Source organism: Mesocricetus auratus, unplaced genomic scaffold (genome assembly GCF_017639785.1).
Source record: "Mesocricetus auratus isolate SY011 unplaced genomic scaffold, BCM_Maur_2.0 Super-Scaffold_4256, whole genome shotgun sequence".
Taxonomy (NCBI): Eukaryota; Metazoa; Chordata; class Mammalia; order Rodentia; family Cricetidae; genus Mesocricetus; species Mesocricetus auratus.
This window is the reverse complement of record NW_024429182.1, coordinates 107743396-107987188: the sequence shown is the minus strand read 5'-3', so window position 1 is coordinate 107987188 and position 243793 is coordinate 107743396. Positions and strand designations below refer to the sequence as shown.

The window sequence follows — 243793 nt, the reverse complement described above, 5'->3', positions numbered from 1 at the left end:
GTGCTGCCATCAGGGCCATGGTGCCATCTGGGCCCAAGCTGATGCTTAGGGCCATGTCTGGGTCTGTGGTCCTGCTGCAGCTGGGGTCTGAGGTGGTGTCCATGGCCTGTGTTAGCACAGGGATCATTGGAACCCTGCTGTGCTGAACAGTCCCACCCTTCACTGGTCCTACGATGGTTGGTCCTGCCCCTTGCTGGATATTGCAGCAATCGAGCTGGCCCTACCCCCCAGGGAGAGGTCACCCCTGCACTTGAAGATGACCCCACCCCTCACCATAGGTATGCACCTGTCCTAGGACATACACTAGAGCTGACCCTGTGATTGGGGACACAGGTGAGCTGTCCCTTAGGGAATGATGGGCAGGAGAGTTGACCCTTCCCCCACATCTGTCATGTGGTAGCATTGATGCCCCCCCTTTACCTCTCCACAGCAAGTTAGAGAGCTGGCCCTGGGGTAATAAGAGTAGGACAGTTAGCCCTGACTCTCACTGGCTGCACTGCACAAGAAAGTAGCCTCTGCTTCCTGTCTGGGCAGTACACTAGAGCTGACTCTGTGGTCAGGGATTAGGTGAGCTAGCACTGAGATGTGAGAACAGGAGAGCTGACCCCATTCCCCTCCCCACTCCCCGTACACCATATAGCAATCAGGGGAGAGGGCTCTGCACCTTGCCTGGGCCAAACAGTAGAACTGGCCTTGGTGATATGACTGAGGAGGACCCAGATCTGAAGGCCCGAGAGCAGAACCGGCCTGCTCCTTGCTGTAGGCTGCATTGGGGGAGCTAGCTGAGGCTGTGTTGGAGAGCTCATCTGCGTAGGGAAAGTTGGTGATCTGACAAACACAGTGAACACCCAGGCCCAGAACCAGAGCTAAGAGTTAGCCCACTCCAACTTCCACCGAATCTATGAACTGTTGGAGCTCTTGAAGGAGATGAATCTACAAATTCAAAACAGCAGGATCTCCATGACACAGGACAACAAGATATCCAAGAGGAGCCCCAGTGAGAACCCATTATTGGTGGTGTAGTAGAAACCAGAGGCCTCCAGCCAGACCAGTGACTCAGCGTAGAGAACACTTACAAGACGTGTAGACTAAAGGGTAAACTGTGCAACACACTGGGCCACACTAACCTTCCACGGAGTGATTTCTTTTTTTTTTTTTCTTTTTTTTTTTTTGGTTTTTCGAGACAGGGTTTCTCTGTGGCTTTGGAGGCTGTCCTGGAACTAGCTCTTGTGGACCAGGCTGGTCTTGAACTCACAAAGATCCGCCTGCCTCTGCCTCCCGAGTGCTGGGATTAAAGGTGTGCACCACCAACGCCCGGCGATATCTTTTTTTGTTTGTTTGTTAAGTCTGGGTTTTAGTTTTCCTTTTAAGTTTGGTTTTATTTTGGGGAGGAGGTTGCAAGGACAGAGTGTGGATGAGGGGGCGGGGAGATGAGTGGGATGAGAATGTGTGATGTGAAATCCACAAAGAATCAATAAAAGTAAAATAGGAAAAATAGTATCTTTATTAATTCTTTGAGAACCTATATACACTCAATACATTTTGATCATATTTACACCCCCACCCTCCCTCTAACTCCTCTTAGAGCTACTCTAGAAGCTTTTACATAGAGGGCCTGGGATGAAATTAAAGGAGAATAGGACAAAGCTGGCCGGTTAAGTTGAAATTAGACGTTAAATAAGAGCAGCACAACCAGGAAGGGTGAGGAACTGTGTTGGAGTGTACAGTGTGTATGTGGTCCCTTACCTGGACATGCTGAGGTAACTGGTATCTATGTCTTCTTGCGGGAGCAAGGCTGTCCTGCCTCTGTATAGTCCCTTGCAGAGTTGGGCACAGCTGTCTGTGTCTCCCCCCCCCATGGTCCTTCATGGGGATAGTTGCCGTACCCAGTTTACCTTTGTCATTCCTTTGAGCAGCATTCTGGTCTTGCCTCCGTGCCTGCCCTGGACCAGGTGGCTGGGTAACAGGTCTCTATCTGTGATATCTACTCCAGAGGTAGCCCAAGCCAGATTCTCACTTCACAGAACACTGTGCAGCTCCGAGTCCAACTTTCTCTTCTGTTTAGAGGTATTCTGTGGGCTAGGTCTCAGAGTAGTGCAGGGACACTTGCTCTGGGTTCCCAAGGAAGCCGGTCAGAAAGAGACCTTTGCTTCCAGAGCCTCCTAGCGCTGACTCAGTAGGGCTCTACTCTAAATGGTTTCTTGCCTCCTTCAAGAAGAGGGACTATTTGCACCCCGCCCCCAGCAGGATAGCTACCCATGAGGTTTCCTCTCTCCCCATCTCTTTCTCTCTCCTTTAAAGTGTTTGTTGCAGTACAGATTTTCCAAGGCTTGTGTCTTCATCGTGATTCTGGCCCTGCACACATGTGCTTGCACTAGGAGGCAAGCAATTCTCAGTGGGGGCTGAGTCCTCGGAATGGAGTCTCCACACAACCTCCTGTTTTGTTTTCCAAAATTCCCTTTCTTTCTTTGTAACCGAAACCAGTATTTTTCTGCTAATACCCATCTCCGAGGATGGCTGCCGCCCAGCTGTCCTGTTTATTCCCTGGCAATCCTAGCAGTCTGTGCCCGGCTGTCACCTGCCACTGTCTTCCTCCTTGTTTTTTTTTTTTTAATGATGTTCTTGAAAAGATTAAGCCACCAAAAACTGTCTCCTGTGATCCAGAGATTTTCTTTTAAATTTTAGATAAGATTTAACTCCCTAAAAGATAAAAACAAAAATAAAACATCTATTTTCCTTAATTGGCTTCATTTTGAAGACTCAGTCCTTTTCCTCCCCCATTGGAGTTTTGTACAGTAGTATGACAAATGCGTGACAAATGCTGATGCTGTCATTGCTGAAAACTCCACTCCTCAAATCCAAATATTTGCAGAACTTATCTACATCTCAAAACCGACAGGTGTTTCCTACAGCAGTGTCCTGAGATACATACATACTGGAAGGCTTTTTTTTTTTTTATTTAAGCTGACATTCCTCATAGATCTCATATTGGTGGACTTAGGCCTCTTTCTTGAGTGACTTTTTGAGCATCACATGTGCATGTATGATTCAACAGTCTTCAGCTCTGCTGTTGGGAAGGCACCGGCAGTCTGTCTTACGAATGCTTGTCACCTGTGAATGAGACCCAGGGACACAGAACTGAAAACTGATCAAAAACCAATGCTGCATCCCTGAGTTTGGGGAAGAGCTCCGAGGCAGACATTTCAGTTTTATTTCCCCTAAAAGCTGATCCAAGACTTGGTATAAAGGTAGCTTATGCGGGGGTGTGATCCCAGGGAAACCCAAATGAGAAAGTGAACCAGAAACGGTGTGCTGGTGAGTGGGGACTGCTGTGGAAAACTAGAATTCCACCTCATTACTGACATCCTGAGGGGTTGTTTGGACAAACTTCAGGATTGCTCCATGGAGGGACAGGGAGGATGGAGAACCCGCAGATTCCTGTATCAGAGTTTTTGCCTCTGAGAAATTTGGCTTCACCTAAAGTTTGTGGCCTGAAGAAAGTCTCACAGACACACAAAGAGATGCCAGCCATTGAGAATGAGACTGCTTACTAAAGACAGAACAACTCAAAGTCTGGACAGGGTGACATGTCTAGGGTATCAACATCATCTAACAACAGAGAGTGTAGGGACTTTGACATAATAGGACGTCACGTCTGGGTATTGATGATGTAGTGATATGGTAAAGTAATGGGTTACAAATTCCAAAGGGAAGATGTCCCTTTATTATTAATTCTAAATGAAATAAATCAGAGAAATGCACAATTCTCTGGTCAATTCAGTTTGATTGCTTGATATTCCATAGACAGTTAGTGTAAGTAGTATAGTCTTTACCTCTCATAATCAACATCACCAGAAGCTAGTTAGGAAAGCAAATTCTTGGTCTCCCACTAGCCATCACTCTGAGGGGAGGACTTAGAAATCTGTGACAAGCCCTCCTGATAATCCTGATACGAATTCAAGGTTGAGGACTGGGGATATAAATAAAATATTGCACCAAGAAATATGACTTTAATGCCAATTTGGGGGCAGAAACAGAGTGGGTATTGAGAGTATGTTCAAGTTTCTGTCCTAGTTAGGTATGAACATTTCAAATTATTTATCTCTAATCTTTAAAATGAGAAGCTTGAGCTAGTAATATAGTGGTGTTTAAAATTAAAGACAAACAAACAAATAAATAAAAGCAATGGAATTCTTTAAAAAACCACATGCTGGACACTCAGTATGTTAAAGATACACTCAGTGTGTTGGTAAATGCATGCTGAGCACATGAAAACACCAAGTCCTTAGCTTTGAGATGGTAGCCAAACACTCTATCCTTTTACTTTGCCCACTGTGGCTTCCCACATACAATGTGGATCTTCATCATTTTAATCTGTTTAGCTTGCGAAATACTGTTGCCAAGGGCTGGGATCCCTCTGTGATACGTTCTGAGACATGAGACAGACTTAATCATGACTCACCTGAGGATAATGATCCCAAGGCTGACCTGAGGGTCAAAAATCTCATCATGTGTCCATGGCCTCTGCAACGTCATTTACTTTACTTTATTTTTTTAAACATTGACTGTGTTTTTAAAAGGATTTATTTTTATTTTATGAGGGTTTGCCTGTATACCATGTGCATGCCTGGTGCCCATGGAGGTAGGTCAGAAGAGGACATTGGGCATTGGATCCACTTGAACTGGAGTTACAGACAGTTGTGAGCTGCCATGTGGGTGATGGGACTTGAACCCAGCTGATCTCTGGAAGAGCAGCCAGTGCTCTTAAACACTGAACCGTCTCTCCAGCCCCAATTCTAATTCTTGTCATGCTTATCTTCAGAGGTTATTGAGAGGGCCAAATTGAAGCCCATATATGGACATACTTTATAAATTGCTGAGTCCTATTAACTCAAAGGGTTTATTGTGGGAATTGTCCTTCGAGGCAGAATCTCTTTGCAAGTGGTGCCATCAATAGGTAGAGATGGAGGATGTAGATAGTTAAATGTTTCCTGGTTTCACCCTTCTCTTAGAAGGACAAGGATGTCAATTTCCTTCTTAATTAAAAGCCTGTTTACCAAGATGAGTCACTTTGGATAAAACGATGCTTCAGCAGAGGCCAGTTAACTGGTTGAGTCATTCTACACAGCTTGTAAAAGAAGTGCCGGTTGTTCTCTGTACAGAGGTAATTAGTTTCTCTTACCAATTTCCTGCCAACAAAATAATAATGAGAACCAATTTTGGAATATGTTGACTTAGCATTTTTAGCCGATTAAATATTCAGAAGTGTGTGAGACTGACAAGCTACCTACTGAGCTAGTGAGGCACCTACATATCCAGAAGTTTGTAGTGTAACATTAACTCATGTTTGTGTGGCTTTTTCCCATCTTGGATGTGGCTTCTGGGAGAGGTTTATCTACCACAAACTTGCCAGAGAAGTACCCAACAGAATGTTTCATGGCTGCAGTTTCCTATCATGGAAGTGGCGAATAAATCCTTGTGGGATGTTTGAAAGACGATCTACCAGGATCGTCAAATATGGCTACTGGGATTAGACAGTAGTCAGAGTTAAGCCCTACTTGTTTCCAACGGCTGGTAGAAAGTCAGATGATGTCTGAAAACTGTCATCCTATGGATAGACATTTGCAGAGAAGTCTCAATGTCCACACTGAAGGTGGTTATCTGCAACATTTCTTCTGCTTTGTATTTCCTGAGAACATTCTTCTATTACCTGATTCTTCAACCTGACATGATGAGGTTCTGTCAGAACTCTCTTAGCAGCAGTCAACAGAGACCTGACAAGGATTTGCTCGTGACTTGTATTTGAGAGAAGGAGCATCACCATTTCTGAGTCCCTGTGGTTGGCGAGGTAGCCTTGGAGCAAGTTCTGTAAGCATGATCTTTCACTTCCGTGAAAAAGCTAGATACCCTCAACTTACTCCTTACCTGTCACTGTGGAGCACAGTGCACAAAGCAAGCCTCTGAGAGGCTGCAGAAGAGTCGTCCAGGCGGGAATGGATGCAGAAAGATCAAGAGGCATGCAGGGCAGCAGACTATTCCAAGCAGAGAGAACCACACCTACAGTGGCCTGTTCTGAAGATTGAAGAAGCCTACACTAGCTGTAGAGTAAGTTACTCTGTGGGGTGAGACAAGCTTGTGCCATAAACTGGAAGACATTGGCAACATGGGCTCTTATAAAGATAGGAGCAATGAAAGCCATACTTTTCAAGCAACTTCATGGAATCCATTGTGGAGTGGTGGTGGAGGTTTCCTCTAGAGGACTATGGGGAGTAAGGATGGAAGGGAAAACTTCTGGGCTCCAAGTTGTACCCTATTTGGTACAGCTTTGCTTGTATTGAGTTTAAACAGTGAGGGTGTAAGCAAAATAGTGTTAGAAGATGGGGCTTTATGCTTAGAAAATGGTTGAAAACTACCAAGGATCTAGGGGTAGGTGTGTCCTACCTGTCAACACTGTGAATGATATTGGCATCTAAAACACTCACACTTGAGAACCACACAATTAAACTGCAAAAAGTAATGCTCGAGTGTGCGTGCACACACCCTCCCTTATTATCCTCGGCTATATGTGGCTGACAGGGCTGTGGGTTGGATGCCCTTCTGGGGTAAGTGGAAGCCTGGGGAGACTCGTGATACAGATGACAGTTGTGCTTACCTGACCCCCCTTCCCCAAGACTCCCGGTAAGTGGAGAGCTCACCTCCTATCATCTCATTCGTGGTTATGAATTATCCAGGGGACAAGAGAAAGGCTAAAACAGGCCGTGGTGGTGCACGCCTTTAACCTACACTTGGGAGGCAGAGGCAGGTCTGTGAGTTCAAGGCCAGCCAGGTCTATAGAGTGAGCTCTAGTATAGCCAGAACTGTTACTCAGAGCAACCCTGTCTTGAAAACAAACAAACAAACAAACAAACAAACAAACAACCCCAAAAAACAAACAAGAGAAAGGCTGAATATCTGCTGCTTTATCCTAAGCAGAGAAATTTAGAAATAGTTTAAATGTACCATTGACAGTTCTCACCAACTATCACATGGTCAGGGTTGTCACTCAGTGTGAACCTTTACAGCCCCAGCTACTAATTGTATGCCAGGAAAGTTCTGTAACCATTCTTCAGAGACTTTGTCAGTGTCATCATCTCTCAAAAAGATGACCAGAAACTAGACTTTAGGAGTCTTTTGTAGACTGTGTGTCATTTTCAATGATACCTGCTCCTTTTAATGTGTCCCTCTTCCCTTCCTCCCCCTCCCCACCCCTTCCCTGTCCTCTCCTTCCCTCCTCTCAGATGCCCAATCTATATATAGTACTGTCTGCCCAGCCCCATCTCCAGTTTGACATACATGCAGAGCCTCTACCCAAGTGGCATTCTGATCCCATTCATACCATGTCCACCAGCGTTTGTGAGGTCCCTGATGCCCTGTTCAAGGGCCACTGGAGCAGTGACACTATTAGTTGTTTTGCTACATTATAAATGGCATGCGTGACAGCTCTTAGTCACCGAGACTGTTTGCAGTCACCCTCACTTAGCAGACTATAAATGTGTTCTTGGTTAGCGGCATGATAACATGTGGTTTCCTTTAATTCAAAGTCAGTGGCCCCCTCAGGGTTTCCCATGGTTTCTTGTCAAGTTCCAGAATTGTTTGTTTACTCTGAATGTGGCTGATGGAACTTCCACCTGACTGACCACAGCATCCTGCAGCCAACATGTAGATGGGTTGAGGGTTGTGAAGAACTTACACAGATCCTGAACCCTTCCCAAAGTTACTTGAGTCAGTGCCCTGAGACACAGATGGGAGTAAAACCTCAACGTTTCACATCAGTATTTTCTTTTGGGGACCTCACTCAAGTCTAAGTTATAATAAAAGTCTATCTATCACTTTAATCTAAGAGACAACTCCACAATTTTGGCAACTTCCACACATTTTTGTTGTTGTTGCAAATTATTTTTACCCCAGTGGCACTGATAATATTGCCCACAAGAAAAGTAGGAAAACACAAAACAAGAATGACAATATAAGGAGTAAAATAGGAGGAGAAAATAAGTATTATTTGTGGTTTTAAAGAGCAAAATGCACTTCTATCTTGTCTCAAGTCTACATACTATGTCTTAATTGGGGAATTTCAAATGTTACAATGCAGAAGATTGAAGCCAACATCAGGTACTCTACTTAGACTCCAATTTCATTATTAAATAACATTGTGTAACATGTTAGAAGACCTTTAGTCCCTCTTATCCTCAACATACTTCCCAAACTTTAAAGTCTGGCAAAACTTTGAACTTACCATACTTCCTATTCATTATTTATTCATCAATTATACTAATTTAATTGTTCATTCACTCAACTAATTATATATATTTAGCATGTAATGTATAATTATGCATAATATATTATTAGGAAAATAAATACATGTCCGAAGTTTTTATGGGTGGTAAGCCTCCAAACGATGAAGCAGACAACCCTTTTGCCTCTATGGGGCTCATATTCTAATGTTTGCGAATTGAGTGAGTGAGGATGTCTAGAGAGAGGCAGCTGGGATGGGTCAGATGTCTGTAAGAGCAACTAAAATTTTCCAGTGAAGCCAGAGGGGGCCAGGCCAGGTGTCTGAGCCAGTTCAGCAATTTCACCTAGCCTTTCTATACTCTCGGGCCCCATGAACAGGTGCCATCTCCACATCTGGTGGAGACCATTGCTGCCTTTACTCCATCTCCCCTTTGCACTCACTTGCTTCTCAATGTGTTCTTCCTTGTGATGATTTCTTCTTTCTGCCAGATGGTTTGGGCCGCCTTTGGCAGTCTTCATTCCTTCATCTTTAGACATGCTCCCTGGGACACTGCCCCCACCTCTGTTATTGACTAACTTTCTCAGCTGAGCCACCTCTGGTGTCTAGATTTGGTGCTTTAGTGTGGAAATCAAATGTGAGGGAAGCTGCGGCAGTTTCCAGGCTTCAGATCCAGGGGCAAAAGGCTGAGATCCATCTAGTTTGGAATGACTACAACGAGGAGGAGGCTAGCAGAAGGTCAAGGGTTCAGGGCTTCAGCATAGGGTCTTTGTGCTATGTGGTGAATGACCTAGCTCAACACTGATGTACAAGTCCAACAGCAGTATGTAGGGAAGTCATTGTGTACTGTAACCAGTGCTGAGGACATAGGAAATACCTGGTAACATGTATCACCACCTGGCAAGTGATTAAGCAGCTCAGCTACCCCTTCATTCTTCAGCGTCAACTTACTCTTTCCCTACTTCAATGGCTCTCAAGTTCCAGTGAACCCTGGAATCATCTAGAAGGTTGTAGGACCCAGACTGAATGGCTTCATGTTAGACTTAGGCTTTGGATTGCTTGTCGCAGAGCCTGTAGTAGCCTTTTGTAACTGGTTCCCACTGATGCTTGGTTAGGAAGGGACTTCCCTTTGCTAGTAACTATCCTTCAAGGCAGGTGTCCACACAAAGTCAAAGATTCATTACCTTTACAAAGGACAGTCTGGGCAGTTTGGTGAAAGCTCCCTGTCTCATTGGTGGACCTTAGATTTTATCTAGGTGCATAAGGTTATATGTGAATAAATAATAACACAAAAGCAGAAGCAAAGCTATCTGTGGGATCAAAGGAGAGTGATGGAAGGAGGGAGAAGGTGGGTAGGAGGGTGTGGGAAGGAATATGCTCAATGTCTATTGTACACTGCTATGACAGTGCCTTATGTAACTCTTACAAAGGAAATGATTTACTTGTGGTGGTTCACTTACAGTTTACAGGCAAGGAAGCATACAGGCAGACATAGTGCTGGAGAAGGAGTTGAGGGTTTTTACATGATCCCTCAGGCAACAGGAAGTGATCTGTCTCAATGGGTGTAGCTTGAGCATATATGAGACCTCAAAGCCCACCTCCACAGTGACACACTTGATTCAACAAGGCTACATCTATTCCAACAAGGCCACACCTCCCAACAGTACCACTCCCTTTGGGGGACATTTTCTTCCAAACCATCTCAGTAGCAGAGCACCATGCATAATGAATATACACAATTAAAAAATTAAAGTGAAACAGTCCTCCTCCAAATTAAAAATTAGTTCTCCTCTTTGACTTGGAGTTTGAAGATGTAAAGGACAAAAAGGTCAAACACCTGAAGTGGTGGTTTTTCTGCAAACAAAGAAGCATGATTTCTAGGAAGCGATGAGTGTTTCACACATGCAAATCCTCTAAAGCCCATGGACAAAAGCTTTGTTATGGTAAGTATGACTTCACCGAACTTAAATGCTGAAAGGCCACCTTAAAACCACAAATTCTTAAATCTGGGATTTTGAGCTATAAGAGGTCACAAATATTTGTGGTCTTTCTTCTTGAGTTTGAGGATAAGCACATGGAGGCCTGAGAAGTTAAATGAGTTCTCAACACCACCGTCACCCACCACCATTGTCAGCAGAGCCCAGAAGCCAAATCCGCCAATGTTAAGCTAGTCTCTCTAATAAATAAGAAACAAGACTCTGTAGACCATCATTTTCATTATCTTATTTTCATAAGAGGTGAACAATATTTTCATCCTTTCCAATTTTATGCATGAGAAATCTGAGATTTGTGCTATTTCACACAAAACCAGGACTAGATCTTTGGCTTTTTAATCCTTAGTCCAGGGATTTCTCAGTATTTGTGTTGCCTATGATCAATAGTTTAGAAAACAAGGCAACAAACAAATATGTTTTTGAAAGAATATCAACAGCAGACACAAATCTAGTTTGTACTTGAAATCTTCCTAGTGGTATAACATATACATAAGGTCACTCAGTCAGTGTTTGTAATGTCAAGCGGATGCAGGAGAGCAGACAGTAACTGAATAAACAAAGGATGGGATGGAACTGTGTTCCATTCTCAGCAGGTGATCCATTCTGGAAGCATATAGTTACTCAAGATTGCTTTGTACTGGGGGGAGGTTGAAAAAGTGCAAAGAACATCTGGGTAAGAAGGTAGAGGAAGTCTATCTGGGTGACCTAGTGAAGAAGCATCAGGGTAAGAAAATAAAGACTCTGTTCCAAAGAGAAAGAAAAGGAGGGCCGTGAACATTCATGGAGGAGTGACAGGACAGCTGGAAATGGGAAGTCAGAGAGGGGGAAGCACTGAGGAGAAGAAAACCCAAGGATGGGAGAGGGTCATGAGTAATGTGCTTTGGGCACAAGCATGAGGCCTTGAGTTTGGATTCCCAAGAGGTCTGGAGTTTAGTTCCCAGCATCCACATTGGGTGGTTCCATGAGAATCTGATATCTCTGGCCTCTGTGGGCACATGCACTCCTGGCCACATATCATACACAGACACACAGACATTAACTGAAGAGCTATAGGGAGAAAAGGAAGAGTTAATCTTTTTCTTATTTTCTTTAAAGTTTATGTATATTGGGGTTTTGCCTGCATGTATATCTGTGTGAGGGTGTCTGGTCCTCTGAAACTGGAGTTATAGGAGGTTGGGAGCTGCCATGTGAGTGCTGGGAATTGAACTGGGTCCTGCAGAAGAAGACGATCTTCTTAAGGATTTGGCTCCTGGCTCCTGCCAGACTCCAGTGAAACTGGAATCAATGGGTTATTGAGAGAGAGAGAGAGAGAGAGAGAGAGAGAGAGAGAGAGAGAGAGAGAGAGAGAGAGAGAATATGAAGTTGATCTGAGGTGATTATGATCAAAATATATTGTATGAAATTCTCAAGAAACTAAAAAATATTGAAAACAAAATAAAATACATCTTTAAACAATAAGGTAGAAAGAAATTAAGGAAAATACTTATTGTTGGTCCTAGGCTTCCATATGGGCAGCATACCCCCTTCACATGTATAAAGTACACACACACACACACATACACACACACATACACACTCTCTCTCTCTTCCCCTCGCACATGTACACACACATGCACACACACACACACACACACACACACAAACTGAATAGAGTTTTGCAGTTCACTGGCAGAGGGAGGAAGAGCAGTCCTACCCACAGGGCAAATGCACACATCCCACAAGTCTCAAGTCCAGTTGTGGTCTTGCCCAGGAAGTCACTCCTCAGGTGGGATGGCTCAACAGCAAAGAGTTCCCTGTGCTCAGAGAGGGATGTGATCAGGTGCCACCTTGAGAGGGGAATCTGTTATTTAAACCAGAACTACCTGGGACCTGAGAACAGGACAGTCACAGGGACAGTTGTAGAGAGGTGGGTGCTGGATAGCAGCTGCATGGTGACAAGCTGGAAACAGCAGGTAACGGAAGGCTGGACCGGGTATAGTAGCGTGTACATAAAGATAGCCCTGACCCTGCTGACTGGGAGCAGACTTCATCTACTGAGGTTAGCTCTGGAGCCTCATAGCCATGTGTCTGAGGTTACAGGGTCAAGCAACCTTAGGGTTTACCTACCTGCCATGCAGTTCACTGTTACAAAGCTGGGAAGCTCCTGAGACTACGTAGCACTCACAGTTGCATCCTTTCGGCAGAGCAATTAATGCCGTGAGTTTTGGAAATACCAAGACAGCTGTACAGATGTCAGTGCTCCAGCTGCTTCTTAATTTCCTGGTACTGGTGGGAGAAACCCCTACATCTAGAACCTTTGTTGCTCCAGGGGTAGAATCTGGAGGAGTCTACGGAGGGTGGGAGAATCTGTTCAGCTCACAGCCTGCAAAGCTCACAAGGTGAGTGGAGGCAGTTAGACAAAAGTTTTAAGTTCACCTGACCCCACCCTTATAACTGGCACTCTGTGATTTTTCCAGAGTCCACAAAGAAGTTGATTCAGTGTTTCACTTTTTTTTTTGCTTCTTAGCTTCTTTTTTATTGTGTTTAAGTTGTTTATTAAACATAAAACACTCAGAAATTTTTTGCATATATTTTTTAAATTTTGTTTATGGTTTTTCATTAGGCATTTATCTTTTGTTCCCCTTTTTCTTTTCTATTTCCTGAGCTATTAGGAGCATTTTGACTTGATTGTATTGATTTTTAAGGCTTTTATGTTTTTATTTTTATTCCCTTTCTTATGTTTCTATTTGGTTATGAAATATCTTATTCGGAAATCTTTTTCAACTCTTCTATTTTTTTCTAGTCTGTTCTTTTCATTTCCCCTTTATGTTATTCTTATCCATCCCTCCTTTTCTCCTGTATTGAGTTAACCTTGCTTCTATCCTGTTTCTCCCTCTCCTCGCCTTCTTCCTTTACCTCATTGATTTACTATCTTCATTTTTATTAAAAGTAATTTTTAATTTCATAGGGCATTCTACGTTGTTTTTACATCTTCTGTTTTATGATTGTGGGGGGATACATTAGTGTGCACTGATTGATTTAAATATATTTTTATGTCTTGTATGGTTTGGTGGTGTTATTCATGATTAAACAGATCTGTAACAGTCATCAAGGTAGAGAGAGTAATAAAGAGTCTCCCCATAGACCAGATAGACTCATGGTGAATGTGAGCAGAAATGTCAGCGCCACAGGACACAGGACCTGACCTCACATTACACTGCAGAGCTGTGCTAACAAAGGTGGAAGGCTACTGGCATTGTGTGGAACAGACCTGCAAACCAGTTGAATAGTGGACTCAGAAACAGACTCCCACAGGTACAGCCCTTTAATCTTTGACAAAGGAGTCAAAAACACATATCAGAATAAAAGACACTTTCTCCATCAAATGATGCTGGAGAATCTGAATTTTCACAGGTATAAGAATAAAACTAAATCCATCACACTTTTACCCTATACCTAACTCAACTTCAAGTGGATCAAGGACCTTAATATGAGACCTAAAACTCTGAAAGTGCTAGAACAAAGCAGGTGAACCACCTGAAGGCAGAAGCAAGGATTTTTAACAGCATAGAATATAACACTTAGAATAGACTAAATTTAAGTTTTTATACAGTGAAGGAAACAGTTAGCCTAGTAAAGAGACAGACCACAGAATGAAAGCAAATCTTTGCTAACTGTACATCTGACAGGAGAGTCTATCTATAATCTATAAAGAACACTCCAGCACCCCATCATCACCATCCAATCCATGAATAAGCTAATCTACTGCATAGTTTTCAAGGGAATGAAAACAAATGCCCAATAGATATTTGGAAAAAAAAACTAACATCCTTAGACATTCAGGGATTGTAAACCCAAACTGCTTTGGAGTCCACACCACCCAGTTAGAGCAGCTGTCATTAAGAATACACATGATATACAAGGGCTCCCAGCCCTGACAAATTTACCAGAGGCCAGGCTGGTCCTAGGGACCCAAGGTAAGATATAGGCCACCACACAAAAAACCCTTTAAGCCCATCCAACGACCCCAGACTGAAACCATTATCCTAGGCTGCATCCCAACTTACAACTTTGGAAGAAGACTTCTGCTTTACTGGAGGACAGGCTGGATCTAGGGCCCTCAGGGTAGAAGACCAGAGAGGAAAGAGAAACCAAGGACAAAACAGACATCCAACAAAGAGAAATGCAGGAATCAACATCTAGACCTATAATCACCCCAAAACCAGATGCCTAAATGCCAATGTAAGAAAACAATCAGTAACAGAAAGGGCAATATGGCACCACCAGAACCCAGCTATCCAGTGCAGCCAAAACACAAGAAAATTACCTTAAAAATAATTTCATGAAGATGACAGAGGTCCTTAAAGAGGATATGAAAAAAATTCCCTTACAGAAATTGAAGAAAAGACAAAAAATTGTCTGAAATCAATAAATCTCTTAAAGAATGCCAAGAAAATCAAGAAAAAATGAAACAGGTGAAGGAAACAGTTTAAGACCTGAAAATTGAAATAGAAGCAACAAAGAAAACACAAATGGAGGGAATCCTGGAAATGGAAAATCTGGATAAGCCAACAAACTACTGATGCAAGCATCACCAACAGAATACAAGGAACGGAAGAAATAATCTCAGATGTTGAAGACATGATAGAAGAAACAGAGTCATCTGGCTGTGAATATGTTTCTCTTATTGATTGATGAATAAAGATGTTTTGGACAATGAACAGGCAGGATGTAGCTAGTCAGGAAGTATAGGTGGGGTTACCAGACTAGGAGAAGGTTGGGAAAAGGAGCACAGAGGGTGGCCAGAGAAACGCCATGTAGATGCTGAAGGAGTAACGTGCCAGAACATTATAGGTAAGCCATAGCCTTGAGGTAATACATAGTTTAATAGAAATGGGTTAATAATCAAGAAAGAGCCAATAAGAAGCCTGAGCCATCTGCCAAACAGTTTGTAATTAATATAAACCTCTGTGTGCTTATTTGGAACCAAATGACTGTGGAACCAGGCAGGACAGAAACTTATCTTTATTCATCAGTCAAAGAAAATGTTAAATCCAAAAAATTTCTATTACGAAGCATCCAGGAAATCTGGAACACCATGAAAAGACCAATCATAATAATGGGAATAGAAGGAGAAGAAACCCAGCTCAAAAACCCAGAGAATATATTTAACAAAATCATAGAAGAAAAATTTCCCAACATAAAGAAGAACATGCTTCTTTACAAGAAGCTTATAGAACACCAAAGAGATTGACTCAGAAAAGAAAATCTCCACAAGAAAGAATATTAAAAGCAGCAAGGAAAAAAGGCAAAGTAATATATAAAGACAGACCTATTAGAATCACACCTGACTTCTCAATGGAGACCCTAAAATCCAGAAGGGCCTGGATTGATGTCTTGCAGACTCTAAGAGACCATGGATGCCAACCCAGACTACTACATCCAGTAAAACTGTCAGTTACTATGGATGGGGAAAACAAAATATTTCATGACAAAGTCAAATTTAAACAATATCTATCTGCAAATCCAGTCCCACAGAAGATACTAGTAGGAAAACTCCAACCCCAGGAAGTTAACTACAGTATTGGAAACAGGCAATAGATAAACGCATACCAGCAAAACCTAAAGAAGGAAAACACACACACACACACACACACACACACACACACACACACACACAAACTACCATCGCCAACACCACTACCAACGAAATGACAGGAATTAGCAATCATTGGTCATTATTATCCCTCAATATCAATGGACTCAAATGGCCAATAAAAAGGAACAGGCTAACAGAATGGATATGAAAACAAGATCCCTTCTGCTGCATACAGAAACACATCTCAACATGAAAGATAAATATTACACCAGAGTAAAAGTTTGGAAAAAGATATTCTACTGAGACATAAGAAGCAAACCGGTGTTGCTGTCCTAATATCTAACAAAATAGACTTCAAATCAAACATTACTAAAGATTAAGTCATATATCAAACCCCACACAAAAATAGTGAGAGACTTCAACATCCAACTCTTACCAATAGACAGGTCATCCAAACAGAAACTAAACAGAGAAATAATGGAAATAACAGACATTATGACTCAAAAGAACCCTGGAGATATCTACAGAACATTTCACCCAAACACAAAAGAATACACCTTTTTCTCAGTGTCTCATGGAACCTTCTGTAAAATTGACCATATATTCAGCCACAAAGCAACATACGAAAATCTATCATATGGTAGTCTGCCATATAAACAAAATGAAAGAAAAAACCCAAATGAAAATCCCCTGCCAGGCCCCTGACCTGTTATTGGGACAAGGAACTGCCTTGTCCAGTGGGAACCCTTCTTCAGAAGACCTTAAGTTCAAGGGAACTCCCATGCTGGCAAAAATTTCAACATCATGGAGGATAGAAAATTCAAAAGTTCCCCCCAGGTGGCCATCGTGTCCCATTGTCAAGGGCATATTGAGGCCAGGCCTTAGTACACAGAGAAATCAGGTATTCAGGACATATGGTGTCAGATAGCCCCAATTTAAAAAGATTTTGTAAAAGGCAGCCCAAGGGCATTTGCAAGTGCCCATTTCACAAGTCTATGATGGAACCCAAAACCTGATATAATGTGTCCACTATGGTAGGCCTTGGGTCAAAACAGAGGGAGTGTGGGACATTTTCTTGACCAGAGCATCTTCTGAAGAAGGGTTCCCACTGGACAAGGCAGGTTCTTGTTCCAGTAACAGGTCGGGGGCCTGGCACGGCAGCGTCTTTGGCAGGGTACCCCAAAAATCACAGGAGGCCCTGGGACTCTAAGGCAATGACTTGGAAAGGACGACTTACTCAGTCAAAAGATGATCTTAGCCTGGTGGAGAGCAGCTGTAGGGGAGAAAGGTTTTTCCTACCACATGGCCCTGGGCTGGTAGGGGAAAATCAGGCCCTCCATGGGACCTCCAGATGAAAAGCTTCTACACCCAGATAAACCTTTCTGCCGATGCAGCAATCCAAATCAGACCAAATCAAGCCAAATTAGAAAAGGCACACATTTAAAGGATATAATGCTCCCGGATGGCTTCCCAGTCTCCCAGAGAGGATATCGGGAAGAGAGACGGGGAAAATCACGTCTGTTTCCTGGAGAAATACCCTGTGGGAGTGGTCTTGAGCATCTATGGGGTAGGGTTCATCATTTGGCAGGCTTTTTTGAGATGCAGCAGGCTTTGGAGAAAGATAGGAGAGGGGAGCTTGGGTGGAATTTCACCATAACAAAAACTATTAATGGAATGACAAACAGAAAATCTAGAGACTTAAAAACATAATTAATGTTAGAAGGAAGTTGACATGAACAGATTAAAATCACTGGAGTCACTGTGCATATATACCTTTGAGGGTAATAATTATGAAGGTGTGCAAAATATATATGTGAATATAAAATGATACATATCTGCATATCCTCATTGCTCTCAAAGATGATAAATAGTGACGCCACAATCTTGGTGGGTATCAGAAGCATCTCCGGAGTTGAAGATCTCTGACAGTACCGCCTTTGCATTTGGCTGAAGCCAGAAAGGCTTGGTTCTTGCAAGCCCTTCCTATCTTCATCTGTAAAATGCAGAGAGCAATGTGTGACCTTAGCACTTCTTAGGGTTGCTGTGAAGACCAAAGATCACAGTAAAAGTGAAAGGCCTTTGAAAAATACAAAGGCCCATAGTAATGGGTGCCAGGCATCTTTAGAAGCAGCAGAGAGATTGCTAACACAGTGTGAGTCAATGACTCACAAGATGAGCTACAAATTATTTAGAAAACCAAATTCTTGCTGTAGTGATCCAGAACCATGACTAAATTGTCTTCTAAATGCTGTACACTCCATATCCCTTGCTATAAGTAATCATACCACATTCCACACCAGATGTAGCCAGGCAGTATGTCTGCAGCATCTAAAGTTTTCAGTGGGGAAGAAGCTTTAAATCCATATAGCACAAAGGCAAATCACATCTCTTATAAGCAGGCTCTTTTATTTTTCGATAGTGGCAAAAGTGCTGCCCCCTGCAACGCATCTTCTATGAGAACACTGCCAATGCAATTGAATAGGCATTTATTGAATGCTTATGCAACTTAGTTTTGGTAGCGATGGAGTAATAGAAAGGATAGTAGTAGTGGGAAAGAAAAAAATAAGAGAGAGATGGTTCCTAAAGTGGTTGACCTTAAATTATATCTTTGTGTGTATGTGTACAGTGTGTGTGTGTGTGTTTATTTCTCTGTGTGTTTGCAGGTGTATGTGTGCCATAGCATGTGTGTGATACCAGAATGATGTCAAGTCTCAGTCCTCATCGTGTACCTTGTTTGAAGCAGGGCCTTTTGTTGTTTTTCTGCTGCATATGGCGGGTTGGTTGGATAAGAGGTTCTAGGGACAGTCTCTGTCTCTGTCTCTCATTTCCTAGAACACTGGGGTTACAGACATGGAGTCTTCTGTGTCTGCCTTCACAGGGTCCTTGGAATTTGAACCAATGTATTCACACATGTTTAGCAAATGTTTCACCCACTGAGCCAGCAATCTTCTCAGCCCAGAAGCTTTAAAACTGAAGGGAAGTGACAGATCCTATGACAGCTAATTATAGAAACAAAAGGAAACCAGTGCCAAGAAAATGATTGGGGAATATGCCTTGGAGTTGCAAGAACTAAACTTGTTTCATGTAGGAGAGCAAAATCTGGTGACATTTCTTCCAGGCCTTCGTGATTCCTTGTGCTGGGATTAGAAGAAACTGTTTAAGTCTGAAGGAATGCAGTTTATCCCTCCAATAAGTGTTCACCTCCTCTAGCTGATAAAACTCAGCCATTTAGCAATGTGCCCAGGGATCCACAAAGTCACAGCTCAGTGACGTTAGGGGCTAAATTCCAGATTCTCCCTGCAAGCAGCACCCTTTTAGGAAGGCAGCTGTGAGTGCCGTACAAGATCCTTAAATCAGTGTTCATTTTGCTTCAGTTCCACAGCAACGCCATATTTTATCCTTGCTCAGTTAACACACCTCAAATAGAGAAATCCCCCAGACTCATGCTCTGCCTACAGTTCCTAAGTTCACATGTACTATACGCCCCTCTCAGGTTCGGAGAACAACACCAACCTTTGCACTTAGGTGTTCTTCTGGGTTCAACTTTCTTCTCCCTATGTATTACTGTTAAATTAGACTCCAGCAACTTCAAGAGCTCCCTCTCAATCACTACCATTCTATTAGCTAGTGTTGATCATGAGTGCTAAGAGTGGAACAGTGTTGTCTCCTTCTCTCAGTACAAGTAATACTATCATTTTCATCTTATTGAAGAGAATACCTCAATAGAGGTTTAAAGAGTGATCCAAAGTCATCCAATTAGTTCCATCGAGAAACCTGGACCAAAGTCCATACATTTAGTCCTGCTTTGTACTATGCCTATTCTCTTCCCTTTCTCTTCACAGTTATATTTAATTCTATAGAATTAATTATGTTAATTCTATTATTTCATGTGGATGGATTTTTTACTCACACTTATCTATTTGCATGATCATTTGCCTGGTGCCCACAGAGATTGGAAAAGGGCATCCTATCCCCAGGAACTGGAGATACAGATAATTGTGAGTTGCCATATTGGTGCTGGGAATCAAACTTGGGTTATCCATTAGAGCAGTCAGTGTTCTTAATCACTTTACCACCAAGCTATAGTCTTAGTCTTATTTCCTTTTTTAATGCTGAGAAAGAGTCTTACTAAGTTACTTAGGATGTACCCGAACTCATTCTTTAGACAACCATTGAACTTGTGATCCTTCTGTCTCAGCCTCCCGAGTAGCTGGGATTGCAGGTCTGCACCACCAGGAGTGGTTTATTATCATTTTAATAAATGAACAAACTAAGATTTGAGTAATTGGTGTAAGGTTTTATTAGAAACTGATGGGATAAGTATTTGCACCTCATTTGACACCAGGTAACACAGTCTTTCTCTGTCCCGGCAGCCAGCTCCCAAGTAATGCCATGGGGACTTCTTATTAACTATGAAAGCTCAGCATATAGCTTAGGCTTGTTCCTACCCAGTTCTTATAACTTAAATTATCCCATTTATATTAATCTACACTGTATCACATGGCGTTACTTCTACTCCATCTTGCACCCCCTGTTTCCTCTCCGTGTCTCCTGCTGTTCCTCCTCTGCATCTTGATTCTCTCCTCCTACTTCCTTTGTCTCCCCAGAAGTCCCACCTGTACCTCCTGCCTAGCTATTAGCCATTTAGCTTTTTATTACAGCAATCACAGCAATACACCTTCACACAGTGTACAAATATTCCACAGCAACATTAGCTCACTGGCTTTAACTTCTGAGCTATTCAATATTTGGGATAAGTTGGGAACTGCAAGAAGATGTTACCTCAAAATTTCTCCCCCCAACTGCCTGTCTCAGACCCTGAAATGGGGATCCTGATCCCCTTTTAGTAGTTAGGCACCCCTGTTTATTTCTAGGGTAGATGCGGCACTGGGAATAGCAGGGGTTGATTTTCTTCAGTGTCCCGTGCAAGGTGTTGCAAGGTTTCTCTAGGTGAGCAGCACCCTGTGCCTGCACTGCAGGGCTGGAAATGGGAAGGAAGATACTAACCAAGGCAGGCAGGTGCAGTCAACCAGGGACGTGAGATACTGAAAAAGACCCTTCCACACCCTCCACTTAAATTGTTCACAGCAGCTGTCACCAACAGGATAGAGCCTACTTTCCTCAAGAGGGCAGGCATGGCTACCCTTCTAGTCTCTTCAGTTTTGTGTCTACCATGCTGTCACTGTGGTAATATGACAGGCATCACCATGTTCCCGCTAGTGTTTTCCAGCCCTTCTAGCTGACCCAACTGTGGGCCGTCTTTTAAGAACTACCTCGGTCACATGGGTATTTAAGCTTCCATGATGACGAGCCACCCAGTGTATCACTTACCCAAAACTGAGATTCATTGCAATGTCCCCTCTTTAAAAGTGAAGTGAGTAGTTTAGTCAGTCCTCTTTTGTAACCTACATGCTCTCTCACAGGACCCATGAAACTCTCCAATGTTGAGAAAAGGCCAGAATACATTCTTCAAAAGCCTATCTATAGTTTGAGAGCTCCAGGCCTGTTTGTAGCCCACAACAGAACTGAGGCAGGACAGAAATACAGGGAAAGCTGTGGGGGCCTGGAAGGGAGAGGAGACCCCACCCTTGTTCAGGTGGACACTTCTTTTCACCTGAGAGTCAAGGACTGCTTCAGGCTACTCCCCTTTCCCAGCTGAACCTGCAATTTTCTAGGACTCTCTCCAGAAACCCCTTGCGAAACCTTAGTGGCTCCTGGTTTCATCATATTGCAAGCCCACTTAAGGCACCTCCAGAGCCACACTATAATCTCACATATAGAAGGAGGTACAGTCAGGGAGGGTCCCTTGGAGACAGGTTAGGTGGTGAAATCCCAAAGGCTTCCACCATTCTATATAGTCACCATGAAGACTTAACTCCTCTTTGAGAAGCCCACAACTGTGTCTCTGCCAGGTGTGCTTTGTTCTGGTGTGCATTTGTTTCTATTTTTTTAAATAAACTACCTCGCTTCATCCTGGCTTGTCCTGAAATTCTTTCTTGCACAGAAGCCAAGGATCTGGTTTTACCGGAGTCCAGGTTTCTAAAAGGTTAAGGGAAGGAAGGTCTCAGGCTTCGTGGAACTGTGCCTGGTTGACAGAATGAAGCTGTTGGCTGCCAACATTTTTCTAAGTCTGGGAGAAGTATTTTAGAAGAACCAGAGGCAGAGCTGATCCAACCTTAGCTGGATGGACAGCGCTAATCCTGCACATTAAGAGGAAGGAGAAGGCCTTGAGGTTCAGGAGTTTGCTTGGGCTAGCCTATTCTGTGGTACTTAACAGCTGGGCATGATACACTTCTTTCTGCTTTTAAAGGTATGCCTGCTTTGGCAGGAGTCTTCAGGAGCACAGACTGACACACTCCAGTCACTGTTTTTCCAGGTCTACACTATTAGATATTAAAAAATACTTTTGTGTGTGTGAGAGAGGCAGAGGGGAGAGGGGGGGAGGGTGAAAGAGAGAGAGAGGGAGGGAGGGAGGGAGGGAGGGAGGGAGGGAGGGAGGGAGGGAGGGAGAGAGAGAGAGAGAGAGAGAGAGAGAGAGAGAGAGAGAGAGAGAGAGAGAGAGAGAGAGAGAGTCGATTTTCTCCATCCCTGGTGGAATGAGGAATCACACTCAGGTTTTTCGGATTGTGTGGAAACTGCCTTTACCACTGAGCCATCTCACTGGCCCTGTATTAGTAGATAATTTTAATATGATTTTTTTTTTAGCGTCTCATTCTCAAGCAGAGGCTAGCCTCGAACTCAAGGCAATCCTCCTGTCCCCGGTCTCCCAACCAACTGCTACTTCTAAAGCATCACATTATTTAATCCTAACTAGTCCCATAAACAAACTGATGCCCTATTGTGGGGCACCTCTTCTCCCCGCACGGTGGTGGTGACAGTCCCTACTTTCAGATGGAGGGTCCCCGAGCTCCTTATGCACTAAGAATTTTTTTTTTTAAGAGTACCGCTTCCTTTGTTTGGATAAAAATTCTATTATTTCCCGGACAAGTGGAAAAGAAGGTCTGGAAGGGAGCCCAGGGACTGGCTCTCAGGAGGCGGCGCGGCAGGCGATGGAGGGAGGGGCGGGCGGGGCAGGCGGGGGCGGGCCCTGTGCTCCGGGGAGGGTCCCGCGCTGCCCTCCCACTCGGCCCGCCCAGGGCAGCAGCGGGCGACACCTGGGCGGTGCAGCCGGCTGCCAGCCCCGGCCGCGGAGAGCAGCTCGCAGCGCCGAGGAGGGACCACGGGCAGCCAGCTGGGGCACGGACTGCAAGCGGAGACGGGGAGCGCTCTCTGGGTTTGACTTTTCTGCCCACTGGCGGTGCCACCTAGACTGCTTTCTGGGTCCCGCTTTGGGTCTTGGTGCAGCCGGAGGGAAGCAGTGCGGAGAGATTTTTGTTGTCCTCGCTATTCTGAAGGCTAAAACGTGAACGGTATTGGCAACCGACAAGTTTCATTCATTCCTCAGTTTCTCCTTTAGTAAGACTTCTGCCCTCGTCCTGTCCGCGAAGCTGGGGACCCCAGGTAGGCGGTTCTATGCTGGGCAATCGCGATGGGTGTGTGTGTGTGTTGGGGGAGCAGAGGACTTTGAAGGACTGATCCCAGACTTGGGGGCTGGAGGCCAACAGGACCTGACTGTAGAGCGAGTGCCCTCAGGGTGCTCAGGTGAGGACTAGCACAGAGCAGAATTTTGCACAGGTGCTGTGAAGGCAAGGGCAGCTAAGGGACCCACGAACTCTAGTTTCAAAATTAGCAGATTTGTTTTGGGACAGTTTCCCTTGCACCCAACCAGACCTCTTCTCTAAGCGAGTTAAGTCACAGGGGTGGGATTTGCCCGCTTCAAACCGCGAGAAACAGAGTGCTTCAGGGTGTGAAACTCCAGCAGGCTGTAGGAAGTGGGGTAGGAAGTGGGTCTCTACCCTCAACGTGGCTCCTCCCTTTTCCCTTTCCCCTTTCCTCCCTTTATAAGTCGCCTTTGGCTATGAGGGGCTCCATTTCCTGCATCACTGAAACGTTCTTATTTTTACCAAGACTAGTATATGACCAGCAACCTCCAGGACTCCAGGCTGTGGGCTCTCGGTTCAGAGGGAATTCTGGACACACGCTTTGAGTCACAGCTCTCTGAGCCTACCGTGTAGTAGCAGCGTGCAGAGGAAACCTGGTGGGATTCACAGACACTGGCGGGTAGGATGCTGGCCAGCTTTGTCTTCCCCCTTTGATAGCCCTTCTGGGCTAGTTTGCCGGTCCCTGCTGTCTGCAGGATGGGGCAGCCAGACCACGCAGGCTAGCTGAAAGTAGCTGAGGTCTTGAATCAGTTTCTGCAGCTCTCTAGCACCCGTCCCCCCAAACAACTCTGCAGCTCTGCCCCTCATCACTCCTGGAGTAGCATCCGTTTGAAAGTAGGTTCTCGGACACTACCTGCATCCAGGAAGGAGAAAAGAAGGTCGGGTGAGGAGGGAGGGGCGATGCTGTACATTTCCTATGGGCCACACACCCTGTTCTCTGTATACCGTGTTCCTAAATTCCCACAAAGCCCCTCGAGGTTGGTAGACCTCATTCTACAGTTGAAATGCTGAGGTTCATAAAGATTGCTTCTCTTATTCTAACAGCTCATCATTGCCCCAGCTGGGATTCAAATCTAGTTTCTAATCCTGAAACCTCTCTACTCTGTGCTTGTCTGTAAAGATAAGCCAGAGCAGGTAAAAACCACCCACCCACCCACCAACAGTGTGTTTGAGCTCTTGCTAAGTTCCAGCACCATTAAAGCATCTCAGAGGTCCTGTTGGCTGTATCTGTGGTCAGAAATGTGCATCGTTCTAGGGGAACCAGCGACTGACATTGCCTCTCTCACAGCAGACCTGTTCTAGAAGGTGGGTCAGATCCACTCAGCTGCTACTGCTTGGGTGGGGCTGGAGTTCTGTTTGCTTTATCCTAGAAGCGGTTTGGGGTCTAATGAAAGATTGATTGTTTGAATCTGATCCGTTAGACTTGACCGTTGGCTTGTGAATGATTCCTCTGTACCCTAAGAGGCTCGTTCCAGGCTGTGTTCAATAAATACTTGTGGAATGAATGAATGAATTAGCACCTTGTACAGAGTGATCTCCTGCCCCAAGGACGGCAAAGCAGTGTGGGGGCAGCCTTGGCCTTATCCTCCAAACCCATAATGCCAGCCAGGGGATGCTGATTCTTGGGCAAGGGAGACAGGGTAGCCTGTGCCCTTGTGGACTTCCAGAATTCCTTAGCTAAAAGGTTCACCCTTTTTTTTTTTTTTTTTTTTTACAATTTTGTAGAATTTTAAAAGAAACAGCTCAAAGAGAAAATTTTGACTTAAAAAAACTTTTTCAAAAGCCAGGGGCATATAAGATGGTCCTATTTGCTTTAGAGCTTCCAAAATATTCTTATAGAAGGATCCCTGATGGGAAAGAAGACCAGTGCTCTTGGGAGACGGACACAGATCAACTCCAGCAAGCTTGGACATTGCCTTAATGACTTAGGATGTTTTCATGATATATGAATCCCAGCTTAACTGCATATTAAATGATTTTCTGGGCCAGTGAGATGACTTTGCGTGCAAAGGTGCTTGCCATCAAGTGTGACTACCTGGGTTTGAGCCCTGGAACCTTCCTGGTGGAAGGTGAGAAAGGACTCCTGCAAATTGTCTTCTGACCTTAGCATGCATTCCAGGGCACATGTATACACACACACACACACACACACACACACACACACACACACACACACACCACATACACAGAAGCCTTAGTTTTGGTAGAATTCCTGTCAGAGTTAAGAGCCATCTGACTGCTTCTAAAGAAGACAGAGAAGGAACAACAAATACTTAGAGTCATAAAGCATGACCTCACTGTGAGCCCTATCGTGTATCACCCCACCCTATAATTCCCCTTTATCATTCTGTCTCTAGCAGAGATGTGTCAGGCGGTAGGGCTGCTTGCCGGGTCAAGCTGTGCAGCTCCTTGCTGAATGTCTCAAATGCAACAGGAAAGCAACCTCTTCTCTGTTGATGCGCAAGATTAGAGCAGAAAACTCAAAAGCTCATTGGTAAAGGCAGAAGGAAAGCTCTGCCCCCACCAAAGGTCACTGCTTATCACTGCAGGCAAAGCAGGCAGCTTCTGTGAGCCTGTGTCCCCTTTGTGAAAGGAGGTAATTAGCATCTATGAGTTTCCCCTCTGTCAGATTTTCACCACTCTGACAAAACACCTAGGATGATTAGCTGTTAAAGAGGGTAAGGCTTGTTTGGCTGTGGCTTCAGCCCTGGTTCTGTGGGCTCTGTTGCTTCTAGACCTGTGGTAAGGCAATGTAGGATGGTGGGAGTATGTGGTAGAGGGGGAGGAACTGGGGGCCTCAGTTTCCCCTGCAAGTGATTTCATCAAGGTCTTACATTCCATATACCGCAGTCTACTTCCTTTTTAAAATAAAGGTTTATTTACTTTTATTTTCTGTGTGTTTTGTCTGCATGTGTTGATGTACACCAAATGCATGCAGCGCTCGTGGGAGCCAGGAGAGGGGGTCGGACCCTCAGGAAGTGGAGTTACAGAAGGTTGTGAGCCACCATGTAGATGCTGAGAGCCAAACCGTGTCAGCTGGAAGAGTAGCACGCTTAGTTAATTTAATGTGTGTGGCGTTCAGGAGAGGGTGTCGCATTCCCTGGAACTGGAGTTACAGATGGTTGTGAACTGTTACATGAGTTCTGAGACTCTAACTTGGGTCCTGTGGAAGAGCAGCTAGTGCTCTTAACCACTGAGTCATCTCTCTCCAGCCCCTCTTAGTGCTCTTATCCACAGAGCCGTCTTTATAGTCAGTCCCCTTATCCTCTTCTTAAAAGTTCCAATATGTCCCAGGGGTGTCACCAGACATTCAGTACCTTCAGGGAACATTTAGGAACCAAACTATACTAGACTCTACTTTCCTCTGTCAGTCACCATGAGAACCAGGTGGTGGGAGTTAGTTATTACTTGGTTGTGTACAAGTGTGCATGCTATCAACACATTTAAATATAGAAACTTTAAAAGCTTTGTCAGACTTAATGAGGTGGCGGGATCCAACTTTTGAGTCAGTAGGCTCAATTATAAATGTTTTATGGAACTTGAGCCCAAGTTTCATTTTGTGTCTTTTCCTTTCTCTCTCTCTCTTCCTTTTTGTTTTAAAATTAAGAGTCCAGGAGTGTTTGGTGGCTGATAGTTCTCTATCTTTTTTATGTAAATTTTAATGTAATTTAGAAACAATCTTATTTTACATATCAATCCCAGTTCCCTCTGATAATTCTCTATCTTAAGCACAGTTGAGGAGGTGGGTAGATGCTTCTGTTAACCTTCAAGGGAGCTGTGCATTTGCATGGGTAATCCTGAGCTGTCTCAGCCTGGCAGTAAGAGCAGCTTGAAAGGCAGGGGCACATTGGTAAGGACCAGGAGCCATGAGTCATGAGTTTTCAAGGGGGCTTCTCAGGCATGCGCCAATCTCTTTGAAGGACTGGGGAGACAAATGGGCTCTGCTCTGGGAAGCAGGTGATTTGACTCTCACCTCTGCACCCACAAAAACTGAATTGTACAAATGGGCCTTTCCCCTTGCTTCTTAACCCGGGTTTCTTTACTTACACAGTTAGGGAGCTGGATTGGATGAGATTCCTTGTAATCCTAAAAATCCAGATTCTGTGTTATTTTCTAATCATGTCTCAAATGACTCAAGTAGTCAGAAAATGCCCCCTTAACTCTGTTGCTTTGAGCTTTTGGTGACTCCTTGTGACAGCCCTCATCTGACAGTCCTTCACATGTTGTTTATAAGGCAGTTGTTTGTAGTCATTTAATTGTAGGAATTCTAATGTCTAGAACCTCCTGCAATGTTGGGAGGAGAAAACAGTTTGGGGGGACAATGTTTTGGAATGGTAGGGTATAGAAATATAATAAAAACAGGCTTTTAAAAGCCATAATAAAGTCATGTGGTTCATTAAATTGCTAAGTATGGTGTTTCTCTGTGGTGACCCCTTGGGCACTTGGCCACGTGCTAGAACTTTCACAGAATATGGGAGAGGCACGTGACTGCACTTGACTAGTTCAGCACTGGAGGGAGTGAAAAGAGGATATAGAAGACAGGAGAAAGGACACAGCTGTGTCCTTGCAACGAAACGACCAATGTAGGCAAAGACTGAGGCCCTGAGGCCTCAGATTGTGCTGCTCAATTCTTCACCCTGACTGAGGCTGGCGCACTGTAGAGGTTGAGTGAAGTGTTTCAAATTAAACATAAGTGAACAAATGAAAGAAGGAATGAATAGCCCTGTTGAAATGAAGTCTGCTGAAGCAGGGTGCTGTGCCCATCTGATGGTTACAGTGACTTCTTTATGAATGGAAATCTCCAAAAACACATTCGTAGGTATTACGCGGTTGGGGCTTGGAGGTGAAGTGCTTGCTTAGCATGCACAAGGCCCTGGGGTAGGACCCCAGCACGAGTGTGGGCTCGCTTGCAGACACAGAAAGACCTTGTTAGCAATTCCACACACATCTGAACTAGGGGAGAAAGAAAGTCATCACGTGGTTTCTGGGTGAGCAGGCTCTTCTTTTTCCTCCAAGGAAGCATTGTTTTACTGTGAGGTTTCCACAGAACAGAACTCACCCCATCAGCTTCTGATCAGACAGATGTGTTTTATGCTGCCATTACTCATGGCCACAGGCGCCTGGGCTTTCCTGCCACTGGCTGAGTCACTTGGTTAAGACACAGGGCTGTGAGGCTGAGGGCATGAGCTGGAGCCCAGACCAGAAGGAGCTGTTCAGTCAGATCTGTGCTCTGGGTCTCTCTGCCAGGGATCTGCATGGGGAAGAAGGTAGATGTGGCCAGCTGGATTCCTTAAGGCAGATTCATTACCACTGTTGGTTTTAGACTAGTCATTTGAATTTTGGAAGTAAAGGGTTCAGATTTTCAGTTTGATGCTTGAAAAATGGAGGCTAAGGTTGGTTCAGCTTTGTCATTGTGGGAATGTTCAGGGAATGCATCTTGAGAATTCTGTTGTCCCCAGTCCTAACTTGCTACCATATTCTATAGTCTTTATGTGTCCTAAGATGGCTGTGGTCCTATCTACCTCACCGTGTGGCAGAGAGACTTCAATAAGCTTGTATGTTTAGTGAAATTCAGTCGAAACAGACACCATTGCTGAGTGGCTAGCCAAGAGTCATCATTTAAAGATTTGCTGCTTCATACCTCTCCCAGGCCATGTGACTTAACTAGTCTCCATGTGATGTGTTCAAGGCAACTCATGAGCAGTTCAAACCACAGACATTCAATCAGTGAATGCAGTAAGTCTTTTGTATCGATGTTTTCAAGGCACCATCATTGGTTATACAGGATTTATCTTCCTCAGTTCCTTTAAAAGCATTTCTCTTGGGCTGAGTGTGTTTGGTTGCTAATACAACATAGTACATTATCTGTGATGACTTCAGAATGTCTTTTTCAACTCCATGATGCAAGCAAATGACAATAGTGGTATCTGACATTTATTTAGCCCTTATTATGTAGTAGGTATTAATCTTGATACTGTACCTACATAAATTTATTAACTATTGAGACAGGTTATTACTGATACTAGTTTTCGCTCCACTTATTGGAAATGGAGGCACAGATAAGTTGCATAAGGTCACATAGCTAACAAGAGAGCAAACAGAGATTTGAACTCTGGCATCCTGATCTCAGTGCCTATGATTCAGACATCAGAAGACAATTCAAAGTACCTGGTCCCTGCCTGTATCCCACTGGCATCCTGTCCTCTTGCTCGTGAATGCAGTATACAAACTGTAACTCAGGTTACAAACTAAGTTCTAGGTGCAGAAGAAGGACTCACAGCTTGTACAGTGTTGAGACTACACAAAAGAATATTTGAAAATAGGTGTGTTGCAAAAATTTGGGGAATTTTTCCTATAGAGAGATAATAATAATGGGGATTAAGTAGTTCAGGGCATATCTAGGGTTACAATAAATTACAAAGTGATGTAATTATCAATACTGGCCCCACTGAGATGGCTCATCAGGTAAAGTTTGTTGCCAAGCTAGATAGCCTGAGTCAAGTCTAGAGAGCCACATGCTGTGCTGTGACACATGCCCCATCTCAAATCAAACAGATAAACTTTTAAAGGGATCAATACTGCTCTAGAATAAGGTAATTAATGTGTTACACTCAGAGCATTAAGAACTAGTACTGCTTACGTTAAGTAAATCATATCATTTATGATCTTTAGAATAGAAAACATTGTTTTCTCCCCCCCCATTCATTTTGGTGATGCTACAAATAATGACCAGAACCTGGTGATAAGCAGAATATCTATTTAAGATTTATTTATTTTTATTTATGTATATGTGTGTATGTCTGTCCCACATGTGTGCATGGTGCCTGTGATGGTCAGGAGATGGCCTCTGATCTCCTGGTACTGGAGTTACAGATAGTTATGAGCCAACATGTAGGTCTGGAAATAAAACTTGGGTTCTCTGTAAGAGCACAAGTACTCTTAACTGCTTAGTCATATTCTAGTCCATGAAGTGCTATTATTTACTGAGTATAATATTTGCTCCTTATCAATCTCTTGCTTATCTAGTTGGAAGGGAGCTCTCAGAAATAATACACACTGCTTTCATGAAAATGTAATCATTGTGGCCATACTAGAATCCCAGGACACTTTGCCAACTGATGGTTAATAACAGATGTTTTTTGAGGCATACCCATAGATAGTCAAAAGCTGGGGTTCTCATCTGTGATATCTAGCAACACGATAGGAGAAAGGCTATACTAAAGAGATATTTCTGGTTAGTGTTCATGGTCAAGTATGGGTTTGGAAGCCCATGCTTCCCACAAAACCAACTGGCAGAAGAATAAACTTGGCTTTGGAGTCAGGTAAGCTTTTGGATCCACCCACTACTTGCTCAGTTGAGCAGTAACTTAGTCTTTCCAAGTCTGTTTTCTTTTCTGAAGAACTGTTTCATAACCTCTTAGTGTAAGATAAGATACCTTAAAGTAATGCTGTGTCTTCCATGTAAGAGCCCATGGGTATTACTTTTCTGTCGTTACCTCCCAAAAGCCAAAAGAAGCCAAGGGAAATGGAAGAAGACAGAACAGAGAAGAGAAAAAGGAATCCAGGGAAGGGTGAAAAGGTAGCGGTGTCAACAAGTGTCAGTTCCCTTCTGTTTTCTCATGTGTGTGTATGTTCATATGTTTGTACACACATGAATGCACATGTAGTTGTGAAGCCAGAAGCCAGCGTTAGGTATCCTCCTCTATACTCTCCACTTTACTCTTTGAGACAGGCTCTCTCACTGACCCTGGAGCTCATGGATGGTGAGACTGGCCAACTAGCAAGCACCTGCATCCTGCTGCCTCCACATCCTCAGCACTGGAATTACAGGTGGGTGTTGCTACACCCGGCTTTTTTATGTAGGTACCCGGGAATCTGAACTCAGGTCTCCATCTCCAGGTGGCATTCTACTGGTTGCTGTCTCCTTGTCCTTATTCCATTCCTTTCATCTCTGTCCTCTTTCATTCCTCTGACTTCATTTTTGGCTCTTTTGCATGACAACAGTAAAGGAATAGTCATGGTAAGAAGGTGTTGAGCTTACTGTGAGAGGGCCAAGAAAGCAACTCCCTAGAAAAATTGGAATGTGACAGATGAAATAGATCTGACTGAGTGGCATTTTGCTAGGCTGGGAAGGGGACAAAGTGGAGAAGACAGATACAAAGACATGCAGCATCCGAAAGCACAGAGACAGGAGGGACCTGAGATGGGAACGTGGATCCATCACTGAGTTGTCACATGCAGCAGTTAAGTTATGGCTGGAGGTGCTGCCAGTGGGGGTAAAATGACAGCCAAAAGTAAAATCAGCCTTAAAAACTTACTCTTTATATTCGAGGATACAGGGCTTTAATTAATTAGTTAGTTAGTTAATTTCTCAATATTGTGAATGAAATGACTCACACCCTAAAAGGATGGAAAATGCACTTGAAGCTGATTGGTACGCTTGTATGGATTTGTAGGTGCAGATGAGGCACCATGTTTTAATGATTTTTTTTGGCTAATGTTATGTGTAGACATGGTACTGTGATTTAATCCAAGATTTCTTCAAGAAGGTACATGGTATATTGAAAAATGATGATCCCTATATTTCAACTTATGTAAATCACATTGGAGCCATTTTATTTGAAAAAAAAAAGACAAATATGTTTTGCTTTGGGGACTGAGATTATTTTCTATTTTATTTTATTCATCACTTGATTGATTGAATGTGTATGTGCATATGTGTGAAAATCATTTATTTACTTAATTATCTGGAATGGACATTGAACTCAGGGCCGCTCACATGCTAGACTAGCACTCTGTCACTAACCACAGCCCTTATTTGCTATTTCAAATAAAGAGCAAGGTGTCTGTAGGGATTCAGGCATTATGCTGCCCCTGTCACCTGGCAGAATGCACTCAGGCAGAACCCTGGTCAACATGCAGGAACAAAGGACCCCTTTGAAAGAAAGACCCTCTTATGCTCTCTTTTCCTGCTGTTCTCCTGGAGCAGACAGGACTTTTCCTGTCTCCCTCTTCTCTTCTGTCCTCTCTCTGTCTCTGTGTCTCTATGTCTCTTTACCTCTTTTCTCTTTCCTCCTGCCCCCTTCTCTTTCTAATAAAACTTAAGTTCCGTCTGCCTGGCATGATTGTCCACCACCTCTGTCACCCTGGCCTGCAATGGAATCTGCCAAGGTTCCCTACACACTTTATCCTAACAGTGTCCTTTTGGCAAAATGATTGAGGCCTAGATCCAGAAAGAGTATCTAAGGATCCTTTTCATATCTCCACAATCAAGTTTAAGATTCTAGGATTAGACTCCCACTACAGATTAAATTTGGTCAATGCACTGCGTAGTTTCTTGTGCTTAGTAGGCATTGTTGTGACTAGCAGCTTCTGACTTTCCTGGCAGGAGGAACAGAGAGACTTAGGCTAGCTATAAGAACCTGCATGGCTCTTCTCCACAAGCAGTTTGGACCAGACACAAGGACATACAAGTGTATGTTTGTGTTTCTAGGACTGTGTTTATGTTTTCTGGAGTGTTGTCTGCCTTATTCAGACCACAGGGAAAACCCGACCTAAACCTGGAGTTCCTTAGGGAAAGCTCCTGGGGAATTAGCCTTGGTTACTTGAGCCCAGTGTAAAGACAATCACTTGCCTCCCTACAGGAACCAAAGTATGGCCAGGAGCCAAGGGTGTGGAGGAAGTGTAACTCCACTTGTCTGTCAGATCCTGCCAGAGACAGATGCCCTACCATGGAACTGAGCACAGCTGTTTGCTTGGGGTGTGTGGAATCAAGGAGTGGGCAGATGGGTTTGTTTTTACCTTTCTCTTTCAGACTTCCCCCACCACTTTCTGAGCAGCCAGAAACTAAAAGCAAGCTTTGGGCTGATATTCAGTGCGCAGGGTACAAGGCATATACTTTAAGCTTCTAAGGGCATCCCATGTTGAAAGTGTTGGACTACTAAGCCTTTGAACCTGACCTCTTTCTTGGGTCAAGGCCCATGTTCTAATTGTGTTAATCAAGCATAGGCTTGGTCCTGTAATGGAGTCTGCATTGGTGTCTTTCCGTTGAGGCCAAGGCATGATGATTGATGACATTTCAGTAGGAATGCTCAAGTCCTTGAGGATGTGTGACAACCATGCACATAATTCTAGTTTTGCATGCATTGGTAGGATTAGTTGTTCTTCAGTGAAAAAAAGTGACAGTTCATTGAAACTTACTACGCTAAATTTTTGTTGATAAAAGGGACAATATGCCCTAGCCTAGTGGAATAAGTATCAGATTAAGAGATGTATTAACTCATTCAACAAATACTGTTTTCTACATACCAGAAACTGTTTGAGGCTCAGAGTCCAGTAGGGAAGACAGATGTCTATCGTTATTGTACAGTACGATGTTAATAGTCAGAAGGGGACAGACGTCAGGTGGCGAGATGGTGGAGAGAACCAGTGGGGTGGTAAGGCTTCGTGGAAGAGAAGACACTTGAGGAAGAGACTTGGTTGAATAGTACACAGAGGCTTCAAAGTAGTAGAGAAATAATATGGTGGCTGATGGAGTATAGTCAAAGCAAGGCTGGCAGGGCCGAGGCTAGGGAGACCGGAGTGGACCGACTGACCATGGAGAGCTTCACACCATTGAGACTAGATACTTATTTCAGTGGAGTTCTGCCTTGCTTTGTCAAGCTCTTCCTAGCTGCATCACTCTCCCATTATGCTGTCTTTAGCCCCCAGGGCTGAGGGGGTTCTTCCCAGGTCTTCCTGGTCCACTGCTGTAGGTGGTCCTGTCCTCCTCTAACTGGCTCACTGTTTGCCTCATACTTCCTTTCTGGTGTCATCACCCATCACTGTTTCATCCATCTCTATGCACTCTATCTTCCTTCTTGGTTTGGTTGTTTTTATAGGCAGGACTCGGGGAGCTTATTATCTCCTTGACTCCCAGCACTGAAAGACCAACAGTGGTGAAGCACACAGAATAAATTTTGAGGTAGAGTTATGCTTCTTATAAGAATTTAGAGGTTAATAAACAATTCTTTTAAAATTTATTTATTTATTTATATATAGTGTTCTGCCTGCCTTTATGCCTAAAGGCAGAAGAGTACACCAGGTATCACTACAGATGGTTGTGAGCCACCATGTAGGTGCTGGGAATTGAACTCAGGACCTCTAGAAGAGCAGCCAGTACTCTTAATCTCTGAGCCACCTCTCCAGCCCCAGCAAACAATTCTTTTAAAAGGACTTATTCTGTTTTACAATGTGTATGTGTATGGAGGGGCATTGTGCTTGTCAGATCCCCAAGGTTGACATTGCAGGAGGTTCTGAGCCATAATGATATGGATACTGAGAACAGAGCTTGTGTCCATCATCCTGTCTTCTGTAAGAGTATTATGCACTCTTAACTGCTGAGCCATTTCCCCAGCCCACCAACAAACTATTCTTAAGTACAAATTTGAGTTTTTGTTCCCATGGAAGCTGAAAAGATTTTAGCTGAATTAATTTAGAAGGCCTAAAATTGCTTGTCTGTGTTAGAGATCTACTGGCAATATTGGCCCTGGGCTGCCATCTGGGTATCAGGAGGGTTCCCACTACTCTAAATGATAAGAGCGACTCACTGTACCTAGACTGTGAAAATAGTTTATGCTGGGTACCTTCCTATGTGACCCTCTCCCCAGACCATCCTGCACCAAATCTAAGGAACCCTTAGTTGGGGACACTTCACATGTGTTGTCACTATTTGCTTTGTGCCCTGTGTGATGCGCTGGTGAGGACCTCAGAAGCTCAGAACCCACTTGTTTCCCCAACTTTGCTGACTGTTTTGTCTTCTGTTGACTCAACCTTGTATCAGGTCACTGTGATAAACTCATAGCAGTGAGTGTGACTCAATGTTGAAACCAGAGACTGCACTTGGTCAATGTGGGGTGTCTCTATTTTTTGAAACAGGGTCTCTGACTGACTTGGACCTCACTGTTTTGGCTAGATGGACCAGTGAGCCTTGGGGAATCCTCCTGTCTCTGCCCTCCCTCCCCCAATATTGTGTTTACATATGAGTGCCACCATGTCTGGCTTTTTGTGGGTGCTGGGGACCCATGCTAAGGTCCTTATGCTTCTGCAACAAGCACCTTATCCATTTAGCCGTCTTCCCAGCTCCTGCCTCAGCTTCTTACATATGGGAACAGCAGGGAGGCGCCACCATGCCTATCTCTACAAGTGGTTGAACCTTACATGGGCCTCAATAAGTAGTAAGGTTCTTCTAGTGAGAAGGCTAAACCTAACTGTGACTTACAGAGGAGATAGTCTTTTTTTTAATTTAAATTAGATATGATTCTATTTTACATATCAATTCCAATTCCCTCTCTCTCCTATCCTCTCATGCTCCCCACTGACCCTCATCCCATCCCTCTTCTGCTGCCCAGAAAGGGTGAGGCCTTCCATGGGGGATCATCAAAGTCTGTCACACCATTTGGTGCAGGTCCTAGGTCCTCCCCCATATGTCTAGGATGAGAGAGTATCACTCTATGGAGAATGGGCTCCCGAAGTCCATTTGTATAGTAGGGATAAATACTGATCCACTACCAGAGACCCCATAGACTGCCCAGGCCTCCTAACTGACACCCAGGTTCAGGGAGCCTGGTTCCATCAGAGGAGATATTCTTAATGAAGACAGCACATGCTTTGTGTGTGTATGTGTTTCCATGCCTGGGTCCACTGGGACTCAGCAGCAAAAGGGACAGTAGTAGTCTCTTCAGTTTGTTCACTTCAGAGTCAGCTTATCTGAAGTCATCCCTTCCTGGTAAAATTTCATCACCTGGGGAAATCTGCCTTATTAGATAAAGATTCTTAGAGAACTATGGGAAAGAGGAAAGCTGATCATCTGAAGCCTCGTTCCTTTTAAGTAATCAGCACATTGCACTTAGGAGTCACAGCACCTTAGGGTACAATGGAAGAGCTGACCATGAGCAAATAAATTCTGGGATGATATACTGCTGCACACAGACTAGGGACACAGGCTTAAATGCCTGCAACCAAGATTCCTGGGCATGAGCATCTATTCCAAGAGCAGGGAAGCTCAGGGCCTGTTAGTGTGTCCTGGCTGCAGGGGGCAAACTTCAGCTTTTCTAGATTAGATGGTGAACCAGGGGCCAGGTCACTACCCTTTCAGATAATGGAAATGCAAACATTCTTTTAGAGGGCGGGGTATGATTTTACTTGGGATACCGAGAACATAGCCCTATGAAGAGTCATATCAGCTAATAATTACATAGTGAGCCTGTGTTTGACTAAGTTCTTTGTACATAGAATCTCATCTAATTTTCACATCATGATTTTAGGTAGACATTTTACCAGTGAAAATGCTGTTTTAAGGTTTCTGTTGCTATCATAAAACACCATGACCAAAACAGTTGGAGGAGGAAAGGGTTTATTTCAGCTTACAGTTCCACATCACAATCTATCACTGAGGGAAGTAAGGGCAAGAACTCAAACAGGGCAGGAACCTGGGGGCAGAAGATGATGAAGACAGAGGCCATGGAGAGTGCAGTTTAGTGAGCTAGCTCATTCTGCTTTCTTACAGAACCCAGGACCAAAAGCCCGGGACTGCCCACCCCGCCATACACACAATGGCCGGGGCCTTCCCACATCAATCATCAGTCAACAAAATGTACCACAGGCTTGCCCACAGGCCAATCTGGGGTGGGGTGTTCCCTCAAGTAAGGTTCCTTTTCCCAAAATGACTCCAGCTGGTGTCAAGTTGAACGAACAGTAGTCGTCACAGATGTTAAGTCATTTACTTAGAATCACTAGAAAGTGGTAGCTCTGAGACACACTTGTCAAGCCTACAGTGCAGCTTGTTGTCGTTTTGATGACACTGCTAAAGAATTAGGAACTAGACGTTTAAAAAGCGCAGCCATTTCTTGTGTTGTTATTATTAGAAGAAGAAACAGTGTGAAATGGCTCCACTTTCCATAAATTCATGGAACAATTCTGAGAAACCCAGCTTTTCTTAAATCTCCACGCAAACAAATGAGAATCAATGTTTGAGTTTGATTAATTAATGATAGATGTTCTTATACATCATCCTCAAGCTACTGATATGTTTCTAATCCTAAAGACACCAAGAAAATAGTAGAAACAAACCAGAACAAGCTGGAAGACTTTGCAAATCATAAATTCCATCAGTAGAGGACCAGTTCACTGAGAGACATGATACTTATCTGGAAATTTGTGTACTTTTCAATTTTGTGTTATGGAGGTATACTCTGTGGTCTTGAAGATACAGGTTTTGTTACTACTTTTGTCCTTTAATTTATTTTGTGTGTATATGGTGTGTGTGTGTGTGTGTGTAGGGTGTGTATATGTGTGTGTGTATGGGGTATGTGTGCATGGTGTGTGTGTGTCTGTGTGTGTGTATGGGGTGTGTGTGGGGGTATGTGTGTATATATGGTATGTGTGTCTGTGCGTGTGTATGGTGTGTGTGTATATGGTGTGTATGTATGGTGTGGTATAGTGTGTGTGTATATTGTGTGTGTGTATGGTGTGTGTGTGTGTGTGTGTGTGTGTGTGTGTGTATACGCACACATGCTGGCATACACACAGATGTGGTAAATGTAACATGAATGTGGAGGCCAGAAGACAGCATCAGGTTTTTTTTGGTCTTTGCCTTCTACTTTGAGACAGGGTCCTTCTGTTGTTTAATGTTCTCATACGCCAGGTAAGCTGGCTCCTGAACTTCTGGAATTCTCTTGGCTCCAATTCCTTTCTTTCCTCTGAAGCGCTGAGATTACAGGCACTCGTACTATGTCTGGTTTTTATATGGGTTCTGGGGGGATTCGAACTCACATCCTCACACTTTCTCAGCAAGCACTTTTACCTACTGAGTTATCTCCATAGTCCTCTTTGGTCCTTTAGAACTCACATTTGCTCTTTTGAGTCTTTCGGAGATGGGGATGGGAGAACAGAAAATTTGTCCCCTCTAATGAATTGCAAAATTAATTAATGATAGAAAGCTTCTCATTCTGAAATATTTGTAGTCACATTGAATTCTTTTCAAACCACATAGTCATTGCTAATGGAATGGTTTGCAGGGATCGTATGTGCTTTGAAGGAATATACTGAGGCTAACAGTGCAGACACACATGCTTGCCAGATTCCTGTCGAAAATACTCTATCGTTTATTTGGTAATACAGGTTTCCACTTGTGCGGAACTAAGTTGTATGACAGCTGGGGATCTTCATCATGGAAATGCCAATTTCTTTGCCTGTTGAAGCATTTTCCCTGACAGGAAGTGTTGGGACCGTGGCCTTGATTTCTAAGGACAGATGTATAAAAAATTGGTATGAGATCTAGCAGCTTGAATTTCATGGATGTGATGGAAGTTTGAGATGGCTGACATTTTTCTTTGTGCCTGTCTCTGAGAAATTTTATGACTAAAAGTCCCCAGGGAAGAAAAAGAAAACGGGTTTGACTTTTTAACACAAAAATTGGCAGTAAGAGTACTCAATTCTTTTTCTTGTGGGTATTTGTGTGTTGTAGTGAAGGAGGCATAACAAAATATAAAACTTGGCAGGGAAATCATTAGCAAGTAGTTTGCTTCTGTGATTTCTCTTATGGAATTATTTTTAGCTTTTGGTTTATTGTTTCTAGAACATTGTTTGTTTGAAGAAGACAAAAAGATCATCTAGCAGACTTCAAGGCCCTTAACATGACACATTCCACAGAAGCCCCGTTTAGAGATATTTTGCATTAAACAGGCTAAAAAGATTACAGGTTGAGAGACAAATGATTGACCCTGACATGAAAGAGTACATAGGAAGATGAGTGAGATTTGACTGTCCTTGCCTCTGCCACTTTGTCAGGTGGTCTATTCAGAACTGGTCCTGGAAGACAGGTTTGAGGAAGCTGGTTTGTTTGAGCCCAGACTTAGCTCTGATTTGAAGATCCAGTGCTCCCTCTGAGAGGCTCCATTGGTGTCTTGGCTTCCATGGTGAGTTACATTATATGGAATAATTTAGAATCTAACCTTGTAGAGAGCAATGGGTGTTCTCTGGGCCAGACTATAGTCCCCATCAAATCTTTCTGCTTGATTTCCTGTGACTCATACTGGGTACACACTGTAAATTTAACACACAACAATAACCTGTCCTGCAGCTGGTAGAATTTTCAAAGTGGGGTTGAGAGTCATGTGAGATTTTCAGTTACAAGAAGTTGAGAGGCTTGGGATTAGTTTAGTGGAAAACCATTTCCCTCTTGTGGCCGGGGTGTTGGATCCCCAGCCTTTCTCCCACCCCAAAGAAAAGAGTTTGAGAAAGTAAACGGTTCTCGACTGCATGCATTCCCTCACTCATGCTCTCACTGTTCAGACTTGAGTCCTCAGTAATTAGTTTCGACACCTTGCTGAACACCAGACTCCATTCAGGACTTGGATTTAGAGCAGAGAGAGTGCGATCTCCCAGTGCATATCTGAAAAACTATTGTTGGCATGTTGGAAAGCAGCTGTTAGCTGTATTCACAATGCACAGTGTAGCAGGGAACCACAGGTGACAAATTAAACGGTAAAAATGTAGAAATCAGAGGACTGGTCTTTTCTTCTGATCAGGAAAGGTACGTAGAGATCGCCTTTCCCAGTAGGGTAAATTCAGGTTCATAAGGCAAGTGTTTTCATGTCTGCATGTCGATCTGGTGTCTTGGGCCTTGCACGCTGGTGTTTTCTTTTATTCCTTGGCCCCAAATCCTTAATCATCAGCCTCCGGTAAAAGGTGTAGTGCCCCAGCAAGGAAAGTTTGAGGACTCTTCCTTTCCGAAATGTGTTTTTTCAAGTTTAGATGATTTTCCTACTGGAGAAGTCTGAGTAAAGAAGATTATTCTGGAACCCATCACAAGAATGATATTTACATATCTTTCTTTGGAAGACACACATTTATTCTTTTGAGAGTTTTCTCTGTTAGATGTTGTTTTTTCAAGCAAAAGTGATTTCTAGGTACTTTGGTCCTTTTCAGTTGTGGGATTGTGATCTGGTAGGAGCTTCCAGGATCCTAGGGTGTATCTCAAATTCCTTAAACAGGGGTGGTGTGGGGGTGGGGTGGGGGTGGGGAGGAGTGGGGTAGGGGGGTCTTTAAAACTTGTTCTTTATCTGCAGTATATGAGAGTGCAGAGATCACAGAAAGCTCCTGGGCAGATGGAAATAAATACAGATGAGCTTGGCATGGCAGTGAAGGCCCAGGTTTTGGCAGGGCATAGCTACTTAACAAAGGGATGAAGACATGAACCATGGTTTCCATGTTGTTATAGAGCTGGAAGAGAGCCTAAAGACAAATTCATTTGATGGAGTGAAGTAAACAAGACAGAAATGCTAAGTGACCGGCTAAGATGATACAATTGTGCTGGGTAGTGGTGGCACACGCCTTTAATCCCAGCACTTGGGAGGCAGAAGCAGGCGGATCTCTGTGAGTTCGAGGCCAGGCTGGACGACAGCCTCCAAAACAATACAGAGAAACCCTGTCTCGTAAAAACCAAAAAAAAAAATGATACAGTTGTTCAGAAGTGGCACTGGGTCTAGGGTCATGCTTGTTTGTTCTGTGGCACATAATATTAAGCCAAGGAAAATGGCCAATTCGGTGGATAAGAACCATTTACATTGACAACTTCTATAATGGCCTATCCTAATTCAGCACAGTATGTTTTAAAGATCTATACTAAGTATATTTTAATTCTAGGAATGGCAATGATAGCATTGTCTTTCTTCCGTAAGCAAGTAAGAGGATAGTAATGTAGGATTAATTTTGGAATACTAATTCTGAATCAGTAGCTCCTAGGTTTACATCCTTGGTTTTTCTAAGCTGACATTGTATTGAGTATAAAATACAATTTCTAATATATGTATCACTCTTAATTTTCCAGTTTTATTACTGTGTGTATATGTATGTCTGCATGATGTGTGTGTATATGTGTGCTGGGCACGCAAATGCCACGGTTCGCATGGGAATGTCAGAGGACAACCTTGTGGAGGTCAGGTCCTTCCCTCCCCTTTCATGTAGGTTCCTGGTCTTGAACTTCGGTTGTCAGACTTGCATTGCAAGTGCCTTTTCCTGCTTGCTGGTCCTACAAATTGCTTTGAGCTGTTTTTTTTTTTTTGATTAGATGATATGATTCTTTGAAGGGCTTAGTATATGTAGGGTTTGACACATAGTGAGTATTAATAAGGTTATTCAGTTCCTAATTCTACTAATAAGGAAGAGAGCAAACTCATCAGGTACTACACCTTTAGGAGGCTTCTAAAAAGCTTATTCAGCTTTCTTGGCGTCTGAAACATGCACCACACCTGCACGGACAGCACGAACACATCCTTCCATTACTTCCTGTGCTAAATCTACACAGAGGGAATATACTTGCAATGGTGTTCTGAGTTTTGAGTCTGTTGCTTTTATGCACATCCATGTGCCAGGCAAAGTCATGAAGCCGAAGCAATGCAAACAAATGGAAATGTGCAGAAGAAAGCCACAAAGCTCCTCAAGGGAGGGGCCTGTGTGTGTCGGTCACGGATGGGTCCTTTCCCATCATGAGCAAAGGCCAGGTGCATAACTGCTGCCCGGATATTGTTGCTTGGCCACATGACTTAATATATTCCTTAAAAACTGGATCCGGGACTATGCCCCATGTTTGTATATTCCTGTCTCATGGATCAGCTAATATCTCTACTGCTTTGACTCAGAGATACCCATGTGTGAAGTGTTTGTCAGAGAATTCCTCATGACCCATGACACATCGGGAGCAAATATACTTGCTGTCAGGCAGCTCTACTCTTGGGGGAAGGGTTACCACCCTTGGGTAAGAATAGGTTAAGGCACTCCCAGTGTGTGAACTAACAACTCCCCTAAAAGGGAACATAAGAAGTTCCCTCCCCTCCCTTTCAGGACTCCAGTCTACCATCTTTTCAACTTAGTAGGTGTTTTTGATTTTTTTTCATTCGTTGCTGCCAATGGATGCATGGATCCATGAAGGATATGAACAAACAAGGTCTCTTTGTGATACGGCTTCTGGTGAGAGGGATTTTCACAGTGTCATCCCAAGTGCCCTTAGTATCTTCCCTCCCGTTTATTTCATCATCTTTCTTGACATTTTGGTTGTGAGCCTACACTTTAGTGACAGCCACCTCTCCAGTACTTCACCATCTTTATACCTTTAATTTATCCACGTGGGTTTTGCTATTATGAATGGAAGCAATTTTTAATCTTTAGAAGAGTACTAGCATGCATTTCTAACTATGATGTGGACATTAGTGCCTAGGGCATCTGTAGAGGATAAAAACATTTACTGAGAATTAGATGATGTTGGCTTCACTCACAGCCTTTTATGAACCCCATATCATAACCTTCATATAGCAACTTTGCAATGTATTGTCCTTCATTTAAATGGATGTTCAGAGATTCAAAGATATTAATCAGCACAAGATCACACAGCAAATGACTAGTGCCGCTCTCTGGCATTTAGGAAAGTGATATACACTATTGTTACCTAGCAGGCTCAGCTGAGTCGTCATTCAGTTTCTTGGAGGACTGTGAGAAAGGTAGGCATGACAACAGCTGGTCTTGGAAATACAGAAAAGTAGCACACAGCATCATGACTTTATAGTTTATCAAGTTTGTGCCTGGGGAGTACATTTATCCAACCATTTGAAACACTTTCTCAAAGTTTTTGCTCAAGGCTCATCTGTAGTATCCTGAGAAAGAGATTACTGTGTATTGAGGATTTTTATATATTTTTCTACCCATTGCCTATTTTTGTCAGAAAATTTTTTATGAGACCCTGTATATACAGGACAGGCTACATAAGCTAGGTATAAAATCACTCACTCAGTGATAATACACTATAAGGAAATTTATGAAGCAATTCTTTGGTATACATATAATCTTAACATTTATTAAAGATGGTCACAAACTTACACATGAGATGGATATGCTTGCTTATTCATAGAAGATTAGAGCTTGGCTGAATATTGGATACTAAAGTATATAAAGCATCTTCAGCACTATTCAGGTTTGATTAGCATTTTAATTTTGTAATAATTGATGCTGACAATGCCTCTTTGAATACATACATGCTACAAAATGACAGAAGTCTGTCTAGAGCCATCTTAGAAACAGTTGGAAATTCTGTTGTAATCCCAAACCAAAGTTACTGAATGGTATTTTAAAACAAAACTTAAGTCAGCAACTGAAACATCAAATATTCTAACATAATACAGTCACAAGACATACTAATGCATACTTTCATGTGGAGAAGTGATGGTATGAAAACACTGATAATCTGTGTTCTGTAAAGTATGACATTGACATCAGTGCCTGGGAGAAACCATTATGTTTCTATAAGAGCGAGAAGTAGCATTATAGTAAAAACACTGTTTGGTAACGTGTAGTCTCGAGTCTGAACGGAAGTGTTTAAGACTACATTTGATGGCCTTTGGTGGCATGACAGAATGAGCAATGCAAACTGTGCATATTATACATCCAGCTGGAGTGACGTCATCTGGTGCTATTTAAGTAAGCACTATCAGAAACAGATGGGTTCCCTACAACCTTGTTTAATTTCTGCTTGTTGTGTATTTAAAGATCTCTACAGTTGCCAATTTTTTTTGCAATCACCACATCCATCCAGTTACATCACCCTATATGGGCTACAATGCACAGTCTAAGAAACCATGAATAAGGACAGGCAGGTCCCATGGTATTTGTTTTGTGTGTGTGTGTGTGTGTGTGTGTGTGTGTGTGTGTGTGTGTGTGTAAGAGCAGGAGAGAGATTACATGATACTTTTGACATGGGAGAGACTTGTGGAGACAGGAGAGGTTTTGTGTGTGCTAAACACTGCTTCCTCCCCACTCCACGAAACAATGGCATTAGTAGTGACATGGAATTGGTTTAGAAGGTTTTAAAGTAATCTTTCCATTTTTGGTTAACTATAGATTTGTATGAGGTTAAAGGAAACAATGCAGAAAAATCCACGTACCCTTTACCTAGCTGTGATGCAAACAGCTAGAGATTCCCAGGGTCAGAAGTTATCTATGAACCTGGATAATGGAGACACATTTTCTTCACCAGCTCTGTGAATCTGTGGAATTATGGGAAATAAATTTCAGGGTGATATGTAATTGTTACTGTTTCTCTTCCTCCTTCTCCTTCCTTCACTTTTCTGTCTCTCTAGTGGCTTCTTGAGCAACTTAGCAATAATCTAGCCTAGCCCATATCTCTCCCATCTTTTTGTTAATTTTTATAGTTCCACGCAAAGTGATAGGTTTCATTATGGCATTTATATACACGTGTGTCATTCATTATACTTTGTTCTAATCCATCCCCCTATCTTTCACTGTCCTCCCCTACTTCCACCATTGCTGGTATTTCCACCCCTCCCAAAGTTTTCTACTTCTGGCTTTCTGTCACATGTATCCTATTATCCTTTCTCTTTCCCCTCCACCTCCCCCCCCGTAAGATATCTTCCTTCCCCTCCTGGAACACTTACTTTTTAAATTTTATTTACTTATATTTACTTATGTATGATTGCTCTGCATGTATACCTGCATGCCAGAGAGAGTGTCAGATCCTATTACAGATGGTCATGAGCCACCATATGGTCCCTGGGAATCCAACTCAGGACCTCTAGGAAAGGTACTCTTAACCCTTCAGCTAGCTCCTCAGCTCTCCTGGACCACTTTCTATGTTAGGATGGTACACACACACACACACACACACACACACACACACACACACCTCACACACACAGAGGAGGTTACTACTGGGTCAAATGGAGCTCTATTTTCAGTTTGTCAATAAATCTTCATACTGATTTCTGCAGTGACTGTACCAGTTCATAGTCCTGCCAGCAGCAGGTAAGGATTGATGCTAGCTATTCTGACTGGGGTAAGATGAAATCTCAAAACAGTTTTAATATGCATCTCCCATATAGCTAAAAATTTGAACACTTTAACATATTTATTAGCCATCTGAGAACATGTTTAGCCTATGTGTTTATTATTGACGTAGGATTTTGGTGTGTGCGTGTGTGTGTGTGTGTGTGTGTGTGTATGTTAAATATTTGGACTCTATTCTGTTTTCTAGACACTAATCCCCTGTCTGATGGGAACGTTTTCTCCCATCCTGCAGTTTGTCTCTTTACTGATTTCGTCCTCCGTGCTGACAGTTTTTAACTCATACAATCCCAGTTACCAGTATTTGAGGTTATTTCTACCAGAGATGTTTTTAGAAAGACTCTGACTATGTCAATATCTTCAAATATTTTCCCTTTTTTTTCTCTTGCAGTCCAAATACATCCAGGTATTTGATTGAATTTTAGTTCATTTTTTGTAGAGGATGAAAGATATGGAGTTAGTTTCATTCTTCTACCTGTGAAAATCCAGTTTTGCCTGCAACATTTGTTGAAGAAGGCGCCTTCTTTTCCAAATGCATATTTTTGAAAACTTCGTTGAAAATTAGATGGCTGTACCTGTAGGGTTTATTTCTGGGTCTTGGTCTACATGCCTGTTTATGTGCTGTTACCAGGCCTCTTTGTCACTGTCTTGGTTAGGGTTACTAATGTTGCAGTGAAATACCATGACAAAAGCAACTTGGGGAGGAAAGGATTCATTATACCACAGTTCACTGTCAAAGAGGTCAGGATGGAAACTCAAGCAGGGCAGGAACCTGGAGGCAGGAGCTGATACAGAGGCCATGGAGGGGGTGCAGCTTACTGACTTGATCATCATGGCTTGCTCAGTCTGCTTTCTTATAAAACTCAGGGGTAACCAGCCCAGGGATGGCCCCACCAACAGTGATCTGGACCCTTCCCCATCAGTCATCAATTAAGAAAATGCCTTACAGCTGGATCTTATGGAGGCATTTTCTCAATTGAGGTTTCCTCCTTTCAGATACCTCTAGCTTGTGTCAAGCTGTTGTAAAACTAGTCAGTACAGCCACTATAGATCGGGAAAATAATTGAGACCAGACTTTGTGACTCCCTAGTCTAGCTTGCTCTGCTTAGTGTTGATTTTACTAGTTGTCGTTTTTCTGTGTGTGTTTCTGCCAATGGAGCTTAGAATTTTTTCCTAGTTCTGTAAAGAATATTATTGAAATTTAGATGGGGGTTGCATTGATTGGAAGACTGCTTTTATAATACACTATTTTTACAGTATTAATTTGGCAATCCACAAGCGTTGGAATTCTTTCCATTTTCTATTATATGTTCCAATTTCTTTTCTCGGCATCTTAAAGTTTTTCTCATAGAGGTCTTTGCCTCCTCTGTTAGGTTTGAGAACCAGATATATTATTTGTTTCAAAGCTATAGAGCGTGGGACTGCTTTCCCGATTACTTTCTGAGCAAGTTTGTCATTGTATGGAGAAGCTGCTGCTCTTTACATGTGGGCTTTACATCCTGTTATGTCACTGGGTTTGTCTCTGACACTGTAAATCTTCTGGTGGAGTTCTTCAATGGTTTTGAAGTGCAGTATCATTGTCTGAAAGTAAGGACCATTTGACTTATTTTTCCCCTATTTGTATACCTTTAATTTTTTTCCTGCTTTATTGCTATAAGGCTTAGAGCATCACGTTGACTGCATAACAAGATACTGGTCTTATTTCTGACCTTAAAGGAAACATATAGGTGTGTCGTGTTAAGGTATGTATCTTTTATTCTGAGTTTTTTCATGTTTTATGATGAAGGTATGTTGATCTTTGTCAAGGGTCTGTCCTGTATTATCGAGATGACTAAATGTGACTTCTTCTCTTAGGCTATTTATGTACTGAATTATGTTTACTGAGTTATATATTTCTATGCTTCTAATGTACATACATTTAATAAATAAACATGCAATAAAATCTATCGTATGATAATCTATTTCCCTTCCCTTTAGTGGCATTTTACAGTCAATATTTAGAGATGACTCTAACTGTGGTCCCTAAATTTGAGATGAAAAAGCATTATAGTCTCAATAGTTATTCTTGGTTTCTCTTGGTCATCTACTTTTTTTCTTAAATATAAGACAAAAAAATCAGTGAAGCATAGAATTCATGTCTTCCGACAAGATTTCTCTTCAAATCTCTCTCAGTTTACTTGTTCATTTGTGGAAGATGGTCCTGGGCTTTCTTTCCTCTTGGTGGCTTTGGCTCCCTAACAGAAGAATCAGACTGGAGGAATCTGAGGCATTCCGTGGTTCAGCAGCCCTGAACACTCAAGCTCTATTTTCATACCATTGTATTGCACCATCTCCACTACTAAACTTTTGCAAACTGCTGTCTCTATTTATGAGCCCATCAAAGACTTTTACTGGGGAAATGCCTCCCCTCCAGAGTTGGCCTCTGGACAAAGGTGACAATTCTCCTTGAGTTTATAAAGGGAATTTCCAACTTGGAGTAGTTCTGTACCCCTATAATCCCAGCACTGAGAGTTAGAGGCAGGGGGATTTTGGCTACATAGTGACACCCTGTCTCACAAACGTATAGTTACCTTGTAAAGATATCTGCAGTTAGCACATCAATCTTGTGGCTAAGCAGTGTCCATCTTGTAGTTGGGGGAAGGCTCCTAGGGACTTCAGTCCTTGGGAATTTTGAGAATTTCAGTCAAATTTAAGACAAGACTCTGAGCTAAACATTAGGAAATGAATCGAGGTATGGAGTTCATAAAGGTCATCAGTAAGAGGTGAAGAAGAGCCAAGGACTAACAAAGGGACAGTGTATCCCTTCTGCACCTCGTTACGCTTCCACCTTGGATGTCAAGGCTGTGCGCACTGAAGCTGGTCTGCCTGTTCTTCTTAAAATGCTTACTGTATTGCATTGTGGACAGTCAATGTGATAATGAACGTGAAACACTTAAAACCGTGTCCGGTGTATTCTAAGTGCTATGCAAACCCTTGATAGCCTTATTGTAAGTTGCTGTGGCATGGTTTGTTGTAGGCTAATTCTGATGTAGCTTGAATTGTGTTCTTTCCCCATTCCAAGTCAGAGTGCCTTTGCTGGAAGGCTGCTATGAGAGACATAATCTGTTTCAATGGCTTAATTTGTGAATGAGGAGACAGATGCTTCAGAAGGTTAACATTGACTTTGGTTCTGGATTACTCTCCAGTCTTCTGTGATCATACCCCTCTCTGTAGGGAAATGTATCCAGTGAACCTCCCAAAGTGTGTCCTTAAGATAGACTCATCCGTTGTTGCCTGTTGACTTTTGAAAGACTAAAAAAATGAGTGCTTGTTTACTTGCTCTGAAATCACAGCTACAGGAACATTGTTTTAGTGAAATCACTTTAGTTTGCTGTTATTGCTTGGGCTTTCATTTAAGATTCGCCTCCACTGGTATAAAAACAGAGATTTTGTAAGTATTTACTCACACGTTTGGAATCTTTCAAATGAAAACTTGAAATTGTATCATGGAACTTGGTGGATAGTATGTATACACACACACATACACACACACACACACACACATTCACACACATACTGGAAAGACCATAAGCAGGGGTTATCCTCTTCAGTAAAATGACTATGGTAATAATACTCTCCTTATGGTGCTGACCATAGCCTAGATAAACTACCTGTGTAAGTATAGTAGAGCTTCATCAAAATAACAATGACCATACATATAATCTTACTACCATCCTCCCAATATCCACCTGCATCTTAACTCAAATAATGTTAGAGCATTCTTTTGTATGTAGAGGGTGCTTGATTTTTACTCCCTGGGTACCATTTTGATGGGTTTATAGTCACTTAGCAACCACCCTGGCAGATTTCTCTGTATTACAGGATGATTTTTTTAATTTTAGGTGATTGACTGAGAACTAAGGAGGGGGGAGGAGAAGGGAGGGGAGAAGAGAAGGAGGAAGAGGAATAGGAAGAAGAGAAGGAGAGAATTATCTCACTCTTCAGAAAAGCCTAGAGAAAGATTGGTTGAAAATTATCACTCTTTAGAGAAATCTATTCACTATTGAAAGAACACACACACTACACACGCATGCTACACACACAATACATATACACACTAAATATGCATTACTACACACACAGCGCATACATACTACACACACTACACACACTATACAACACACTACGCACACATTACATGCACAATATATACAAACTACACACACACCATACCCACAATACACACACATACACATTTCACAAACACACTTCACACACACATACCACACACACACACACACACACACACACCATGCATACCACAAACACTATATACACACACTACACACATATACACGAAAGATCATGGTTAATATAGTATAGTACCATGTGTACATCTTGCTTCTTCTTACCAAGTAACATAATAAGGTTTTTACCAAGACAACTCTTCACGTCTCCATTGATGACTGTCTATACAAAGCTCGACACCATCAGATGCGTTCGAGATGCCAAAAGCCCTGAGAACTGTGCTAGAAGTGGCTCTGTTCTCTAACTTAGGAGCTCCTTTTGCTCCTTGCATTGGCTTCACTGTTAGCTTCACAGCTGATGGGGAGGAGGAAGAATTTCCTTTGTTAGAGTTGCTTTCCAAGATTAGGTTTTGGGTAACACAGTCATATAGCACCTGTCCCCACACTAGCCACACTGCTTGCTAGTTGCTTAGAGATGGAAATGAAGATTTAAAAAAAATTCATTGTGCCTTATATTGTATGAATTGCATCTGTGAATTTCACCTAATGACTCTTGATGAATTGGATACCATTTTAGGGTTTCCATATGAAATAAAATTATCAGAATCCTGTAGGGTTGACTCAACACTCACTGGAAGTTAGACCTGTAATTCTGGTAAGAGTAAATGCTAGGATTGTTATCTATGTTCTTTTACAAACACAGGTCTGCAGTTAACTTAGGTCTTGCTCTCCTTTGTGTATGAGGCCTTTTCCTTAAGCATCTCCAGCTATTGTATAGCCTCCCCGCTGGCAGTTTGCCTGATATGCAGAACATGGGCTGCTTTATGGAGCCAGGCTTGCTTGATTAAACCTCTCTGTGATTTTGAGGCTCTGTCATCACCTTGAAATCTTTGCAGCCATTGGCTTCCTCTCCCTTCCAGCATCAGCAATAGGTCCAGGTTACTCATTAATTACATTCTTGAGACTTGGTAGCAAATATGGTCTAGGAAGGCAGACTTGCTGTGCATGCATGTGACTGGTCATGTCCACAGATGGGAGCACCTTGACGGTTAGGGCCAACTACCTCAGATAGTTACACAACAGTCAGCAATGCCAAGGTCAGATGACTTCATCCTCACTCAATGGTGTAGATCTCATTCCCTTAGCCCCATTTGAGTCCTCTCAAATACCCACTGTGAGTGCCAAGGGAAAAATCAAGGCTAAAAGATGCTCATTTCTACTCCTGGGAAAGATACACAAGCTGATTAGTTATGGTGGAAAGGGAAGGTCCACTTCTCAAGAGGAAGACAGTGTGCGTTTCTGTATGTAGAGACATAGACCCCTCTTTTTATGTACTCCACCCTCTCCAAAGCACTTCCAGGGTCTTTTCTTCTGCACTGAATTTCATGAGTTGACTCACAGTTTGTCTCAAGCCTATCTCTGCTAAAGCTCAAGTCAACCCTCGCCTGTGTCTAGTTTTTGTCCTCATCCCTCTTCCTCCTGTAACCGCACAACTGACACTTAGCTATACCCTGATGCTTTTAGTTATCTATTCTTTCTCAGTTCTGTCACCTAACACCTGTATATAGCCTTGGATGAACCATTTGACCTCCAATAGCCTCAGACCTCACACTATGACACCTATGCTCCCTCCAGAACACCTGTTCTCAGTGTAAACTCAACACTGTGTCAATGGGAGCACTTAGCGCTGCTGGGTCTTCCTATTTAGTACTTATGTCAGTTGTTCTTTGTCTAAACCCAAAGAGAGGACATTCTCAGTAAGAAAGGGAGGAGGTAAAGGGGCATAGAGAAAAGAAAAGGGATCTGGGGCTGTAGTTCAATGGGAAAAACACTTATGCAAGATGCTTGAGGTCCTGGTTTCAAACTCCAGCAACACCCCCACCCCCACACACACTCTCTTTCTCTCTCTCACACACAGACACATTCTTTCTTTCTCACACACGCCTACCCCTATTCTCTCTCTCTTTCATAGGCACACAATACAAACTTAAGTGATACACTCACACATACCTACATACTCACACAAATACACTGAAAATTTTTGTTCATTTTTGTGTCTCATTTTTCTAAATATTCTTCTCTCCTTCACTATCACTATATTTTATGAAACATGCTTAGATTTTTGCATGATACAGCAAGATGACTTTTTTTTTCTTGAGTAGTTAAAATAGCCTGCTTCTGTGCTTCTTTCTCATCTAGTTTGGTGGGGGATGTTGCCATTTATTTTGTCATTTGATTTTATGCATGTGAGAAAAAATTATATTGGTAGGTACACCTCATTTCTCAGGAGCGGTCAGGCAGCTAAGTGCGTAAAAGCAGGGTCATTAGTACTTGAGCAAGGATGAGAACCTAGATCGTTGTTCCTCTAGGCAGGGAATAGCTGACCCTATAGATACAATGTCAATGATCACTTACTCCTTCCTGCTCTAAGGTTTGGCTAATACCATCAAGTTCTTAGGAAAAGTGCTGATGTGGTATCATTATAACTCCTACCTGTACCCCAGACTTGGAGTTCCTTTATAGACATTGCTAAATTGGAGTTATATGCAGAATGAAACTGTTTGCATCACATGGCAAGTTTAACAAGTGAGTGTTTTAGGCATTCAGAAGGGCCTGGTCTGTAAGCCCAGCCCTATTTGCCTCCTGCAAGGTTCCACGGGAGTTCCTGGGCACAGCAGTGCACACCTGGCCCTTTGTCTATCTTGATTTCTCCCCTCCCTGATGTGTCATTATAGAACTTTGGAGCTCCAGCAATCTGGGTGCAAGTCCTGACTCTATTGCTTAGAAGTACGTGGATGGAAGTTAAGTCCCTTAATCTCTATAAACTTTAGTGGCTTTCCTGGAATATGAATGATGGTGACTCTGCTGGTTTTTCTTATAGTGTATAGATCATGTGTGCATGATCTGTATGCTATAAGATTGAATTGGGGGGAGGGATTGGAAAAAGATAAAATGCCCGTTTCTTTTCAAACCCTTCCACCAAATGCACATCCAACTAATGGACTGCATTAGTTAACAGTTTCTTTTATCTTCTACAGCACATACATACTCTAGTACTATTAGTGGTTAGTGAGGCACTTTGATTTTCCTGTAGAAGACTGCATTCTTCTTTGCTATTTGTCATTTGAGTTTCCAGTATTTGGTTGAAAAATCTTTAGAAAAGGAAGTATATAATTATTCCTTCTGACTCAGCAAAAGAAAAAGAAACCCACCATGCTGGACATCAATTTTAGTTTTGGGTTGCCTTTTTAAGAACTGTGGTTCAGTTGGTTTCAAACCAATGGAAGTTTCTTGGGGATAAATGTAATGTATATTTTCAGCCTTGGCAAAGATTATGTCATAGTTCTGAACAGCTATATATGTTTTATCCTAATATGGCAAAAGCTTGGAGAAAAGTTACTTTCTCACTTTGAGTAGAGAAAACATTTCTTGTAAAAAAAAAAAAAAGAAAGAAAGTTCTGATCTTTTGGAATAACATGAAATGCATGTGGTCCTTTGGTGGAATTTGGTACAAGTCACAAAACATGGAGTGGCAGACACAGGTCTGGCACTGGGGAATTCTGGGGCGTCAGACATATATCTCTGCTTCCAGGGGAGCTTGGGTGAGTGGAGACAGTAAGTAAACAGGCAGCCACCTATAACTCAAAGCCACAGAGACCATCGTCAGAGAGATGCTAATGTGGTTTGTGGGATGGGTTAGTCTCACAAAGAAGGCAGAAATGTGGAGGAGTTCAAGGAGGTCTGGATGAACCTTGCAGTAGAGGGAGCTGACTAACTCAAAGGAACAGCAGAGGTGTGAGAGGTAGAGTAAGGCCCTTCAAGGAATGGCATATGGCAGGTGGGGGGGGGTCAGTGCACCGCTGGAGGCTTGGCTGCTGTTGTGAGCAGTGGGGAGTCATTAAATGTACCTCCTAGGAAGGAGCCTTACACTGAGAGAGCACCTGAGGCCCGAACCCACTACTCTATTAGATACGTGTGGAAATTCTGCCGATGGAGGAGAGGTTTTTCATGGCCACACAGGTCCTGAGGGGTTGATGGTACCCACATGTCTTTATATAGTGGGGTGTCAGGCTGGGTGGGGGAGGGTGGCCATCACAATGAGAGGCAGCACTGGCCTTTTGAAGGCAGATTCTCATAGAAACGCTTGGCCAAAGATTTATCATGGGGACAGTACTGTTTGGGTTAATGACCCCTGCATGCCTTTTTGCATATTATTGCCTTTAAAGGAAAGGCCATCACTCTTTAGAAATGCTCTTTGGTTATTTTTAAACTGTGTAGTAGGGGGAATTGGTGGAATTCCTAAGGTCATCTCCAGCTGTTTTGCTCCAAAAGACCAGCTGAATATTTCATGAGATTTGTCACTAGGACTTTTATCCTTCCGTGAAGCCCTCTACTGGGTCTGAGTTGGGGAATAGGGAGGGAGTTTGAGGGAGCTGTTAATGCTGTGGTAGCTGCTTCTGATATTTACTATTAACCTTGAATGCAGGTCTGCGTAAAGGTGCTCATTTCTCCTATCCTCTCATATGCTGGGGGTATCTCTCTGGCAAATGACCACTCCCTTGAAGGATGGCTGGAATTGAAGGGTCAGTTCAGCATCATGCCTGAGCAGAAGTCCTTATCAAATCACCTGATAGTTAATATCATCTAACAGTTACCATAGCGCAGTAGTGTTCTACTCTTACTCAAGAGTGTTACTTATGCCAGCTATTCCTTAGGACTTCAAGGAGGTTTTCAAGCGGCATTTGATAGCTATAGCTATAACACGACTCCTTTTGTGTCTTAGGGACTAATTGAAGGCAGATGAAGAAGGCATTCCTCATTTCCTCTACAGGGCACTATGAACCCTGTTAGCCAAACTCAAGGGTATCTATCTACTTGAAGCTCATGCTGTGTTAGAAAATGAATAGGCATATAGAATTGTGCAGCATTTTGTGTACAAAATGTCTTCAGATCTGTGGTCCTACGGGCTCCCTGCAGTGTTTCAGCAAGGGAGTTTGGCAATGGTTCATCTCAACTGTAGTGTGGACCAAGTGGAGGCTTAAGCAAGTGCTTCATTCCTGGTCTGCAAGCTAGGAGGTGGGTGACCATGTTCCAAACAATGCGCCATGGGTTTAAATCTCATGATTTCCCTTTGTGACACTGCCAAATAGACTGAGGAAAGGGGATCACTTTTCTCTCTCACTATTGAAGTGGCTTGAGGGGTACCTTTAAAGGAAGGAAATCCTGCGACACATATGCCTGAGCATTGAAGGAGAATCTGTCCCATGCCTTTTTAAACAGGACAAGTCAAAAACAACTTTGTCTTACCAGCTCTGGAACAATGGTTGTTGTTTGAGGCCGTGTTCAATGATGTCACAATAACAATGTGCAACTATGCTGGTGGAAACAACACTCGATTATTACTCGGCTGGGATAAATCATGAGTTGGTAGCATTAATCAAAGATGGATTCTGCAAAGTTTCCATCTTAAAATTTCTATTGGGGATATGGAGTTGGCTCAGAGGGTAATGTGTTTACCGCCCAAGAATGAGGATCTGAGTCTGAATCCTCAGCACCACATTAAGAAAAGAAAAGAGAAAGAGCCAGGTACAGTGGTCACACCTGTAATACCGGTGTGGAGATGGGGAGACAGGCAGATACCCGGAGCTCACTGGCCAGCCAGTCTAGCTGTGAGTCGGGAGCAGGAAGTGATTGTCTGGGAAAAGTAAGGAGGAGAACGATTGAGGAAGATACTTGGCATTGATGTCCAGCTTTTACACACACCACCACACATGTGCATATGCCTATATATGCATGTCTGTGCATAGCATGCAGGCAAAAGCATTCTAACACTGATTCTACAAAAGGACCTAGGGTCCTTCTCTGCTCTGAAACATCTGGAGATGAGGCCATCCCCTTCCAGGTGGGCAGGAAACTTAGAGGAACCCTTTAGTACCTTATTTAGTACTTAAAAGATTTTTTTACTACCATGGGCAAAAAGCGAAGTGGCTTAAAAATGAACTGGAGAGAAACCTTCCCTTAAAGAGTGTGTAAGTCGGAATTGCACTTAGAAGTTACACTAATGCTGGTGTATTCATTAGTGAATAACTAGCCTTTTTGACACCTTCTATTTGCTTTACTCTTCTCAGCGACTGAGTAAGATTGTTATGATGTTCATTTTACAGGCATCTGAAGCTCAGGGAAGCCAGGCAGCTTGTGCCGTGGGAGCGCACACAGTTTGTGTCAGTCTATCTGACTCCAAAGGCTGTTCTTTCTTCCTAGGAGGGATGTAGAAGCATTCCAAGGGCTCAGTGAAAGAGTTAGTATTGCAGTAGGGGTATTTGTGAAAGGAAGTGGGTTGTAGGAGCAGTTTCATGCCAGAGGTGTCATTTCATTCAAGCTGGGACCTGAGAAATAGGGAAGGTTTGACTATATAAAGATATGTGGGAAAGGTGTTCTACATGGAGGAAGCAGCATAAACAACCACCAGGCGATGACGTGGAGGGGATGAGTGAGGAGTGGCTTAGCTGGAATTTAAGGGATAGGAAGAGGCTTATGGGAAAGAAGGTTGACTACCGGGCTTAGACTAAGAATAAATGGCATTAATACTAGGATAAAGAATCTGGCTTTTACATCAGGAAGCTCTGGAGGAAGTGTTAAAGTGGTGGCATAGCATAATCAGCGTGAGGGCTTTTGGGTCTGAGTCTGTTGAATTACTTAGTAACCTAAGACTGATGGAGAAGGAGGCTGGAAGTAGAACTGGAAGGAGACTGCAGAGGTTCATTCAGCTGCACCAGGAATGACTGGGCAAGTAGAGAAAGTGTCCAGGTTGTCACCCACAGTTACTTTGTACTTAGTCAGCCAGGGTGCTGGGGAGGTGACTTAGTGGTAGAATGCTTGCCTAGAATGTGTGAGGCTCTGGGTTTTATCCCCACTCCTGCAAAACAAAACACAACAACAACAAAACACTAAACACAAAACAAAACAAAAGCACAGGTCCCTCCGTAGGCAGCATACTGGGATTTCAGAGATGCACACATATTGCAGCCGTGCTAAATTTAGTGGCATAAAGCACCACCAGATTGTGGATGAAATGAGTTGAGGGAGCTAAAATCAAGGGTCAACAGAGTTGAGTTCCTCCTGAGGATTTTGTGGAGAATGCTTCCTAGTTTTTCCAGCTTTTAGAAAGTGGTGTCCCTTCTCTTCTGGTTGTCCTCCATCCTTCACACAAAGACCCCATGGTTATGTTGGCTCTACCTAGGTAATATAACACAGATGATCTCCCTATAGCAAGATCCTTGATCCATCCTATTTGCAAAGTTCTTTTTACCATATAAGGCAACATGTTTACAGTTTCTATGGAAGAGCATGTGTAGATATTTGAAAGATCCTCGTTCTGCCTACTGCAGAGTTAACAAATGCATATATGGACTGTAACACGAACATTTTTATATGCCTCTTGTGATCAAGCTGGGCATGTATGTGTGTGTGTGTGTGTGTGTGTGCGCGTGCGTGCGTGCGTGTGTGTGTGTGTATGTGTGTGTATGTATGTGTGTGTGTGTCTGTGTTTGAACTGACTTGATTTTCCTCTCTACCCTCAATTCTCCCTTTATCCTTCAGTTGTACAATAAATGAGGTACCAGCTATGTGCCAATCACCAAGCTATCCTCTGGGGGCACAGTAATGCCAAAGCCTCTACACACTACAAAACAAAACAAAAAAACTAAAACAAACAAACAAACAAAAAACCAGAATTGTAGAATTGGCATGGAGAAGTTAATGTAGAACCAGAGACCAAGATATCACACTTTTGACTTATGGTGTGCAAGAATGGGTATCAAAGCCTAAATTGGGAGGATTGAGATAATTTTACATTTTAAGAATAGAATCCTCTCACCTACTTCTTTCTTACCTACACCTCAAATTTAGAAGTCTTTTTTAAAAGTCTCTTCAAAGACCTCAGTGATGGGGTCTGGCTGAGTATGCCCATAGAGACCAATAATTTGTTCCCTAAAATGGGGTAGGAAGATAGGGGAGGGAAGAGAGTCTCCAGAGGTAAGAGGACAAGCAGTGGCAGTCATGTTCTGGCCTCAAGGCAACAAGCTCCTTGTGAAGGGCTGTTTATGGGGCACTCACTATCTGTTTTATTTAGCGCCAAATGTCAGCATCATGATAACCCTATCCAATATGTTTTCTACCCTTGAAATACAGACCAGGAAACTAACCCAGAGTCCTTAAGGGTGTCTCAAAAGACTCATAAGAAATCAGTCATCTCCCACGAAGACTCAAAAGCCAGAATGTTCAACTACACGCCAGCAGCCCTTATGCCAGGGGCATAGAGAATGCTCATGGCTAACATGCACATTCTAGCGTCTGATGTGTCTTTGATGGCCAGTTCATGGGATAAGCAGAGATAGGAGTGGGTATGGGATGAGGGTGAGGAGCCTGAGTTGCCCTAGGGCACCATAGCTTTTGAGACAAGGATGGTAAGTACTGCTGTTGTACCAGCAATAGCTGTAGTATCTCCTTAAAATTTGTGTCCTGGCTGCATCACTCTTTATGAAGACATTCATTCTCAGGGCACTGAACTCAGTGGCATTGCTTTATGGTTTGTGCCCTGGGGACCTTGCTTGCTTCATTCCTGCAGACTAGATTGAGCAGGGTCTAGATAAGGGAGAAGATGGATTGCTTCAGTGGTCCCATCTCACACTCTACATTATAGTCACCTGGAACCTATGACAAAATTCTCCCAGATAGGGGTCTTACCTCTGACCTGTTACATGAGAATCATTTGGGACTGGGTAGGAGCAGGGAAAGAGAATATAAAGAAACTGAACAGATTTCTTTCTTTAAAAAAAAAATCAGTATACAGAGGGTTTACAGTTGCAACTTTGTATGTGTGTCTTATCATACCTTGTTCTGATTTATTTGTCTCTCTATTGCCCACTTCCATTTCTCCTGAGCTTTCTTGGTAGTTCCTTGTCTTCCTCTAAATAGGAGATCTGGGAATTTTTTAAAGCTTTTCGGGTGATGAAGTGGCAAGCTTTGGGAATCCCAAGTTAATACATATGGAGAGAGGACCTCACCCCCAGCCTGGCTGGGAATGTGCATAACTCTACCCAAATGAGGCATTGTAAAGTCTAAGCTAATGACAGCTCCAGTTGAGTTAACTTGATGTTTCTGGATTGATTCCAGTCTAGTTAATGAATCAGCTGACTCCTCCATTACCTTTAGCTATGAAACATTGAAAATAAGTAAATCTAGAATTTGTAATTCCTGCTTGCTATCAGTGTGTGGGTTTAGGAATGCTTGGAAATGCTGGCCAGATCATCCGCTAATCTGTATTTCCACTGAAACGGGATATGCCTGGTAGGACAAGGCTCTAATGCTAGGCAGCTGTGTGACTTAAAGCACATGTCTAACTCCTCTTTGTCTCAGTTTTCTTGTGTGCACAAAGAACTGTGAAGATTCTATGATGCAGCTGTGACTGTGGGGGTAGATGTGGGCGTTCACTCTTGCCACAGCTGAAAAACAGTTGACATGTAAAGGGATGTGTTCAACTTTCTGTAATCGATGCACTTTTTATCCAGTCATCGGCTATTTCTGACCTACTGGGGATTTTTTCTAGTGATCACAGACCTAGTCAGACAGGCCCATTATGTGGGGACATCTTAGAAAATGCACATTTCTGGGCATGAGCACCTGCTGTCAAGTCTGATGATCTGAGCTTGGTCCCCAGGACCCCCCCTGGTGGTAGGGAGAGAACTGACTCCCCAAGGTTGCCTTCTGACCTCTACATGTATGCCTTGTCATGCTCATATCCATCTACACACACACACACACACACACACACACACACACACACACACGAAAGAGGAAGGAGCTAGAAGGGGAGAGAGGGAGAGTTGAGATAGAAACTCTTGTCAACTGTGTGACTGATGTGGAAATATTTCGAGGGGCAGCAGAAACCAAACCCCAAAGTGATGCTGAGGATTGAGCTCTAAAGTATAAACTGCTCACTGGAAAGACCTCTAGGTCAATCCCAAACAAGTACCCAAAATGAATGGGTGTGAAAATCTCAACCTATAAACAGAAGAAGTGATCGGAGTGGAGATTGGGTGGGGGACTGGGGGGCCTGGTGGGGTGGGATGGGGAGGAGGGGAGGGAGAGGGAGCTGGTATTGACATGTGAAACAAACTTGTTTCTACCTTAAATTTTTTTTAAACGGAAGAGGAAAAAAAAAAAAGGAACAGAAGAACCGTGAAAAGAAAAGCCATGTGGTTCCTCTAAAAGATCATCACTCCTTCACAACAGAATATAAAGATACAAAAGTGGTCAAAATACCAGATGCAGAATCTAGAAGTTCACATTATGAAAATGGCCCAGAGGTTACAAATAGGCAGACAAAAAAGTTAAGGAAAACACTCCAGGTCCTACAGAAGAGACCAGAGAGAGACATGAGAAAGGCAGCCACATGGATGCAAAAGGAACAGTGAGATAAACATAGTTTATCTTGCCTTCCAGAGGGCAAGGTGAAATGGAGGCAGCATGAGGAACTGGCAGCTCGCTCTGCCTGGGGCAGAGGTTGGCTTTCACGCCTGGTTGCACATGCTTGTGGTGTAGGGGATGCAGGGGATGCCAATCTGCTGGAATCTGCTGGGAGGGAGACAGGCAAGGACTCTGATTGTGCTGACTCCATTCCCAGCTTCTGCAGCCCCTGTGGGTTGGTTATCTCCGAATCCTTCAATGCCACTGTGATCTAGAACAGTTATGAGGTGTTTAGCTCTATTCACGATGGGGCTTGTGTGTATTACCACCAGGAGTGAGTGGTTACAGGTCAGAGCTTTTCTGATTTTTTTTTGTAATATTTTTGGTGCAGCACCATTCTCTCCAACTCAGACATGCTTGTTTTTGTTCTTTTTCTGTCATTCAGTGGACTTTCCCCTTCTTTCTGGCTTTAATACTCAATGTCATGGGACTGTCAGAACAGTTTGCTTTTCTTCTAAATAGCTCATCATGTGAGAGTCACTGCTGACATGGGTTTTCATCCCCTTTATTGGGGCTTGAGGTCTTGTTTGATATACCAATGGCTTTGCAAGAAACCAAAGGATGGGTTCTGGCTCCCTTCTTGTGGCAGAGCATGCTGGGAAAGAGATTCTTTAATTACCCGGGTTTTAACTGAGTTTAGTCAGCAAGCTGACTGAGGTTGAGACTGCAAACCCCAATTTCCTCTTTGCTATCAGCAAAAGCAAGTGCTGCTATGGTCTTGGTCTCTCTCTCCAGGTTAGTTTTTGGACAACTGATGAGAGGAGCACTCCCTTTTATAGATGAGCCATGGCAGGGATGACACACAGAAAATGTCATTCAAACAGTCCACACTCAAAGCTCTCCAGTTTCCCCTCTGTACTGCTGCTGTTCCCAGGACTTCGAATGTGCCCTAGTTTGGTTTCTGAGGAAGAAAAGCTTTATTTGATTTACACATCCTGATCTCAGTTCATCACTGAGGGAAATCAGAGCATGAATGGAAGCAGGGCAGGAGCCTGGAGATGGGAGCTTGGGAGCTAATGCAGAGATCATGGAGGAGAGCTGCTCATCTGCTTGCTTCACGTGGGGTTGCTCAGCCTGCTTTCTTATAGAACCCACGGCTGGGTGGTGTGTGTGTGTGTGTGTGTGTTATATGGCATGGTTCATAGTAGCTTGGACCTTCTCACTTAAGTAATTAAGGAAATGGCCCTGTAGATATGCCCACAGGTCAATCTAATGGAGGCAAGTTCTCAGCTGAGGTTTCTGCCTCCCAGGTAACTCTAGTTAGTGTCAATTTGACAAACTGACCATCATACTCTGTCATCTGTGGTGTCCTACATTGTCACCAGAACTTTGTAATAATCTCCCTAAAGAAAACAATGTACACACCCATCCTACACAAGGTTCTTAGATTCTTCGCTAAGACAAGAATCATAGAGAAGCCAGTGATATTCAACCCAGTACAAGATCTAGAGCTAGAACCAGTGGGTAACATGGGTTTGAGCTCTTACTCGTGGGTCCTAAAGCTAGGTTCACAGGAAGGAGAAGCTCTATCCCCTCCACCTGTGTTTCTTTATTTCTACCAGTATTTTGATTCCCATTTGAGTGTCAGTTTCTGTGGACACAAAACTCTCAGAAACCCAACCGTACCTCTAAATAAGTGAGTGGCAAATAAGTAGACCTGAGTTTGAGATGGGCTGATGTCTGTTGTGTTGGTCTGAGTCAGGTGCTAATAGAACACACAGAGGGATGACAACCTGGTCTAGAGCAGTTAGAGAAGTTCCTAGTACAGTAAGTAGCATCTAAATTAGGACCTCGAAGGAAAGAGTAGCCTTTGCAAAGACCCATGAATCATAGAACGATCACTTGGCAGCATGCTGAAGATGGGTGGGAGGCTGAACACACGGAGAACTTTCTGCTCGCCACTGGGATATGTCTGTGAATTGTGTGAATCAGTGATCCCCATGAATACAGGATGGCATCCTCTCCTTACAGATATCCCTCTCCTCACAGGGAGGGTGTGGGTAAGAGACCAGGCACTTCAGAGGATGTAGCACCTTCTTACAGCCATGAGCCAGAGATTCCCTCATGCTTAAGGGGAGGATGATGACCCACAGACAGAAGAACTTTATTTTGTCACCTCACTTAAAGGAGTCTGTGTGGAAGTAGACACTGAATAAGGTGTTAACGACAGGGTGGCCTATCATGTCAAAACAGTTGACAAATGCTAGTCTCACTTGATGACAAAAGACTTCTTTGGGCTTAGTCTCTTTGTAAAAGCCCAGGACCTACCTCAGCATCATTCGGTGGAGAAGCAGAATGAGCACCAGGCATGTGGGGGGCACCCAGAAAACATTCGCTCCTTCTCCCTGTATGTGCTTCTCCTTAGCCCTGCTCCATCTCAGACTGAGAGCCAGAACCTGCAGTCCCTGGAATACCCAGTGCCATCAGGACCACTTCTTCTCTGACCTGCTCTTCCTGTTATCCTGCCTCACTCTGTGATGCCCAGCCCTAGACAATTCGTGGTTTTCACTCCAACCTCAGGGTGCTCTGGTATCAGCATGGCATATCTTGTCATCTTTCTCAAGTTTTTGTTCAAATGTCATGTCCGTGAGGCCTACCCTAGCTAAATCCCCTTTCTCTCACATGATTACTCAACTTCATTTTCAGCTTTTTTTTCCTCCGATCACTTCTCACCTTCCAACACGATACATAGTTTGACTGTAAAATTTAAAAAGAATTAGTTGTGTTATTTAACTCAATTGGTCTCTTGCCAGTCACATGTAAGGTCTACACAGCAGGAAACACCTTGTTCTTTGCTGTCTCTCTTGGGTGAGGAAGTGTACAGGGTGAAGGAATGAATGAAACACTCAGTTCCTACCTAAAGGCCATCTGAAACAGTGGCATCAGGTAAGGATGTGGTACTGAGGCATCTCCACTGCCCTGGGACAGCCTCCTACAGTCTGGCTGGATAGACACTCCTGACCACCCTCCTAGGAGGAGAGGGTTCCAGCCCTGCACTGCGTTGGAAAACGAGAAAATTAACCTTCCACCTTGCTAGCAGCCTACCATAAGAGATGCTCTTATTTTCGTTTTTGTTTTAACCCTTAGACATCAGTGCACACAAGTACTGGTTAGCTTGCATTTTTTCCTTGGAGGTGTGGAAACCACCATTTCTGCCTTCAGCAACCCTTCCCGTTATTACTGTGAGACCATTGAAATTGTTTTTCTCAGCCTGTCCCTTGACCGTAGAAGCAATCTTTTACTGAGCTAAATGGCAGTGCCGCGAAGGCCTCACTGTGTATACAGTTCTAAGGAAGTGGTCTAAATTCATTTCCTTGCTAACCTTGGGGATCGGAGGAAGCTGCTGTGTGTAAAAGAAGAGAAGAACTGGGGTGACTGTGTCTTGGTAATGGTGTGTGTTGAAACTGACTAATTTGTTCACTGTACTTATTCACATTCAGAGACTCAGTAAAACGGGGGCATCTGAGAGCAACTATACTAGTGGATCTCTCTCTAAATAACATGTAACATTCACTATTGTAATTATATGTATATAAAAATAAATATATGTATGTATTGATGAAATATATTCATATATGTATCTATATACATATTCATGTATGCATATGTATGTATATGTATATATGGCAAAGGAAGAGGCTTGTGTATCAGCTAGTTTTCTGCTGCAAATGTGAGGTTTTAGTGTCTTCTAAAAATTAGCATTTCTTTCTTTTGTAGCTGTGGGTCATCCAGAGTGGTCCTGAATCAGGCCGGTCAGTTCAAGTCTGTTACAGGAAGGGCATGCAAAGTTAGGAACAATAATTAAAGTATTATAGGTTTTTACCCCTGGCTATGGAAGTTAGTAAAGGCTTCATAGAGGTGGTAACTTTGATCTGCCTTGAAGAATGAGCAGATTCTAAGGTAGACAGGCAAGATTTAGCCTATGCAAGTATATGAAGATTTAAAATAAAAGACTTTTGAAATAATGTATTCAAAATACATACAGGTAACTACTGTGGCAAGATAAAAGAACTATGGGAAAATGAAACAAAGTCATCAGTTTCTGTTTATAAAACTCAAGTTTCATATCACACAGAAAATAGAAAACAGATAACCAAGCACAACCTTTGTGTGAACATTTATTTTCTTTTTTAAAATTTGTATTAAAATTATTTTCATATACTATATTGTTTATGATATTCTTTACACTCTCCCTATGCCTCACAGATTATCCTAATACCCTTTATCACCTAACTTCACGTTCTCTCTCTTTTTATTAAAAGAGAAACAAAAGACATTATAAAAAAGGAAAATCAATAAAAAAATACAAAAACAAAGAAAAAGTGCACAAAAATGTTGAAGCCAGTTTTGACAAGCACAGTCTTATTTAGCAACAAAAGTATGGGCTCAAAGGGGAGGCAAGAATGTATTTTTAGTGTCTAGTTGTGGTACAGGGTGCAAGATGTATTCTCCTTAAAGTCACTGCTTTACTTAATTGTTACAGTCTGCAAAGGGCATCCTAGTGTTGAGTATAAAGGAACAGATGAATCCTCAGATAGAGCAACTTGATTAATGGCTTATAGCTAGCAAGCCAATGCCCGTGGTAGCTGCCCAGTAGCTCTGTTTTGCAAGGTACCTATGCATAAACCTCATACACTTGTGTGCAGATTTTCTTTTCTCCTTCAATGGGGCTGCTTTAAGAATTACTTAGGCACAAGGCTTTGAGCATCCATTCCACATATGCAATTCTAGACTTGTTAAAAGGACCGGAGTATGTCATCTCTAAGGTCTTACCTCATGGCATTCTTCACATTTCACCCTCTTATTTCCCCCATCTTTAAGATACCTCTAGTAAAACAGGATTCTTACCTAAATTGTGACTCAAAAGTGCTGACTCGGCATGGTGGGGTGTCTTGGAATTTTATCTCTTTCTTCCTGCCCCCCCTCCGTTTATATGCACATATCATTAATCGTTCAGAAATGAAGAAAGACAAGCTTGGCAGGTCCCTCCAGGCCCAGTGAAGGTCAGAGGTGTAACTGAACCAACAGTAACTACGGCATATTCTAGATCTGCCCAGGGTGAGTTGTTCTGTATTTTAGAATACAGATCCCACACCATTAAAATGATCCTGCCTGCCAAGTGGCAAGCACTTAGACTCTCTATTTTCTGTTGCTTTCCCATAGTTCCTTGACACCCCCCTGATCCTGCTGAACTCCAGCATCACTTTTAAGGCAGAAATTTCTAGAGAGAGAACCTCCATTGCTCAGGTGGGTTGTTAAAAATTGACAGACTTCTTTGTGTGTTCCATCTCTGTGGTCTAGAATTGGGTAAAAACATGTTTCTAACACATTGACCTTGAGCTCAGGAAGCTGGCAAAACTGGTTTCCCCTGCTCAAAAACCATCACCTCTGGTCATTTTTAAATGCACCACTGAGCGGTGCTTACAGACTGGAATTTCTTCCTTTTGATTGGTGTTTCCTGTCTCGTGATCTTCCAGGTTAGGATGCACCAAGGTGGCTGTCTCTCAAGATGGTGATGATCATGGAGTGTCTGTGCCTAAGACTGGTCCAGAGAGGGTGCACTCATGGAATGTAGCTAAAGGCACAAGCAAGGAGCGAAGCATCTTCCTGAGACCTGCCCAGCATCCCACAGACTGCCACTACCTGGAGGGACCTTACTTTTAGGATTTTGATGTCATCTGCCTAAAACTTTTGTGGAGCCCAGACAAGACTTTTACCATGAAATAAGACAACATTTCTTTTTTTATATCCTGTTGTCATCCCGGTTATAGTATTAGCTGTTTTTCCCTGAGAATCCCAAACCACATTTGTTACTACTGTTTTTTGTGTGTGTGTGTGTGTGTGTCTACTTCAAAATGATTGACTTAAGCTTCCTGACAGAGGAGGAACAAGATGCCATTTTAAAGGTTCTGCAGCGGGATGCAGCCCTGAAGAGGGCTGAAGAGGAGAGAGTCAGGTAAGAGGCCAGGAGATTGCGGGGGCGTGAGGGAAAGGAGGGGCGGTCCACAGAAAATAGGGCTGTTTTCTTTTCAGTTATAACTGGTAGTTAGTCTTGCAGCCTAAACTTATGCATTCCAATTTTAGGTTAACTTCCTGGACAGAACTTTTTCCTGGTGATCTTTCTTTCATTTTTTCTTTTTTCTTTGTTTGGTTTTGGTTTTTTTTGAGACAGGGTTTCTCTCTGTAGCCCTGGCTGTCCTGAAACTCACTCTGTAGACCAGGCTGGCCTCGAACTCATAGAGATCTGCCTGCCTCTGCCTCCTGAGTGCTGGTATTAAAGGGGCGCACTACCACCCCCAGCACCTAATGTTTCTTAATTTACATACTGTACTCCTGCCAGAAATAGGGTCTCGATTAAAAACTTTAGCCAGGCATGTGGTGTACACCTGGGGTTCAAGCTACTCAGGAGAGTGAGATGGGACCTCATCAACTCACAGTTTGAGATCAGTGTGGGCAATACAATGAGATCCTACCTCCCCAAACAGAAACACACCCATATATGCCCAAATTTGACCCAGCTTAAAATGAGGCCTAGAACCAGGCATAATGGTTTATGTCTGTTCTGTAGTCCCAAAATTTTGGAGGCTGAGTCAGGAGGATTGCCTGGAGTTTAATACTAGTCTGGGTTATTATATTAAACCCTACCTCTTAAAAAAAACAAAGCAAAAAAGCAAAACCCAAACAAACAGAAAGAGATGCTGGAGGGATAGTTCACTCATTCAAGTGTCTGCTACCTAAGAATAATGACGTGACAGCCATGGTCATGTGTGTCTATAATCCCATTGCTGGGCAGCAGAAATTGAGGATCTCTGAAGCGAATGAGTGGGTTCCAGGTTTAGGGAGAGACTCTGTGAAAAACTATAAGATGGGGAGCAATTGAGGGTGGATAGTTATTATCAATATCTGGTCTCCACATGTTCCTGTACATGTGTGCATGCACGTGCACATACACACACACACACACTCACACAGCCAGTATGATACATGAAAAATAAAGAAAAATTTAAAAGACAGAAAAGAAGAAATGTAGCTGGTAGTTGTGTGTTTTGTGGTGTGTGTGTGTGTGTGTGTGTGTGTGTGTGTGTGTGTGAGAGAGAGAGAGAGAGAGAGAGAGAGAGAGAGAGAGAGAGAGAGAGAGAGAGAGATTTGAGATTGAGACAGTGTAGCTATGTAATTCAGTCTAGCCTCATACTCAGGACTGCCGAGTCTCAGACTCATGAATAGGGGATATATGAGAATGTGTTACTATGCCCAGCTAACTTTGTATGTATTTTTATATCCAGTGACTTTTTTTTAAAGAATCATGACCTAGGGAGTGACTTTTTTAAAAGAATCATGACCTAGGTTAAATTTTAATTTTTAAAGTTTTTTTGGTTAAAATTTTAAAATTTATTTTACATACCAACCACAGTTTCCCTTCCCTCCTTATTCTCCATAAGAGAAGTAGTTCATATTTCTAAATGCTTCCTGAATTGCTATAATTGGTTTTAAGAGCAAAATTAAAAGTTCTGTCCGAGAAGGTCAAGTTTCCATTTGACTTGAGTTCTTCAAAGAAAAGAGCCAACTTGACCTACTATCCCTTTTGAATATAGCCTGCATGCTCCTGGAGGTTCTTCTAACAGAGCTGAGCTTGCGCAAAGCAGGGACTGTACCATCCATTTAGGGGTGAAGTACAGCTAGGCCACAGCCTCTGTAGTAGTACCATGTATCCTTTGGCAGACACTCCTTGGGTCTGCTGTTCGAGAAGGGTCTGGAAGGTTCCTGAGGGTTCCTAGCGTTGTTTATTGCTGTTGTAAATACATGATAGGAAGAAGCCTAGATATGGCAAAAAAAAAATCTTGTGTCAGTCCTAGTTACTAACATTTCTTGGACATCTTCCTAACTAAGCACCAAGAGTGTCTTGTGGACTGACTTGACTACAGGTGGGGCCAGGATCTAAGGACTAGTAGCAATATACATTGGAAAGGGCAGACAGTCACAGGGCTGTGGATCCTACTGAAAGAGCCACATTTGATGTGTTCCATGTAAGAAGGTTCTTGTTCTTCTAAGATTTGTAGGGGTGGTTCTCAGTCTCTTCTGTGTCTGGGCCAGGACAGAGTCTCTGACTTCTGAAAACCATCCTCCTAGGGCTTTGACTCAGCATCTCCTCTGTAATCCTTCACAGATTATTTTCCCTCTTTGGTCAGTTATGGTTTGGTAGCTCTGACAAGACATGTTGTTGTTAATCTGCCTCAGCCATTTTACAGTCAGGCAGGATGGCAAAGCAGGGAGAGGGGAAGAGAATTACCCAGCATCGCACAGTGACAAAGCCGTGACCTTGATCCAGGACTTTATGTCTGTCTCATGCTGGAAATTTTCCTTCAAAACCAAACAGTGATCGTTCAGTCGTGACACGGGGACCTTGGCATCAAGTCCCATCACCAGTAGCTAATCAGCTGTGGTTCATTAGGGCAATCACTTAACCTCCTTTCTTAGCTTCAACTCGGATACTGGGAATGACCAGGTCCTGACCAAGTCAGATTGTGGAAACGAGTCTTAATCTTCCCAGCATGCAAAAGGTGATGGGTACATCTGAATCCTCCTCTCCACCACTCAGCTTGTGCCTTGCAAAAGGCACAGAGAAGGCTGCCTAAGAGTTTGATCCCTTATCAGGGATTACTCCTCAAAGTCTCAACTATTTTTAATATGCCAACATCTAGTTGCATACCTCATAAATGAAGAAACTACAACGGAGGGTGATGTGACTGGTATTTGAAGATGATTGAAGGCATGGTTCCAGCCCTTAAGGAATTTGCTGTCCCATGGCCTTTACCCATTTAAAGGGCTATCAAATGGAAATTTCAAAATCCACATTTTGTTCTTCTAGCATGATTTTACAGCTTTAGTTGTCCTTTTTATCTAAGCCAAATTAAGTGATGTATTAATTATAGTTAGCACCATTAGAAATGTAGATTTGCCTCTAATATCTATTCTATCTATTCTCTCTCTCTCTCTCTCTCTCTCTCTCTCTCGTGTGTGTGTGTGTGTGTGTGTGTGTGTGTGTGTGTGTGAGAAAACAGCCATGTATGTGTGTCATGGTGTACATAAATAGGTCAGAGAAAAACCTTGGGTATTGGCCCTCCACATGCATAGTTTTTGAGACAGGGTCTCTTTTGTTATTTACCACTACAGGCATCAGGCTTTGTGGCCTCTGAGCAACTCTACTTGCACTGTTTTCTACGAAGCCAGGCACTGATTCAGAGTCCCCATTGGTGGGGCTGTAGATAAGGTTATGTTCTCATTAAAGCTGGTTTGCTGCTTTTCATACATCTAAGGCTTTCAGTGGATCATGTTCAGATTCATGCAAGACACTTGGGGGATGATGTCAGTTGTATGTTGCCTTCCATCCTGATTTCATGGGTGATAAAAATGAGCATCGTGCATGAGACATGCCCATTTCCTAAACCACCCAACCTGTCAGTGATAGCATATGAATTTAGATCCAGGGGAATATCCTCGAAAGGTCTCTAGGATGCACATGGGTAGGTGACAGCCCCAGGCTACCCTGATCTGTCTTCGGTGCATTGGGCTCAAGTTATCATCTTGTGTCTCTAATTCCTGAGTAGAGATGTTTGATAGGTCAACAGAGAAGCAGACATCAAGATAGATGCTTTCCTCTCTTCCACCCTGACCCTCTGTCTGACTCTTCTACCCTTGAGAGGAACATTACTACACACACATGTGTAATTTTAGACTTCTATGGTTTGAAAATGACACACTGCCGAGGTGGCGTTTCCTGTGCTTTGCGTCACCCTGCCAGCAGGAAATTGATGTGCATATCTGTTTATACACCACACCAGCACCATGTCCCGACCCCCATATGCATAAAACCACAGCTACAGCAATGGGCTCTTTTGCAGTAGATACCATCTCAACCGCCACCACATCTTATGATTCTCAGCTGCCTCTTTAGGACTTTACTTCTTTTTAAATGAAGGCAGTACTTGCTGAAGATCTGGCTTCCAGAACCTCTGGTGGCGTCTTCCATGAAAGCAAAGCAGAAAGAAACCAGTGTTTATCCTGGGGCTGCAGCATTCAGAGAGCATCACATGCATTTCCTTTTTGTTCTCAGAACAGTGTGGATCAACAGCCCCCTTACCCCCCCCCACACCATGGCAAAATATAGTGGAAGAGGGTAAGCAGCTTGCAAGGTGAGAGTCTTGCTGATCCACTCCAAAGCCTAGTGCTTTCCCACTCTGTGCTTAATCTCAATAGATTGTGGAGATCTGTGATGTGCCCACATCTCAGAAATGCACTTCTCATTTTAAGGGACATTTGGTTTTCAGATTCTCCATAAATGCCCGAGAGAAAGAATGAAGTGTGGTAACTACCATAGAAACCAAAATCTTGTTAGGTTTTACCAAGCAGGGCAGGATTGCTAAGAGGCAAGCTAACTTCTGGGTCACCCCGGGCAAGTCTCTTAAGTTCTCTGGGCCCCAATCATTTCATTTAGACACTGAGACCATTTTTAAGTCATACAATCTTACCGTCTTTCCCAGAATATATTGGGGGGTTGTGGGGGGACAGGACTGACTCTAGAGAATGAATATAAGCATCTCTTTGACCATCTACTGAGTTTCCTACCCACATCTGAGTAGGTAGCATTGATCAGGTCTTGTCTATGATGACAGGCCTTTGTTGATCATGTCAAAGAACTGGAAGTTGGAGTGTGCGTGTGCATATAGTGAGAAGGAGGCGGGCTAGGGACAACTATGAATCCAGTCTGGAAAGCGCCATTGTTCTTGTTTTCCTCCCCACACACTAAAAAGAATGGCCACTGGCCATCAGGGCTGTAGACTGAGTTTTATACTCAATTCCCAGAATATGCCTTGTATATGTTAGGAAATTAATGGATGTCCAAATGAGCAAATGATCAGAAAAGGTTTCAACATTGGCATTTAGCATACAGAGCAGGCATAGTGACTATCTTTTGCTGTTGAGTAAATTATCTGTAGTGAACTCAGAAGGAAAAAAATGCCATTCAGAGGTTAAGTATATGCTCATTCAAGCAGAGGTTGTGCAGATGTTAATGGACAGAATGGAGGACTGTGCAGACGAACCCTGGGATGCTTGGTCTGGAAGGCTGACAGGACAGTGGCATTTTTGGACTGAGATGTCCTGCTGCTCTCCAGTGTTTACCGATGTCATCTTTGCGCTTTAGATAGACAGTAAAATTAGAAAATCTAGTACTAATATGGCCCATTCGATTTTAGATCAGAAGAAAGGAAAGATAACAGAACTATTGGAAGAGAAGATTTTAGCACCACCACAGTGGCATTATTCAAATCTTTATAGATTTGGTCTTTGATAGCACCCATATGGAGGCATCTGCAGAATATTGCAGGTGACCAAGATAGAAAAATCAGAGGTCATTAAACTCAGAAGAAATCGTTGTATTAGGAAATACCAAAATGGCCCTGGCCAACTTGGAAAGAATTCTCATCCTCTTGCCACTTTCAAACAAAAGTGCCAGAAACCCTGTGCTTACCACAATGTTTACCAACCTCTTCTGGGGCCCTGTGTTTCCCTGGGCATGACTCACATAGCCTGTGCTATTTGTGCAATCATCAGGGCCTTGCAGGCAGCTATTAAGATGAGAGAGACCAAGAGTTGCAAAGACCTCCAAAGAATCTATTGCAAAGTAGCTAGCAAAAACAATCTCCTGCCGGGAACCCGGGAGTTTCTCCGCAGTAAGGGCTTGTGGTGTGCTGACAGGTAACCATAGTTCATGATCTGCTTTTTCCTGTTCTGATGAGAGATGAGCAGTTCTGCCTCATCAGAAAACCCTGCCACTATGGTGGGGTCTGGTCCCCTGAAACTTGGCAGTGGTGGGATCTTCATTATCTCTTTTCTTACTCAGACTGGCGTGGCTGTTGAGCACATGACTGCTCAATGACTTACTCAACAAACATTTCCTGGGTATCAACTCTGTTCCAGTCTCTGTGCTTCATGGTGAGACTATAAATGGTGATAAGAATGTTATCCTTGTATTCAAGGAGTTTGCAGAGTCCACAGTTGACTGGGTGAAACAGATGTGCAAATAGACTCTTGGGATACTGGGTGAATGCTGAAGGGAGGTATTATAGGAACAAGGAAAAGGGAAGCATGTCTTTGTGATGCTCAGGCTAGGCCTGTAGCAGCAAGAGGAGGAATATGCTGGACAGAGAAGCCAGGAGAAGACATCCAGAGGTCATTGACCTCTTTATACAAAAGCTGGGCACTGCTAAGTACTTCCAGGCAAGACACTTTAATGAATTATCTCAGAAATCTTCAAGGGAAGGTCTTATTTCTTCCCTCTTTACAAGCAAGGAGACTGAAATACAGAATAGTTCACTAACATGTCCATCCCCATGTTTGTGTAGAATTAAAACCAAGCTTCGGTCCTATGTGGTAACGCCTCCAGAGCCCATAGTCTTTCAGCCATACTTTTCTACGTCTAAAACCCACAGGTTACAGAGCAGTTTTGAGGGCAATAAGAAGTTGAGTGTGCTGGCAAGTGGGGTTTAGGAGTGTCTGCTGGGAAGCGACTCCAAAAAGTCAGTCGGGTGGTCAGTGCCTCATATGGCATTCCTTCACACTTAAAGCTCAATTGCTTTCTAAGGCACTAAGTAAATATATATGAAATGAAGACCATTCTTCTAGGACCCCTATCTGACCAAGAAGAGGTGGGCCCCCCCCCCTTTCTGGAATTGGGCAGAATCTTGCTCCAACGAAGAAGGAAAAAAAAAAAACTACAGCCATTTGCCCAGCCAGGACTGTCTGCTCGGTCAAAACCCTTAGGCAATGAGCCTAAGCTGATCAGAAGCATTTAGTAAGAAGCACAGTCCTTCGGTGGCTGTGAACTAATGATGCTGTCCCTGCCGAGATTTGAACATGGGCTGTATGACTAAGGACTGTGATGAGCACATCTGGAGCCCAATCGCTTCATCCCAGGTGACTGGGAGAGTATATGTGACAGACAACGAACTGTTTCCTCAAACACACTTACGAAAGAGGAACCTGTCGTTGCTGGGCCTGGGTGGCTGCCCCTCCAGCTCCTTCCCTGTTCCCAGATGTGTGCAGTCCTCATTCCCTGACTGGCCACTGCACTGGCCCACTCACATTCTTTGGCTAATACAGATTTGCCACATAGACACGGAGCATCTAAGCTTGAGTAGAAATCGTAAACCACTTAGATTTGTGCAACACATTATTTTTCAAGAGTTCAAAGTTTCACAAAGGCTTTTATTGGCTTTTACTCTGCATGCATCTCTATGAGTAAGAGAGACAGACTTGGGATTCTCATTTTATTGACTAGAAGGATGTGGAGGTTAAAAGACTCATTGATTAGGACACCATTTTTCCCCAACCAATATAAATCAGGGACGTTTTAGGAGGGTATCAGTTGGTTTGCTCTTTAGGTTTCAGTTATTCAGCGAGCATGAATGATTATGGAACCCATAAAAGAAATCTTGCTTGCACCTCCTTATTGTAGCCTGCCTCAGCACGCAGAGCACCATGCCCCCTTCCTTTACAGGCTTCCAGGAAGGTATCTGATAAACTCGTTTCACTGGAAAGGGAGGAACCGAGGAACTACTTATCCAAAAAATGCTTAATAGGCCCTTGGCAGGTGTAGGGGGTACCTTAAGTGTTTAATTCTCAGAGAAACCCTGTGAGATGGAGTATTTAACCCCATTTTACAGATGAGGGAATGGCCAGAGAAGCTTTCTCCATCATTCCTCCCTGGTGTGACTATTTGAATGGTAGACATAGAATACTACAGCTAAGAAGTGAATCTGTTCTTGAGGAGATTCAGAGTGGTTAAGAGCACTTGCTGCTCTTGTAGAGGACCTGAGTTCAAATCCCAGCACTCACAATTCACAACTGTCTGTAACTCCAGTTCTAGGGGAAATCTGACACCTCTTCTGGTTTATACAGGTAATGTATGCCCATTATATACTTACTTACATGCAAAACATTCATACACATAAAATACAAATAAATAAAAACCCTTTTAAAACTATGCTTGGCATCACTGATTAGTATTTTTAGTCAAGTCGGAACATTTGTTAGCCATCTGGGAGGTTTGTGGCACATAAATTAAGAACTTCATTTTGCCTCTCATTTACAGATTTCTTCACAGATTATCAAAATGAACTTGTTTATTTATTGTGGGTTCTCAGCATAGTAAAGTTCTTTTCCTTTTGTAGACATTTGCCTGAAAAAATTAAGGATGACCAACAACTAAAAAATATGAGTGGCCAATGGTTTTATGAAGCTAAGGCAAAAAGGCACAGGGACAAAATCCATGGTGCTGATATCATCAGAGCATCCATGAGAAAGAAGAGGCTCCCAGTGGCAGGTGAGGTCACAGCTGACATTTGTTTAGGAAGGAGGGTGGGGAAGGGTATGAGACTGAAATCTGCTGAAGGAAATCATTTGGGAGTATGCTTTGTCTAGCATATGTCCTTCTCACTCATAATCACCTTGCCTTGGATTTGGGTGGATGAGGGCAGGGCTAAGTCACTGGCTATAGATGAGGACAATTCTTAGGCACCATGTTTAAATACAGTAGTGCTAGTGCTTGGGGATTATGAGGAAAGTGCATATCTTTCTTTGGCTTTTTTGGTGAGTGGATATATGCACATGGGTATGTATGAATATGGTATGTGTGTGGGTGGAGGTCAGAAGTCACCCTCAGGTAGCTCTTTTAGCATAGGTGCTAGATATCAAACTCAGGGCCTGATGTTTGCATGGCAAACACTTTATCAACTGAATCAACTCCCCAGCTCCTTCTTTGGCTTTTAACTCTGGAAATTCAAAGCCTTCTGAATAGCACAAAAGATTTAGACAGAAATCAGGTTTCATGTTCAATTATCTTGACATGTGGTGTTTCTTTAATCAGCCTAGCACATTATTTAATGGACTATAAAAGTTTATTTAGAATTCTTTTAATTTCACCACTTCATTTTACCTGCATGCTTGCAAATTTCTATCTAACTCGTTTCTGTTTAACTCAAGATTAGTCATTGTAAACTTCTAGGTCTAGCTTATCGACAAAGGAAAAATACTATCTTTAAAGCATTTAATATATAGCAAATTTTAATTATCTATTTTAATTGTAGCAGGAATTTTATACAGTAAATATACTTTGTCTATGAATTTTATTGGGCAGCTTGAGTTACCTTGCCCAAGGTCATATTATTGTTAAATGGCAAAGCTGGGATTTCAAATCTTTTGACTCTGTCACACTTATTGCAGCTAAGCCTGTACAGTGCATTGCCTGAAGTTCTCGGTTTTCAAGTATACTCAGGCCTTAAGACATCTTGGGTGGTGCTGGTAGGCACTGTTGACTCCATTTGCAATTGAAGATGCTAAACTGATGTGTACCAAGACCAGTAGGGAATAGATTCCACCTGGGAATGTATTTAGAAATTGGGAGCCCAATATTGCCCCATCTTAACACTGATGAGAGTATTCTTAGCACTTACAATGCAACCTTAGGCAATTTTCTTGAACTGTTTGATTTTTAATTTCCAAGCTTATAAACCCAGAAAATACCTCTCACCACATAGGATAATGTCCACAGAGAACTCAGCATAGCTCTTGCTCATTAGTCACCACTCAGTTGATGCTAATTGTTACAAAGATTTGGGTAAGGAGAATGCTGGGTATTGAAAGGCATAAGAGATTCCTAAAGACAGCACAGAGATTTGATGAGGGCAATGACACGAGCAGTGTGTTGTAGTGAATTTAGAATTTGGATTCGAAGAGAGAGACCCACAGGATAGGAGAGGCACTGGAGGGGGACATCCTAAATTAGCATTATTCCTTTTCCTTTGTACCTCAGAGTCAAGCATTTGTTTGGCCCATTGTAGTTATTTAGTATGCTTGGTAAGGATCTCAAGGATACTCCCACTCTGAGCATCTCTTGGTTAAGTATATCCAGTCCTGACTCCAAGCCAGGTCAGATTAACCTAGAGGCAGTTAGAATTTTGCTTCAGTGGTCTCCAGTGTTACCTGTATCTTTAAAGGCACACCCATCCTTTTAGAAGGCTGTTTGGGAAGCAGAGACCTGAAGTCATGTGAATCTACTGACTTCCCTCACAGCTATAGTGACCAGTGGTCATCTTTGTGCTTACAAGGCCCAAGGTTCAGATCTGAGCCCTCACTACTAGGAATCAATGAGAAGGTTATAGATGGTAGAAGTGAGATATAACCTTTCTGTCTTTATCATTTCTTGTTTCAGCTGAGCAGAGTGAGGATACAGCAATGAGGGTAAAAGAAAGCTGGGTGAATAATGTCAACAAAGATGCTTTCCTTCCCCCAGAGCTAGCTGTTGTAGAAGAACCAGAAGACGACACAGCTCCAGCAGGCCCAAGGTAAGACAGAACTTGTGGACTTCGTGGCTTGCTGTGCTATATAGGCAAATGTGGGCTTGGGGTACAAATGCAGGACTGGAGTCATACGTGTGGGGATGGGTAATGTTTGGGGGGGGATTCTGGATTCCAATGGTAATGGAGCCTGGACAAGACTCTTCCTTAGCTGTCAGAATTTCCAACAGATCTTAACCACGGAGTCAAAATGTTAAGTGGTTGTTTCTTCCAGTGTCGGGAGTGGTGTGTTTTCATTCATATTTAGGAATTTCTAGAGTAGGCTAAAGAGGTCTGTGAGTGCTGCAGCTCATTTCAGGGGACAGATGAATGATGATCACACTGCCATGTCTAGTGTGATAGAAAAAGTGTGACAGGAGCCAGGCAGGACAGACAGGATTGATAATGTCTGGTCAGAAGTGGTCCTAATGTATGCAGGACAGTGGGCACATAGTAGGTAGTAAATACCTCATTAAAATGCAGGGCATCCTCTGTGCTCTAGGTTTTGATGCTTTTATCTGACATTTGTGAGTTCTTTCCAGAAGTAACCAACTGTGGGGCTACGCTGTTCCAAAACTTTTGAGGCTTAATCTGTTGTTTTATGTACTTAAAGATATTATTAACACCTTACTGCATTTTGGAGGGAAGAGCCTCTGTGGAGACAGCTCACTTCAGAACTTCATACTGGCATGAAGTCAGTGTCTTTGACAGTGTGACACACTGAGTCTAGGTCAAAGACCAAGGCACTATGGGAACAGATATTTCCAATAGTTCACAGGCAAGGAAGGGGGTTTGAGTATAATGCAACTACCTATAGGCATTTCAAATTCAGTTATGAGTAAAGTTATGCCACACAGGCAATGGAATATACACTCTAATAAGGTGTCTGCTAATTGCCTACTTCCCATGAGTGGTGGGTGTCACTTTTCTTCCAGAACCATTTGTAATGTTCTGTTTCATCTACGTTGGTCTGCCATGCTGACTAGAGGTTGAAGAACCTTGCTAATAGCTGCTGGGTGATATCGTGTCCTTAGAGTCACTCACTTAATTTCTTCAGCCTTTACTTTCACAGCTACATAGTAGTGTGGACAATCTGCTAAAAGAGTTCATAGGAAGCCGAGTAGCTAGTAAATGTAGAATTCTTAACATAGCTCATAGCATGTTCCAGGCACTAGTAAGTGAAGATGTGGACCCTTGAATGTAGCATTTAAAGAAACTCAAGGCACTCTAGTCATTCGTCTTGGTGTCCCACCCCCAGCCCCATTGCCTGCTCTACTCCTGATGGATAAAGTCCTTACTTTCATAGAAAAGAAAAAAAAAGATGAGTCCTAAGATATTAGAAACCCACAAAAAGACAAACATGAGCCTTCATGCAGTAGCTGATGGAGTCCAAAGTAGACACCCTCAGCTAAACACTGAGCTGAACTCTGGAATCCAGTTGCAGAGAGGGAGGAGTGATGAGCAAAGAGGTTGAGACCAGGCTGAAGAAACCCACAGAAACAGCTGACCTGAACTTGGGGGAGCTTATGGACCCCAGACTGATAGCTGGGAAACCAGCATAGGACTGTTCCAGATCCCCTGAAGGAGCACATCAGTTTGGAGGTCTGGTTAATCTATGGGGCCTCTGGTAGTGGATCAGTATTTATCCTTAGTACATGAATGGTCTTCGGGGGGGCCCACTCCACAAATGGGGATATTCTCTTAGCCTAGACACACAGGGGGAAGGCCTAGGCCCTGCTGTAAGTGATATGACAGATTTTGAAGGTCCCCTATGAAAATGCCTTACCCTCCCTGAGGAGCAGAAAGGGGATGGGATAGGAGTTTGCTGGGGGGGGGGGGGGAAGGGAAAGGAGGAGGGAGAGGAAACTGGGATTGACATGTAAAACAAGCTTGTTTCTAATTTAAACTTTAAAAAAAGGAAAAAAAGAAAGAAAAAGAAAAGTCATAGCCATTTAGCAACATGACCAAGAAGCTGGGAGCAGATCTTAGAACCTGGGCATAATAGGGGCTGAGGAGCATGGAGCATTAGCCAGCAGAGGAAACAAACACCATTATAGAAGAGGCAAGAAGACCTCTGAGGCAAATGGTTCATTCCTCAGTTTGATCAAGCCCAGACTTCCCATCCTCCCTCCAGGCTCTCATTTCATCCCAAAGGACTTGACAGACAAGGGTACCCAATTAAATTTTCTCATGCCCCCAACCTGGAACATTCTTCGGTCTTCCTTACTTCCAGGCTAATATAATGCCTCTGATTTGGATATGCATTGTCTTCTGTGTGACCTCAGGTAGGTCTTTTGGATCTTATCTGTAAACTGAAACAGGGTTGCCTTACTAGGATGTGGTGAGAGTAACTGAAATTAAGTATGGGAACTGATTAGCATTTCTCAGGAAGAACAGAAATTGGCAACTTCCGGGTGGCATTACAATTCCACTATTATGTTACATGGATTAAGGGTGCTTGAGAAGCAAGCACACAGCTGCTAGGCGTGTCAAGCAAGCTTTGCTCAGTGAAGGCCGGTTCTGGGGGACGTGGCATGGGTGGTGACCAGTCAGCTGTTCAAGGAGCTACTTTTGGCTTCCTCCTTTCCATGTCAAAGGCCACCATTTTTCTTGGTATCAATCTCCTGCATTGCTTCTCACTTATGCTTTCTTAACCTTTGTGAACTGGGTGTGTTAAGTGTGCTTAGGGGCCTGTACTTCTAGACTAAGTGATTCTCAATAGAATGACTCAATGCCTGTCAATATTTTCTTAGCTAGGAGGGAAAAGCTGAGGGGATGTGAGGCTGGATAGTGCAGTTTCTTAAGTAGGCATGCTGGCAAGGTCTTTTACTGTGTTGCAGCCATGAGACTGGGGGTGTGTAGGAGGTTACCTATAAGTTAAAATGCTTTGAGCGATGGGCAAGTGGTCAGATGTGGGCAGCCTGCTACATTCTTTATGAACTCACTTTTGTTTACAGCTGTAGCACTGGGAAGTTCTGAAAGGTTTGTAAACAGAGGCCACTGTTCCCCGAGGGCAGCAGATGGACATCGGGTCACCAGCAGCTGTAGTCCTGGCCACTGACTTAGCTATGGTGGAGGACCTGCTTCGTTTCGTTTTTAAACTTTGATTTCTAAATGTTTTGGGCTGACGCTTTCTGTAGAACACAGAAATGAAATATGGAAGGGAAAACAGCACCTAGATCACTTGCTGTAAGTGGACCTTCACACATACTCTTAATCCCTGTACGTACATCACCGTGAATCAGTGAGGAACAGATTATGGATTGCCACTGGCCCATGAACTCCGCATTGATAGCATAGCATATCCCTTCCTAAAACCATCAATCGAGAGTCTAATAGGCATCTACTGACCAGGGCCTTTGATGTCTCTGCTATGGCACTTCTTTGGATTGAATAAATTTATGAAGGAATGGACTTTTTAATCTGTCTCTGTGTGTCTGTTCCTTTGATACCACCACTGGAGACATCCTCTGATAGCACATGTTGTTTTTCTCTAGAGTTGCAGAGAGGCTAGCAGAGACATCTAAAATAGCAATACTCACTCATTGTAAACTTCCAGTTCTTTTCCCTTTTCTCCCTTGTCCTCTTCTCTGTCACACACCCCTCAGATGCCTGGCAGTGTCATCTTTTGTCTTGGAAGGATGGAACAGAAATTAGATAATAAAGAATATTTAACTGTTCCCTCAGTACCAAGCCTATATACTTGGAAGTTTCAATCTCCCTTCCCTTTCTTAACAGTTACCTTCCTGAAATGTGGACCCAAATGTATTTGTGCCATCATAGCAGGTAGGCCAGGTGGTCCTCTGCTGCTGTGTAGCACAAATAAGTTCTAGCCAGGCAGGGATCAGATATCTGAAGGGTCCCTGCCCTTGTACTGTGAAAGCTTGATTAGAAAACTTGCCAGGACTGATGGCTTCTTAAAGTTAATGTTATTTTGTTAAAGCATCCTTGTAAACCTCAGAGTCTTTAACCAAACAAGTCAAATTCGTAGGAAGGCCACTGGGGCTACTCAGTGCCTTGATACCATGTAAGAAAGGGGCCTAAAAGTTAAGTGTTATCAATAGAAGTCCGTGACTACCTTCATTATAGCCAGGGAAGTGCTTTGACAAACTCGAGCCACGGGTAAAAGAGTTAGGATGCATAAAGGTGGGGAAGTGATTGAATGAGTTAATTTAAAAAGTAGTTCATAAGATCATGAATTATGAAATAAAGAATAAATGGTGAGGAAAGAGATGGATAAAAAACAAATCATTAAATAAATTAATGAACAATGAAGTAGTTTGGGCTCCAGGGAGAAAGAAAGAAAGAGAGAAAGGAAGAAGGAAAGAAAGAAAAGAAGGAAGGAAGAAGTTAAAACTGTGGTTAATAATGGAATCAATAGCCTCCAGATTCCATCACTTTGTTTTTAAGGCTGTCTTCCTTGAGAAAGGGATGGAGAGAGGATCAAACATGAGATCACTGCGGGTCAGCTTAGACAGACACTGTGGTGCTTGTAAGGACACTGAAATGTCCACAAGTAGATGTGTTGCTTGGATGCATGGGTTCCTGAGCACTGGTGACCAGAAAAAGATGGAGGAGGCTTAGAGTGCTCCCTCCCAATCTGCATAACCCTGAGATTGGAGCACTGAAGATGGAAAACTGGAAGACATGGAGTCAGGAGGGAGGTGGGCTGCTGTCAAGATGTGTTCTGTCCATTAGCTAATACCTCTCTGGAGAACCTTTCCAAAATGAGTTGAGGGGGACTAAACTAAACCCTTCACCATGGTATTTCATTCCCTGATGTTGGCATATTTTCTTCTGAAATGGTAGGGAAATGAGGAGGTTGACCTCCCAGCATCCCTTTTGTTTGGGAAGAATTAGATGCTGTTTCGCGTGTCAACACAGTGAATCAAGATGACACCTCAACGCCAATTTTTCACTAATGCTCACTCTACCAGCAACCTCCCTCTTATCCTCTGTGAAACAAGAACAAATAATTCCCAACTTCATCTTTTGGCTCTGAAATAGTATTGTCTTTTTATACTAACGATCTCTTTCCTGAAAAACTTTTGTTTATATCTATTTATCTATCTTTCTATCAGTATTAGCTATTTGCTAGAACCCCTGGTAATAGGGTCAGTGTAAGATATAAGCTTGCACTTGAATAAAATAGGGATGAGCCCGTCAGTGGGATAATACATTTAAGATTATAACCTCCAGAAGGTTTGGGAGGAAAGCCAGTAATAAGAAAATTTCATTTCTAAGATGTCTGGCCCACAAAATCATTTGTACTGAGCTCTTAAGAGTATATTTAATCTTATCAGATCTTTAGATTTGCTCCAGTCAGTTATAGTAGGAAAAGATCTATAGGCACATCGACGTGCCTCCTGCTTGGATGGGAATATTTGTGCTCAGCAAGTCTGTAGTGTGGACTATTGTAGTATTTCAAGAGTTATGCGTGCTCATAATCATACTGCTGACTTGAAGTGCTTGAAGCATATTTTCTAATTCACTGCCTTGTTTGTTTCTGTGTCATTTCTTCCTCTACTTGTTGAAGCATCATGGAATGGGCTCCCCAAAGCCCATTTGTGCACTAGGGATAAATACTGGTTCCACTGTCAGAGGTCCCATAGATTGCCCAGGCCTCCTAGCTGACCCCACACTGATTTGGTCAGACTGGGGTCCATGAGCTCCCACTTGCTCAGGTTAACTGTTTCTGTGGGTTTCCCCAGCATGGTCTTGACCCCTTTGCTCATCACTCCTCCCTTTCTACAACTAGATTCCAGGAGTTTGGCCCAGTGGTTGGCTGTGGGTCTCTTCATCAGTTCTTTTCATAAGTCATTTAAAAACATTTTTGAGATTATAATAATGTTGCATTTACTTCTCCCTTTCCTCCTTCAAAACCCTGCAGTGTACTTCCCTTTGCTGTCTTTCAAATTCATGGTCTCTTTTTCAATTGTTATTACATATGTGTATGTGTTCCTAAATACATAACTAATTGGTGTACTCTTCCATAATCTTCCCTGGGGAATACTGAATCTCTCTTTCTTTCTTTCTTTCTTTCTTTCTTTCTTTCTTTCTTTCTTTCTTTCTCTCTCTCTCTCTCTCTCTCTCTCTCTCTCTCTCTCTCTCTCTCTCTCTCTGCATTGCTTAATTGCCTATAGTTATTTGTGTGGGATGGGCTTTGTTTGAATGGGCTTTTCCTTGTCCGTGTTGTTATGTCTATTGGTGCTCATTTTGTTCAGCTCATGTTTAGGCGGCAATGTTGGTGGGATTTCTTGGGTGTAGTATCTGACATTTCTAGGAGACAGAATCTCATAGCAAACTCCCTCTCTATCTCTTACAGTCTTTCTCTCCCCTCTTCTACAATGATCCCTGAGTCTTAGGTGTGGGAATTGTGTTGTAGATATAGCAGTTGGGACTGGGCTCCAAGCTTTTGCATTTTGACCTGTTGTGGTTTCCTGTAATGGTAACTGTCTGTTGCAAAGAACTTTGTTTGATGATGGATGAAGAATGCACTTACATCTGGGTATAAGGACAAATATTTAGAGTGTAGTTAGGGATTATGCTAGTTTAATATAGTGGCAGTTGTAGGTTCTCCTCCAAGATCCATGACTTCACTAGCACTGGGTAGTCCCCTACTGGCCTCTTAAAATGACACTGGAGAGAAATTTTCTTTCCAGTTCTGAACTGTTGGCCTTTCACTGTGTGAATGCCAAGTTCTATTGGTGGCCATGCTTCTTTTTGATACTTTGCTGTTTACACAACTTAATTTGACTTTGTGTTGTCTAGTGCAGGAATAGATTTCCTGTAAGGTCCCTTTCAGTCCAAATTGTGGTTCCATTATAAGTTCTTCCTGAGCTTTCCATTTTGTACACCTTCCCTTCCCCTTTTCTGCCTTTGTGCGATCATGCTGTAAATGACACCTCATCTGCTACACTTTACTTTTGGATCAATAAGGAAAGTGATGGAAGAAAGAGCGGCTCTCTTAAGAGCGTAATGGTTTCTGGGGACTAACTATGAAAAAAAATTAGCAGTTCAAGTACAGAAATAAGAAAAGGAAACCATGAAATATCTACCCCTGGAGTTTAGTGACAGTAACCTTGAGCAAGGTTCCATGGCCCCAGGGTGAATTGTTGCCTTTCCTGGGCTTTCTGTTCCTCTGCCATATGGGAAGAAGCCATCACCTTCAGAGGATTTTTTCCAAGCTCTCAACTAAGAGCTGGTGGAGATTAACAGGGAACAGTGGTTCCAGCCAATACTGACTTCATCTTTTACGTCTAAGGCAAGGCTACTGGGGCGAGCCTTCTCGGTAAGTTGGGTTTCCTCCCCTCCTGGGATTCTGTGACCTACTTTTCTTCTTAGTTATAGTCAAGGGAATGACCTTCTTAACTCACCATTCTTTGTGAACTACTGCTCTGCTTTCACCCTGGGGCTGCCCTGCCTCTAGATAGTGCACCATGATTTAGAGAACCCTCTTCCCTTCTTTAAACTAGCTGTAGTCATCTACCCACCTACCACCTTCTCAATGCCCTTGTGGTACTTGTCTATTAGTGTGTTGGATTGGAAGGTCGTAAGGAACTGACTCGGCACATCAGCCTTTGTGTACTGCTATCTGACTTAGTCGTGCTAGCTCTTTTCTAGATCGCTTACTTTTCTGAACCTTTGCTTCCATTATGTCCTATATTTATTAGGGGAAACTCTGCCATGGAATCCAGATTTTGTGACTTTACTTCTTCCATAAAATCCATTGCTCACTTCCTCATTTGTATATCTGATCTTAGATTTAAGTTTGAAATGAATTCATTTCTGCAAGTTTAAATTGTAAGCCTCTTGTGTACCTGTGCCCTAGACATCTTCAAGGGACCTAATAGATACTTTTGTTCTTTCTTGTGCTGCCCTTATATTCTTCGCTCCACCATTGCCTTTGTTTTTGTGCTTTATCATGCCTGGACCACAGCTTGATCTTATAAATTTTTTTCCCCTCTCCTGCCTTAAAAAGCTCTTGACTATGGAGCCATGATTTATACTTCCTAAAAGTGAGGTTTTAGTCTCTGAAAGATTGTTTCTTTTGCAGTTCCAATGTGGTGGATCCAGCTTCCAGTGTGATTGATACGTCCCGGGAAAATACAAAGAATCCAGCTGTGTCTCTGCCCAAGGTAGATCGAACCTAGACGTTTAAAACATTGTTATTGGCAGGAATGCCATTTTCCTCATCATATCAAAGCAAAAACAAATACAGAGAATCTTCTGATTCATTTTGTGTACCATATAATAATTTGGGTAGTTAGTTTAAGAAGTCACACCTGTGGTGGATAGAGTTGATAATGCATTTGTGTTGCTCAAGACCCAGATTTCTTTCTGTCTTGAGAGTTAAAATGTCTAGGGACTGGAGGGATGGCCTCTGGTTAAAAGAGTTTACTGCTCTTGCAGAGGACATGAGTTTTTTAACTACTGGTAACTCCAGCTCCACAGAGATCCAATGCCTTGGGCCTCTGTGGCCACCAGAATGCTCATGTATGCCCAAGTATATATATTAAAGAGCCATGTGGTTGTGGTGGCCCATCGTTTAATTCCAGGCCTTGGGATGTGGGAGGGCAAAGAAATTAGGATCTTTTTGAGTTCCAGGCCAGCTTAGTCTAGACAGCTAGTTCTAGGTCAGCCAGGACTAGGTAATGAGACCCTTTCCCAGAAAGTCAAAAGTAAAAAAACCTATATAGTGCTACCATTCTTAGGCTATTGAAAATGGCTTGTTGGTTCTACCATAGCCCTTATTTTTGGGCATAGCTTCTTGCATCTCTGTTAAAGGTCTATTTCCAGGAGGGAATTACCAATTTATAAAACTACAAACAGTATCATTTGTGGTCAGTCTTGTATTAACACGAAAAGTCAGAGGAGGGCATATTGTAAACCCTAAGCCACTCTACAGACTGTAGAGGAAGCCCCCATCTCAAAACAACAACAAAACCCAGTATGCATGTACTTAGACCTTTGCTGTCATTGGAACTGGCCATAACAGCAACTGCAAAGCACTTCAAAGTGACTGAGGTTATTCCCAACAGCTGTAATCTGGAATAGCAACTAGCATGGTAGGAAAAGCCCTGATGGGAATCTGACCTGATTGAAAAACCTAGGATTGCCTTGCCCAAGGCCAGGTCTTTGCTATCATTCAGGGTCATTCTTACCAATAAAAGGTACCTCTGATCTAATTTCAAAGAACTATTGCAATGTGTATACTTTGTATAATTGTACCTATGTGTTCCTAAGATGTAGAGTAATATTAAGCTAACCAAATTAAACATGCCAGATAATAGCACTTGCTAATGCTGGATTGCTGTTATGACATTTAAACCAAGTTGAATAAACATTATTTTTCCCCAGCAAAGGAAGAATCCATTTAACAACTCAAAGCTGCCAGAAGATCACTCACCACAACAAACCAAAAATGAGCAGTCAAAAACTGGAAAAGCTGGTTTATTTCAGATTTCAAAAGAGGGTAAATATTATTTTTCTGGACTAGCTATTTTTATCCTTGTTATCCAAGCCCTGGGGGAAATGCTCAGAGTTCCTTTCACTAAAATAACTCCCCAGAGAAAGTGAGAAGTCTTGATAGCTTTCTTCTGCTGCTGTGTCCATGGTCTAGTTATTAGGAACTGTAAGTCGTGCATTCCAGCCCTGAGGCTGCCCAATTGTTAGGTGACCTTCATGCTTTGAGTTTCTTCATCAGTGACATGGGAAACTTTTGGACCAAAGGCATGTAGTCTTTCACATAACAGTATTTCTTGCAAGCCTACCATGTGCTGTCACAGTTGTCTGTTTAAAATTAAAAGAGGTTGGAAAGAATTTAAAGTTACTCCATGAAGAAATAATAAGGCTTGCTGCTCAGAAGTATTTGAACAAGTGTGTAGTTTGATTTATTTAAGTTTGTTACTTATGGAATTTTACATGCCAAGAAGAGGAAGTGCTAGATAATTCTACCCCTTCAAATGCAACCATAAGAATATATCACTCACTAAAAGTCAGTCTAGGATGAGAAATAGTTGGACAGTGATTCAGTGCTTTCAATTAGCCTGTCTTAATAAGTTTCTCCTTGGGTACACTTTACAATACACAAATAATATGTAGCCTCTGTCATGATTAACATCTGCCACCAGAGTGATATGTTTCTTTTTTATAACTATAAAATATGATTACTTTTCTGTTGCTGTGAAGAGACACAATGACCAAGGCAACTTATAAAAGAAACTATTTAATTTTGGAGCTTGCTTACAGTTTCAGAGGGTAAGTCCATGATCATCACGGTGGGAAAATGACAGCAGCTTTGGTGCTGGAATAGTAGCTGAGAGATTACATCTTATTGGAAAGTAGAGAGCAGAGAGAGAGAAAGCTAACTGGGAATGGGTGATCTTTTGAAATCTCAAAGCTTACTCCCAGTGACATATCTCCTCCAACAAGGCCACACCTCCTAATCCTTCTCAAACAGTTCCACCGAGTGGGAGTCATACATTCAAACTACCACACAGATGACTACTTTGGTACATCTTTGTCATCCATAGTCAATAGTTTACATTAAGGTTTCCCTCTTGGTGTTCTACATTTCATGGCTTTGGACAAATGTATAATTCCATGTGTTCAGCACTGTAGTGTCATAGACTAGTTATAACTGTAGAAACTGTCTGTGTACCACTGCATGAGCCTATATGTGCTTTCCCTATTAGGTCTGCATTTATGCAACTTCTCTTATTATCTTTAATGCTTCCATAGTGTTCAATGAATACAGACTAAAGCTTTAAAATGTAGAGTTGCTCTCCACTTAATATATCACTTAATATGCTTTGATTTTCAGGTGAATCATCAGAATCAAAAGAAAAGACATATATCCCAGATATTTCAAGTCAAAAGTTTGAGAAGCCAAAGCAACCTGTGTCTCTGGCACCTGAAAATGGGTCTCAAATCAAAGCTCCAATCCCCAAGGCCAGGAAATTGATCTACAAATCAAATGACGTAAAGACAGACGATAACCAGTCTTTTCCTAGCCAAAGGAGGGACTGCCTGAATGCCAGAGGGGCCCCAAGAGGGATCCTAAAGCGCAACTCCAGTTCCAGCAGCACAGATTCAGAAACTCTCCGTTTAAATTACAACTTTGATCCCAAAAGCAAAACTGTATCACCTAGCCTAACCATCCATGAGAGAATTTCTGAGAAGGAACAATCTTTAGAAGATGACTCGTCCGCAAACTCACCAGAGCCATTAAAGCATGTAAGATTCTCTGCGGTGAAGGATAAACTTCCTCAGAGTCCTCGAACTGCCCTTGGTCAGGAAGTAGGAGAATTTACTGTTTTAGAATCTGACAGGTTGCAAAATGGAACAGAAGACGCAGGGGGCATAGACGAGTTTCAGGATCACCAAAAGCCCTCCCACAATAAACCTTTGTCTCTTTACCAGTCAGTGTCAAGCTCGAATGTTTCTGAAATTGAAACACACCAGCCAATGTCTTCTGGGACTGTTCCACATAGTGGGCTCCCTTGTCACTCAGACAGTCTACCCACAAGACCACAGCCTGTTGAGAATTCACTCATCATCAATGAATACCAAGATAAATCACCGTATCTAACAAGATATGAATCAGAATCGTTCAAAAACTCTGCAGGTAAGAGTTGTCATCACAGGTTATAAAAGCTGACTCACCCCATAGCTTGAGACGGCCAGGCCAACTATTCCTGTAAAAGACTAAGGTTTCCTTTAAGCATCCCAGCTACAATTCAAACAGCTGTTGTGGAGCATGGATTTGGTGACTAAAGCATCACTGTTGCCAAAAGAACCAAACTAGTTCAGTGTCTAGCTTATGTTTGAGTTCCCTTACATTTGATCTTAAGGAATGATGATGATGATGATGATGATGATGATGATGATGATGATGATGAAATCAGCCAGGTGGGGTGGTTCAGGCCTTTAGTCCTAGTACTCAGGAGTCTGAGGCAAGGGGATCTCTGTGAGTCTGGGGCCAGCCTGGTCTACATAAAGAGTTCCAAGACAGCTAGAGCCACATAATAGAGACACTCTGTCTCAAAAAGACCAAAACAAACTAATCACTTGTATAAATGACAATGTTTTGAGTTAAATAAACGTATGTATAGATGGTAGGAAATAAATTTTAATGTGTTTGTATAGAGTAAATATATCATTATTCACCTAATATAAGGCTGAGAAACCAGACTTTGAATACTTATGAAGGGGGTATTCCTCAAACTACCTTCTCATGTCCCTTCTAGGTGATTACATCATTCCTGGACCTTGAAAAACATAAATTAGAAATAATTTGTGTACTTTCTCCCATCTTAAATAAGTCTTCATCCCATCCTAAGATAATTTTTTAAGTCATAAGATTTTAAAACAGCAATAATCAAGTTTCTAATTATTTTATTTCTCTCTTTGTATTAGGTTAATTCTGAAGTATGTTAGTTTAGTCCTACAGTTCAGTACACTTTAGGAGACAAGGCTCCTTTCTTTTTGTGTGTTTAGATTATTTGACTATAATGGAACTTCTTTTAAAAAAATAACAGGTGCTTCTTCAAGCAATGAGATAATTCAATAGAAATTACTAATGGTAGACCAAACCTTAGCATATAATCATGAGGCATTTACTTAAACCAATGGTTTTCAACCTTCCTAAGGCTTCAACACTTTAATACAAATCCTCACGGTGTGGTGACCCTAACCGTAAAGTTACTTTGTTGATACTTTGTAACTATAATTTTTATGCTGTTATGAATTATAATATAATTGTCTGATATGGAGGATATCTGTTATGCATCTCCCATGGGGGTTGTAACCATAGACTGAGAATCACTGACTTAAATGTTTGTCTTAAGGATGAAAAAATATTGGGAATAATATTTCCTTTTGTTATAATTTATAAGGAGAAAATAATAAGGCTTTCTTTGTTTTCAAATACATCTTCTTCCTTACAGACTATCTTTGTAATTTTGTATTTAGGTATTTGCCCTGACAGATTTTAAAATCATGATTATTTACATTTTTGGAAGAAAATACTGTCAGCAAAGCTCTTTTTGATTGACTAATGGTCCTCTTAGACTCAGAGAGTACTGATATACAAGGGTATGGTCTTTCACTAAGAGCTCTTTTTACTGTTTGATTACCGAAATACCATATACAAGAAGGTACTAGAACATTCAAAGGTGCCTGTAAACATGTGACTCCTAAGGCTTGGCAATGCAACCAATACTCAACTTATTTTCCCAATGAAAACAACGCAAAGGATTCTTCTGAGAGAAGAAAATACTATTTGCAATTTTAAAAAAACTATTCTTAATTCTTATGTAAAAATTTATATGTAAAATACTTAAGAATCACACACAGAAGTCTTAAAATGCTCATCTGTGACATTGCTGTTCTGTAGGGAGAGATCTTACATAACTGTGACTACGTGGTCACAGGTATGTAAGGTCTTTCCCTACAATAGCTGCTCAATGTTAACTTTTGCTGACCTGTAACTTTACAAACAGACTGCCAAAATTTTTAAGCATGAATATAATTCATAAATTGTATTTATAATACCCTGACTTCTATTTTTAAGATTTACTTTCAATTTTTATGTATATGAGTATTTTGCCTGTTTCTATGCCTGTGTACTAGGCTGTGCAGGCCAAAGACGGCGGTAAATCCCGGAACTGGAGTTACAGATGGCTTTCAGCCACTATGTGGGTGCTGTGAATGGAACACCTATGTTCTCTGGAAGAATAACCAATGCCATCTCTAACCTCTACACCCAAGACATTTTTGTTTGTTTTTTTAGCAAGAGTTTATCACCAACATTTCCCCCATTGTTAAATAGTCTGTTAACAGACACATAATTTTTAAGACCATCACAATTATTGACAAATATTTAATGACACAATGTGTACTTAAGTAAGGAAGCTGATGCCTACTAAGTATCAGTATTATTCAAATCTTTTACGTTTTCACATTTAGTCAGAGTTGATTAAAATGAAGAATTTTATAAACTGATATGGTTTTATTGGGTCTGAAAATGTGGCTAACTTTTTTTTGTATTAGGAACACCCCTCTCCACGAACTATGTAGCTTAGCATTTTAAAACAAGTATCAGAGCATCTGAGTCTTCACTACTATCTTAAATAAATGCTAATGACTCCTTATATGTCTGTGTTTCTATAGATGGACATACTGTATACTGTGTGACTCAGGCTCATAGAGAATGCAAACACACTTCTTTAGACCCCTAGCTGTAGTTAACAAAAGGAACCAGTTCAATTGACTTGGCTTACAGAAGTAACTTCTGACTTACAAATAGCAGAAAAAAATGGGACATAATGGGAGAGGCTGTTCTTATTAGAGTTCTGAATCTCCAGCAGACAGAGTAATCACAAGGAGGGCTGTTTGCCACGATCTTGAGCCCTGGTTTCCAAGATTCTGATTTAATACATCAGGAGTCAGGCCCAGGAATGTGAATCTTCTCTTTGTCTTACCCAAGTGTTCTGGAAAGAATTCATTGTTTAGTCTTACTTGAAAGTTGTTTTTCTAACTCTTGAAATGCGTTTGAGCTCCTCAAAGTCACCTCTGCAGTTAATGACAATCTCCTACAGGATGAATAAAGCCATAAAGCCAATATGGCGTACCTTTCTGGATTTTCAGTTCTATGCAAATACTTGGAAGTTGGAGGTTACTCCTTAAAATGTGATGTGGAGTGGAATGAAAAACTCACATGATTTTAAAAACATAATCCTTGGACCCCAAAGACATTTCCCAAGTACTTCACACTGCTTTGAGAGGTCTACATCTGCCTTCCTTTCCCATTTCACACCTCTTTCAACAGAATAATCAGTTAAACTATCTTATACCAAACTCCCTGAAAGACAGTGGTATGAGTAGCTGATATTGTGGAAAGTGCCCATTTTCAACGAGAGTATAAATGATCGAATAATGGTCTTGTAAGCATTATCTTATTTAGAAAAGTGTTTCTATGTTGCAGATGAACTGACCCCTTGTGTCAAACCAGAGCCATCTCAGACATCAGATCACAGTTTTAGAGATCATCAGCAAGGTAAGCCCCTTCTCATGGCTCTCAATGCTCAGACATCCTGGCCCTCAGGTCCATGTGCTACTGAGACAAGGAAGACAACTGATGATTCCATATCTAAAGTTCTAGACTGGTTTAACCGAAGTTCTCATACAGAGGACAGTATGTCATCCCTCCAACATCTCCAGGGGACAGATCTCAGGCAGCAAACAGACTCAAAACCACAGACTACTACCACCTTGATGTCAGACAACACCTGTCTAAAAGAAGATGACCCAAAGGTCCTACCATCCTCTAAAATTAAGTTGAAGCCTGTGAGTTCTGATTCGACATTCCGACAAGAGGGAGATGTGCGGCTTTCTGAAACTTGCCAAGAGGGTGACGTCCTTCTCAAATATAACTCTGCAAATTTGTCCCAACAAGGCATCCCAAAGGAGGGTCCAGACACTCTGCAACCATTTGAAAGCTACAGAATCCCAAGTCAAATGCTTGCAAGTATGGATTGTAGCCAAGGTTTGGAGAGTGCAGGAGAAGGATGTGGGACGATTACTCCAAATGGTAGTGACCTCCTCAGTTCTCTGAAAAGATCTGAAGCAGAACCCCAAGTTCCATGGAACTCTAAGCATACTGGCAGCTTAGGTAAAGAAGAACCCAAGTTTCATGTGCCCCAGAAAAGTAAAGGGAACACACACGTGAATGTTGACTCTTCAGTAATTGTTCTAGAATATAATTTGAAAGGTAATGTGGAGGGAAAGATCAAAACCAAAAACACTTCCATCCCCAAACCATCTCTAGAGCCAGAGAACAGCAAGTTGCCACTGGGTACTGCTGACAGTGGATCTTTTTGGAAGAAGCCTGAGGGCCAAGAAGAAACCGGTAAGGGTCCCAAAAGCCAAGTGGTGAGAGAGAAATACAAGAGAGTGAGTGACAGAATATCCTTTTGGGAAGGAGAAAAGGCTGGTGCTAAGATAAAGGCAAAAGAACTCACATCTTCTTGCAGCCAGGAGCCATCTTCTGCTAAAGCATACAAATCTGTGAAGTCACAGATCATGTTCACGGGAAGTTTAACTCCAGGCCAGAGTGACTATGGTCAAGTCACTGCTAAACGAGTGGTCCTTGATGAGGATGACCAAACACCCCATCTCTCCAGTTTTTATTCCTCAAATGAACATAAAACAACCAGACCCCCAATATCAGGTCCATTCAAAAACCATTCGTCAGCTGACCAATCAGATAAAGTGTCTCCACTTCAAACTACTGACCACAAAATACACCCTTCTTTGGAGAAAGACAGACTTGTAATTGATGAATCAAATGCCAACTTTAAAGTTCTGTCCCTAAGAGAAAGAATGGATGAATCCAGTACCGAACAAGTCTATAATCATTCTCAGTTTGAGAGTTTGAGAAAGTTTTGGGGCCTGGGAGCTAATCTTAACCATAAAGATAAAGATGAGAATAATACTGCAACAAACAAACAGAAGTCTGTGCCATTTAATAGTCAGAAATCCAAGGAGTTTGACAGCATGAAATCAAGAGAAAATTCCCATGAAGTAGAGGAAGGGAGGCACTTAAGGCAGGGACATGTTATGGCAGCCAAAGAGATGGAGAAATTAAATTCAAAGTGCACACTCCAAGTACCACCAGATGAGACCATATTTCCACAAAACCCACCAAGAAAGTCCACTTATCATTTGATACAAAATGAGTCATCAAAGGAAAATGTAGGAAAAGATATGGGATGTTTTGTTGCTCCAGTGATTAAAGAGAAAAAGGATTACCCAGATCAAGAAATTCAAGAATCCATAGTGAAAACAAGCATTTTGCCTAAAGTCTCTAAAGACGCATTCAATGACAGGTTACAGAAGTTGCTGGCAGAAGACACGTTACCAGCAATCCAGGATTCTGGCAAGAAAATTCATGAACAGCAACCACTCCAAGTAGGTATTTCTGAAAATAGGACATGGTCTCCAAAGAAAAGTGATACTGAGGATGAGGAAGATGTTACAGAACCCAAGAAGATTCCCAATGAACATCTAGATGACGTAGCAGCACTTCCCCAGGTTCAACAGAACTCTAGTATACATGAACTCCTGAAGGAGGCAACCGAAACTTCATCCACTCCCTTCCAACCCCCACTGGAACCTGTAACTGCTAAACCCTACTCTCCATCTAAAGATGGCAGGTTGTTTGAAAAGTGGATCAAGCAGAAGCACAGTCCTTCAGCAGATCAGAGAGAGATAACAGCTCCCATTCCACAGGGTGCTGAGACTTCAGAAGATACAGCTCTCACCCAGAAGGCTGAACACAGAAGGTGTTTTAACATGGAAGGTCGGCCTCAGGCAGTTACAGAAAGGTCTCCTCCATTGGCTCAGCCTTCCCATTCTTTTGAGGGAGCTTCCAGTCCTCCAGCAGATATGACTGTGTCTCGGGAAACTCATTTCAGAGCCCAGGATGACACGTTGTCTTCTCAGAGGGAGATTTCAGAGGCTATAGAGAAAGTTGTCCTTTCCTCCAAATCAGCAGTGACTGACATAAATGCTGTTTTACAGAGGCTACTTAGAGAAGAAGCTGGAGAAGTGAAAGCCAAACTTCCTGAGAGTGTGCAAACAGGTAGACCCTCAGGTCCTCAGAGAGTGAGCCCTGCTACAGATTCTGCTGGTCCCAATAAGAAAGACTCCCATTCCTTTTGCACAGTACCCGATTCAGCTCATGAAGGTCAACCTTACGTATCTGCTGGATTGTCACCATCAGAACATCCCATTAGGTCACCTGTTTCAACTATAACTCAGAGTGGCCAAGAACTGCTTCAGGAAGCAGCAGAGACAGTGAGGGAAACAGTTACTCCACCCAAGTTAGAGTGTCTTGAATTTAGGGCTGGCTTGGAAAAACTGCATAAGGAGACACTAGAAACTTCCCCATCAAAAGATGAGGATACAGAAACTATTTGTCCATCAGCTATAACAGTTGGTTGTGAGGTGTCCCAGCAACTTACTTCTGAACTTTACCCTAAAGAAATACAAGAAACTGTAGAGAAGGCTGAGGCTCCATCAGTAACTGAGAGTACCTTTGATACTGGTTTTGAGAAACTTCTTAAAGAGATGTCTGAAGGACCTTGTCAGCTCCAGCTGTCATCTAAAGAAGACACTAGGAAACAACAGACTTCACAGGCAGAGCAAGCCAGGTTCTTGGGGGAAATACCCCACCTTTATCTGGATGCCTCAGGAACCTCTAAAATAAAGGCTAAGTGTAATGGTTTGAAATCTCAAGTCAACCAGTGTGATAAACTAGTAGGAAGAGATGAAGCTGTGACTGGTCCATCAATAGATGTTCAGGGTTACACAAGTGAGCTTGGGGCCCCTGAAAGTTCACAACTTTATGAAGACTGTAGAACGGGAATCGTTGAAACTGTACAATCTGTAGAGGACAGAGGTAGAGACAGAGCTGTTGCAGGAGGAACATGGGCTCCCCAGGAACCTGGCTTTGAAGAAGCTCCTAAAGAAGTTAGTGTGTCCAGAAATAAGCAATCCACTGCTCTCCTGGAAACAATAGGAAAACCTACAAAAATTAGTAGAGTTGAATCAGTACTAGCAACACCATGTAAGGGACAAGAGAAAGAGCAAAGACTAGAAGAAGCAAGCTCTGAATCTGAGTTTTCAGATGGGAACAGCAGTTCCAATGGGGAGAGCTGGAGAAATACCTCCAGTGAGTGTTTTGGAATTTTTACTCCATAATGAGTCTGCTTTATGGGATATGTGTGTAAAGGATGACTTTTTTAAAGATTGGGGTCAATTTGGTATTCTCCCATAAGGATATTCTTTTTTATTTGATTGATTTTTTTAAGTTCTCTTAAACCTTTCTTATCTAGAAAAAGCCATTTCTTCTATAGTCTTTATTTGGATAATTTGTATAATAGCAGCTTTCTTACAAGGCTGTGTTTCAGAATCTAGAAAGCTTTTAGATTTCAACAGTATTTTTAAATAGCTTTTTAGGGGATTAACACCAGTTGTTTTCTTGGAAATAACTAGAATTTCTTAGCTGATACTCCTCACTGAAGTCTCTAGTAAGAGTCACTAGGAAAGCACCAAGGATGGACACAAACTCACCATTTAGGACCAGTGCCTTAGCATGGGTGCATCTAACATTGAGGACCAAAATACAAGACAGCAACTTCCCTTCCCTCGGATAACTTTGTGCTATGGGACCCCCACCCCACATTTCTTCCCTCTCTCTTTCTATTTATCTGCAGAATCATCTTCCCCCTCTCAAATATATTTTCTGTTCTGTAAAGAGAAACTTTTTCCTTGAGAGAATCCTTCCCGCCAGCCTGGTTCTAGAGCCGCATCAGTCCCAAATAAACACACAGGAGGCTATATTAATTATGAAGCTGTTGGCCTTGCTTGTTTCTTACTGGCTAGCTCTGACTTAAGTAAGTACCCAATAATTGTTAATCTAAGTATTTCTCTTAACGGAGAATAGTTCTGGGCTTCCTACCCCATGGCATTACATCTTGACCCCTTGTGTTTCTCCTTCCCAGAGTTCTCCTGGACTCCTAGTCCCACCTATCTTGGTTCCCTATTGGCCCAACAGTGCTTTATTGACATATACATAGGACTTCCCCCATCACTGTTCTATGAACTTACCTGATCCCACCTAAGGGCATTGCCTGGCCCTGCTGCCTTGGTTAAATTGTTAAGGCTCTTACTCAATGGCTACATTCATCCGAGCGCACCAAGGGTTCTGCTTTTAGCCAGGGCATAAAACACTGGGCTTGTCTTGGTTTGATGTTGATCAACTCTTGGACATTTTGGCAGAAAAACCTCAGAGCAAAGTGAAATGCAAAGTTACCTGATTAGAGCAAAGAGGCTGCGGAGGACACTCTCTGGCTGGAGCATTTTAATCAAAGCTGCTTAACCAGAGTTGATCATCTTCTTTTGGGTTTTACAGTGTCAGTAGAAGTAGGTGAACTTTACTAAGTGGTTGGCTGGTGAGATATGAGTTCTTTGGCAAGTAGCAATGGCATCTTTTCTTGACCACTGGCCTAAGGATCCATATGGAATTCCAATCAATCAAGCTTAAGCTCTTTTAACAAATGTTGTCAATCAAAAAAGTAAACAAGAAAAACGAAACATTTTCTTAAACAATTCATACACAAGGATAAAACCATCCCAATAACTCAGTTGAGGTATTCCCTTACTGAACTGTGCTTTGAGTTAGTAGGGTAAACTGGCCTGTAGTGGATTTGTGAATTTGCACTTAGTATAGAAACTTTTATGTAATGTATGTAACCATTCTTGCAGTACACTAGCATCTTACTAACTGAACAACAATCACCTATCTGAGTAAGAAACAGTATTGATCACAGACAGAATCCAAGAGGATATTTTTAAAATTATGAGTCACTTATGGCTTTTATAGCTTTTAAAACTAACAGGCAGGAAATAATGGAATGCATTGGGGAAGAAACGTACTTAAGGGTATCGTAGATTTGATGACTGCACTTGTGACTATGATCTTAACCAACTTACTACTTTAATGTGTTCCTGGAAGTGACCGGGACACTGTTCCGTGGTCAAATACTTTTGGGAATACTGGGTAATTGTGTACTCTGAACAAAAAGCATCCTGAATTTAATTTGTCTTAGAACCCACTTGCTGAAGGATGAATATTAGGTACATTGGGCAGATCTGGAATGCATTTCAGAAAATTAGTTCCTAGAGAAGTGGCTCATTAATTGATTGATTAATTAGATACTTTGCTGATTCAGCTCATATTTTAGAATCTGTACGATTGTATTTTTCTAGTCATGAAACTATTCAGAACTTATACATGATGAAGTCTTAATTTGTAAACTTAGATGTATTTAAGGACTGTTCTTATTGCATGATCCCTTCTTTATTTTTATCTTAGTTATAAATGTATATATAATAATACATAAATATGATACATAATGCATTACATATACTAGTTATAAAGAGTCTTTATATATAATGAAAACATAATGCTTATAGATCCAAAGGAATTAGTAAAATGATGAAATCCCTACCCCAATGCTTTAGTTAACTAAAAAGTTGATTATTATTTTGTTAGTAATTTCCTGAATCTTGAAATCTAGAAAGCCTACTCCTGTTGGTCTGGAGAACTCATCCATCTGAGTGCTCAACCATACCCAGATGTTAAACATTTGACTCCTGCCTTCTGTGGTTTTCTGCTAATGTTTTTTTTTAATGGCCCCAAATCCTTTCATGTCTGTCTCCAAAAACTAGAATGTTAAATGTGAAGCGTCAAACTGTGACCCAATAAACTATGTGCCTAAAATAGAGGTGTGAATAACTCAGCACTTTTGTATTAATGTGGTAACCTCAGTTCTGTTTGTTTATGCTCTCAAATAATCAGGCAAAGTATTTTTGAGGAGCATATTGGTAGCAGAGACATTTTAATTTCTTTTGTGAAGTAGGGGAGCCTCAATGTATAATTTCTTTTTTTCAACCTACGGTTTCAATGTCCTCTGGTGACAGAAGGAAGGGTTTTTGCTTCCATAGTGTGCAGCATTCATCGGTTTTGTCTCGTAACAGGTTCAGAAGAAGAACACAGCCCTGTTTTGAAAACTTTGGAAAGGAGTGCTGCTAGGAAAATGCCTTCCAAAAGTCTAGAAGACATTTCATCAGACTCATCATGTGAGAATAAAGCTTGCCCCACTGTCCATGTCCCAGCTAGGCTCAAACATGCTCGTGTGCTCTTCTGTGGCCTCACTGCATGCTGGCATGCACCGAAGCCCCCAGGACAGGTGTCACTACCCAGTGCAGGTGTCACCAGATGAGACTAGACTATGCTTTCCCAAGTGTGCTCAAGCGGCTTGCCCTTAAGTGTCGGAAACTTTGCTTTTAAAAATAACTCATGATATTTAACTATGAGAAAACTAGATTTCTTTGGATTGTTACATCCCAATTTGAGTGTTTAAAAATGCACAGGGCTGGGGAGATAGATGGCTTAGTCGATAAGGTACTTGAGACACAAGCATGAGTGCTATGGTTCATATTTCCAGGACTCACATAAAAGCAGGGTAGGAATGGCAACATGTCTGTAATCCCAGCAATGGACAGGGAGAGGCAAAGAATCCCTAGGGCTAAATCCCTAGCTAAATTAGCCAAATCAGTAGGCTCCCGGTTCAGTGAAAGACTGTGCCTCAGTACATAAAGACTGATCGAGGAAGACACCCATCTCAATCTCTGGCCTCTACAAGCATGTGTACCCCTTAGGTACAAACCTACACACATATGCATATGTGAATATGCACACACAATTTATAATAAAAATATAAGTCAAGTCAGTTTTAAAGAATTGTGGCAGCTAATAATTTTAGTAAACTTGCGCTAGTAGTTAGCAAGTTGTCTAAGAATTTCTCACAAGCACCTGCCCATGAGAGGCGACTTGTTACCTCCATATTATAACTGAGGAAAATGGAGTTTAAAGGTTAAATGCCTTGCTTAGTATTACATAGTAGACCTGAGGCTCAAAATAGACTACTGTCAACAGTATTTACAAAGTGACCATATTGCATATGATGGTGTTGGGTGCCTAATAAATTTTCCCATGATGTGAATTTGAATTAATCCTTGACTTCAAGAGCTTTTCTTTCTCTTTTGTCACTTCTTTTCTGGCCACTCCCTTCTTTTGGCACTGGCCAAAGACTAACATGAAGTGATGCATCAGGCACTGTTTCACAAAGTCTAATGGTAAAGAGGGCAGGTCTTCAGATGTGACAGAATGCACATTGGGACTCATATGCCAGACCACTGGATTTAGAAGTCATGGCCTCTGTAGTTTTGTTCTACTATTTTGAAGCTATGACCTGTCCTGGGGTTGCAGATGGTCATGAGAAATTTTATTAAATAGATGTTAACCACTGCCAAGCTCAGATGATTGCTGACACGTTTTAGGTATTCACAATTTAAGATTTTACACAAAAACCAGGGTTTAAACAGAAAGAAAGGGAAGAGAGCTCCTTCCCCAAAACAATTCATAAAGTTCTGAGATTCCCAGGGCATCCAGGGCATGGCAGACAATATTTCCTATTCAGATTGCAGCTGTAACCCTCCCAAGGATCTTGGAATTTCAGGGTTGGAAGGGACCCTGAAAGGTCACTCATTTCAAACTCTCTCAGTAGCAGAATTCCCTCTAAAGCCTCCTCAACAGGTGGCCAACCCCCATATCTGCCTGAATGCTTCCAATAAAGGCAAGTCTAGTCCTTTGTTGGACAGCTCTGATTGTCCTTCCTTATGCTGGTGATGGGCACCCAGGGAAAAAGAAGAAAAAAGCAACAATTGTCCTGTTTAATAAAAAGCAAAACAAAACAAAAACCCTCTTGTCTGCGAAGTATAGGGTTATTTCCATGGTACAGCTTTAAAGTCCTCAGGAATGTGTAGGGTTAAAAAAAAAAGCCAGCCAGCTGACAGTATTCCTCTTCCAAATACCGATACCCACTCTCACACTAGCCTGCCAAGATTCCACTTAGCAGCTGGTCCCCAGTTCCATCTCTTCAGTTGGCTTCCCAAGCAAGCCTCCCAGAAGCATATGCAAACGATGATGCACATACACAAATATTTGTTAATGACCATAGGTTTGGTAAGGTGTTAGTCATGGCCAGAGTCTTACCCTCTGCAGGATAGAGAGGCGGCTTCAGCCCTGTGCTTTCCCCTGCTGTCAGCGGATTGCTTGCTCTGAGCTAACCCTCTAACCCATGGGAGTCAGTGCATAGTCATTTGCTGATGTGAGCTGCATCGGGCTGAAATGGAATCGCCTGCTAAGACACTGACTCAAGTAGCTAATCTAAAGAGAAAGTATTTGGGGGAAGACATCTTGGCTGCACCCCTCACAGCATCCTGACTAATTGCTTCCAACTCCTAACTACGGGAAGATTCCGGGGACAATCTCATTGTTCTCCTCTCGACAAGGGTCAGCCACATTAACCATTTGTTAATTTTTCCTGAACAGATCAAGCAAAAGTAGATAATCTGCCGGAAGAATTAGTACGTAGTGCTGAAGATGGTAAATATTTTTATGTATTTGCATGTCTGTTTGCTTATTGAGTTCTGGGGTGGTTTGGGCAGTCACCGGGATGCAGCTGTTGGATAAATAGAAGAATGCCATTTGCCAATATGTATCGGATAGTGTCTAAGTTGTAAAAGCATTCTGACTTGGTATGTTTAATACTCTACATTCTTAAGGCTTCTGCTGGTGATAATACAAGGATCTCATCAGAGACAGCAGGGAAGCACCAGTTTCTATAAAAGGAAATTATATTTCTGTGGGTATGAGCTAATTGGTGTTACTCTGACTTAGAAGTCTCTGAAGGCAGAGTAGGATCCTGGGTTAAATTGTTATTGTATTTGATTCTCACATCTCAGCAGTTAGACCTTTCTAGGCTCAAATGATAGTCTTAATTTCATAGAAAAGGGCCCCAGGACTAGGGTAGGAAAAACTGCTTGTGATTATATAAATGAATATGGAATGAGGGTGAGATGAATTGTTTACAAATATTAAGGAGCCAGAAGCTCTGGAATTGTGTCAATGGGCCAGGTATTACTTTTGTTATAAAATTAACTGTGTAATAGAGCCTTGGTGGGGGGAGGGTAGAGACAAATCTGATTCCTGCAGTTCTGCACTTGAGCAAATGAATGATTTGTATTTGCTGACAGTCCTTAATTTTTGTAAGCTGCTTTTGCTACAATCATAAAAATATGTACTTAAACTATGCAAAATGTACCACAAGAGCTTCTTGCAGGTAATTTTTTTCACCTTTGTGTATAGTTTCCTTGTTTTACATTAGCAACCACCTTGTTGAAACAAATTAGAAAACTATTTTAGTCTTCATTTTGAAGATTTAAGAAAAAAGCTCAGAGAAATAAGGTGACCTTTCTACAGTCATGTAGTGTGTCAGTCAGTGAGAGCAGGGTGCATCAACTCAGATGCTCCTGGCCCGGTTGTCCCTTCCATGGTCATGCTGTGGGTTGAGTGACTTACAGAAAGGATAACTCGGGTCCCCATGCTGCATCGTAGAGTTTTAATTGAACAGGAGACCTTAAAGAGGCTAATGAAGGATCAGACTGGGACATGACAGACTGAAAACCTCTCAGATGAATCTTGCAGTTCCACTTGTGAAGCTAGCATTTGAGCTTTACTTTCAAGTCTGATTAATCCTTAATCGAAATGGTGTTTATTCTCCATGTTCCTCTTCTGGCTAGATCAAAAGGCAGACCAGCAGCCAGATACAAATGAATGTGAACCAGGAAGTGAGTAGCAGGACATTTCTCATAAATGACTAAGTGTTTCATTCTACATAACCTTTAATGCACTAACGAGCTAATCCATTAATACCACAGCACTTATTACTGAATTTTTGAAGCTTGCCAAAAAAATACTCAAAAAACAAACTATTTCATTCTGATAAAGGCTTATTAAGTACAGTTCACTACTGCTTATACCAAAGGAATGTATTTTCATTAAGGGAGCGTTGTATAACTTGTCTGCATACATTGCAATTGATAAGCTACTGACTTCTCTTACTCTGTTCTTTGAATCTTTGCTCAAAATCAAATAGGCACATTTTTATTGCAGTTCTCTTTTGTGTTGCATTATGGTTATGCATATCAGATCTCTGTTACTTTTACACAAAGCAATGTATGTACTTTTACATAAAGCAATGTACTTTTACATAAAGCAGTGTATTATTTATTAGAATCCCCAGATCCCAAGTTCATAAGTAGTTCCCAGAGTTCATAAGTAGCATGGTTGGATATATTTCCCCACATATCTATAAACGTAAAATTTCTTGTGTTCACCATTTAAACTATGAGATTCAAAACTGCTTTGAAGAGTAAATATTCTATCTAAATATGGTAAACATTTGAATCTAAACAAAATAAATGTATGCTTTTGCTACTGATGCCTATCAACTAAAGATAATGTTTGTTCCCAGTTTTCAGTGTCAAGATTATCTACATATGTATGACCACTGTCTTAAGGGCAAATTATATATTTAAAGTGATCTTCTGGGGCCTGATAAAGCATGATTATTAGCCCCCTCTTTCATAAATATAGACACTGGAGATATGAAGAAAATGCTACTCAGGACTGTTTTCCTGGTCCATAATGGTTAGTATAATAACCCCCCAACAACCTTTTTATAAGCTAATGGACCTCCTGAGGAGAGCAGCGGAAGGGAAGGAGCCAGTAGATGGAGAAACAGTGCTGATTCTGGGAGTCACTAACATCTAGCTTGAAACCTGAGACTGCTCGTGAGGTCTTCCTGCCAGGGATGAAGGCCCTGAGCTTTGGCAAATGACTTGACAAATTCTTAAGAGCTGCCTAGGAAAGAAGGCAGTTCAGGCCTGGCTCTGTGAGTATGCTGCTCTGTCTGACTGCTGTAGACAAAATAAGCGGCTGCTGCCCCAAGAGATGGTTATGGATAAAGAGACTTTTCCTGTTGCCTTTGAACTGAGAGGAGCTGAAGTTTGGGCATCTGATTTTATGTTGCTATGCTTGTTTAACATTTTGTTTGAGGCATGAAAACAAAACTGACAGACATATGCATCTATATATCTGATTTCATTTGTAGCCTAATAGACCAATTATGTTCTGTTACTGTAGGTAAATTAGTTTCTTTAGCAATTTCTTAAAAATTAGTTCTTATTGTCTTTTCATTAGTAAATAACATACTCTTACCACAAAACAAAATTAAATGTATGATTAAAATAAATAACTGAAGCCCATAAATATGAAACTGATTACATTTGAGTAATGGGTGTAATTGACTTTGACCTATTTACATCATCCAACAATATACTTTGTTGTAGTGATGGCTTTTATAATCTTATTAAACCATACATAGAACGTGACCTAATCTTGAGTTGTTTCCATGGTAACTCACTCAAAAGTACATACACACACACACACACACAGAGATACACAAATGCAGATGCAGACACACAAACATACACGTGCACATTCACATATATACTTCTCAAATTTCATGGGAAATGATAATATGGGTATTCTAATGAGACACCAAATGGATTTTGTGTGTGTGTGTGTGTGTGTGTGTGTGTGTGTGTGTGTGTGTGTTTATCTTTGTGAGCCTCAGACTAGGTGGGAACTGATACAGAATTAGCATAAATTAAATATATGTAGCTCAATTTTATTTTTCCTTCATTAGATTTGTTTCAAATAAAGATGAGTTTAGCTAATTTGCTTAAGGCTGAATTTGTGCCTTTTGAGTTATAGAGAGAAATGCAATTTGATTTATATCTATTTCCTAATAGCAATTTTAAGAATAAAGCCAAATTAGTATATTTATATTGTGTCCAAGACATAATTTGAAGATGATGTATTAGAAATATTGGTGTTTTAAAAAATGCTTACGCTGCTCCTAGTATATACCAGGCAATGTAAAATACCTTGAAATATAAACTTTCTCATTAGGAGAGCTATTATTCACCATAGTAAAATCTTACACATTGTGATTCATGTAAAGAAGAAGAAAATGAAGAAAACAGTTTTCTAACTAGAGATATGCAAATTAGGATTCAAGACTTCTTTGAATATACTTATTGTGTCAGAAAGAAGTCATGTGCTATCTTCCTCTTAGAGTATATTAACTTGAACTGTTTAAACCAGACCTTGCTATGTTGAAAATTCTTTGAACCAAATGGTATCCAAATATATTTTTTAATGATTTCATTTTTTTGATACAGGTTTTCTCTTTATATAGCCCTGACTGGCCTGAGACTTTCCATGTAGATCAGGCTGGCCTTGAATTCACAGAAATCCATCTGCCTCTGAATTCAGAGAACTAGGATTAAAGGCATGTGCCACAATACTTGACCAAAACAATTTATTTTAAAATTATGGTTTCTCACAATTCTGATTGAGGACCACCATCAGATGCTTGGTTTCACATATGTGTTGCACACTCTCTCTGTCTCTGTCTTTCTCTCTGTCTCTCTCTCTCTGTCTCTCTGTCTCTCTGTCTCTCTCTCTCTCTCTCACACACACACACACACACACACATACACACACACACCAGATCAGGAATTTCATGATCACTAAATAAACAAACCTGGTCTTAGACATTTTATAGCCAAGGACCCTTACTGTTGTATTGTGAACAAAAATCCTTACTGTCCAAATGAAATAGTTTTTCAGCCTGCAGCATGTTATGAATGCAATGGATCTGGTTGGTGGGGGAGGGGAGATGAACCAATACATTCCAGAACTTAGGGTTCAAAGCTCTGACATAGAAAAAAGCTAAGCAAAACCAGTTCATATTGACAGACAGCGGTCTTTTTGAAGCCACAGTCTTCCTCATTTTATATCCCAGACTGGTCTGGAACTCACTATGCAGCCAAGGATGGCATCAAACTTCCACGGTTCTCTTGCCTCAGCCTCTCCTGTTGCTGGGGTTATAGGCCTGAGCCACTATGTCTGGTAAATAATAAAATTCAAGACCAACAAGGGTTGAATAAGTGCTAATGGATTTCTTTTTCCAGTTAGTTTTCATTTGGTATTTGGTTCAACTCCCTTTTAGTTCTCTCTGTATATGGCTTATACAAACTGCATGTCACTTACCTGGTGATGCTATGCATGCTAACTATCCCACCCTTAACCTTTATACCAAACAGCACTCACAAATGAAAGCAAAGTGTGTTTTCAACTTGTGCCTAGTGTCTGGTAGTTGTGACTAATTTTGAAATCAAAATGCTGCTCTTCAGTGTCCACAGCGCCTTCACTGCCTGATAATCAGTTTTCCCACCCTGACAAACTCAAAAGGATGAGCAAGTCTGTTCCAGCATTTCTTCAAGATGAGGTAAGTTCATGTTTTGAGCCTTTGGGAAAATGGAACCCAACAGGTGGTTTTGTTCTGCCATTGGGCTGTCTGTACTCAACTATGGCCTAAAACAAGGAAGTCGGTGGGGCTGGCCCTTGCCTCCCATGTCAATGGAAGCAGTGTTGTTGATCCAGGAACTGGGCAAGACATGTCTCATCTCATTCAAACAGCAGTTATTTTGACCGGGGGAGTTAGATTGTGTAGATTTGGAAATGTGAAACTTTTGTTTCAAAGTAGGTACAAAATAAGAAATCTGGGGAGAAATATGTTGCATAAGTTAATTATGCATCTGTAGCTAAAAGTTGGTTGGTAAAAGCTTGGCCTAGGATGTATGACTACTTCCAAAGCACTTGCTAAAATAATAAGATAATAATGATACAATCTTTCAAGAGGATCTACCAGGTTCCATGGACTTTACATTTATTATTTCATCTAATTCTCCAATGACCATGGGAGGCAGGTATCACCATTATCCCCAAATATTACAGGTGAAAAAAAAATAAAGCCTATGGAGTTAAGGTATTATCACATAACCAGATTGTGCACTGGAATCCAGATCTGACTCCCGCATGGATAACCACTTTGCCACACCATGAAGGAGTGTGGTTATGATCTACAGTTCAAGTTCAGAGTGTGTACCAGGCACTTAATGTTCCAGTTCTTTTCCCAACACCCAGTTCCTACAACAAAGTAGATCAAAGACTTTGCCTGAGGTCTTTTGACTTAATAAGATCCCAGTTTCTTGCTGTCACGTGATTAGGAGCCTGTGGTCTGTGGTAAGATATTTCCAGTTCTGGCTATGAAGCTAAATTGTTGTACCATTACCAGGAACAAATAAATTCTTTGGTTTCAGTGAGTCTGGTTTTTGAGCATCTACTCTATGAGGTTTTACAGACTGAGTGAGCGAATGGAGAGAAAAATATATAACATGGTGCCTGGAATGCAGTGAACATGTGGTAAAGGTTAGCATCTGTGATCCTAGGTTTTGCACTGGTTTCTGAAGGGGAAAGGAAAGGCTTGATATTCAAGCCAATTCTCCTAGAAGACAAGATGTAAGCAAAGTTCTGAGTGAGAAGCGTATACCACCCTACTTCCATCCCGTGTGTCCATTAGGGACTTTAATGGGAACTGCACCTGCAAATATTTGGTCATTTCAGCTGTTGAAGAGTCCCACACTACAGTTTGGGGAAAAACTCACTCATTTTGGGTTGGGGGCATAAATCATTACCTGGAAGCCAGCCTAAACTCCATGTGATTTCTATGGTTTTAGACCTTTGGAGATCTTTTCTGGTCTTGGGTGGTCATAGGAATGGAACATATAATTTGAGAGGGGAATTATACCAATTTTTTTTAACCTGCTGTCTCAGCTCTTAACAGGACAGTTGGTTTTGTGTATCAGAGATGCTGGAATTAAACTGTATCGCTTTACCTTTCAAAGCATGTAGGGTTGAACCAGATATTAAAGGATTCAGAGATTAAATCAGCCCTTGCTCCTTTGTCAGCTGTCCCTTTGAAACTTAGTCACGTTTGTTGAGTGCTAGCTATGTGAAAAATGCTGTTTCAGGTCAACATCCTCCAACCCATCCTCCCAATAATTTATTAATGATCTGATAAGCTAGATAGAATATATAATGTGTTCTAAGAGAGGGGAATGGATTGTTTAGTGTGTGAGAAGGAATGTAACATCAGAAATATTTAAAAGGTATGGATTTTTTGAAATCCTGAGATAAGATTGTTTTCTTGTCCATGTAAGTCATTAATTTTTTCTTTATCTCCTTCATTAATCTGCATTATAATTGGTATCCATGATGTTGATGTGTAATTGCATGGTCCTGGAATATGCTGGCATGAACTAACTACTCCTCTATAACCCAGGAACCACTGTACTGTTCCATGTGTCCTGTAATTCCCAAGTAAAATTGTTATGAATAATAAACTCTATAGGAAAACATCTAAGAATTTTAAGTATAAATACAAATGAATTTGTCATTGCTGTTTTTCTTCCCTGTCCCAGGTAGACAGATGTTCCTTGAGACATACTTAAAATAAGTATCCTATTGCTTTTTTAACTTTTAAAGAAATATGTTAAAATCTAGCAAATGGACAATTTAACATACTTTCCTAAAGCAATAAAAGGTTAAGTAAAATAACACTATAGGGTCACATAAAGGGTATCTTACATTAAAAAATATAAACTTTAATTGAAATGAGTCAGACTAGTTTTTATTGTTCCTTGTTTAATAGTATCTTTTTTAAAAGATTTATTTATTGTGTATACAGAATTCTGTCTGCATGTATGTCTGCAGGCCAGCAGAATGCACCAGATCTCATTACAGATGGTTGTGAGCCACCATATGGTTGCTGGGAATTTAACTCAGGACCTCTGGAAGAGTAGCCAGTGCTCTTAACCTCTGAGCCATCTCTCCAGCCCTAATAGTAACTTAAGGAAAAAATATTTTTGAGAAAGTTAAAGCTAAAATAGTAACAATGGAAAGAATTAAGCATGGTACTTTATTAGGATTTCATAGATGTTTTATTTTTATGATACATATGTATATGTATATACTCATATTTCATGATATGTATATATATATATATATTCTCTAGGAAACATGGATATATTAAGAGAAAGCCCATGGCAGTGCTGTCTTCCATACCTCCTAAGGGTCACTGTGTCAAAAAAAATCACTACGTCATTCTCTTAGCTAAACACTTAGGTCAGGGCCACCATAGACCACCACTCCATCCCAAATCCCCAGCTATTAGCCCCAGCATCCATTGCCTTTGGGAAATGTTATTGATTGGTGTGTAACAAGATATCATCCTTGCCTGAACATAAATTCTAACATTGACTCTTTCTAAACTTGAAGTATGCTGACCTTGACTTGTTCCAAATTTAAACCCTGTGTATGTGATGTGATGTTTTGTAGAGTGATGACAGAGAAACAGATACAGCATCAGAGAGCAGTTACCAGCTCAGGAGATACAAGAAGAGCCCGAGCTCATTAACCAATCTTAGCAGCTCCTCTGGCATGACGTCCTTGTCCTCTGTATGTAAATGAAGGCTCTATGTTCCTCTCTCTGCTGCTCTAAACCTTGCTCTTGTGCCCCTACTCACTGTAAAGTCGCCTCCTGTCTCAGCTCTAAAACTCAAATATATAATTTGTAATTAGCTTCTGGCTAGCTAGATCTTCCTTTTCTCACGGAATGCAGGTTTCATATACATTATAAATTTAAAAAAATGTTTCTTGATATACCTGAAAATTCTAAACTGGCAACAAGATAAACCATTCAATTTTTCTGTGCAGCAAACAGGGTAACTTCAAAGATTCTGCCTGTCTCAGACGTGGCTTTATATACTGCTTACAGGCATAAAGTTGTGCCTGTCTTTTAGATAAGCCTATTAAAACTTAGACGGAGTCATGTGAGGATCAGGGTGGTCATTGTTTGCCTTCTGGCAGGATCCAGAACAAGGTTTTAAATGGAAATCTACTGAAACACAGTTGCTCATATTTGATGAAAGTGAATGTGATTATATGGAACTTTCCCCATAACCTGAGATAGCTCTGTGTGCAGGTAGCATGTGCATGGGAATATACATATGAAATGGCATTGCCATATATTTATTTAGACATTTTTTCTACTATCCATGCACATTCGTATAGCTTAGCAGGTATACTAGACAAATGACACTGTGCTGAAATTCTTACTAGTCTTGTATTTCTGAAGCCCTTCAAAATCTATTTAAATTGATTTTTTTCCTGATAATCTATGTATGCCCTTGGGAAGGCTTTGAATTCCCTTCATCAATCATCCATAGTCTACCCTTCCTGAAGTCTAAAAGTTCATGGCTCAGCAAGCAGTTTCCTAGACTCAGAGGATGAGAAACAAACACGGTAAAATTCCTTTTTAGTGCCATGGAATTTTAAAGGGCGTGTCAGTATGATCTGTGTGCCTGGAGTCTCTCACATCCTTTTCCTTAAGCACTTTAAACACTATGCATGGCTAACAATGAATGCCACCTAGCATAAGACCACCCTGTTTTGAAATGAGCTAGCATCTAAATAACTTTGCGTTGCACTATTGTCTGCCACTTAGGAACAAGTTAAAATAAGTCTTAGTCATATATATGGTGTCAAATTGCTTGGGTTGGTATTACCTCATGCCATATTAGATTAACTGCTTTCATGTGCAAGCTAGAAAAGTAAGGCCAAGCAGGGACTATGGCTGAGATTCTTGCACTGGGCTGTCAGGCACGCAGACAAACAGTTCCTGTTTCTGATGCATCCAGGTGAGTGGCAGTGTGATGAGCGTTTACAGTGGTGACTTTGGCAACCTGGAAGTGAAAGGAAGTGTTCAGTTTGCAATTGACTACGTGGAGTCCCTGAAAGAACTGCATGTTTTTGTGGCCCAGTGTAAGGACTTAGCAGCAGCCGATGTTAAAAAACAGCGCTCAGACCCGTAAGTACAGGCCTGGGAGGGCTCACCCATGTTTTCTTAGTTCTCAGTTAATCTGGTGGGAATCATGAAGTCAAGGCGATCGAAGGGCAGCCTGTGTGGGATTGCTTAAAGGGGTGTTTGGAAAGTTGGTTTGGGAGGGTGCTACTGCCTTGACTTTATAAGTTCATATGACACACATTGAAGTATAAAAAATGCAGAGAAGCACCAAGTGTTTCTGTTTAGGGGTCTTGAGGGGGCTCATCGTGTCCTGTTGATTCATTTTTCCAGATAAAGAGACAAGGATTAGAGACGAGTAATCCATAAACATGAATTCAGACAGCAAGAAAATCCAGAATAAAACCAAACCCTGATCCTTCTAACAGACTTTCCAAACTTTTTTAAAATTAGAGGCACAAGGAGCAGACTTCACAGTGTTCATAGTTGTGAAAATACTCGAGACTTAATATTAAGGTAGTTTCCATATTTAAATTGTGTCCTACAAAGCCAGGTGTGGTGGCACCTATCTGGAATCCCAGCACTCAGGAGGCTGAGGCTGGAGGATTGTGCGTTGGAAGCAAGCTTCTGCCATATAGGGAGATCCCTGTCTGAAAGCAAATGAGCAATAAATGAAGTTAAGTCTTCCATAAGAGCGTTATGAAGGATTGCTAATTCACCTTTTAAACCATGTATATAGTCACACTCTAGTTTACTTGAGTGCTAGTTGTTACATTGTTCACTTAGCCTTTGAAGAAGTCTGTTTTATGACCATATTTCTGGGTCACAAAAGAGCAGTGTACCATTTAAAAAATAGTGGATAATCACAATCATTCTAGATACAACTCACTAAAAGTCAGAAGATGTTTTATACACATCAAGTTGTGAGTGAGGCTTTTCTTTTTCCTTTTTTTTTTTTAGTATGTTTTTACTTTCACTTCATGTTTCTGAGCGTTTTGCTTTCATGTATATGTATGAACCAAATGAGTGCCTGGTGCCTTCAGAGGCCAGAAGAGGACATCTGACTCACTAAATCTAAAGTTAAAAATGGATGTGAACTGTGATCTGGGTGCTGGGAACCCACCCAGATCTTCTGTGAGAATGAGTACTAGTGCTCTTAACTACTTCAGCCATACTTCTTTTCAAAAATAATTATTATTTATTCTTTTACAATTTCATATAGTATGTTCTTATCTTATTTTCCCCTCTCCATCTCCTTCTCTTGTTTCTTTTCCACTCACCCTGGAACCTTTCTTTATCCCAACATGCCCCTCCCACTTTCATGTATTTCTAAAAACAACCCACAAGTTTAATTAGGGTTACCCACATGCTTATGAATGTGGGGGTTATTGACTGGATCATGGAGAACTTACCAGTGGCTACACACCTAAGGAAAATAACTCCTCCTCCTCCATCAGTCATTAATTGCCAACAGCTCCTCAGCTGGGGTAGGACCCCTTGTATTCCTTCCACACACACTGTACAGTGTTCATGGGCTCCATCTGGTGCAGGTACCCATGGCTGCTGTGAGTTCTCAAGTGTAATCCCACATCATATGCAGAAAAGTGTTTCACAGGGCTCTTCTTCATCCTCCAGCTCATACTCTTTGCACCCCGTCTTCCCACAATGTTCCCTGAGCTCAGGGGTGAAGAGATTAATATAGACAACCAATTTAGGGCTGAGCCCTCAAAAGTCACTTGTTCCCAGCATTTTGACCAGTTACAAGTTTCTGCACCAAGCAAAAAGAAGCTTCTCTGACCAAGCCCGAGGGCAGCACTGGTCTATGGTTATAAACACAAATATTTAGAAGGCAGTTTGTTCATTTAGTAAATTAACAATAGCAGCTTCCTCAATGACTGCCCTCAAGGGCTTTTGACCAAGTTTACAGTACCCAGGCATGAATTATGTCCTATGGGAACAGATTTCAATTTCTATCAGAAAGTAGTTTGCTTCCCCTATTAAATCTTTGTCACTATTGCATCAGTGGGCAAATGTTACCTGGTTGATCAGTATTGTAGCATGCAGGGCACACTACTGGTAAAACAGATGATTATTTTTCTTTCCTGGTGGCTTATATAGCACCTTCCAACACTGTAAAAGCTAGCCAACAAAGTGCATTTCCAGGTCAGTTTCAGCTTGATTGCTCTACACCCTGCCACCAAAGTGTGTGGTGTGTTTAGTCAGTTAGGTCTTAGCATATAGTTCTAGTGACCGACCAAAAACAGTGGCGGTAGCCTGTATTTTTCAGAGGGGAAGCTCTGGGACCTTTATGACCAACAACTGATACAATACACACCTGGAAGTGGAATTTTCACTTAATAACTTGTGGGTTCTGGTAGGGGCATATTCTTAACCCATGAAGGGTACCTTCACTCAAACTTCCTTTAAAGACATTTTTTTCTACAAATGCAAATTATAATCATCCGCTGGTAGGATCTTTGTATGTAATATTATATGTACAAATAAAACATTTGTATGAAAAAAGGGTTTTTTTCTTAATAATTTTACAAAATAGTAGATACCCATGAGGTTTTCCATATCCATAAGACTTTCCATACAACCCTAGTTTTGGTTAACCCTCTCCCCACCCCGTCCTCTCATTTTTTCATCCTTTTTTTTCACATGCCTGTGTGTGTGTGTGTGTGTGTGTGTGTGTGTGTGTGTGTGTGTGTGTTGTAGATGGGTGTGTGGATTTGGGCACACTAATTCCATGGCATGTATGTGGTGGTCAGAAGGTAAGCCTAATAAATTTCAGGAACCATTTCTCTCCTTGCACTTTGTTTTGAGGCAGGGTTTCTCTTGTGTCTGCTGCTTCACCATATACTCCAGGGAAAGTGGCCCTTGAGCTCCAAAGGGGATTCTTCTGTCTCTCCCTCCTACATCATTGTAGAAGTGTTAGGATTACAGATGCACACTATCCAGTTTCTATGGGAGCCAAATTCAGGTCATCAGATTTATCCCCCACCATCCCCACTCTGGCCCACTGAACAATTTCCCTAGAACTTCTTTTTTTTTCCACTTACTGAAACAAACAAACAAAAAGCCCAGCACAGTTTTATTGGCATCCTTCATTGATTTTACATCAAATATGGACTAAGTAGATGTGTGTTAGAAGTAATTTGTTCATAAGACAATAACAAAACTGTTAAAAACAACAACACAATGGCATATAAATCCCACAAGCACCAAAGTCTTTCCTTAATAGGAAACAAAGAAAAAGAATTAAGCACTATACTGGAAGTCTGTTGCTACCTTTGTATCACATATCACATAAACATAAGGAAAGCCAATGGAAAATAGTAAGTTAAAAACCGGTGTGGTGGTTCACACCTATAATCCAAGCACTTAAGAGGTGGATACAATAGAACCCTGAGTTTGAGGCCTGCTTGAGCTACACTAAGATGCCCTGACTTTAAAAAAAAAAAAAGGAAATTTCCTTTTCAAAATCAAAATGATCTTTTTTTGGGGGGGAGGTTTCAAGACAGGGTTTCTCTGTATTGTTTTGGAGCCTGTCCTGGAACTCACTCGGTAGACCAGGCTTGGTCTCGAACTCACAGAGATCCACCTGCCTCTGCCTCCCGAGTGCTGGGATTAAAGGCATGCGCCACCACTGCCCGGACTGCTAAAATCTCTTAGTCCATTCAGACTTTTGAAAATATAAAGGTATGGACAACATGTCTTTCTTACTGCTTTTATCAGCATCAGGAGATAATTTGTGCTGCCAGTTTTCAATATACTTTAAAAGGGAGGTGTGGAAATACCATGTTTATCTTCTTTGACTTTCATGTCTATCCACTTTTCTTTTTTAGATATGTAAAGACCTATCTGTTACCAGACAAAGGCAAAATGGGCAAGAAGAAAACACTCGTGGTGAAGAAAACCTTGAATCCTGTGTACAACGAGATATTGCGGGTATTTCTTTTTTTTTTTTCTTTTTTGGTTTTACGAGACAAGGTTTCTCTATATTGTTTTGGAGGCTGTCGGTCCAGCCTGACCTCCAACTCACAGAGATCCGCCTGCCTCTACCTCCCGAGTGCTGGGATTAAAAGCGTGTGCCACCACCGCCCGGCATTGCGGGTATTTCTATACCACAAATAAAGTGTGGGTGGTGACCTGGGCATTGAACTAGTCCTGTCTGCTTGGATGGTGTCTGTACTGAAAATATCAGCACTCCAGCCTCAACTTTCATAATCTTTGTTTCAGTCTTAGTATGTTCCTTTCTGTAATTCAGCGGAGTTCATTTTCTCACACTCCACGTTTTCTGTAGCTTCAGGCTGGACTAGGCTTCCTCCCGGTCCTTCCTTAACTGTATCTTACTTACACTACTCTTATTCTTCCTTAGCAACTGGAATTTCTCTGATGTCTACTGACTCCATAGCCTTGATTTTGATAGGCTATTCTAACACTCAGTACAATGATATTCAATGTTAAGTTCCAGGAGGGCAAGGGCTAGCCCTGTGATGTGTCTAGACTGTGTGTCTTTGGGCAAATACAGCACTGCACATCAGATTTGAGAAATGAGGCAAAAAGTGATTTTGTATTTGTAAAAGGGAAATAATGATGCTCATCTACCCACTTTGGGAATCACAGGCTAGACATTAAATGAGTTACTACCCCACATTAGACATTTAACACATACTGATTTGCAACACAGGCTTTGGGATAGGGAACACCACAAAAAATGTTTATTGAAAAGATGGATGGATCAACTGATGAGTGGAAATTTGCCTAGCTCACACACCTCCATTCTTTCTCTCCCTAAATGCAATGTCATGTGATAACTTTCATATCTGCCAAATCATTTAAAGTTGAAAACAAGAGATGTGTTCATTCTCTGTTTTTGAAAACTATGATATTTGGTCATCTTCCAGGAAGAGAGGAAGAAGCAGTTATTAACACTGCCAGTCATCCATGCAGAATTAGCCATCTCTGGATTCAGGCAACAAGTTTGTAATTATATTTGACTGTAACATATCCCAGGACCACTAGCTATTTCTGGGTCAGCTGCTTCAACCCTATACTCAGAAAAAGCCAGCTAATGGTAAATTCAGGGAATGGTAGGTCTGATATAACCAGAATGGACCTTCAAGTAATATGTCACAAAGCCAAGAGGAGATTATTTTTAGATTGGAAGTACTATTATTCCTTCCATGATTATATATAATCAAGGGTTGACTTAATTTGAGATGAAAAACTGTTAGGGTACTAAATCCTCCCTACTTAACCATGTTAGTTTGGAAAAAACAAATTTACTTATTTAAGAAATTTTTTGTCTAATAATGGGGGATGTGTGTTTGTAGGGTAGATGGTATAATGGGGCTGTACTTTATACTTAATATTTCTGTGAACCTGAAACTGTTTTAAATAATGAAGTCTAGCGGGGCATGGTGCTGCACTCCTAGAGTCTAAATACTTGCAGAGGGGATAAAGGAGTGCAAAGTTATGCTCAGCTACATAGGAAGCTCTGGCCAACCTTGGCTAAACGGGACTATCTCAAAATAACAAAAGGAAAAGCACTGAGTTCTTGTCCTTGGGTAGAAAAACAGAAGTAGATTCAATGTGAGTTGTATTTTTAGAATGAACCTGACTGATGATATATCTAGTATAAAAGCATCCAACAAAGGTTGAATAATTGACTTTTGTTTTTGGAAAGCTATTTCCAGCTCTGATATTTGAGCCATGGTTTGCCTTTTCCAGCAGAGGGAAAGCACTGGCTTTTGTGAAAGATGGGGGTTTAGCTCTTTGAAATCAGACACGTAGAGTAAGATGCCTTTGCAAGCTTTTGAGACCTGAAACCAAACAGATGAGAAATTTGGATCCTCGCACATGGCTTTTCATCTCTGTGTCGTAACTTTGGCATAAGGTAATGCTAGTCATCGTTTTAATTTTCTTTTCTCCACTGCAGTATAAAATTGAAAGGCAATTTTTAAAGACACAGAAGTTGAATCTGTCTGTTTGGCATCGGGATACATTTAAGCGCAACAGCTTCCTGGGGGAGGTGGAACTTGATTTGGAAACATGGGATTGGGACAGCAAACAGAGCAAACAACTGAAGTGGTACCCTCTCAAGAGGAAGGTGGGTTCACATTTCCTCCTTTGTGGGGTGGGTCAGGGTCGGATCTGGTCTACAGTGAAGAGCCCAGCTGCATTTACCTCACAGTGCTTGGATCATTTGAATTCAGGATTGAATTTTCTTTGTACATTTGGTAAAGGAAGAGGGTTTTTTTTTTTAATTATATGGAGAACTTAAATCATTCAATGCAAATGCTTGACTTCAGTCTTAAGGTCATTTAGATGCTCCAGTCCTTTGAAATATGAGACAAACTTTTAGTCTAGCATATGATCAGATTGTTCATTGAGAAGAAGGCGTATTGTTTTGTTTAGAGACAGGGTCTTATTATATAGCTCACACTTGACTGGGACTTGCTCTTTAGCCTAAGGTAACCTCAAACTCATGATCCTCCCAGCTTAGACTCCAGTTGCCACCATTATGGGCATGTTCCCCCATACTCAACTTCCAATATTCCTCCTACCTCAATTATTTATTTGTACTTAATATAATTATTGATGTTAGGTTAGAAATCTAATGTCTTAATATTTGTGTTATTTTATTTCTATAGTTGCTTCTATGAGTATTAACCAATTATCATATAATTATTTTCCCTCCATTAATACAGAAGCTATATCCATTAATACAGAAGCCATAGTTTCTTTTTTCATTGACAATATTTATTATTGAATTAAAAATTACTACCCTAGGGTCAGAGATACAGCTCAGTGGTACAGCGCTATTACACACAAGGCCCTGGGTTTGATCCCCAGCACAGGAAGAAAGACGTGTCTAATACAGATTAGGACTTCTGCCATGTCCAAACCAAAGAGAAGAATATGAAGTACTTTACTGCATTTACTCATGCCTCCATCTTTTCTGATATTTTTAGTCACATTTTAATGGTCTTTGTGTTTAAATTTCCACATGACAACTCTTTAGTACAGAAACATTCATTTAGGTTTGACCTTGTTTACTTCCTGTTTCTCCTTACCCTTTGTCTTACACCTAAGTCCTCACAAGGCCCAACTCTAATTAGCTTCTGAAATCAGATGATATTAGACACGTCCAGAATGGGATAGACCCCTTCCTGTATCTTTCTGTAGAGTTACATTTTGTGCCAGGGACTTCCCTTTGCTTTTACTGTTCTCAATAACCTTTCTGGCTTTCTTTGCTTCATGGCATCCTCTTCACATTTTTCTTTGAAGGATATTTCTGTTCAGTTGTAAGGCTGAAAATGGTCCCTGCGAACACTTTTAAAATGTCATTCTGTTGTATTCTGACATTTGTGATTTATATTGCAAAATTTGCTATTAACCTTTTTTTTTAACTCTTTAGAAGGTTATGTCTTTGCTTTTTCTTTCAGATTTTAGGCCTTTTTTTGTCTTTTGACTTTTGGCAATTTTATTATGACCTTTAGTGCAGTGTTCTCTCATATCTCTGGGGTTCACTTGAGTTTCCTGTAGGAGCTTGAACAGAACAGGAACTTGAGGAAGAAACCATGAAGGAATATTGCTTACTTACTGGCTTGCTCCTCCAGGACCATAATTAGCAAACCTAGGCCATCTACCTACAGATGGTACCATCATTGATGATTGGGCCCTCCTACATCAATCCAATCATTAATCAAGACACCCCCTCACAGACATGGGCATAGGACAATCCATTCAAGGCCATCCTTTGGTTTTTAGAGACAGGGTTTCTCTTTGTAGCTTTGGAACTTGTCCTAGAACTCAATGTATAGACCAGGCTGTCACAAACTCACAGAGATCCACCTGCCTCTGCCTCTGACTGCTGGGATTACAGGTGTGTACCAAGTTGAAGGTCCTGTCTTCCTGGGTTACTCTAGGTCTGTGTCCAGTTGAGAATAAAGGCGATGTAGCATATATTCGTGGTTTCTATTTCAAGTTCCCACTCTGCAGAAGTTCCTGCCCTGCTACAGTTCCTCACTTGACTTCCCTCAGTGATGGACTGTAACCTGTAAAATGAAATAATGCCCCTCCTCCCCAAGCTGCTTTTGGCTAGAATGTTTTATGAGCAAAAGAAAGCACACCAGGGCAGAGTTCCATGGACTGTTTTCTGACTATGCTGCAAGGTCTTCAAAGAGAGGTAACAATTTTTCTTAGTTATAAAAATAAATTGTGCAGAGGATGCAGAGGAAAAAATGAATTCAGAGCAAACAAATGATCCACATTCCCAGGCTGAGACAGATATAGTCCCGGACCAGAGTGTTCTCTAACAGGATAGAAAAAATCCTGTTTCTTACACCTGCTAACATTCCTTTATTTTTTCAGACAGCACCAGTTGCCCTTGAGACAGAAAACAGAGGTGAAATGAAGCTAGCTCTCCAGTATGTTCCAGAGCCGAGCCCAGGTATGAAATGACCTTGTCTTTAGACACAAACCCTCTACTTATCCCTTTGCCCTTGAGAGATTACTTGAGTTCTGTTACATTCTCAAAGATGAATTCCTGAGCAAACATATTAAGTTAATAATTATATAAACCAAAGGAGTCAACTGTAGTTTCAAACTAGAGCAATCTCACTATTTCTCTTACAATAAAAAGTACGTAATTATTGCTGTCTTAACCATTTAAGTCTACAGCTCAGTAATATGAACTTTTCATTTTTAAATAGTACTGTACCCTTCAAATAGCAGCATCCTTTTCCCCCACCCCAGAGCTTAGGAAATATCAATTTACTTCCCATTTCTATGAGGAAATTCTTCTGTCTTTTCCAGCTCTGCATATAATCTTTGTTTTGACTTCCCTTGTTCTCTGAAAAACATTTGCGTTTATAGCACATGATTGGGCTTTGCTGTAGTGAGAATTTGGGCCTATTGACAGTGTCATGATAAGGAAGAAACGAGTGTTCTTTCCCAGGTGGGAACTAAAAGGATTCATAGAAGGTCCCTGAGAAATCAGAGCTCCTTGATCTTCCCTTCTTAGTTTCATTGGGAGATAAAACTTTCTGTCTTGATTACTGATTGCAGCCTGGGCACTGGAGCCTTAGGTCTCCAGTCAGTTCAGCAAACTGGAAAAGCTGGCAGGAAATGAAAGTTAGATACCGCCAACAACTCATTTCCCAGACAGATTGTCCTCAAGAAGCTGTGGGAATATTGTCCTTGAAGTTGGGAGCTATAGACTCAGTAGTCAAGCCATAAAGCTGCTGAGGAGAGGAATAATGGCTGGTGCAGGCACAGGTTGAACAGAAAAACACTACATATATATATATATATATATATATATATATATATATATATATATAAAGAGGAAGGGCAGGCAAAGTATATCTTTAGGCCAAATTGCTGCCCAACCATTATTCTATTACTTCTGGACCTTTCTAAAGGGCAGATCATTTTGCATATAACTTTGTATCCTGTCACTTGAGGTCAACCTGCATGGAAATGCCATTTCTAATTTTCCTCAATGTGAGTTGATGGTGAGGGCTGTAGGAATTACGTGTTGCAATGTGCTTTTGCTTATCTGAGTTTTTACTCCTATAGGAGCTTTTCTCAACATTTCCTTTCCCTTCCTCAATCTAAGTCTAAGGTAGAGTCTCAGCTTCACAAAGCTTTTCCTGACTAAGTTAGCCCTCATTAAGCACATTGTTTTCTAGATCATCATGGAAATATCTTGACATTTTATACCATGTTTCATTTTCATTTAAATTCATTTCTATTGGGGTTTTTATCATTTATTGAAAAATAAAACTCCGGGATAAATACTAAGGAGTAAACCTGAGAAACCTACAGTGACTGAAATACAATCCTCCCTCTGTACTTCCAAGATCTAAAAGAGTGTGCAACCTCTTCCTCCCTTGTGTGCCGTTCTTTCTCCTCTTAGTCCACCAGAAAACTCAGGGTCCACCCACTCAGCTGAATGTGGACTTCACCCTCCAAACTGAGGTTGGCTCCTTTAGTAGTCTAGGAGCAATCAACGTGAGCAAATCCTCCCCCCGCCCCGGCCACATTTCTCGCATATAGCCATATATATTTCCAAGGGGCATAAATTATTTATCTTATTCCTTGTGTGTGTGTATATCTACACACCTGCCGGCTCTGGCCAGTATCAGTTCTAGGCTGCAAGAGCCATCTATTCTGGGGACTGATGTTTTTAGGGCTGTATTCGGAACCAGCCGAACAGCCCCGGGTTTGACCCTGAGTGGGGGAGTGTGGATCAGGGAAGTAGTCCTAGCTACACAGGGATGTTAAGGACGAGACAGAGACATCTTGTCATTTCAGAAGGGCTCTCAGTTAATATTGGAGACCACAGTTTATTCAAGAATCCTCTTAAATAGCTTTCCAAAAGCAGAGGAGAGGGAGGGGGTAGTTTTGTTTTACTGGCAGAAGACAACTATTATCATGTATATAGGACTGATTAGGAAACACTTCCTTTAACCCTAGAGATGATCCTAGAATTCACACACATAAGCCCTCAGACTTTTCGTAATGGCACATCTCACCAGTCTTCAGACACATCCCACTAGCCCCCCCCCCATGGTGGGTTTGGGCCTAGGTCTATTTTTACACAATCTAGAAATCATTCTCCACTGTGCTAAGCTATCTGGAGGTAACCAGCCGACATCTAAAAGACAATAGGAGATCTGAGCTGCTGGAATTGAGCTGAGACCTATATCGAAATATCATATTCGGGCCCCGACACACACCCACACATACATACACACACACACTCCTATCTAAGTATGAGCCCTTTATGGATCTGGTTTAGATCAGTGAGTGTAGTTTAGTTGACTAAACTAAGTCACCAGAAAAATCCAATAGTGTTCCTCTGTTTATTTACAAGCAGTGTAGCAGCAACTTTAGACCAAACCAACTTCTTAGTAGTTATCTACGGTACTAACAACTGTGCATGTGTATTCAATAGCCCCATTACAAATGTAAGGACTTTTAACAGGAGGGGGAAAAGGTTATACTTTAGTCAGTATCTAGTGTGATCACTTTCCACTCAAGTCTGCACTGGCAATGGTATTTGAAGGGCTGTGTATCGTCTTGAGATGTTTTGAGTAACTGTGAACAGACAGCCCTCTCACCCCAAGGGCTGCTGTGTTGAAACAAATGAAACCCTAAAAGAATGACAAATGTTTTGTAATTGGAATCAACATGAATGTTTTCACTCTCCAGAACTGTTTTTCTCGTTTTTTATTAGTTCTCAGAGAATTTTACACAGTGTATTTGGAACACATTCACCTGTCTCCCAACTCCTCCAGGATTTGCCTTCCCTGTCTACACATTTCTTCTTGACTGTTCATCTCTTAACCTTTAGAGTAGGATCAACCAACCAGAGCCCTCTCTGAGCACCTATCTGTTGCCGGTAGCTCCTGTTTTTATGGAGCTATCTGACCTCAGGACAGTCAGGCTAAGAAGTATACAGTTGAATACTTCCTAAGCATAATCAGCTTAATACCTCTAAGCATTAGCCTGCTTCCTTGTGCTATCCCGTATGCAAGGTGACATCTTTTCCAAAAAGAAATGGCAACACTTTTTGTTCTCTTTGTCCAATCACAGGCAAAAAGCTTCCTACAACTGGCGAAGTCCACATCTGGGTGAAGGAATGCTTTGATTTGCCACTGCTGAGAGGGAGCCACCTAAATTCTTTTGTTAAATGGTAAGACCATTCATGACTTCCTTTAGTTCTCCTGTAGTCTTGTCTTTGCTGGCTCATATCAATTCTGTGTGTCAGTGTTACTAGCACTCATAAGCCACAGTTTATTAGAGATATCAAACACTAAGAGTCTATGACATCAACCCCCAAGGCTTTATTCAGCTTTAAAATCAAACCTAAGAGATCATGTCTGCAAATGAAGCTAGATATTTCAAACTCATATTGTTCAGATATTGTTCAGTGTCTTTTGGGGGTTGCTGAGGGGAATTCTTTTTTGTTTGTTTGTTTGTTTTTTGTTTTTTTTTTGAAACAGGGTTTCTCTGTATTGTTTTGGAGGTTGTCCTGGAACTCGCTCTTGTAGACCAGGCTGGCCTCGAACTCACAGAGATCCACCTGCCTCTGCCTCCTGAGTGCTGGGATTAAAGGTGTGCACCACCACCACCTGGCTGCTGAGGGGAATTCTTTTTTTTTTTTTAATTTATTTTTCAGTTTAAATTTAGATAAGAAACAAGGTTGCTTCACAAGTCAGTTCCAGGTCCCTCTCCCTTTCCCTCCCCTACTCCCATGCTCTCCCCCAACCCCCCCATTATCCCCTCATTTCCCCAGGGAGGGTGAGGCCCTCCATGGAGGTGTCCATAGTCTGTCATTTCATACAGGGCAGGGCCTAGACCCTCGAGGGGAATTCTTAGTACAAATAGTTTACCAAAATTTTATTGCTGGATGTCACACTACTTGACTCATAAGTGAACAACAGGATTTCTCTTGTTTACTTTGTTTTTGATCTGTGTACCAAGGTTTTTTTTTATATTCCGTTTTCTTTTGCTTCCCTCTTTTTCCTCCTCCTTCTTCTTTCCTCCTCCTCTTCCTCCTCCTCCTTCTTCATTTTCTTCTGTCTTCTCTTTTTCTTCTCCTCTTCCTCCTCTTCCTCCTCCTCCTCTTCCTCCTTCTCTTCATCCTCCTCCTCCTCCTCCTTCTGCTCCTCCACATTTGCATCAGATTGCAAATATTTTGAAAGTGATTTGCCAAACAAGTCCCAACCAGGAATTAGCACATAAGACACTTGAGTTTTTAGGCAGCTAACTTCTGTTTTACACACAAAATGACTGATGTCTAGTAAACAACAGCTAAATAGACACCAGTGTGGCCTTCTAGCTCTAGTTTTATCTATGGAGATGCTACTAAAGATAAGTTGTTCCTACTTAGGTATATGTGACATAGATTTAAGACTATATGATATAGATTTAAGAGTATATGCTTCAGCTCAGGTCAGTCTGTTATTCCATGGCAAATCTCAGACAATCTTGTCTGTATGAGAGGTATGGTAAGTTAGTATTCACTTAATTATTATCATAAACGAGATGCATGTAATTACAAACTATCAAATTATTTATTCTCAAGGTCAAGTCTAGCAAATTGAAGAGAGTTCTCTTTTTCAACTTTGTATGACATTAATTCTTTGGGCTGACAATCACAAATACATGGAAGTTCTAAAGTTTTTTTGGGGGGGTTGGTTTTTTCGAGACAGGGTTTCTTTGTGGCTTTGGAGGCTGTCCTGGAACTAGCTCTTGTACACCAGGCTGGCCTCGAACTCACAGAGATCTGACTGCCTCTGCCTCCCAAGTACTGGGATTAAAGGCGTGGGACACCAACGCCCAACTGGAAGTTCTAAAGTTTTAAATTAATTCTCTATTTTAATTATTTAAATTATTGGTTTCAGGAAATAACCAGTAGGACCCAAATTACAATAAAATCTCTCACATATAATAATTATCCCTTTTGGGTATATGAAGTTTACCATTGTGATCATGTGGTATATTTTCTATATTTATTCCATTTGTTTTCTTATCTATTTTTATTTTTTAATCTATACAAATTATCATTTATATTTGTAAGGTATACTATGATTATTTTTTACATTTTAATCAATGACTTAATACAAGATCAAAGGACAGTAAGATGGGAAGAGGCTCATGTCTACTACAAACTTATAAAAAGGCTTTGTGAGCTTCGGTTTGGAATGTTTTTATTTTATTAATCAGTCAACTGATTAATAATTTTAGTTATTCCCCATTGACATATATTCATTGTACACAGTGTTAAGATTATATGAGGTCATTTTGATGCAAGTACACAATGTACTTTGAGTATTCCTGCCCTCCTCTCCCTCCTTTTATTTATTCCTTTTGTTCCCTAAACAATTTTGCTTTTACTTTCATGTCATACACACACACACATGCAAGAGTGCAATTTTATATCTTTCTGAGTTCTCTCTGCAGTTCACTTGGCATGAGTATCTCCAGTTTATCTGTGCTACATTCTAAGACAATCCTCTAGCAACTTCTACCATGTTAAGTACTCATTATTAACTGAGCCATGTGTATTGCATGTTAATTAATTCTAATGTCAATCTTACAAAGCCAACATCACCATTCCCACTTTATACTGAGGCAGTGAGTGTCTGAGATGTTGAGTGACTTTCCTGGAATTCATAGCCAATAAGTCTCAGAGTCAGGATTCAAACTCAGCTTGGCTGTTTCTGTTCCCAATCATTCTGGCATGATTTTTACTAAACTACCAGCACAGTCTCTCCACATGCTCTGTGTGTTAGCACGTGTGCATATGTGCATGCGTGTGTGCGTGTGTGTGCGTGCCTCTGTGTGTGTGTGTGTGTGTGTGTGTGTGTGTGTGTGTGTGTGTGAGAAAGCCAGAAGAGAACTTGGGTATCATTCTCATCCACCTGACACTCACCAATTAGGCTATTCTGTGGGGCTACAGGGACTCAAGAGAGTCTTCTATTTCTATTTAATTCCTAATACTGGGATTAAATGTGCATCCCACCCTGCTCAACTTTTTGGTATGGGCTCTGGTGTGACAAGCACCTCACTGACAGTGGCTATCTCCCTACCTGTCCTTTTTGAAAAGACTCGGTGCAGTCTTCCTCCTTTAGCCTGTTGGGTGCTGAGATTATAATTTGAGCCACCACAGCTGACTTCCATACCTTTCCCCCCCATGGCCCATTCAACAGCTGTGCTGAGGTGTATTGCTAGCACAGATATTCACTTTCTGAACTAAAATGTCCTCACTTTCTCTTTTTATAGTACTATCCTTCCAGATACCAGTAGGAAAAGTCGCCAGAAGACAAGAGCTGTAGGAAAAACCACCAATCCTGTCTTCAACCATACCATGGTGTATGATGGGTTCAGGCCGGAAGATCTGATGGAAGCATGTGTAGAACTCACAGTCTGGGACCATTATAAGCTAACCAACCAGTTTCTGGGAGGTCTCCGGATCGGCTTTGGAACAGGTAACACTTGTTACAAGTTTAATTCTCTGAGCCAAACTCTCTAGGAGATGCTAAAGACCTACGTGTGTGAAAGACCAGTGGTGTTCTAAGGCTTCTAGGTTAGGAGGACTAGCACTGTCCAGGGCCTGTCCTTGTGGAACATTAGTTACTGCTGGCAGGTTCTGAAATCTGAGCTTGAAAGTTCTGCCTTCATGAACAAATATCCTCACCTGGTGCCACTAATGAGCACTCTGAGGCATGTTCAAGTCAATTTGCATGCATTTCTTTGATTGCATGGCTCAAGAGAGCTAAATGATGACAAGAAGTATGTCCAACAAGATGTGTGACAGCTGAACAAGCTAGGAAAATTTGTGTCTTCGCACGAATTACATGGCTAAAGGTCTGCTTTGAACAATTATAGTGACTACCATTGCATCACTCTACTCAATAATTTATTTACATTTTTGTACCTATGCCTTATAACAGTTCCATGAGGCAGTTAGTAATAGTCGCCAAAGAAACGACCTCCCCAAATAATAGCAGCAAGCAAAAACAATAAGAAATAAATAACTGCCAATGACAGAGTCGAGCAAAACACTTTAGCCAGTATTCCCAGATAATCATCTAGCACAGTGGTTCTCAACCGTCTGGGGGTTGAAGGACTCTTCACATGGGTCACATATCACATATCCTGCATATCAGATATTTACATTGTGATTCATCACTGTAGCAAAATTACGGTTATGAAGTAGCAATGAAATAATTTTATGGTGGGGGGGTCACCATACCACGAGGAACTGTATTAAAAGGTCCCAGCACTTGGAAGGTTGAGGACACGGATGAGGTGTCATCTCTAACCCAATGCATAAACCTCCCAACTCCTCTATGACCCTGAAAAAGCATACGAAGAGCAACCAACTGGGGATCAGGAGGAACTGAACTAATGAAACCCCTTGGGTAGTAACATAGTTCTTCCTCCTGCAGCAGATGTGCTCTCCAGGTGTGTTCCAACTCTTCCTTGTCTTCTGCCATGGCAGTTATAATTGAGGAATGACTGACTGCCTTTCTCCCTTACCCGGGGTAAGAAACTTAATTGCAAATGGGAAACATAATTGCAAATATAAAACTTTTCTTTCAGGAAAAAGCTATGGAACTGAAGTGGATTGGATGGACTCCACTTCCGAGGAAGTTGCTCTCTGGGAGAAGATGGTAAATTCTCCCAACACTTGGATTGAAGCAACATTGCCCCTCAGGATGCTTCTGATTGCCAAGATTTCCAAATGACCCTACTCAGCTGATTCCACCATCAAAAACCACTTCCCAGCTGGTCCTGAGCTTGAGAGTTCTGACTTTCTGGACAAACATCCCCACCCCCTTGTCACTTATGATTACTATGCAAGCATTCCCCAAGTCATTTTGCATGCATTTCTTTGACTGCACAGCTCAAGACAGCTAAACAATGACAAGAGGTATGCCCAACTAGATGTGTGATGCCAACATTCAAGAAGATAGTTGAACAAGCTAGGAAAATTAAACTGTTGCTTCCACACCAAAGAAAAAGTCACCCTTACAGGTTTCATACCACAATCTTGCATGGCAGTTCAGGCCTGCAATTTGGTTATTAAAATGCTTGCTGGGCATACAAATAGGAAGATTATGGGCAAAGCGACAGAAAAATACTCCTGGGATTGGGTAGAGACAGGAAGAACAGCAGTGATGACAGACAACTTAATAATAAGACAACTGTTTACTTGGCAACCTCTAATAAGACATTGAATTCCATCTTAGGGCAGTAAGACTGACTTTACTGGCAATAAATCTGCCTTGAGGAAACCCCGCCTTCCCACCCCTCCTTCTCAATCTCAAATGGACTTTGGTGCCACCTACTGGTTGCACATGGATTCAGCTCTTGGCTTATTTTGACTTAATTTGGTTTAAAAGTCTGTATTTTATAACAATATGCTAAAATACTGCATATAATTGTTTTTATTTTACTATATGAAAACAGCATAAAAGTAGTCACTGATATGCTTTGCTGCAAAGTTTTAATTAGAATAAAAATTGTCAATTTTATTGTATTCCCTATGTATAATTTTCATAAGGTATTTTGTAAAAACCCTTAGAATAAATTATCGTGATTTAAATTGTATTGGTAGTTTAGCCTGATTTCTTATATTAAAAATAAATTGTATTAAGAATCTTAAAATCTAAATTCTCTAATATGCTAACTTCTCTAGAGTATTCAATGCAACTCTAGGCATTGTTTCATCTAAATGAGCAGCTCTGGTTATTATAAAAAGCGGAATTTTTATTTTGAAAATGTTTGTTGAAAGCTTGAAAATAAGTCAACATTTATGACTGAAGATAAGTTAATGTTTCTTGCTAATCCCCCCCCGTGATTATTTTGGGTCGTTTGTTGTTGCTGTTGTTTTGTTTTTCCTTTTTAAAAAATTTTTGAATTAGAAACAAGCTTGTTTTATATGTCAATCCCAGCTCCCTCTCCCTTCCCTCCTCCCCTGCCCTCCACCAACCTCTAACAAGGTGCTTCCTCCCCCAGTAGTTATCAACTGCTAACAATTCCTCATCCATTCCACTCTGTTGTGTGACAAAACCCTCTGGAGAGATGCAGCGCACACATCTCCTTACTCCAGAAAGGGATTCCACCACAAACCAAAGTACAGATACCACCAAAGTCCAACTTGGTGAACCAATGAGGTTTACTGAGATAACTTACAGGAGATTGGGTGATGGCTCACAAATCCTGGGAACCTGGAGCCTGCAAGCTGCTCAACAGGCTGGAGAGTGTCCTTTCCAGGTGCCTCAATCAGTCTAAACGTCTTCCAGGAAACTTGGCTGGTTTCTGCTTCCTCCAGGCTGCTTGTCTGGTCTCTTGCCTATAACCAACACTCCAAAGGTTGGAGGATCAGAAGTTCAGGGTCATACCTAGCCACATAGTAGGTTGAGGCCAGCCTGGGCTATATAAGACCCCTTTTCACATGAAGAAAAGGAAGGGAGGGATAAAGCAAATGCATAATGCATAATGAAATATGTGTTTAATCTGATTGGAAGTATGTATATATGTGAAATATTTTACAGTACCCTATTAATATAATATTTATGCTTTTTTCAGTTAAAAATAGTTAAGGTCTAAAACATCCAGTTTAGGAAAGTTCCTAGTCCTCAAGCCTTGCAATCCTTTTATAGACAAGAAATTAGCGATCTGGAAATAATATCTAATATTTGAGACCAAAGGGAACATCTCAAACCCTTGGTCATGTTTCGTTCCTAGTGAAAGCTGAGGTATTTAAACATCCCTCCAACAGTTGCAATGACAGGTAGCCTTCTTTGTCGCCATACATGTATAGATGAAGTCTAACTGACCAACACACTCATTACACAAAGAGCCAACTATTTCTCCCTAAGTTTCACAATACCAAGTTTATTTTGAACACCCAAGTTTTGTACCCATCTTTTCTTCAGCTTTCTTTCTAACGTATTTCCCATGCCTTGAAAAATTTCCTTTTTACATGATAATGCTTGATGGTCGCTGCTTTTTGGGTATTTAGGTTTAAGCTTTTTAATTATTATAAGGCAGACAGCAAAAGCTATACACAAAATATTTTCTTTCAGATTATTGTCCAAAGCAAGAGCTCCTGACAAGAGCAGTTACGAGTTCACAATACAGCTGAAGTACTTTATTTAGCATAGATACTCTCAACTGCCTTTCACTAATAATGTAAAGAGGGCTTCCCTCATCATCCCCTTACAAGTCCTGGGTAGTCATAAATGTCATAATGATAAGATTTTTTTTTTACTGATTTTGGTGGATGAAATACCATTCTAATTTTCACTTGCATTTGTCGGGATCATTTGTGAGGTTTTGTTTTCAGCTGTTTGATTTTGAATGTAATTGTCCAGTTCTCTTTTAACACAATGCTCTATTAATCCCTCTAAGCTTTAAATAAAAATGTCAGTCTTATCTGACAAGCTAATCTTTTTTTTTTTTTTTGCCATTGGCCTCTGTTCAACATATTTATCTCCGTCTCTCCAGTGTGCTAGGCACAAGTGTAATACATGTTTTTCTTCTTTGCTGATTTGATCACATGTGTATTGTTCATTGTGGCTCCTTCTGTAAATGTGTCTTCCCAGGAGATAAAAAACAGGAGTGCTGAGGGGCTGTGGGTAACCATTCCAGACATAAGGACGGCATTAAAGCAAAAATTTACAATAACTGAGCTAAGCACTTGGCACTTGGGTTCAGGCTCTTTGTATGCAAGAACAGCAGCTACATTTACACACAAAACAGTTTCTTTTCAGGACAAAGAGGAGGAATAGGTCTTTGTAAGCTTACTCTGTTTACTCTTACCAGACTGAATCCTGTGCAGTCAGGTCCCCTGTTGTGAATAGAAAGCTGACTTTGTGGTTGGCTTCTAGGGGCTGCGCAGGCTGGACAGTGGCCGTGAGCCGATAGCTGTGATTGGTTAAAAAACAAAAAAGGCAGGAGGAGCCTGACCAGATTGGCTCTGGACGCCCGCTATTGCCTCACTGCATTCTGAGGGTCTGCCCACCAATTACAGGACTCCTTACTGGAAAAACCAACTGCTGGAGCGTGCCAAGAGTCCATAGCAACGCCCTTTTGAAATCAGAGTGGGAAAGGCTGAAGCCAGCTCTCAGGCAGAGCGTCTATGCCTCAGGACGGGCAGACGCTTAGGATGGATACCCCAAGCCCGGATGAACCCCTAGGAAAGCAAAACGAAAACCTGCAAGACCAGGATGAGGAATTGGGGTTTAAGGAAATGGATGGTCTGAGAGAAGCTTTGGCCAACCTTAGGGGACTGTCTGAGGAAGAGAAGGGCGAGAAGGCAATGCTCCGCTCCCGCATCCAAGAGCAATCCCAGCTCATCTGCATCCTGAAACGCAGAGCCGATGAGGCTCTGGAACGCTGCCAGATCCTGGAACTGCTCAACACCGAGCTGGAGGAGAAGAGGATGCAGGAGATGGAGACGATGAAGGCCCAGAGTGAGCACGTACAAAAGCTGGAGGGTCGCTTTATGACCCTGGCAGCCAACCACGAGCTGATGATCCGCTTCAAGGACGAGCACAAGAATGAAAACCTCAAGCTGAAAGAGGAGAATGAGAAGCTGAAGCAGGAGAATAGCAACCTCTTCAGTCAGGCTCTGAAAGACCGGGAGGCCAAGATACTGCAGCTCACTGCACACAACAAGGCCCTGGCGGAGGAACTAGAGGTCTTGAAACAGAGGTGTGCACTCGATGCCAGCCAGGCTCAGGCCCGAGAGAAGGAACTGCTGGGTCTACAGAGCCAGCAGGCCTGCGCCCATGCCAAGGAGACAGAGCAGCTGCTCAGCCAGCTGCAGAGCCTCAAGCAGCTACACCGGCAGGCCACCGACCAGATGGCGAAGGACCAGGAGGCGCATAGCAGCCTGAGCCAGGAGCTACAGACCAGGCTGCAGACTGTCACACGTGAGAAAGAGGAGCTGCTGCAGCTGTCCATGGAGAGGGGCAAGGTGCTCCAGAACAAACAGGCGGAGATCCGCCAGCTTGAGGAGAAATTGGAGACAGCAGCCATGGCCAAGAAGCATGCACTGGAACGCTTCGAGCAGGAGGCAGTGGCGGTTGATAGCAACTTGAGAGTCCGCGAGCTTCAGCGCAAGGTAGATGGGATCCAAAAGGCTTATGATGAGCTGCGTCTTCAATCGGAAGCCTTCAAAAAGCACAGCCTGGATCTTTTAAGCAAGGAAAGAGAACTTAATGCCAAACTCCGCCATCTCTTTCCATAAGGGAAATTCAGCTTCCTGTTGCCTCCAGTGACTACTTCAGATATTTGTGTCTTAACATTACGGCAAAAGCAAAGTTAATTTACTATACTTTTAAGTACAAAACCACTTTCCTATGACGTTGTTGTTACTACTGTTGTAAAATTAATATTAATGTTCAGTTCTACCACCTAGAATACATTTAAAATTAACCAGAGTCCCCGCTGTGCCTTTGAAATTTTCTTCAGATTAACTGTATCTTCTACCTCATAATTTACTCATCTCCAACCTCAGATATCTTCTTATAGCTTTAGATTTAGGATTTCAAGGATCCTAAAATGAATCTGCTGTCATGAAAAAAGGAAAACGTAGCCCCATTAGCCATTGCAGAGAGTTAAGCTTATTGTGGGTGTTACTGTAGCTGAGCTCATAAGCAGATGTCAGCCTGGTTCCCAGCAAAGAGTGTGATTTGATCTGGTTTTGCTTTTACTTGGCAAACCAACAGTTTGATCACTCATTTGTTCAACCAAAGTATAAAAGCCAGCTCTGTTACACTCATTCTATTGAGCATTAAGAGTCACGCTGGTTGAGTCAACCAATTTTAGTATTTCCAGCACGTTTAGCTCACTTCCGCGTTCTTGGTTTTCTTCTTAGTGACAGAAAAGATTTAGATGTGCTGTATTGAGATTCGCAGTGGTTTCATTTTCTATTGTACAATGTGCTAGTAGACAAAAGTACCTCAATTTAAGGCAGGCAGTCATTGCAGATCAGGTTTGTTTTTACAGTAACTTATATATTGTTTTCTGCTTCTGTCAATACATTCTCTTGTAATTAAATTTGCATTTTAAAAGTCTAAGCTGAATGTGTACATATATATACATATACACTTATGGATTTTGTAGGAATAATTTATTTTTGTAGAAAAAGTTATTTAACATGACAGTTAAATGTAGACTTCTGTAAAATTCTCAAAGAAGTCTTCAAGTTAATTACCAAAATATAATTTATTTCTCTATTTCTCCTATATTTAATCAGTTTATGTATGCAATTATGAATACCTGTAAGATAGATTATAATATAGTAAATTTTCCCATTCATTTGGTGACAAGAACACCAAGAGTTACATAGGGAGTTTTATACACTAAAAAGCTGTTACTTATGGCTTTCTTTTTACTTGTTGTTGTTGGTTTTGAGACAGAGAAATTTATCCCAGGTTGCCTTTGAATTCACCCTGTAGCCAATATCACTATGTAAATGAAGACAGAAGAAAGGGAATGTGTAATTCCTGTGTATCAAAGATTTTCCTTAAATAATTTTTTATACTTTTTTGTGTGTGAGTGCTTTGTCTGCATGCATGTATGCTCCATGTGTCCAAGGGAGTTAGAACTAAGGCTGTGTCAGATTCTCTGGAACTAGAGTCATGGATTGCTGTGAGCCATCATGTAGGTGCTGGGAATTGAACCAGAGTCCTTAGCAAGAGCAGTCAGTGCTCTTAGCCACCCTCCATCCCTCACTGTATTGACCACTTTTAATTTCACCCTAGGACAACTCAAGAGAGGATGTGTTGTCACTATTTTGGAACAGTGAGACCCTAAGAGGGTATGATAGCTTGTCTAAAGCCATGAAGCTCTAGAGAGGCAGTGAGAGCTAAACTGATGGCCCTTGGGCAGGGCGCCATGGAACTCCCTGACTTGCTTTAACCCTTTTTGTCATATAATTAATGTTTGAACAAAGGGTGCCAAACTTCTATATTCTTGTGCAGGGCATTGCCAATTAAGTGAGCCTGCTTTCAGGCTCTAAAATCCATGCTTCTACCCAGTATATAAACTACCTTTGAAGCACCACACACACACACACACACACACACACACACACACAAAAGAAGGAGGTGTTATTCCCAGCGTGCCCATCACTTTGTATTTAATCTCCGACCATTCAAGAATGAGCAATCAGGATAGAGTACACTCCTCTATAAAGTAATATTTACCACCTGAACATTTTTCCAATTCCAATTGTATGACTGGAACAATCTGACAACATGTCAGTTGACTTATTCTAAACCATTGTCTTTAAAGGGAAAAATTTTAAATCAAAACAGGAATGGAACTAGTCTAAAGCAGACCTAATCTTCACACCCATGAGCAGTAACCCTAAAATGAATGGCAGCAGAATGGAGACCCTAAAATTAAATGGTGTGTCTGCTACACTACAAAACTAAGCATGACCTCTAGAAGAGCTCAGAAATATAAGTCCTTGGTATGCCCTGAAGGAACGAGTCTAGTTCTAAAGATTTATGAGAATTTGCAAACAGAAACATTGATGGACAGAGGAACTGCTATGTTTTTAGAGCACTGTCCCTGCTTTGGTGAGTGAAAATGAATTCAGGCTAGTTACTAGTAAAGGATGGGTGGAAAATCTAGCTCTCCACAGCTCTGTTCTATTGTAGTTTTTATTAAGGTATTTAAAGACTTGAAGGGAGCCCTGGCACCTGTGCCTGTTAGTCTATTAAGCCCTAACTCACCAAGATACCTATAGAGTACTTGTGGCTGGGTCAGGACACTGACCAGATGAATTTATGAATTATGAATGTATTTACTTCCCCACTATAAGACTGAGCAGAATTTTGAGACCTTGCCTATTAGGCCACAGGGAAAGAGGACTGTAACTCTGACTTCTCTCCCTAAAACCCAAGCCACCCAAACAGATGATGTGTCTTCCAGCGTCCTCCAGTATCCCAAACCAAGCCATCTGGAAATACTTCAGCCAAGTGTTTTCAAGGGGTGTGTTACCATGGTTGATTCAGATGAATCTGGCTCCACCACTATGATAGGAAACAGGATATAATCTATGCTATGGGATGGGAAGAGCTAGAAGGAAGTGGCATGAATATTTAATAGGCCACTAACAGTATCTTTGGTACTGTATCCACTTAGTCCAAAGTTCATGTCAGCAGAGAGCACCTCTCTCTCTCTCTCTCTCTCTCTCTCTCTCTCTCTCTCTCTCTCTCTCTCTCTCTCTCTCTCTCTCAAACCAATTTGTTTTATGTTCATTGGTGTGTTGCCTGCATGTATGTCTGTGTGTCAGATCTTGGAGGTACAGACAGTTGTGAGCTGCCATGTGGGTGCTAGGAATTGAACCTGGCTCTCTCTGGAAGAATAACTAGAGCTCTTTAACTGCTGAGCCATCTCTCCAGACCCCAGGGAGTACTTCTTAAATAAGTTCAATCAGAGTCTTGAAAACATTTCTCAGAATGTGGAACACTGGCTAAGAATAGGCTTTTGCAATTACTTTCCATTCTCCTAAGAGCTTCTAAATGCTCTTGAGCTCCAGTGTCTGATGAGCATCTCACTTGGGACAAAAAAAATCAAGAACCAAGCGTTTCCCACTTGGAAAACAAATCAAGAAAAATTTCCCCTTGGAAAAATCTTCCCAGCCATTCACTAAATATCTAATTGACTATAATATCCCATAAGCCCCAATTCCCCAGGTCCACTGGGGGACACTGGCCTTTGCTTGTTACCAAGCTGTTCTCATCCATGTTCCAATCCACTCTTTTGTGTACTCATCTAAAATAATTTTTTCTTTCATATTGGAGGTTTGATAACAGTTTGGATTGCAAATGTAAAGGCTTGGCCCCAGAGGGAGCATCACTGGGAAGTGGTAAGACTTTCAGACTTGGGGCTTAATGGGAAGTCTTTAGGGCACTTGCTCCTGCAGAGGACTCTGAGACCTGGAGTCTTCTCTCTTTGTTCTTGGACCATGAGGTGGGCTGTCTAGTTCTGCTGTCTGCTCCAAACATAATACCCTACCATGCACCGAAGCAAGGGGACTAATTAATCATGGACTAAAATTGCAAAACCATAAGCCAAAATAAACATCTTCCCCTTATCAGTTGGCTGTCAGCATTTGTTATAGTGGTGGAAAACTAACACAAGATTATGTACTCATTAGATCATTCTAATAGCAAAGTAGAAATAGTTCACAGCATTAAAGAGCTCTAGGTTAACTTTACTCTTTGTAATTCAGCACAACCATGGAGAGATAAGAAACAGTTCATTCTCTATTATATAAATATCTTCAGGATGTATGCAAAAAGGGGAAACAATATAATATATACTATTTCTCGTGTCCTGGGAAGAAGAGGATAGGAGACTACTTATAAAATGTATTTCTACATATACAAGTGAATACTGAAAAAATATTAATGAAAGTGGTTGTTAGGGGTTGTGGGACGTAGTGAACAAAATTGTCAGAAATAAGGTATGGAATGAAACTTCTCAATAAGGACAATTTTTTATGTCATTTGGTTTTTGAAACACACAGAGCCTTACCTATTCAAAAGATAGTAACGTTCAAAATAATGAAAGAATCTTCTACATATCTGCTGAATTTCCAGTAGGCTTCATTTTTGTGTAAATTATTTAAAGCCTGCGCTATTCTCTCTCTAACTAGGCAGGCAAGAACTATTTTGGAGCCAGCCAAGCATGGCCTGACAGATCTGGGTCAGGTCATTCATCTGGAAGCTGCAACTCTCACAAATGTTCAGTAGCATATGGAAACACGCACTGCCTTTTTGCATATCAAAGCGTGCCTCCTGATAGCTAGCATTTCTCTCTTAAATTTAAAGATTTGAATATTATTTCCTTTTCTCATTTATTTTCATTGCTGTATATCCATTGTACATGATATGTTACAAAACTATTTTCATTCAGGGCTATAGTGCTATTTGAGCATATTTCCCATCTCCCCACCTCTACTTCTGTTGGTACCCTTTGTTCTCCTAGACAGTTTCACATCTACTTTAATGTCACACGTCTGTATGTAAATTATGTATGTCTCTGATTTTATGTGTCTGTATAAAATCTAGAAATGACAAATGAGAGAAAACATGTAATATTTATCTTCCTGAGACTAACTAACTTTGCTTAATATGATTACCCCCAGTCATTTCCATTTCCCTGTATGACATAATTTAGTTGTTCTTTATGGGTTAAAACATTCCATTCTGGCTGGGAAGTGGTGGTGTACACATTTAATCCTAGAATTTGGGAGGCAGAGACAAGCAGATGTCTGTGAGTTCAAGGCCACCCTGATCTACAGAGCAAGTTGCAGGTTAGCCAGGGAGGTTACATAAAGAAACCCTGTCTCAACACACACACACACACACACACACACACACACACAAAGAAAAAATTTCATTCGTCTAAAAGTTACTTTTATCCATTTTTATACTTATGGGCATTCCAATTGGATCTATAACTTTAGTTGTTGTGAATTGTGCTTCAATAAGCATAGATGCGAAAATATTTCTGTAATAGACTTACTTGGAGTCCTTTGGTAAATACATAGGAATGGTTGGTTCATAAGGTAGATCTTTAAGTTTTGTAAAGAACCCCTTTCAGATTTCCATGGTGGATGGACTAGAGTACATCCCCATTGGCATTGTATACAGGTTCCCTATTGTTCACATCATTACCAGCATTTGATGTTATTTTAATGCCTGCCTTTCTGATGAGAAGGAAGTAAAATTTCAGTGTATTATTACTTTGCATTTCTCTGATGGCTCTTGAGACTAAACATAGTTTTATATGTTTACTGGCCATTTTTACTTCACCTTTTGAGATCCCACTGTCTGTTATAGTAGCCCGTTTATTGATTGAGTTGTTTGAGTTCATGCTATTTAGTTTTATGAGTTCTGCCTATAGCCTAGTTGTTAATCATATGTCAGATTTCCCTGCATTTCTGTAGGGTGTCTCTTTACACGATTGTTTCCTTTGTTGAGCAGATACTTTTTAATTTCATGAGATCCCATTTACCAATTGTTAGCATCATTTACTAAACAATTGGGGTCCTATTCAGAAAGATCTTGGTTTCAGAGTCAAGTTTTGCCTTAAGACTTTTGATTCATTCTAAGTTGATTTTTATACACAATGAGGAATAAGAATGTAGTTTCATTCTGTTAGGTGTAGACATCCTGTTTTCTCAGCACCATCTTTCAAAAGAGGTTATTTTTTTCTAATGTATATTTTTGGCATCTTTGACAAAATTCAGGTGGCTTTATATGGGTTTGTGATTATGTCTTCTGTTATATCCTTGGATTTTAGGGTAGTGTGTTTTCTCATATGCTTTTGTATTAGACTTTGGATACTGGTTTTTGCTTTTGCACTAGCAAAGGAATGATAGTAGAGGCAGGGCAAAGGAAACCTTTATAGTCTTTCAATCTTATTTAATACATTCAATACATTTCATTCATTTATTGCTTTTTGTAATCTATTCTAGGCCAGGCACTATGCTAAGTGTTAAGATAGAATGCAAATAGGCCTTATTCTCATTGAATTTGCTTCTAGCGGAAAAATGCTCGAGAATGGGATGAAGAGAAAACACATCGTCTCCTAACCCAATTTAGGAGAAATCAGGCATAGTTTTTCCGAGAAGTGGATTGAGTAATAACATCCTAGAAGAGAATGTCTAGTAATTGTCTAAGACAGTGGCTCCCAACCTTCCTAACTCTGTGACCCTTAAATACGGTTCCTCGTGTTGTAGTGACCCCCCAACCATAAATTTATTTTTGTTGCTACTTCGTAATTGTAATTTTGTTATTGTCATGAATCATAATGTGAATGTCTGCTATGTAGGATATCTGATATGTCACCCTTGTGAAAAGGTCATTTAACCCTCAAAGGACTCATGACCCACAGACTGAGAAACACTGATCTAAGAGAAGAAGAAAATATGCAACTGTTAGAAGTCATCCCAGGACTTTCTGTTCCTGGGTAAGGAAACCATCTCCCCCATGCTCATTCCAGCCAAGGTTATGGGGTGAGAGGTTGCATCAGATTCAGATGATATTCTCTAGTCAGACTGATCCCGTCATACTCCATTGGTAATTGCCTTGGTCCTCATCGGAATTCTGAGCCTTCATTACTAGCTCACTCTGTCTACTCCACCCTGCTCGGATGTTCCCTCAGTCGCTGGGAATCAGGACTTCTGATCAGCAAATTGGCCCATCGGGTAGAGCAGTGAGTGGAAGGGTTGACTAATTGCCTTCATTCAATTCTGCTTTTTGCCAAATGATCTTAATGAATGTATTTCTGGATGGAGAGAAAACTAAAATCTTGAGTGATAGAGGTATGAACAGGACCTGGAATGAATTTTACATATAGAGAGATGAACACTCTTAACAACTTTAGAAATATCATTTTAAAGAATGTTCTTTTTAACATAATTTTATTGGTTCTTTGGGAATTTCATATCATACACTCCCAACCCTGATAATTTCCCAGTCCCTCCATATCTGTCCCTCACCCCCATAACTTCCCCCAAAAGAAATTTTTAAAAACTATTATTTAAAAAAAACCACTTCTCTCTTTTATCTTTCCCATCTTTCCAACACCTTTTCATTTGTCTTAGCAGCACTGGGAACTGTGTATAACGTAATATGCTTTTTATTCCACCACATTTTACTTGTAAATGTTCATTGTTGTGACCTCTACACCATCAACACTGAACTCTCATCAGTGTGCCACCGTTACCCTGAGTCATGGAGATCCTGTGGCGATTGTTCCTCAGGACTCATCCCTTCATGCACTCCAGCAGATGATGGATGGGGTAGATGCTGGGATGGGTCAAATCAAAACCCTTGATGTGGGTCTGGGTGTTAGCTGATTCAGTCAGTCTGGGCCACTGGGGCCTCCCCATAAACCCCAGGCAAGAGGCAGAACCAGCTCTTCTACACCCATGGGCCAGCTTTCCCATACCAGTGGTGAAACGTGGGGCCATCTCTCCTGAGTGTGGGGTCAGCTGTCTCATGAGGGGTGGGACCAACTCTTCTGCTCCAATGACCAGCAAGGGGCAGGGCCAGCTCTCTCAGAGCCAGTATAGGGTGGTGTCAGCTCATCATGGCCCTTGGATTTTAACACTTATAGTTCCTATGGTTCCCTGTGGTATCTTGGTCCATAGAGATCAGCATGGGCCCCAGCTGCAGCAGGACCAAGCATCCAGACATAGACCTTGGCAGCAGCTTGGGCCTAGATGCTACCATGGTCTTCGTAGCTGCCCAGGTTACCCAGATCACTATGTCCCCTCCAGAATCATGACACAGTCCTCAGATACCAACATGGCCTCAGGTGGTTGCCCAGATCCAGACCCCAGACATCCATGTGGCTTTTGGTGGTAACATGGGCCATGGACATCAACACAGACCCCATCTACAGTAGGAAAACAGATACAGATATAGACCTTGGCAGTAGCCTGGCCCGGATGTCACATGGCTCCAGGTAGAAACAGGCCACCCAGATCAGCACGGCCCCAGCAGTGGTACAATCCTCAGATACCAACATAGCTTCAGATGGTGGTCCTGATTCCCAGCATTCATTCGGTCTTTAGTGGTAACTGAAGCCCAGATTCAGACCCCAGGCCTTTGGGCACCAACATGGCCACAGGTGGTGAGCCAGATCCCAGGGAATCCATGTGGCCTTTAGTGGGAACACTGGCCACCAGGGTAAACAGAGACCGGGTCTGGGGTAGGACCACAGACCCAAACATGGCCCTCAGCAGCAGCCCAGGCCTGGACATCACCATAGCCCTGGGTGGCAAGCAGGCCACCCACATCAGCTTGTTCCTCACCAACTTTGCTTCTTCAGTTCTGCCTCTTTCCACAGCACATGAACCAGTCTACTCTTGGTCTCCCGTTTCCACAACATATCTTTGCTCATCATAATGGCATCTGCCTTGTGGCACTGGGTGGGCTTGTAGCTTTCTTTCTCCAGTCTGGGCCATGAGAACCTAAATAAATGTTCTTTTTTTGGTTTTGGGGTTTTTTTGTTTGTTTGTTTTGTTTTTTGCTTTTGTTTGTGTTTTTCAAGACAGGGTTTCTCTGTGTAGCTTTGGAATCTATCCAGGCTCTCGCTGTGTAGACCAGGCTGGCCTCGAACTCTCAGAGATCCGCCTGCCTCTGCCTCCCGAGTGCTCGGATTAAAGGTGTGCATCACCAACACCCAGCTTAAATGTTATTAATGGATATTCTAATGGAAATAGAACTGCAAAGAAATTTTTGTAAATTATATTCATCAGTACTAAATGCTAATTGTAATGTCATTATACTAAAATAATTATATAAATTTAGTTAAAGCAAAACCATGTTAATGTTACTAAGGAACAAAATTCTTAGTGTTTGAAGGCAAGTTTTAAAGAAGTTAAATAAGAACATTTTAGTCCTAAGTTCAAATAGGTGATATTCAAAATTTGTGATATCTTTCTTTCACCAATACTTATTTCTTAGCTTGGTCAATTGAATGACTGAAAGAAAAGGCAACCTAGTGCTATGAACATCCTTAAGGCCATTTTTGTGCCCCCCTAAAAGCTATTTCTACTTAATACGTTTTCTTGGAAGAGAGGCTGACTCTGTATTTGGACCAGAAAAAGAACATGAAGTTATAGTAAAAAACAAAAACAAAAACAAAAAATATGCCAATACTGTTCTGTCAAAAACTGAAAATCTAAGTTGGAGATTTCAATGGCCAAAGATTAATTTGAGTATCAAAATGATAATATTGAGTGAACATGCATAGTATTTTTAAAATATGAATCCATTGTAATAGACCTAAAAGGGAGGAAAAACCAGTGAGTCAATAACAAAGGCAAGATGAGTAAAATAATAATTATTGATTTCAAAGGCATTACTCTGAAAATTGTCTATTAAACATAGATGAATGGATATTTATTCTACTTTTCCTGTTCCCTGCATTTCAAAGTAATAAAACAGCCTGTCTGTCATGAGAGAAAGTAGTGTGCAATAGAAGAATTCCACATAGAATAAAAATTAAAAAACTATTACCTTACAACTTCTAGAGAAGTAATTTGACCCTGAAGAAAGATTAATGAACTGGGCATGGTGACTCAGCCCCAAGACTCAGAGTTGGGGGGTAAAAGCAAAGATATCATAAGTTTGAGTTCATTCCAGGCTGGGTAGTGAATTCCAAGCCAGCTTGGGCTACATAGGGAGATCCTGTGAGAAGAGATGAAAAAAGAAGGGATTGAGTGTGAGGAAAAAGAAGAGAGATGAGATAGAAGTTCATGGAGAATTTTATAGCACAGCTATTGACTATCATAATTAGGAAACATCATGGAAAACAGGGCCAGGAAGTGTTATGTTATCCCAAATGTCATGTAGTCCACATAGCAAAGCAACACTTCCAAAAAATATCCCAAGAATTCTGAACCTTCAGAAAATGATACTGTTTCAGATGCAAGGCTTGGTGGGAAAGGAGGATAATGGGAGAAGTAAAGTGATATTTCAGATGAGCAGACCTATCTAAAATATGTATTTTGGACAGGACAATCAACATGGTTCCAAACAAGTAGCATTGAGAAAAATGGGGAGACATGCTGTCCTGGGTTGAAAGAAATTTGGACCTTGATTCAGACAAGTTGAAAAAGGACGGAGTTTAAATACCAACAAGTCAAACAGACCAGGTTATAGCTCAGTGGTAGAACATTTGCTTAACACACACAAAGACCTGCATTCATCCCTAGGACTAGAAAAAGATTCATAATGATTTAATTAATTATAATCATGGTGTTTTGGTTATAGATCTTAAATAGTTGTATAATAAAAACGGTACGGTGGAACATGTAGGGGTGAAATGACTTGACACCTATGATTTATTCTTAAATATCTCAACAAAATATGTGGGGGGGGTGAAGCAAGTGAGGCCATGTATTGTTGACTTTAGATGACTGATGGGTCCCTAGGGAGTCAGTGCGTTATTCTCGTCACCTTGTGCCTAACACAATTTTCAGCATTTAAAAAGTGTAAAATTCTGGGGGGTTTCTTTCTTTTTTTGTCTTCTTTTCCTTTCTTTCTTTCTTTTTTTCTTCCTTTCTTTCTTTCTTCCTTCCTTCCTCCCTTCCTTCCTTTTTTTTTTTGAGAGAGAGGGTCTCACTATGTAGCTTGGGCTATCCTGGAACTCACTATGTGGACCAGGTTAGCTGTGAACTCACAGAGATCTGCCTGCCTCTACCTCCCAGATACTGTGATCAAAGACATGCGCCACCACACTCAGCTCGGAGTTTCTGAAGAAATAAAAATTTAGAATGGACAAAACGGATTGAGTACCACTGCTGCGTGGTCTGAGGGCCTGTGAGGGGGCTGTGAGACAGCTGCTACTCTAGTAAGAGGGGCCTCGCCTTGAAGAGAAAAGCATTGTTCTCACACTTCCAGCGATATTGTGCTTAAACGTCTACACTTGCTCATCATTCTACCACCAGCAGCAACTGTGGGTTTTCATTTATTAGAAGACAGCCCACAAAAGGGAGTCATGAGTGGAAAGGGCTTCAGAAACTCTGCTCATTCTCTGCTAGCTATGATCTGATTATCTGCCTTAGAAAAGCCAGCAAATTTATGTATCAACGCTGGAATCATGGTCTTTATGGGTATATTGATACTCATTGTGCCAATCCCCCTTCTAATATAATGTCCTGCATTGTAAATGTAAAATGAAAGCAAGCAAACAAAAAAAACCCACAAAAACGAAGTGCATTTGCCATATTCCTCTCTAGCTACAGAAGTTTGGAAGGCTCAGTGAAGTAGGGGCCCTAATAGAACCCTCTTCGCGTGTCTTATGAGTCTACTTCATAAGTGGCTTTGCTGCATCATTGTTCTGGTCTCTTGGACCATTTGTTCTGGACAGTGAAAGCCCCATGCAGGGTGGATACTTCTGCAGCTCTTTGGAGAGTCCCACAATGGGAAGAATAAGTCTCCCGATGCCCATGAGAACTAGTCCCCTTGCAGGTGCATCATCCAGCCCCAGTCAAGTCTTTGGAACTTTGCCCAAATCTGACTAAACCTCATGAAAATACCAGAGTCACATTGCCAAACCACAAACTTGAAAGAACATGCACAATGACAGAGACAGCAAATGTTTTGAAATCTCTTTTGTTGTTTTTTGAGATGATGCTTTGACTTCTAAATCCACAAAGTTCACAAATGTTTTTGTCTGTGCTTTTTCCCTCCCTCCCTCCTTCCTTCCTTCCTTCCTTCCTTCCTTCCTTCCTTCCTGCCTGCCTGCCTGCCTGCCTTCCTGCCTTCCTCCCTCCCTCCCTGTCACCCTCCCTTCCTCTCTTCCCCCATTTCTCTTTATTTTGTCAATTTTGAATGCAGAGTTTGGGCACTAGCATGAATGTCTTTTCCTGACTACTGGTCAAGGCAGTATTCTTGAATCCAATATTCCAGCCTTCAGTTTTACCACTTCTCTAGTTGGGAGAGAGAGACAAACTCCTCCCTATCTAACTTGTTTGGCACTGTTTACTAACCTCTTTACCCCTACCTGGGCAGTGACTGGGATCAAACCCAGAACCTCCTTCATGCTGACCTATACCCCAGAACCCTGAGAGGCAATCCTGACCACTGCTGTAATTTCCACTCCTCCAGTCCAGGTAGCCTGCTGTTTCTGCCATTTCTGGCACCTTTAGGAAGTCGCCCATACAAGACTTAGACTGTCCAAAATAGGATAGCTATAGGAGCAATCTCTTTTATGCCATTACCCTGGAACTGGACATTTAGTATATATTTCTTGCTTAATGTTGCTCTTGCTGGTTTTAGGTATAAATCGTGTATGTTTTTTTTACCTTTCTCCTGGACTATACTTGATATTTATTATCATTATATATAGTTTTTGTATCAGGATTAAAACACTCTTATTTAGACAGAAAGGGGAAATGTAGTGGCATCTTGCTTCACCAGTGAACTTGAGGTTGTGGCCACATCCTAGGGGTGTGGCTTCAGGTGTGCATGTGTGACCCCTTATAAAGAAGAGGAGGGACTGGCTTGCTCTCGTGGGTTGTGGTCAGAGCATCTCAAGGGCAGAGATTGCATCCTCAGGAAGAGCTTGGTGATTATTTACTACTAAGTGTATAAGTGCTTCCCTAATAAATACCTGTTTATTATTTATTTTGGGTCTTGTGGACTCATTAAAACCCTGCCTCAGATCAGTAGTAATCTCTGTAGCCCATGTTGTGACAAGGGGCCATAAGAACCATGAGTGTTGAAATCCAACACTTTTGCTGGCTCTGGAAGAGCTTGCCCTTTCCCCTTGCTGGCCACTACAGCAGAAGAGCTGACCTGTCCCTCACAGAAGAGCTGGCCTGTCCCTCACAGAAGAGCTGGCCTGCCCTTCACAGAAGAGCTGGCCTGCCCTTCACAGAAGAGCTGGCCTGCCCCTCACAGAAGAGCTGGCCTGTCCCTCACAGAAAGGCTGGCCTACCCCCCGCAGGAAGGCTGGCCTGTCCTTCACAGAAGAGCTGGCTCCACATCAGGAGAGATGGTCTACCCTCATCAAGGGCATGGGAGAGATGGCCCTGATGGCATGTGTGTAGAAGACCTGGATTTCCCCTTGCCTGAGGAGGGTGGTCATAGCAGTCCAGACTGACCACCAAGACCCACACAACATCTACCCCATCTATGACCTACTGGAGTGCATGAAGACACTGGACTTGTAGAACCATAGCCACAGATGGTCAGGATATCCATGACTTGGGCAACAGTAGGATATCCAAGAGGAAATTTGTTAAGGGTCCATTATTGATGGTGTACCAGAAGCCAGTGGCCTTGAACCAGACTAGCAACCCATTTCAATAACATTTGTAAGTAGAATGGACAAAGGGGTATACTGGTATACTGAGTGACATACCACAGCTCCCAATGTCACTAAGATGAAGAGGTGTTGGAGAGGGAGGAAAGGTGAAAGATGGCAGTGGTTGTTTTATTTTGTTTTTAATTTTTCTTTTTTGGGGGATAATGCTATGGGGGTGAGGGGTAGATATGGAAGGACTGGGAAATGAATGGGATTGGGGTACATGATGTGAAATTCCCAAATAATCAATAAAAATCATATTAAAAAATAAGTTTAATTTCACTTTCCATCCTAGCTTTTTTGAGGTTGAACTTTTGTTTTTAAAGTTGTATGCAAGAACATGTATTCAAATGTAGCTAGAAAGTTCTGAAAAATTATAAGTGACAATAAATCCTACTATAAAACTACAATAAAATGGAGTTACTTTGCTTCTAAAATTGCGGAACTGATGAGCAAAACAGAAGAGAAAGACAAGAAATAGATCCCAATTAAGAATTTAAGAGCTGTTTGTGAAGCTCAATTAGTAGAGTTCTTGCCTAGGTTCATTTACCCAGTAAGACATAGATCCTTTCTTTAAAAAAGCAACTAAAATGGTTCTCACAAATTCCTAGTCTATCCTGGAAGACCTAAGGTAATTAAGATGTTGTGTAAGAGGCATGGAGGTCCTTCTGCTCACAGATAAGCACCACAGGAACCAGAAATGTCAAACACAAGGGTGTCTCTTCTGAGAGATGCTTAACCTGTTTTCTGCCTAGAAGGCTGGGAGCAGATGTGGTTAATAGTCTAGCAACCTTTACACTACTTGTGTGGTTGAGACTCTTATTTTGACATTGTTTTTCTCGGTTAATCCATAGAACTCATCTTTCTGGAATATGTTTTATTTCAATCTATAGAAGCCATATTTTTGGAAGATGTCACATGTACTTGGCAGAGAATTTTGAGGTATTCATGTTTTAAGCTTTGTGGTACACATATAGTCAATTATCATTTTTTCATCAAATTGTACTGTGTTTAAATATGCCTAAAGTAAACCACTCATGATCACACTCTTGAAGTTTGAATCAACACTGGCTATTAAGTCATGTTAAATTGAATTGCCTTCTCCCCCTACCCCACCATGGAATGTTACTCTGCTGGCTGTGGTAGTCACAGAAATCATTCTATGGGTGAAACTTTTAAATCACACACATATTTAAATCATATATATGTAAACCAGAATTTCATAATATAGTCAAAACATAATAAATCAATTGATGTTGTTGAGTTTTGATTCAGACAAAATTATATAGTTAAATGGGGATGGCATTTCCAGTCCCATGACATCTGGGCTGAAGGCAAGCCAGAGTGTAGGCCACCTTGATCTGTGTGTGTACTGTTCTGCATTTGCAAACCCTTCCTACTGAGGAGAATAAAAGGACATGGAGGTCTTTTATTTGTTTGGAAAGATATCAGAGTATATTAACTTTTCTCCTTTGCAAAATCATTTTCATTTAGTTAGGTTATAGTGTTCTGCCTTGGGGCAAAATTGTAGCTCTTTCTCATTCATTCACTAACAAACATTGTTTTGAAACCTATGCTACTTAGGCACATTTCTGAATATTTGATATCTTAGTATCTTTCTTTCTTAGGAGATTCTCTAAGAAAGTATAGCCAGACTTTCTTTGGAATGCCAGCTCCCAAATAATGACACAGAGACTTTTTACTTCTTACTAAATATGAAAGCATGGTCTTAGCTTAGGCTTGCTCCCAACTAGCTCTTAACATTTAAATTAACCAATTTATATTAATTTACATTCTGTCACATGGCTCATTACCTCTCCTCAGTACAGCATGTCCCACTTCCTCTGTATCTGGCTGGTGAATACCCACCTCTCAGATTCTTCCTTTTGAGTTCCTCTTTCTCCCTGGAAATCCCACCAATCCTCTTCTGCCTAGCTATCGTATGTTCAGCTCTTTATTAAACTAACCAGAAGATACCTCATGCAGGTGTGGTAAAACAGACATATCTACACAGTGTACAAAAAGATTATCTCACAACAAGAAACTTCCATATTAAAATATCGCTCTCTCTCTCTCTCTCTCTCTCTCTCTCTCTCTGTCTCTCTCTCTCACACACACACACACACACTCCATATATTCCATAAATTTTTCTTAGAAATGCTGTAAAAATTCATCCCTATTTATTGTTATTTTTAAAAATACTTTAACATTATTTTATGTGCATTGGTGTGAGGATGCCAGATCCCCTGGAACTGGAGTTACAGACAGCTGTGAGCTGCCATGTGGGTGCTGGGAATAGAACCCGGGTCCTCTGGAAGAGCAACCAGTGCTCTCAACCACTGAGCCATCTCTCCAGCCCTATTTATTTTTATTTTTACACCAAAAAGAATACAAGAGTTTATTCTGAATCAAATATGAGTAACTATGGCCCAGGAGCATATATATAGGCTACCCCAAATGACGTTCCACCATGAGAAAGGTTTCACAGACTTTTATAGTCATCGACCAAATCAGTGCATTTACCAAATGCATTGATGGAGTCCTTGCTACAGGCTTCAGATACCATCTGACAACATTTTTAGCTTTTATTGGTGAAATATTGCTAAAGTTTTATCTGATAATGAAAATGTTAGGTATGGTGGTAAACTGCTATTAAAGGGACCAATCTGAACAATTTTGGCATTGAATCTGCTGCATTCTGACTCTCCGTAACCATTGACACTGAATCTGCAGTATCAGAACTAAGCATGCTGTTCTAGTCAATCCATCCCAGAGTCTGTAACACAGATGTAGCCTTTTCGGGGAGTTCCATTCACAGTTGCTCCTGTTTTGTGAAGCATCACATTTTGAGCATTTGAAAGCCAAACGCTGTTTTGAGTTCCTACATGCTAGGAAGATACTTTCCTAGGATCCGATAGAGAAAGGTTGAGAAGACTGAGAATAGTCTGACAGGGCCTCTTCCTTGATGCTGAGGGGATCCTTGACATGGCATCCTTCCAACAGAGGGACTCGTTTGGTTTCCTCTCTTGATCATTTACTTCATTTCCTAGGAGCTCACTGTGGAAAGATAACACCTAAACAAGGAGAGAAAAATGGACACAAAGGGCCTGGGCTGGTCTTAGTGCTGATCCAGTTGTCTTCTCTAATGAAAGTGGCTACTCTTGGATATCCTGCTTCAGATTATCAAGACTACCAATGTCTGAGCCAGGTGGAATTAGAGTCCTTTTCTTATAAAGTTTGCTAGGCAGGAGACTTCCTTTGTCATAAAAAGGTCAGATTCAAAGCAATCCTTCAGTGTTCTCTCTACTTTTTTTTTCTCAGCACATGCTTGAGGTCCTCTATTGGTATGTGTACTATGAACTGAATCTCCCAGAAAAAACAAAACAAAACAAAACAACAACAATAAAAACATCTCTATGCAAAGATTCCACATGGTTGAAAGGTTAGTTACAACTTGATTGTGCAGAGTTGGGTGTTGCAGGTACAGAGTGAAACTATCTTGGGCAATTATGACTTGCATTAACATTCATTGCGCACCTCTATATCTGACCTTGTATCTTTTTAACTGCTGTGTAAAAGTGTAAACTATTCATTTAACAGACCAGTCGCTCCTGCACACCCCAAAGCTAGGAATTTTATCAAACATATCTGAGAACTGTAACAGAGATTTTCTAGTTTTGCTGTAATCTGCCTACCTGATGTTTCAAACCAAAGTATTTGAAAATGTTGTATGACTTTCTGTTCTTCTATAGCATTTATAAGAGCTTAATGAAACTATTTCCAAATTGGAATATGTCATTCAGTGATGTGTTTTTCTAATTATTCTTCATCAATTAAAAAACAGGCTAGGCGATGGTGGCGCACGCCTTTAATCTACAAAAGCTAGTTCCAGGACAGCTTGCAAAGCCACAGAGAAACCCTGTCTTGAAAAACCAAAAAAACAAAACAAAACAAAAAAACAAAAAGCCTCAAGAGTCAGATATTGTGGTAAGAACCTAAATGATCAGAGAAGTGATGGAGAAACTATTAAGTGCCCACCTCTTTCCTTGATCCAAAAAGGCCAAGACCCTACTACTTCCTGTCTATCTGTCCTCAGTTCTTCAAAATCTCTATGGTTAATTCTGATCAGCCAGTAGCTAGCTCTGCCCTCTGATTCAAAACAAATTTTATTGGCAGTACTGGGAGCATCAGAATTTGATCAAAATATCACACAACAATTTGGGGCACCCTGAATCACATGTCCCTGGGCCAAGGTGTATTCAGCACAAGAGGAAACCATCTCTTATTCCCTTTGAGTGACAGGTATTTTACCTTGACAGTGCTTTACATGTGAACAAGTAGAGTGTGTTTTTAAGGAACCAGGAGGTAGAACCAACCCGGCAGGTAGACAGACAAGAAGAGTAGCAACACATAATAATAAAGATTGTCAACTGTGGGCTTCTTCCTCTCGACTCTTACGTGTGACAAAGGCCTGACAAGCGTTTTCTCGGGCCAGCAGCTTTCTCTCCACACCTTCCAGCTGACTGGCAGAAGCTGGTCCAGAACATGTTTACCTGAAGCTGTGGATCTGTTAGCTCCTCCTTCTTTCCATAAATTAATCAATCTGTCAGTCCGAAATGGGGGAGGGGAAACAGATCCTAGGCCACCAAGAACAGTTAACACTCCCAATCTCTGTGTGTGTACTTCTTCATTTTTAATAAAATTTACCTATTGCTGCCTACTATGTTTGAGTTTTTCCTGCTTTTAATTCTTTAATTAGCAGAGTACAGCCTGACCAAGACCCATAGAAGATAACATGCCTCTATCCTTCTCCTTTCTCTAATTCAGCTGCGCTTTCATTGGCCTTTCTTTGGGAAACACAGATTCAGAATGTGGTGTTTTCTTCAAGACAGCTGACTTGGTATTTACAAAAAGCCAACATTTTAAAAAGCAGAAGGGGAAGGAATTGCTATAGCTTGAGAAATGAAGAAAACAAACAAAGAAACAAAACCAAGCACAGGACAAACAGCAAAACAAGAGACCAGTAAACAAGCCACCCAATCCCAGCAGACCAACTAATGCTGGGAGTGATCACGTTGCAAAAAAAACAAGTAACAATGTTAATAATAACAATAATAATAATAACAATAAAAGCACTGATAGTAGTATGAAAGATTATTTGAGACTAAGGACTCCTAAGAGTTAGATAACCGCATAAATTACTCTGAGGTTGATAACACTAGACTAGGAAGGATAGTCTTTTGTTTCAGCGATGGCTATTTCCTCTTGTGTTGTTTTGCTTGCAATGGAGGGAGAAACAGCCAAGCGTTCGCAAATCTTTTTTATACAGGTGCGTCAAATATGTCTAGAGGTCATGCATCGACTGTCGAGTTTGATACTGGGTAGTACTGATGAATTAGGGAGGGTAATCGAAGGTTTTCATTGTTTCTGCCGCTGTTACTATGACATCACCGCAAAGCTAGAATGACTGCCCTTCGAAAGCCCCCGGAATCTCGCGATACCAGGGCTGGAGGAGCGCGCGGCTGGTGGGCGGGGTAGGGAGAGCGAGTAACTTCCGGCCTGGCCGCTGTCTGGGTGGCGCGGCCGGGTCCTCTCGGGTCTCGCCGCTTCTTGCTTCCACGGCCGTCCCCCCGCCTTGTGCGGGGGGTTGGGCGGCCGCGGGAGGCCACCCAGACCTCCCCGGTGCCTGCGGTTCGTCCCGCGCCGTGGCTGTGCCCGCGGGGGGCCCGGGGTCTGAGGGGCTGCGGCCTACCCGGGCCCGCCGCCCGGCTCCATGAGGCACAGCCTGACCAAGCTGCTGGCAGCCTCGGGCCACGGCTTGCCGAGCCACGGCGACAGCCGGGGGCCGTCCGCCACGCGCGCACCGCCGGGGGACCCGACTGCGGCGGCCGCGGGGGCGGAGACGTCAAGGTCCGGATCGCTTGACCGCGAGCGGCCGCGCGGCGACGGGGGCGAGCCCGAGGCCCGGAGGGGGAGCCGCGGCAGCGTGGCCGCGCGCGCGCCCGCGCCCTCGCCAGCGAAGATGGAGGAGGAAGAGGAGGACGCGATCGCCATGGTCCCCAAGGAGGAGCCGGAGGACATGGACTTTCTCTCGGGCCTGGAGCTGGCCGATCTGCTGGACCCTCGGCAACCGGACTGGCACCTGGAGCCCGGGCTCAGCTCGCCCGGGCCCCTGTCCTCGTCCGGCGGAGGCTCGGAGAGCGGCGGCCTGTTGAGAGGGGACGGGGACGACGACGAGAGCGCGGCCGCCGAGATGCAGCGCTTCTCTGACTTGCTGCAGAGGCTGTTGAACGGCATCGGAGGCTGCAGCGGCGGCGGTGACCGCGGCGGCGCGGAAAAGAGGCGGAGAAAGTCCCCGGGAGGAGGCGGGGGCAGCAACGACGCCAACCCAGCGGCGACCAAGAGTCCCCGGAAGGCGGCGGCGGCCGCTGCCCGTCTTAATCGGCTCAAGAAGAAGGAGTACGTGATGGGGCTGGAGAGTCGGGTCCGGGGACTGGCCGCCGAGAACCAGGAGCTGCGGGCCGAGAATCGGGAGCTGGGCAAACGCGTGCAAGCACTCCAGGAGGAGAGTCGCTACCTGCGGGCTGTCCTGGCCAACGAGACGGGACTGGCTCGCCTGCTGAGCCGGCTGAGCGGCGTGGGACTGCGGCTCACCACCTCGCTCTTCAGAGACTCGCCCGCCGGGGACCACGACTACGCCCTGCCGGTGGGGAAGCAGCCGCCGGAGCTGCTGGAAGAGGACGACGCGGCGGGAGGAGTGTGTCTCCATGTGGACAGGGATAAGGTGTCGGTGGAGTTCTGCTCGGCGTGCGCTCGGAAGGCGTCGTCTTCTCTTAAAATGTAGGGTCAAGTAATCTGCCCTTTATCCGCGTTTCCCCCTTTCTACTCCCTCACACCATGTAAAACACCTTAGTGGGACATCTTCACCGGACACATTTCAGAGGCGGAAAACAAAGTAATATTAAATCTATTAAGTGTTTAGCTAAAAGCATGAATGTGACACTGTAACCAACTCCTAATGATAACCTGTGACTATTAAATCTCTCTGACAGTTTCTTTTTTAGGTGATTTCCTTCCTGCCAGGCTCCGTTGTAGGGGTTACAGAACAGTCGTTCCCGCCTCACAACCTGGTAAGGATCCATCTCTTCACGTAACGCTCATGCTCTGCTGCTTAGTCTACTTTAATGGGCAACATCTCAATTTGTGTGTGTGTGTGATACACTTTTTGGTTTTTTTTTTTGTTGTTGTTGTTTGTTTTGGAAGGTGGGAGGGGAATCTTAATTTGGGCCCTGTCCACCCTGGAAACAGACTTGTGCTGGTCAGTAATGTACTTTAAAGTTGCTTCTGGTTGAACTAGCTGTTACATGTGTCCCCTTGTTCAGAGTTGCGTGTACCTAGCTCTTCTGTCCCCAGTGTGGACATGGCCTTGGATGACATCGGTTCCAACTGTACACTGAAACCTGCTAATAGAGATACAGTTTGGAGACAGTGAAACAGGTGAAGTTGGATGGAAGTTCCGAGTTGTACAAGGTGCAAATTGGAATTCCAATTGTAGAGCAACTTTTCAGAGGTTGACAACAAGGATTTGAGGCATGCACAAGTGTGGGTATTTTTCTGGAGATGACAAATCTCTTAAAATACTTAAGAATACCTTCTAATTTTCAGTAGAAAATAGAGAAATACAATCTATAAGGTCCCAGTATTTCACTTGAGAACTTGGAAATTAACATACCCATCAGATTTCTGTGTTTAATTAGAGGAAGAATGATTAATGAAATGTTTGAAGACCAGCACAGTAATTAAGTATGAAGAAATTGTTGAGAGCATTTATTTTTGTTGTATTACAATTTAGGCTAAATTTGTGTATGATTAGATATTGAAGGTTGTGAAATGTGAATGAAAACATGTAAAGTGAGGCTTCACAAAGAATCTTATTTTCCATATTTCTAAAACTTTTTTGCTTTTAAAGTTAAATAGTCTGGCCACTTAATGATATGATTGAGGCTGTTTTCCAAAAATGGAAAATATCCTTCCCTTGAAATACTGTTTATTGTCCACGTGTCTAAATCTGTGTAATGATGTCCTGAAGTGCAAGAGACATTAAATTCTTTGTGAAACATCACTGACTGATAAAGGATATACGTATTTAGCATCCTTGTTTTTCTTTGTGCTAAAGTGGATACAGCTGTTGGGGCAGAAGAGACGGGACCAGCTGCTGGCCACATTTCCTGCTTTATTTTAAAAGGTAGTATAAGAAATAAGGAAAAAGAGGTAATATCAGGGCTTCTGCTGTCTTTTATTTTTAAAATGTTCATAATTAAGTATTTTCCAGCAGTCCAAAGATGTAAGTTATCTTACACGTAAGATGTCTTATTTTGTTATTTGGTTATGGAAATGGAATCTTGTTCTTGCACAACTAACTGTAAATGTTTTGTTGCTAGATAATATGATTTGAGACCTAAACTAGTCTCTGGTTTTCAGTATATCACATTTTGTAAAGTTATCCACTGCACTTGAGCATGAATGGGTAGTAGCCAAACTCACAACTTGGAGTGATGGACCTGCTTCTTCAAGGGCAGGAACAAGCCCCCACAATGCAGCTGCATGGATATTAGTGCCTACTGAAATATATATATATATATATATATATACACACACACATATATAGAAACCAAAAGTAGTTGGAAAATTATTTGAAATGACTAATTTGTGCTTTTTCTGAAATATGTTAAATGTAGCTTTTGAAACAGAAGCCTTGAATTGAAATTTAATACTTGAACATTTTTGTATATATTTCTTTGTATATAATTTTGTGCAGTACCGATGACAAAAATATGGTGTCATAATAAAATCAGGTTTGTTGATCTTTCAGTTATGGGCTCAAAGAATTTATTCATCTTTAATATGACATTGGAAAGTAGTGGATAAAAATAGGAAAAATGATTGTTGGTAATACAGACTGTGGTCTTAATCAAAAGGTTCTGAAAGCAGTAAGTTTGTTTTCCTAAAAGTTACACTATTTCCGTGGAATATTTTCTTAACATCTGTGCTTTTCTCCTGCATTTGAGGTGTGGGCTTGGGGAGATCAGTTTCTGGATTGGAATGTTTTGAAATTCCAAGTACAGACTTTTAGAATGTCATTTTATAAATGGCTGTTTGGAGAATTAAGAGCTCTTGACAGTGGCAAGATTAGAATGGCCTAATTTTAAATCTGGTTTGTTAGGTTCCGTATTTTTATTAACTGTCTTTTCTGTTTTCATTTCATTGTTTCTTTTCTAGTTATGGTGACAGTGATTTTTGTCATTTTTATTTCTTTTTTTTAACTCATGGTCTTGTTTTTACATGATAACTGCATGTATTTAGGACCTATCAGGGGCTTGAAATAGATTTTATCATATTTGTGTGTGAGCACATTTTACTGTAAATGTTTGGGTTTCTCAGTCTACAACAGTTATTTCAGTGTGTGGTAAACAGTATCTTAAAGTGTCCTGTTCATTACTTGTTAATTAAAAAAGTTATGATTGATGTAAAACTGTTGTCTTACTATTTTTAGAAATTGTGTTGTAAATAGTACTTGGATAGAGTTCTGGAATATAAAATAGATTTCAGGTTTGGATGTATTTAATGTGATCGTTGAGATAATTTAGTATTTGGGGAAGTATTTCAGGTTTTATTCCTGATTTGTACCTGTGTGGTAAAAATGATAGAAAACCTTTTAATATCTGTCTTCCTATGGTAGTCAATATTCATACATTAATTAACTAACACATATTGGTGTAGTAGTTCTATAATAGTGACTAAAGTTTTATCCATTTTTAACCAGGCTTAACTAAAAAGTACATGTTTGTTAAAAACGTAGTCACACCTCTGATATATCCAACAAAGTATACAAAATATTTTAAATATCTGTGCATTTTATACTCGCTAAATTAATCTCTTTCTCTTCTCTTTAAACAGCTTAGCAGTATCTGCAAAAACGAATCTTTTCCTACAACCTGTTAACTGACTGGACTGATGGTAACAGTAATTGTGGGAGCCATGTCGGTCAAAATTTGGCATCTGCTGCAAAACATGAATGCCATTTCCAAGTTCCCAAATTACTTCTATACTGATTACACTTTCCAGAAATGGAGATATGAAAAGATTCTCTGGAATGCTTGAAAGACTTAATAGAAATCCATGAGACTAAGTTAATTTTGGAACAAAATTACATCTTTTCCTTTCATGACAGTAACACTAAATTTATTGCATATTTTTTTAAAAATATGTAACCATTGGAGAAGAGAATTACAGTGTTTTATCAAGAAACATTAGATTTTTACATAATAAAGAACACATTCTGTGGAATTAGATTTAGTGGGTTAGAGTGACATAAATAGGCTAGCAGTAATCACACAAGTTATGAGTTTGCATTTATGGAATGTAAAGAGCTGCTTTGGAAGACAGACATATTGCTGAGTAGAATAAAGTCCTCAACTTAAAGAGTAGTGTTTTTAAATAGATATTGATTGTATGTTTTTAAAAAGTGATTATGATAATGTGTGGGTGCTATTGCAATTTAGGGTATGAGCTTGTGTGTAGTCTCAGATATGGCATGTTGGACATTCTGAGTACATGATCCTGTTTGAATGTTTTGAGGTTTCTGATGAATGACAGTTTCTGCTGTTCTGTTAAAATTTCTGTAGTGTTCTGTAAGGACCTTCATATTTTGGATGGTAATGGATTATTTCATATTTCAAGTAAAAAACCCACTCAGAAACCAATCATTTTTTCATTATTGTTGGATTATGCTAATACATTTTTCATCTGCTCTAGACTAAGTCATATTTTTTGGCTCACTTGGGAAATATGCAGATAGAAGAGGGAATTGATTGGATGTAGTGTTATTACTGGATGTAGTTGTATGGTATTCAAAATTCATTCAAGTCCTCTACTTGTATTCATCTATGTGTTCAGTGTCCATAAAGCCAAAAAGTAAAGAGAATTCCCACAGGCTTATATTTAAAGGCGCTGATGCTCCTATAGTACAGTTGATCTACATTCAAAGGTTTAGATACTGCTATTTTATAATCAAGATGCAGTGTGGATAATTCATTAATAATGTGTATATTAATAACATGCAGTTATCTGTTGAGGTCTATTGAAGGTATAGATCAAATGCTCACAGATGAGTTAGTTTTTATAACTAAAAACAGTGATTCTTCAAAGTTTAATAGGTAACATTTGTGTTTCCTCTTTCTATGTTGATTCTAAGTTGTAAGGTCCACCTTAATATTTCTATTGTGTTCCTGGGTCAGTACTTCTCCCCTTTTCACCTATTTATTTACTTAGGGATTAAAAAGACCTTCCATTATGGCCACTACAGAACTTTTCATATATTTGAATTTAAGATACCGTTGTGTGTGAGCTCAATATTTAACCAGTTATCCTGTTTTACAGTAGTGTGCATAATTTTTGTTGACTTAAATTTACTATCTGAAAATATTTTGTTTATGTTGAGAACTAATTTATAGATCTAGTCACAAATTTATGTTTGGAGCACTGTATAATTATATCAGTGTAAAAATTTGGGTTTTATAGCTCAAAAGTGTTTCCAAGTTTTGTATCATCTTGCTGGGGTCAAATTTTTAGACCTTTCTGGCTCTTAACTGAGTTTGGACTTTAATAATACCTGTATACAAACATGTACACAGATATCTTACATACAGTGAACATGAATAGTCTTTAAAGCGATGTACCTGGACAAGCAGATTTAAAAATTCTAAATATTTTTAATGGTTTGTCTACTTTAACTGGACTGAAATCTTAACCATTTTCCCCACTGAGGCATTCTTCCTAGGTCTGAGCCACAAAAGGCTAAATTTCCTTAGGTTTTAATGTTACTCGCAGTTCATATCATTTAACTGCCTTGTGAGCAGGTATTTTGTAGACTTATAGACTAAGCATTTATTGCTTAGTTGCCCATTTCTACTAGTTTAAAGAGGATTTGACTATGTATCAGAGACAAGAGTCCAGAAGTCCTTTTGTGATATAAACAGTTTAACACATAGCTAGAGTGTTAGGAATAAGGTCTGAGGACTGTTCCAAGCATAGTATACAGTTTGTACTTACCAAACAACATGGTTCTACCACTGGATTTTGAGTAACCTGAAGTTGATTATACCATCTGTGTATACCTAAGGAATTTAATTTAATAATTAGATTTGATAGGTTTTTTTTACTTCGATCAATTGAATTATGCATTGAAAGTGAGAATGTAGGTAGACAGTTTTGTATCAGAAAGCCTTTACTTTTGCTAATATTCCTTGTAACAGACATAATTGTATAAAATACATTTGCTCATTGAAGTTGTAAAAGTAAAGCATACTAGAACTTGGGAACTCTTAGAAAGGAAACAAAAGAAACCACACGACTATCTCAGGGGAAGGTAAAGGAGACAGTTTTCCCTTTGTCTTGGAAACTCTTTCCTTCCCTCATAATTACTATACTTAAAAAGATTTATTGACTAGAGAACTGGAGAGATGACTCAGGTTAAGAGCACTGGTTGCTCTTCTAGAGGTCCTGAGTTCAATTCCCAGCAACTACATGGTAGCTCACAAACCAACCATCAATGAGGTCTGTATCCTCTTCTGGTGTGCAGCCACACATATTAAGTAATCTTTTTTAAAAATTTGAATAGAGTACATTATGTGTTCTTTGAAAGAACAAATAATCTTTGCATTCCAAAACTAATGCTAAATTTTACTTGAATTCTAATTGCTTCATTGTTGATAGAGACAAGGGTGTTGAAATGGACTAGAAATCACTACGTTTATCAAGCTATTCTCAAATTTGGGACAACAGCCCTGCCTTCTCTTCCTACTCGATAGGCATGCCTGGGCATTTTTTTTTTCTTTAGACCGAAGCCTGTTTCACATTCAAAGCCACCTTTTCTAAATCAACAAGTCACACTATTTAGAAGGAATAGTTAAGATGTACTTAGAAATGCAACCATATATGGTCATTGTTACACTCTTCTGTGGAGAATTGATCTAATGGGCATTACTGAGTCTGTATCCACAGCTCATGATCTTAGAAGCTATGTAGAGCAGCTAGGGGCTAATATTAATAGTGCAGGTATTTGTTATCACAGAAATTGGACAGTGTTCATTTAGATGCCACAATAGCTTTCGTTTAAAAAAAGAAGGCTATGAAACACTTGGGAAGAAGACAAGTAGATCACTCCAGAAACCATCTGGGGAAATAACTTCATGAACATACTTCAAAAGGCAAAAATAGGAGCAGTAGGCTGTGAGTGGGGTTACTCAGGAAGATACTGAATTATAGGTTAACTTGCTCCGCATCATACATAGGGGACAAACAAACTCAAGCCTGAGAATCTAGAAAACTACCTCAGCCGGGCGTTGGTGGCGCACGCCTTTAATCCCAGCACTCGGGAGGCAGAGGCAGGCGGATCTCTGTGAGTTCGAGGCCAGCCTGGTCTACAGAGCGAGTTCCAGGACAGCCTCCAAAGCCACAGAGAAACCCTGTCTCGAAAAACCAAAAAAAAAGAAAGAAAGAAAACTACCTCATAATCCGTCAAAGCTTAAAAAGGCGACTTTCTAAATCCTGTAGCTCCCATCGGCTAGGATTGACCCTTTGTGAGGAATATGAGTGACTCCCATGGAAACAGCTTGAACAGTGAAAGGTAACATGCTGTATTTAAAGGCCAAAAAAAAAAAAAAAAAAAAAAAAACCACCTGTTTGGCTTCATGAGGACTTTGTTCATAACTGCTTTGTAGTCATTTTTTTCTTGTGCTATAAAATAAATGCCTTAATGTAAAGGAGTGGTACTGGCAATGGTTAAGAAACAGTATTGGGCAAACTAGAGAAATTATGTTCTTTTACATTTTTGTTTTCTGAGCTACAGATTAAATCTAGGTACTCTTGCATGCTAAAACCATCTTACCACTAACTTACATTCCCAGCCTCAAAACTATGCCCTGTATGTTCATTTGAGGTTCCAACTTTTGTTGCTCTGTAGTCTTTTCGTCGCAGGTCAGAGTTGTATCTTGTAAAAAATTCCAAGTCTGTATTGTTAATATAAGAGACATACTTTATTTTCACTTTTTTTTGTTGTTGTTGTTGTACACATTTGCTTCAAATCAATGAATTTTCTAAGCCAGGTTCAGGTAGCTGAAGGGCCTTTATGAGGAGTCTATATTGTCTAGACCCAAGGTATGCTGCAAACACAGTCTGAAATAGAATGGGGAATACCATCTTTCTACAGACAGGCTTAGAAACTGTAATCCAGTAATTTAAGATGTTTCCTCTCTGTGGTAGAGGGCTTGATTCATACCTGTAAGAAAGCATACTAGTTATCAAACATGTAAGTCTTAAGGTAAAAGTATCTATCACTGTTGGTAGCAATGGGCTTCATAGACATTTTCATTAATACCTTCTCTTTAGTCTTAAAAATGATTGCTTTGTGTTGGTGGCGCATGCCTTTAATCCCAGCCACCTGGGAGGCAGAGGCAGGCAGATAGATTTCTGTGGGTTCAATGCAAGGCCAGCCTGGTCTACAACCCAAGTTCCAGGACAATCAGGGCTGTTACACAGAGAAACCCTGTCTTGAAAGAAATCAAAAAAAGAAAAAACCCTGTGATTTCTTGTGCCTCTTTAGTTCACCCCTGGAGCTACACAGAATAGATTGCTAGAAGAGTTTGCAGAGTAACTGGAGCATTTGGTGTGGATGGCTTACACGTAGCAGTTTGCTCATAGCGTTTTCCTTTAGGACATGTGTGCAACAATATCTTATATGACACAGCTGTTGATGCTAGACCTACAGCACTCAAACTGGTTTGTTTTGTAGTAAGCATTCAATACACAGTGAAGGTCAGTGGCCTGAACTATATATAGAGGCAGGCACAGCATGACAGAACTTCTTTTAAAACTTACAAGAAGGGAAACACTGCCTTTGGTCTAAATGACTTAACATAATAATATATTTGTTCTTTTTAAGTTTTGAGTTCTTTAGGTGGTTAAAACAGTCCTACCTGGCAGCAAGGCCCCCATTCACAGGTATAGCCAAAAGGATAGGGTATACACCACCCATACCAAAACCAACTAGTGCACCCCGGGTCATGGCACAGGTCTCACAGTTCAGATCACCTAGGAAATAAATTGTGTAAGTGATGGTCAAGATAGTTAAGCAAATGCGATTTAAAGAGCAGAGGGTTCACATTTTTAATGATAACAAAAATGATGTTGCATTCCTGCTCAAAGGATGTCATGTAGTTGAGTCGTGACTACATGCTTTGCATGTGTCAAGACCTTGGCTGGGAAATACTGATAAGTAGGATAATAATTCTTGACTTGATCTGGAGTTCTAGAAATTTGAGTCAGTATCTAACAGAAAATAAAGCATAAAACTGGACAATCACACACACAGGATACATGGCAGTTTCAAGAAGCTAATTTTTTTGCTACATACTACACATCCACATAGTACTTCCAGAGATTATAGAGTTGTATTCTCATAACCTGCTTTTCCTTAAAAGAACTTACATATGTGGGAATTAACAGGAGAAACAGCAGTGCTATGGGAACGCTGCTTCAGATCAGGGAAATATGACACGTGTACTCACTGTGTTTGGCTGGCTGACCTAATGTGAATCAGCTGTTGTGTAAGTCGAGCAAGCTTCAGCCTTCCCTGAGTACTGCGTTATAGCCCACAGCTACTTAGTATTTAACATTTTGGTATTAGGTGAAGCTGTGCATACTGTGTACTAAGGCAAATGAGGGGACATTGAAATAAAACATACCTGTACTCAAAGGGTAACTTACAAAATTTACATAAGTCAAGCTTGCTGTCAAAAAAGGCATCACGGCCATTGGTAAGCTGGAAGCTAGTCGAGCTTGTGTCACATGCAAGATGCGCCGGAAAAGACTGTTTGCTATTAGGCCACTGAAACCAGCATTAAGTCCAACATATGCTGATCCATGCTCAAACAGACTCCTGAGGGTGAGGAAAAAATAACCCGTTTCCACAATTTGGTTAAGTTTTCCAATTCTAGTATGTTACAGAACTTAATAGCTTCACATCTACATTTCTATTCTTAAAAGGCTTGAATTTGGGCAACACATAACAATACAGTGGTATGGCTACATTCATTTTGTGATTTTAATAAAAAACCTTGCCCTGAATTGTGTAATAGGGAACAGCTCTGAAGAGGGAGATGCCTGGCTCTTTTGAACTCCCATGGTATCTAAAAAGTATAACACATTCTAAGATGGTACTACTATTAGTGACTTACACCTATTATGTCTATGAACTACTTGTTTATACACTTATATATTCAACTTGGTTTCAGTAGTTTGGAATTAATGCAGTTCCTTTTACTTTTAAGTATTAATATTATCCAGAGTAGGAAATTGGGGTAACTAACATTTAAGTGAAACATTATCCTAGATAGTTTACAATAACTCATTGATGAACATTTAATAGGTAATTTGAAATAAGTGGAGAAATGGATTTTAAGCCAAAATATATGCTCTATATGCTTAAATTTTGGGAAAAAAATGCCTAAAGCCACCACTGAATCCTACAAATAGAGTAAGCTGAGCTCTTCAGCTACAACTCCGCCTGGTCTCCACCAGTTGTGTTGTGATCTGCAGAATGGCTCACTGTTGCATGTTTCTCATTTCTCAACCCACTTCGGGTCACCCTAAAAGTACCTCTCCTAGGTTCTGTAGTTTTTGCCTATTTTAAAAGCTTTTCCAGGACATCATACTGAAGCGTCCTACATTGTATAAGGTAATGCTTTCCTGACCTCTCTCTTTGTATTCGCCATTCGTGTCATTTCACTGAGAACGAGTTATATAAAGGTGGGTTGTTGGTAAAGGCACAAGAAAAGCTGCAGTCTATCTTGGAGACTCCCATAGTCGGCCCTCTTGGAAGAGACTGCATTGAGGTTTTCAGAACTCTAGAAATGGTTCCGAAAATTAGAGAACTGTTAAACAACTACAGCCCCAATGTGAGAAGCCTATTTTTTGTAGGGGCTGAAGAAACAGGGAACTTGAGGACTTTCACGAATAAATAAGTTATAAAATGGGAGTCATCCATCCCTATTTTAACCATGGTAACCAAAGCTTAGAAACAGCTGAAACCTGAAAAAGAACACTTTATTGTCTCCCAACTAAACTGCAGTTTGCTGTGGTTTTAAAATTGAACATTTTTATTGTTTCCAAGCTAAATCTTAACCTTTTAATACCAGCTTAATTCCCAGTGTTCTCTGTTTAAGTTGGTACAGAGACCACTTACAGCCCAGTTTTTTCCTGTTATTGTCATCATTTCCATTCCTTAAATCAGTCGTTTAGGCTTTCCTTACCTTGTGTAAGTTTTCTGTTGTTTATCTCCAGAAACAACTAAATGGGATGTCTATGTAGGGGCAGTGGTAAGGGAGACAAGCAATTTATCAGGGTCTTAACTGCTGCTCAGGGTGTAGGTTAGGTTCTCTCTCGAAGATGGTAAGTGGCAGCAAAAAGTGGAATTGATGAGGTCTCCACATTTGAAGATGAAGCAGACTCCAAAGTAATATTTTACATATTTCATTTCAGCTCTCACCATGCTGTCTGTACTCACCAGCGTAACTTAACTATGCTGGTTCCTTCACTGGTACCTCTTGCCTATTTAAATCTATTACCCAAACTGTCTGGAATAGACAATGAACTTAGTTGGGTCAAATTTTTCCTATGTCCACTTAGGTTTCACTAATATTGTTTCCTCAAATATGACAGATCCATGGCTTTGTCACTTCTGTGACCCTGTTCCTGCTCTTCCTTTTCAAGGTCTCACGGTTGGATAGTCAGTAAAGGCACAACAGCCCCAAGCCTGACAAGTTCCATTAGGACCCACATGAAAGGGAAGACCAGACTCCTGAAAGTTGTCCTCAGATCTCAGCATGTGTGTGCACATACAGCTCAGCCTTAGCTTGTCACAAATGTAACCCACTCAGATTCTTTGGTGGAGAAGGTCTAAGAACATTCTGTAGCAGTGCATGGTAGTTGCCTGTATTACCTCTATAGTATCAGCATGCTTTGTAAATTATCTTTCATTTAAAGATTTTTAAACACCCATTTCTCTGTCATTCCATCTAGCCACATATTCCATGATTTTCTTACTAAACATAAGTATACAGAAATATATTGAGAAGACAAGAAGTAAAAAAGGAGCTGGGGCCGGGCGGTGGTGGCGCACGCCTTTAATCCCAGCACTCGGGAGGCAGAGGCAGGCGGATCTCTGTGAGTTCGAGGCCGGGCTGGACCGATAGCCTCCAAAACAATACAGAGAAACCCTGTCTCGTAAAAACCCAAAAAAAAAAAAAAAAAAAAAAAAGGAGCTGGGTAGTGGCTGCACTCGCCTTTAATCCCAGCACTCAGGAGGCAGAGGCAGGCAGATAACTGAGTTCGAGGCCAGACTGGTCTACAGAGCAAGTGCCAGAACAGGCTCCAAAGCTACACAGAGAAATCCTGCCTCGAAAAGCATGCATGCATGCATGCATGCATAAATAAAACAGTTCTTTTAAGATGTTATTTATAAATGGGTCCTTGCAGTTTTATATCACTGTAAAAGTTGAATGGAAAGGTGGGTTCACCAATAGGATACTTGCAAAGATGACTTCTAGTTTCAATTTCTACAGAGAGTTGATACACAAAAATGCAGTCTCTCAGCTTCCAAGTGTTTTTCATCAAAGCAAAAATACAGCTTTGTTTCCTTTGATATCCTGTGTTATCTATACATAAGCCAGCAAATTTAAGATAATCTGATAAGTCTTTCTGATAGACATTTTCATACTAAGGGATCTTACCTGTCTGACTCTGGAAGTTGTTTAATTTTTCTGGATATGATATTAAATATTAAATCTTCTTTGATAGCACCTTCTTCATGATTTTCCATTTTGGACCTAAAAAAACATAAAAATCCCACTTTAAAAATTACCTAGAAAAACAGTCACCTGAAATGCATACTTTTGAAAGTTGTAGATTAATTTCATAATATGGAAAACCAATTATATATAGCATACAAGAAAATTCCCATCCCCCAGTGAAGCACAACAGAACCCTGAACATGAAAAACAGCGCAAGAGTTTCTAAGAAATAGACACTTCACAATCCTTTCCTAAGTAATTTACAACAGGAATGAAACAAAAATTATGAAATTTTTAATTCAGACATGGTGACATGCCCATAGTTGCGGCACTTGGAAGGTGGACTCAGGAGAATCAGGTCAGGGCTATCCTTGGCTTCATGGGAGTTTGAGGCCAGCATGAGCTACATGAAAACTTACCACGGGAAAAAAACCCACAAAATTTGTATTCAATAGTGAAGTGGGGAGAAAAGCAACAGAGTTTCAAGTCATGAGAAAACAAAAAACCAGCAACCAGTAAACTGATAAAATGCTAAACCATTAGGGGGAAACTAACCACAGATATGTAATTAGATACTCAGTTAAAATTAGAAAATTTGACTTGGAAGCATCCAGAAAGGCTGCTGATTGAACTACAAATTGTTTTTTCAAGTGAGTGTAACCACTGTGTAAAAGCAGTTTGGTGTCAGGTTAAAGAGTTCAGTAGTTGGAAATGGCAGGATTGCAAAAAGACAAGAATTGGGGTCCTCTGGCTCTCCAGCTCTCAAGAAAGGTCTGCTCACAACTGCTTGTAACTCCAGGTCCAGGGAAATGGATACCCTCTTGTGACTCCCATGGACACTACAGGTGTGTGGACTAGGCCACACGTGGACACACATACACACATAAAGATAAATCAGGGACTGGAGAGATGGCTGAGCAGTTGCTCTTTCAGAGTGCCCGTTTGATTCCCAACACCCATAGAGTAAGTAGCTTCCAACTGTAACTCCAGGCCCAGGGTGATCTGATGCCCATTTCTGATCTCTGCAGATGTGACCCACACTTTAGACAGATTATGGCCCACATGCCAGCAGTTTGAATATCAGAATGCAAATGAGTCTTTCTGTACAGATCCAGGTCTTTAAAAACACTTCCGGGTGGCAGTTACGAAAAAGAAAGGCCTGCCACCTGTGGCGACACCTGTAATAATAGCATTTGGGAAGTTTAGGCATCAGGGTTGTTAGTTCCTGGGTTATAAGCTATTTCTCAAAAAATTAAAAAAAAATCAACTAAATACTACACATATTTCCGAAGTATCTGCATACAAATGGAATACCGGAAATTAAATTTAGCCACGGTTACTGAGTAAAGTGGAAGTAATTCTGAGATTAAATCCAATAAATCCTACAATGTCTTTCTTCCCCTCCTCCAGGGTGGAAAGTGAAGAGGGACAGCTCCCTCTCTGTTGTTGCCACCCCGTGCATCTCCCGACACCGGCATACTTACTCACACTCGGTGGGATGAACGGCACCGTGTGCCCTCTTCCCAGTCGCCGGTGCTTGCCCAGGTTCTCCCGCGCCCGGGTTTACCGCAACCTTCGCTCAGGTCGCCTGGGCTCCATCTTTGCCTGACACGTGACCTTGTCGGTGCCTCTGCTTCCTGTGCAGGGACTTCCGGTCGGTCCGGGAGCTGCTTAACTGTGGATTAGCAGAGAAAGCGGGCGGCTGCAGAGGGCATCAGCTCACTAGCCCTCGGCCAGGTACAGCCAGCGGAAACCGCCATCCATCCTCCGCACACGGGCACGCAGCCTGCTTCCGGGTCTCCCGAGTGGAAGCCGCTGGGCTCCCAGCGGGTGTAGACTGCTCTGACAGTGAAGTTAGTCCGAGGCTGAGATGCCTCTGCCCCGTCGGCTTTCGCTCGGATCTCCCGCTCTTTGTGCCATGTTGTGCTGTGGGTGACTTCCAGCGGACCGTGAGCGGTTCCACAGCTAGCGCTCATTGCCTCAAGCATTCCCAGTGTCCCCCAGAATACCGCTTCTGTGAAACGGGGTTCGGTGAATGGAGTGAAAAAGTTCAGAAGCTAGAGAACCGGGCGGATTAGCGCACGCGTTAATCTCAGCATTCAGAAGCCTGAGACAGGGGATCTTTAGCTGTTATTTTTTAAAGTTGCGACTAGTCGATAAAAATGCCTACCAAATTGCTTTGGGAGTCCTGGAATTTTATCATTTAAGAATGAACATATTCCCCGGAAAACCTGAGAGGTATCAAGTCAATTCTAGTAAAAACCAGAAGTTACTCAGATTCCTGCGGAATCAAACTCGAGTCCTCCGCCAAGAGCAGCAATTGCTCTTAACTACCAAGCCGCTTTTTCCAGCCCTTCTTACATCTTCAGTATCAGGTGCTGAGATTAGGGTAGTGTTGATTTTTACTAAGTGTAATTTTGCATCATTGTGACATTGTTTGAATATTTGGTAGAATAACCGCAGACGACTTCTGAGCTTGGCGTTTTCCTGGTTGGAAGGATTGTAAGTATAAGCCAGCATTTATAATAGATACTTGAGTGTTCTTTGTAAGTTTTCATAGGACAAAATGAAATGTCCATTTGGTCTAAAATTTCAAATTTACCGCATTAAATTGTTCTTAAGTATTTCCTTATGCTTTTCATATCTGAGGGCCCTGCAGTGACCTCATGAGTCGTCTCTTTTCAAATCTTTGATGCCTGATTAGCCTGACTAATGGAGTACAATTACTTTGATCTTGAATAGCTGTTTTTCGTTTCATTGATTTGCTTTTAGATGTTGGGTTTTTTATATTTTCAAGTTGAATTTTTCTTCTCTGCTATTTATTATTTCCTTTCTTATTTTTACCCGAGACTTACGTTTTCTCCTTTTTTCTAGTTTCTTAAGGATGTGCATGGATGAGATCATTGATTGGAGATCACTTTACCCCTTGTAATGTGTGTTTAATGTCAGAAACTCCCCTTTAAGTACCTCTTTCCTCCCATAGATTTCATAACTTAGAATTAAAATTACTTTTTTTCAGTTAAAAAGTCTTGTAATTTCTCTTGTTTCTTGACCTGTGGATTATCTCCAAGTATCTAGGTTTTCTAATCTGGTTTTGAATTCTGATTCAGCTCTCTTGTGGTTGGAGAACATACTTGGTAGGGTTTGACTCCTTTTAAAATGTACTGATATTTATGGTGCAGATTCTGGTGCAACTGAATTTTCCATGCCTACACAAAAGAGAATATGTAGCTTCTGTTGTGTTAGAATTCCAGAAAGCAACAATGAAGACAAATTGGGTGACTGTGCTCCTTTGCTTGGAGGGGCTGTATTGCCCATGTGACCTGAGACTCCAGGGAAGACAGACCTTCCTGTCTGTCTTGATGGGCACCTTGATGGGCAGTGGGGAATACAGGCACATGCCACTATACCCAGCACACGGTGCTGTTTGAGTGTTCGTCATTCTTTCTATTCTATACCAGCTTTCCCTTAAGTACCAAGTTGTTGAAATTCCCAACTTTTATAGGAAATTTCCCTCTTCTTTTCAGTTCTTCACACATTTTCAAGCTCTATTATAATATGAATAAAGGACCAATGATCCTTGTATCATTGTGAAAGAGCCTCCTTATCCCTTGGGAATACTGTCTGTTTTCAAACCTGCTTTAATAGTAACACATCTACTCCCAAAACTCTATTTGAGGCCTAGGAGAATGAAGCTGATAAATGGACAAACCAGAGTCTCATGAAATAGCCAACTTTATTCCTAGATGAGACAATTTGTACTTCAAGGGATAAGAGAAGTCACATAAGTAAACCATCACAAGGGCAAGCCACATGTGGTGGACATGTTTTTCCATAAAGGCTTATAAATAATAACTGTAGCCAGTTGTAATGAATAATCTGAAGTAACTTGCTCCTACACCTGGAAGGGGTATGAATGCATAATCCATGAACATTTTTTTTTTCTAAGAAATGGAGGCCCTGAAACTCTTGTCATGGTTTCTTGGGCCTTCCTCACAAGCATTAAGAAATCTCATCACATGACTCCACTCTTGGATTGTGTTCTGACACTCATGTATGGGTATGTATGCACTTGTGTGCATGTATAATATCAGAGATATCTTTATATTGGTGTCTTCCTCTATCACACTCTGGTTATTGTTTAAGATATGGTCTCTGTGGAACCTGGATCTCATCCACTCAGCAGGAATAGCTGCCAGCAACCCCAGGATTGTCCTGTTTCTCAGGCTGAGTTCACAGGTATGTCCACCGTGCCTAGTGTTTTACATGGGTGCTAGGGATTCAAACCCAGGTCCTCAGGAAACACAAACTATGGTTTTTCCTTTTAATAGTCATGTGTTGTTGGTGAATATTATTTTAAGATGTGCTCCATTTGTTCAGGCTGTGGCACATTTGTTTAATGATGCACAAAAGTGTTACATTCTTTCATGTTGCATTTGTTTAACTCTGTGAGGCTGTGTTACATTACCTGTCTAAAACACCTGATTAGTCTAGTAAAGAGCTGAATGGCCAATAGCAAGGCAGGAGAGAGGATAGGCATGGGTGGCAGGCAGAGAGAATAAATACGAGAGATCTGGGAGGAGGATAGAGGAGCAAGAGGAGAGGAGGACACGAGGGGCCAGCTACACACCCGCACAGCCAGCTACAGAGTAAGAAGTAAAGAAAGGTATACAGAAATAGAGAAAGGTCAAAGCCCAGAATGTACTTAATTTATTGACTTATGTGCTGAATCATTTTGCATTCCCAGGACAAATCCCACTGGATGGTGTATAATCTTTTTGATGTATTGTTTGTTTGCTATGTACTCTAATCTTTAAATAAAAAATATTTTACATTTATTGATTTATTTAGTGTTTGTGTTTGCTGGTTAAAGTGCATAGATAGAGGTCACAGAACAATGTGTGGGAGTCAGTTCACTCGTACGATGTGGGTCCCCGGGATTTAACTCAGGTTATCAGTATTGGCTTCAGTGCCTTTACTGACTGTCTTAATTACTGCACTATTTCTAAGAGGAAACACCACGACCAACACAACTTTTAAAATAAAGCATTTCAGAAGCCCCAGGACATCCCAGTTGGTGCTTTCTGCTTCATGCCTGTGTTCAAGCTGTGGGCCCTCTGCTCTCTGTTCCTACCACCATGCCTTTGCATCTCCATCATGTACTCCAACTTTCTAGAGCACAGACTCTCTTACAAGTCACCTTAGTCATGGTGCTTCATTCTTATATTGTTATGTATGATATGTATTATTAACAGAAAAGTAATTAACGCAGCATCTAAGGTGACAGTGTGAGGATGGGAGTCCTTTGGGATACAGCTAGAACTTTGCCCTCAGGAATAAGATTAGTAACCTTATACAAGTAGTTGCAGAGACCTCTTTTGCTCCATCTCGATGAAATAGCGCCATAAAAAGGAGCCATTTTTGATCTAGAAGGCAGGTCTTCCCTATACACCTGTCTCAGAGTGACGAAACAGCATGACCAAAGCAAACTTGGGGAAATTGGAGATAGTCACGCTAAGTGAATTGTCAGACTCAGACATATAAAAATCCCCCCCTCTCTCTCTCTGTGTGTGTGTGTGTGTGTGTGTGTGTGTGTGTGTGTGTGTGTGTGTGTGTTGTATGCTTGTCTGTATTTACTGACACCAGAGGAAGGCTACAGGTCTCCTGCATTACTTTGTCTTACCCCTTTTTTTCCCATATATTTTTTATTTGACTTTTTTATGCGTGTCACTTTCAGTTCCCTCTCCCTCCCCTCCTCCCCCACTCCCCAATCCTCCCAATCTATCACCCCCACTCCACCCCCCTCCACGCCCCCAGGACGGTAAAGGCCTCCATGAGGGATTTTCAGGGTTTGTCACATCGTCCTGGGAAGGGCCCAGGTTCTTCCACATGTGCCCAGGCTGAGAGAGCATCCCTCCACGTGGCATGGGTTCCCAGAGTCCTTCTGTATGCCAGGAATAAATACTGCTCTACTCTCTCAGGTCCCACAGATTGTCAAGGCCTCCTCTCTGTCACCCAGGTTCGGGGGAGGGTGTCTGGATCACTCCCATTCTGGCTCCTCAGTCATCAGTCTGGGGTCTATGTGTTCTCCCTTGTTTAGTTCAGCTGCCTCTGTGGGTTTGCCAGCCCAATCTTGATTCCTTTGGTCATCACTCTTCTTTGCAACTGGGTTCCAGGAGTTCAATTCGGTTCACAGCTGTGGGTGTCTGCCTCTACCTCCATCAGCCATTGGATGAGAGTTCTAGGATGGCATATAAGGTAAAGTCATCATTCTCATTATCATGGGAGGGCATTTAAGGTAGCCTTAATGCCAGTTGGTGTCATTCTTGTAGATCTGTGAAGATCTCACTAGTGCCAGATCTCTCCTCCAACGTATATTGGCTCCCTCTTTTTTTTTTTTTTTTGGTTTTTCGAGACAGGGTTTCTCTGTGGCTTTGGAGGCTGTCCTGGAACTCGCTTGGTAGTCCAGGCTGGTCTCAAACTCACAGAGATCTGCCTGCCTCTACCTCCCGAGTGCTGGGATTAAAGGCGTGCGCCACCAACGCCTGGCTGGCTCCCTCTTTTTTTTTATTTTAATTTTTAAATTTAAATTTAAATTTAAATTAGAAACAAGGTTGCTTCACATGTCAATTCCAGGTCCCTTTCCCTTTCCCTCCCCTCCTCCCATGCACTCCAACCAACCCCTCCAATAACCCCTTATTTCCCCCAGGGAGGGTGAGGCCCTCCATGGGGAGTGTCCATAGTCTGTCATTTCATTCAGGGCAGACCCTAGACCCTCCCCCAAGAGACCAGGGTGAGAGTGCATCTCTCATTGTTGGATGGGCACCCAAGTCCATTTGTATGCCCGGGATAAATACTGATCTACCATCCAAGGCTCAATAGATTACCTAGGCCTCCTCACTGACACCCACATTTAGGGGGTCTTGATCAGTCCGATGCTGAATTCCCATCCATCAGTCTGGGATTCAAGAGCTAACCCTTGTCAGGTCAGCTGTTTCTGGGGGTTAAACCAGCCCAGTCTTAACCCCTTTGCTCATCAGTCCTCCCTCCCTGTCACTGGATTCCTTGAGTTCAGCTCAGTGTTTAGCTGTGGGAGTCTGCCTCTGCTTCCATCAGCCATTGAATGAAGGTTCCATTTCCCAGACTCTCTGGCCATGGGATTGTAGGCTGGCACTCCCAGATCTATCTAAAATCTATATGTGATAGAGTACATGCCATGTTTCTCTTTTTTGTGACTGGGTTACCTCACTCAGGATAGTTTCTTCTAGTGCCATCCATGTGCCTGCAAATTTTAGGATTCCATTGTTTTTTTTTCTGCTAAATAGTACTCCATTGTGTAAATGAACCACATTTTCTCTATCCACTCTTCGGTTGAGGGGCATCTAGGTTGCTTCCAAGTTCTGGCTATTACAAATAATGCTGCTATGAACATAGTGGAACAGACATCCTTGTTGTATGAATGGGCATCTTTTGGATATATGCCTAAGAGTGGAGTTGCTGGGTCTTGTGGTAGGCTTATTCCCATTTTCCTGAGGAATCTCCATACTGATTTCCAAAGTGGCTGTATGAGTTGGCACTCCCACCAGCAGTGGAGGAGCGTTCCCCTTTCTCCACAACCTCTCCAGCATAAATTGTCCTTGGTGTTTTTGATTTTAGCCATTCTGACAGGAGTAAGATGGTATCTCAGAAGCGGTGTATTTCCCACTTTCTCCTCTAAGAGATTCAGTGTGGCTGGATTGATGTTGAGGTCTTTGATCCATTTGGACTTAAGTTTTGTGCATGGTGATGGATATGGATCTATCTGTTGTCTTTTACATGCCTGCATCCAGTTACTCCAGCACCATTTGTTGAAGATGCTTTCTTTTTTCCATTGTGTAGTTTTAGCTTCTTTGTAAAAGATCAGGTGTTCAAAGGTGTGTGGGTTGATATCAGGGTCTTCGATTCAATTCCATTAGTCTACCTGTCTGCTTTTGTGACAATAAATACCAAGCTATTTTCAGGACTATAGCTCTATAGTAGAGATTGAAATCAGGGATAGTGATGCCTCCGGAGGTTCCTTTATTGTACAGGGTTGCCTTGGCTATCCTGGGTCTTTTGTTTTTCAATATAAAGTTAAGGATTGTCCTTTTGAGGTCGGTGAAAAATTGTGCTGGCATTTTTATAGGGATTGTATTGAATGTGTAGATTGCTTTTGGTAAGATTGCCATTTTTACTACGTTGATCGTACCTATCCAACAGCATGGGAGATCTTTCCATTTTCTGGTATCTTCTTTAATTTCTTTTTTTAAGGATTCAAAGTTCTTGATATACAGGTCTTTCACTTGTTTGGTTAGAGTTACCCCAAGATATTTAATGGTGTTCGTGGCTATTGTAAAGGGTGACGTTTCTCTGATTTCTTTCCCATCCCCTTTATTGTCTATATACAGTAGGGCTACTGATTTTTTTTTAGTTAATTTTGTATCCTGCCACTTTGCTGAAGGTGTTTATCAGCTGTAGGAGTTTTCTGGTAGAATTCTTTGGGTTGCTTATGTAGACTATCATATCATATGCAAATAGTGAAAGTTTGACTTCTTCCTTTCCAATTCGTATCCCCTTGATCTCCTTTTGTTGTCTTATTGCTCTAGTTAGAACTTCAAGTAAAAAATATTGAAGAGATATGGAGTGGACATCCTTGTCTTGCTCCTGATTTTAGAGGAATCACCTTTAGTTTCTCTCCATTTAGCTTGATGCAGTCTGTTGGTTTGCTGTATATAGCTTTTATTATGTTTAGGTATGTTCCTGTTATCCCTGATCTCTCCAAGACCTTTATCATGAAGAGGTGTTGGATTTTGTCAAAGGCTTTTTCAGCATCTAGTGAGATGATCATGTAGTTTTTCTTTTTCAGATTGTTTATATGGTGGATTACATTGATGGATTTTCATATGTTGAACCATCCCTGCATCCCTGGAATGAAGCCTACTTGATCATGATGTATGATTTTTCTGATGTGTTCTTGGATTTGATTTGCTAGTATTTTATTGAATATTTTTGCATCAATGTTCATGAGGGAGACTGGTCTGTAATTCCCTATCTCGGTTGTGTCTTTGTGTGGTTTGGCTGCTAATGTAATTGTAGCCTCGTAAAAAGAATTTGCCAGTGATCCTTCTGCTTCTATTGTGTGGAACAATTTGAAGAGTATTGATATTAGCTCTTCTTTGAATTTTTGGTAGAATTCTGCAGTGAAATCTTCTGGCCCTGGGCTTTTCTTGGTTGGAAGACTTTTTATGGCTGCTTCTATTTCTTTAGGAGATATAGCTCTGTTTAAATTGTTTATCTCTTCTTGATTTAATTTTGGTAAGTGGAATTTACCCAGAAAATCATCCATTTCCTTTAGATTTTCCAATTTAGGGAGTACAGATTTTCAAAGTATGACCTGATGATTCTTTGGATTTCCCCAGTGTCTGTTGTTATGTCCCCTTTTTCATTTCTGATTTTGTTAATTAGCATGTTCTCCCTCTGTCTTTTGGTTGGGTTTGATAAAGGTTTGTCTGATTTGTTGATTTTCTCAAAGAACCAACTCTTTATTTCATTGATTCCTTGTATTGTTTTCTTTATTTCTACTTTATTGATTTCAGCTCTCAATTTGATTATTTCCTGGCATGTACTCCTCTTGGGTGAGTTTGCTTCTTTTTGTTCTAGAGCTTTCAGGTGTTCTGTTAATTCTTTAGTGTGACAGTTCTCCAGTTTCTTCATGTGGGCACCACTTAGTGCTATGGATTTTCCTCTTAGAACTACTTTCAAAGTATCCCAAAGGTTTGGGTATGTTGTGCCTTCGTTTTCATTGAATTCTAGGAAGTCTTTTTCTTTCTTTCTTTCTTTCTTTCTTTCTTTCTTTCTTTCTTTCTTTCTTTCTTTCTTTCTTTCGTTCTTTCTTCCTCCCTTCCTTCCTTTACCCGGGGGTGATGCAATTGAGCATTGTTCAATTTACATGAGTTTGTAAGGTTTCTGCAATTTGTGTTGACATTGAATTCTAATTTTAAGTCGTGGTGGTCTGACAGGATACAGGGGGTTATTCCAATTTTTTTGTATCTGTTGAGGTTTGCTTTACTGCCAAGTATGTGGTCAATTTTAGAGACGGTTCTGTGTGGTGTTGAGAAGAAGGTATATTCTTTCTTTGTTTGGTTGGAACGTTCTATAGATGTCTGTTAAACCCAATTGGGTAATAACTTCTGTTAGTTCCATTGTTTCTTTGTTAAGTTTCTGTTTAGTGGACCTGTCCAGTGGTGTGAGTGGGGTGTTGAAGTCTCCCACTATAAGTGTGTGGGGTTTAGTGTGTGATTTGAGTTGTAGTGATGCCTTTATAATTGGGGAATATATGGTCAGAATTGAGACTTCTTCCTAATGGATTTTTCCTATGATGAATATGAAGTGACCTTCTTCATCTCTTTTGATTAATTTTAGTTTGAAGTCTATTTTGTTAGATATTAGGATAGCTACACCTGGTTGTTTCTTAACGTACATTTGATTGGAAAGTCTTTTTCCCAACCCTTAACCTTGAGGTAGCGTCTGTCTTTGAAATTGAGGTGTGTTTCTTGTATGCAGCAGAAGGATGGATTCTGTCTTCGTATCCATTCTGTTAGCCTGTGTCTTTTTCTAGGTGAGTTAAGACCATTGATATTCAGGGATATTAATGACCATTGATTGTTGATTCTTATTTGCTTTGAATCCGTTTTTGGTGGTGGTTTTATATGTGAGTTTTTCTCCTATTTCTGATTTCTGGTAAAGTTAGATTATCTATTGCCCATGTTATTTTGAGTATAGTTAACTTTCTTGGTTCGGAGTTTTCCTTCTAGAACTTTCTGTAGTGTTGGATTTGTGGATACATATTGCATAAATCTTGTTTTGTCATGGAATATCTTGTTTTCTCCGTCTATAGTGATTGAGAGTTTTGCTGGGAATAGTAGTCTGGGCTGGAATCTGTGGTCTCTTAGTGTTTGTAGAACATCTATCCACGACCTTCTGGCTTTCATAGTGTCCATGGAGAAGTCGGGTGTAATTCTGATAGGTTTGCCTTTATATGTTACTTGGCCTTTACCCTTTGCTGCTTTTAGTATTTGTTCTTTATTCTGTATGTTTGGTGTTTTGATTATTATGTAGTGAGGGGTCTTTTTTTTTTCTTTTGGTCCAGTCTATTTCGTGTTCTTGTAGTTTCATAGGCATCTCCTTCTTTAGATTGGGAAATTTTTCTTCTATGATTTTGTTGAATATGTTTTTTGTACCATTGAGCTGAGCTTCTTGACCTTCTATATCTATTATTCTTAGATTTGACCTTTTCACGGTGTCCCATATTTCCTGGATATTTTGTGCTAAGGATTTGTTAGATTTAAGACTTTCTTTTGTTGATGAATCTATTTCCTCTAGTTTATCTTCAGTGCATGAGATTCTTGTCTTCCATCTCCTGTATTCTGTTAGTTATGCTTGCATCTGTAGTTCCCTGATTGTTTTTTCAGCCTTTCGAATTCCAGCATTACCTCAGTTTGTGTTTTTCTTATTGTCTCCATTTTGGTTTTCAGGTCTTGAACTGTTTGAATTGTTTCCTTCATCTGTTTGATTGTTTTTTCTTGGGTTTCCTTGCTTTCTTTAAGAGATTTGTTGATTTTTTGGTTTGTGTTTTCTTCCATTTCTTTAAGGGATTTTCTCATATCCTCTTTGAGGGCCTCTATCACTTTCAGGAGGTTGTTTTGAAGGTCATTCTTTACAGTTTCATCTGTGTTGATATGCTCAGGTCTTGCTGGTGTAGAGTTTCTAGACTCTGGTGGTGTCATACTGGTTCCTCTTTTGTTGTCTGTGTTTTTCTATTGCCTCCTTCCCATCCTTTCAGTGGGAGCTCGTGGGGTCTCTTCCTCTCCTTAAGCACCAGGAAAGGACAGGAAGACACAGGTGTGGGAGGACTCAGGGTGGTCATTCTGGGAGGGGCAGTTCTTCTCTAGGCACAGAAAACGCCCAGGGAGACAGAGCTGGGGATGTAGAGAGTTGGGGTTCAGAGTGGGGCCCCCACTCACCTTAAGCACCAGGAAAGGACCAGAAGACACTGAAGACTGAGGTATGGGCAGACTCAGGGTGGTCCTTTGGGAGGGGCAGGTCTTCTTTAGGCGCAGAAAACGCCCAGGGAGACAGAGCCGGGGATGTAGGGAGTTGGGACTCAGAGCAGGGGCCCCCACTCACCTTAAGCACCAGGGAAGGACGGGAAGACACTTGCCTTACTCCTTTTCAAGCAGGGTCTCTCACTGAATCGGACCCTGTGTCTTTTGGCAACGTTGGTAGTCATAAATCCCAAAGTTCTTTTTGTCCCCGCCCCACTCAGGACTGGGGCTACAGGCATGCATGGGATCACGTCCAGCTTGTTATATGAATGTTGGGATACAAACTCTGGTCCTCAAGTTTGAGCAAGTGCTCATAACCTTTGAGCTATTGCTGTATCCTTAGAAAACACAATCTGAAGTAGATGAGTAAGGTACAGTGACTCAGCTTTCAAATGGCAGGAGAAATGAAGAAACGTCAACTTTTCTGTATTTCCAAGGTTGCCAGTTTCTAATATAATCACATACAAGAATGAACTGTGGGATTTTTTATTCCATAACTTTTCTCATCAGTGTTCATTTTCAGAATAAAGATGAATACACGATTGAACACCTTAGCAGGCTGCAAAAGAGAAGGTGCTGTGCATTCTTTTCTTGATGCTGAATTATTACACTTCTGGTTTTTAATATATGACATGCAGATATGTAATAAATATTTAAACTGTAAGTGAAGACAATTTGTAAATAAGAGTGTGCTTAATTTACTGATTCAGGGTAGAGAGCAGAGGGATGTTTTTCTGTAGGAAGCATGGATGTCCTTATGTTCAAAGATAACACTAGGGGAAACAGGAATGTTAAACACACAGGGTTGTCTCTTTAAAGAATGTAACTTGTTTTCACCCAGAAGGCTGGGAGTGGACATAGTTAAGAGCCTGGTAAACTTTGTACTATCTGTGTGGCCCAGGCCTTTATAGATTGTTTTTCTCAATCTATTAGAACCTATTTTTATGGAAGATGACATTTGTACTTTACCAAGAGTTTTGATGTAGTCATGTTTTAAGCTTGTTGTGCATATGGAATTGAGTTAATAATCACTAGGACACTTTCTACCAAGTTGTGCTGTTCTTAAATATGCTTAAACTGTAAAAGGTCAGACTCCTGAAGTTTAAACCAACACCTGCTACTGAGTCTTGTTGAACCGAACTGCCTTCTTGCCTACCTTGGATCCTCACTCTGCTGGCTCTGGTGGTTGCACCTATAACTGCTGCTCAAAGTATGGGGCTTGACCCTTGGAGAAGGTAAGACATTTTTTTCTGTAAATAGAAGTGGAGGGTAGCAGGTGGGTCCTCACACTCAAGGGGTCCCCACTGTGAGACAGTGAAATTAGCATGGGTTCTTCTCAGTTCTCTGATGCAAAGTATTTTATATGATTGAGATGCCTATTATAAAATTCAGAGGAGCAAAATATTCAGAGCAATAACTCTGCAGCTTTGTAGCAACAACTGTAAAATTCAATCATTGTTTCCTTAACAAGGAACCATTGATGTTGATAATTGGAAGTGCATAGGAGCTAATGCAAAAGGAGCCCAGAAATGGTGGATAAAATCCCTGTCAGTTATTTTGCAATCTGGACTGAAGTAATGTATTGCTTGGACCATCTCAGGAAGACTTAAAAAAATGTCTGCCGAGGAGGGGTGGTGGTGGCGCACGCCTTTAATCCCAGCACTCGGGAGGCAGAGGCAGGCGGATCTCTGTGCGTTCGAGGCCAGGCTGGACGGATAGCCTCCGAAACAATACAGAGAAACCCTGTCTCGTAAAAACAAAAAACAAAAAAAAAAAAAAAAAAAAAGTTGGGCTGCCAGCTCACAAATAACGACACAAAGACTTATTATTAATTATAGCAGATCGGCCTTAGCTTAGGATTGTTCCAGCTAGCTCTTATAATTTAAATTAACCCATATCTCTTAATCTATGTTCTTCCACAAAGCTCATTACCTCATCTCCATACTGCTTCCTCCTTGTCTGGCTGGTAACTCTCTTACCCATAGATTCCTTCTTCTCTTCCCCTCTCTTCCTGGAAATCCCACTTATCCTCTCCTGCCCAGCTACTGGCCATCCAGCATTTTATTACACTAGTCACAGCAATTCATCTTCACACAGTGGACAAATATTCCCCACCAGGACACATCTTGGCAGAGCCAGCCATGTGGTCTCTGAAGCCACCTCTGGTTGGTAGGAGCCAGGAGTGTTCAGGGCTTGCCCTCCTGTGTGATCTGAGCAGAACTCAGAGCCCTCCAGCTCTGCAGCCCTTTCTGCTGTCCAGTTGTGATCCAGTGGGGAGGGGAGTCTGATGGCATTGCCTAAGTTAAGTGGCCCCACTGCTACATGACTCATTGGAGCTTGGTTACCTCTGGGCTCCGGTTTTTGTCTTCTCTGGCAACAGGAATGACCCAATATTGAAGTGGCATCTTGTTCCACCAATAGACTTGAGCTAATGGCCTTAGGGTGTGGTTTTGGTGTGTGGATGTGACCCCTTATAAGGAAGAGGAGGGGCTTGCTCGGGCTCTCTCCTGGGGTCTTGTAGGAGTGAACCCCACAAAGCTAATTGCCCATGAGGGCGGGGACAAGTAAATTAGCACAGGTAGAGATAAAAGGAAGCGAAAGGAAAAAGGACCTCCTCTTTTGGAAGCCGGCCATACTTCTTACTCCCAGCTTGTGTGACTCTCTCTCTCTGGTAAATATATTGTATCCCCTATAACACTGGCTATCATCTTTAGGGTATGGCCTGAGCATTCTAATTGCAGAGCCTGCACTTGCATGGGTAGAAGACCACGGCAGTCATTTACCATCATTGTGTAGTGCTCCCTATATAAACTCCTGTTATCCTCTATTTGGGCATTTGCGGACTTCCTTTAACCCGCCTTCATAATATAGATTGATCGATAGTCCTTTCATGGAGAAAAATTAAAACAGGTTATGCATTCCTCTCTTTGAAGAGACAATCCTGTGTGTCTAACATTCCTGGTTACGTTAGTGCTTATCTGTGAGCACAAGGACAAGGACCTCCCTCCCTCCCTCCTATATTTTCCTCTCTGATGAACTTTCAATTCCTCCTTCACATGTAACTCATGTTACTTTCCCCGATAACATCATCAGCCTAAATAAATAGTTAAGTTACAGTCTCAGTTCCCTCACATTATGTGTGTATCTCTCAAACTGTTGTGCCCAAATTCTGAACCCCAAATCACTAAGAAGCCCATTTTGATGCAAAAGCAAAGAGTCTTTTATTAAAGTTATTTAACGAGCTAAACCCATTAGCTTGGGTCCTTCACTCGGCCACCATGGTTGATTTCTGGAGAAAAGACCCGGAGCAACCTCAAGGCAGGGATCTTAAAGGGCAGTGTAAGGGGAGTGTCTAGGGGTAAGGAACAGTCTCAGGATTGGTGCACTTCTGTTTGGATGACCTGCCCTGTATTGATAGGTCAACTGGTTGTTATGTCCCATAGGCCCTCCCAGGGTGGTTGCTATACTCTGTAAGTCGCTGTTGTGCACTTGTCCATAAAGCACACCCAAAGCTGTAAAGCACAGCCCCGCCAGCTAACTTCTGATTGGTTTCTTGTCACAAGAAGGGCATATGACCTCCTAGTGACCAGGACAGGAGCCGCAAGGTCATGCAAACACATGGTAGCCTGTTATGGCTGCTAAAATGGGGAGGCTGATCACTACAAAACCATCTTATACTATGTGTTCATATTTGTATTCCTCTTCTGAGAAGTCTCTGGGATCATTTTTTTTCCTTTTTTTGGGGGGGATCATTTCTTATTACATGCACAGTCCCTGATGCATACCAGGTACTCACTATTTCAACATAGGTAAGACCCGAGGCTCCAAACCTATTTCCCTTTCTTTTTTCTTTTTAAAGGTTTATTTATTGATTGATTTGTTTGTTTATTATGTATACAGGGTTCTGTCTGCATGTGCCAGCAGAGGGCACCAGATCTCATTACAGATGGTTATGAGCCACCATGTGGGTGCTAGGAATTGAACTCAGGACCTCTAGAAGAGCAGCCAGTGCTCTTAACCTTTGAACCATCTCTCCAGGCCCAACAAACTCATTCCTATACACAACAAAGAAAGAAGGATGAAATGTGCATTTGTTTTACATTTATATTTACTGAGTATCTGATACATACTAGGCAAAAGGAGCAGAGTTACTTCTCACTCTTTGACCAGTGCCCTCGTCCTTACAAAAAAGTCCATTCTGCCGAGTTGGCCTCCACTGATTGCTTGGTTACTCTTCAGGCACAGGTTTTGCAAGTAGTTTTTCACATAAAGCATAGTGATAAGAGCCATGAATAAATCCAAAGAGTACCTGAAATACTAGAGGAACAGCCATTGCTTTCATCCCAGTTTGACAAAGGGTTACCCAATAGAGTATAACTCTTCCTTTTGGTGGCAGTGGAACAGAATGATACCTGAAAATGAAAAAGAGTCAACTATGTCTCCTGGACTGACACACCATTGGAATTTCTCCCAAACTAGTCATTTCTAGTATAGGTCTACCATACAGATAACAAAGTTACATGTTAGCAGGCTACTTTGTTTTGTTAGCCTGTAGCTAAAGAAAAAGAATAGTTTATTAACAAACCTCCCCCACACCCCAGAAAGAAGGAAGGATTGAATGAATGAAAGAGAAGGGCTGGATAACTCAGTCAGTAAAATGCCTGCCATACAACCAGGAGGACCAAAGTTTGATCCAGGTCAATAGGAAAAAAAAAATAGCTGAACATGGTGATGTATGATTATAACCCAGTGCTGGGGAGGCAGAGACAGAAGGGTCCCTGGGATTCATTTTCTAGTCAGCCTAATGGTAAGCTCTAGCTCAGTGGTTCTCAACTTTCCTAATGCTGAGACCCTTTAATAATTTCCTTGTGTTGTGGTAACTCCAACCACAAATTCTTTTTTATGCTACTTCATAATTGTAATTTTGTTACTGTTATGAATAATAATGTAAATATCTGTGTTTTCCTATGATCTTGGGCAACAATTATGAAAGGGTTTTGACCCCCAAAAGGGTTGGGATCCACAGGTTGAAAATCACTGCTGTAGACCAATGAGAGACTCTGCTCAAAAATGTAAGGTGAATAGATATGGTGGCACGTGTTCAATCCTAGCACCTGTAAAGTCAGGCAGATTTTTTAGTTCAAAGCCTGCCTGGTATACACAGAGTTTTCCAGGCTATTCATGGCTGCACAGTGAAATCCTGTCTCAAAAATGTAAAATCAGGTGGACAGCTTGAGAAATAACACCTGGAGTTGACTTCTGGTTAAATGTACAACACAGACACACCATACACACACACACACACACACACACACACACACACACACACACACACACACACACGGTGGGGAGGCAGGGTACAAGAATGAAGGAGAAAGAGAAGGAATAGATACTTACTTAACTGCTAAACGTCCATTTTTACGAAAAGCCAGAGAACAGGGATATAAAACACCACATGTTACACCAATCAGCATACTTCTCACAATACAGTTTTCCTCGCTTAAGTTACCTAGAAAGTGAAAGATAACAATTAATACAATGAAACAGCTGTCTCAAAGCACAGTTATTTTGCTGTTTGCAACCACAATTAAACAGTAGAAAGGACTTTAGCAACTCAAAGTCTGGCACTTAATAGGCTTAAATGCATCTTGTTTTAAAACTGTACTTGCTATACTTTAAAATATGGAGAATTATCATTTATGTGTGATTTTTACAGAAGCAATGTCAGAGTAAGAATACTATCACATCTGATACCTGGATTCTAGGTGAATACATAGGTACCAGGAATATAAAGAGACCTTTTTTTTTTTTTTTTTTTTTTTTTTGTCACACACCTTTAATCCAAGCATTCAGGAGGCAGAGGCAGGCAGATAGAGTTTGAGGTCAGCCTTGTGTCGGCCTGGTCTACAGAGTGAGTTCTAAAACAGCTAAGGCTACAGAGAAAAAACCTATCCTGAAAAACAGAGAGAGAGAGAGAGAGAGAGAGAGAGAGAGAGAGAGAGAGACAGAGAGACAGAGAGACAGAGAGAGAGAGACAGAGAGAGAGAGACAGAGAGAGAGAGACAGAGAGAGAGAGACAGAGAGAGAGACAGAGACAGAGAGAATGCTTCTAGTCAGTATATTGGGGAAGAAAGTCATTAGACAAATGTTAAAGAAAAAAATAAGAGGGGCTGGAGAGATAGATCAGCACTTGAGTGTACCTGCTGTTCTCACAGAGGACTCAGGTTCAGTTCCCAGAACCCACATGGTAGTTCACAACCACTCCTAAGTCCAGTTTTATGGAAGAGTATCACTTGTCTTGCTTGATCAGTACTGTTGTACAGATCAAACCAAGAAAGACATGTAAATGATAAAATAATATACAAATATCTGAGAGTATTATTAACATTTGTTAATGAGTAACTTTTGTTAATGAGTAATTTGTCATAGCCCTATTATGTATCAAAGAATTTAAATTTACCTGAATGCAAAGCATCAGTTACAAAGAGCTTGTAAGTAATGACAGTAGACAAAAATGGAAGGATAGTCAAGGATACACAGGTCTTCAAAGCTTCATGTTGAACCTTGAAACTGTTTCTGAAAACGATGTTTGCCAGTAGTCCAGACATAGCACTAGAAGTTCCAAAGAGTAAAGTTCCATATATATTTACAGTCCTGATAAGACCAAAGAAAAAAACTAAGATTAATATAACATTCTTGAAATGGATCTATTCTTTCTTCAGTAGTTATAAACTATAACATATCTACCCAGCATCAAATATTTCTTGTTACTAAACTATAAAAAAATTATTTAAGATCATCTAGGGAAAAAATATATTCTCACATGGTTAGCCTGTCTAGAAAAGAACTATTTGTGAATTGGTCCAGATACACTTGAAATAATTTGTCTATGGTTTTAATGAAAATTCACTGAACAAGATTTGACAGATTTGATTTTACTTAATTCTGGCTCATACCGTGATTCAGTAAAGCTGCAAAGTGTAACTGTTGTTATTCTTGAGTTACATGTGTCAGGGAGAGGGAACATGTGTGCAAACACGAATGTGTGTCAGGGAGGGGGGCACATGTGTGCAAGCATGAATGTGAGGCTGATACTGGGAACTGTACATGACTGCTCTTTATTAATTAAGGCATGGTCTCTCAAAGTCAGAGCTCACACTAGTTTTGCCTGCCAGCTTGCTTTGGGGATTGCCTGTCTGCCTTCTAAAGCTGAAACTGCTGCATACCTCAAATTTCTATGGGTTTCTGGGGATCCAAAATGAAGTTCTCAAACAAAGAGCTCTGATCACTCAGTCACCCCCTCACCCAGCCTAGCTAAACAGCCTTGAATCCTAGTTGCTCTTCAGTAATAGATAAGTACCCTTCAAACTGCTTTCATAGCAATTGATTTTAATTTAAAAAATATTTGTACAAATAATATTTCAGCAGTAAGTTTGGGCATTTTTTTTTAAAGAAGCAAAAGAAGGGGCTTGGTTCCCAGAACCCACATCTGAAGACTTACACCAGTCTCTAACTCTAGTTCTAGGGGCTCCAAAGCCACTTTCTATCTCCTCTAGCATGTGCTCATTACACAAACATACACATAAATAAAATAATATAAAAAGAAATCAAGTCTAACAAATCATTATTTCAACCCATTGCTATTTCTGTCCAGTTCTTTAAAAAAAAAGTATTCTTTATAACCAACTCAGTAAGTAGTTTTATTTTTTTCTTTTTCTCCATGATTATTTATTAGCTGTGTTTTCAGAGCTTTTATGAAGGCATCTTTTGGAACTTCAATGTTGCCAGTTTTCCTAAAACCCTTCTCCATATAATGTGGATATCTACAAGATTCTCCTTAGACCACTGTTTAAGAGAGCAATTCAGGCTGCTACTGGAAGCAAAGTAACTACCAGAGAAACTGTGGAAGCCTATAATACAAACATTTTGGCAAAGTAGTATAGTGATGACACTACCCAGAAACGAAACTTTGGAAGAGACAAACAGAAGGAGCAAAACAATAAGCAATTTTTGGAGACTATAGAAAGGATGAGCAAGGAAAGTTGGTGACTCAGCTAAAAGTGTGTCTCTTACTTTTTTTGATAGTATTCAAGTTGTTTTTCAATAATTTCGGTGATTATTGGTCTGAATTTTGTATCCCCTAGAGAAGGAATCAGCCGACCATATATATGAATTGCCATCTTGATGTCCTGGAAAACATGAAATTCCAGAGTCATAACAGCTAACCATACTAACATTAAATAAAACTATAAAACTATACTCAGACAAAAAATATTTAGTCTACAAATGTTCTATGTACTATGGTGTCTGTTTTTGCAATATTTTAAGGACATGATTCAATCAGTATTTACTGTGCTCTTATTATCTGTTAAGACAATGTTTTTGTCTTTTGAGTTATACGATTATTTGTGTTTACATATGTGGTGGTTTGAGTAAGAATGGCCCCATAGGCTAATATATTTGAATGCTTAGTCATCAGGGAGTGGCAGTATATGAGGATTTATAAATATTAGGAGGTGCAGCCTTGTGTGCCACTGCAGGTGGGTTTTGATGTTTCAAAAGCCCATGCCAGACCCAGGTGTCTGTGCACCCCATCCCCCCAATCAGGTTGTAAGCTGCAGGGCCACTAAAATGATACTGGACTAACCCTTTAAAACTGTAAGAAAGCCTTCAACTAAATGCTTTGTTTAGTTGCTGTGGTCATGGTGTTCACAGCACTAGGACAATGACTAAGACAACAGATTAGAAATTAAGTTTCAGAAAGCTTGTCTCATCACAGAGATGATTTTTTTTCTTTTAGTATAGCTTTCTCTGTTCATTCCAAAAGAATAGAAGGCCCTACTTGTTTACCCTCTTCAGGTAAGGTCAGCAACAGGACCTGCTTGTGGACAATGATCTCCTGTCTTCTCTAATGGAAGCCTGAGTAATTCTGTAGATTATTTTGTGGTTAGGAGACAGCCAGGAGTGCTTGCTTTGGTGAATAGAAAAAAGAAAACTGGAGAAGAGTACTGTCCCAGCCTGGGAAGAGGCAGTGAGTGCATCAAGGTCATCTTGCACTTTTATGTTGTATATGCGGTTTCTTAGCAAGGCCTGGGAGTAAAGGAAGGCCTTTGTCAGAAACAGCAATATGGCATACCATGAAGCTTAGATTCATGGTAGTGGACTCAGGGATTGTAAGGTTCCTGTGTCCCACAAGATAAGTAAATAACTACCAACATTAGAGAACACAAGGGCTTGCTCAATTAATAGGTGAAAAACTAAAAAATAGATTTTAAAAGGATCTTTTCCGAATGTCTGGCTATGGGTACGACTTTTGGGTCTCTGTGGAGACATCTGTTAAGTCCTTTGGTGCTCTGAAATTCTGCAGCTTAAGTGTTTTTAATGTCATCCTTACAAGGAAATATGGACACTTCTTGCAAATCCAAAATTTCTGGTTGGAAATGTTTACTTATTTCATCAGTGAGAGGTCTACTGATTCCAAGTTCAGTGCTTTTTATTTTTTGTTCTACATTTTCTGGATTAGTCAATGAATGAGGGTAAAGTCAAAGACTCATTATACATTATATGTTAATATTTATAAGAGCATATACTAAACCTCAAATTAATGAAAACAAAATAAAACAACAAAAACAAGCAATGGATCCAGATGCCAAGAAAACAACACATACAAAGTATGGTTTCCTTGATCTTATGGTAGTATACAATAGATCAAAAGACCAGTTTCTCTTCCTCAATACAGAATGGTATTAAATCAGTTCTTTTCTTTAAAATATCTGAGGAAGATGGGGGACATAAATACAAGTTATATCTTTTTAAGGAGACTAGATTGAAATCTTTTGCCCTCCCCCCTATCCAAATGGAAACAGTACTTTCTAAGGAGATTCTCTACCCAATCCATCTAGTGTACTATGAAGGCACATATCAATAACATCATAGGTAATGAAAACACTTCACAAATTTTTTTTTTCTGCTCTCATCTGTAGCGAGCTGCCGGTGTTTTAGGCTATGGTGCTACATTACTTCACAATGATATGAGGCTAAGGATGTAAATGAAGACAAAGACAGTGGCTCATTCTTTTTGTTTGTTTTTCGAAACAGGGTTTCTCTGTATTGTTTTGGAGGCTGTTCTGGAACTCGCTCTGTAGACCAGACTGGCCTCGAACTTAAAAGATCTGCCTGCCTCCCGAGTGCTGGGATTAAAGGAGTGCACCACCAACGCCCAGCCCGGCAATGGCGTTTATTTTTAACAAGAGTGGAGCCTTAAATACCAAAGGCAGGTATGGTGGAAAAACATCAAGGTCAGGAGCCCTCTGGCAAAGGGTGGGCCAAAACCAGGAATGAGCATTTAGACAATAAAGGTGAACAGAAAACAGGAACTTGCATGTTGGCCTTACTGGGAGGAGGGGATGAGAAGTGTTTTGCTAAAAGCTGCTAGTCACAAGCGGTCAACAGACCCCCATGGGGTTAGGGTGCAACACTCATCCAGTTAACTTAACAGTCTTCCCCACCACTGACAGAAAATTTCCAGGCCTTTGTAACAGTTCTGTGGATAAGGGGTACTCAGAATTATGGTTACAGGACAGTAAATAATGAAATAATGAAAAGCGACAGCAAATATTTTTGTTATTTGGTGTTTGTAAGGCTTTCACTACACTCTCCTTGATTAAAGCAAGTATAGCATATTAACTTTCCAAGAAGTTTTTACTTATGTTTGTGGTGTTGGGATAGATGCCGGGTCTTGAGGCACCGTAAGTGCTCCACATCCTCATTTCCAAAAGGCTTTCAACAAGCGTTGAAATGAAGATTTTTTGCCACAATCGACTTCTAATCTAAAAGTTAAGGAAGTTCAAATTCACCCATCCGATCAGACCTCCATCCTATACAAGCGCATTTGTGTAGGTGTATGGTTTGCAAAGTGTTTTACAGTGTGTTGCATTTTTAAGCATATTTTTGACTTGACTTCCAGAATTTCATGCAGCATTCTCACATGTTTTATCCAGCACTGGTGCATGACAGGTTCCCAGGTAATCAAAAGAGTGTCTTCAAGAATTCATCACAACAATGAGAGAAATAGAGGTCGGGCCGGGTGGGGCTAGGTGAGGAAGTATTCCTAATTAAAGGAAAGGCTTGTAAAAGGTCCTCGAGGAAGAGAAACAAGATACATTTACTCTGGAGTAGACTTCAAGTCTACGTTGTTAGGAATTACGTCCTGCCTGCATAAAGTCGGGACTAGCTCTCTCTATTTGCTCCTTCACATGCACCACTTCCGGGGAGGTGACCCACGCCACTCCAGGTTTTCGCCTACCTGGGGTGCTTCTCTAGCTTCCATCCGCACCACACCACCATCCTTCAATTCAGGGCAAGCTTGAGGCTCGGACGCCGCCATCTTGGCGTCTCACGTGCCTGGCTGTAGGGCGTGGCTGGAGCGTCTGGGGCGGGACTTTGCAGCTGGCTGACAGCTCGCTCCCCTTGCCGGGTCCGCCCCCACCTAGTCAAAAGCCGCGCCCTCCAGATGGGTGGAGATTGGGCGTGGCGTCTGGAAACTGCGACTGCTCATTGGCTCCGAGGAAGGCGCAGGCGCCCGTGGGCCCGCCTCCGGCCAGCCTTGCTTGTCCTTTGCCTGCAATTTGTCAGCCTGGCCGCCTCTTGGCCAACCTGAAGGGAACCTGGGGCGGTTTGGGCTCAGGCCTGTTGCTGCGCGCCCTCTTCTCAGGGCGGCTGGGCAGGTCGAGCGCTGGCAGCTCGCTCCTTCGGCCTGGTCGGTGTGTTAAGGCTGTGGCTTCTCGGGTTCCTCCTCAGAGCCTCCAACCCGCCTCCCCCGGCGCGGCCAGAGCAGTACGGACTAGCCTGCTCTTCCCAGTCTTCAGTCCCCTCGTAGTCCACCCGCAAGCCCCGCTTAGAAAGGGTCCAGTTAGAAATCCCCTCACCCCTGCTCCCCAAAAGAGCCCCGGTCGGCCAGTGTTTCAGGGGTGGAGGGTGCTGCAAGGAGGCCAGGCGCGCTTCCGTGCACGTGAAATGCCCAGCAGCGTCTCCCAGACCCGCAACCCCCGACCCTCCAGTCTCCATGTCTTAGACAAGCCAAATTCGGGAGTTATATAATTTCTAGTGCTGCTGTTTCCCTTGCCCGAGGAAACACTTCATCGCGTGGAGGGTGCAGGACATTACGGTGCTCTTCTGTATAAGACCGGGGTGTGGGCAGGGGTGGCCAGCGGTGGCAGAGAAATGTCTTTTCTGCAAAAGGAAGGTGGGTAGCTTGGAGAGAGACTGAGAAAGGGTGGATGTGGGAGCCAAACAGCTGCACTCCCATTTAGGATATCGCGGACTATTTGCATAGTGTGTGGTTGCATGCCTAATACTACTACAGCGTCTCTGAAAACACCTTTGGGGTGAGGTTTGGTTTCTCCTCTCCAGCAGCCTCAGTGTTTTTCCTCGCCGGATAGGGAGCTGCTGGATGCAAAGAGATGGCATGATGTGAATGACTCCAGTGTGAAGAAGTCTGCTTCGCCAAATCATCCTGCATCAAGTGCCCATTGAATAGCACTGTCACTTTAATGTCTCCATGCCAAGGGATTGCTTTCCTTCTTTTAAATCCTCTTGGTTAATACATGGGAGGATCAGAATCAAAGGGCCATTAAGGATCAAGCATTGGGGGCTCGGAGAGCACAGAAGAAAAACATGAAAGTGACAAGCTGAATCCTGTTTTATTGAGGGGGTGAGATTCGGAACCATTAAATAGAAGGGGGTCTTTGCATCTCTGTTCTGCCCCAGAAAACTGTTCAAACTTGCACACCGTTTAAAAGACTAGAGTCAGACGTTTTTAAAAAGTATTTTCGAAGGAGGGGAGTTTAAACATTTTCCTAAGAACTGATGCTCTTTATTACCAACAATTTCGATTATATATAAAGTAACGGGACAATCACCCTAAATTTGGTTTGTGCCTTAATCGAGTTAGTAATTGAACATCCAAAAGTATTGCTGCCGGAAGAGAAGAGTTTTAATAACATTTTCTATGCATACAATAACTTCCTCAGCTTTTAAAACAAGGACACATATTTTACAAAAATTGAAAACCTTTTTTTTTCTCTCTGAACACTGTGGGCAGTGTAAAATGTCTGGTTGTGGAAAAATGCATCATTATTTTCTCTATTTGAAATAGAAGACTCAGCCTGGATATCAAGGCTGACGCGTGAAGTGGTTTGCAACAGTTAACCTGACTCCATCTCAATTCAGCTGGATCAAGCAGACACTTGCAAAGAGATCTTGAGTCCAGTATCAGTGGAGAGACCCAAGAATGCCAGTCAAGAAGAAAGGTGGGCTATGAGGTTCATATATAATATTTAATTTTCCTTTTTCTTGGATGTGGTATTTGTAATTTAAATTGTATTGCATTGGGCAAAACTTTGCCTTGTTTTGAGTAAATACTCATTGTAATACTTTCTCAGTAATAATTTTCTATAGTAAAATTAAGATGATATTATAGACATGTGAATTAAATCAGGCAGTTGGTGTCACCATTTATAATTAGAATAGATTCATTGCTATAGATTTGGGGTTGTCCTTAGCTTGTTAAAGCTCAGTTTAAATAATGTTTAAAAAGAAACTGGCACAATGGAGCTCTTCCCCCATGAACTCCTACTTATTGAATGATTATGTAGTTGTAACAGATAGCAAAGTGATTGTGTTTACCCTGAGCAGAATTATAGCTTTGTTATTTATAATTAAAAGCAGACTTCATATTTGAGTTTATTCCACTGTAAACCTTCACTATTGTGCTAATTCACAACTATGATAATTTATTCTGCATTATTCAATAACATGTTTGGGAAGTTCCCTCAAATATGCTTGCTTGTTTCTTCCTTTCAATAACTGTTATCACTTTGATCAAAATCCAGTGTAGTTTCTGGAGCATCATTTATTATAGATCAGAGACCTTAAGGGTTCAAGTTAGCCTAGAACTACCGGAGATGAACTATATACCACAAGGCCTTACTGAAACCAGACTTTTCTGTTTCTTAAAGAGGGCATCAGAAATAAAGTTTATAGAGTTTTGAATCAAAATTAAGAAGACCCTTGAAATTTACTGTCCTGGACTAGTATGGATCCAGTTATGTTTAGTTATGTTAATTATTACAATATTTAACCTGAGACCACCCCAAGACACATTTTCATATAAAATCTAGAGAATGTGTATGTTTTTTATGTTGTTTAATCTATCTGATTGTGGGTTTGGAATATGTATTGAGAAAAATTCCAGTCAATGATATGCTTTTTGTCTAAAATAGTCTGTGTAAAGGGGAACAGCACTATCTAAAACTAGTGAAACATATAAAATTGTGCTTTTCCTTTCTGGGGTAGAAAAGTAGGATTGTTTCTTCCTCTGTCGTTCTCCATAAGACTACTGGAAAGGGTGAGCTCTCTTTCATGTTTTAGAGTTGTACCTGGTGATGTTGGACAATATTGGTTTATGTGCAGCAAGAAAGGAAGGTTTGAGAAATGTGGCCAATAAACAATGTCTCTGATTTCTTTAACGCAGTGTGTGTTTTTTACTTTTTCTACCATTCCTGTAGACAAATCGAAATACCTTATTTCATTTTGCGTATAATTATAAATGACAGAGAGAAGGAAGGCACGAGGGAGGGAGAGAGAAGAGGAGAAATCACAATTGATGTTCTAGGTGTAACTTATGTAAGCAGAGTGAACTTAAGGGGTCTAAAGCCAATAGACTTAGTTTCTTAAAAGTTAATGATATTTTAAAAACTAGAAATTTTGGTAATATTATTGAAAGTACATATTTCATGAGAAATTGCTACATTTGATCTCTTTGCCTTCCTTTCTTCTTTAAAAAGTGAATTGATAAAATAGGATAAAATTTTAAAGGTGATGAGCAAGTTCTTCTAAAAAGGTACATATTTGAATAACATGAATGCACCTGCATTATGGAAATAATTTAATGAATTGATCTAGAGAATTTATGTAAATTTTAATTTTTAAAAATTGTTAGTGTTCTCATACTTGAAAATAGAGACAACTAGTCAAATTATTGCATGAATTTTGCATTTTAATTGCTAAGTTTGCTACAATATAAGAAAAGTGTTTTAAATTTTAAATTAGATTGTATAGGTCAGGCCATCCTTCTTTTGAATGCTTTTCTCAATGTATTGCTATATGGTATAGATATGTGAGAAGGAGATAGATATAATATGAAGTAAGATAATAATCCCCATTGAGCCAAGTGTCTACTCATTGTCAACTATATCCTCATCAGAATGTTAAGTTTCCCTAAGACATATTTTCATTTGGTGCTTATTTTGCATATTATTTCCATAGTAGAGAGGATATTTCTTTACTGATAACCTGTGACCCTGATGGGAAGTGGAAATGGGTGTGAGATCTCATCAAGCCCATTTGAGGGGCCTATTCTTGGCTAGCAACAACTGCTCACTTCACACATGCTCTTCTGCTTTGCGGCCATTGTGGTGTCTTTTTCTACCTTTCCAATTCATTCTACCTTTCCAATCCTTCCTCTTCACGTTGTTTTTACAGTTTTACCAACTGGAGACTTATATTTTGTTGTTACATTTTTTTCTTGAGTATTTTTTAATCCAATATTCTATTATTTATAGTAGTAACTTGATTTAATGTGAACTGAACCTATAGGACAATCTTTGACATGTTTTAGTTTGTAACATCGTAGAGTTAATACAAAGTCAGATATGATGAAAGGTCATCCCAGGTTGAAGAGGCTTCTTGAATTGAATGATAGAATTTCATATTGAGTTATTAATGTTGGAAAAAAGTTTGCGATAGTTTGGGATTCATGTTTTCAGTACAAATTGTCATTTTAAGTTGTCCCATTGGAACTTTTTAGTACGATGCACTTATGTTCTTAAACATTTTTGTTATAATTATTATGTATAGGAAAATTATTTCTTTTAGTAATTGACAACAGACATCACTTTCATTTAAAATCCTTTAGTTATCTTCTGGGTATCTTTTATGCTGGCATACAACTACCTCTGATATTGATCATTTAAAGGATACTTTTTCCCTTTGAATTCTTTTTTTTGCAGTTGTGTTCATGTATGAAATGGGCATATATAAAGAGATGTTTAGCATGTACTGAAACATTGTTTTCGTATTCATTCTTTAGCAATAAACCCTTAGAAAGGAAGCTGAATATTATATATCATGCTGTATATAATTTAGAGTTATAAAATGATGATGCCATATATCTTATGGGCATCCTTAACATTGAGATCTGTACTTTCTGGCCACTGTCTTTTATGACCCACTGTTTCTTAAAGGTGTCATTTCTGATTTTATTTGGGGGAAGGAACCTTATAACTATTCTTATTTTTTCTTCATTTAAAATTTTCTTCTTTACTTGTTTCTAGCACTTTATGACTTAAGCTAGTTGTAGTGTATCCCTGACTTACATTTGCCTCTCTTTATTATCTATATCTACTCTTTCCATCTCTATCACTTTTTTCTGTTGTTTTTCTGAGCTCTTGGCATGCCTGCTTCAGTCTCCGGTGTGCTGGGATTACAGATATGTGCTACCGCATTTTGCTTCTAGCTCATCTTAAGTTAAAGAAATGTTTTGGAAGTTACAAATAGGAATGCATATGCATAAATTTATTGATGGTTCCTGAATGGCTGACGTTTTCCCTTTGAATTCATGTTTCTAAATTTATCTTTGATCTTCCATGTTTGCCATGGCAGGACTTTATCTAGATGCCTTTTCTAGCCCACAAAACTTTATTTTCATCTTCATGTTTTCCTAAAAACTAATACAAACTCAAAAGATTTATGCATGGGTTTGCCTAGAAAAGATTGAAAAAAATAATTATCAGAGGTTTGAGAGTTCTCTAAGTAAATATTTTACTCAGCATGTCTCTTTGCACCTTAAATTCTCTGAAATCGTCATCTCAGTGTTGTTAGGGAAGGTTTGAAAATCATGAATCCATAGATTCTTGATGTTGCAAAATAATTACCAATCCAGGAGGCATAAAGAAAGAGTGTTAAATAAAAAATATTTTGGTGTTCACATACTGAGTTAGAAGTATATTAGGAATCAAACAACAGTCTTAAGGTAAATTGATCTATTAATTGTTTTTATTTTATACATATTATATATTGGAAGTTGAAAATAATGTAGTAATGCCTTGATACATAAGGTGTGTGACATGCTAGGTTTTGGGAAACCTGCTCAGAGTTCCATTCAAAACAGAACATTTAATTTGCATTTTAGGATTGCTACTACTTACTTTTTTGGGTAGCAGTCTATTCAGTGAGAAGCTATACATAAAACATTGGATTTAAAAAATGTCAAAGTAAAGCATTCAATCCATTGTTTGGTTCCTCATTATTACATAACTATTCACTGAATTATAAGAATACTATTCATTAGTAATTATATGTTATCATGTCAATTATTATCAAGTATTTTATCATGAGGTTGAGATGCACAAACACCTTTTATATTGGTAGCACAGAATCTAGTTCCTAGTCACAGGTCCTGCTCAGGAATTTGTAGCAGTAAAGACATAAGGGCTTTGCATCCTTAATGTAGGTTGCTTTGTCAGCAAAGGATCATGAGTTTCACCCAGACTCTTCTGTCCAGTCAGTCATTTCAAATTTCCATCTAGTAAGCTTTCTTCATGGGTTCAATTTTTAGTATGTTTTGCAAAGCTATTTCAAGAATTACAGCCAAGTCACCTCTAATATGAAACGGTTGTTCTGATCCCATTTATTTTAGGCCTTTTAAATCAAGAGCTGGCCATGGTGTCTCAAACCTGTTATCCAATTTCTTAGGAGGCTGATGCAGGAAGATTGATATAAGTTTGAGGCTACCCAGAGCTACACAGTAAGCTTCAGACCAGCTTTGATTTCAGAGTTAAGACCCCATCTCAAAAACAAACCAACAAACCAAAAAGATCAAGAAGAACAATGCAAGGTTAAAAAAAGAAGATCCTGTGAAAATGAATTATTTAAACTTCCAAAGATTATAGATAAGATTTTGTAACCTCTCTCTTCTGATGATACTATCTTGCTATATTATGATACTAACTTAACGATGCTGGGGTAGGATTCTAAGGCTTTTATTTGAGTGGGGACTGTCTTTCTGGAGCTCTATGCCAGCTCTATTGTTGAGGTTTGATAATAAGAGTTGAAAGAAATTTACTAGATTCCATTTTTTAGCCTTCATAGGTATTGATCTAATATTTTTGAAAGGCATGAATTTAGAGCAAATAAATCCACCCAGTAAGGGTTTGCTGAGTTCTTACTGTCTAACAGATATGTTTTAGAAAGGCAAATGGTATTCCACCTGTATTTTTTATGATTTTTTTACAAATGTAAAAAATTATTTTATATGTGTCAAAGTTTTGCTAGCATTTACTTATAAAAGCAAGGGCATGCCTGGTGGAGGCCAGAAGAGGGTGTCCAGTACTCTGGAGCTGCAGGTGACTGTGAGCCTCCACTTGGGCTCTGGGAACTGAACGTGCGTCCTCTGCAAGAATAGCAAGTGCTCTTACCCACTGTGAGCCATCTCTCCAGTTCCTGTCTTCATGATTCTTGAAATCTGTTAGGACACAGATGTGGAAGTGAGCAATTTTAATAATTGCATAGTTGTGTCAACATGCTCTGCCATGGAAACAGATGGAGAGGACTCAAGGCCATCTAGAGAATATGTGATAATTAATATAAGATACAGAAAATAGTAGAACTTTACCAGTCAATGTAGAATGAATTATGCCATCATGTCCTGTATTGGCATCCTCACTGTCTCCTGCCTCCTCCTCTTCCACAGCATCAGCAGGGTAGAGTGGAAAAAAGCAGACCTTCTTAAGAGTATCAGACTACTAGAATATATTATAAGATAATCATTAATTAGGCCATTTTAAATTTAAAACTGTATCTATTGTGCAGATGTTTGTGCACGTGTATGAATGCTTGATGATGAATGTATGGAGGTCAGAAGACAGCTTGTAAGAGTTGGTTATGTTCTCCATGTCCTACCATGTAGGTGTCAGGGATTGGACTCAGGTCCCTAGGCTTGGTGGCAGTGACTTCACTAGATGAGTCACCTTGCCAGCCCAGATTTGGACTGTTGATGTATACATTTAGATATATAGGAAATACCAATTTTTATAATTCAAATTTAATCTTTACTCCTAGTCACTGAATAGAGAACACAATAATTCTATTCTGTTGAGATAGCTCCCACTTTTCTGGGGTTAGATGGGGTTATATCTTGAATGTGTGGTACTTTGTATGGTATATATGTTCCTGAATATGTACAAATATATTACAATATTATATATATAACATTATGTGTATATAATAATTTACCTCTGAGATAAGAGTTTCTGTGTTTATATAGTTTTCTGATCTGATAGAGTTTTTTTTTTTCAAGACAGGGTTTCTCTGTGGCTTTGGACGCTGTCCTGGAACTAGCTCTTGTAGACCAGGCTGGTCTCAAACTCACAGAGATTCACCTGCCTCTGCCTCCCTAGTGCTGGGATTAAAGGCATGTGCCACCACCGCTGGGCTCTGATAGAGATTCTACTTCCAAGTCCTGGACTTATATTTTAGTTTATAGAATTTCTGTGTTTCTGTTTGCCTAGATATATTATGATGACTCCCTTTCTCAGTCTTGCTGCCTGCTAGTAAAGCTGACAGGAAGAAGAGTCTACCAGGCCTATTGTTTTTTAAAATAAATTAATTTATTTGTCTTACACCCCATGGCAGTTTCCCCTCCCTCCTCTCCTTTTATTCTCTCTCCCCACCTTCCCTCCATCCCCCAAACCCACTCCTCCTCTGTGTCTGTTCAGAAAGGATAAGGCATCCCAAGGCATGGAATATCAAGTTGTAGTAGAACTAAACTACAACCCCTGTGTTAAGGCTAGGCAAGGCAACCTAGTACGAGGAATAGCTTCCCAAAGCCAATCAAAGCCTTAGGGACAGCCTCTGCTCCTATTGCTAGGAGTTCCACAAGTAGACCAAGCTATACAACTGTAACATATATGTAGAGTGCCTAGGTCAGTCCCTGACAGGCTCCCAGGTGGTCAGCTCAGTCTCTGAGCCCCTTTGAGTCCAAGTTAGTTGTTTGAGAAAAAGTTGACTTTTTAAGTGTCAATTTCCCAAATAGCATAAACATATCTTTTTATCATGATGCCACTAAGTGGCCCATGAAACCACTCCTTTAATAATTCTCTCCCTTACTGTTTATAATTTCTTGTTGCCATTAAATAACATTTATAGCTTAATGCTTACAAAATGGGTAGCAGAATCAGTACGAGAGGCTTGTCTAATGCTCTATTCCTGTAAGGTGTGATACTCTGGAATGGTGAGTGGGCTCACAGTGCAGCCGAGGCTGCTGGGTGCTGGAGTTCCATCTGTGACATTAACTGGTTAGTTACAGAAGAAATCAAGAGTTGAACTTTACATTCTTCACTTTAAAACATAATTGTGCTAGTATTACCTCTGAAGATTATTACGAGAGTCAAGTACTGAGTTCATATAAAAACTGCTCTGTAAATAGGAACATGCTATGCAAGTTCTTGCCTTCAGGGTCCAGAGTTCAGGTCTGCTCCCATCAGTGACAGGGGTCCACCTTTGGGAGCAAAGTTGCTCAGATGTGGTAGTAACACAGGTGATCACAAATAGAAAAGGCCACAATGAGTGTTTTTAGAATAGATCAGGATAAATAGTCTTTGTATCATTTTCCCCTCACAGATACTAAGTGATATGTAAACTATAATATGTCCAAAATATTTGTAATTTGTACTCAAGATCTGTCTCTGTCTGGCTAGATATTATCTCACTCTTTAAAGTCATTTTTTCTTTTTCTTTTTGTTGAAAATGGGTCAGCTCATATTCAGTAGATAGCTGAATAGACGTTTTATTTAGCAATTTGCTGTCTTCATCTTTTCTGTTGATTATTAGCTTTCATGCTTGTCATTCTCTTCAGCAGTTCTCTTTTTTATTATTTGAAAGCATGGCTTGTCTGAAAGGAACAACCTACCGTTTTAATAGTAGATCTTTGTTAAAGTATATTATCTTTTTTTTTGTTTTGTTTTGAGCATGAGAGTAATTTCTGAGGGTGACACATGATCCTTTCCTGTTAGGACAAGTGGCAATATGGTATAACATGGAAGTATGGGCTTTGGCACCAGATAGATGCAAATATCATTGCTAGTTCGAGCACCTTGCTGATAATAGAACCACAGTCAGTGTTATGGTTTGGTCTTAGATGTCTCCCAAAGGCCCATCTACTAAAGGTTGCCTTGCCTGGAAGATAGGGCCTACTGGAAAGACAGAAGATTGTTGTGGCTTCTCTCTCTTCTTTGATTTGGCAAGTTGAGAGGAGAGCTGTTTGAGCCAGTTCTTTCCTGTACCATGTGGGTCCTAAGGATTGAACTCAGATTTCCAAACTCAGCTTGGCAGGTGCCTGCTGGCCCGAAAGTTACACTTTAAAAAGGAACATTGCATATATGTATGCTGTGTGTGTGTAGTCATGTCTAGTAAGTGATGATAAAGAGTTGTGGCTATTTAATTTTTCATAAATTCATTAAAATAGTGTGAAAAATACTAGTTATTGCATATATATCATATTATAGTTAAGTAATCTACCCAAAACTAAAAATATGATCACACTTCTCTTCCTTTAAGTCTTCTGTGTCCTGGTCCTCCTTGTATGTAAGACCAAACATAATATGCATGATATCAATGTCTTTGCTTCTGTTTGGCATCTGGTGTCTTACAGTGGTTTAATCCTTCACTATGGTATATCATTTAATTTTTTACTTTTGGAATAAAATGTCTGTAATGTTAGACTATTGCCTTTCTCATTTAGTATTGCATTTATTCCCAAAGTCTTAAAAATGACAAGGTACTAAATAAATACATGATTAATGAATAAAAATACATTTATATATCTTATAGAACAATAGGACTACTTTTAAATAAAGTATGCTATTAATATAATTCAAAATTTAGTAAACATACATGAAAGTAGATACTAAGCACTTAATTCAATATTCTAAAATTCATAAATATAATTAATGTATGAATGATGAGCATACTGGCCACTTTTATGCCAACTCGTCACAAGCTAGAGTTATTCGACACAGGGAAACTCAATTGAGAAAATGCCTCCATAAGGTCCAGGCTATAGGGCATTTCTTAATTAGTTATTGATGTCCCAGGGTTTCCCCATTGTGGGTGGTGCCATCCATGGGCCAGTAGTGCTGGGTTCTATAAAAAAACAGGCTGAGAAAGCCTTGGGAACAAGCCAGTAAGCAACACCCCTTCATGGCTTCTGCGTCAGCCCTTACCTTCAGGTTCCAGCTGTGTTTGAGTTCCTGTCCTCACTTATTTTGATGAACAGTGATATGGAAGTGTAAACACCTTTCATCACAGTAATAGGGAGTAAACCCTAACTAAGACAATCAAATTTGTTTTCCAGAGAAATGTGACTTCTTGGAGGATTAAGAAGGGTTTTGTAGAATGAACCCAATATTTGGAACCTAAAGCATTCGGATTAAGTTACAAATCTGTTATTTAGTAGCTCCGTGATCTTGGATTTATGAATTTCAGTTTCATGTGAAATAGGCACAATATAACTTGTCAATGGTGGGAATCAGATAATGCATTTAAAATTTCTTCTACATTGTAAAAATGTTGAACAAACTTACATAAAAGATATTCCATTATTCTAAATTATTTACTCTGAGATTAAAAAAAATATCACATTCACTTTATCCTGTATTGTACTCGGAGCTTAGTTTTGCTAATGATACCATCTACAATCTGTTTTTCAGTTGTGGAAAAATGCTTTTTTTTCTAAAAGATTACTTTTAGCATTATTGCTATTCACAGTTTTAATTTTACATTACCCATTCCAAATTATAAGTTTTTGGCAATGCTTTTCTTATACCACATACAATAGAATTGACCCTAAATTAGCAGACACAAGATTAACTATAATGCTAATTATATAACATTCAGTCTGTTCATGGGTTGCATAATTTATGCAAAAATTTCTCTTGTGGAAAAATGGCACTCCATCTCCATTTCTTCTTGTAAGTATCTTCAGTAAATCCATTTTTTAAAAATTTTATGTTTCTGGGATATTTTCTTTAGAGAAGAAAATATGAAAATTGAAACCATCATATCAACAATTGAAGCAAAAATTAAAATTGCCATCAGTTAATGTTCTAGCTTGCATGATTGCCAAAACTTTCCATGTTAATTCAACCCTAAAGATCTGAAAAGACAAGACCCTTGCTATTATGTCTTTTGTTTTGTTTAATTTATAATCAGTGCATAGGTATGTAGTTTTAGATTACCCTCAAGATCTAACTTCCATAAATCAGGGAAGAGTTAACAAGGCAGAATGGGACTGACACCAGGTGAAAATAATCAACACTAATCTAAAGAAGCACAAGTAGTGACACTGTCACTCCTGGCTGCTGATACCCGAGCCTAAGTCGTCCAGGAAACAAGTCTATTTGACTGTTTTCTTTCACGCTAGCATTTTAAATGTCAGGTTTTTCTCATGAATCTTGTTGGTTTAGAAAACATTCATCTGTTTTGAGTCAGTATAATGTTTTCCTTGAGTAGCTAACCCATAAATGGTAAATAGATGAAACTCCCTCACTAATCAAATTACATTGCAAACATGTTTATAGGAATGTCATCAGTATGGTTTTGAAAATCGCCCTTTACCAGAAAAAAGATTGAAACACCTACAAAAATGCCACAAAGTGAACAGAGAAACAAACAAAAACAGACAGACTAGCTTCAAAGTTATAGTTCAAGGAGAAGAAAAAAGTTCCCTACCATAAGTATTAAAAAATTATAACTGCTTAACAAGGAAAACAAAGGGCTAAGGCTTCAGCCACTACAGACTGTGGGACCATAGTCCAAAGAAACATATAGAAGTATAGTATAATCATGGTGTTGCTGATTCATTAGTTAGCAGTGGGCAGAAAAAGGTTGGGAAGGGAGGACAAGAAGCTGTTATTATTCCTGAGAAATCTCTGCTTTCTTATTGTCAAAGAAAATGAAAATATTTTCCCTGACCCCAAATTGTTAACACTGTTACATGGGTAAAGCATGAAACCACTTTTAAAGTTTTAAAGTCAATAATTTTATGGTTTTGGTCCTATAAAGTATTTAGTGCATTTCAAGGTTTTTTTTTGTAGCATGATAAATAAAATACCCAGAGACAGATATTATGATTCAAGCTTCAAGCTGAAGATCAGAGAAGCAAAGCAGCCAAGCCAGTAGATCTTACCTCTACCCATCTGAAATGGCAGTCCTGTCCACACAAATCTTCAGAGGCATAAGGCTCTGAATTCCTGTCTCCTTATATTCCTTTCTCTGCCCCGCTGTATCCTCCTGTCTCCACTTCCCTAGTGCTGGGATTGAAGACATGTGATGCCAGGTGTTGAGATCACCTTGGTGTAAGCTGTTTCTTTTAGAAATGAACCAGTTTGGTGTAGTTAGTGTGGTCTTGAACTAACAAAGATCTGTGTACCTTTTAATCCTGAGTCCTGGGATTAAAGGTGTATATCATCACCACTAACTTCTATAGCTAACTAGTATGACTGCTTTGCTATTCTGATCTTCAGTGGCTTTAATAAGTCATGACCAATATGTCACCACAAATTTGTCATATTTTAATAGATAGGGGCCTACAAAGAGATCCCCTGGACTCCCTAAAGATGACAAACTATTGGTTGTTCTACATCATGTGCTGATAAAGTTCTGTTGATGAAGACAACATGCACTTATATAATTGAAAATGGAGATGTTCAGGTGACTCCCAACTAGCATACATGGTGCTAGAAGGTACTCTCTACAGTGCCAAAGGAAAATGCAATTAGCAGTGTTGCCCACCTACAAACCCTGTCACTACAACAAAGACCTTCCTCAAAATATACTGGTGCGATAGTGGCACAAATACTATTGGAGTAACCAACCACTTTTTACTTGGATTAAAGGTCTACCCAATTGGATAGAACTCATACCTGACACTGCTAAATGGCCAAGAACCTGAGATTAGGTAGATCATGGGCCTAGAGAAAAACCCACTACTATTATTCTGCTAAAGCAACACAGCAATAAAAAGACCCCTAATGACAAATATTATCATACCTGTAGAACCATACTTTGCTCAACTCTTATCAAAGAAGCTCCATGCATTAGATGGGAATTAACATAGAAATCTTCAAATGCACAATGTACAGAGTTTGAGAGACTTTGGAACACCAAATCCTAAATGGATGTTTCTATCAAACTCCTCCCCTTACTGCTCAATGATCTATGCAGAAGAGGGGATAGAAAGATTGTAAAAGCCAGAGGTGATGAATGGATGACTCTAAGGAAGCAGTGTCTACTGGACACAATAGGACTGAAGTATATATGAACTCACAAGGGACTGTGTCAACTCAATAAGACAGGCACAGGTTCAACCCAGACAGAGTCCCAGAACTGAAAGGGGAAAGTAGATACAGGGCCTCATCACCCCTAATCATGAAGTTTTTTTTTCCAGTTGATATCTGTTGGCAAATGCAAATCTTCAGTGGAGGGTCATTGGGTATATTAACCACCCTCCAACAGGGAGACTCCATGCCCAGGAGTAGTTGGCCAATACAAAACAAGCTCCATGCCGGGCGTTGGTGGCGCACTCCTTTAATCCCAGCACTTGGGAGGCAGAGGCAGGCGGATCTCTGTGAGTTCAAGGCCAGCCTGGTCTACAAGAGCTAGTGCCAGGACAGCGTCCAAAGCCACAGAGAAACCCTGTCTCGAAAAACCAAAAAACCAAAAAACCAAAAAAACAAACAAGCTCCATGTCCTTTTTTGGGGGTGGAGGGGAGTGGTTGGCTTTTCTTTTTGATACGAGATCATATTGAATGCATATGTCTTAATGGGTTATAGGGACCCAATGTTAATTCTTCCTGTCCATGAGCACTGGCTATCTTTTCAGTTTTTTTCCTGTTCTTCTCTAATTTTTATTAGTGTTTTCTAAATTTCATTGTGGAAATCTTCCATATCTTTGTGTGATGGCTAATGTTGGTTGTCAATTTGACACACTCAGGGAAGAAGAACCACAATGTAAGGCTTATCTCCATCAATGGCCATTTCTATGGTGAATTTTCTTTAGTGAGAATAGATGTAGTAGAGTCCACTGTGGGTGATACCATCCCTGGGCAGGTGTTCCTGGACTATTTATCAAAGGTAGTTGAACTGAGAATAGGCCTTTGAGTTCCTGTGTTGACTTCTCACCATGATGGTCTGTAACTGGTAAGCCAAACGAACCCTTTCCTAGTTTTTTTTTTTAAATGGTGTTTATCACAGTAACAGAAACCAAACTAGAATATTTTGATTAGGCTCATTTCTAGATTTTTTTCTGTATCTATGTTTTGGTATCCTGTATCTCCATATTAATTTGTTTCAAGAAAACTTATGTTTCCTTATTGATTTATTTCTTGATTCACTGGCTGCTCAAAACTAAGCTGTTAAGCTTCTATGCATTGGTATAGTTTCCAAGGATTTTTCTCTTTACTGGTTTCTTAATTGCATTGTGCTCAATGGAGAAAGCATAATTTCAAATTTTTAAGAAATTGTGAGATTTGTCTTATGACATATCATATGATCTGTCCTGGTAAATATTCCATGTGATGATGAGAAACTATTGAAAGTCATGTACTATAGATACCTAATATGTCTGTTTATTCTTGGGCCTAATTCAACTCTGGCATTTCTTTGTTGACTTTTCTTTCTGGATAATCTGTTCACTGCTGAAGTGGGCTGTTAAGCTCTCCAGCTATTATCATGGTGGAGTTGAGTGCTTATCTTGGCTCTGTTAATATTTGCTCTCTGTATTTGTGTGCTCTAATGCTGAGCAACATACTGTTTTGAGCTATTTCCTCCTGCTGAATCTATGTTGGCTTGGCTGACTTGGAAATTACTGTGTAGATCAGGCTGGTCTGGAACTCACTTGATTCCTCGTGTCTTTGCCAGACTTTTGACTTTTTTTCCCAAGACATGGTTTCTCTATAGCTTTGGAGCCTGTCTTGGAATTTGCTCTGTAGACCAGGCTGGCCTAAAACCCACAGAGATCTGTCTGTGATTAAAGACCACCACCGGTCAGTTTTTGACTTTCTTATATTGCATATTTGTGTCCTCTAGGATTGAAAAGTTTTATGTTATTGTTTCTTTGGATACACTTTCTAACCCCTGGCATTCACACATTCTTGAGCCCCAACAACCTGAATATTTGTACTTTAGTGCTTGTCTCACATTTCTTTGGATTTTTTCATTCTTCAGTCCATTTATCCTCCACTTGTGTGTTTTTATCCTCCATTTGTGCATTTTCAGATACTCTGTCTTCACACTCTTTTTTTTTAATTTAAAACATTTCTCCTCCCTCTCTTCCTCCCTCTCTCCTCCTTCCTTCTTTTCTTTCTTCCCGTGTGTATGTGCCCATGCACATTTGTGGTGCCCAGAAGGCAGCTTGCATGAGTTGGTGCTCTCCTTCCATCATGGAGATCCGGGAACTTAAACTCAGGTTGTTAGACTTGGTGGCAGACACTTTTTTGGCACTGAGCATTTCATTGGCCCTGGCTATTTCTTTGTCACATCTAGCCTGCTGTTGTTGTCTTCTCTCACATTAAAAAAATTCTTTAGTGTATTTTTGACTCAATACTTTGTGTTTGATTTACATTTATATTGCTTTTATCTCTAAGTTTCTCTTAGATTATTTAAACATTTTCCATTTTTGTCTTCAATTTCATTGACTTTTCTTAAAGTTGCTGTTATAAACATTCTATCTCAGAATTCCCCCATATTGAGTAATACTGGGTCAGTTTCTGGCACCTTATTTTGATTGTGTTGTGAGAAAATGATTTTCTGAAGGCTCCTGAAGCTTGTTGGCATAGATATCACCTTGGCATATGAGGATTAACTGTTTATTCCAATCCTCCTACTTTGAATTTCCAGAAATTCTAAGTAAGGTTTGCTTATTTTCTTTGAGCCTATAATCACCTCCACTACTGCAGCACTGGATGGTGTTCAATTTGAAATTTCTGAGAATTACCATTGGCAACATTACCATTGTAGTCTAGAGGGCAGTCAACCCCAAGTTTGTCTCCAAGACACCATTGTCATATTCTTATTGTTTACAGTGCTAGAGAGAATCAAGCCTTGAGCCACATCCCTGCTAGGCAAGCATTCTGCTGTTGAGTTATATCCACAACCATTAGTTTTTTTGAGGTAGTATCTTGCTGTGTAGCTCAGGTTAGCTTGTAATTTCAATCCTCTGTCCTCTTCTCTCTGCCTCTTGAGTGCTGAGATTCATTGGGGAGGGCAATTTCAAGATTACTCCTGCTGTGGAATAATCGTCTGTACACTGTGAATATATATTACTCTCATTGGCTAATAAAGAACTGACTGGCTAGTAGGCAGGCAGGAATAATAAGTGGGAAAACCAAACTGAGAATGCTGGGAGGAAGATGAAAGCAGAGGAATAAGCTCTGGCTATTTGATGGAGGCATGTGTTAGGCAGGACAGCAAGGCCTTGAGGTAAGAATATCCTTGGTGCATTTGAAAAAGAATTAAAACCACTGTGGTTGGAGCAATGTTCAGCAAGAGGAGAAGTATAGGAGTCGAGGTGGGTATGGTAAGCTATGCATTTCATCATGTATGATTACTGGAGGATCATGGATTCTATGCCTGGGCTACATAGTGAGCTTGAGGTCAGCTTGGTAACAGAGGAATTGGAGGCCAGCTTGGATTATGTTGTGAGTGGAAGTGACACAGAAACAATTTCCTTCATGATATAAGAGGAAAACTGAAGACAGTGCTGCCCTAGAGATCATAATGAGTTGGAGTTGGCACATTCCTGTTTACAAGAGCTGATAGATAATGGGCCTGTGGTGGGGAGTGCACCAGGAGGGAATCACATGGCACAGAAGGTCTGTTTATCTCATGGCTGCTGGGTAGTGAAAGACAAAGAGTAAAAATGGCTGGTGTTCCAGTGTCTCACCAAAGGCATGTCCCTCTGACCTGGTTTATTCCAACAAGGTTGTACCTCTTTAAAGTTCTGTTACAACCCAGTAGTGCCAGTAGCTGATGACTAAGCCTTTAATACAGGGGTCATTAAATAGCATTTCAGAACAAAACTATAGGATCTACATTTGTATTGTGACTACTCATTCATCAATTCTGCCCCCAGTAAAAATCTGGCAAAAACTAATAAAAATTCTTGAGACTCAACAAACAACATTGATAATAAAATAATATGTCTTATCCTTACATTAGTAAAATTTATAACAAACACATGAGTTTTCAGTAGTGCAATAACATCAAATGCTACTGTTGGGACATCTGAGATGACTCCAAACTGACCATTGGCTTTGTGAATAAGAAGATGAGACATAGCAATGAGATGGACTGTTTTGTGAAATTATGGTCTGATTCAAGTAGTATACAAAAAAAGGAAAGAAAAATAGATGGTAAATGTTTCAGGGAGTTTTGTTACCAAGTGGAACAGAGAAATGGGCACTGTAATTACTTGGAGAGAACTGGAGTCAAGAAATATTTTTAAAGTTACTGGTTTGGGCCAGTGAGAGACAGAGAGACAGACAGAGAGAGAGAGAGAGAGAGAGAGAGAGAGAGAGAGAGAGAGAGAGAGAGAGAGAGAGAGAGAGAGAGAGAGAGAGAGAGAGAGGGAGAGAGAGAGAGATGGAGAGAACATTGGAATGATGTCAAAATTACAGAAAGGCAGGTTTTCAGTTGGCTTATCAATTGCTTTCTGTGTAATATACTTTGGGCCAAGGATTATTGCTTTATTTATTACTAACACCTGTGATGAAATAGGAAGTACAAAGAGGTTAAGCAACATGTGCGGCATGATAAATAAAAGACTCAGAGACAGATATCGAACTTCAGTCTTCAAGCTGAAGCTCAGAAAAGCAGAACAGCCAGTCACTGTTACTCTATCTCAGACTGAAAGGCGATCCTGGTTCCACCAAACCTTAGACTGCTACCTCTCCTCAGCATGACTGTAGAATCTGGAGACTTCAATGTCTTCTTATCTTCAGTGTGGTTGGAAAATGAATGCCTGATACTTAATGCCAGCTCTGAGACCTTGCTCCTGTTATTTTATATTCCTCCCTAATGCTGGGAATAAAGGCATGTAATCCCAGGTGCTGGAATCAAAGGCATGAGCTCTTACTCTTCACTCTTGTGAAGGCCATGGGGGCTTTGAACTAACAGAGATCCATCTACCTCTCAATCCTGAGTCCTGAGATTAAAGGTGTGTACCACCACTGCCTGATCTCTATAGCATCAGACTGACTTTGCTTTTTGAATTCTCAGGCAAGCTTTAATAAATCATAAATAGTACATCACCACAAACATGCTGTGGGTCATATGCAGTGGCAAAGTGTGATTCATATCTAGTAGTCAATGAGCCCTATCAGTAGACTCTGGGGTGAGATAGTGGTTGTAGGTGGAATATCTTAGTACAGGGAATAGTGAAATCTAGTGTGTGTGTGTGTGTGTGTGTGTGTGTGTGTGTGTGTGTGTGTGTGTTTAGAGGGAAGTGAGAAGGGAAAGTAAATATATTTTGGTCACTGTATGCATTTGAAAGGCATGAAGCAGAAGTTGTGGGTTGTAAATTCATGGAGGGGAGGAGGCCTTAAAAGTCATAAAGGATGCTTGATGTTATTTTAGGCAGCCATCAATTTAAATGGTTCTTTTCTCTATAAATGGGATCACATTTACTATGTGAACATCTGGCCAGCAGTGCATTTTTGTTTTGTGTTGTTTCATAGTTGCAAATTCTTTTGGAAGACAAGAGTATGAGTAAACCCAAATGGGCTTTGAAATTATCATTACATATAATTATCAATTTCTTTGGCAGTTCCTGGAGTAGATGATCACTTTGCTGAATTATTTGTGCCATGAAATCAGGAACGCAGCAATAGCATAGATGAATTTGATCAGTGTTTTTTCTGGGACCAGATGGTAGACTTTAAACATTGTGTCTTTCAGATACTGATCGAGCTTTGTCATTACTGGAGGAATACTGCAAAAAATTAAGAAAACCTGAGGAGCAGCTGTTGAAAAATGCTGTGAAAAAGGTGATGAGTATTTTTAAGAGCAGCTTATTTCAAGCCTTGCTGGGTATGTATTAGAAAAATTACTTAAAGTCTTAATGCTAGAATCAAACCATTTAGTTTGAATAATGCCCTAGATAACTAAATTCACACACACACACACACACACACACACACACCCCTGTGATAATTTTCTTGTTACTCAAAGGGTAGACCCCCCTTATTTTTACTTAAAAAACAATTGCTGTAAATATCAATGAGGGATAAGTTACTATAAAATATCAATATTGTTATTGTATCAGAAGAAAAATGCACCCAGGTGAGAACCTGAGTTTGTTGCAGAGTTGGGGATGGGTACATTGTTGAGAACAAGTACTGAGGATCTGTGTTCACAGCATGTCTGCTGTCCTTCTCAGAACAAAAATCAAAAGGAAACCTTTTGTCTCTTTTGTGTCTTTTTAGGAAAATTTAGGTTCAGAATTGAAAAGTTTTTGATGAAAACTCAATGCTTATCTATCTGTCATGAATGTAATAAGATAATCTTAGCCTCCTCTTTAATGATTTTGAAGAAAATCAAGGTAGTGGTTTATTGATAGATGGATTTATACATCTATCTTTTACATTTATTCACATAGCTTTAAATTGATCTCTTCAAAGTATTTTAAGAAAAAAAGCAAAAAGGAAGATTAATCAATGAATAAACATTTCCTTCAAGAAAAACAACAAACTGAACATTAAAACAACTCCATTTGACACAGGAGACTTTATTTTTCTGATTATTTATTTTTAACATCAGGAACTGAACTTAGCACTTTTATATTCTAAGCAACAACATAATACATTTTAAAAGAAATAAGTGAGTAAACCAGACCTATTCATCGCATTTAAATGCTAGCATTTATTGAAAGAAAATCTAACCACAGGAATCTATGAAGCTAGTGTTAAAACATTTTCCTTTTTATTTATTAATGTTTATGTTTAACTGTGAATATACCCAACTGGTAAAACCCCTAAGATTAGAGTTTCAATATAATTTAAAAGATTATCAAGGTTTTAAAGAGTTGAAAATCAATTCATTGAATGTAAATAGAAGTTAAAAAGCTTCATAAAATTATCTTACCAGTAGAAAAAATAATTCTTTTCATCTATTGTGGCTGGCAAAGATTAATGACACAAGCAAATATAATCATTTCAGCTAGTATTAAATAAAAGCAACTCTAAATGGAGTCTTAGAGAATTTAAATAAACACAGCCATTAGACAATAATATTTTCCAGAACATTTTAAACCACTGATTTCTGAATTAAGTATTAATAGCATCATTTAGTTGATGATTCATAAAGGTCATTAACTAAATGAGAGTGAATCTAAATTGATTCACATGATGTATTTAGTTGAGACTGGCTGTCTTTGGGGAGCTTGAGCTTTTGAGAACTGGTTTAGGAATAATGCTGTCAGATGGTTTAGATAAATCTACATGTTTTGAAAATGTAATCATCTGATAGCACTGTTACCTAGAGGACAAGGAGGTGGATGAGTGTTAACAACTGCATTTTGCCATTATTTTAAGTGATCAAAAAATATCTTGGCTGAGAGCCTATAGTGTGGCTTGGCTTTCTCTAATAAGTCTGTAAAAAAGTTGTTATGTAATAATCAGCATACCATGTTACTCTGGCTTGCCCCTTAATGTCAGTTGGGGTTAAATGCAACTATAAAGAAGCACCACACAGCAAGACATAATTTTCTATTGAATTGTATGTGGAAGCAAGGTATCGTCATTAACTATTATTGCGGACTGTTTCACTGTGTGCTTTCCTTAAGGTCTCCAAGTGTGTCCTGAAGATCCAGATCTTTATAAGAGCATAGATAGTCATTGATAAATAAGATATTTGTTTATTGTCTATAACTTGATTTCTCCTCCTACCCTTCCCTCATTTTTGTTACAAATAATGATAGACTTTGGCTTTACCCATTGTTCTAATAGTCACATAGCCAGTGCACTGAGATAATACCTTGAATGGACCCTAGTTAACTTCATCAACAAGACTCACAATGCCAAAAAGCCAATACAAATGGATAATGGAAACACTATTCCTGAGGACTGTGCTGCATTATTTACATGTGACCAGGAAACCAAACCCTTTCTGAACCATGAAAAACATCAGTCTAGAAATAAATATTTTTTGTAGTCCTTCATCATTTGCTTAACAGTATCCCCCCAAAGGCAGCAGTAATGATTTTCTAATTTTTAAACCATAATTTTATCTGATTATAAAGGTAATGTATATTAAAAACATTTTTTTAGTAAATAAAGTAATAGAATCCAATGGCAAGATAGCCTATTTTTGTGGTAATTAGCAGACCAAGCCTGGGGTATGGTGAACTGTTTGAGGACTTTTCCTTCTTATGTTTCCAATTTCTTTGTTATTTACTTTGATTTTTCATTAGCTCACTGTGGAATAAAGTACTTTGAAAGCTAGCAATGATTATTCATTTACACACAAAGCAAGAACATAATGTATTTGTTTAAATGATCTATACATCTTTTGCATTTACATACATAACTTGGATATTCTTAATATTTTGGGAGAAAATACTTTTCTTAATATTCTTTTTAAATTATTTTTTATTATATTTTTTTTAGAAAAGTGCTTGCTTCACATGTCAATCCCAGTTCCCTCTCCTTCCCCTCCTCCCACACTCCTCCATCTCCCCTAGCCTCCCACCCTATCCCCACTCCCTCCCACATAGGGGATATCTAGAGTCTGTGGTTTCATTCAGGGTAGGGTCCAGGCACTCCCCTAAGAGTCCAGGCTGAGAGAACATCCCTCTTTGTGTTATGGAAACACGAAGTCCATTTGTATGCCAGGGATAAACATTGATCTACTGCTCAGGGCTCCATAGGTTGCCCAGGCCTCTTCACTGACTCTCACATTCATTTTGGGAGAAAAATAAGAAGTAAAAGGTAAGCAATTATTTTCCTCAAAACACGTCCACCTAATTATTTGTTTATCTACTTATTTATGTGTAGTGCTGAGGAGAAGTGCAGTAGCCTATATCTGCCATCTACAAGCACAATGTATTTGGAAGACACTTTCTTTCATTGCTTGTGTATGCTGGTTACTACAATTAAACATCTACAAAGGGGAATTTATGAAACTTCATCTTGAAAATTCATGCATGTTTAAATTACAAATAGACTTACTGATGAACCCTTCAATGGTATGCTTTGAATATAATAAAAAAACATTAAACTTTGAAAAATTGAAAATCAGTCTATTGTCAATATGCTAGAAACTACATTTCAGATGTTAGGCTTAGGGTGACATCTTGTGGTCTGATCAGAAAAAATTATCCAATGGATAATCACAGTTTTACAGTTTTCACATTGTCAGCACTTTCCACAGTTTTAATATAAGATCAAAGTATGTGAACCCTTAATATTATTAATAATAAAATTTTAACAGCTTTTATTCATAATTGTAAACAATTATTTGAAAATACTTGTTATGTGCTAGACATTGTTCTTGGCACAGTGATGCAGAAGTGAACTACATGAGTATTTATTTTTATGAGCAAGTGAAGAAAATGCAGCCAGGTGGTGGTGGCCCACATCTTCAATCTCAGAATTCAGGGGACAGAGGTGGATGGACCTCTGTGAGTTCAGGTTCAGCCTGGTCTGCAGAGTGAGTTCCAGGACAGCCAAGGCTACACAGAGAAATCCTGCCTCAAAAAACAAAAACAAACAAACAAAAAAAGATAAGAAAGAGAAAATGCAGGAGGGATCTGAGACATCATTGAAACAATTATTTGATTATTAAATTATAATGGTGTTATGGGCAGAAATCAAAATATATGAGAGTTTTTATCACATTTTTGAATTTAAAAATCTCTATAATTTCCTATTGTACCAATTTTTTAATTGAAATTTTTTATTTGTGTGTGTGTGTTTATGTGTGGTGTGTATTCATGTGTGTGTACATGATGAGGTCAGAGGAAGATACCGGATGTTCTGCTGTGTAACTCTGATTACTCTCTTGTAGCAAGTTCTCTCACTGAACTTGGAACTATGTTGGCAGCTGGCACACCCAGAAATCATCCTGTCTCTACATTTAAAATGTTGGGGTTAGGGCTGGAGAGATGGCTCAGCCGTTAAAGGCTAGGCTCACAACCAAAAATAAAATGTTGGGGTTATATGCCCATGCAGCCATGCCTGGAATCTTATGTGGGAACTTGGGGTTTGAACTCAGGTCCTTAAGCTTGGGCAGTATGTGCTATTACCTAAGAGCCATCTTTGCAGCACCTTATTATACTAATTCTAATACAATATTATTTAAAAAACACCAGTTTAGAGCACATCATGGTTATAATTATTAATAGTTGTGTGTATTTATGTCACCTGATCATAAGGAAATCAAGAAAATTTTATAGATTACAATGAATCTGAAGGATTGTACAGTTATTTGATTTTGGAATAACTTGGTTATCTTTCAAAATAGGTTCCTACACTATGATTTTTGTATCAGCAGCACCAATCATGCAATGACTTGTGGGCTCAGCAAATAGTGTCTAAATAACTCTTTCAGATGATTCTGAGACATGTCAAACATGTGTTCTAGCCATCCAGGGAAACTCACATTGTGTTTGACTGTTACTCATGAACTTGCAAGAGAGCGACATTTCTTCATAGATTTTGTAAAGATTTGATTTAAACTTTTAAAGATTTATTTATTACATATACAGTGTTCTGCCAGAAGAGGGCACCAGATTGAATTGTAGGTGGTTGTGAGCCACCATATGGTTGCTGGGAATTGAACTCAGGACCTGTGGAAGAGCAGTCAGTGCTCTTAACCTCTGAGCCACCTCTCCAGCCCTTGATTTAATCTTTAAGAAGATGAAAGAACTCTTAGAAGTTCTTTGTGGATCCATAAATTTACAAATATTGTGGAATCAAATTTATCTTTAAAATAAACAGTATATCTGAATTATTTGAGTGACTCCCCTTTGAATATTTTTTTTAAAGTTTTATTATTTATTATGTATACAGTGTTCTGCCTGCATGTATGCCTGCAGATCAGAAGAGGGGACCAGATCTCATTACAGATGGTTGTGAGCCACCATGTGGTTGCTGGGAATTGAACTCAGGACCCCTGAGTCATCTCTCCAACCCCCCCCACTGCTTTGAATATTTAATGATAGTTCCTACCTGTGTTGTTGTGAATAGGGACCAGCAAAATTACATGGAGATGTTTCTGTTTGGTCATATGCAATTGTCACAGTCACTAGGCAATCCTTGCTTATTTTCCAGGAAAACAAAACAGCACTATGAACCTTTCAATAACTCTTAAATTTCTCATTACACTTATTTGTGTGTGTGTGCGCAGTGCACACATGTGTGAGTGTGCATATGTACTTGCATGTGTACTGTGGCAAGCATGTGAAAGTCAGAGGACAACTGTGAGAGCTGGCTCTCTCTACCATATTTAAACAAATACATTATGATCCTGGGATCAAACTCAGGTTGTGAGGATCCATGGCAAGGGCTAAGTCATCATGCCTGCCTCTCAAATAAATATTTATTGGATAACATAGTGAATATTAAATTCTTGGACAGTAAAGCCTATCACAGCTCTTTACAATACTCACTTAAATAAATCGATCAGGGATATTCCAGTTATTATAATTTGAGTAGTAATATTTCACATTGTATTTATGAAGTTTGACTTAGTCACATAGACATGTGGAGATGGATGCTATGAAGTCCAAATCTAGGACTTGAGGGAGAAATTGTCCCTTAAAGTCAAAGTAATATTAATATATATGCACAAATGTCAAATCAGTATGTAACTGATAATTAGACTGTAGAGATGGATCAAAGTGTTGTAGGAGTTGAGAGAAGCCTGGGATAACTATAGATGATGCTGGGAAGGGATGCCTTTTCATAATTATAAATCTTGTCTCTGACAGAACTTGTGCTAGAAGAGAGGCTAGAGAAAGTATTTTTCTCATCTATTCACTAATTCATTTACAAGACATTATTGAAAAAACTGCCAGTTTCTATTACACATACTTTGGAGACATGAATTAGATAATATTTCACAAACAGTTTATATTTACAATTGCAGTAAGTGATACAGGGGAGTAGTGGAGGCTTCTATGAGTAAGTTTCCTTGGGAAGTGGCCTTTGAAATGCTGGCAATTATGCAGATACTGTGAGAATTGGAAGTGCTTGAGAAAGTGGGCTTTTGGTTTACACCTTTAAAATGTCCTTTGTAAGTTGGGTAGGGAGTCTCACTGGACCCAGTTCTTTAAATTAGTGAATCAAGAATGAGAAGCATAAAACATGACTCAGACAATGGTTTTAACTCCCCTTGTTAAACAGTCACTGTCTCATGACTCAGACAACGGTTTTCATTCCCTTTGTTAAACAATCACAGTGTGGGTGAGATTCATTGAGTGTCTCATGCCTGGAAAGATGAAGCATTTCCTGTTTGACACTTGGGTCAAATACCATCAAGAGGTTTTGATGCCGTTCCTGGCTCGGGACTTTATGTGTCACTGCAAGATTTATGTCACCAGATGGCACCATTTAACTAGAGTTATGTGCTTGGGCTGTGTATAAAGCTGTTGCTGTTAAATGGAGGATGCTTGGATTTTTGCTATAGCTGAAATAGAAGAAAATAATTTACTCTGATGATACATGAGACTTCTTTACAAAGAAGACAGTCAAACCTGTTGTCTTTTGGGAAGCATGACAGAATCTGGTGATTTCTTCTCAGCACATAGTGAATGAAAATTTGGAGCTGGTCCCCACCCTCAGTAGGTGACAGCTGGCAGAAAGAATGCTACAGGTTTTTACTATTTAGGTTTTCCTATAACCAGCAGGCTCATTTTACTAATATTATACCAACAAATAATTTGGTTGCTGCGTATTTTTAAGGGGGTTTATAGATAGAAAGACAATTCCTAAATATTATTTTTAGGAATAAGTCCTCTAAGATGACCTAATTTATCATGGAGATAGTAGCTAAAGGTTGTGAAAAGAGTATGTGTTCTTTTGAATTGAATAAAAACAAAGTGTAATATACACAATATCTTAGTATAAACAGTTGTGCTAAGGAAAAGGGTGTCACTTGGTGAAACCCTTCTCTAGTGTTTTCCTTACTTTTAAGCAGATGTAATTGAGCATCCCACATGTTCCTGTAGAATGTGCTCAGAGTTCTGGTGTAGACCTGCTGTGCGGTACTGTTGTCCACAGAGATGTGTGGTTTCTCTCGGAAGACTGTGAGTTTCTTGAAGGCAAGAACTGGGCTACTTCTAATTCAGTTGGCATGTGATGTGGAAGAGAACATTAAACTTCTTTTACTTGAACAAATGTGTTTCAGGCCTTGTTTTCATGGAGCTCATGGTCTATTAAAGTGACATGCATTGGGACAATGACTATTCTGGTGAGAATTGTTTGAAGAAAACAGATAAAACCATGAGGTTTTTTTTCCAACTCATTAAGTTAATATTATCCTGTATTTAAAAATGTCCAGAAGTGAGGCTGGTGAGATGTTTCAGAGGTTAAGAGCTCTTCTTGCTCCTCTAGAGGACCTGACTTTGATTCCAGCACCCATGTCATGTGGTTCACAACTGCCTGCAACTCTTTTTTTTTCGGTTTTTCAAGGCCGGGTTTCTCTGTGTAGCTCTGGAGGCTGTCCTGGAACTAGCTATTGTAGACCAGGCTGGTCTCGAACTCACAGAGATCCACCTGCCTCTTCCTCCCAAGTGCTGGGATCTGCCTGTAACTCTTAAGGAGAATCTGATACCTCTGATCCCCTAGGTTCATGTGCACATATTCTCCCTCAGACACATGATTAAAAACAATAGAAATAAATTATAAACATGTCTGGAGTCAGAAGCTTAAGTGAATAGAGTTTTATTTTTATTACATAAGAAATCAAAGCTACAAGGATGTTCCAGTCAATGTTTCTGCAATTGTTTTTGTCATTATTTTGTGTGGTTAAACACAACTCTTTTGCCATTTCAGATCCCACATTTGAGACAAGAAAGGGATGAGAAGAGGGGGAAAATAACTCAGAATTAATGTTCTTTTATTACTAGAAAAGCAGATTATTAACTACCTATATCATGTCACTTTGTCAACACATTTTTTTAAACATGTTAGATTCACCAGAACTGGGTCACCTGGTCACTGCTCCCAGGGGATTCTGAAAGATGTAGGACAATTTCGTCATCTTTTGTTGCAAACACACATCTTACATTAATTGTATATTTTAGTTTGGAAGAACCATCTAAATTATTTGATAAACTTATACTTTAAATTGAATCAGCAGTTACCTTTTCAATTGATAAGGTATTGAAGGCTTGCACAGTGTGTAGCTAAGATATAGGCACAATAAAAAACCTAAAATTTTATTGCACCATGTATATTGTAAGTTATGTTTGTGACACCACTCAGTACAGCGTGGAGACCACAGTGTTGGTTCCCTCTTCTTTACACTCTTTTCATCTTTCATATTGAATGTTAAAAATAATTAACTATGAGAAGGAGCAATAGAAAAGGAAGCATCCTACAAGTATCTCCTAGAAAAGATTTCTTGTTATCATGTTAGCTCTGGTTTCCAGCAAAAGCTAGAAGAGGTGGAGAATTAGCATTGCTCTATTTTCACTTGTTATCTTGAGTTGAGCTTAAGAATAGCCCAAGGAAACATTTCTCCTCTGTAGTTCTCAAGTAAGGAGCCACATAGTGTATTAGTCGTGTTACGAATTCTACACATTGCAGTGACCTAGAGATTATTATATCAGTTTATATGAAGTATTTCCTGGAATTCCTTAAGGTTCTAGCTTACACCACTCTCTTGTATACTGTGGAAATACCAAGTCTTTGTGAAACTGTAAGATTAGATTCTCTTTCAAGAACTGCATTTCCAAATCAAATCAACACCAAACACCAAAGGCAATTTAACTTATTTTACTGGAGAAAGTATTCTAGTTCCTTTTTATGTTTTTTTTTAGCCTGCATATATGTTCGTGTATCATGGGCATGCCTGGTAGTATTCTAGTTCCTAAAACTATCTTAATCACGAATCCCTAGAAACTTAAAGAGCTTTTAATCTCATGGAGACATATTATAACTAAACTCCTGGAGATATACTGTACCCAATATTAATATTGCTTTCAGAGAGGCCTTGAGGTTTTCAAAAATCATTTTTAAATGAACTTTATTTTCCAGAAACAAACCTTCTGCTTCAGAAATAATTGTTGAACAAATTTTTAAAAATATTGTTTATAGAGTTGATCATTATGAATGTAAAGGTGAGTCTTTGATTTCATTAAATGATGTAATATCATCAATGACATCTGTTTATTTTAGGTGCAGATCTCTATTTAGTAAATTATCTATGTATATGTTTGTTTCCTTCATACATATTTCCTTGTATAAAACTAATTTTCTAAATGTATGGCCATTTGGAGAAAATGTACCTTGTCTGGAACTGAAAACCTATTGCAGAAGACTTTCATTACCTCAGCTTGGGTATTTCTGTTTGTAATATGAAAGAGGATAAACAGATCATATTTAGGAATACATACATATACATATAATATATATCAATGCAATAACAGTTAGTGAAAAAGTTAGATCGACAATTTGAAGAAGAGTGGGAAGGAGTAGATGGGAGGTTTTGGAGGGCAGAAAAGAAAGGGAGGGATATTATAATCTCAAAAAAAAAAAGAGAACTTACCATGACATTCTGTGTAAACATGAATGCTTATGGAGGGGAGCAGTGACTGCATATCCAATGAAGGTCATGGGGAAGTGGATGCTAAGAGTCTGCATTACAGCTTTGTGGATTTGTATTTGAATGATTGTCATTATTTTGACTTCGTTCCTTTGATCAGTTCCTTGATTTTTTCTCAAAAACAATAATTTCTCCATTGTATCTTAGTTGTCAGATTTTTATTTTGTATTTTATCATGTAATTATTTCCTAAAACATAAACAAAACAAACCCAAAATCAAAACAAAGAAACAAAAGACCATTAAGACAAATACCTGTATTAGTTACTGTTGTGTTTCTGTGAAGAGATACCATGGCCATGCAAAGTCTCATAAAAGGAAACATTTTGTTGGGAGTTTGCTTACAGTTTCCAGGGTTAGTCCATTATCATGGTAGGAGGCAGATAGGCATGAGGATGGAGCAGTAGCTAATGGATTTCTATCCAGATCCACAGGCAACAAGCAGAAGGAGAGGGACTGGGCCTGGCATTAGCATTTGAGACAACAAAGCCCACTCCCAGATACCCATTTTCTCTAGCAAGGCCAAACTTATTCCACCAAGGTCACATCTCCTGATCTTCCCCAAACAATTCACCAATGGGTCCATGCATTTAAATGTATGAGTCTATTCTGTGTTTGCTAGCTACTCCTGGGCACGTGGCCTGCTTTGGAGTGTTGCTGATATAACTTGTGACCTGACTTTGTAGAAAACTAATTTTCACTTTCCCACCTGTATCAATTGCAAATAACTTTTTGGTTAGTGGTAGGATTTTTTTTGTCCACTTCTTTGTGCTTTTGTTTTGTATGGTTTCAACCTGTGTAGGTCTTGTGTGTCCTGTCACAGTGTCTGCCTTACTATATTTAAAAAGCAATTATACTCCCTACTTAGATAGATTCATCCAATCCTATGGTTTTAAATGATATCCTTGGTCCGATGGATTCATATTTATTTTATATGTCTGACTCAATTAACATCCTGTGTATGTTACCTGCTTAGCATTTTTCAGTCGGAAGCCTATTTCAAAACATAGCATGTCCCAGACATGACACTTGCTTTCCATCTTCATTGACCTCTAATTTGCTTATCTCCTAGTCTTTATTTTCTCAGTAAATGCTTTCCTCATTTACCCAGTTTAAATCAGGAACCCAGAAGTCATTATTGATTCCCTTCTCAATCATGTGTAGAAAAAGTTCCAAATTAAATCAAGAGTTTTACATTTCTTCTGATTCCCAGTATGCATGCCATTCTGGTCTGTAATCCATTGTTTTGTCTTCTGTAGCAGCTTCATACATGATATTCCTTTGCTTCTACTCTTACCTCAAAATATTTCTGTGTGTTATTCTGTGTAATATTTTGGAATAAAATTAATTGTATTACTTTCACGTCCCTCTTTGGCTTTTTACCTCCTTCAGGACAAAATACAGAATCCGTATCTTGTTTATCAGGCCTTGTATGATCTGGCTCCTGGCTCTTCCCCCACCTTTTCTAACAACACTCTACAATGTTACCCCTCTCCAATAACATTGGCCTCCAATACATCCTTGGACAATTTCCACTTCAGAGAATGCTGTCTTCTCTTACCACTAGTTAAGTTCTTACTCATTTGCCATGTCCTCAAGTCTTTCCTTGCCATGTTGTATAAAATAGCCCCCTTCCCCATTGCTCTTTTTTAATTTTACTTTACTTATTTTTCTTCATTGAATTTAAATACATTTATTTGTTACTATTTGTGGTATATACCTTTCCAAATGTAATGTTATGTTATTGAGGACAGGTACAAATTGTCTCATCCCCCTTTAGAATAGTTCATAGAGAATAAATGCAAAATGATAAGGGAAATGCTAACTTACTCTCAGTTGTTTGCTTTTAAATTTTGACAACATAACTTCATTGACTTAGTCTTCATTTTTGATTTTTCTTTAATATGAAACTCATTAGATTCACAGATGAGAAGTACTGTGTTGAAAAAGATGTTCATTTAAGAAGATACTTGTATGTGCACTAATTTTTGTTGTTGAAAAGAAAACTGAATTCCTTTCATGATCTTTGTGCCAAGAGATAATGTGATGTGTTTCATGAGGTTGGGAGATATTCTAAGTTCATTAATAATGTCACAGACAATCACTTGGACTTTGCTTGTATATTATAGTCAAAACAGCATCATTTAAAGTTGCTAGGCCTATTAAATCATATACAATATGCATAATTCCATGTGTTGCTCCTTTAATAGGTTACTGCTGTAATGTGGAAAATGTATTTACAATACTGTGAAAATGTGACAGAGTAAAAATATGATTCTCTGTTACTAACTTGGATTCCACTAGTAAATGTGGATGATTCCCATATATATTTCTTTGTATACATAAACCTTTTCCATTTGCACTCTATATGAAATTTAAAACTGTCATTAATGCTCTGGGTGGTGGTGGCACACGCCTTTAATCCCAGCACTGGGGAGGCAGAGGCAGGCGGATCTCTGTGAGTTCGAGGCCGGGCTGGACCGATAGCCTCTGAAACAACACAGAGAAACCCTGTCTCATAAAAACCAAAAAAAAAAAACCTGTCATTAATACCAGTATATTCTCATTCTATTATTAATTATTATATATCCCTGAGCTTTTATTAATTAACTTGCTAATTTAAGGTTCATGAGAAACCTACAATGGGCAATGTTGTCTTAGATGCTGGTATAATGGTCAGTAGAAAAATAGACATTGATTAAGTGATAGATGACAGCATCATAAAATCATTTACTATAGAAAAATGAGGTATAGAAAGGTAGGGAGAAATATAGAAGGGTTCTTGTTTTAAAAAAGGCTTAAGTTCCTACCTAAGAAGATACCTAAATGAAGAGTTGGGAAAGCTGAAGGAGGAAGTCGTCTGCAGAGGAAAGAACAAGTGTAAAGGCCCTGTGGCAGGAACATGAGTAGATTGTTTCTGAAATCACATGTTGTGAGGACTTAGTCACTCTTGAGAGACAGGAGTAAGAAATGGGCATGGTTGTGGTGAGAGGGTACAGTATGTAGCGATTCTCTGATCATTATAAAAATTTTGGCTTTTATTGTGAATGAAGTAGGCATTTATTGGTGAGTTTTAAGAAGAGTTACATGATCCAATTTGTTTTTATAATGATCAAGTCTGTGTTGCATATTGAGGGTTGACTGAAGCTTAGGAGTTTGTTGTTCCATTTCTTTAATATTTAACACAGAGATGGTTGTAGTTTAGATGAGGGTGCAGCAGCAGCAATGGATTTGAAAGTGGTTACGTCATAGACTTTGAAAACACAGCCATGGGTTCTAGCCATGAAAAAAAATAGTAGAGTCAATCAGAGCTAAGTAAACAGCTGGAAATAACATAGATAGAACATTGTTAGTTCTTCTGAAACCATGAGACTTGAAGGAAAGGCAAGAGGTTATGAAATATATGTGAATATGAATATTTTAATTAAATTATCTGAAGTAGGTAGTATTCACAATTGAAGTAATTAAAATTATTTTTGTCAAATTTTATGAAAATAGTTCATTAAAGTTTCATGCAGAAGTTAGTTGAATAGAGAACAGGATTTTATTAGATTTTACTTTTTCTAAATTAAAAATTAATCTCTAATTTCTTGAATATAAATTACTAGATAAAAACATTAGCCTAAATGACTTGAGTTCCAACTTCTATATATAGTAACAATATGGGATTTAGCTTCAAATTTAAAAGAGGCCATACTTATTCAAGCATGTTAAGGACCTGCCTAACTTATTAGTGCAAATAATTTGAACATTCAAGCTTTGGGGAATTGATTTAATAAAAATCATTTCTAATATGACAAAACACTAGACAGATGATTTTGTCAGATACCTTGTCTGCCAAACTGAGATGAGTAGTATATAAATTAAGAATAACAGGGATTTTTTGAAAGGAGTTAAGGTTTCTCTCTCTCTTTTTTTTTTTTTGGTTTTACAAGACAAGGTTTCTCTGTATTGTTTTGGAGGCTGTCGGTCCAGCCTGGCCTTGAACTCACAGAGATCCGCCTGCCTCTGCCTCCTGAGTGCTGGGTTTAAAGGCGTGCGCCACCACCGCCCGGCAGGAGTTAAGGTTTCTATAGGATAGCTAAGTATTAGATTTAGAAAACTGGCAGGAAACAGGGAAACCAAAACAATGTAAAGATTTCCCACAAAATAGAGGGTGACTGGAATTGCTCGACTACCAGTGGCTATTAGTTCAACACTGTTGTATGCTGGTTCCTTCCATTCCAGGTTCGGTTAAGAGTCAGTCACCATTCCAGTCTTCTCAATCACTCTGTGAAGACTGAAAATCCTCGCATGGTTTAGAATTCTTCAAACACAGCTCCCACCTTGAAAAACAGTTTATATGTTCTTATGGAATTGGGTGTGTAAGGGGTGCAGCCTGTCAGTTATTGTAAGGAGTAGAATGAGGGTGATTTGAAGCCAGAAGGTATAATAGTAAATGAAGATGAATGTAACTTATAAAATATTCAGTGAACAGATGTAGAGAGTAGGGTGTGTGTGTGTGTGTGTGTGTGTGTGTGTGTGTGTGTGTCCTCTTTGAGCATTTCTAAGAGGTTTGCCTCAGACAAGTAAGGTTTTCTGCATTTGCCTCATTTACCTACATATACCATGAAGTCATAACCCACTCATCTCTGTTTGAGGGAAGAAAATCCCTAAATAGAGATGAGTGGGATATGACTTCATGGTATGTAAAGGTGGGTGTATATGGACAAAAAAAATTACAAGTATTTAGGTAAAGGAAGAATAGAAATAAAATAAATCAAAATTGCAAAAATCTTTGACTATTTTAAAGACATAAGAATCTAGCATATTTTGAATATTCATTTTATTCATTTTCTTTTGATATGTCTGGCACAGATTCAAAAGTAATTTGCACTATGAGAGAAGAATGAGAGCTGTTGTTCTCAGCTCTTTAAATTATTGTAATATGCTACAAACAAGGCAATTATTGTAATTTTCTAAATTTTGTAAAAATTATAAACCTATACATCTTAGAAACTAACTGAAACCTAAAAATAAAAACATCTGTAGAAATCTGTAGCTGGAAACACTTGTAACTGTGTATTTTTTTAAATTATAGATGTTCTGGTGAGTATGTAGTGGTATATTATGATTTTAATGTTTCTCTAATGATGCATGGTAGACAACTTCAATGCTAACTAATTACTCATATTTGTTCTTTGGTGAACTATTTCTCCAAACCTCCTACTCTTATCTTAGGGTTTCTTTGTTGTTGTTGTTTTGTTTTCATTTTTTCAAGACAGGGTTTTTCTGTGTAGCTCTGGTTGTCCTGGAACTCACTCTGTAGACTGGTCTGGCCTTGAACTCACTGAGATTTGCTTGCCTCTGCCTCCCTGAGTGCTGGGATTAAAGGGTTTCTGTTGTTGTGAAAAGACACTATGATCATAGTAACTCTATTTTTCATAATATTTTTATTGATTATTTTGGAATTTCACATCATGAACCCTAAGCACACTCACTTCCCAGTCCTTCCAGGTCTGTTCCCACAACCCTTGTGATCCCCTCTTCCACCAACAAAGAAGAAGAAAAGGAAAAAGAAATAGATTAAAAAAGTCCAATTTGTGTTCCCTGTATACTCATGGAGCATGGTCAAACTCCTGGTGTCCAGCCTCTGAAAGAGAACTGACTATGCTGCCATCAAGGGTCATCAGGTTGTCTGTGGTCTGTGCTGCTTACTGAGAGACCCACAGCAACTCTTCTAAAAAAATGTTTGATTGGAGGCTGGCTTACATTTCAGAGGTTTAGTTTATTGTTATCTTGTGTGAAGCATGGTGGCATGCAGGCAGACATAATGCTGGAGAGCTACCTGATAGTTCTACAGCAGTACTTGATGGAAATACCTGAAGGTAGCAGGAAGAAAGAGTAACACTGGGCCTGGCTTGAACATCTGAAAAACTCAAAGCCCATCTCCATTGATATACTTCCTGCAACAAGGCCACACCCACTTCAACAAGGCCGTACCTCCTAATAGTGCCACTCCTTATGGGGGGCATTTCCATTGAAACCACCATACATACTTATACATAGGTTTGTCTATCTTCATATTAATTATTTTTTTTACTTTAGTCATAGTAGTTTTCTTCAAGTATCTGATTTACAAATATTTTTCCCAATATTGAGCTTCAAGTTTATTTTAAAAATTATGACAATTTAAAAATTGCTTGTATTTTATTAAATCTGATACACATACAGACACACACACACACACACTAATGAGTAGAGCATTTTCTTCATGACATTTTATACTTTTCTTTCTTTCATTTAGGGCAAGACCTACTTGGAATCAAGTTTTGTATGTGATATGTAGGAGGGTCAAGGTTCTTTTTATCTTATTTCATAAATATCTATCTTCATACGTATCAGCTCAGTTTTTTGAAAAGGTTATCCTTTCTCCCAATAAACTGTTTTGGGACCTTTGTAGAAGAGGCAGTTATTTTGATCTCTTAAAGAATGAAGAAATATTTTGAAGACAACTAATTCTGCAATTTAAAATTTAAGAGTCTGTTTCATTTCTTAGGAAACTGTCTCTTGATCATGTGAAATATGGTTTGCCTAGGAAACAGTGCAGAAAATGAGAATTTAAATGCCTTTGTCAATTGTTAGAAGACAGTGTAGTGACATGAATTTAGACTCTAAATTGAAGTTAATTGAATGTTCTGTTTGGGAGCAAAGAAAAATCTGTTTCCATGTTGTTAAAGGGTTATTTATTTGAGGATAGAAGCAATGTGTGAGCACATAGTTGCCCTGTTGCCCTGTCTTTTGGATAGATAATAAATCTATACATACATTTTAGATTCAGTTTGTGATGTTTGAACTTATGACTTGTGGCCAACATTGTGAGAACAGATCGATTCTTTCATGTATATTGGTTTTCTTATGTCTGGGTTACTGCACATCTGTAGCACACGATACACTGTTTCGTACTTTCATTCTTAACAGTATTCTAGTGACTGCTGCTCTTGGAGAGGACCCTGATTCAGTGCACTCGACTCAGCTGGTTCACAGTCACCTGTCACTCCAGTTCCCAGGGATCTGATGCCCTCTTCTGGCCAGGCACCTGCATATTTGTAGTGCACAAATAATCGTGCAGTCATGCAGGCACTCACATATACACAGAAGAAAAAAAATCTTTAAAAAAACGTTTTGCTTTATTTTAATTTTTATACTAGAAAAATTGGCTGGCATAAAGCCAAAATGTATGTATGTATAAAGAAGTTATGATGTAAGTAAAGTGCTCTTGTATGGAATTCTCAAAATTTAATTTTATTTTAATTTTTCAAGACATGATTTCCCTGTGTAGCCCTGGCTGTCCTGGAACTCTCTCTGTAGGCCAGGCTGGCCTCAAACTCCAAGATCCACCTGTCTTTGCCTACTGAGTAATTAAAGGTGTGTGCCACCACTTCCTAGTTGAAACATTAAAAAAATTAAATAAAACAATAAAAAGGAGTGTAAAATATAAATGATGCTTTGGTATGTGTACAGAAATATATGTAATAAATACATATTTAGATTTTAAAATTTGAGATACATTGTTCCTTTTATGATGTGGGTTTTCTACAGGGATGACAATTTCTCTGTTTAAAAAGAGTTCTACATGATAATTGTTCATCTTAAATATTTTAAAGTTTTGCTTCCAACATATCAAATTATCTTCCCAGGAGAGCAGTACCCACATCAATGTATTATCCAATGAAATCTTTTTCCCTCGCCTTTTCTTTTGAGATAACTAGCAGAGCAAATGAAGATTATAGTGAGGCTTGTACTGAAGTTAGTAATTTGTCTTCTAGTTCTAGAGACTATAGTGTGTGGCTGGAAGGTGTTTTCCTGCTATCTTGCTGTCATTCCAGTTACTTGGAGCACATGATGGGTTTATCGTACTTCCTGAGTTGTGAAATCAGATCAGCTGTCCAACATGTCACATCTGCTGTTGCATCTGTGCTGTAGGTTCCCTCAGGCTTCTGTATCTTCATAAGAAAATTAGTTATAAGAAAATAATGTATCCTGTTAATCTGAAGAAATGCTTTATAGTCACAGGCTTTTGTGATGGTTGTGTAAAATTAAAATAACATGAAAATACTAAGAGGACTCTATGTAAAACAACAATTTGGCTTTGTAATGAATACTTTTAAGACATGCCTTTCAGGTGGTTTGCTCATATCCAAATGAAGTTATAAATGATGAAGAAGCAACCATCTAATCCTGTTTAAAAAGTAATGTTGTTCAATTACAGCGACTTTGAAAATGATATTTTTTAGGATGCTAACATTAGTGGGTGATCATGGGCAGAGGTGGAAAGGAGCTTAATCTGGTGAAGTACTACCCCCTTTATTCCCAGCTGGACAGACAAAACTTCCCGAGTGTCACTATAGTTCATGACATTGTACTAGTAAGTGACTTTTTATGTCGAGGTCCAAGAATATGACTGCAATTTTAGAACATAAATTTGATGGTTTTAAATATTTGTTTTATTTTTAATAATGTATGTATGTATGTGTGAATCTGTGAGTGTACATATCTGATGAGGCCAGGAGAGAGCATCAAGTTACCTGGAACAGGAATTATAAGTGGTTGTGAGCTGCTTGGTGTGGGTGCCTGGAACTGCACTTGGGTCTTCTTCAAGAACCATAAGTACTCTTAACTGCTGAACTGTGTTTCCAGCCCTCAGCATGGACTTCATCTGAGTATCGAAGTGTTATAACACTGTTTGTGACAACTCATTGTCACTTGACTAAGAAATTGCTTGCTGGATGTCTGTATGGCTTTGTTTGTTGGTTTGTTAAGCTAAGCATCTAAGTATGGTAACAGAAAACCTGCTATTTTTATATGAAGGTCATATGAGTTTCTGTATCTATTCATCCATTCTTGTACAAGATCTGTGAAGGTAGAATTTTATCTATGAAAACCGTTACTATAACTGAGCACTGAGAATAGTGCTTGAACATAAAAAGTACATATTATTTATTGATTATTTTAAGCAATGAATTTAGAGTCCTTGATTTACATTCATTTCATATTTTTATTTTGTAAATTCTGGTAGTATCTCCCAGGACAGGCTTCATAAAGACAATGTTTTAAATTTTGTTTTGTTCACTTCTGTATCTTCACACACTAGACAAGTACCCAAGATTCATGAGTACCAATGTGGATATGTGAACTAATGGTGACTCTACAATTCACAACAAGGTTTATCTTTTATAGTTAAGTTGCTATTTTCCCGATTGTGTTAACATTTCCCTTTTCCTTTTGTTTTTCTGAAACTTCTTCATATTCTATCTAGGATAGATTTCATTAAGAAATTTGCATGAAATTCACGTTGTTTCTAAATCTCATCATAGTTTTCAACAATTCTGGCAACAAATTTGTAGCTAGTATCTCTTAACATCTTTGGATACTTTTGAAATGTTGAATATTTTGATGTAATAAGGTTCTTCATATTTTCTCTTTTCTACATTTTCCTGTAACTTTTATTTAGAAAGACTGATGGCTCTACTGCTTATTCTCTTTTCCATAATTTTTCTCTGGCTACATCTAATCTGCTGATCAGTACATAAACTGACATAAAAAAGGTTATTGAATACACTTTTACAAGCTCTATGTTTAAAACTGCTTATTATTTCTTTCAGTGTATCTCTATTTCTTCCCTTTTTTGTTTCTTTTGTCTTTCAGGGTGGAGGCCTGGTGGGCATCAAATCCAATGCTCCAAGCATCACATGTGCTAGCCAGGCACTCTAACACTATTCAGCACCCCCAGTTTATTCTTCTTTTTTATTTTTTTAGAATACCAACAATATTGCTACATAACTGTAAATTGTTCCATTTTCTAATGGTTGGGTTAGGAAGTGTCATAGACTACTCACTGTGTTTGCTGCTTCTCCCTTTTCATTAATTCAGTCTTCACATAGTTTGCAAATTTTGTGAGTTAATCTCCAACAAGTGTGGTTCTCCCATAATAACCACTTGTGATGTAGAAATGATGAGCAAAGTCAGAGTGACCTTACTGGTCTGAGTCCATTCTCCCAAAATTTCTGGGTTTGGATGTTAATATAATCTGAAGAAAATATTAATATAAAATTTATATTTCTGTTGTGGGATCCAGACATGTAGACAAGTTTTAAAAAGTGAATTGATTGCTTATTGCTATACCTAGCCTAATATTTAAATTCATGCATATGAAGACATGGCCACCTATCTTTTATGTACATTTGACTATGTTGATATTTGACTATTTCTATTTAAACATCCTTGGGCTAGGACTGACTTTTGCTTTTCTAAACATTCATTTTGTATTGGAATTACTTACTGTGACACATTTGGCTATGAAATGTCATGTCGAATGATTGTACTAGCACACAGAATCAGAGAATGGAGAATCATGGATTCCCAGGAACTAAGAGTTAGAAGAGGCTTTTGAGAACATTAAATCTGCTTCTGAAAGAGCTAATGGACAGGTCAGCATTCTCTCCACTGTCCATTTCATAAAATGTGCAAACATACAAAGAAAAAGAAGCTGATTTTGAGGATATGAATGCTTACTTTAAAAGTTAGAGCGTCACACATACAGTTAGGTGTTAATTTTCTGTTGCTTTGGCAAAATTCGAGACAACCAATTTTCTAGAAAGAAAGATATCTTTGAGCCCACATTTGCATAGTTGCCATCATTGGCTGCTTAGTCCTGTCACTTTGGGTCTATGATGAGGCAGAAATCATGATTAAAAAGCTCATGGCAGAACAAAGCTGCTCATTTCCTGGTGGCCAAGAAGGATGATTGAAAGGACCTGTGGGTGCGGCCAATACAGACCCATTGTGCCTCTCAGGAGCGTGCCTTTCATCGAGGCCCCATCTCTTCAAGTTGCTACCTCCTTCCAGTATCTCAATCAACTGACACCAATTATTTAACAAGACACGAGCTTTTGTGGGGGATGTTTAAAGTACAATCTGCACCCATTTACTTTCTTCATGAACTATAATTATTTTTTCATTTTGTCCTATTTTATCTTCAAAGGAACTTGCAGATTTCAGACTAAGCAAACACACAGGTATCATCCATTTGTTTTTAAAGCAGTCAGTACATGCCACTTTGTGCTGGCCCGTGGGTGTTTTGTTCATCATAATGTATTTCCATGAGATGGCTTAACAATAGGGTGGTGCCCTGCTTCCTTGGGTGTAATTCCTACTTAGGTTGAACCCAGAAATAAATTTAGAATTGTAACTCCAATCCTGTTGAGGTTATGTAAAATAAGGAGGAAAGAAAAGAAAAGGGAGCTGAGGAAAAAGTATCAGCAGGACAAAAACAGGCTGCTGTTTTGAAAAGACTTCATTTCTCTCTCTCTGTGGGCATAGGAGTGTGGGTGGGTTCTCTTAATTCTGCAGTCACAGATCCACAATCCTCCTCTTCTCGGCCAATTAATCAAGTGTCAAGTTGAGAAGTCTGTGGGGGCTTTCAGCATTAGCACACTGTGTCACATTATAATTTTTAAAAGCAGAGACAGAAACAACCCAAATAATTCCATTTACATCTGAATTAAATTCCTCAGGCATTTCCTGTATTCTATTAGCAATTCAACAAGAAGCATAGTATTAGGAAACAGGGAATAATTACAAAAGAAAGAAAGGGATAGGAGTCGAGAGCCACTGAATTCATAATGTAGAATTTGGCTGAAATGGTTATTTTTGTTATAATTAGGAGGTGGTGGATCAATTTTAATCCTTCAAAGTAATTTTCTATGATTGAAAAATCCATTTTTTATTTTTTGCATGTTCTGTACTAATTGTTCTATCGCAAAAATCATATAATAATAGTTTTTGTAAATCATCTGTGATAGTTAATTTTGATTGTCAGCTTATTGGGACCTTTAGTCACCTAGGAGAAAAATCTCTGGGCATGTCTGTGAAGTGAGACAGAGTGAGAAGACCCACCTTAGCCATGGAGGGCTCTATTCTGTGTTCTGGGGACCTGTTCCTAATAAAAAGGAGAAAATGAGGCGAGCATCAGCATTCATTTCTCTCTGCTTTCTGACTGTGGATATAGTGTGGCTATCGCCTTAATCTCCTGCTATCATACCTTCCCTGCCACAAAGAATCATCCCTTGAACTATGAGTCAAAACAAAGCATTTCTCCTTTAAGTTATTGTAAAAAAAATGCAGTGGAGACACCACTTCATAAGGTTTGGGAACAACTTTTTTATATATGTTTTTATTTAAATTAGAAACATGAATGCTTCACATGTCAATCCCAGCTCCCTCTCCCACCCCTCCTCCCTTGTCCCTCCACCAGCACCCCTCCAACCACCAACCCAATCCCCACATCATTCCCTAGGGAGGGTGAGGCCCTCCTTCGGGGGATCTCCAGAGTCTGTCATTTCATTCAGGGCAGGACCTAGGACCTTCCCCATGTGTCCAGGTTGAGAGAGCATCCCTCTATGTGGAATGGGCTCCCAAAGTTCATTCGTACACCATTGTAAACACTGATCTACTTACTACCTAAGGCCTGAGAGATTTCTGATACTACATTCATGGAGTCTGGATCAGTCCCCTGTTGGCCTCTCAGTCATCAGTCTGAGGTTCAAGAACTCCCCCTTGTCTGGTCAGCTGTCTTTGTGGGTTTCACCAGCACAGTCTTGACCCTTTCCTCATCACTTCTCCATCTCTGTCACTAGGTTCCAGGAGTTCAGTTCAGTGTTTAGCTGTGAGTATCTGTCTCTGCCTCCATCAGTCACTGGATAAAGGTTCTAGGATGGCATATAAGGTAGTCATCAACCTTATCATCAAGGAGGGGCTATTAATATAGTCTCTCCACTATTGCTTAGTTTTGCCAGTTCATGTTATCCTTGTAGATCTCTGGAAATCTCACTAGTGTCAGCTCTCTCCTCAAACCTATAATGACTCCATCTATTATGGTTTCTCTCATCCTGCTCTCTGCTGTTCTTACCTCGACTCAACCTTCCTGCTCTCCCCATGCCTCTTCTCCCCTCATCTTATACCCCTCTCTTTTTTCTGGTTCCCTCTCCCCTCCCCCACTGTTCCCAATCTGCTCAGGAGATCTTGGCTCATTTTACTTCTCTGTGGTATCATGCCTATTTCTTGGTAACCTCCCTGTTTCCTAGACTCACTGGCACTGGGATTGTAGGCTGACACTCCCCTGATCCATATCTAAAATCCATATATGAGTGAGTACATACCATGTTTGTCTTTTTGTGACTGGGTTACCTCACTCAGGATGGTTTCTTCTAGTGCCGTCCATTTGCCTGCAAATTTCAAGATTCCATTGTTTTTTTCTGCTGAGTAGTACTCCATTGTGTAAATGTACCACATTTTCTCTATCCACTCTTCAGTTGTGGGGCATTTAGGTTGCTTTCAGGATCTAGCTATTACAAATAATGCTGCTATGAACATAGTGGAACAGACATCCTTGTTGTGCAAATGGGCATCTTTTGGGTATATGCCTAAGAGTGGAATTGCTGGGTCTTTTGATAGTCTGATTCCCATTTTCCTGAGGAATCTCCATACTGATTTCCAAAGTGGCTGTACAAGTCGACACTCCCACCAGCAATGGAGGAGTGTTCTCACATCCTCTCCAGCATAAACTATCATTGTTGTTTTTGATTTTAGCCATTCTGACAGGAGTAAGATGATGTCTCAGAGTTGTTTTGATTTGCATTTTCCAGATGGCTAAGGATGTTGAGCACTTTCTTAAGTGTCTCTCAGCCATTTCAGACTCCTCTATTGAGAATTCTCTGTTTAGTGTGATTCTCTGTATCCCACTTTTTAATTGGATCCTTTGGTGTTTTGGAGACTTGCTTCTTGAGTTTTTTGTAAATTTTGGAGATCAGCCCTCTGTCAGAAGTGGGGTTAGTGAATATCTTTTCCCAATCTATGGAGTGGCTTTTTGTCTTGCTGACTGTGTCCTTTGCTTCACAGAAGCTTCTCAGTTTCAGGAGGTCCCATTTATTAATTGTCAATCTCAGTGTTTATGCTACTGGTGTTATGTTTAGGAAGCTGTCTCCGGTACAAATTCATTTGAGGGTACCTCCCACTTTTTCTTCTAACAGATTCAGTGTGGCTGGATTTATGTTGAGGTCTTTGATCCATTTAGACTTAAGTTTTGTGCATGGTGACAGACATGGATCTATCTGCAGTCTTCTACATTCCAATATCCAGTTATGCCAGCACTATTTGTTGAAGATGCTATCTTTTTTCCATTGTATAATTTTAGCTTTTTTGTCGAAAATCAGGTGTTCACAGGTTTGTGGATTAATCTCAGGGTTTTCAATTTGATTCCATTGGTCTACCTGTCTATTTTTGTGCCAATATCAACCTGTTTTAAAGACTGTAGCTCTATAATAGAGCTTGAAGTCAGGGATGGTGATGCCTCCAGATGTTGCTTTGTTGAGCAGGATTGTCTTGGCTATCCTGGGTTTTTTGTTTTTTCATATAAAGTTGAGAGTTGTTCTTTCAAGGTCTGTGAAGAATTGTGCTGGGATTTTGTTGGGGATTGCATTGAGTCTGAGCATGGGAGATCTTTCCATTTTCTGGTGTCTTTAATTTCTTTCTTTAAAGACTCAAAGTTCTTGCGATACAGGTCTTTCACTTGTTTGGTTAGCGTTACCCCAAGGTATTTTATGTTGTTTGTGGCAATTGTAAAAGGTGCTGTTTCTCTGATTTCTTTCCTGGCCCTTTTTATTGTCTGTATATAGTAGGGCTACTGATTTTCTTGAGTTGATCTTGTATCCTGCCACTTTGCTGAAGGTATTTATCAGCTGTAAGAGTTGGGAATAACTTCTAGCTCACCCAACATTCACATAGCTTACTCATTATAATAATGACAGTTTATGAGCCCTAGGAGAACAACCTCCTATTATTAAATCTGGATAATATTAATATCTAAATGAAGATAGCAATAAAATGACTGCTAATGGCATACTGCATAGAGCTGAACTTCAGCAGAGAAGTTTCTTTGTGGGGGGGCCCTATAATCTCTACTACTGGTAGAGAAATGAACCATGAGAGGCAAGAAAGAAATTCAGTTCAGCACAACTTAGCCAGGCCAGTTCAAACTTTTGGAGACTGACATCAAGCCAGTTTATTTTTAGACATATATAATTCCAATACAATTTTGGAAAAAAGTTTCCTGGTAACAATCATCTTAATCCCATGTGCTCAATGAAGCTTAAGGCATGACCACAGCAAGCTCTTTGCAAAGTACGTGTGACCTCTACCATGAAGATGGGTTCTATAGCTTAAGAACCTAGGTTCTGGTGTGATCTCTGACTGAGATAGTCTAGAGGTCAGAAGGCTATAAAGTAGGTGTGACATCTCCCCTAAGGATGGGTTCTATTGGTTGAACAACAAAGATAGAGGTCTAGGGAGAGAGCGCATCTCAGATAAACATTCTAGGGGATTTGGGTGAGGTCTGGCCCTACAGATAGGAAGGGTCACCAGGTTACCAACAGCATCTGCTCCCAGCCTTTTGTGTGGAAAACAGGTATATATTTTGTTCATTGAGAAGATGTCTTTTCATGATTAGCACTCCTGGTCTCTCCAGGGCTTATCTTTGAGCACACATGCCCTCTACACTTCTTCTTTGACCTGGAGAGTGATTGGCCCCATTAGAATGTTAGCTCTGAATCCAGGCCAGAGATTCTCTTAACAGGACTTCATTGTTACTTTAACATTCTGTAACTTTAACAGTCCTAAAGAGGTAACTATTTAGGAACTAGATCAGAGATCAGAGATACCCAAATACCTTTGGCATCTTTGGCCTCTGGCAAGGATGAGACTATAAAGAGTCTCAAGGACTTTTCTGTGTTTTAGTCAAAAAACAAACTGGTGTCTTTTCTTTGACCTGCTTGTTTGTCTGTCTGTCTGTTTATTTATTTATACCCTAAATACCTCACAAGTTTGTACTCCCTGGTCTTATCATCCCCCCTTTCTCTGCAGAGGCAGCACTAACTGCCATTATGGGACTGAGGTAAAAACCAATATGGCTTCTTCTGACTGAGTTTGGGTTGTTGAGTGTGGCAGTTTGGGGGTACATGTCTAGAGGGCCTGTCTAAAAGACCCCAACTGTCAGATGGAGAGAGGAAAGGGAATTCTTGACTGGTGTACAGACAGTATTTTAAAATGCCCAAAGCAAATTCCATTAGACTTTGTTTATTGGCCCACAAGTCTCCATCTATTGGGCTCCTTGCCTTTCTTTAGTTTCTAATATTGGTCCTCAGAGTGACAAACCTTTAATCCACTTTCAAGTCCATTGATACCTGTTGAATCAACTAAAAGTCAGTGTGATGTCTTTACCATATGACTTTTTAATTTTTAGGTTAAAACAATATTGGACCTGTCTCCCTTGGCTGCAGGTAGCAGCTGCAATGAGCCAGTACTTGAAGTCTCATATCTTGGCAACATCCTTGTGTCTAGAAGAAAATATCGCTGAGATATAGTTATCTAAATGACATTTAGCACAGACTTAAGTTTAACCTATTGGAAGTGAAGCCCCTTGGATAGTTACCAATTCTCTTAGTCTTGTTCTTTTATAAGTTTTCCAACTAAGTAAGAATAAGTCAAAGTTCTTGCTGACTTGACTATGGCTTCCCTTGGGAGTACTGACGAATTCCTTCCTCTGTGTTGCTCCACTGCTTTGTAGACTGGTTAGGATTCATTGAGAATAGCCTCTATAGCCTCCCTGAACAAGATAACAGTGACTTTCCACAGTTACAGAACAATTGAAAAGATGACCCACAGTCCCCTGGGACCTCGTTGACTTTGAAAGGCAAGGGGAAATATTATTACTCTGAATCTCCTTGACTACATTAGTGTAACCATCAAGCACAGTTATTGTACAGCCAGAAGATTAATTACACCAGTGTGGGACTTTTAACCACTGCATAATGTTTTAAAAACTAGATATTTCTAAGTAAACTTTGATTAGGCATACATTGTAGCCAGTCCTTGTAATTATTAATCTTTGACCTTAATTACTTTAAGATTAAACTTTAATTACCATATATATCATCTCTAAGTCTTATCCTTTGTGTACCTTAAGTAACTTACTCAGATATTCGTAATTGGTATTAGGTTTCTAGCCTTTTTTTCCATTATGAGAACATCCAGCCATCTTAATCATCATATATATATGCACAAAAGTGCAATAATTTCTATGTCCTATTAAATCATAGCAGAGTAAAACTGGATTATCAATAACAGGAAAAGGTTTACAGGTCATTAACCATTAAAGAAATGCCAATCAAAGTTTCTTTGAGAGTCTGTTTCACTTGACTCAGAGTGGCTCTGATCAAGAAAGCAACTGATAACTGTTGGGTCCCAGCCCCCATGGATTTCTGTGCATTGCTTGTCAGCTGATAGCTACAGGTGCATCCTGCTCTCTAGTCCTGGCTTACAGACCTGACCTTGCCTGCCTGATATCAATATCTAGCATGAGCTTTTATACCTGGGGTTTTCTCACTGTGCTGTAAGCCTGTATATAAGCCTGCTCCCTCTCTGAGAGAGAGAGAGAGAGAGAGAGAGAGAGAGAGAGAGAGAGAGAGAGAGAGAGAGAGCTCTTAGTACTTGCAATAAAGACATACATACATACACACATTCTCTGGCAATAAAGGCAGCAGACACATTCTCTTAGCACAAATGGTTGGATGTCTTCTCTTTCATTTCCCCGATACCTTGGACTTGCTCGTGGGACAGGCACCACAATTGGAGGTCCACCAAGATTGGATGCCACAGATAACTAATACAAGGATGAGGGGAAAGAGAATTTTTTATATAAAAGTATTGATGTAGGTCAGGCCTGATAATGCATGCCTGTGATTCTCACACTTGGGATCAGAGGCAAAAGGATCATGAGTTGTGCTTCAGACTGGGCAACTTAGTGAGACCCTGTCTCAAAATAAAACAAAACAAAACAGAAGACTAGGGATTTAGTTGAGTGACAGTGCTCACATTAGGTTTACCATCAGTACTGCCTCCTCAAAGCACTGATATAATTGTGATAAATTGTTACACTATGATATAAATAGGAAGTAGTTTAGAAACAATCTTTCTATTCATAACACTGAATACATGTTTGAAATCTATTTTGTAATTTCAATGCTGAAACAATTTTAGACTTTTAAAATATATAAGCTTGTCCAGTGAGGCATTATACATTAGCATAGATTTGAGGTCATCCATATAGAACCTAAATTAGTATCTATCTCTAAATTGTTATGGGAGATGAACAGCTTAGTGGATTTACAAACACATTATTAGTCTTACTTAGATTCTAACATTCTTTATAGATTGAATATAATTACAACTACTTTATATTCATTCCATCTCAAATATTAATTTATGTACAGCTTTAACATCATCTTCCTTTATTTCCACTATTTGGAAGAGGTGTTTGTTTTGAAGATTCTCTGTGCCTACTGAACCTTGTCAGAATCTTATTTTTAAACAAGCATGCAGCAGCTTATTTACTATAAATCTCTGAGTGCTTCTGCTTTTCTGAAATAAAGTGCAGAACTCTGGGCCTCTGTGATCATGTTCTCTGTCTCTCCAGCTTGAGTCCACTCATGCTTGTCTTTCAGAAGCTGTCAACCTTGTATTTCCTCAAGAGCTCCTTTATGCTTCCCCTACCTTGGTGTACATTGTTTAGGCCCCGGGGTGCCTTTTCCCTTTCTGAATGCCTAGAATCCCTTTGATTCCTTTGTAGGCATACCTCGTAGCATTGTGCTTCACTTCAATGCAAGTTGCCCTATTGTATTTTGAAGACACTTTGTTTTTACAAGCTGAAAGCCTGTGGTAATCTTCAGTTGTTAGCACTATTTCTTAACTGCTCACATGATGCTTAACATTCTTTTTAGCAATCAAATACTTTTAATCTAACCATTTAGTTAAAATTTTTCCCCATTTACTTGTTTTGAGGTTATAATTTCTCCCTTCCCTTTCCTCCCTTCAAACTCTCCCATACCTCCTTGCTCTCTTTCAAATTCATGGCCTCTTTTTTTCCATTAATTGTTGTTGCATGAATATATATATATACACACATATGTATATATATGTACATGTATCATCTATATATTTATATTCCTATGTCTAACCTACTAAGTGTAAATAATGTTACTTGTATATGGTTTCAGGATTGACCCTTTGGTATTGAATAACTAATTGGTGTGCTTGTCCCTGGAGAAGATCATTTTTCCCATTCTCAGAATTTCTTACTTCATGTAGTTCTTTGTATAGGGTTGAGGCAGACATAATGCTACTGTACACTTAACAGACTGCAGTAGAGAATGAATAATCATTTTACATACATTAGTAAAACAAAAAAGGCTATTTCACTTTATTGTGACCCTTACTTTACTGCAGCAGTCTGAAGCCAAACCTATAACATCTCTGACAAATGCCTCTATTTTTCAACATGATTCAATTTTAAATTTTGAAGACTCTACTTAGCTGTGGTAGAAGGTGCTTTCTTCTCTAGACATGAGGCTTTTGTCTTTCCATAGCACTTTTGAAATAATGACTGAGAAATGGTTACCTTTATTTGTATATATATTTTTTGAGACAGTGTTTCACTGTGTTGTTTAGGCTGGTTTTGACTTATGTAATTCATGCCTTGACATGTGATATTCATCCTCCCACTTGCTGGTATTTCAGGCATAAGACACCATAGTCAACTCTTTTTATGCCTTAAATTCCTTTTAATTTTTCATTCAATAATGGAGTTGTTTAATTTAAAGGTTGGGGCAATTTTCATTTGGTTATTCTTTTCTGGTTTCATGACTGGTTTCACTGTGTCTTATTTTTACATAAGAGCCTCTACTTTACTGCCTGGAGGGTTCACCCTGGGTTAGTATCTTAGATTCTAGCAAATAAGCTGGATCAGTTAGCTTGCTAGCTGCATTATTTTAGGGAACACATAAAATCTATTTTTGTTGTATCTTTGCCATCTTTGTGCATTCTTTGGTTGGAGGATTTTTAAAGGCTAGGTAAAACTGAGAGTTCAGAGCTCTTGAGATATCTATACTGTGAGTAATATTGGAAATATTTGGTAAGCATAGCTATATTCAGGTGACTAGAGTTGGTGAAATATAATTTATAATTTGATTTTTGGACTACAAAAAACAAAAAGCAAAGTCAGACTTATGGTTTAATTATTGGTTTTGATCTGGTCTCTTCGGTAAGAAGACTGTTCAGTGGAAACCCTGATAATTCTAATTTTAAGATATCATCTTGTCTAAAATATAGTGAATTATAGAATATAAATTCACTAATGGACAAATACTATGAGAAAAGGATTAGACATCCGATGATGGCTAGATCCTGGGTATGTTATGTGTGAAGAAAGTAACATTTGGAATTAGGCAGACCTGATTGAATGCCTCTTCCAGTTGCTTGCTAACTGTACAAGTTTCAGGATGCCTTGAACTATCACTTCTTAATTTTTGAGACTTTGTTTTTTGTCTGCTATTGGAAGATAACAAGTACTCATCTTAGTACTCAGTTCATATACTCCTGTCTATAGCACATAGCAAGTGTTCAGAATAATGAAGCACATTGTTATTGATGGACTGAAGATCAGTTGTTCAAGCATTGGCAATTTAAGGAAACAGACTTAGGGCAAAGGACTCTTAAACCCTCTCATAAATGTTCATAATGTAGGAGAGTACCTGAAGCAGGGGAGCACAGAACATTTGAGTTTGCTGTTTGTGGTGGTTTGATTGAGGATGGTCCCCATAGGCTCATACATTTGAATGCTTAGTCATCAGGGAGTGGTACTATTTGAAAAGGATTAGAGGGTATGGCCTTGTTGGAGGAAGTATATCACTGAGTGTGGGCTTTGGGATTTCAAAATCCTGTAGCATGCCCAGAGTCTCTTTCCTCCTACTGCCTGTGGATCTCTTTGTGGAACTCTCAGTTACTTTTCTCGAACAGTGCCTTCCTATGTGCCACTATTCTCCCTGCCATGATGATAATGGACTAAAACTCTGAAACTGTGAGCAACTCCAATTAAATGCTTTCTTTTGTAAGAGTTCCCTTGGTCCCTTGGTGTCTTTTCATAGCAATAGAACACTGACTAAGACAGAAATTGACACCAAGAGTTGTGCATTTCTATGGTAGGCCTGATCATTTTTTGTCTGAAGGAATATGGAAGATTTTGGGACTTTGGATTAGAAAATCAGTTGGATTCTTTAAGCAGGAACTAATGGGCCATACTAGTAGTAACATGGGAGACAGTGGTACTAAGGACTATGTGTAATCTGAGGCCCAGATCAAGAGGTTTCAGAGGAGAAGCATATTAGTAAGTGGCCTAGAGACTTTTCTCATGATATTTTGTTGAAAAATGTGACCGCTTTCTGCCCTTGTCAAAAAAAAAATCTGCCTAAGGCTAAATTGAAGAATTTTGTATTAATGGTATTGTCAGAGGGAGATTTCAAGATAGCCTAGTACTGACTGGGTCATGTCATTATTAATGATCATTCCTATGCAGATCTATAATGAAAATGAGCAAGCTGAGCAGGGAAATATACAAAATGCATAGTTTGAGGAGAAAAGGAGCATCAGGAAGTTAATAGAACTAAGTTCAGTGCTCAAGGAGGTAAAAAGTTTAAAGAAAAACCTGATGCTAAATGGAATAGAGGGAGTGGTGATCTCAGGACAAGACCCCACACAGCTAAGCTTTAAAAATGTGAAAAGGAACTAAAGAAAAGCTTAAACAGTGAAGGAAATAATCTAAAACAGAAAGCTGATGAAAATATACTTGAATGAGGCAGTCAAGTTCCAGCCCCAGAAAGTAGCAGAACTTGGCAGCTTTTACCACTTGGTTCTGACTTAAGAGTCAAGGATATAAGAATGAGGTTATGGAATCTCTCTCCATAGCTAAGGAAAGCTGCTGAGGCCAAGTGTGTGTCAGGGGTGTCCCTGAATGGAGGCCCAGACAGGCAATTGTAGAAAGATGTGAAGTTTTAGCCTGGATTTCATTGAAGACCTCAAGATGTTGAAGATGCCAGAATCATGGAATACCTGCCAGGGAAAGCTGCACACTGGGTATGGAGCTAGTCCAAGAAAGAGAAGTATGTTGCAGTGATCAAAGCAGAAATTAGTTGGATATTTGAAGAGGGCTTTGACATCAGATGTGGAGCTATAGAAATTGGAGTTTGCCCTGCTTGTTTTTGTCTTGCTTTGGTCTAGTGTTTCCTCACTATGCTCCCTTTCATCCCTTTGGGATGGTAATGTATATTATTTGCTATTGATGTTGGAAGTATGTGATCTGCTATCAGATTTTGATTTTACCAAGGGTTGAAACTTAGAGATTGCTACGAATCTCTAGAGAGATTTTGAAGTTTGGATTTTAAAATAGTGCTGAGACTGTGATAGTCTATGGTGACCTGAGATTGGACTGAGTGCATTTTTGCATTCTGATATGCTATAAATCTGTGGGGGCTAAGGCGTAGACTATGGTGGTTTCAATAAGAATGGCCCTCACAGAGATAGACAGACAGGCAGACAGACAGGCAGACACATGCGTGCACACACACACACACACACACACAGAGTATATTCTCCTACAAATCACAGTTCAATGTTTACAATAAGGAAACCCAGCTGTGGTCTGATACCATCATCCAAAACAAGAAACACCCACATTTTGTTTATTAGCCCAACCAAGACAAACTTCCCAGAGGATTCTAATTTTATATTGTTTGTCATTGCCCTTGAGAACTCACAATACATGTTCATATTTATTAACCCTTTGACATGCCCAGAATACACTTCCAGGTGAAAATTCTGGATATAAAATTACATATAATTTTCTTTATTGATGGTAGAATAGAATTAGGGATAAAAATATGTTTGCAAAATGGAATGATTATAGAGAAATTTATTGCCTTTGCATCCTTGCTCTTAAAACAACTAACTTTGTATCTCTGGCTATTTTGTTTCAGTTTATAAAGACTTAGTGGTTTGAGTTCTGTGTTACCTCCCTGTTTTAAACTTTACACTTGACATATGGAAAGAAAACCCCTTCAATCACACATATACAATCACTGATATCAGCTACTGAACACTGAACAAAATAGCATCACAAAAATAAATGAATAAGTGTTATATAGCAAGAGAACTGTCTTCCAAAGAGAACTGGACATTAAATATTTTATGCTTGTTAATTTACTTGAATTAATAATTATTAATTTAATTATTCATTATTTTAATTGATTCATATATATACATATGTATCATGGTACAGGAATCAAAGTAACAGGAGCTTGAAGCACTTGGTCACATGACATCTACATTCGGGAAACAGAGAGGGACAAATGCCCATGCTGAGCTCGCTCTGCACATTTTATACAGTCCTGTATTCTAGCCAGGGAATGGCACTGCCTACAGTGTCAGTCACTCCTCTCACCTCAGTTAACACAATGAAATAGCCTCCTCTGGACAATCCAAAGTCCATCTGCTAGGTAATTCTATATTCTGACAATCTGTCAGGAATACTATCCCTTTCCCCTCCCCCATGCTCCCAATTTGCTAAAAAGATCTTGTCCTTTTCCTCTTCTTTGGGGGACCATGTATGTCTTTCTTAGTGTCCTCCTTATTTCCTAGCTTCTCTGGCAGTATGAATTGTAGGCTGGTAATCCTTTGCTCTATGTCTAAAATACATATATGAGTGGGCATATACCACGTTTGTCTTTTAGTGACTGGGTTACCTCACTCAGGATGGTTTCTTCTAGTGCCATCCATTTGCCTGCAAATTTCAGGATTTCATTGTTTTTCTCTGTGAAGTAGTACTCCATTGTGTAAATGTACCACAATTTCTTTATCCATTCTTCAATTGAGGGGCATCTAGGTTGCTTCTAGGTTCTGGCTATTAAAATAATGCTGCTATGAACATAGTTGAATGGATGGCTTTACTGTATGAATGTGCCTATGTTGGGTATATGCCCAAGAGTGGAATTGCTGGATATTTTGGTAGAATCATTTCCATTTTCCTGAGGAACCACCACACTGATTCCCAAAGTGGCTATACAAGTTTGCACTCCCACCAGTAGTAGAGGAGTGTTCCCCTTTCTCCACATCCTCTCCAGCATAAACTGTCATGGGTGTTTTTGATTTCAACCAGTCTGACAGGAGCAAGATGGTATCTCAGAGCTGTTTTGATTTGCATTTCCCTGATGGCTAAGGATGTTGAACACTTTCTTTTTTTTTTCCTCTTTTTTATTATTAATTTTTTTATTTTTAAGTTTAAATTTAGATTAGAAACATGGTTAGTTCACAAGTAAGTTCCAGGTCCCTCTCCCTTCCCCTCCCCTCCTCCCGTGCCCTCCCCTCCACCTCCCCCATTATCCCCTCATTTCCCCAGGGAGGGTGAAGCCCTCTATGGGGATGTCCATAGTCTGTCATTTCATCCAGGGCAGGGCCTAGACCCTCCCCCCCAAGAGTTCAGGGTGAGAGTTCATCTCACATTGTTGGACGGGAGTCCAAAGTCCATGTGTATACTCAGGATGAGTACTGATCTACTGCCCAAGGCTCAATAGATTACCTAGGCCTCCTCACTGACACTCACATTTAGGGGGTCTTGATCTGTCCCATGTTGGATTCCCAGGCATCAGCCTGGGATTCAAGAGTTAACCCTTGTCAGGTCAGCTGTTTCTGGGGTTAAACCAGCCCAGTCTTAACCCCTTTGGTCATCAGTCCTCCCTCTCTGTTACTGGCTTTTTTGAGTTCAGCTCAGTACTTAGCCGTGGGAGTCTGCCTCTTCTTCCATCAGCCACTGAATGAAGTTTCTGTTTCCCAGACTCTCTGGCTATGGGTTTGTAGGCTGACACTCCCCAGATCTATGTCTAAAATCCATATATGAGAGAGTACATGCCATGTTTCTCTTTTTGTGACTGCGTTACCTCACTCAGAATGGTTTCTTCTAGTGTCATCCATTTGCCTGCAAATCTCAGGATTCCATTGTTTTTTTCTGCTGAATAGTACTCCATTGTGTAAATGTACCACATTTTCTCTATCCACTCTTCGGTTGAGGGGCATCTCGGTTGCTTCCAAGTTCTGGCTATTACAAATAATGCTGCTATGAACATAGGGGAACAGACATCCTTGTTGTATGAATGGGCATCTTTTGGATATATGCCTAAGAGTGGAGTTGCTGGGTCTTGTGATAGGTTTATTCCCATTTTTATGAGGAATCTCCATACTGATTTCCAAAGTGGCTGAACCAGTTGGCACTCCCACCAGCAATGGAGGAGTGTTCCCCTTTCACCACATCCTCTCCAGCATAAATTGTCATTGGTGTTTTTGATTTTAGCCATTCTGACAGGAGTGAGATGGTATCTCAGAGTTGTTTTGATTTGCATTTCCCAGATGGCTAAGGATGTTGAGCACTTTCTAAAGTGCCTCTCAGCCATTTTAGACTCCTCTATCGAAAATTCTCTATTTAGTTATGTAGCCCACTTTTTAATTGGATCCTTTGGTGTTTTGGAGACTTGCTTCTTGAGTTCTTTGTAAATTTTGGAGATCAATCCTCTGTCATATGTGGGGTTAGTGAATATTTTTTCCCATTCTGTGGGCTGCCTTTTTGACTTGCTGACTATGTCCTTTGCCTTACAGAAGCTTCTCAGTTTCAGGAGGTCCCATTTATTAATTGTTGATCTCACTGTCTGTGATACTGGTGTTATATTCAGGAAGCTGACTCCTGTACCAATCCAAGAGCATGGGAGATCTTTTCATTTACTGGTGTCTTCTTTAATTTCTTTCTTTAAAGTCTCAAAGTTCTTGTCATACATCTCTTTCCCTTGTTTGATTAGCATTACCCCAAGATATTTTATGCTGTTTGTGGCTATTGTAAAGGGTGATGTTTCTCTGATTTCTCTCTCAGCCCATTTATCATCTGTGTATAATAGGGCTACTGATTTTTGTATCCTGTCACTTTGCTGAAGGTGTTTATCAGCTGTAAAAGTTCTCTGGTAGAGTTTTTCTGAACATCTATGCCCCAATTACAAAGGTGCTCATGTTCGTAAAAGAAACATTACTAAAACTCAAATCACACAGAAGACCTCACACAATTACAGTGGGAGACTTCAACACCCCACTCTCAACAGTAGACAGGACCACCAGACAGAACTTAACAAACAAACAAAGGAACTTACAGAAGTTATGACCCAATTGGGTTTAACAGACATATATAGAACATTCCATCCAAACACAAAAGAATATATCTTCTTCTCAATGCCACATGGGACCTTCTCTAAAGTCAGACAACCATGCTTTAAAGTTAGAATTTAACAACAACACAAATTGCAGAAACCCTACAAATTCATGGAAACTGAACAACATGCAATTGCATCATTCCTGGGTCAAGGAAGAAATAATGAAAGAAATGAAAGAATTCCTAAAATTAAATGAAAATGAAGACACAACATACCCAAACTTAAGGGGCACTTTGAAGGCAGTACTAAGAAGAAAGTTCAGGGAGAGGAGGCTGGGAGTCCAGGGAAGCGGCGGTTCTTCCAGCAACAGCAGGTAAACAGGCCGGCTTCCCGGCCTGTGCTCCAGTGCCTGCAGATCGCCTGGGACCTGCACAGAGCTCCCAATCCCGGCGGGAGCCAAGCACCCCAGACTCCAGATCTTCGCTCACACCAACGAGACCAGGAAAGGAGAGGAGGCTGGGAGTACAGGGAAGCGGCGGTTCTTCCAACAGCAGCAGGTAAACAGGCCGGCTTCCCGGCCTGTGCTCCAGTGCCTGCAGATCGCCTGGGACCTGCACAGAGCTCCCAATCCCGGCGGGAGCCAAGCACCCCAGACTCCGGATCTTCGCTCACACCAACGAGACCAGGAAAGGAGAGGAGGCTGGGAGTCCAGGGAAGCGGCGGTTCTTCCAGCAACAGCAGGTAAACAGGCCGGCTTCCCGGCCTGTGCTCCAGTGCCTGCAGATCGCCTGGGACCTGCACAGAGCTCCCAATCCCGGCGGGAGCCAAACACCCCAGACTCCAGATCTTCGCTCACACCAACGAGACCAGGAAAGGAGAGGAGGCTGGGAGTCCAGGGAAGCGGCGGTTCTTCCAGCAACAGCAGGTAAACAGGCCGGCTTCCCGGCCTGTGCTCCAGTGCCTGCAGATCGCCTGGGACCTGCACAGAGCTCCCAATCCCCGCGGGAGCCAAGCACCCCAGACTCCAGATCTTCGCTCACACCAACGAGACCAGGAAAGGAGAGGAGGCTGGGAGTACAGGGAAGCGGCGGTTCTTCCAGCAGCAGCAGGTAAACAGGCCGGCTTCCCGGCCTGAGCTCCAGTGCCTGCAGATCGCCTGGGACCTGCACAGAGCTCCCAATTCCGGCGGGAGCCAAGCACCCAGACCCCAGGTCTTCTCTCCCACCAACGAGACCAGGAAACCAGAGGACCCAGGGAGACCAGGGGAGTAGCTGTTCTGGATCAAGTACAACAGGACCCAGCATAGGGTCCAGGGGACCAGGTAAGAGGATAAGCGCCCCAGATTCCTGTTCTTCTTCTCCACCCACGGGACCAGCATTCGGACAAGGAATAGAAGAACCACCAGATTATTGGACTTGCTAGCACCCACCAAAAGGGAACTCTGGTCCCCAGACCAGTAAGGGGCTCCTTCTGCACCCACTAGAAGAAGAGATGGGAAAGAGACAATACAAAAACACAGTCAGCAACAGA

General features: G+C 40.6%; 6 protein-coding genes and 1 long non-coding RNA gene across 36 annotated transcripts in view; 4 read left to right on the top strand and 3 right to left on the bottom strand.

The window, feature by feature from the left end:
* The first annotated feature begins 22959 nt into the window (after positions 1-22959).
* Positions 22960-126873, top strand: Sytl2 (synaptotagmin like 2). 22 transcript variants are annotated; one of them, XM_021229482.2, is made up of 22 exons: positions 22965-23344; positions 31118-31215; positions 65190-65273; positions 65504-65982; positions 74255-74406; positions 76294-76426; positions 84474-84555; positions 85778-85892; positions 87243-88046; positions 91407-95156; positions 98027-98128; positions 100446-100499; positions 101696-101743; positions 105221-105315; positions 108267-108386; positions 109628-109797; positions 113580-113682; positions 115676-115846; positions 118114-118192; positions 121345-121444; positions 124540-124745; positions 125863-126873. In XM_021229482.2, exons 4-22 carry the CDS (start codon positions 65882-65884, stop codon positions 126006-126008), a joined length of 6531 nt encoding a protein of 2176 aa, XP_021085141.1. In that variant the 5' UTR covers positions 22965-23344; positions 31118-31215; positions 65190-65273; positions 65504-65881; the 3' UTR covers positions 126009-126873. The 22 variants fall into 22 exon arrangements, with proteins under 22 accessions (XP_021085144.1, XP_021085143.1, XP_021085141.1 ...); XM_021229483.2 differs by lacking the exon at positions 31118-31215 and having other exon boundaries at positions 76375-76426; XM_013116310.3 differs by lacking the exon at positions 31118-31215.
* Positions 126874-127423: 550 nt separating this feature from the next.
* Positions 127424-129211, bottom strand: LOC121133007. Its single transcript, XR_005869727.1, has 2 exons — positions 129091-129211; positions 127424-127618 (listed from the first exon to the last, which is right to left on the bottom strand). It is a non-coding gene; the product is annotated as an uncharacterized LOC121133007 (long non-coding RNA).
* A 105-nt stretch (positions 129212-129316) lies between these two features.
* Ccdc89 (coiled-coil domain containing 89) lies at positions 129317-131820 on the top strand. The gene has a single exon (XM_005073928.4). It carries the CDS (start codon positions 129410-129412, stop codon positions 130520-130522), a length of 1113 nt encoding a protein of 370 aa, XP_005073985.1. The 5' UTR covers positions 129317-129409; the 3' UTR covers positions 130523-131820.
* Positions 131821-149656: 17836 nt separating this feature from the next.
* Crebzf (CREB/ATF bZIP transcription factor) lies at positions 149657-154892 on the top strand. 3 transcript variants are annotated; one of them, XM_005073929.4, is made up of 4 exons: positions 149657-150969; positions 151182-151259; positions 152306-152374; positions 154087-154892. In XM_005073929.4, the coding sequence occupies exons 1-2, from the start codon at positions 149903-149905 to the stop codon at positions 151195-151197; spliced, it is 1083 nt and encodes a 360-aa protein (XP_005073986.1). In that variant the 5' UTR covers positions 149657-149902; the 3' UTR covers positions 151198-151259; positions 152306-152374; positions 154087-154892. The 3 variants fall into 3 exon arrangements, with proteins under 3 accessions (XP_005073986.1, XP_040584446.1, XP_005073987.1); XM_040728512.1 differs by having other exon boundaries at positions 152306-154892; XM_005073930.4 differs by having other exon boundaries at positions 149658-151259; positions 152306-154892.
* A 3311-nt stretch (positions 154893-158203) lies between these two features.
* On the bottom strand, positions 158204-164677 carry Tmem126a (transmembrane protein 126A). 2 transcript variants are annotated; one of them, XM_013116243.3, is made up of 5 exons: positions 164526-164677; positions 162978-163073; positions 159933-160126; positions 159165-159279; positions 158204-158467 (listed from the first exon to the last, which is right to left on the bottom strand). In XM_013116243.3, the coding sequence occupies exons 2-5, from the start codon at positions 163064-163066 to the stop codon at positions 158269-158271; spliced, it is 597 nt and encodes a 198-aa protein (XP_012971697.2). In that variant the 5' UTR covers positions 163067-163073; positions 164526-164677; the 3' UTR covers positions 158204-158268. The 2 variants fall into 2 exon arrangements, with proteins under 2 accessions (XP_012971697.2, XP_005074167.2); XM_005074110.4 differs by having other exon boundaries at positions 164522-164675.
* Positions 164678-179249: 14572 nt separating this feature from the next.
* Positions 179250-186620, bottom strand: Tmem126b (transmembrane protein 126B). Of its 2 annotated transcripts, none has more exons than XM_040732058.1 (5): positions 186465-186620; positions 183233-183348; positions 181620-181813; positions 180557-180668; positions 179250-179571 (listed from the first exon to the last, which is right to left on the bottom strand). In XM_040732058.1, exons 1-5 carry the CDS (start codon positions 186543-186545, stop codon positions 179388-179390), a joined length of 687 nt encoding a protein of 228 aa, XP_040587992.1. In that variant the 5' UTR covers positions 186546-186620; the 3' UTR covers positions 179250-179387. The 2 variants fall into 2 exon arrangements, with proteins under 2 accessions (XP_040587992.1, XP_040588001.1); XM_040732067.1 differs by having other exon boundaries at positions 179250-179476.
* A 1704-nt stretch (positions 186621-188324) lies between these two features.
* The window catches only part of Dlg2 (discs large MAGUK scaffold protein 2), a 1919116-nt gene continuing 1863647 nt past the window's right edge, over positions 188325-243793 (top strand). For all 5 annotated transcript variants that reach the window (XM_040732003.1, XM_040732001.1, XM_040732000.1 and 2 more), the window contains exons 1-2: positions 188325-188469; positions 206231-206362. In XM_040732003.1, coding sequence (XP_040587937.1) covers positions 188451-188469; positions 206231-206362 — 151 coding nt within the window. In that variant the 5' untranslated portion in view covers positions 188325-188450. The remainder of the gene's footprint in view (positions 188470-206230; positions 206363-243793) is intronic.

Excerpts from the sequence above, each read along its gene's own strand:
- Tmem126b (XM_040732058.1), bottom strand. The coding sequence starts at position 186,545 with ATGGCGGCGTCCGAGCCTCAAGCTTGCCCTGAATTGAAGGATGGTGGT. Across the intron at positions 181,814-183,232 it reads CTTGAATACTATCAAAAAAA|GACTGTAAATATATATGGAA; the intron begins GTAAGAGACACA and ends TGGTCTTATCAG. Across the intron at positions 180,669-181,619 it reads AACTGATGCTTTGCATTCAG|GTAACTTAAGCGAGGAAAAC; the intron begins GTAAATTTAAAT and ends TTCACTTTCTAG.
- Ccdc89 (XM_005073928.4), top strand. The coding sequence starts at position 129,410 with ATGCCTCAGGACGGGCAGACGCTTAGGATGGATACCCCAAGCCCGGAT.
- Sytl2 (XM_013116311.3), top strand. The coding sequence starts at position 65,882 with ATGATTGACTTAAGCTTCCTGACAGAGGAGGAACAAGATGCCATTTTA. Across the intron at positions 101,744-105,220 it reads AAATGAATGTGAACCAGGAA|TGTCCACAGCGCCTTCACTG; the intron begins GTGAGTAGCAGG and ends GCTGCTCTTCAG. Across the intron at positions 121,445-124,539 it reads CTAAATTCTTTTGTTAAATG|TACTATCCTTCCAGATACCA; the intron begins GTAAGACCATTC and ends CTCTTTTTATAG.
- Tmem126a (XM_013116243.3), bottom strand. The coding sequence starts at position 163,066 with ATGGAAAATCATGAAGAAGGTGCTATCAAAGAAGATTTAATATTTAAT. Across the intron at positions 160,127-162,977 it reads CAACTTCCAGAGTCAGACAG|GAGTCTGTTTGAGCATGGAT; the intron begins GTAAGATCCCTT and ends CCTCACCCTCAG. Across the intron at positions 158,468-159,164 it reads AATGGGGGCCTTGCTGCCAG|GTATGAATCAAGCCCTCTAC; the intron begins GTAGGACTGTTT and ends GCTTTCTTACAG.
- Crebzf (XM_005073929.4), top strand. The coding sequence starts at position 149,903 with ATGAGGCACAGCCTGACCAAGCTGCTGGCAGCCTCGGGCCACGGCTTG.